Source organism: Cydia strobilella, chromosome 27 (genome assembly GCF_947568885.1).
Source record: "Cydia strobilella chromosome 27, ilCydStro3.1, whole genome shotgun sequence".
In the NCBI taxonomy this organism is placed as follows: Eukaryota; Metazoa; Arthropoda; class Insecta; order Lepidoptera; family Tortricidae; genus Cydia; species Cydia strobilella.
Window position 1 is genome coordinate 5,327,941 of NC_086067.1, and position 221,328 is coordinate 5,549,268.

At 37.3% G+C, this 221,328-nt stretch overlaps 2 protein-coding genes across 2 annotated transcripts; one reads left to right on the forward strand and one right to left on the reverse strand.

The window, feature by feature from the left end:
• Positions 1 to 453: 453 nt before the first annotated feature.
• Positions 454 to 62,512, reverse strand: LOC134753498 (uncharacterized). The gene is made up of 12 exons (XM_063689385.1): positions 60,748 to 62,512; positions 36,558 to 36,821; positions 14,830 to 14,935; positions 14,372 to 14,564; positions 13,404 to 13,587; positions 12,651 to 12,790; positions 11,322 to 11,418; positions 10,811 to 11,058; positions 10,226 to 10,375; positions 7,563 to 7,743; positions 6,112 to 6,384; positions 454 to 5,230 (listed from the first exon to the last, which is right to left on the reverse strand). Exons 1-12 carry the CDS (start codon positions 62,311 to 62,313, stop codon positions 4,934 to 4,936), a joined length of 3,699 nt encoding a protein of 1,232 aa, XP_063545455.1. The 5' UTR covers positions 62,314 to 62,512; the 3' UTR covers positions 454 to 4,933.
• An 8,568-nt stretch (positions 62,513 to 71,080) lies between these two features.
• Positions 71,081 to 220,906, forward strand: LOC134753546 (scavenger receptor class B member 1). The gene is made up of 13 exons (XM_063689457.1): positions 71,081 to 71,286; positions 125,169 to 125,341; positions 178,320 to 178,411; positions 180,347 to 180,507; positions 202,950 to 203,088; positions 204,585 to 204,712; positions 205,598 to 205,682; positions 207,460 to 207,593; positions 210,476 to 210,597; positions 211,900 to 212,034; positions 213,609 to 213,727; positions 214,697 to 214,828; positions 216,296 to 220,906. Exons 2-13 carry the CDS (start codon positions 125,221 to 125,223, stop codon positions 216,725 to 216,727), a joined length of 1,800 nt encoding a protein of 599 aa, XP_063545527.1. The 5' UTR covers positions 71,081 to 71,286; positions 125,169 to 125,220; the 3' UTR covers positions 216,728 to 220,906.
• The last annotated feature ends 422 nt before the right edge of the window (positions 220,907 to 221,328 follow it).

Sequence of the window (221,328 nt, forward strand, 5' to 3'; positions counted from 1 at the left end):
GGATGGTTTCCACGCCACGCTCCGCAAGCATGGATGGTTTCCATGCCACGCTCCGCAAGCATGGATGATTTCCACACCACGCTCCGCAAGCATGGATGGTTTCCACACCACGCTCCGCAAGCATGGATGGTTTCCACACCACGCTCCGCAAGCATGGATGGTTTCCACACCACGCTCCGCAAGCATGGATGGTTTCCACACCACGCTCCGCAAGCATGGATAGTTTCCACGCCACGCTCCGCAAGCGTTGCGCCGCGATGCTTAGCATCCGGGCTAGCACATGATTGGCGCGACAGTATCTCGCCGCGACATAGATTACCCGTCCCTCTTTAATTCATACAGTCAGTAAAAGACGGGTAGTCTATCTCGCGGCGAGATATTGTCGCGCCAATAAAGGTGCGATGAAACTAAAGTAACATAATGCTAAATCTAGGTTCAAAATGAAACAAAGAAATTACTTTACAATATTATTTTATTGCATTAAAACTAATAATTATCATACGTTTTACATAACTAAGATATAAAATAATATACAAAATCAGGCACATCTCTAAGGCTTGTATGATATGTGTATGTAAAACTATTGTATATATACGGTGGCTAAAAAATAAGTGCATTCCCGTTGCTAGGGAGGTTTTGGGATTTTACTGAGCATCTTTTACGTACTAACCACGAAATCGCGATAAAAAAATTTACCCTCCCATAGAAAATGGACCAGCCAAAATGTATAAAACAGCCAAATTTTTTTTCGCGATTTCGGGGTTGGTCCCATAGTAAAAGTTGTTCAGTATAATCCCAAAAACACCCTGGCAACGGTAATGCACTTATTTTTTAGCCACCCTGTATATACTCAATTAACGTGACAAAAATACGATTTATTTAAAAAAATGTCATGAAACTCATGAAAATACTAAGATCGAACACAAAAAGTGACCAATGTTTAAAATACATATTAACTAATTCTCAGGATAGGAAAATATCAGTTAAGAATTATTGGTTGTCACATCACTAAATTTAAAAAAAAAATAAACACATTGTATATAAATTTAATTTTGTTGTATTTATAAGGTAATTAAGGTATATAGATAAGGTATATCTAGGTCTGTAATTAGTTTATATAGCTCAAGTATATAAATAAAATGAAATAAAGCAAAAACAAGTTTTATATGAAAAACTTAAATTCGCTGTATTTTCTTAACTATGGTATCTGAAGCTACATAAACCAATTACAGACATAGATATACCTTATCCTATTGTAAGTACAAAGTTTCAGAGCAAACTAGCTAGTAGTTTTAAAATGAGAGCGTGACTACGTTTGTATGGAGAACCGAGCTTGCCGGGGACTCTTGATAAAGTTTCATATTTATTTTTTGTAATCGATCTTAGTAATACAATTTCCAATTAAATAACAATAACAATTCATTTCTGGTATTTTCTATAAAAAGGGACCTTATTGTCGATGGCGCTTACGCCATTATTAACGATGCCCCGATATAAATACAATGCCGCGCGACGCTGTGCGGCGCAAGCGCCATCGACAATAAGGTCCCTTTTCATAGAAAATACCCCATTTATACAACAATCACGCTTGTCGATATAACTTAATTTAACTGTAAAAAAAGCCTCAAACTTTTTATCAAGAACCAAATGCCATGTATTCTGCTTCTGTAATAGATAATGCGACAAACATCCATGTATTATCCGTCACTCTCTATTTAGTAAAGTGCGAAAGCGACAGGTGAAATATCACGTGGAAGGCGGTGTCAGATTTATCACGCGATAAAGACAATAGATAGAATGCTAGTAACGCCTGATAAAATGAGAATAGATAAAAAATTTGGATGGGAAGGCACATTCTTTATTTTTAGTACTTCGAAAATGTATTATTGGAATTGTATTATTCCGAGGTTGTGCAATGAAGAGGATTTGTATTGTACCCATTTTTATTTATTGACTTAATATTATTTGGTGTATTTCCATCTGTCCCCACCGTTCTACTGTCTTCATCACACAATCAACAACTTCTTATTAAAAGTGATATTCTTATTTAAACTGAGATTTCGTTGCGTACTTATGCTTAATATTGTCATAGACTAAACATACACGACCTATCCTCTTGACAGTCTTGACATACTTGTAACCAAAATACTGCTTATTTATAACCGGAACTCTATTTTCAACTCCTTTCGCTTGTAATATTAGTTGTGAATAGGGGATATTACTGCAATGTTCTGCCACCGGAGTGCAGCACTAGCCTTTTTGATAAACCATAGAGTAACTTATACATACTGTGCCTTTAACAGGATTTTGACAAGTTTTCAGAGATAATAAAATATGACACTGATGCATCAAGGCGGTTTGTTTACAGAGGATCTACCGGAAAACGCGAATCCGAAATTTCGCTATCTGCCTCTTTATCGCTCGAATATGCAAGAGTGACAGAGATGTTAGACAACTAAATTTTCCATTTTCTTGTTTCGCGATAGACCCTCAGTTTGTGGTAATGGCGCCCCCTACGCAGAGATTCGCGTAATATTCCCTATGGTCGAGCAATACACTTTTCGTTTGTCGCGACACTAGAGACATCTAGTGTCAAGTAGCGGTACTGATAAATCCGCTACTTGACGATATATGTGACGTTTTCAACCAAATGGTACCACATTGTCGCTTGTCGATAAGGTTGATTTCAAATTGAAGCTATATGGAAATAGCGCCTTATTAACAACCGAGAATAAGTACCCTTTTGGTTGAGAATGGCACATATGTCGACTACCATAAGCAGTATTTTGGTTACAAGCATGTCAAAGGGATTAGTCGTCATGTATTATTTAGTATATAATATTGTCAAAGAAATTCATTGTTAGAAATAATTGATTGTTTCGAGTTATATTCTATACATTTCAAGTTAAAATAGACAGAAGAGTTCAAGACATCAAAGATTTCTAAACATTTTGCAAAAAAATATTTTGCGTTACTATTATAATTTATAATAATTTAATGTCTTTTAATTGCATTTTGCATGCTGATGCAAAATAAGAGAAAACTTTGTGTGAAAAGTGCTACAAATACATTAAAACCTGCTATGAGACTAACATCATAGAGTAACTTATCCTAGAGTGGTACTGTCATAGTAAATTTTGTAACTCCAGTAAATTCACTGCCATCTGTCGACACACTTCTAAACTAAAAATGAAGTTTCATAAAAATACGGTAAAATGTATTTAAATATGGATAAATGATTTTTTTTATTTGCATTACTTAATTATTTTTATGATTTTGACCCGTTCTTTCACTGATATGCGTTAAAATTGTTAAATAACAAACGAAACCGCCAACGCCATCTATACGACAGTTGGCTAAAGCTAGTAGCGCCCTCTGAACGAGAATCAAATTTTCTTGATTTTCGAGGCACGTTTTTTCCTTAGACTGTATCCATCTATTACGGAGTTATATCTATCTTTGCTAACATCAAAATTGTATCAACCAATTATTCATGTACGGATGCTATTGCCCAATCACACATAACAGTATTTGTCGCTATACTTACTCAACCTCATATCTGCAACAATCATTTGATGGAAATGTCGCTTTTCTTTCATTCGGAATACGGGTGTTTTTGTCATCAAATGAGTGTTGCAGATACGAGGTTGAGTAAGTATAGCGGCGATTTGTTTGCCGTTTCTCTCGCGCAACTATGCTACTTTACAAGTTACTAATAGGGGATATTACTGCAATGTTCCGCCACCAGAGTGCAGGACAAGCTTTTTTAGTAAACCATAGAGTAACATACATACTGTACCTAGGTTTTTTACAAGTTTTCAGAGATAATAAAATATGACATTGATGCATCAAGGCGGTTTGTTTACAGAGGACCTACCGGGAAACGCGAATCCGAAAATTAGCTCCATGCATGAATTTATTTTTATTTTTGGATTCATAATTTATATAGTTGGAACACCGGAAATGATAAAAATACTTTTGTAAACCTTAACATTATTTTATTAAAAAATAATTAAAATGTTAAAAATTTTTGAGCGGTTGAAACGCTCATAATTTTTGGCGCGAATTCGACAGAGCGTGATGACGTCACACGTTGGGCGGCCCAACTGACGTTTGCTACTAATGACACTAATCTGTCGAACGCGTGACGTCACGTGGCGTTTCGAGCGTTTCGCTCACTAGCTTTTCGCGGGCAAATTTTTGTACTTTTTATTTATAATTTTAAGTAATTAAATGGTAATTTAAAAACGGAAATGCATTTGTAACATGATATAACGGTAACAAACATCCGAATAAAACATATTTCGTTCAAATATAAACTTCATGCATGAGGCTAATTCGCTATCTGCCTCTTTATCGCTCGAATATGCAAGTCTTGCAGAGTGCATCTCTGATGTTAGATAAAGAAATTTTCTTGTTCCACGATAGACACTCAGATTGTGGTGAGCCTGTGTCGTATATGTATAAATACTTTCTATTATAAATTTCTCAGTGTATTAGTTCGCTGTAATGCTGTGTAAATTTTTTGAATTAATAAAAAAAAAATGTTCCTAGTCCCCAGTAGTTGGTGTTGACATATTATTTTATTTATTTATTTTATTTATTTGGAGATCCAACAGCTGTGAAATGTGTGTGTGCTGTGTGTGTGTGATGATGTGTGTGAGCTGTGACATGTTGTGTATTATGACAACATGTTCTTAGGGTTCCGTACCCAAAGGGTAAAAACGGGACCCTATTACTAAGACTCCGCTGTCCGTCTGTCACCAGGCTGTGTCTCATGAACAGTGATAGCTTGACAGTTGAAATTTTCACAGATGATGTATTTCTGTTGCCGCTATAACAACAAATACTAAAAAGTACGGAAACCTCGGTGTACGAGTCCGACTCGCACTTGGCCGGTTTTTTTCCAATAACTTATCATAAAAACTAAAAACTAATTAACTAACTCCCTCAATTTTGTTTTCAATAACCTAACTTTTTTGTTCATAGCCGTTTTATAATATCCCTTACCGTCCATCTTTTCCATCCTTCCCCTACTGCGGACTCTTTCTTCGAATAACTCATAGAAATTAGGTAAAGGCGTGTCGACTAACGGTACGTTGTTGTTTTGTTTGTTTGTATGTATGGCCGCCATGTTTTGTATGAAGTGGTTGAACATGGCGGTTTCCGTGAACCATTCTAGGAAGTATTGGTTCTGTTTTGATGGCGCGTTTTTTATGAAGGACTCTTTCTGTAAAAGAAAAATGAAAACATTAAATATGATCACTAATATTCCATCATAGAGTAACTTATACTAGAGCGGTACTGTCATAGTAAATTTTGTAACCACAGTAAATTCACTGCCATCTGTCGACACACTTTAAAACTAAAAATGAAGATTTATAAAAATACGATAAAATGTATTTAAATATGGATAAACAATTGCATTAATTATTTTTATGATTTTGACCCATGTTCTTTCACTGATATGCGTTAAAATTGTTAAATAACAAACGAAACCTTCAACGCCATCTATACGACAGTAGGCCAAAGCTAGTAGCGCCCTCTGAACGAGAATCAAATTTTCTTGATTTTCGAGGCACGTTTTTTCCTTAGACTGTATCCATCTATTACGGAGTTATATCTATCTTTGATTCCATTATCTAATTTCCCGGATCTAATGTACTTCAGTTAGATCCGGGAAATTAGATTCGATTTTTTTTATAATTTAACAAGCTTTAACCTTTTCGACGCCGTGTCAAACACAAAAGCTATCACTCTGACGCCACGTCACCGAAATGTCAAATCTAAAATTGAACTTTATGCACATGCAATAACATGGGTCTATGTTGCTCTGTGGTCCTTGACCGATTAATCCGTCTTTGGCGTTGGACCTGCGGTGCCGATATATCCGTCATTGGCGTCCAAACGGTTCAAGGGGTGGATATAATATCAATTATGCAACTTATTATTAAACTATAATTCATTATTATGCCACGAGTCTCAGCACTTTGAAATGTCAAAAAACAAGACGTAAAAAATTTCAACTTCATACATTTTGTATGAAATCTCGTGCGTTTTCTCAGTTATCTTACTTAGGGGTTAATAATAATATTACAAAAAAAAACTCACATCAAAAATAACCCCACAGTTCCCCATCTCTCCATCCCCTTTCACCCCCTCCTTAAAGCACTTCTCGTACCCTCCCAAAACATCAACGAAAAATCTCAGGAAAGCCTCAGATATCATCACATTTCTGGTCTTAGTGTCCTGTTTGTCTTTTTGTCTGGTTTCCATTTGGATAGTAGTTTTTAGAGATTTGTAGCTGTATGTTGGTAAGATTGTGGACTCGTCGCCTTGGTAGAATATCACTTTGGATTGCTGGGTTAGGTCTATCAGCATGCCCTGTAAGAAAAAAAGGTGTTTATTTTGCTGATTTGTCAGTTCTTATTGAAATCATCATCATCTTCCTCGCGTTATCCCGGCATTTTGCCACGGCTCATGGGAGCCTGGGGTCCGCTTGAAAACTAATCCTAAGAATTGACGTAGGCACTAGTTTTTACGAAAGCGATTGCCATCTGACCTTCCAACCCAGAGGGGGAAACTAGGCCTTGTTAGGATTAGTCCGGTTTCCTCACGATGTTTTCCTTCACCGAAAAGCGACTGGTATAAATATCAAATGATATTTCGTACATAAGTTCCGAAAAACTCATTGGTACGAGCCGGGGGTTTGAACCCGCGACCTCCGGATTGAAAGTCGCAAGCTCTTACCGCTAGGCCACCAGCGCTTTCAGTTCTTATTGAAATCATTTATTTATTTAATCTTTATTGCACAAAAGAAGATATAAATGTACAAAAGGCGGACTTAATGCGACAAGGCATTCTCTACCAGTCAACCTTCGGGCAAAGTAGATAATTACAAAACAAAGTAGGTAGTTTTACACAACTCATACAACTAAACAAATACAAGTAATATAAATAATACATACATATATAAGTAAAAAAAAATACATATAAAGATACATATACATACATAAGAAATCAGATCCATTCGAGATTCGAGAGATCATTCCATTTGTTTATCAAAATAAATAAATATTATAGAATAGAATAGAATAGTGTTTATTCCGTAAACACACAGACAATAGACATACAATAAAAGAACATAGTGAAAATAAAGTGTCACGAAATGTAATCAAACATCACTCCGCGCACACATAAGCGCTGGTGGCCTAGCGGTAAGAGCGTGCGACTTTCAATCCGGAAGTCGCGGGTTCAAACCGCCCCCTCTGTATTTATTTTAATTCTATAATTATCTATTTACCTCTTCAAAAAGAACTACACTAGTATCCAAGTTTCCCGTCTAAACTGCCCCTCCGTATTTATTGTAATCCTATTATTATGTATTTACCTCTTCAAAAAGAACTCCCATAGTATCCAAGTTTCCCGTCTAAACCGCCCCTGTATTTATTGTAATCCTATTATTATGTATTTACCTCTTCAAAAAGAACTCCCATAGTATCCAAGTTTCCCGTCTAAACTGCCCCTCCGTATTTATTGTAATCCTATTATTATGTATTTACCTCTTCAAAAAGAACTCCGCTAGTATCCAAGTCTCCCGTCTTGAGTAGCCCCGCTAACATAGGCAGGGGTGCTTCTAAAACGTCCCTCTGTATTTCGGCCGGTATGGCCGAGATGAGGGGCTGCTGCCACACGAAGGGGTACAAGGAGGTTTGGAGGGCTTCGAGGCATGACGAGAGCAGACTGGAAGATACAATACATTACAAATCCTCTTTATTGCACAAACTCAAAATAAAACAAGGAAACAAACATAATAAAGCCTGACCAGGAATATATGATCACGCGCCATGTTGCGGAATTTCACTGGAACTTATCTTTTCATACTATACTGAACTGTCACCCTATACATGCACAACAACAGCGCCCTCTTGACAATGATCATATATTACTGGTCAGGCTTTACATAAAGACAGAGGAAAACAAAAGGCGGGCTTATCGCTAGAGAGCGACCTGAAAACCTTCAGGTAGTGGAGAATTGAAACTCTAGATTCAACCAATTAGGCGGTGCAAAAAAACTAAATTGGAAACTTTAATAGCAGTACCTAAAAAAAAAAGAAATTATTTTTAAAGAAATTAGTTTTGAAATAACAACTTTTAGTTGAAATCTATAATAATTAAGTAACATTAAAATTAAATTATTATTTATCATTTATTGCAGACAACATTGGTCCATATACATAATAAGCATAACACAATAAGATAACAGTTGCAATTATAATAAGAATTAAAATAAAATTATAAAATTAAAATTATTAAAATTAAAATTATGTTAAAATTAATAATAAATAAATCTTGACATTTAAATTTAATAGATTGATCATAATAATGGATACTGGTACTAATAATAATAGATTAATTAAATTCTGATTAAAAAATAATAATAATAATACTAAAATTAAGATTAAAAATTAATAGTAATTCATTATGCGCAGTCAAAAATAAATTTAAATGTCAACGCTAAAATTAAGTTTGAATATTAACATGCAGACTATGCCAGTGTCCAGCTATCGGACAATCTAGCCTGTCTGCCACCAGAGTCAGGATGCTGTTGGAGCTCCCACGCACTCGGCGCATAATGGAAGCTGTTCGTTTCCGGATTATGGCTTGGAAGCCATCTATTTGTGAAACCGCAAACATCCCAGAAGCGCTACAGTACCTGGGAAGACCCAACAGCATCCTCAGTATGTTATTATACAGAACGCGCAAGGCGCTGATTGCCTTCTGAGTATGGTTGACCCACAGGCTGCACGTGTACAAGGACTGGCAATATGCCTTAAATAGGGTTATCTTAACGTCCCTTGAACAACGTGCAAACCTGCGCGCCACCATGTTACCCCTGACAGCCAACGCCCTGCGCTCCCTCTCAATGTCTGGATCGTCCGAGAGGCACTCCGTGACCCAATGACCCAGGTACTTGAATTTCTTGGTTCTGTTTAGAGGTATACCATACAGCAAGATTTCCGGTACCCTATCCACCTTATGCTCGCGCGGCTGGAAAACTAGAATCTCACTCTTAGCCACATTGTACCTGAGTCCGTGAGCCACGGCATACTCCTCACACATGCTCAGAAGTTTTCTGACTGCACAAACAGAGGGCCCCAGCAGCACCATATCGTCCGCGTAACTAATATTGTTTACCATATCCCCGGCAATAGCGCAACCAACCCTGGTACTACTGAGACTCTCTATGAGCGCATTAATGTACAGGTTGAAGAGACGCGGAGAGGTTAACCCACCCTGTCTCACCCCGCACCTCAACCTGTACTCATCAGAAAAAACGTTGCCCCACTTGACAACATTCGTTTGGTTGTTGTACCAATAATCAAAAATACCTATTACCTCCTCCGGGACGTCTGTCTCTGTACGCAGCTTATGCCAAAGTAGGTCGTAAGACACCATATCAAAGGCTTTAGATAGGTCAAGAAAACACCCGTAAACCGGTGTTTTCCTATCGGTGTAATATCGGACAGTGTGCTTGAGACTAAGAATTGCTGTTTCAGTCGATAACCCAGCTCGGAAACCAAACTGGGCATCATGCAGCTTAAAAGTATAATATCCATTATATCATTTTTGTGATGACCTATACATGTTTTTTTTTTATATTTGGCGAAATCATTCATGTATCATAATATTATATTATATCAAAGATAGATATAACTCCTCATTGATTATATCAATGAGGATATGATAAGATAGAGAGGTACTGTCATAGTAAATTTTGTAACCACTGTAAATTCACTGCCATCTATCGACATACTTTGAAACTAAAAATGATGATTTACAAAAATACGTTTAAATGTATTTAAATATGGATAAATGTTTTTTTTATTTGCATTAATTATTTTTATATGATTCTGTCCCATGTTTTTTCACTGATATGATTTAAAATTATAAATAACAAACGAAACCGTCAACGCCCTCTATACGAGAGTAGGCCAAAACTAGTGGCGCCATCTGATCGAGAATCAAATTTTCGTGATTTTCGAGGCACGTTTTTTTCTTAGACTGTATCCATCTATTACGGAATTATATCTATCTTTGATAATATTAATAACAACATAATTAGAATTAATTCAAATCTCCATAAAGCCATTCATGTATTCAGTTTTAAGTTATGCTCGCGAGGTCTACAGGCTGCAGCTCACAGTCACTAGTCTTATCTTACCTTAAATGGTCACTGATGATGATAACTTTCCTTTCCAGCAGTAGAGAGCCAAAAACCTTGATCAGCAGACCGGCGCCCAGGGTGTCCAATAATATGGACACATTGTCTTCGTCCGCTCGAGGCTCTAGAGGCCGTTTTATTGTCCGCGTCCTAAAATCATAAATAAAGACTGTATATCACAGTAAATAAAAAAAAATTGTTTAAATAATTGCCTAAATTAGGCAGCCCATTTCGCTTATTCGCCCAGAAGACAGCTACTTTATGTTAGAATTTAAGGACGAAAGGAACAAATAGATTTTTCTAAGGCTTTTGACATTGTGTGACATATTCTTGACAAAATGCTTTTAAGGGATATTAAAGGATAAGTCTAATGTGTTCCTTTGAATGTAATATTACAAACCGTAATGTAATTAAAATATTTGCCATAAGCATATGTAAATAGTATGTTTTAAATACTTAGCACTGGAATCCCACAGGGTTCCGTTCTAGGGCCTATACTATTTGACTAGAAATAAAAATGGCAAACTATACAGAGAACAAGAATATAAAAGAAACTTTAAAAAAAAGACGGACACAAAGTCTTACCTCTGATTTTCTTTCATGCCCTCAAAATCATAAAACGCCGCCATATCCTTCTCAGTCACAGTGTGCCGGAAATCTGGCATTGTTTTTGCCTTTTCCGTCTCTATATGTAGACTGCTTCGCGTAGGACGAACGTGGTGGATGGTTAACTCTTCTCCTGGCGATGGGAAGTCGGTGTGGAACAGCTGTTGGAGTATGCTGTTTATTTCCACGTCTGAGCTGCCGTGGTGAGATTCTATTTCTTGGAGCACCTGAAATATGTGTATTGACGATTGTGAACATTATTATAACGAGATAAAAACTAACAATAATTAATTGTGTTGATGGTAGTGGCGTTCGAGATGAAAATAGACAAACGATATATTTATCCTTGTTAGGGTTGTTAATCCGGATCCAATAATATGGAATTATCTGAACTCCGATCCCACAAAAGATCAATTTCGATCCGGATCGAAAATCCAGTAACTTACTCAATTTTCTTTATCTTTGTAATGTATTTGTATATATTTAATACCTTATAATAAAATCCAGGTGCTCTGTATTTCCCTATAATACAGTAGCATAACGGTAGACAGACTGTGGCGCCCTCTGGTAGCACACGTCGGCAGTAACTGAAATTTAAAATACAATAATTATAACCAAGCATTCTGACATTCGTTATTGTGTCCTAAATTTTCGATTTAGACATCGAGATAGCATACACTCGAGCGAATGAGTACCTGCTTATTGGCAGGATGTGTTAATGTCAAGTTTAAATGTGGCTTTCCATCACAGAAGGGTCCTTATCCTTAAGATTCAAGTGCAATAAGGTCCTTTTTATCTGAAATTCCAACAGAAATTCTGATAGAAGGGTCCTTGTTACACATGAAGCATAAAGACCCTTCTTTGATGGAAAGCCACAAATCCTCGACTTAGATCACAATTTGGTAGATTTTACAACGTACAAGGGTCCCTATAGGTACGATAGTTTATAGAGACAAAAACACTCAGGAGAAATCTAGGTTTCGAGTTTCCATAATGAATAATGGCGTTATGTGGAGATGGAGACAATTCTGCGTCGAAACGTCGGAATGACAGGCAACTATTAAATTAAAATATTTAAAAACCCTAGACCTCTTTATGCAAAAAAAAATATGCAAAAAATGCCTTTCATGAGTTTGAAAAAGAGCTGATACCCTTCAATCAATCAATCAATAATTTATTGCAAGAACATAGTATTACATTAGTACTACAAACTGCTGGATCGATTTCTATTAAACATAGCTAAGAACCACCGCATCAAAATCGTTCCATCCATTTGAGAGCTACGATGCCACAGACAGGCAGACAGTCATCGGCGTCAAACATATAACACTCTTTACCCTCTTTTTGCGTCGGGGTTAAGGCCGTTCAATCGGTTTGCCGCTATCACTGTCACATTTCGCAAGAAAGAACGGGAAAGACCATGCGCGCCAAGTGTCAATTTTGATCCAATTTTGTCGATTTTTATTTATTTTAAAAACGTTGCTTTACAATATCGAATTTAGAAAACGGTAAAATTACTATTTAAGTTAAGATTATTTTTTCTTCTTTTTTTTGTTTATATTGTCACATTATAAATAACCGAGTAAAGTTGGATTAAAAGTTCTAGTTAGAGGTTACTTTGGGTATTAATTGTATCGAGCGAAGTGTCATAATTCGTGTATCGGAAGCTTATAAATTAAAGATAATATAATCAAGAACTACATATAGGTATTTTTTCCACGTCTACGAATATCAACGTCTCTTAGAAAAATACGAACCTATAAGGAGATTTTTCGCCTTCTGGCTCAGGGAACCGCCTTAAAAAGGATTATTTACTAACCCATAAGACCGTTCGCCTCTCTCGTCAGTTAGGACTAGGGAGTAGCACTGGGCACATTTCGCTTCAGGCGCCCATTCCTTGCAGGCTGAGCTAAGAGTTTCGGGAAACACTAGGTTTTCTATGTGTGGGGGCACCTGAACCTGGAATAACAGAAACATATCTTTAACCAAACGACTTTACATCGTACATCTCAACAAGATTAATACAATGAGTTAAACACGAATTTTATATTAAAGGAAAAAATTGAAAAAATATGCTCCCGGCAAAAAACGCACTTCCAACCCCTCTGGTGTTGCGGGTGTCCATGGGCGGCGGTAATCACTTACCATCAGGTGATCCGTTTACTCGTTTGCCCCCTGTATCATAAATAAAAACCGGCCAAGTGCGAGTAGGACTCGCGCACGAAGGGTTCCGTACCATTACGCAAGAAACGGCCGACTTAAATATTTAAATTATTATGTTTTTAGTATTTGTTGTTATAGCGGCAAATTTCAACTGTCTTGCTATCACGGTTCATGAGATACAGCCTGGTGATAGACAGACAGACAGACAGACGGACGGACAGCGGAGTCTTAGTAATAGGGTCCCGTTTTTACCCTTTACTGAAGTGGCGCTGTTTGTAGAAGGTTTTTACAATAAATGTCTTTTCTTTCTTTCTTTCTTTCTTTAGGTGCGGAACCCTAAAAACAATTAAATAAGTGGTGGTTTTTGGCTTATGCCCCCAATTGGGCTAACCCTATATCAAAAACTCACTTGTTTAGGGAACACGCTCTTGACATAGGCCTCTCCGGCCATGCAGTTGAGGCCGACGAGCAGACACGCGTCGAATAGGCCTCCGCTCTGCCCGACCCCGCCGCACCCCGTTTTGTCGTCCACCCCCCTCTCTGTAAGCTCTGGGGGTTCGCAGTCCATGTCGTTCACATTAACTTGTGATGTCCTAGAAGGAGATAGAGATTTCACTTTATTGTCATGCTAGAAATGATTATCCTATAAAAACCATTAGGAAAGTTTCAGATTTCAGGAATTTACAAAATACGCTTAGTCTTAAAAGAATAATCATATTGTTTTTTATTTACTTTGTTAAAAACCTGTGCAAAAACTAGCTAGGTATATTGTTTATAAATGTGATAGATTTGGTGAAAACAATATAAATTAAACAAAACATTTGCGGCGTTTGGGGTGGAAACCCTGGGGCCGTGGGGACCTACCGCGCGTCGCCTCTATGAGGAGCTGGGAAAGCGCCTCATAGAGGCTTCTGGTGACCAGAGGGCTGGCTAATATTTTGCCCGGCGGATCAGCATTGCCATCCAGCGGGGCAACGCGGCCAGCCTTCTGGGCACCCTACCAAGCAACTACGATTTAGGGCAATTTTTTTATTTACAAGTTTTTAAATTTAAAGTGTTAGGTATTTTAGCCTATAACAATAGATAATAAATTACATGGTACCAGAGTATAACTGAGTTGAATCTGCTGTTTTCCTGAATAATACTCATTTTAACAAAACTCTAAATTGATCATAAATGTCAGGAACGCTCATATATTTCAAAAATTTTATAAGTACTGTTTATTATTTTATTTTTAATTCTGCTTTTTACATTGTAATATAATTGTGTTGGACCTATGTTGTCTTGAATAAATAGATTTATTAATTTTTTAAAACAAATTTAGAAAAAATACTTTGTTTGGATTTTCTTATTCTTTTTTTATCGTTTTTGACTTACCTAAAACTTTTCCAAGACCGGAACGTAGAGTACCGCGGTGCCTCAGTGGTCGTATCAGATTTATAGGAACAATCTGAGGTCTGGTGTCTAAACCGGGTCCTGTTTTTAGGGTCTGTGTAGGCCACGCGCGAGGAAACCCGGCGAACGTAGTTTTTGCGTTTTTCAGTGAGGTTGCGGGTCAGTTTTACTGAATCTGGAATTTCAAAAAGAATATATTAAACTAAGGTTCATAATATTGATGATAGCATTAACAATAACGATGATCAAGAAGATTATTATGATGACATGGGGAAGATAAAGGGCAAAAAAGGTAGAGAAAAATACAGATCAAGTGAAAGCAAAAATTGAAGTCGTGTCAAAAATTACGCCAGTTCAAGAAAGATGGAAGATGATCCACTGATAGAGAAAAATTTGAAAGTTGTTGATGATGAAAATAAAGAAGTAGCAAAAGCAAATACCTTCGCTGGTGCTGTCAGATGATTCGGTCGGGAAGCTGCCTGGCTTGTTCTCATCCATGTTGCATGCGGAGACGGTTTCGTAGATCTCGTTCATTAGGCGATTCAACTGTAACAATTAGAAAATAGTTTTTAATCGCGTTTGAGGCTGTCGTCTTTTTTTTTATTATGGCAACAAACAGTCATTACATCGAAAGATACAATAGGAGGACTACTGCCATAGACATAGACTACCCGTCCCCCGTTAATTCATATAGTTAGTAAAAGACGGGTAGTCTATCTCGCGGCGAGATACTGTCGCTGCAATCATGTGCTCAGCCTTCATAGAAGAAGTGAAGACAAACATTAACCTTGCCGGGATTCGTACCCTATAGGCACAGAATAAGTAATAGTATTATCATACAGAACGGCCACGCACCGCTCCGCCCCGACTCGAATTACCTCGCCCCGCGACAGCAGATTGACGGCCGTTTGCCGACCGCTCAGTACTACTTTTAAGCAACTTACACTATGACGCGCGACGCGTGTACAGACGTGCCGTTCACACATAGAAACGCAAGTGATTTTTGATGTATAGCGTGTCCGCCCTATGCTATAGGCTAGGAGGCCGTTTATTTGCTAACTGTATCATCTAGGACAGTTTATTGCCCAAAACCAATGAACTGACAATTTACGAGTACCTACTGTTTAACAACGGTCCTATTTAACGGTTCTTTTAAACAATTAAAATGTATTGAACCTTGACGAACTTTAATCGTATTCGTAATCATGCAAAAACGTAATGAAGAAGATTTACCTGAGTAGACTTCAATTTTATGGTTTTCGTATCTAATCCGGATGCCAACGGGACTCTAGGCTTTAGCTGTCGCAAAACCCGCGCGATCGCGAAATCTTCCGTCGCATGTTTCGCGCGGCGCGCCTAATCTTATGTCGCTTTCTAATTTCCTGGCTTTAAGCCCCATATACGCCCCTTCTCGACGCCGTGTCAGCAAAAGCTATCACTCGGACGCCACGTCACAGATATGTTGCTCAGTGGTCAGTGACGGATTAATCCGTGTTTGGCGTTGGACCTACGGTGCGGATATATCCGTCATTGGCGTCCAAAAAGTTAAAAGCGTTCCGACGACGCAACGCAACAGTGGGGCTTTGCCCTTATCTACTAATCATCACGATTCTAAGCCACGAAGGAAAGACCAGAGAGAGAGTTGACATGTAAATAATGGGTAGGTATTTCTATTGCGGCAAGTACAAAAATAATAAAAATTTACTCAAAATATTCGGTGGACGTTTCGTCAAGTAAAAGTTTGTAGATACGAAATCCTCCATTGTGCGTGGTTCGATATGCACTTGGTCGGTTTTTTATTGCATTATGACCACTGTTTGGTTTAACACTACATGCAGCGCTACTGCGTGCATGCATGCACTGCTATGCAGTTTGGCAGATAAGTAACAACAAATAATGTACCTCTTTTTAATAATAAATAAAAAAAACAAAAACATTTGTCCATTCCTGAAGGAAGGATAATGTTTTTTACACAATTGCCTCGTTTGCTTGAAATGAAACTACTCAAGACTCACCTTGCGATTCCATTTTGAATGATGTCATGCAACACTGCACAATTTAATTAGAATTAATTAGGCTTTAACCAGCAGCGAAACAAGCACGCTTTATTACCTAATAACAGTAATCACAACTCACATTACTCACAATTTATAATATTCATAACAAAAAAAAGAGATAAGTAACTAAACAATTATTATTATCACATAAGCAAAGACGCATTTAATTTTTATAGCACAATTGAAATTGTTTTCCTTATATATTCCACAATAACTATTTTTATTTACACCTAAATTGTAAATAATCAAGACACTTTAGACAGTCAGAAAAAAGTCATTTGGTTATTTTTTTAAGTAAAACTTCTTTAGGCGCGACACACGTCAAAGTGCCAATATAGCGATAAACGTCATCGTCAAAGAAGTTTTACTTCAATCGCGCGTAATGACTACACACACACACTTTTTTATTCGTATTTCACTTTGTTTACTTTTTATTATTAACCATTATGAACCGTGTTTTCGGATGTCCGTGCGTATGGAATGGACTCTTCGTTCTAAATCAATGAGTGTATGTTACATTTCTTACCGATGATAACACGATCGTAAAACTGTGATGGTCAGAAACGGTGTTATGCCGTAAGGAAACAAAGAAGTCTATTATTAAATTATATGGTAATGATGATCATCATCATCATCATATCAGCCTTTTATAGGCCTCTCTTCGAGTACGCAACGTATCCCGGTCCTGAGCCAATCTCATCCAGAAGTGATCCGCAGTCTTCCGAATGTCGTCCACCCAACGGGCCAACGGACGCCAGTCACTCCTTTCGTCTGCAAGTGGCCACCATTCCGTTAACATTTTGGCCCACCTGCCATCACTCTGTCTGGCAACAGTGGCAACATGTCCCGCCCAGCTCCATTTATGTTTGGTAATGACGTATCCGACGTCTTGCACCTTGGTGCGGCGTCGGATCTCGACATTCCTCACTCGGTCTGAAGTTTAATGCCGAGCATGGCATAGGTTATGGTAATGATAATATATGTATAGGAGAATTTATGGATTAGGTAGCAACATTTATAATCGGGTATCTCAAGCGTTAAGATTATATAAAAAATAAACTTACAACACAAATCAATGAGTCAGGAACAAATATCACATAATGGTCTTCAGCGGTATTTGAACTAAGAATTACCTTTACAGGCAGGGTCACTTCTATTTATATATTAACTGGTTATTTCATTGTTTTATTTAAGCAAAATACAGCAAGGTACGCTGTGGCATAAGCATCTATGGCATAAGAAATGGCGGATGTCTGTGATAGAAATCTACACTAGGTCACTTTTTAGAGCTGCTGTGTTGTTGTTGCAGAGCTATGATGCTCCCAAAACTGCTATAACAGACGGCAAGAATACTATAATAATTCAGCTATTCTATAATATTTCGGCTGGGTCTTTGTGGCAATGATAAACAAAGCTCTTTGTTACGGAATGACTAATTAATTGCTTATCACTTACAGCATGCTGCCGTCCATCTCACATAAACAATCGCTAGGTCGCTATATTGCGATAATGACTTTTGTATACAAAAGATTTAGTGATGACCAATGCGTTTCAAGCGTCGAAGGGAAAAAGTCGATAGATGCCTATTATATATGATAATAATTACAGGTTTGTACAAAAATATATACATAGTTTCGCATTTACACCGTAATAACTAGTGAAGCGATTTATAGGCAGACACACAATTGTATGTTCTAAGCAACTATTTACTATGAAAAGACTGTTAATAAGTAAGCCATACTACTATTCAGAAACATGCAGTTTGTTTTGACAATTATATTTGACAGTCTTGTCAATATGGTGTCTGGTATGAAATATTTTAGTTCCACTTTATATTATAATATCTTTATTGTGTGCTATGGTGGTTACTATCAGGGCGTGCACTACACGCGGTAATAAGTTTTGGTTTTTTTTTATAATTTACATCTTATATAGTAGGTATCGAACATCATTTCCTCACTAACACTATGTCAAGGTTAATTTGTTTACTGCATGTGTTCTATTTATTTTATAGCGCAGGTCACGGTTAAAAGTTACATACAAAGTAAGTCCAACAATATAGAATGGTAAACCAAAAAGAAGACTGATCGAATAAAGATAAGTTATTTGTGAACTACTTGATAATTACAGTACTTAGATAATTATTATCGGTCTCTTAGTCTTAGTTTTGCTACATTTATACTAAGAAAAAGAACAGTGTTAATCTACACTGGAGATAGTCATACCTCTTCCTCCATCTTCTTATCTAAAAAAACAGACCTTAACTGGCTACATGCCCATCCTTCGCCTAATACTGGTACTTTCTTGGATCCGGCCTCCCTTAGACTGGCGACTGGTTTGCGACTCGGGGTTTCGGTGTGTACGCCACACATATGCTCTTGTGGCACGGACGTGGACCGACTGGGACACCATGGATTATCTTGTCAAAAAAGTGCCGGCCGTTTTTCAAGACATGCGTCGCTTAATGACATAATCCGTCGGTCTCTTGCCACCATCAATGTACCCGCTCTTCTTGAGCCGACTGGCATTATCAGAGATGATGGCAAGAGGCCCGATGGGATGTCCTTGGTTCCTTGGAGCTTGGGACGGATGTTGGTGTGGGATGCTACCTGCGTAGACACACTGGCACCGTCCCACCTCCAACGGACTAATGTAAAAGCGGGCGGAGCGGCGGAAAGCGCCGACATTTTAAAACGTAATAAATATAAGAGCCTCGGTAGAGAGTATCATTTCGTTCCATTTGGAGTTGAAACTCTAGGTCCATAGGGTCCCAGCGCGCATAAGTTGTTTGCAGAAATCGCGAAGCGTCTGGTTGACGTAACTGGTGACCGAAGAGCTGGCGGCTTTCTCGCACAACGTATCAGCATTGCGATACAGCGGGGAAATGCCGCCAGCATCCTTGGTACAATGCCTCAAGGGCCTATTTTAGATTTAAGCTAGTTATTAATTTCGTTTACGTAGTACCACTGTATATATCTTGTATGTAAATAAATGTGTTTCTTAGAAAAAACAGACCTATGTATGTTCAATTCACACCAATATTAGAATATTACAAAATATCTTATTAGTTATTGTATGATGCCGTATAAATAAATGCCTAGCATAAATAAATACCTATAAACTTTAGATTATGATTATTTTTACAATTGCTAAAATACATTCAACATAAATTGTGAACACGAAAATTTTTTAATTTTATTTTAATATGTTTATGTTTTTATCGATAAATAGACAAATAAAACCCGCGTCCCATCCCTATTATAATTGTAATATTAGTAACTATACGCCGGGATAAAAACGTGACCAAACACGTGTGCAGGTGACTGTTGCTACAGCGAATATCGGTTACTTAGTTATCGATATCGATTTACTTGTAGTAGGTATTGCTCTATGCTTGTGGTTAAAACATTTACGATATAGTATAACGGAAGCTAAAGTTAATGGATAATTACTAATGATTAATAGATTTATAGCGTCAAGGAGAAATGGAACTGTCTGTTAACGTAAGTTACGTATAAACATACCTATAAATAACACATATGGGGCATTTTCTATGAAAAGGAACCTTATTGTCGATGGCGCTTACGCCGCACAGCGTCGCGCGGCATTGTATTTATATCGGAGCATCGTTTATAATGGCGTAAGCGCCATCGACAATAAGGTCCCTTTTTATAGAAAATACCACTTATGTATATGTAAACGCAGACTGCTGATGGTTCAAATTTGACAAATATTATTCTGCAAATTTTGTAGAGCTCCATTACAAAAGGTGAGTGAAAATGTGGTTTATAGTTTTAAAAATAAACAACGAATTAGTTTATTTCTGTCTTACAAGGAAAGGTACCCAACTGTCCGACTAAGATTTGATTTATTTTGATATATGTTACAGAGTATCTAACATATTTAATTATACGAACGGGTCTACCGCGATTTAATTTCATTGTTTTTACCTTAAATTCCGACGTTTCAGCTGAGTTGCCCCAGCTGTGGTCACAGAAAGATCACACAACGACGTAACCACAGAATAAGTAATAATATTATCATACAGAACGGCCACGCACCGCCCCGCCCCGACTCGAATTACCTCGCCCCGCGACAGCAGATTGACGGCCGTTTGCCGGCCGCTGAGTACTATTTTTAAGCAACTTACGCACACTATGATACATGACGCGTGTACAGTCGTGCCGTTCACACATAGAAACGCAAGTGATTTTTGATGTATAGCGTGTCCGCCCTGTGACTTAACGTAACACACTTATATTTGGTTATATAGCTATAGCAGTCTATAGATATAATGTTTGGGTCATGTGTTACACCGTAGCATCTAAAACCTAGCCGATTTTCATGAATGATGTGTCAAATACACTACCGCTCAAAAGTATTTAGACACCCGCAATTTTCACCATACAATTGTATACAAAAATTATTTTCAAAATCATACTGTTCGATCGCAGGCAAATGACTCTCTTACATGTTGGATCGAATTTTTATTTTGGTAAATAATATTGAGCCTCAAATTGTTGCCAAAGACATCCTTTAAAATTTCGAGTTTACTTTATGCAACGATTTATAAAACCCTAGTTAATACAAAATAAAACGATTTTGTACTGAAAAACGATTTATGGTTACCATTTTATACGCTTGCCATTTTGTAAATAGGTAATGTACACGAATATTCTGCACATCACTTTGAAGCTCGATATGTCTGTTAAATTAAAAAAGTAAACTCCACAAAAAACTGTTACCAGACTGCGACTTAGCGGTATAATTCTGAAAGTCGATTTTGTATACAATTGTATGGAAAAAATTACGAGTGCCTAAATAGTTATGAGCGGTAGTGTATTTCGTTTTTGTGGCCGAGTTCGTTGTTGCGGCATATTTGTTAGTTTTTCAACTTTCTCCTTGACCTTTATCGATAATCGATATACTTGGTACATCCCTGATCGATCCGAGTTTGTTGTTGCGGCATATTCGTTAGATTTTTAACTTTCTCCTTGACCTTTATCGATAATCGATATACTTGGTCCATCCCTGATCGATATCTGAGCAGACAGTCGGTCGCCTGGAATTTGCCGTGCTCTCTATTCGTGACTGACACAGTCAGTTGGGTCACAGGTTCAATTCTGAACAAGCAATTTGTCAAGTCAGTCAGGTCAACCAATTAGCTTCTTTCACTACGTGTGGAGGGGTCATTATAACGTAATATATATAGAAATTAGACATTTATGATCACAATCTCACACTTTGCCATTGCAAATGATATGCAGAGTAAGCTTGATCCGACTATTCATTTCATTTGAAACCTTACACTGCTAACAGTCATCTTGTGATTGTGACATGTGTAAGCATTATAATAAATGCCGCACTGTATATTTATGTAAGCTTTTAAAAGCGCATTCGTATGATTAATTAAATGTGACAACCCACATCAAAAAGAACCATAGTGAGCTCCATCTTAGGCCCTGTCTTCACTTTCCATCAGGTGTGACTAGGGCCAATCGCCGATCAGATTAAAAAAAAAAAAAAAACCTTAAGGCGGTCGGCGCTTACGCCATTATTAACGGCGCCCCAATACTAATGCAGTAGGTAGTAGGTACTACGCGACGTAAGATAAGGTCCTCTTTCATATGTATAGTCACAAATTTAAATAGCTGAGCCGAGCGAGGCCGTCAAATAAGATGAAAACTCCGGATCATAAAATCCCCTTTTAAATGAGGTATAAGAATAGTATTTCAAATTTTTATATTAAAGGAAAAAATGGAAAAAGTTACACTTCCGGCAGGATTTGAACCCGCAACCTCCGCAATCCGTGCGTTGCTCTTAACCAATTGAGCTACGGAAGCCTACCAGAACCTTGCAAATCTTTCCATTCTTTCCCTTATGTATACACGCCTTTGGGGTGGAGATTTGCAAGGTTCTGGTAGGCTTCCGTAGCTCAATTGGTTAAGAGCAACGCACGGATTGCGGAGGTTGCGGGTTCAAATCCTGCCGGAAGTGTAACTTTTTCCATTTTTTCCTTTAATATAAAAATTTGGAATATCGCTCGCAGACGTATCTGCGTGTTAAAAAATTGAAGAATAGTATTATTCTGAAATAAATTGAAAATAATAATCTTAATATCAAAAATAGCATGATTTTTAAATCAATTTAAGGATTCTCATGAACATTAAGGTTAGCCTTTCCTTTAAGTAAAAATCTAACAGTAATATATAACAAGATAAATTGTTATAGGTAACATATGTATCAGTTCAAGTTATCATACAAAGGCATGCAAGATAACAGTGTCGAAACGTAAAAGATAAAGAGGTGACGTAATTTTAACAAAAGACCGTTTTAGTGATGTCACATCGTTATCTGGGGTATGTTAATTTGGTACATGGTATAGTACAATGTATTAAATTTTTCTAAGATTAGATTTTCATAGAGTAGGTAAAAATTATTTAGGTAGATATATATTTATTTACAAATATTTATCATTTACTCATTATTACTTCTGATTATTATCATAGAGTAACTTATACTAGAGCGGTACTGTCATAGTAAATTTTGTAACCCCAGTAAATTCACTGCCATCTGTCGACACACTTTAAAACTAAAAATGAAGATTTATAAAAATACGATAGAATGTATTTAAATATAGATAAATGATTTTTTTTATTTGCATTAATTATTTTTATGATTTTCACTCATGTTCTTTCACTGATATGCGTTAAAATTGTTTAATAACAAACGAAACCGTCAACGCCATCTATACGACTGTAGGCCAAAACTAGTAGCGCCCTCTGAACGAGAATCAAATTTTCTTGATTTTCGAGGCACGTTTTTTCCTTAGACTGTATCCATCTATTACGGAGTTATATCTATCTTTGTTATTATCTAACACAATTTTAACTACTATCTACAATATATATACACGGTGGCTAAAAAATAAGTGCATTCCCGTTGCCAGAGAGGTTTTGTGATTATACTGAGCAACTTTTACTATGGGACCAAACAAGAAATCGCGAAAAAAATTTGGCTGATATTTTGGCTGGACCATTTTATATGGAAGGTTAAAAAAAATATTTGCGATTTTGTGATTGGTCCCATAGTAAAAGTTGCTCAGTATAATCCCAAAACCTCCCTGGCAACGGGAGTGCACTTATTTTTTCATTCAAAATCATTAAGGATTACTAAAATTGACGTACCTACGTAATTATTTCATACGCAATAAAAAAATTAAGTACCTAAGGAAAATAATTTATTTGTATATAAATATCGTTAACGAAACTATCAAACTAGATCTAAATGATAATTTCTTATGATTGTTCATGCTGTCCGATAAAGAAAACTGAGATAATTTTAATAGAAACAGTTTTTTAAAAATTAAATGTATTTTGTTAACTAATCATTACTCACTACCGGAATAACGATAACGAGACAGCAATTTTGTTATCGTTTAATTTCCTCTAAATGTGCAACTGTGCATATACGATGGAAAAAACCGATGAAACGCCGGCGTTTCACATACTGAGAGCAGAGTGAACTGCCGCGGTGCGGGTATAGCTGTCAAGATGCATACTTTACGATTTTGAATAAAGAAAGTACCTACGCAAAGCTTAGTTAAATAGCTTTTTGTAAAAAAAAAATTGTTACAAGCGATGAATCGCTGACAGTAGGGTAGGGTAGGAAACAGTGGCTCAGCTCGAACAGTGGCTCAGTCGCCCCAATATCGCGTCTATCATGTTGAAATTAGGTTGAGTGAGCCACTGTACCCGGCTATTTTTTTCCGAGTCACTGTTTTGTACCCTACCCTACTTTTAACAGGCAATTACGAATAGGGTCAGGAAGGAAACAGTGGCTCGGTACTCAACCTCACTCAACCTTTCAACACGAGAGAAGAGATGCGATATTTGGGCGACTGAGTCACTGTTCGAGCTGAGCCACTGTTTCCGTCTTGACCCTAATAAATCATAGAAACAATTCTAACAAACCCAAGCACAAGCACAATTAGGTTGCGTTGTTTTATCACACAGTTCCTATGGCAACGACCTGTGCCCATCATCAGGTCTACTTACATACATATATATGTATGTGAAGTGATCAATCGAATAATGGGAAGCCGATCTAATTTAGCTTTGAACCAAACACCTGCGTTTTTTTAGGGTTCCGTACCCAAAGGGTAAAAACGGGACCGTATTACTAAGACTCCGCTGTCCGTCTGTCACCGGGCTGTATCTCATAAACCGTGAAAGCTAGACAGTTGTAATTTTCACAGATGATGTATATTTCTGTTGCCGCTATAACGACAAATAATAAAAAGTACGGAACCCTCGGAGCGCGAGTCCGACTCGCACTTGGCCGGTTTTTTTTAGCCACCGTGTATATTTAATTTCAACCGTCCAAAAAGCTTGCTTAATCATTCAAGCATACTACTAACGAAACTGAGTCACTTTGCTATGATTCGTGGCGCGTATTTTTAGCAAGCCCTAAAACTCCATAAAATGGAAATCTACTCGATGACGTCATTTGACGCCATAACAGGCAATCTAGGCTAAATGGGTGCTTCCCTTAACCCCATTTGGATGACTGGTAGAAAATGCTTTATGGCAATTAGTCCACCTTTTGTAGGATAAGATTTTCATTTTGTGCAGTGAAGTTTAAATAAATAAACCCCTCGAAAAAACGACCTTGATGCTTCCCTAAAAGCATTTACACGTCATTATGACGTCAGCGACGTCTTTATGACGCCACTATTACATCATTATGACGTCGCTGACGTCACTTTGCTACCTGGGTTTGACCTACTTAGAAGTACCTATACTGAACGTTCACATTTCTTTTCAGATTACTTCATACTGTATCCATAGACATATATATTACTTCGTAAAGACCGGCCTTACGAACACTACGAATCGGGCCAATACATTGGATTGAAAATCGCATTTAGTTACACCAGCGCGCTCAGTCGTGTGGCGAATTGCGCAGTGGAAAGGCGTCACCATTGTTGTAAACAAAGTATAAGCGTATGCATACAATTCCGACCGAACCACTCCACTCTCCGCCTTTCCACTGCACAATTCGCTACACGACTGAGCGCGCCGGTGTAACTAAATGCGATTTTGACTCCAATGTATCGGCCCCATTCGTAGTGCTCGTAAAGCCGGTCTTTACGAAGTAATATATATATATGTCTATGACTGTATGCATATTTATCTCCGGCATTTAAAACATTAAAAAATTACAGCCACATAAGGTTTTCCGAACATGTGGGTGTAAGGTCGTTAGATTATAATCTTCGAATAAATCAAATCCAATTGGTAGAAGCCTATACTCACTGTAATAATGGTAGGTAATCAATGATAATTGATGATTGTACATATAGTAACATCACTAACTTAATTGAGTCTACGGGTGTCCCCAACCTCTGTTCTTATACTCTCTATGTGTAGGTAACACATACAGATTTTTGATTAATGGGTAGTTTAGTTAGAAGTTTGGTTGCATGAGCCACACGTGAGCAAAGATTTTTGCACCTCATGCATCAAGAGTCCCTCGTGTCGCTCAGATTTCAAATTAGTAAAATTACAATCTTAAAGAGGCCCACTATCAGTCCGCCGGACGATATCGGCCTGTCAGTTAGAACAAAAATTTGACAGTTCCGAACAACTGACATGCCGATATGGTCCGGCGGACTGATAGTCAGTGGGCCCCTTAAGCTTGGTCGGGACTTGACTGAACTTGAGAGTTCTCAGAAAAAATACTTTGCTCTCTTGTTGCATAAATAAATATTTCTATTCCTCAAATCTTAAGACGAACCGATTTTTGTTTCTACGTTTGTATGTATAATGTGCATGTAACATTGTGCATTGTATATGTAGATGTAGTGCATAATTATTTACAGTACATATGGTGCTACTTTCTGGCACTAGTGCGTAAAAGAGCACTTTTCGTGCATATGTCGAAAGTTTAAACGGCCATATGTACTGTAAAACGTTGTACGATACACGTGCGAATAGGTAATTCGCAACTCGTGTCGATTTAAAACACTCCCTGCGGTCGTGTTTTAATTTATCGCCACTCGTTCCGAATTTCCTTTTTTCCGCACTTGTATCGTAAATAACTATTTCCATCGTATTTTCACGGAAACGTACGTGAACGTGTGTTGCTATTTCTGTCAGTCTCGGTACAAAAAGTACTGAGGTTGGCTGAAGTAGCATGACAAATACGAACGTTTCCGAGAAAATACGATGGAAAACAATTATGCACTACATATGTATATGTACATGCTGTTAACTGAAAAATTGTAAACCGTATTGTGAAGACTAGAGCTCGGAATTTTCGCGGCAAAATAAAAGACTGTCGCAATCTTGCAATAGAGTTAAACATTTTTTTATCGATATCGATAGTTGGGTAATGGGAGAAAATTAGGGTCCACCAATTAAAAAAATATTTAATAGCAAATTTAGGTGAGGTTTTTATAAAATTATATATGAATCTCTTCTTAGAAATCTACGTCAGTACACACAGCAGCACATGACATTATATTTGGTTTGTGACAGTGATAGGAGTAGATAATCATTATCATTAATTTCTCAAACTTCTCTGGGAGTAAACAGTTTCGTTTATCACTATAACATGTATGGACCATTATGAAGTCTGAATTAAACGAATTTTATTTTTATTTTTTATAAAGCCATTTTATGTATACTATTAAATTATGTATACTAACTGTATCTGTTTGTATATAATTTTATACAAACCTCACAATTTTTTTTAAATATTCGTTTTATTTGGTTTACCGCCGTCTTTTTCTTCTATTACACAACTATCGATATCGATAAAAGAATGTTTCTAACTCTAACAAGATTGCGACAGTCTTTTGTTTTGCCGTGAAAATTCCGGGCTCTAGTGAAGACCCATTGATGATCTATGAGGACCAATTTTTTTTATAAACACTGCCACGTCGCAAAATCAGCCATAGCAAACTGTCAAAACCATATTTATTTACTGGGATACCGCCGTTTAGCCAAAATATTTTTCGCCAAATTTCACTTCCCAACAAATTTATGGCATCAGTTTCATTTCCCAAATGAAATTTTAGCAAGTTTTTTACTTCGCGACCATTTCAATTCCCAACCCCATATTGCGAAATGAAAATGACGTACTAGGTTTGGTTCGAGGTTGCGGAAGAGTACTTCGGCGTTCCTGGGACCTCGCCGTATAGCAGTGAGGCGGCAACAGAGGGGGTTTAGTGGGTAAACCATGGGTCCCATTAGCCTGTATGGGAGTCCCACTTAACCATCCCAGGCCCGTCCCTGCGCCTGGGTGGTATGCGTAACGCATTCCCCCTCTATATATATAAAAAAAAGAGGTTGGATTATGAAAATTTGCGAAATGTAATTTTGCCAAATGATAATTTGCGTAAAATAGTTTGGGTAGTAATACTTTGGGAAACGATTTTTGGCAATACCTAAACCTACCTACCTACCTATTTAGTAAACCTTATTTACTAGACAATGGTAAACATATATATACCTGTTTCCGGTGTCCATTGTTGTACGTACGGCACAATAGTTTCACACTGCGTCACTCTAAATTACTCTACAATTACGTAGGACAAATAAAGCCACTGTTCAAGTCCATAAACCGCACTGGGAATGCGTGTATTTGTCACTGACACTTTCTATTCTATTTCATAGTACTACATACTGGGGCATTAGATAAAAAATTACTTTCATTTTCATGTTTTTTCTCTAAAAATGTTAAAAGTGGAGTTTTTTTTGTATGAGATTAATTCGTGTTTTTTTTTCGCACATGAGGAAGTCATAAGATAAAAACGGTTTTATTTGTCATACAAACGGAATTTCGTTCTCATTTTAAAACTACGTGTTGGATTGTAATCAAACTTTTCACATACAATCGCATGAGGTATATCTAGGTCTGTAATTAGTTTAAATAGCTCGAGTATATAAAATAAACGAAATAGAGCAAAAGCAAGTTTTGTATGAAAAATTTAAATTCGCTGTTTTTTTTTCCCTATGGTATCTGAAGCTACATAAACTAATTACAGACCCAGATATACCTTATCCCATTGTAAGTAAAAAGTTTCAGAGCAATCTAGTTAGTCGTTTTAAAATGAGAGCGTAACTACGTTTGCATGTAGAACCGAGCTTGCCGGGGACTCCATTTTCTCAAACTACAAATAAAATGTGTTCAATTATTAGTTAAATGAGAATGAAAAGTAGAGTGGGAAAACAGTGGGAATGTGTCAAAATATGTAAGTGTTGCACTCGTACACTTTGTCACGTCAAAATCAGTGCAGAGTTACACACTAAACACACTAAACTAAAAGAACACAAAAGATGTACAAAACTAAGATGTCTACAGAACCAAAACAAATATTGTATACCCAAATATAACAACATATATGGCACTAGGCTGTACACATATATATTACCTAAAATATTGAATGATCTGCCAGAAGTTGTTTGTGCTAAATATTTAAATGGTACACATATAAAAAATGTCGTTAAAATGCACTTATTAAAAACTAACGACACAAGCTATGTATACTAAGAATCATATTTATGATAAGATATAGGATATAATATTGTTTTTCTTTATGTTATTCTCGAACTCCCCATCGGCACACAAACCTCCATAAGGTTTTGCCTACGATGGGTCTTGTAATGATCTAAAAAACTGTAATTTGCTTCCTTATTCAATAAATTAAAAAAAAAAAAAAAAAAACACAGACCACATTCTCTAATCTAGTACACACACTTAAAATGCACAACACAACTGCAACGAACCGCGGACGCGCTTTCACTAAATATTATGAACAATTAACATTGTGTAATACGCTTTAGTTCTGAAAAGACTTTTTTTTATTTTTATTTATTGAATATAGAAGCAAATTACAGTTTTTTAGATCATTACAAGACCCATCGTAGGCAAAACCTTATGGAGGTTTGTGTGCCGATGGGGAGTTCGAGAATAACATAAAGAAAAACAATATTATATCCTATATCTTATCATATATCCTATATCATCATAAATATGATTCTTAGTATACATAGCTTGTGTCGTTAGTTTTTAATAAGTGCATTTTAACGACTTTTTTTATATGTTTACCATTTAAATATTTAGCACAAACAACTTCTGGCAGATCATTCAATATTTTAGGTAATATATATGTGTACTTAAAAGCCTTCAACATCATCGTCATCATCATGTCAGCCGATAGACGTCCACTGCTGGACATAGGCCTCCCCCAAGGCTCGCCACTCTGACCGCCTTACAAAGGTGAATTCCAGTCTTTTGATTATAGTTTTTTGCAAAAGCGACTGGTTTTAACGAAATAATGCTAATAATCGTAGTAAAACTTTAGTACATTTTGACACATCCATAAATTAATTTACTTGAAGAATATTCTTGCCCAATAAAAGGACCCGGGTATGTCCTTAAACTGCGTCCGGACCCGGATATGTCCTTAAAATACATCCAAAAGAGAGGTATGGGCACTGTGAATGACATCTCGCTTTGTGTGGTAGGGCACAGGACAGCGGATGTCATTCCAGATCTAGAGCAGAGCCCAACTGGGGAAGTACCTCCACCTTACAGAAAACCGCAGCCAAATAACACTAGACCCTACTCATAGTGTTGTGTTCCTGCCGGTAAGTTGCGGTAAGTAAGGTTGCCAGAGCTCAACGAGGGAGAGGAGTGTTAGGGTCGGCAACGCGCGTGTAATATCTCCGGTGTTGCAGGCGTCCATAGGCTACGGGAACTGCTTACCATCAGGCGAGACGTTGTTATCTTATCAAGCCATGGAGATTTTATATGTTATTATGTGAATATTTGTGTATGCCGACTTCTAGTTCCCATAGCATAACCCTAGGTTTATTCAGTCACGCATGTCACATGTTTTATCGTTGGAAAATATAAATAAACATTATAATTACATGACTTAAGTAGGTATTAGTGCTAAAACATAAACATTCAAAACATAATTAGCTAATCACTTACCTATTTAATTAATTTAATGGCACCCATTTCAACTGAAATAATTGTATTTACTCGTAAGTACAAAACACTTTATTGGTACCTAAATATAAAAAAAGTTCTTTTTTATTTGAACTAAATTTTTTGTAGTTTCGATATTTTATGTGTTTTATTGATGTGTTATTTAGTTATCACGTTTTGACATTAAATTCTTTACAAACAGGACGAAATTCTTTAGTTACACTTACACCATTAGACATAACATGTTTTTTTAAAGATTATTTTTAAATTATAAATAAATGTGACGTTTTCAATCAAAAGGTACCACATTGTCGCTTGTCGATAAGGCTGATTTCAAATTGAAGCTATATGGAAATAGCGCCTTATTGACGACCGACAATAAGTACCCTTTTGGTTGAGAATGGCACAAATATCCACTTAAAAGTGATCATGATCACACTATACATTAAAGCACTACTTGTCACGTCCATTGGGGTAATAACCACTTTTTTAACGGTAATTTTTCGCGGTAATATCCACTATAACGTTGAGTCATGTGGCTTCGACCGTTGCATTGTGAGAACTGAGCCGTTCCGCCCTTGCGCAGCAAAGGTTGGTTTACATGTCGACGCTGTAAGAGCATTAGAAAGATATAACAGAATAAAGAAAAAAACCGGACAAGTGCGAGTCGGACTCGCGCACCGAGGGTTCCGTACTTTTTAGTATTTGTTGTTATAGCGGCAGCAGAAATACATCATCTGTGATAATTTAACTGTCTAGCTATCACGGTTCATGAGATACAGCCTGGTGACAGACAGACGGACAGAGGAGTCTTAGTAATAGGGTCCCGTTTTTACCCTTTGAGTACGGAACCCTAAAAAGGATCGAAAGGGGTTTTCCTTGTAAAGACGATTAATCGTGTCTGAAAAAAAAAAATTTTACCTAGATACCTTTCCGTTCTAAAAATACCAACAGATGGTATTTGCTACACACAGTGAGTGTGCGTGTGTGTGGTAATAGGAGGAAAAGCGACTATCATGCTGGCTGTTGCCAAAATATTAACTTTTGCGGGCTTATATTACCATAGTGTTTAACATTTTTCAATGTCACATAAATAATATGCCTCATAGCCGCCAGGCGGGCGCCTCTAACGCGCACACAGTATACTTTTTACTGTGTTTTACTGGCACCACCACAAGCAAAAATTTCTTTTGACGGCTTCTAAGATTCGAAGCTGAAACAGTACATTTTCTAAGAGTTAAATGGACTATGAACAAAAATTATCAGATTTGTTTAAAACGGTTTTTAAACAAAATGCAAAGTTGTATTCTAAATTTGCCTCCTCATTAAACAATCGTGTAAAGTGCCATGCAAAATGAATATGTAGGATAGAAGGCTACTGTCATAGTAAATTTTGTAGTCAATGTAAATTTACTGCCATCTATCGACACACGATTGAAACTAAAAATATTAAAAAATTTACATATATGGATAAATGATTTTTTTATTTGTATTTCTTATTTTTATATGATTTTGACCCATGTCCTTTCACTAATATGTGTTAAAAATTGTTAAATAACAAACGAAACCGTCAACGTCATCTAGCCGAGAATAGGCCTAAGGTTGGTATTGGTGGTAGCGCCATCTGTGCGAGAATAAAATTTTCTTGATTTCCGAGGCACGTTTTTTCCTTACACTTTATTCATCTTATACGGAGTTGCATAGGTCTTTGGCGCCATGTAAGCCCGGTGCGCTCACGTTTCGTTCCGTTCGTGACTCACAGATAACCACTGTTCTCAATTATTGTACAGTCGGCACTAAAAGTACCTGTATTTAACACTTTTGCACGCGAGTAGCCTGGAAAAAGTATCAACGGACGACCAGTGGCCGAATATTTCGAAAAACGGTCAATGCGGCCAAATCCGTCATACGGTGAATTCCGTCAACATCCCTTTGCGTTCACGGCCACAGATAAGATGACTTGAATTTTGACAACCCTGAATAGCCGAAAGGGATATTGCCATATATTTATTTATTTAAGCTTTATTGCACAATATATGAAGGTACAAAGGCATTCTCTACCAGTCAACCAATGGGTTAAACCAGCAAGATTAAGTAGGTAGTGCATATATTAGAAAGAGATAGCATGATTCGAACCTGAACCGCTGTCAAACTTCGATTTTGTAAGTTTCCTTTCTGTACGGTAGTACTATTATTTGTTCTGTGCTGTAAGATGAGACTTGGTCAAAATCGTCACTATACTTACTCAACCTCATATCTGCAACAATCATTTGATGGAAATGTCGCTTTTCTTTTATTCGGAATACGGGTGTTTTTGTCATCAAATGAGTGTTGCAGATACGAGGTTGAGTAAGTATAGCGGCGATATGTGAAAATTGCCCTATAATATTTATTTATTACTTAAATGATTACATTTAACCTGTAGCATTTTATCAGTGACAAAAAAAAGGAAATTTTAGTAGACTTTTGCGGCTGATTGTACCATGAACACTAAACTTAACGGTGCCATTTTGAACCTTATTTTGAGTGTGTTTCAATGTTCGTGCGTGGAATATTTTAAATTTAATTGTATACTGATGTTCAGTAAGTTTTCTCATTGTTTTGGGATATAAAAAGATGTTTCAAATATATGGCACTATCCCTTTCGGCTATTTAGGGTTGTCAAAATTCAAATCATTATCTTATTTGAGGTCGTGCACGCAAAGGGACGTCAACTTGTGTCAACCTTAATAATTGCTCGGAGCAATGCTAAGCCGAACGGAGCCGAGAATACCCGAAAGGAGGAGTTTCGCACCCCTGGTACCGGCTAACCTCGGAGCCACAGAAGCCACACCCAAAACGCATTAGTGTATAAATATCGCTAGAAAGCACGCAGAGGTCGCGGAGGCCGCTCCCTTTTCTATCACATTAACGGTTTATTTTTATTTTTAACAGCCACTTAACCTAGTCAGTGGTTATTCTGCCTATGAAGGTCTTGGATTTAAATCAGAAGGGAACCTTTGTAGTAAATATTAATAACGGGTCACTCACGTATTTTAAGTCGAAAACCGCTATTAATCCATACTAATATTATAATTGCGAAAGTGTGTCTGTCTGTCCGTGACCTCTTCACGTTTAAACCGCTGAACAGATTTAGTTGAAATTTGGTATAGAGATATTTTGAGTCCCGGGGAAGGACATAGGGTAGCTTTTATCCCAGAAGGCATCCTTATAGGGGGTGAAAAGGGGGTGGAAGTTTGTATGGGGAATCGATAAAAAGCAGATGGGATAAAAAATAAGCTACCCAAATTACTAACACCACGCAGACGAAGTCGCGGGCAAAAGCTAGTATTTAATATGTCTGTGTCTCACGGAAGTTTTGTTATTAAAACCTTTGTAGTCTTACATAAGTTACATACAAAACTTCTATTCACTATTTTCTTTGTATTAAAAATTTTTAGCAACGTAAACTAGTACCAAACATTTTGTATGGGGAATCGATAAAAAGCAGATGGGATAAAAAATAAGCAACCCAAATTACTAACACCACGCAGACGAAGTCGCGGGCAAAAGCTAGTATTTAGTATGTCTGTGTCCCACGGAAGTTTTGTTATTAAAACCTTTGTAGTCTTACATAAGTTACATACAAAACTTCTATTCACTATTTTCTTTGTATTAATTTTTTTTAGCAAACATAGATATGTAAATGTTAATTCAGAGTTAATGCACCTTATTAAAGCAAAGTGAAGGAAGCGAAAGAGGTATGTCAGGATCGTAGCAAGTGGAAATCCGTGGTCTCTGCCTACCCCTCCGGGAAATAGGCGTGATTATATGTATGTATGTATGTATGTATGTATTAAAGCATGTCGTTTTAAAATGTTTGAATGATGTGAATGTGTGATGAACCCTAAAAACGGGACCCTATTACTAAGACTCCGCTGTCTGTCTGTCACCAGGCTGTATCTCATGAACTGTGATAGCTAGACAGTTTAAATTTTTCAGATGTAGTATTTCTGTTGCCGCTATAACAACAAATACTAAAAACAGAATAAAATAAATATTTAAGTGAGACTCACTCCCATACAACAAATGTGATTTATTGCCGTTTTTTGCGTAATGGTGGTTTTTTGTAGTAACTGTAATTTATTCGAGTTGGCTTATCTGTTGAGAAGTAATGATAAACACAAACAAACAATATTTGTCTAAATAAATTTTACCTATTTTATTTCATATCATAAAAAAGACAAAGATTGTTTATAAAATGTATAACAGTCATTTTATTTATTTCATTTCAGATATTGGGCCTTTATAAATCATAACAACCATTTAAAAACAGTACTACTAGCGCCATCTGTTAAACATCTTTAGATACAAAATAACAACTTAATCCATGACAGCGGCAAAATATGCAACTAAAATAACATCGTACTCACTCAAACGTTTGCGCATAGACAGTAGCGCCATCGGGATAAGTTTGTAACTTTATATTGGAATTTGTTTCGCTATCCGACGATAGATGTCGCTAGTAGGCATAATTATTTCATTACCGATATTTCGAATTTGATTTGGCGTAGTTAATGAGAATATTAAACAATAATATTTACTATGTTCGCTCGCGGTTCCGCCTGCGTGGGATTCGGTTTGTATCCTTTGGAGTAGATTTCTGGAAATATACTTGTTACGATTATGGGGCACTCGGTGTTAGGGTGGTATTCCACTCTGTCCAATGTGCATTGCGTCTCACTCTCTCGCTAAACAAAATGTGAGACGCAAATACACATTGGACCAATATATTTGATCGGACGGATGGAATACCATTCTTATGTGAAGAAGGTCTTCTCCATATGTTTACTAGACCTACGTTTATAGTACTTTTAAGTCACTTAGTTTCCTAATTGTTCAAGAGATGGCGCTGTGTGTAGATTAGATGCCGCTTACGTTTGTTTCCCGTAGATTGTACTAATGTTTTGCACAATGGAACACATATGAATCGATTTTGATGAAATTTACGAGTTTTTGGAACCGTTCGTCGCTATTATTTTAGTTACGATAACGGTAATATCAGATCGATATAACCAAAGATAGATATAACTCCGTTATAGATGGATACACATACAGTCTAAGGAAAAAGCGTGCCTCGAAAATAAAAATAAATTGTTTCTCGATCAGATGGCGCCACTACCTTTGGCCTACTCTCGGATAGATGGCGTTGACGGTTTCGTTAGTTATTTAACCATTTTAACGCATATCATTACTAGTAACTCAATTTAGTTATAATTATTACGAAGGCCGAAAAGAAGTGTAAGTATAGCTACATTGGTAAATGAAGATATGTAAGAGAAATCTTGATGTTTTTAACAATAAAACAAACATGAAACATAGAAAGAAATAATCGCCTCAGTCGGCGAAGAACGCATAGGCAGCTAAATATGGTTAAGTACTTGACTTGTAAGTACCTATTCTAATTGGAAAAGCAATCAAGTTCCACCGAGTCGATAATTACCTACACTGATTGTAATACTCACATTTTGTCTATCCAAGTCCAACTGAACGTTCTACTCTTTCCCAAATTTCACGTCACTACCATCCAACCTCCTACTTTTCCTCTCCGTGGCGTATTTCTTAAACCTCTTCTGCTGCCCCGATTCGCAGACGTTCTTACATTAATATACTTACATTTTGTCTATCGACGTCCAACTGAACGCTCGTCTCCTTCCCAAATCTCTCGTCACTCCCATCCAACCGCCTACTCTTCCTCTCCGTAACGTATTTCTTAAACCTCTTCTGCTGCCCCGACTCGCAGACGTTCTTACATTAATAGTAATACTTACATTTTGTATATCGACGTTCAACTGAACGCTCTTCTCCTTCCCAATTCTCATTTCAATCCCATCCAATCTCCTACTCATAAGACCTCTCTGTAGCGTAATTCTTTAACCTCTTATGTCTTATACTAATGCATAATACTCACATTTTGTCTATCGACGTCCAACTGAACGCTGTTCTCCTTCCCAAATCTCACTTCACTCCCATCCAACCGCCTACTCTTCCTCTCCGTAACGTATTTCTTAAACCTCTTCTGCTGCCCCGACTCGCAGACGTTCCTACATTAATATAGTAATACTCACATTTTGTCTATCGACGTCCAACTGAACGCTCTTCTCCTTCCCAAATCTCACTTCACTCCCATCCAACCTCCTACTTTTCCTCTCCGTAGCGTATTTCTTAAACCTCTTCTGCTGCCCCGACTCGCAGATGTTCTCGAAACTCTTCGGTTTCAGTATCGGTTTCGGTTTCAACGCTGGTTTCTCGAAGTTGTCGCGCAGTTTTTGGAAGTCGGTCGGCTCGGGGGTGGTGGGGCGAGAGTGGTGGGGGGTGTCGTAGATGATTTCCTGGAAATTAGAGAATTGGCTTTTTGAAAAACTAAGATAAAATAGTGCATAATGAACAGATAGATAAGAGTACATAGCATGCTGGCATAGACATAGGACCTAGCCAGATGGTATCACAAAAAAAGTTAATTAAAGAAAAATACTTATCTAGTAAGTAATAAAAAAAATCTGCCAGCTTATTTGATAGGCAAAACTCTTGACATAACATATGTTAGTAATAAAACTATGTTAGTAAAGAAACTCGAGCACGGCTAGTGTTTCAAGACCCATTTTTTCAGCAAATCTTAATGAGTATGAATTAACTTCAGATCATAATAGCATGTTGTAAGTATAGCGAAAGTGATCTATTGTGAAGCGTAAACATTGCGTGGGAGGGCGAAAGTGCAGTAGGCGGATATTACTGATCGAGCGTGCATGATGCTAATATATATTGATGACGATGTATGTTCGTATAATCTTTAGTATAAAAAAACCGGTCAAGTGCGAGTTCGTTTGACTCGCGCACCGAGGGTTTCGTACAAACTTTAAATTTTCTCATGTAACTATAATCACGAAATGACTTTTGACCAGAATCATAAGTAATAAGCGTAATTGTGTATAGCCCCATCTATCGGCAATTTGGCTAACTAAAGTGCGCGGCCTGTATGTATGTTGGTTTGTCTGGGATAATTCTTTATCGTGTGAACCGATGCGACAGACAGACGGACGGAGTCTGTATTTTTTTTTTTTTTTTTTTGTTCAAAAAAGGGACATTAAAACGAAATTATTAAGAAATATTTTATTATAAATCGATTCTCAAACATAAGACAAAAGTTTACAAACCTTAACATTTGTGGTCATCGAGAAAAATTCCTATAAAATCTGTCTCAAAGTTCAAAATTGTCCCTATTTACCCCATTTGACGGTATACCCACTTATAATAAATTTTGCTGTGTACCTTTGGTAAACACGCACCATTCGCTCGTTTTTCATCAATAGATTATAATACAAACAAAGTCCTCTGCCGCGTCTGTCTGTATGTATGTTCGCGATAAACTCAAAAACTTGAACGGACTTTCATGCGGTTTTCGCCTAACAAACTAACAATAGAGTGATTCTTGGGGAAGGTTTAGGTGTATAATTTGTAAAGGTTTTGTGTAAATTGGTTAAACTACCCATGCGAAGCCGGGGCGAGTCGCTAGTTAATAAAGAAGTTTAAGTTATCAATTTGCTTAACTGGATTCGATAGACTAAGTGCATAGCCAAGATCATTAAGATTATACTAATGACAGTCGTAGCCAAGTGTCACTGATAAGAAAACTGTCGGATAACGGAGGTTATCAGTTATCTATTTCCTTGTTTGCTGCAAATCTCGTCAAGTTTACTATGACCTGGCGGTCTAGCATAAGTTGCGTTCTCGCGCGCGACTCCATACATCTAGCGCGACTTCAAGTATGAACTCGCGCGCGAGAACGCAACTTATGCTAGACCGCCTGACGAGATTTGCAGCAAAGAAAGAAAGAAAGAAAATACATTTATTTACGTCAAACCAAACCAGTTAATTATAGGTACATAAAATACCTATATGTAATGGAATTTAAAACCAACAAGTGCGAGTCGGACTCGCCCACCGAGGGTTCCGTACGTTTTAGTATTTGTTGTTGTAGCGGCAACAGAAATACATCATCTGTAAAAATTTCAACTGTCTAGCTGTCACGGTTCATGAGATACAGCCTGGTGACAGACAGACAGACGGACAGACGGACGGACAGACGGACAGACGGACAGCGGAGTCTTAGTAATAGGGTCCCGTTTTTACCCTTTGGGTACGGAACCCTAAAAAGGACTCAGCGTAATACTATGGTAAAATTAAATTAAATTATCGTTTATTTCGAGCTCATGGCTCATAAAATGTTAGTACTTGCAATAAAACTTAAAAAACTATGTTAGTGGCAATAAATATCTTAACTAAATTTATAGTTACTATACAGATACACTGTTACTGGGCTTGTAAAGTCCACAACAGTGCCGCAGCGCTGATTTTCAGTTATAATTTATTAACTTATAATTAACTTAAAGCTAAGGAATACAGAATTTTTTTTAACAGACAACACAGAGGAAAAAATATAACAGTAATTAAAAGATGAGAATTATGAGCCTACCACTCTGTGATTTGATGAAACAATTGTCTAGTGAGCCGTGCCCTTGTTTGCAACGTGGCAGAGATAACAAGTTTATAAATAAACACGCCGTGATATGATACTTGATATGCTAATATAGTTAACTCGTATGTATTTACATTACATATACATCTGGGCCGAATCTCGGCACACATCTGATATTACATAACTTTTTGAGATGTAATATGAATATGAGGTTATGATGTGAATATTTTATGAGCAAACCCCGTTATCAATGTTGCAATACATTGAGAATAAGGGTTGGAAAAACTATCTACTAAAAAAACTTTTTTTTTGTTCACGGAGTGGGCGAATGCTTTTACGCACCGCGGGAAGGCCATTGATAGGGGGGTGTGTGGGACTCGCCGATCCTGTTCCCTCTCAGCTGGCGAGAGGGGAGGGAGAACCTGACCCTACCCACTAAACCCACTTCGGCGTTTCATCCTCTTTGCCGTTTGTGAGGGCGCCATGGGATCGAGTACACTCTACCATGGCGCAACCAAAGGAAACCCTAACATTGATAGCCAACTTCGCACAAGCAAAATATTAAGAAAACGGGACGACACGTTCTCCGTACAAACGTAGTACCCATTTTACTCTATGTGTATTTACATTACATGGTTTAAAACAAAGTTGCTTTCCGCTGTCTGTCTGTCCCTATGTATGCTTAGATCTTTAAAACTACGCAACGGGTTTTGATGCGGTTTTCACCTATTGAGGAAGGTTTTTAGCAAAGGGAATATAATAGGATGGGGCGGTACTGTCATAGTAAATTCTGTAACCACAGTAAATTCACTGCCATCTATCGACACACTTTAAAACTAAAAATGAAGATTTATAAAAATACGATAAAATGTATTTATTTTTTTATTTTTTATTTATTGGTTCACCAACAATTGTTTACACTTTGTTAAGTATAACTACAAACGTTTAAACTATTATCGCTTAGCGTAACAATTACTTAAAGGTAAACACAACATGCATTGAATGAAGTAAGAAGACTGCATCTACGTGACATATTTTACAATAATAATAATAATGCATTAATTATAACAGGAACTAATACTGTTTACAATCGAAATTAACTATCCTATCGTGAGACATATTTCAAGATGTTTAGATCAGTACGGCTTCACTCACTATTATTTTTAGTTGTTTTACAATAACAATAACAATGCAGAGATTACTAATAACTACCTTAAGTGGATATCATTAACTTATACTATGCTATTATATTTTGCTAAGCAGGAGCGAACAGATTTTTTAAAATGATGCGCAGAGTCAAAGTGTGCATCCATTACATGGCTACAACTATTCACTACTTTGCACAATCTAGGGACAGGTGAATTGCTGCCATGGACCGTCCGACGAAGCGGGGGGCACAGGGGAGTTATCGGTTTGCGGGGTATTCTCTTCGGAGCACATTTGTTAAGAGGCCGTAGTCGATTTTGGAGCAAACATTTTAAATTGATGGATTTAGTCGTTGAAATTATACACGTTTTGTTACGTAATATCTAAATAACAAGTATTGGTTTCTATTAGCACGTCTTCTCATCTTGCTTTTTAATAATGAGGTCTCAAGCGTGCGTCACCGGTAATATATGAAGAGAAGGGGCAGTTTTTAAAAATTCATCAAAAATTTATGGTGGTAAATTATACAAATTGATGTATAAGAATAGTTTCAACAAATGTTGTAGATTGTTTATGTATCAAAATTACGTTGAAATTAAGTCGATTTTCAGAGAAATTGTCACTTGTTTTGAAGTAATTTCTGGAGAAAATTGATTTCGTCTAACTTTCATTTACACTACTTCAAAGTCATAATAATAAAAATGTTAAGAAAAGATTCAAAGATTTATTTGTTCAACATAGGTAAGTTACAAGATGTTAAATACATATTTCAGTATCACTATGTCGTGCCTATTGGCATACAAATTCAATAAAAATACACACTAATCATAATATCACAGAAAATCAATAATAGTCAAAACAGGGTTATGTCATGCAGTAAATCTTAATTAGGTAATTCAGTCAAAAATTCTATAATAGAGTAATATGCTTTCTCGGTAAGAAAAGCTTTTAGGTTTTTTTTAAAAACATTATTGTTGTCTTTACATGCAATTATATTCGCCGGTAACTTGTTATATATTTTTTGAGCCATTCCAAGTATGCTTTTCTGTAAAAATGCCGTTTTATTTGATACTTTTTGCATAGACTTTAGTTTGTTTTGAAGGCGAACGCTTTTAAACTTACTAATAATGTAGTCTGATAAACATCAAGTACAGGATATGTGTAATACAAAATTACCATGTTTAGCCGTCCAAACGTTACGAAATTTACAAATAAGAGCGACAAAATCAGTGCTTTACGCGCGTTTACCTAAACGTCCATCAGAAAAGCAAACATAACTAATTTTGTGAGTCTGTTTTCAACAAATTGATCTGATAAAAGGTAAGATAAGAAGATGCGCTAATAGAAACCAGTACTTGTTATTTCAATTAGGTAACAAAAGGTGTACAATTTCACCGACTAAATCTATCAATTTTACATTTTTGCGACTAAAATCGACACCGGCCTCTTAAATAACAAACGAAACCGTCAACGCCCTCTATACGAGAATAAAAATACGATAAAATGTATTTAAATATGGATAAATGATTTTTTTTATTTGCATTAATTATTTTTATATGATTTACCCATGTTCTTTCACTGATATGCGTGAAAAATTTGTTAAATAACAAACGAAACCGTCAACGCCCTCTATACGAGAGTAGGCCAAAGGTAGTGGCGCCATCTGATCGAGAATCAAATTTTCGTGGATTTTCGAGGCACGTTTTTTCCTTAGACTGTATCCATCTATTACGGAGATATCTATCTTTGGTTTTAGTGTATAATTTGTGAAGGTTTTGTGTAACCCGTGCGAAGCCGGGGCGGGTAGCTAGTTTAGATTATAAAAAATATTTTTATATAATTAGATGTTTATTAACTATAGCTATGCCCCCATCGTTTGATTTTCTAGATTTTTGAGTAAGATGATTTTGGAAACAGAAGACTCAGAAGAGTCAGAAGAGACAGCCGCCCATATCATTCTCGAATACCCAGAGGTGGCATTAATACCGAGTACAACACCTCGGTTTACCGAGGTCTCTCCCAGAAGTCGTCGGCAACATCAAGGCAAGGGTCTGCTAGGCTTCTTGGAAAGAGTTGGGTTGGCAAGAGTAGTGCCGACAACCCACCACGCAAAATAGGCGTAATAATATGACGTCGACTTGCGGAAACCAAGCCCGCGGGTACCTATATCCTAAGTTGATTTATAAAAAATGTATGGAAATCGTTTTCGCTCCTAATTCTTTTATCTAAAAATCTACAAAAGCCAAACGAGGGTGTCATGATCTGACTTTATATTATGTAACACCTATTATGTACATGACAATACAATAAATAAATGATGATGATGATGAACGAAGGGGAATAGCTATGGTTAATTAATATACGTATTTACTTCGAATCGTGTCGAAATATTTTCCATAATGGCAATATCTAGGGAGGATAATGGCGACTACGTTTGTGTGGATTTTTTAGTAGTATATATTTAGTTAATATATTTGACAAATTTTCATTAAGGGGATCCCATGCCCCAATGACCTTCGATTTGAATCCCTTAGTTTTCTAATGTTTTTTGTAGCTTATCATATTAACAGCAACGGATTTTAGCAATATAGTATCCCATATTTACTTCAAAGTTCATTGTTTCCGAAATATTTGGCATCAAAGTTGAACAATTTTAGGCCAAAAAACTGGTTTTCTGGCCATAACTTTTGTGTTAATTAGTTTAAAATTAAAACCTTAGACAAATTTTTAGAGACGTCTAAGACGAACCTAAATATGTAGCTTTCGTATAAGTAAGATCTTTCACAGCAATCGAGATACGAAAAAAGTGTTTTTTAGACAATGTTTAAAACAATCATAAATAAATAAGTATTAATTTTTTTCACAATCCGGTAGACAAAAATGGAGATAAAAGATTGAAGAACCGATAGCCGCTTGTCTTATAATTCTATATGTAGTGCAAAAGTAGGAGATACGATTCAAAACTTGTCAAAAATCGATGAAAACCTCAGGTAGCCCCTTAATGGTCGGTCAGGTTTGTTTTGAGGATCAAATGTCTGTATGGAACTCATTGCTAACCTCCTGAGACCCAGAAGCATTTGTTTTGTTTTTGAATTTGGAACCCTTACTTACTCAACAAAAAAAAGGAAGCGCTGGTGGCCTAGCGGTAAGAGCGTGCGACTTGCAATCCGAAGGTTGCAGGTTCAAACCCTGGCTCGTACCAATGAGTTTTTCGGAACTTATGTACGAAATATCGTTCGATATTTACCGGTCGCTTTTCGGTGAAGGAAAACATCGTGAGGAAACCGGACTAATCCTAACAAGGCCTAGTTTTCCCTCTGGGTTGGAAGGTCAGATGGCAGTCGCTTTCGTAAAAACTAGTGCCTACGCCAAATCTTGGGATTAGTTGCCAAGCGGACCCCAGGCTCCCATGAGCCGTGGCAAAATGCCGGGACAACGCGAGGAAGAAGAAGACTTACTCAACAAAAGTTCGATAGTTATTTGTGCAACAAGAGAGGAAAGTTGGTTTTTCTTGCGAGTGTTTATTTTGAGTCCCGAGAAAGCGAAAGATTCTATAATTTAATCACGAGCGAAGCGAGTGATTCTAAGGTAGAATCTTGAGCGTAGCGAGGGACTCAAAAACACGAGATGTAAAATAACTTTGCTCTCGTGTTGCACACATAATTTTTCACCTCAGTAGTGAGAACATATTAAAGGTTAAAATGTATTTCGAATTACACAGAATAAACAGAAAAAAAAAGTATTATAATATGTACGATACGAAACGATACGATACGAGACGAGACCGGACCGGACCGGAACGGACCGGACCGGACCGTACCGTACCGTTTCCGTACTGTACCGTACCGTACCGTACCGTACCGTTCCGTACCGTACAGTAGTATGAAGTTCATGGCCTTCACTAAATTAAAAAGCTACATTGTTTCACTCCCTGGAGTGAGGAAAGTCGCACTTTCCTCACTCCAGGGAGTGACGAAAGTAGGCTTGTTCGAGCTGCTGAGGTGAAAAATAAATTGTGGAATATGTACAAAAATTTGTACGCGGGGTCTTAGGCGGTTAAAGCTTAAAGCAATACAAACGTCACAACTGATGGGCAAAGTCTGGCACCCGCGCTAATCGCGCTATACTGACGAAAAGCTCCTAACAAAATGACGTTACGAATTACGATGTAACGTCGTTAAAAAACGTCGTCGTCGTCGTGTCGTGTAAATTTATTTCGCATGTTAGTATGTAAGGAAATTATTCAAGTTTTTGTACGCCATCAGGCAGGGTATAGTGCTACAAATATTTATTTACCGCCACTGTAATCAGTTTGACATATACTCACAAATAAACACACTTTGAACTTTCAACTTTGTTATTGCTTAGAAGCAGTTTCGATGTATGGAAAACAAGGAAATTGCGATTTTGTCGATGAAATGTTTATGTATATTATTGCTATACAATATTATTTTTTATAAATCAGGAATCGAATTATACCATATTTTTTCCATTTTGGATGTTTAAAAAAAACTTATGGAAACTTTGAGGTCTTGTTTTTCTTTATTATTCCAATATTTTTTTAAAGTTTTCAATTTATTGTGATAAATTTTTCATCTATCTATTAGGGTTCTGTACCCAAAGGGTAAAAACGGAACCCTATTACTAAGCTCCGCTGTCCGTCTGTCCGTCCGTCTGTCTGTCTGTCACCAGGCTGTATCTCATGAACCGTGATAGCTTGAAATTTTGACAGATGATGTATTTCTGTTGCCGCTATAACAACAAATACTAAAAACAGAATAATATAAATATACAAATGGGGCTCCCATACAACAAACGTGATTTTTTTGCTGTTTTTTTCCGTAATGGTACGGAACCCTTCGTGCGCGAGTCCGACTCGCACTTGGCCGGTTTTTTAACTAGATTTAGTTACAAAATGCAACATGCGTCAACAAACCTATTACAAATCAATGGCTTGTTTTACTAGTTACAGATTGTGGCATTGCTCGAGAACGGGTCCCGGCCGGAAATCGAACCTGTTACTTCACTTTCTCCCGCCATTATGTTCCGGGAAGCTATAAACGGACATACAGACACACGTCTGTCTTCCTATAAAACCGGCCAAGTGCGAGTCGGACTCGCGCACCGAGGGTTCCGTACTTTTTAGTATTTGTTGTTATAGCGGCAACAGAAATACATCATCGGTGAAAATTTCAACTCTCTAGCTATCACGGTTAATGAGATACAGCCTGGTGACAGACAGACATACGGACGGACAGACGGACAGACGGACAGAGGAGTCTTAGTAATAGGGTCCCGTTTTTACCCTTTGGGTAAGGAACCCTAAAAAAGAAGATAGTGTTGTTTACATATTTTCGACACATCTTCCGCACGTATATTTCAGAAACACGTCCACAGTCCACACCACCGTTTAAGCCTATTTTTTAAATTCTGTAAGGCCGTCATTGTTTACTAACTGAACTAGCAAACTAACCTACTAAGATAGCATGCTAAGTAACAATGGCTCGGTCAGATGTATAGATATGATTGTTATATCTTACCAAAGAGGATATAATATTATAGAGCGGTACTGTCATAGTAAATTTTGTAACCACAGTAAATTCACTGCCATCTATTGACACACTTTAAAACTAAAAATGAAGATTTATAAAAATACGATAAAATGTATTAAAATTTTAATTGTTTTTTTTTTTATTTGCATTAATTATTTTTATGAATTTGACCCATGTTCTTTCACTGATATGCGTTAAAATTGTTAAATAACAAACGAAACTGCCAACGCCATCTATACGACAGTAGGGCAAAACTAGTAGCGCCCTCTAAACGAGAATCAAATTTTCTTGATTTTCGAGGCACGTTTTTTCCTTAGACTGTATCCATCTATTACGGAGTTATATCTATCTTTGGCATTAGAAAGAACTCCGCAGGAGCAAAGATAGATATAACTCCGTAATAGATGGATACAGTCTAAGGAAAAAACGTGCCTCGAAAATCAAGAAAATTTGATTCTCGTTCAAAGGGCGCTACTAGTTTTGGCCTTCTGTCGTATAGATGGCGTTGACGGTTTCGCTTGTTATTTAACAATTTTAACGCATATCAGTGAAAGAACATGGGTCAAAACCATAAAAATAATTAATGCAAATAAAAAAACATTTATCTATATTTAAATACATTTTATCGTATTTTTATAAATCTTCATTTTTAGTTTTAAAGTGTGTCGACAGATGGCAGTGAATTTACTGGGGTTACAAAATTTACTATGACAGTACCGCTCTAGTATAAGTTACTCTATGGAAGGAGTAAGCATGAGGATTTTTCTCGGGAACTTATGCGGTATAGTATTTTTAGACCGACAACTTTTGTGACGTTACCAAAAAGGTCTCTAGAGTTACCAAGAAATAACGCTTCCAATTAAATATTTGTAAAAATTTTAGGTCTATAAAAGAGGCTTGTTTCAACATATAACATCAACAAGAGGAAACAACGTATGGTTGATTCCTCTCATCTCTGCTCGTCTCCGTTGAATAGGCAGCCTTATCGGAAGGGCATTTAAACTGGTCGCTCAAACCAACTCAGCAAGCAAAGTAAGCGAACACAACAACACAGTATCGCTTCACTTTCATTACGAGTTGTATAATGCTGCATAATGCCTAAGATTATAACATCGAATAAAAACGAAGCTCACATAGTCACATCGTACCTATTGGAGAAAGAAATTGTTATTGCGCGGAAATCGTAATAAACTATTTTAAAACGTTCACGGAAGTTTTGCAATTCTAAGGAAGGTTTTTTTAAATAATAAATATGATTTTTAGGGTTCCGCACCCAAAGGGTAAAAACGGGACCTTATTACTAAGACTCCGCTGTCCGTCTGTCTGTCTGTCACCAGGCTGTATCTCATCAGCCGTGATAGCTAGACAGTTGAAATGTTCACAGATGATGTATTTCTGTTGCCGCTATAACAACAAATACAAAAAGTACGGAACCCTCGGTGCGCGAGTCCGACTCGCACTTGGTCGGTTTTTCCTAGCATGAGTTGCGTTCTCGCGGGCGAGTCAAGTCGCGCGAGATGTATAGAGTCGGGCGCGAGAACTCACGCTAGCAGCTAGCAGGTCTGGTGGTGATCATATGCATAGTACTAATAAAAATTAATACATACATACACATACATACATATAATCACGGCTATTTCCCGGAGGGGTAGGCAGAGACCAAGGATTTCCACTTGCTACGATCCTGACATACCTCTTTCGCTTCCTTTACTTTCATAACATTCCTCATACACGCTCCCCGGTTTAGGGTGCGGGTAGGGTAAAAATTAATAAACATTGATTTTGCCACTTTATAAAATAGAATGGTATAGGCTGGGTTTAAGTAACCTGGACTCTCTAGTGCCATTTTCAATCAAAAGGGTACTTATTGTCGGTGGCCAATGAGGCGCTATTTCCATACACTGACGCTTACAAACAATATCCTGACCAGCGACAGCTCCCTGGATGTTTTTTTTACCCCAGTATCAAAACTTTTGATAGCTTCAAGCCGGTACCTGGAGACACTAGTCACTAAAAGCTCTATTACCTTTTAATACAATTATACTGTTAACTACTAGTCTACCTACCAAACATATACACTAAACATATAAGTACAATAAACATAGTTATACCTTAAGTCTAATAAATTAAATAATAAATAAATTAACCTACCTAAATAAAATAAAATAATTATGAAATATAGTGTATAAGCTAAAGTGTAAATATAAATATAAATGTAATTTGAATGTTAGCATGTAAGGTTTATCTGTTAGTGCTAATATTATATATTAAATAAATATATTAAATACAGCTTAAATTTGAAATCAACCTTATTGACAAGCGACAATGTGGTACCTTTTGGTTGAAAATATCACCTATATCTATAAAACAAAGGCATAAGTATACATACATAGAGTATATTGTATCTAACTAAATAGTAAAGGCAATATCACGCGCAAAACAAGCGCAAAATTAACCGGAACCAATGAGAATTCACGGTATTTTCTGTTCCGTCACGTCATGGCCGACCGCTATCGCTACTAACAAAACCTATAATACAAACATCTTCGTTTGTCTATTCGTCCGTACATTCATATTCCTACGCAATACTCTGTACTTTCTAGTAATTACCATTTCAAACAAAATGTACAAATCATCAATATTAATTCTTCATACAAGTTACTTGACACTTTCGCGTCTATTCTTTCGTTCGGGAATATTACGCAAACTCTGCGCAGGGGACGCCACTACCGCAATTTGAGGGTCTATCGCAAAACAGGAAAATCGAAATTTCGTTATCTAACATCTCTGTCACTCTTGCATACCTATTCGAGCGATAGAGGCAGATAAAGAGACTTGATCAGATAAAAGTTAAATTTTGTACGGTAACGCAGCAGAAAAATACAAAAATGGCGTGTCCCTGGTTTTTGTATGCGTGAAAACTTTTTTCTGCTGCGTTTCCGTACAAAATGTAACTATCATCTGATTAACTTGTTAATTTTAATGTGTTAAATTCATACTTATAGATCTAATAATGCCCGTGTACACAAAAAAAAAAAACAACATGGCTTTTGATAAATCGATTTTTCTAAAAGTTTATTCACCCATAAAAAAAAAACTTCGATTTGAAATCCTCGTTTCGAAGTCGGTTAAAAACATGGATTGTATGAAACCGCAACACATGTTACCCTCCGTAACATGTGTAAGAGGCAACATCTTACAGCACAATGAAGGCCTAATAACGATCGAATTAGAAATCGCGTGCGCATGTCGGCGCAAGCGACGAGCGGTAGCGGGTATAACGTTTTCAGAATTGCATAAAGATAATTTGAACTAAATAAACCTTATTATTCTAATAAAGAATATTTAGTAAATGCTTTAAATTAAAATGTATGATTCGTAATAATACTTAGTTGACATCTCTGCTTTACCTACGTGTAATTCTGACTCTGGAGGCCGAGCACATGATTGGCGCGACAGTATCTCGCCGCGAGATAGACTGTTTTGGATGAATATTTTGGATCAGGAATGTTTTTATTCAATTGATGAATTTTTTGACTATTTTCATAGAGTAACTTATACTAGAGCGGTACTGTCATAGTAAATTTTGTAACCCCAGTAAATTCACTGCCATCTGTCGACACACTTTAAAACTAAAAATGAAGATTTATAAAAATACGATAGAATGTATTTAAATATAGATAAATGATTTTTTTTATTTGCATTAATTATTTTTATGATTTTGACCCATGTTCTTTCACTGATATGCGTTAAAATTGTTAAATAACAAACGAAACCGTCAACGCCATCTATACGACTGTAGGCCAAAACTAGTAGCGCCCTCTGAACGAGAATCAAATTTTCTTGATTTTCGAGTCACGTTTTTTCCTTAGACTGTATCCATCTATTACGGAGTTATATCTATCTTTGCTATTTTAAATATGGCTAGATTCTGACAATTGTAATTAGATTAAGTATGACATTTGTTTTTAACGTTGTAATTATAAGAAGTGACATGTATAGTATTTAGATTTATTAGCATTATTAATTATATGTAGGATAGCTCGCGTTTGTGTTTTTTGCATGCCAGTTGCTGGTCTCTCTGGTTAGTTGCTAAGTCCATCTTTTGTACCATATTTTATGCAAAATAAAGATATTTCATATTTGATATTTTTGATATTTTTGTTATGTCCAAGTCGGTGCAGAGTTAGCTTAGTCCAAATCTAAAGCCCTACCACCTAGCGGCACCTAGCGGGTGAAAGTGGCTTGAACGTTACTGCACTACACTAATGATTTTATAATGTCGACGCAGTGTCACTTGCGATTCCACAGGTCATCTTAGAATTCTTTAGAAAGATGAAGAGATAAGCAAAATCGTCAGATAACAACCAAAACTCAGTAAACACAGCCATATAAAGCATGAGAGTGAGCGAATCGATGAACAGCATTGTTAGCGTAGTGTACGCAACCTGCTACTGTATGAGCAAGGCCTCCGCTGCAAATATTTAATTAGTGTTAGATTAGGTAATAACGGAAAACCACGAGCAAGCTACACACAACAACTGAAAGCGAAAGCAAATGTCGTGTCTTACAGGGACCTAAAGAACCTGGCCGAGGACCGAGAAAACTGGCGCATACTCCACCGACAAGAGCCATGCTCTTAAATTATGAAAAAAAATAGGTAATAATTAGTTTAGTTTAGAATAGTAAAATTTAATATAGATTAGAATGTATAAATGTAATGGGTTGATACCTAAATAAATAACATTTTTTTTTTTATTTTTGTTTTTTTTTTATTTATAAGCCGCCTAAAGCTTGTGGCTTGCACCTAGCGGGTGAAAGTGGCTCGAACGTTACTTTACTGCACTCGACTAATGATTTTATAATGTCGGCGCAGTGTCACTTGCGATTCCACGGGTCAACTTGGAAATCTTTAGAAAGATCGAGAGATAAGCAAAATCGTCAGATAACAACCAAAAATGACCGGACTGGCCTAGTGGGTAGTGACCCTGCCTATAAAGCCGATGGTCCCGGGTTCGAATCCCGGTTAGGGTATTTATTTGTGTGATGACACAGATATTTGTTATTTGTTTGTTGTTGAGTCATGTTTTTTTTTAATGTATTTAAGTTTTTGTATATTATATATACCGTTGTTTGAGTACCCACAACACAAGCCTCCTTGAGCTTACCGTGGGGCTTAGTCAATTTTTGTAAAAATGTCCTATAATATTTATTTATTATTTATTTAATTAAAAAATCACTACACTCTTATACAGGAACAGAATAAGAAAGATCAGACTGTCACATGTATTTTGTACTTAGCATTTTTCATTTCATGTGAGACTATCGGCATTATTGGTTTTTTTTTTTATTATATTTTTTTTTATTATGGCAACAAACAGTAATTACATGGAAAGATATATCGGCATAAATGTTGAGGTCACGCACAGTACACAGCTCCATCCGTACATGTCCAGACATCGGATTTTAGGGGGCAAATTTAATGACTGGTAGCAAAGATAGATATAACTCCGTAATAGATGGATACAGTCTAAGGAAAAAACGTGCCTCGAAAATCACGAAAATTTGATTCTCGATCAGATGGCGCCACTAGTTTTGGCCTACACTCGTATAGAGGGCGTTGACTGTTTCGTTTGTTATTTATAATTTTAACGCATACCAGTGAAAGAACATGGGTCAAAATCATATAATAATAATTAATGCAAATAAAAAAATAATTTATCCATATTTAAATACATTTTATCGTATTTTTATAAATATTTATTTTTAGTTTAAAAGTGTGTCGACAGATGGCAGTGAATTTACTGGGGTTACAAAATTGACTATGACAGTACCGCTCTAGTATAAGTTACTCTATGCTGGTAGGGAGTTCCTACATCGATAATAAACTCAATTATCGATGCTTTTCCCAAGATTCCCATAGGTATAGAGGACCATACATATCTATATCATAGATGTTGACGGACTGACGGTGGAACAGCCGGCCTAGCCAAGGTGACAATCGCTATCGCTTCGACAACGAAACGCTTTGTGTCTCTCTATCACTCTTCCATATTAGTGCGACAGTGACAGTTGCGTTTCGATCGCTACGGAGTGTAAGCGATTGGCACGATGGCTACGCGGCCTGCCCGCGCAGCATGGTTCCCCTATCTACTAAGTCCGTCACTTTCGCACTCACATACTTGTTAGAACGTGACAGGCTGACAGGCATGGTGATAAGCGTACCGTGCTACGACCCCTGGTGACATTAATGAACGCATTGGCGATCGCGTATGTCATCTCCCGTCCACAATGAGTGTTGGTCTAACTGTACACAATCTGGAACGTCCGTGGGAAGTAAGCAAGTAACTACAAGCATAGTTAGAGACGAGTAAATAATAAGGACTGGCAACATCCGTCCAGAACTGGATAATGCATCGCTAGCGCGACATACGCGAGCGCACTGCACGTGTGATACATACGACCACGAAATGTTTTAGTTTATTTTCATTGGTAAGCATCGCCAACAGTGACAAGTTGAGTGGTTAACGAATATGCCTTCACAAACTTATTGTCAGTCTTTACTATTAACTAGTCTGTAACAAGTAAAATGGCCGATGGAAGTGAATCAGCCAGTGGTCAGAAATAACTGGCGATTGTTTAGTTTTGCACATAACGCATGTATGACGAATAGTGGCATTTACCTTATATTTGATTTATTGTAAGAAGTATAACGCCTTATACGGTGTGTGAGCTAATATGGAAGTAGTGAAATATAGTTTACGAGATCTTGGTATGACCGTAACGTATACCTAAACATACACACTTATCCAATTTCATCATAATAGATTATATGGGGCATTTTTTATGAAAAGGGACCTTAGTGTCGATGGCGCTTACGCCGCACAGCGTCGCGCGGCATTTTATTTATATGGGAGCATCGTTAATAATGGCGTAAGCGCCATCGACAATAAGGTCCCTTTATATAGAAAATACCACAAATAGATAGATATATCTCATAGCTCAGAAATAAATCCTATAATTCACGCTTTTACACATTTGAATATTGCAATACTCTTAGTTGTTTTTTTTTGACATAATTTTTTTTTAAATAAATGTGACATTTTCAACCAAAAGGTACCACATTGTCGCTTGTCGATAAGGTTGATTTCAAATTGAAGCTACATATATGGAACTAGCGCCTTATTGACAACCGACAATAAGTACCCTTTTGATGGAGAATGGCACAAATGTCTGTGATAAATACACAAATGAATGCCCTTACCAGGATTCGAACCCAGGACCTCCTGCTCCGTTGTGACGAACACAAAGAAATGATTGATATTATAATTGGATTTTCGGTGCTAAAGGTTCCCATGACCTCCGGTGTAGACAAAAAACGACCCCAATTCGTCTCTTTTTCTTAAGGATCCCACGCGTCCACGCGAGACAGTATAGAGCCAGACGGACAGCGGAGTCTTAGTAATAGGGTCCCGTTTTTACTCTTTGGGTACGGAACCCTAAAACCGGGCCAAATACTCAATAGAGTAAGACGGCCTACCGCCAACATCGAAAAATGGGAAAACGTTACTGCCTCTCCGCTCGAATATGCAAGAGCAACAGAGAGGCAGACAATGATTTTCGATTTTTCCATGGTATAATAATAACAAGGTTCTCTTCCGAGACTCGCGAACCATGTGACTGACACAAGCCTACGTCATCGTGAACCTGTGAACAGTCACGTGGTTCGCGAGTCTCGGAAGAGAGTACCAGGCGGAGTATATTATTATACCATGGATTTTTCGATGTCTGCCAAAGGTAAGCTCCCAGGCACCCGACCGAGACCGGCCTTCCTGTCCGTTCCGCTCGGACTAACAGTGTCGTCTTACTCACGAGTAGAATAATTGATCAAAAGTAGACTTTTCTCGGTCGTAAAAAGGTTCAAGAATGGTCTAATTGAGGATAGCATGATTGCTGTCTTGTTAAAGTGACAATGGAACACCTAAATCAGAACAGATCTATAATAGTACATTATTGTCGAGGCTCGGAAGTAGCTACTTGCTGGCTGAGGATTCGTTTTAAACGGACGACCTTGGGAGTCCGTTTAATTGAATCCGAAGCCAGCAAGTAGCCTTCCAGCCGAGTCATATATAGTGCTTTTCTCAAAAATGGCGCAATAAATACAAATATAATAGAAATATTTTACAGAAGCAACGTTCTTATGTATATATTTTCACAGAAAAAAGTGAAAAGATTTGCTTTGCCGCCTTTTTATTTTTTTAATTAAAAATAGAAGTGTATTTTTCTGCTGAAAATACGCCAACCTATTTGAGACACCTAAATAGTCGCGGTACCAACATTATAATAATAAGTACTGATCATCTGTTTGGCTGTTTCATGGACCTATGCCTTCATTTGATATGGCCACTTCAACTTTTAAAAAGTTTGGAACTCGACAAATAATGGATTTTGTATGCAACATTGCAGTCCCGAAATCGAGACTGCAATGTTTTTAACTTTTAAATTTTTTGACTGACCATAAACTACGCACTTCGCGACCTACTTTTTAACCGGCAACGTCGACTTTGCCGTCCATTTTTGAGAAAATTGTATATACAGATGTCTTATCACAATGAAAAAAATAACGTGATCAACTCCGGCCCATACGTGGGATTCGAACCCACATCTTGAATATATATTTAATGTATTGAAATAACATTAGATTCGGCTCACGGGCTCAGTAGCCTTACCAGTCTTACGACTGCCTTAGATTCAAAGATTTATTTGTTCAACATAGGCAAAGATAGATATAACTCCGTAATAGATGGATACAGTCTAAGGAAAAAACGTGCCTCGAAAATCAAGAAAATTTGATTCTCGTTCAGAGGGCGCTACTAGTTTTGGCCTACAGTCGTATAGATGGCGTTGACGGTTTCGTTTGTTATTTAACAATTATACCGCATATCAGTGAAAGATGGGTCAAAATCATAAAAATAATTAATGCAAATAAAAAAAATCATTTATCTATATTTAAATACATTCTATCGTATTTTTATAAATCTTCATTTTTAGTTTTAAAGTGTGTCGACAGATGGCAGTGAATTTACTGGGGTTACAAAATTTACTATGACAGTACCGCTCTAGTATAAGTTACTCTATGACATAGGTAAGTTACAAGATAATAGAGAGTTATAGATAGCAGTGTCAAACTCATAATATTCGCTAACGTCTGCGTAGAACGCAACGCGTCGTAACGTGTGGGTCGAGTGGAGAAAACGAGGGGAGGCCTTTGCCCAGCAGTGGGACACCAAAGTAGGCTAATACAAAATAAAAAAAACGTCTGCGTAACTATATATACATCTCGCTACCACTAAAATGCCAGTACGAGCCGAGGGGAGGCCTTTGCCCAGCAGTGGGACACCAAAGTAGGCTAATAAAAATAAAAAAAAATGCATAGAAAGTAAGTTACGCTTACGCTAGCGAATAATGTCAGTATTAAACTGGTGGTAGCCGCACTGTTATGGGAGTGACTGAGTGATTGGGGAAGCCCACAGAACACCTAATTTTCTGTTCATTAGGTGTACTGTGGGGAAGCCTAAACGCAATCGGTTTTTAGGGTTCCGTACCCAAAGGGTAAAAACGGGAACCTATTACTAAGACTCCGCTGTCCGTCTGCCCGTCTGTCTGTCACCAGGCTGAATCTCATGAACGGTGATAGCTAGACAGTTGAAGTTTTCACAGATGATGTATTTATGTTGCCGCTATAACAACAAACACTAAAAAGTACGGAACCCTCGGTGGGCGAGTCCGACTCGCACTTGGCCGGTTTTTTAATTTATTTCTTTCTTTCGGATGGTCTCATCGGAAGCTCAGCGCTGGAAGTCGCCAGCAACATGCTGAGGTAAGACCATTTCATGGCACATTCTCCTTTTATGTTTCTCTGTTTTGTATAATTTTCTATTTTGTGTTTGTGCTAACGAATAAATTATTTCTACTCTATTCGACTTCTTTATGCCATATTAAAACACTGAATTGTATTAATATTCGAACGCTCCTTGCCATACCAGTCCTGTTTTCATCGCCATTTTTTTTTCTACAAACCGGATACCAGCCATGGACAAGTCCAGAGCTAGACTAGTTTTTTCTAGATCATTAACTATAAACAATCAATAGGTATATATAATTATGGAACCTGTTTTCCTCGTGAACGGCCATCGATCGGCCTTGGTACAGTCGCCATCAGAATATATCGGAGCGGCCGAGGTGTTCACAATATCTGAACACGCGCTCTAACGCCTTGACAATAGAGGCGTGTTCAGATATTTGTGAGCGCCTTGCCCGCTTCGATATATCTGATGGCGATTGGCGACTGTACGATATTGTTGCAAAAACTGTAAATTTACGTGTTAAATGTTTAAATATTACTTCTTCGGCATTGAAATGTATGTCAGTGGCGGGGAATCCATGGAACTCGATTCCCATCGGCTTGCCAGTTTCTCAGTTACTATATATATATTTTCAATACCAAATCAGCCTGCTTTGAGGCAATTATCAAAAATATATTTTCTATAACCTATATTATCTTCATTACATTGAAAAAAAAAATATTTTAAAAAAGGTTCCGTTTATTAGAGATTTATAAATAAACTAAACTTAAACTTACATTACGAGTATTAACGAAGATTGTTAACTTCAGATTTTCAAAATTTCACTAACCTAAATGGTCGCATACTGTGCGGTTTAAGAGGAATTTCCTCCCGCGGACGCTTCGGCTGTGGAATGAGCTCCCTGCCGAGGTTTTCCCGAGGGGCTACAGTATGGGGTTCTTCAAAAAAGGAGTGTACAGATTTTAAAGGGTCGGCAACGCGCATGTAATATCTCTGGTGTTGCAGGCGTCCATAGGCTACGGTGACTGCTTACCACCAGGCGGGCCGTATGCTTGTTTTCCAGCGACGTGGTATAAAAAAAAACCGTCAAAAAAAGAAAGAAAGAAAGGGTGTCCGGTAAGCCAGCAAATAGTTAAATAATTAAATCTTAAGTTTGTTAATGCCACATTAAAATCGATTGATTACTTCACCCCGCAACGGCTGAACGGATTTTGATGCAATTCTGAACAATAGTAGAAAGCATCCTTGATTAAATACTTTGTCTACCAGTAGCTTATTTACGAAATGATTACGTCCGTAGTACAGTCAGCATCGAATAGATAGTGACGGCAAAAGTGATCAAATATAAATAAATAAATATTACAGGACATTCTTACACAGATTGACTAAGTCCCACGGTAAGCCCAAGGAGGCTTGTGTTATGGGTACTCAGACAGCGATAAATATAATATATAAATACTTAAATACATAGAAAACACCCATGACTCGGGAACAAATATCTATGCTCATCACACAAATAAATGCCCTTACCGGGATTCGAACCCAGGACCATCGGCTTCACAGGCAGGGTCACTACGCACTAGGCCAGACCGGTCGTCTAAATGTACGAATGTATGTATTTACATATAGGTAATCTTCCGATGTCACTCACACAGGGACCGGACAACCCTTTCCGCGATAAAACCCTTTCAATGGGCGACACTTAAACACGGCTAACACATTGAAAGACTTTCCCTATTGAACTGCAAGCCCATTCATACCCTTACCTTTGACTAACCCTTACCGAAGAGCTAACCAAAAATAAGGCTAGCTCTTAATAAGGGTTACCCTTATCTTTAAGCGCTTTTTATAAAGGTTTCCCTTTGCGTGAAAGAGACAGGATTAGTATATATCTACGGTAGTGTATGAAAAGGAAAGAAAATACGTGTCTAATCAAAGAACGCCGCCGTCGCCGCCGACGATCGCTCGGATTCAAAGTAATGTGTGCTTTATGAACAAGGTAGACGACTTAAATTAGCACGCTTATATGCTAAAAGGGAAGCCCTTTATAAGGCTAACCCTTATAAGCAATATGCAAGGTGTTGGTGAGCGGATGATAAGGGTTTTATAAGGGTATTTGGGCTACCGATTACTCAAATGTGGTAGCTTTATATAAGGGTTTTTAAAACCAAAACAAAGGGTTTCGTCTGGCAAAGGGTATGGTGAGTTAAGCCTTATGCAATACCCTTATAAAACCCCGATAAGGGATAGCGGACCGGTCCCTGCACTCACATGAAAGCTCATGGACATGTGCATACTCCCAGTTCTAACCTACGCACGGTGCACAGACTTGGTATTTGACTAAAGCTCAGAATTTTTAAACTTACACGGGACTTAATCGGGTACAAACTTACATACCATCGGATGTCGTGAGTGTTGTGTGTAGGCAAAGTGACAACCCTAGCGTACAAGGTGATAATCAAGATCAAGATCACCAAACAACAATACACATGAGACAGTGTTCTCTGTGCTCAACGATGTGCACTGAGGAAGATCTCCTGAGGGCCACACCCCGAGGGCTAGAAGTGGCAAAACATTGGCAGACAAAAATTTAGTTTAAGAAGTTTGATCCCTCTACACGAGCAAGAAGAAGAAGATCAAGTGCGGGTAGTTCGCAAAACCCGCGCGGCAAGAAGATGTTGATACAATTCCTCGCCAGTCTGCCTGTGACCACGAACGTAACGTCACGTTCGAAACGTCAGACCATAAATAAACGTAAGTAAGATTAAGTCTCGTGTTAGTTTTAAAATTATGAGTGTCCAAACACGGGGCTTGCCAACTAGCCATGGAGCGTAGCATAATATTAGGTGTCAAATTGGTGGATCAAGTCCGGAACCATCACGCTGCGCTCAAAGACCCAAATCGTAGAAGCTAAAATGGGACTGGGCTGGTCACGTAATAAAAAAGTTTAATTACTAATTTCAAAGCGGATATTAATAGGATAGAGCGGTACTGTCATAGTAAATTCTGTAACCACAGTAAATTCACTGCCATCTATCGACACACTTTAAAACTAAAAATGAAGAAATAAAACTATGAAAACGGATTATATCGCGTATATTGAATTTATAATACATCCCGACGTATGTACATGTACAACCAGCCTTAAAGTTTGTAGTCTATGATTGTTCATTATTTTAGTATGTGGGTATTTTTGCATTTTGTAATTTTTCCTCAGTCACCCGTTGACCACGAACGCTGTAAAGAGTTCGAAACGTCGGGATGTATTATAAATTCAATATACGCGATATAATCCGTTTTCATAGTTTTATTTCATGAGTAACTATCGCGGTAACCGAAGACAATATTAAAAATGAAGATTTATAAAAATACGATAAAATGTATTAAAAAGGGATAAATGTTTTTTTTTTAAATTGCATTAATTATTTTTATGACTTTGACCCATGTTCTTTCACTGATATGCGTTAAAATTGTTAAATAACAAACAAAGTAGGCTAAAGGTAGTGGCGCCATCTGATCTAGAATTAAATTTTCGGGATTTTCGAGGCACGTTTTTTCCTTAGACTGTATCCATCTATTACGGAGTACTACTTACTTTATGAGTAGGTATATTTGGCCATTTTCAATCAATCAATCAATATTTTTATTTCAGGCAAAAAACCCATAGATAAAAATTACAAATTAAACTTAATAATACATAAATAAATTGTCATTACATTAGAAATCAAATTGAAATTACAAATAAAATTAAAGTTAGAGTTACAATTACAATTAAATTTTAAATTACAATTAAAATTAAAATTACAATTACCTATTTACATCAAGTTATATACTGTGCCTCTAGAACCCATATGTAGGTCATTCCAATGCCCCCAAAGTGTACCAGCTGGATTTTGGTTGTAATTTATACCGTATATTGGATGCTGACTATACCAACAAATATTTAATCTAACTTTAATTTATTTAGATCGTATAACAGCTTTTTACTTACGTGTAAATAATAGCTATCCTCAATTGGTACAAAAGCACCTAATTGTGCCAAATTTTCGTACAAAGACCTCATCTCAAGACACGCAATGTTAATACCATTACCAATAATTCGCCTCTGTACGGTTAAATGTGTGTCAATGACCTTTAAGTAGGTGTGTAGATAATGATACTTGTATAGGCAAGATGATTAATACTTACAGATAAAAAATGTAAACAATGTTTTTATATAAAAAGATATTGAAACGACAATTTGATTGCCCAATCTTTTATCTAATTGATTGCCTTATATGTCTGGTTTTATACTAAAATAAAGAGTTGGATTCGGCACTTTGGCAGATTGAGTTGCAGATTGGCCAATTGGATCGTGATACTTGGTTTTTGTAGCATAAGATAAAGGGTAAAGCTGGCAAAAGAAGAGCGGGAAGGCAAAGAAAAAGATGGGCAGATGACATCGTATAGGCTGCGGGAAAAAATTGATGGAGGAGGCTTATACCCTTGGGGACCACTAATGTGGGATAAAGCTAAATAATAATAATAAAAAAAGGGTAAACAGTCTTGACATGTATGTATAGCATCTTAATTAGATATTCTGTTTTAACTATAAAGGGGCCCACTGACCATCAGTCCGCCGGATATCAAAAATTTTACAGATCCGAACAACTGACAGGATGATATCGTCCGGCGGACTGATAGTCAGTGGGCCCCTTAAAACTCCCCTGAAACTCACTTACCTACCAATTTAAAATTATTTAAAACGGGAAACTATTATTAAGTCGAAATAAACACTTCAACTTGTTTCAATCCAATTAAAAACAATTTTAAGTAGATTCTCTTTTACTTTTAAATTGAAATAATAGGTACCTATAGGTTTTTCAATGAAATGGAACCATAGAATAAAACAGCAAACTTTAAATCGTATAATTAGGGCGGTGCAGACTCTGTATGGAGGCAGAGGAGACGCCCCTACACATCCTCACAGAGTGCCCCTGCCTAATGCGTACTCGTGACTTACTCCTGGGCGGACATATATTGCGCCCGGAGGAGTTAGTCTCTCGAAATCAAAAAGATCCTGCAGCTGTTTGAAGTTGCAGGTTTGGATCGAGAGTTGTAGTAGGTGGCGATCACAATAGATCAGGGATGGTCGTAGTGATACATAGGCTTTGGAGCCTTATATAGCCCTAACACAAGAAGAAGAACGGTTAATTAGTTAAAAAAAATTAATGCTCACCTCATCCATCTTAATATTCTCCAAACTCCTGTGCTTCATCTTCGAGCTGTTTATAGTACCATATTTCTTCTCAACAATCGGCACATCATACACATGCTCCTTTTCTACAAAGAACTCCGACTCCTTACATTTACATTTTAAATGGCATTTAAAGTTCTTCCCGTCATTACCGACACATTTTGCACACTTTTTCTCCTTCAGAAAGGAGTCTATGTGTAAACTTTCATCGCTACATGAACAAAATCTAGAGTTACGGTTCGAGAATGCTCCGCTCAATCTTGTGTACGGTAGACTTGTTGTCGAGTTACCAATAGCACAGTTTAAAGCGTTAAAGCAATTGGCAAGTGAATCGTTTTGTGTCTGAATCGGTACTAGAGGTCTATTTGTTATATCTAAAATTTCAGTACACAAATAGTGCATTTCCTTCGGCCTTTGTACACTTAAGTTAGTCTCAGCGATATCATAGATATTTTTAACTTTCTGTGCTGCCCTCTGTTCTAAGACTTGTTCTAACTTTTGCAACATTTGTTTAGTGTCTTTTTTCTTTTCCGGTGTCACTAAAATTCTAGGTGGTTTCTTTGGAGGCGGACCAGACGGTAACGGCTGTTTAAGAGCCTTCTTTAAAGTATCAGTTAGGATTAGATGTGGATTTTTGCGTTCTAAACGCATTGTTTCACTGGAGGCGCATAAGTCATTCATGGAAGATAAGTTTGGTTTAAATTCTAAGCCTGGTTTCGAGTCGAAATCTGTTTCAATGACAGAGTCTTTTAATTCAGTCATAGAATCTTTAGATTCTTCGGAATCTTTGTCGGGCTCCGTCTCAGCCTCAAAATGAGATTTTAACTTCTTTACTCTATTAGATTTGTCATCATCTAAATTTTCAGTCTCTGAACTAACTCCGCTGTCCGTCATCGCCTCTTGTTTCGCCTCTTCTTTTTTCCTAGTTTTAATAATCATTGCATACTGATCTAGAATATGTTTTGGCACCTCGGAATTCGGTATAGAGTCATGTAAGACAGAGCTATTTTTAGGCACTACAAAGTTTTCTTTCTTCATCTGATCTTCTAACAAGTTTCCAAGCTTTTTTAACCGTTCATTGCTTAGCTTTTTATCCATTTTTAGAGTAAAATCACTGGTTTCGCTTCTGCCGTTGCAACTGCCGTGTCTTTGAGGCTGGATCTTGCTCCTGTCACAGCGAAATGCGTGACTTCTATGGAGTTTTTTACCGGGGTCACTGGATTGCCGGCTTAGGGCTGTTTTTATATCACTTACACTGCGTTTAACGTCACTTTTATTATATAAATAACTTAGGTTAGGTGCAGCCGGCCAGTCTTCGGCGGATGAGTCAGATTCTTGCCGCATTTTGTCGTTAAACGACGATTTGTCGTAACTATCCTTATGGAAGTGTTCTTCAAAACTGCCACCATTTTGAGTGGGGTATGACTTTTGTTTACCCAGCTGTTCTCGTTGAACAGTCTTCTTGACAATTAGTGGTTCACTCGCGTGATTCAGGCTCTCAAATTTACTTTTAATAGCTTGCACTCTGTTAGTTTTATTCGTAATCATGTCGAGAAACAAGACATTTTTGATTAGTCAAACACACTAAAAAACTTTTAATAATGACATGCACATAAACAGTATCTTTAATCACAGAACACTTAAAGCTTTCTCGTTAATATGAAAGAGAGTTTTAAAATTGTTATTTACACTGATAAACAACAACAAAACTAAAGAAAAAATCAACTGACTAATTTAAAACATGTTTTTCAACCTTTTTTTCACAGGATGTAAGGCACTAGAATCGTCATAATTGTGCTTTACACGGAAGACGCACGAATAATTTCATGAAAACTAGCGTAGCAACAACGCGATTGAAATGCGAGATCAAGATGTTATTTTACGCGAAGTTACACTATTTTGAAACAGTTATTCACTTGACAGAAAGTTTACATAAACACAGTGTTCGTTGCCTCCGTCCGTTCGCTAGGGCATGGCACAATACTGGTGTTGCCAGACGCAATGTTACGTTTACCCCATCCAACTGACTAGACAAAATATAGTTGGTCAAATTGTCAGTAAATAAGAACAAAAAAAACTATACTCATCTTTTGTTTTTGGGTGCTTGTACTAGTGTAAGACAAAGATAGTATGATTCTCTCTGTCTATGTCTGAAATGAGACAGTCCTTTGACAAACTATAATACAGCAGCTTTTTTCTAATATCGTTAAATTATGTAGTTGAAAGGGGTATGGATGTGGGTCATGTGAATATGAATATTTAGGTAGTAGTTTTGATGTTACTGCCACAATATGCATTTGATCAACTTGAATCGTGGTAATATATATAATGTTTTTGATTTTCGTGTTTATTTTTCAGGTTTCTTACATTATAATATTTTACATACCTGTAATAAACATATAAATACACAATTTTATTTATATGTATGAAAGCAAGGTATAGGTATTGCTGTACTGTAATATTTAAATATTATTGAGGCAAAATAGGGTGAATCTGACGTTGTGTATTGTGAAACAGAGTAACAGAGCTACAATCTGGCAAAAAAGAGTAAAAATTAAAAAGTGACAACACTGTAGTGTCGTCCCGTTTTTCTTAGATTGATTTGAAAGGGATCAGTCGTCTGAAGGATCTTTTGACTAAGGCGCATGGCACACTGCATCCGATTCACACGTCGCTCCGATGTTTAGCGAGACAACGCTGTGCGCTGTGCGCGTATTAGCGACATCCCGCTCACATGTCGGAGAAACGTGCGAATCGGATCCAGTGTGCCATGCGCCTATAGCGTGATGTCCACGAGTAAGTATACTACTATAGTTGGTCAAACCAAATTGGCAGTAAATAAGAACAAAAAACAATACTCATCCTTTTCTCTTGGGTGCTAGTACTAGTGTAAGACAAAGATAGTACGATTATCTCTGCCTGTTTGAAATGAGACAGTCCTTTGACAAACTATACTTCTGGGAATGTTTAAGAACATTACAATAAACGAGATCAAGTGTTTGTTATTGTTTTATTTCTTGTTATATATTAAATCTCATCATGTGGGTATGAAACTTATAATAACATGTAATATTCAAAATAAATTTAAATTCGTTAGCGCTTTCTTCTCTTGATCTGACCGGAAGATCAACGCTGACTTACGGGTCAGTATTATGCTGAGGCCAGACCATTTCGTGGTAAACCTACCTATTTTATGAATTCTTGTAGTTTTAGTTATAATTTTGTATGAAATTTTAGTTTTAAGTTTATCCCGAATAAAACATTTTGATTCTGATCTACCTATTTTGCAAGCAAAAAGTGATAAAATATTTTTCAGTCTGTATTTATTGTATTTGAAAACTTTGACAGCCAGCTGCCATTACCGCCTGAGGGGTTAAAAGCCCTTTCAATAATGGATCATAAACTTAGCATATTAGTAGAACGTAGTATTTCATTTCTTCTAATTCTAACAAACTAGAACTTGTCGCCGTTGTAAATCCTAATAAAAAAAATTAGGGATAATTTACCCTGATTATCAGGTAATCTTTTTAAGCTGGTATATAAAACAGCTGGCATTCATCCGGTGAGTGGGAAAAGTACAAAACATAGCTCAAGCGACACCTGTTACATCCTATTAAATTCAAAATACAAACGTAGTTACTTTCCTATACAAGTAACAGTGCACTTTTTAATTTGTACGGTTTACTTTATTTGATTCTAACGCCATCTATCCCGAGTTTCTGTAACGATCAATAATATCAATTGGCTGTTGATGCTGAAAATATACCTATCAAAAAAATTGAGATAAAACGCGGAAATTATTAAAATTAAATCTTTTAAATGTACATTGAACTATGTAGTCAATAGGTGTCAAAATTTACAAAGGGCCGTTTACGTGTTTTTACTTAGAGCTTGACTCGCTTGACAAGGAGGTCCTTGGAATTTACTTTAAATTTGCCATTGTGTTTTAATTGTATCCTATTGCTTTGTATCATTAATATGATTATCTTGCAGGATTTACTAGAAGCAACTAGAAGCGATGAACGTGTAACATAAAATAAAATATGTACATTTTACCATTTTTACATTACATCAAATTACATGGTTTTTAAGGACTGCTAGCGCCATCTAGCAGTGAGTAGTTAAACCTTAATCATCAAAAGAAGATCAGAATATTTTACTGGATTTACAGTTTACTTTGATTGGTTGATATTTTGATTGATGCAGAAAACTTTACTTTATTCATTACTAACTCGAAACATATATTATTTGTTATTGACAAAATTTAAATAGTTAAATAAAGCGGGCAGTAGCGACATCTAGTGTTGAACACTTGCTTGCCGTGTAGTTCATCCATTCCCTGGCAGATGGCAGTAGTAGTCCTCTAATTTAATACCTTTTTTGCAACATTGCAAAAAATGGTCTTCAATGTTAATTAAAAGATTGTCGATTGAGTGTAATTTTACAAGATTGATAGTTAACGAGCTAATTATTCCTATGACCCGGTTAATTTTTTTCTTTTTTCCTCATTGATTTGACCTGGTTTTCAAATAAAAAATATCACAAATACTTCTTAGGTATTTCAAACAATACGAGTAAAAAAAATACAAAAAGAAAACAGCAACACAAGAAGAGGTAAACAACAGGCAGTCTTATCGCTAAAAAGCAATCTCTTCCGGAGCAACCTTTGGGTAGTAGTTGTGTAGTTAAAATTGTTCTTTAGCCCTCCGGCCGGAAAGCGTCAACTTTCGGTCCGCTGTGCCTTGGCGACTCCGTCGAACTGAAAAAAGTATAAAAGTACTTACACAGCTCGGCCGTAAATGAGAAAGCCTCAGATCACAGTCATCAATTGTCGGCCGCGGCCTCCCGAAAGACATTTCTTGCTTTATTGCCCTATGCATGTAATTATTTAGTAGATTGTGTCACAAGGGAGCAAAATTATATATTTACGGCGAGGGCGTACATTGAATCATGTACGAAGCGAAGGGTTCTATAATAGAATCCTGAGAGTAACGAGGGTAACGCCCGCGGTGGAAATAATTTTGCTACCATGTGACACATACTGCTTTTCATCACCTATGAGGAAATTATTACGTTCCAAAATGTTATTTAAGCTTAAAAAGTTGTAAACAATTTTTTCACATTTTTTTCTAGCTTAAATAATATTTTTAAACATCATAATTACCTCATAGGTGATGTGAAAAGTAGTATGTGTCACATGGTAGCAAAATTATTTCCATCTTGGGCGTAACACACTTGAATCCCTCACTACGCTCAGGATTCTACTTTAGAATCCCTCGTTACTCTCGGGATTCTATTATAGAATCCTTTCGCTTCGTTTAGGATTCAATGTACGCCTTCGCCGTAAATACGTAATTTTGCTCCCTTGTAACACAATCTACTAACTGATCCCTCCTAGCAGGGAAGAAAAGTGCCACTGATCCCTCCTAGCAGGAAAGAAAAGGCCTTTTTTCGAATGGGTGATATGAAAACCCTCCTCCTTGCGTCGTATTCCTTAATATTGAGGGTAGTGACCTCCCTTTTGTATCACCTCTCTTACGATCTCTCTTCATCTATTTCTGTCTTTGGCAGTGGCGGTGAAAACACTATTTATTTACTTACAATTAGAGAAGCTCGGATATTCCTTGTTCAAGCTGGATAAAGGATGACTCACGTTAGACCGGGCCGTGACCGGGCCGGAGCTTCCGTCGCTTCGTTTTCTATGGAAAGCATCACGTGATCACCTGTAATGTCATAGAAAAGTAAGCGCCGGAAGCTCCGGCCCGGTCACGGCCCGGTCTAACGTGAGTCATCCTTTATCCATAATTCCATAATTTTACCTGTCATTAGCCATTTGTTTACAAAAGCCATTGTGATGATTAATGTGCAATAGTGAAGTTCCATCCAACTGACGTCTATTGTCATAATAAATAAGACGATTTACGTAAAACGGATATAACCTATTACCTACTTCAATTATGTGTATCTACGGGTACTTTATATTATTATTAGGACTATTAGGAGTCTGTAATATCTCACGTTGTCCTCCAGATCCATAGACATATATATCATTTCGTAAAGACCGGCCTTACGAGCATTACGAATGGGGCCGATACATTGGAGTCAAAATCGCATTTAGTTACAGCAGCGCACTCAGTCGTGTGGCGATTTGCGCAGTGGAAAGGCGTCACCATTGTTGTAAACAAAGTATAAGCGTATGCATACAATTCCGACCGAACACCGACGCCTTTCCACTACGCAATTCGCCACACGACTGTGTGTAACTAAATGCGATTTTGACTCCAAAATATCGGCCCCATTCGTAGTGCTCGTAACTCTTAAGTAAGTAAATATTCTTTATTGCACCAAAAATTATACATTTTACATACATGTAAAATTACAAAGACATTTTTAAAGAAAAATAGAACCAGGTAACAACAGGCGGTCCTATCGCTAAAAAGCGATCTCTTCCAGACAACCTTTGGGCCGGTAAGGCCGGTCTTTACGAAGTAATATGTATATGTCTATGTCCAGAAGTCCAGATACTGTTCAATCTCTGGTCATTATTTAAATAGTAGTAATTAAATTTAAAAAAAAACCCTAATAAAATTTTAGCGTGCCTGTCTGTAGTCAGCTAACTAAACGCCATCGCTAGTGACTCTACAGACACCGCCACAGATGTAGTGCGTTTTCCATCGTATTTTCTCGGAAACGTTGCCTATTGCTATTTAATAAAATTCCTTTATCATTTGCTTAAAAAACTTGTTTTTTTTTTTGCAACAAAAACCTTTAATTTAGCAGTGGCAGTGTATGTTGTGACATTCATGGCATTCTTTTCAGAATAAGGCAAATATCTTTTTAAATATCTTTTCATGATTTATTAGACCCGTCTAACTTCATTAAAGCAAAAAAAATATATTTTTTGAATAATTTTTCTCCTGTCAAATTAAGGGTTACGGCAAAGCAGAGAGATAATAATATGATGTGTGTTTATTACGTATTTAGTTCCTAAATTATGAATCTATGTATATATGTACTTATTTATCTAATAGATATTAATATGTATATCGTAATAAGCTTTGCTTAGTTTGGCGCTAATTCGATCTGTGTAGTATAGTTTTTTTTTTGAAGTATAGTATATAGTATAGTATATATAACTATAGTTATTTGTGCAACAAGAGAGGAAAGTTGGTTTTTCTTGCGAGTGTTTATTTTGAGTCCCGAGAAAGCGAAAGATTTTATAATTGAATCACTCGCTTCGCTCGTAATTCTAAGGTAGAATCTTGGGCGTAGCGAGGGACTCAAAAACACGAGATGTAAAATAACTTTGCTCTCGTGTTGCACACATAATTTTTCACCTCAGTAGTGAGAACATATTAAAGGTTAAAATGTATTTCGAATTACACAGAATAAACAGAAAAAAAAGTATTATAATATGTACGATACGATACTATACGAGACGAGGCCCCGGTCCGGTCCGGTCCGGTCCGATCCGTACCGTACCGTACCGTACCATAAAAAAAATGTAATAAAAGTATGAAGTTCTTGGCCTTCACTAAATTTAAAAGCTACATTGTTTCACTCCCTGGAGTGAGGAAAGTTGCACTTGACGCTTGCGCGTGACGAAAGTAGGCTTGTTCGAGCTGCTGAGGTGAAAAATAAATTTGTCGCCAAATATAGACTATTTATTTATTTAGTAAGTATGTGCCCAAAGTAGCTCGATACGTATTGGATATTATAGACACACCTTTGAAGTTCTTTCAGTTTTCCTCATCTTACTTTCCTTCACCGAAAAGCTACTGGGAAATACCAAATGAGATTTGCCAAACATTCCAACAAACTCGATCGTACGACCTACCAGCCAGGCTTCAAACCAATAGATAATTAATTATTTATTATTATGTTAATAATGAAATTGATAATTCAATGAATACCTATATTAACTTGAGCAGACTGGCATTATCAGGGATGATGGCAAGAGGCCCGATGGGGTGTCCTTGGTTGCTTGGGACGGATGTTGGTGTGGGATGCTACCTGCGTAGACACACTGGCACCGTCCCACCTCCAACGGACTAATGGAAAAGCGGGCGGAGCGGCGGAAAGCGCCGAAATTTTAAAACGTAATAAATATAAAAACTTCGGTAGAGAGTATCATTTCGTTCCATTTGGAGTTGAAACTCCATGGGGTCCCAGCGCGCACAAGTTGTTTGCAGAAATCGCGAAGCGTCTGACGTAACTGGTGACCGAAGAGCTGGCGGCTTCCTCGCACAACGTATCAGCGTTGCGATACAGCGAGAAAATGCCGCCAGCATCCTTGGTACAATGCCTCAAGGGCCTATTTTAGATTTAAGCTAGTTATTAATTTCGTTTACGTAGTACCACTGTTATGTATATATCTTGTATATACCTATATTTATTCTAGAAAGTTTCAAGACTAGTATTTTTTATACAATTTTGGTGTTTGACGATCCTTTTGTGAAATTTTTATTGTTAAGTTTAGTATTATTGTCCTCGTCCAAAAGATATCCCTGGCCATTCAGCGAGGTAATGCCGCCAGTATTTTTGGCACATTTGGTCCGGGGGATAATCAGAGTGTAATATTGTATTTGTTGTCATTTAGTTTTACTTTTTCGTAGGTTTATTTTAAGACACTTTTAAGACACTTATTGTACCCAGTTTGACATATCTATAATAATTCAATGTTTTTAACAACAATAATAACTGCAAATTTTATATTAAAGGAAAAAATGGAAAAGTTACACTTCCGGCAGGGTTCCAATCCTGCCGGAAGTGTAACTTTTTCCATTTTTTCCTTTAATATAAAATTTGGAGTATCGCTCGCAGACGTATCTGCATGTTAAAAAATTAATAATAACTGCATCAATAAATTGCTCTGATATTTAGATTAAGGTAATATTTGTAAAGCTTGACAATTTAAAAGTGCTTGTTGCTAGGCCTCTTAGAATAAAGTAGATTGTTAACCAAGGGATGAAATGATGCCTTTCACCCGAGTTAAACACTCTACTTTTCATTACGAATACGATGAAAGTAAAATGCATGATGTTTTTTAAAAACATGACTACGAGTCAAATATCAGAATGGAAATAGTATAACAAATCCATTTAAAATAAAAATTCAATTGCTTATAGTAAAAAAAAAATCGTACTTCGAACGTAAAATGCTCTAGAGACACGTATCATTTTCTGCACACCTTTTTGAACAACAATGACCCTTTCAGAGCATGAGAAATGAAATAGTAGATTGTTAACCGAGGGATGAAAGGCACTCATTTCTGCCGAGGTATTTTGGCGCTCGAACGCAGTGAGCATGCATCAAAAACAAAATTTAAAAATTACTTTTTTTTACTTTTCTTCACGCAACACTAAACCGATTTCGTTGAAATTTTGTATAGAGATAGTTTAACTCCCGGGACAGGAGATAGGATAGTTTTTATAATCAAAATTATCTTTTGAGGGTGTGAAAAGTGGGGTGGAAGTTTGTATGGGGATAACAGCTCGATAACAGCTAAACCGATTTAGATGAAATGTGGGGAACCTTTGATTTAGTTGAAAATAATACCAAACATGCCTTGAAACCTAAACTCAAAGATAGATATAACTCCGTAATAGATGGATACAGTCTAAGGAAAAAACATGCCTCGAAAATCAAGAAAATTTTACTCTCGATCAGAGGGCGCTACTAGCTTTGGCCTACAGTCGTATAGATGGCGTTGACGGTTTCGTTTGTTATTTAATAATTTTTACGCATATCAGTGAAAGAACATGGGTCAAAATCATAAAAATAATTAATGCAAATAAAAAAAATCATTTATCCATGTTTAAATACATTTTATCGTATTTTTATAAATCTTCATTTTTAGTTTTAAAGTGTGTCGATAGATGGCAGTGAATTTACTGTGGTTACAAAATTTACTATGACAGTACCGCTCTAGTATAAGTTACTCTATGCTAAACTTAAACATTATCAAACATTATTAACCTCAGTAATTTCGCCGAACCTGAATTCCCCCCACACCCCATTTCACACATTTAAAGGATAATTTTTGAAATACAAACTATCTTATGTCCTGTATCGGGACTCAAAATATCTCTATACCAAATTTCAACTAAATCGGTTCTGCGGTTCAAAAATGGGACTGCTCCCCCCTGAAAAGGGCTTGTTCACCTAACTAGTCCAAACAAAGTTACGGAGTGAAAAATTGTGTTCCAAGCATTCCCTCTATAACTTTTTTCAAGCATTCATTGCCTGGTTTAATGACAATGCCTCATTGAAGCAAATGATTGTTCGTCTCAAGTCAGCAGTGAGTGGTGTTTTGGTTGCAGTCGGGCGTTCGAGCCCGCATAGACTGAACGCACTTCGCTGCTGCATCCGCGATAAATTAAAAAAAACAAGCCCTCGCTTCCCGGCATTTTTGACAAGTGACAGCGCGCAATTTAAAAAAAGTGTTTTTTTTTCTAAAAGTGTGTTTTTCTTGTGATAAGTGGTTGTGAATGGTGCAATCAAAATCGGAATTTTGCTAAGGTAATTTTATTGCAATAATCTTATGTAATTATTGGTTTTAGCTAATTTTGCTTTCACTGAGAGCGGGGGTAAATGTGTCAGTGGGTCGCTTGAGTGAAATGTGAGCCGAGAGGCTGTAGTGTAGATGCAGACGATGTCATTAAACCATTGCCTTATACCTTATGAATAGTTTTAATAAAAGAAAGTAGAAAATATTAATAATTTTGAGGTTTAATGTTTAAGTTAAATGCAAAGTACTTACGTTGTAATTCTTTGGGATTTAAAAAAGTAAAATGACACTTAAGTTTTTAAATATAGTTTTATTACGCGTTTTTAATAGTTCCACAAAAATTGTAATGTAGTCTTAGAAATTCAAAATAAATTCAAATATTAATTATTTATTGTTAATATTTAAAACTAACGACTTAAAAATTCATAATTACGTTATTTAACTCATTCCAATCTGGATTCCGCCCCGGGCACAGCACAGTCACCCCTTTAGTTAAAGTCACCGACGACATCCGGTTTAATATAGAGTGCAAAATGCTAACTGTCCTTGTTCTTCTCGACTTCAGTAGTGCCTTTAACACAGTGGACTTTGACATCCTTCTGGGCACACTCAGCAGTCTTAACATATCCCAAACCACTTTATCCTGGTTTCGTAGCTACCTTACTGGCAGACGCCAGCGTGTCAGAGTCGACGACAAGCTGTCCGACTGGTGTGAGCTTTCCGCTGGCGTCCCGCAAGGAGGAGTACTTTCGCCACTTCTTTTTTCTATTTTCATTAATGGTATCACGAAAGCACTTACGTCATCATACCATCTTTACGCGGACGACCTACAGATTTATGCAGCGGCTAATATAGATGATCTTGCTTCAATGATTACTCAAATCAATTCTGATTTAGAGTCCATACGGGATTGGGCGTGCAAATTCGGTTTGAAGATTAATGCCCAGAAGTCGCAGGCAATTGTCATTGGTGGCCCTTACTATGTAGCTAAGCTCTCAGACATGGTGATACCTGACATTTTTTTTGATGGGACTAAAATCCCCTTTTCCTCTACTGTCCGAAATTTGGGTGTCATCATGGACCAGACGCTTTCCTGGGAACCCCACGTGGCTGAGGTGAGTAAAAAAATTTTTGGTTCCCTACACTCTCTTCGACGACTTCAGAATTTCCTCCCTCTTCGTACCAAATTGACTCTTGCCCGCTCTCTCTTGCTCCCTCTACTAGACTATGGTGACATTGCGTTCTTGGATCTTAATGAGGAATTGCTGAATAAACTTGAGCGCTTACAAAATGTCTGTATCAGGTATGTGTATGGCCTCCGTAAATACGACCACATTTCTAATTTTCGTAAGCAGCTCGGGTGGTTACCGATCCGCCAGCGCAGGGATGTGCATGTTCTGTCGTTGCTTTTCAACATACTCTTCAACCCCTGTTCCCCATCTTACCTAACCGAGAGATTTAACTATCTGGCTGAAGGAAGTGATCACCGCTTACGTTCTAGTGCTAATCTTACGCTTGCTATCCCTTCGAATAAGTCTCGAACGTACGCAAATTCATTCACAGTGCGCGCGGTGAAGTTGTGGAACGAGTTGCCCCTGTCGCTCAAACGGTCCCGGTCTGTAGCATCACTCAAAGTTAATCTGAAAAAGCTTTGGCTTTCCCACGAACTGTGATTTGGTTGAGTGCTAATATATATATATATTATTTATATATTATATATATATATATATTTATTTAATATTTATTTAGTACTATATATTTATGTATGCTAGTACATATTTATTTTATTGCATAATGCAATTGATGTATTTTAGTTATTCGTAGACGTTAATATTGTAGTTTTCCTTCTTAAATATTATTGTACGTTCTGTAAGTTTGTCTATCTATCTAATTCGAATTTTCCACTCATTTACTCTAAGGTTAGCTGGAAGAAATCCCTTATAGGGATAAGCTCGCCTTTGTACCTAAATTTATATGAATTTCATGTTATCAATTTTTGTTTTGTACAATAAAGTGATTTACTACTACTACTACTACTAATTACAATTATTTTAAATAGGTAACATAACTCAGATTGAATAAGTAGGTACATTGATTTAACAATATTTTTACATTTTAGATAAAAAAAAATCATTCAATAAAAAAAAAGCTAATCAATTTAAAGTAAACAATAAAATACCTAGGAAATTATTTTAATTAAATTTATGGTTTGAATACTTTAAAAATAAATTAATTTTGATATTATACATGAATGAATGACAAAATATTTGCATATAATTTTAATAAATTAGTTTACGAAACTGTGGCTTTACTACTTTAGATGTCATTTAATTTACCTACGAGCTTGACGGTAGCACCAAGCTAGTGGCTTTGCCACACATTCGTTTTTAACGAGTGACAGATGACACACACACACATTATAATTATACTTTTTTTCGGAAACTTTCTATTTTTTTTCATATCGAATGCGATTATAGTTTTCAATTATTTCCTTATCATGTACTTATAGTTTGTCAATGGACTGTCTCATTTCAAACATAGACAGAGATAATCATACTATCTTTGTCTTACACTAGTACGAGCATCCAAAAGAAAGGAATGAGTATAATTTTCCCGGTTGTTACTGACTGACAAATTGGTTGACCAACTATAGCTACATTGGGCTATTTTACATTATTCAAACTTCCTGTCTCGCACAGCTAAACTGTGGAATGAACTGTCGCCTGCGGTATTTCCGGACCGATACGACCTTCAAACCATCAAGAAAAGAGCGTACTCCCATCTTAAATACCGGCAACGCACTTGCAACCCCTATGGTGTTGCGGGTGTCCATGGGCGGCGGTGATAGCTTACCATCAGGTGATCCGTCTGCTCGTTTGCCTCCTATATCATAAAAAAAAGACGGACATACAGATACAGACGGACAGCAGAGCCTAGTCTAAAAACGGAAATATGGGGCATTTTCCATAAAAAGGGACCTTATTGTCGATGGCGCATACGCCGCACAGCGTCGCGCGGCATTGTATTTATATCGGAGCATCGTTTATAATGGCGTAAGCGCCATCGACAATAAGGTCCCTTTTTATAGAGAATACCACATATAATCTACTGTAACTGGAACCTCGAAAACAATTAACTTTTTAAATTACGCGATCGTTGGTTACGAAATAATGTCGGTCACAGTTTTAGTACAAACTTTAGTCAGATTTTGCTTATTTCTATTTAAGTATTTTTAGAGTTCCGTACTGAAAGGGTAAAAACGGAACCATATTACTAAGACTCCGCTGTCCGTATGTCCGTCCGTCTGTCTGTCTGTCACCAGGCTGTATCTCATGAAACGTGATAGCTAGACAGTTGAAATTTTCACAGATGATGTATTTCTGTTGCCGCTATAACAACAAATACTAAAAAGTACGGAACCCTCGGTGGGCGAGTCCGACTCGCACTTGGCCGGCTTTTATTTATGGCGCTATTCATAAACGCGTTACTGGCCTGAAAAGGGAATATTACGCGAAACTCTGCGTAGAGTGCGCCACAATCTGAGGGTCTATCGCGAAACAAGAAAATCGAAATTTCGTTATCTAACATCTTTGTCACTCTTGCATATCCGAGATAATAAAATATGACATTGATGCATCAAGGCGGTTTGTTTACACAGGACCTACCGGGAAACGCGAATCCGAAAATTCGCTATCTGCCTCTTTATCGCTCGAATATGCAAGTGACAGAGATGTTAGATAAAGGAATTTTCTTGTTTCACGAACACGATGGACACTCAGATTGTGGTAGTGGCGCCCTAGCGGCCTACGCAGAGTGTCGCGTAATATTCCCTATTTACAGAAAACCTTAACAAATTATACACCTAAACCTTCCTCAAGGATTAGGAGGAGGCTACAGGCCGTTACATTAAAAGGTTTATAAAAACAATAACTGACATAATACTTCAGTGTCATTGAAATTGAAATAAATCGGATAATAGCATAGACATAGTATATACAAGTAGTTATAGACGCGCCACCGAGCGACCGGGGGTAAGAGAAAGAATATTCATATAAAATTTGGGCAGCATAGGATTTTATCTCTTTCACTTATAAATTTTGGTATTTTGCCATCGCCTCCTGCCTATGATGCCACTCGGTCGGTGATAAGGACAAAGCATGGCACTATATTCTCTTTCCTCTTATAGGAATCGCAATAAGACTATCTTTATCTATCAAAGAGTGTCAGGCCCTTGAAATGAAATGAAATGAAATATTTATTTGCTTAAACATGGTAATTACATACAGATGTTATAATAGAAATATAAAAAGTGGGTGAACTGACCGTGACGTCATTGTGTAATCACCATCATCATTATCATCATCATCATCATCATAATCCTACTCTCGTCAACTGCTGGACATAGGCCTTAGGCCTCTCCTATTGCACACCATTGAGCACGATTTGCGGCAACTCTGATCCAGCTCTTGCCAGCCACCTTGCGTCAGTCTGAGGGAGTCATCAGCTAAAAAGAGAAACATTGTGTAATGTTTCATAAAAATTCCGTAATAGCCAAGGGCCTGACACTCTTTGATAGAGAAAGATAGTCTTATTGCGATTCCTATAAGAGAAAAGAAAATAGTGCCATGCTTTGTCCTTATCACCGACCGGGTGGCATCATAGGTAGGAGGCGATGGCGAAATACCGAAATGTATAAGAGTGAAAGAGAAAAAGGATTATGCTGCCATACATTAACCTGTCAATACATGAATATGTCTTTCTCTTACCCCTGGTCGCTCGTTTTCATGTCTATAACTACTTTACTATGTCAATTGTTTCTGTAAGCTGTATCTTTTACTGAGGTGTGCCAATAAAGAGTATTCTATCTATCTATGTCTATGATAATAGCAAATTGTTTTGACAGATCTAAAAAAGAATCTGATTCTACTTGAGAATATCCTAGTGTTGGTAGTATAAGAGCTTGAAAAATGGGCGCTTACTCCCGCTTAGTAAATGACTTTGGCCAAATGTGATGAGAAAACACAAACTTATGCCTATTTGTTTATGTTATGGCGATTTCAACTTGACCTGAATTCTTGTTCTTAGGAAATTTTGCACTGACCTGACCTTAAGGTAAGCTTCTAAGTGCCGCTTAGTGTATCATGAGACAATTGGAACAAACATATAACTGTCATTATTATGGCCTTTGGGTCCATTACAGACTATGGTTACATATTAGAATACCGAAAATTTTATGCCGAATCACCTATGCTAGATTCACCTATTTTTAAATTACCTAACGATCATGTATGTATGTATAAACTCTTTATTGTACAAAGACATAGAACACAAATATGGCACAGAAATAGGCAGTACAAAGGCGAACATCATCACACCATTTTACCTAAACATTGAATGACCTAAGTTTATAATACCTAATCTCAATTAACCGAATGGACGAAACACCTAATGCATGTTTTATCTAACGCACGTTTGACCTAAAGCTATTATACCTAATGCACGAGGCACCTAAAGCTGATATACCTTATGCACGAGGCACCTAAAGCTGATATACCTAATGCACGAGGCACCTAAAGCTGATATACCTAATGCACGAGGCACCTAAAGCTGATATACCTTATGCACGAGGCACCTAAAGCTGATATACCTAATGCACGAGGCACCTAAAGCTGATATACCTAATGCACGAGGCACCTAAAGCTGATATACCTAATGCACGAGGCACCTAAAGCTGATATACCTAATGCACGAGGCACCTAAAGCTGATATACCTAATGCACGAGGCACCTAAAGCTGATATACCTAATGCACGAGGCACCTAAAGCTGATATACCTAATGCACGAGGCACCTAAAGCTGATATACCTAATGCACGAGGCACCTAAAGCTGATATACCTAATGCACGAGGCACCTAAAGCTGATATACCTAATGAACGATATACCTAAAGTTGATTTACCTAATGGATAAATTACCTAAAGCTGTTATACCTAACGAACGAAATACCTAAAGTCGATATACCTAACGGACGGACAAATAATCGTAAAAGGGAGGGATAATAGTACTGAAAAGATTCCAAGGATCCTTACTAAATTACATAATTTTTGTTAGGATACTAAAAACGTATTCACCACAAGTATGGCTAGACTTATATTGACCGGGATATAGACCGTGATTACCTTTTGAATTGTTTGTTTGTTTTTTGTTATTGTTGTTGTTTCATCATCATCAATCATCATTCTAGCCTTCAATCGCCCAGCTGAGCATAGGCCTCTCTTCGTGTACGCCACTTATCCCGGTCCTGGGCTAGTCTCATCCAAAAGTGCCCAGCGATTTTTCCAACGTCGTCCACCCAACGAGCCAACGGACGCCAGGCGCTTCTTTCATCCGAAAGCGGCCACCAATCCGTCAACATGTTGTTTATTTTTTGTTATATCACGGTCTATATCCCGGTCAATATAAGTCTAGTGAAACTAACCGTGAATCATTCAAAACTCACAAGTACGACGTCGTTCCACAGTGTCCGCGGGAAAGACAGGTCAATACGCGCGGAGTCGCGGATCGGCTGGAGGCTGCAGGTGTACGGCTGGCGCCGAACCGGGTTTGTTTCATGTTTTCCTTCTCAAATAAAACGAAATAAGAACTAGGGGAGACCTAGGAGAGTTGAAAGAAATTTTTCTTTTTCGGTCATAACTCTTTTGTATTAGAAGCCAGATTTGCGAAATTAGTGTCATCTGATCTGACAGCAAATTTAATAACCATTTACCACCCAGAACAGAAACACACACAAGGAGGATATAATAGGATTGAGCGGTACTGTCATAGTAAATTTTGTAACCACAGTAAATTCACTGCCATCTATCGACACACTTTAAAACTAAAAATGAAGATTTATAAAAATACGATAAAATGTATTTAAATATGGATAAATGATTTTTTTTATTTGCATTAATTATTTTTATGATTTTGACCCATGTTCTTTCACTGATATGCGTTAAAATTGTTAAATAACAAACGAAACCGTCAACGCCTTCTATACGAGAGTAGGCCAAAGGTAGTGGCGTCATCTGATCGAGAATCAATCTTTCGTGATTTGCGAGGCACGTTTTTTCCTTAGACTGTATCCATCTATTACGGAGTTATATCTATGTTTGAAGCTAGATTTGCGAAATTTGTGTCATCTGATCTGACAGCAAATTTAATAACCATTTACCACCCAGGACAGAAACACCATATGTACTTGGACTTGGAACAATTTAAAAACATTTTTTTGTGTGAATGTGTTCCGTAGGGTCAAAACGCGACCCTATTACCACCTATTACTAATGCTCTTCTGTCCGTCTGTCTATCACCAGGCTGTATCTCATGAACCGTGATAGCTAGACAGTTGAAATTTTCACAGATGATGTATTTCTGTTGCCGCTATAACAACAAATACTAAAAACAAAAAAAAAAACAAAAAACCGTGATTTTTTTGCAGTTTTTTTTTGGGTAATGGTACCTTTCGGAAACGTCCGTTTTTTCTTGATGGTCATACTTCTAACGTCTATAGTTGGCGAGATAAGGACATTGTTTCAACTCACCTTTGTGTTAACTCACCTCGGTCTCCCCTACGGTAGTAATTACCTAGCTTCAGACTGGGTAGGATTCTACCTAGTACTAGCAAGTCATTATGTTTTATTATAGTGGTATTCAGAATTAGATATTTTTTTTTCTTTATTATAAACTGATCGGCGATTGGCCCTAGTCACACCTGATGGAAAGTGAAGACAGGGCCTAAGATGGAGTTCACCGGTTAATAGTTATAGGTACATAATAGTAAACACTTGTGTCATTTTCAAACAAAAGGCTCTGACAGGTTTTTCGTATAAATATAAGCAATTTTCGTCCTTATGTTAAGCGACAATGTGGTACCTTTTGCTTGAAAACGTCACACTTTATTGTACATAAAAAAGTTACGATTACAATAATAACAAAAGAAAAAACATATTAAGGCGAACTTATGACTACCCTTTCCAGTTAACCTTTATTATTTTTCATTAATGTGTTTTTTTTTAAATAATGACAAGGAGTAGATTCTAGAAAAAATAATATGACTAATTCATAAAAGTTGTAATTTACGCAATAATTTAATGAAGTAACTATAGGGGTTATGCGCGTTGGAGGGTCTGCCATCTTGCGGCCTGAATCGTTAACATAAACTATACATTGACACTTCACTCCAATACAAGGATAGACTCTGTCAACAATTTTGTAGCTTTAATCTAAATACTAGTAGTAGTGAAGAAAATAAGCCCTACGGTATGGTGTAGGGTGTGGGTACCTGGAAGGAGTAGGTTCCCGTGAATTTTACACGAAGACTGCATTTACCTAATAAAAAAAACCGGTCAAGTGCGAGTCGGACTCGCGCACGAAGGTTTCCGTACCATTACGCTCAAAAACTGCAAAAAAAAAACACGTTTGTTGTATGGGAGCCCCACTTAAATATTTATTTTATTCTGTTTTTAGTATTTGTTGTTATAGCGGCAACAGAAATACATAATCTGTGAAAATTTCAACTGTCTAGCTATCACGGTTTATGAGATACAGCCTGGTGACAGACGGACAGACAGACAGACAGACAGCGGAGCCTTAGTAATAGGGTCCCGTTTTCACCCTTTGGGTACTAAACCCTAAAAAAGAGAGCTCTGAAAAGGACTGGAGTCTCTACAAAAGACTTGGTTCTCTCAATGAGGATATAATAAGATAGAGCGGTACTGTCATAGTAAATTTTGTAACCCCAGTAAATTCACTGCCATCTATCGACACACCTTAAAACTAAAAATGAAGATTTATAAAAATACGTTAAAATGTATTTAAATATGGATAAATGATTTTTTTTATTTGCATTAATTATTTTTATGATTTTGACCCATGTTCTTTCACTGATATGCGTTAAAATTGTTAAATACCAAACGAAACCGTCAACGCCATCTATACGACAGTAGGCCAAAGCTAGTAGCGCCCTCTGATCGAGAATCAAATTTTCTTGATTTTCGAGGCACGTTTTTTCCTTAGACTGTGTCCATCTATTACGGAGTTATCTTTGGTTCTCTATAGCAATTTTTAGAGAACTCGTTTTGATTTAATTATAATATGAGTCTGAAAAACACAGTCGAGTCTTAAAGCAGAGGACTCAAAAGACACGGAGTCTTAAGAGGATAGGGGACGATCGATTCCCCATACAAACGTAGTCCTTATTGGAAAATAAGGACTACGGACCCTGGATATTGACATTATGGAAAATATTTTTACACAATTTGATGTATTTTAATTATAGCTATGCCCGACCGTTTGTTTTTTATTTCGATTTTTACTTTGTTACAAGTTAGGATCTTTTAAAAATTTGTATTAAACCTGTTTTTCGAACCTAACTCTAATAATAATTAAAAAATCGAAATCGAAAATTATACGATTAGAATACATCAAATTGTGTAAAAATATTTTCAATTATTTTAACATCCAGAGAGGAAAATGGGGAATACGTTTGTATGGAAAACCGGTTTTGATTTGAGGCAGTCGTCCCCTTTCGTCTTAACCAGCAATAATTGCAGGGGTGTTACATGCGCGTTGCTGAACCAAAGGGGAGTACTAGATATAAGTCCTTGAGTTCTCTTTAAAGAAGTTCACTATTTACTGAAGAGATTGGCTAAAGTAAGTTATGGCAGTAGGCGCGCCGACCGTTGGCCAATGATTTGCGTAATGATAGGCAAACCGACGAAAATAAATATTTTCTAATAGTTTGACTTGAATATTTATCGTTTTTTTAAGTTTATTTATGGCCTGCTAGTTGAAGCGTCTAATAGACCGCGGGCAATTAATTAATTGGCGGGGAAATACTTGTTTTTATGTATATGATTTTGACCCATATTCTTTCACTGATATGCGTTAAAATTGTTAAATAAATAATATTAATATACACCCAAGGTTGCCCAAGGTAATTTATTTGGTCGTCTGTCAATCTATGGTAATCAAACATCAAATATCAAACATTTATTCAGCAAATAGGCCACAGGGGCACTTTTACATGTCAATTTTTACAAACAATAAAATTAACCCAAAATTACAAAAAACAATTACATAAATATCAATGTCAAATTACACAAAAAAAAAACTAATAAAAAAATATACAAACAACAGAAGTACTAAAATTGTTTAGAGATGTAAAAGTCTCTAGGTGTCAGATAAAATCATCAAATTATCCAGATGTAAAGGGTCTCCAAGACTTGAATGAAGTACCTAATTGGAAAATTAAGATAAATGGGGCATTTTCTATGAAAAGGGACCTTATTGTCGATGGCGCTTACGCCCCACAGCGTCGCGCGGCCTTGTATTTACATCGGAGCATCGTTAATAATGGCGTAAGCGCCATCGACAATAAGGTCCCTTTTTACAGAAAATACCACAAATATCACTAAACTTGATTTTAGTTATTTTAAACAAAAGCGCATCCTAAATAACGTAATAATAATAAGGTATGATATAATTGTCCCGATAGTCGTTTCAGCGAACTGTCTCACAGCGAAGAGTCTCGACCAACACGTTGAGAGACTCTCGCTAGGTGGTTGGATCAAGGGTCAGATGCAGAAGGCGGTGATCTTGGACACGGCGCGGATAGTCCGCCGGTTCCTCTCTCTGCGGCCCTGACCACCGGCAGCTTGGGCCCTGCCCCGCTGCTGGCGGCACACTAGGTTAGGTTTTTTATAATACGTTTATAAGTATTTTGTACTGTTTTTGTATGTGTTTTTGTATTTTACTTTTTGAAAGATAAATAAAGAAAATAAGGTATCCTAATAGAGTTTTCGGTATTGTATTGTCCTAGTCCTAGCTCTAAGTATATTGATTTGCATGGTAGGTTTTAATTAATTGTACTTTTCATTAGTATTTAAGTTTTTTGTTACTAACACCTCTATGGGCCACGCCTGAAAATAAATGATTATTTAATTTATTTAATTTAATTTAATATATTGTTCCAAAGAGGATATAATAAGATAGAGCGGTACTGTCATAGTAAATTTTGTAACCACCGTAAATTCACTGCCATCTATCGACATACCTTGAAACTAAAAATGAAGATTTATAAAAATACGTTAAAATGTATTTAAATATGGATAAATTTTCTTTTTATTTGCATCAATTATTTTTATATGATTTTGACCCATGTTTTTTAACGGATATGCGTTAAAATTATAAATAACAAACGAAACAGTCAACGCCCTCTATACGAGAGTAGGCCAAAACTAGTGGCGCCCTCTGATCGAGAATCAAATTTTCGTGATTTTCGAGGCACGTTTTTTCCTTAGACTGTATCTATCTATTACGGATCTATCTTTGATTGTTCGAATAACACTTTCAAGGACACAGTTAAAGATTTATTCGAATATTTAAAATATATTAGCATACCCTATTAGTTTATGTGTTTACCGATATCGTCGTTTCAAGAATTGGAATATGCATTAATTACGCAATTAAAAAAATATGTAAAAAATACGTATTTAGCTATTTTTTTTCAATTCACCCAAGTCAGTTTCAAGCTTTATAACCGGTATCTAAAAAAAATTTCGTGATTTAATTTTTTTAGATACCGGTTATAAAGCTTGAAACTGACTTGGGTGAATTGAAAAAAAAAAAATGTAGTTAAGGGTTCCCTATAACATCTCTTTATATTTCGAAAAAAATCAATACATTGATATGATATGATTTATTTATCTCACAATATACAATTTCACTTAAAATTACACGTGGTAAATTCCTAAGAATTCTTAGGAATTTATATTGTGATTATCAGTTTTTTTACATTATGAATAATTGAATTGAATAAGTGACAATCAAAATTATTAAATTACAATCGTATGTTAGCAGTTTCATAATAATTTAAACCCCAGTGTAAATCTCATTAGATAGTGTGACGTGACGCGCGTTTACGTTAAGTGTCATGTATGGGATTTTGAGTTTCCAAAACGTCCCGCTTGGCGCGCTGTTCAAAATCCCATACAAACAACGCAAACGCGAACGCTCGTCACGCTATCGAATGATTACACTGGGGGTTTTGAGGTAAGTAGTGCTGCTTATGCGGATTCTATCTGATTTTGCCTATACTATACCAAAGAGTATATAATAGGATAGAGCGGTACTGTCATAGTAAATTTTGTAACCACAGTAAATTCACTGCCATCTATCGACACACTTTAAAACTAAAAATGAAGATTTTAAAATACGATAAAATGTATTTAAATATGGATAAATGATTTTTTTAAATCGCATTAATAATTTTTATATGATTTTGACCCATGTTCTTTTACTGATATGCGTTAAAATTGTTAAATAACAAACGAAACCGTCAACGGCCTCTATACGAGAGTAGGCCAAAGGTAGTGGCGCCATCTGATCGAGAATCAAATTTTCGTGATTTTCGAGGCACGTTTTTTCCTTAGACTGTATCCATCTATTACGGATTTATATCTATCTTTGCCTATACTATACTTAGTTATTTTCTATCTTACAATCTACCTACTTTCCACATACTCTGTAAACTATCTGTGTTTTCCCTCGTTCGTAATTACCTTATAAATCTCATTAGACTGAAAGTACAGTAACAGAGTTGCTAGAAGCCTCATAAAACGATCAAGTTTAATACTATTTGTGGCATTTTCAACCAAAAGGGTACTTATTGTCGGTTGTCAATAAGGCATTATTTCCATATAGCTTCAAGTCGAAATCAACCTTATCGACAAGCGAAAATGTGGTACCTTTTGGTTGAAAACGTCACATTTCCCGCGTAGTACGCAATTTTACACTGGGTCAAACACATTTTGGAACTAGGTCTTCTGCGGACAAAACAATAAAAGTCAACGACCCAGGTACATACACAGTATTAATATTGTAGAATCGCGAATAGGAAGAAACAAGATTGTGAAGAAATAATGACTGTGAAGAATAACGCATGTGATAAAATTCAGCTGTGTGGAATCCATATTGTGCAGAATTTTGAATAGGAAAAAACAAGATTGTGAAGAAATAATGATTGTGAAGATATAATGACTGTGAAGAATGCCTGTGATTAAATTCGGCTTCGTGGAATTCATATTGTGTAGAATCGCAAATAGGAAGAAACAAGACTGTGAAGTATTAATGACTGTAAAAAATAACGCATGTGATAAAATTCACAGCTGTGTGGAATTAGCAATGTATAAATTGCAGAACATTCCCAAAAAGTGGAAACGTTCTCGAGAATGTTCTCAGAACTCAGAACATTCCTGCAACATGGAAATTATTGTTTAAACAAGAGAATATACTTGAAATAAAGTTTAAATAGGCATAACCTAAAACTAACTGTTATTATGCATATATTATTGTCTATTAAATTGTAATTTTAAATATATAATTATTGATTTTGATTTTTAACTGTTATTTTTACTTTTAACTTTTTACACTTGTCTCATCTTATAGGTAATTCTGTGTTTTATATGGGTGCTTGCCTGAAATAAAATCAATTTTTTTTTTATTACAGTTAGCTATTTTGTTGATGTGATAAGTTGCTTAAATTCTCACTGTATTTCAGAGAACATTTCGACTTTCGAACTTTATACTAGCCCTGACTTTTTAAACTAAGTTACCGAACTATTTCTTGATGCGTGTCTTTGGACTCTTTGATCGTGTCGTGTCAGTCGTGTCACTCGTGTCAAATTGACGCGTTGACTTGTTTCAACGAGTGGGTGTTCATGATTAGGTTCTCGTTCTCGAGAACATTCTCAGAAGTTACCGAGAAATTCTCATGTGGAAAGTTTCGCAACTTTGGAAAGTTCTCGTGAGTGCATTGCTATGTGGAATTCATATTGTGCAGAATCGCGAATGGGAAGAAACAATAATGGCATAAACATTGAACAATCCCACGTTTTTCGTGTTTTTGTGTCTTAAATACTGGAAAAATATATCCCAACTGTAAGCAGGCGTAAAAATTAGCTTTTAATTCTTCGAATTAGCTTTTCGATTGAAAGTATTTTTACATGAATAGAACCCGTATACATTTAGTGTATTTTAGTGTAGCGTGAGTCGTACGCGTTTGCGTTAAGTCTCATATTGTATGGGATTTTGAACAGCGCGCCAAGCGGGACGTTTTGGAAACTCAAAATTCCATACATAATGACACTAACGTCACGTCATACTATCGAATGACATTTACACACTTTATTCAAAACAGTGATGCATACTGGAAATTCCGCTGACTTTAAATACCTATTACCTATTGCACCAATTTAATGTCTGACTCCTCGGAAACATAATACGAGTATTTACATAATAAATAATAACCATGTAAGTAATATGTAAAATAAGCATATTATACTTTTATGGCTCTACAGGGAATAGGGTAGTTGACACATGTTGAATTTTATAATAGATAGAGCAAGACTGCACAACCTTTTTATACAAATTTACCTTTTTTTATATACTCATTTTATGTTTATGGTTTTGTCTATTTTTTACTATTTGACATTACATTTTGTTTTCTCCTAAAAACCAGTGCCTATTATTCAGTTGTCTATAAAATAGATAGAAAATGAGCAATTTATTACAATAAATTGGAAACGTAAAATATATATGGGAATAATAAATAAAAAATACAAGTCTGCAGTTTAAACAAAAAAATTAACTTTGAAATAGGAATAAAATAATGGTACCATTCGATTCGTTACATTTTATTTAAAAAAATATTGTACAACAACAATATACATAAACGCAACATTTCACGGACAAAATCGCATTATCCTTGTTTTCCATACATCGAAACGGCTTTTAAGCAAAGCGGCTTTTAAGCAAAGCGGCTTCTAAGCAAAGTGACACAGTGATGTCACGATGTGTTGCCATTTTGTTAGTTCGTTTCGTCAGTAAAGTGCGGGTGCCAGACTAGCCCAACCAAAAGAGGTGAATGAACTTGTCATAGGGACCATTGACGACCGGTCTGGCCTAGTGGGTAGTGACCCTGCCTGTGAAGCCGATGGTCCTGGGTTCGAATCCCGGTAAGGGCATTTATTTGTGTGATGAGCACCACATGAGCACAGATATTTGTTCCTGAGTCATGGGTGTTTTCTATGTATTTAAGTATTTATATATTATGTATATCGTTGTCTGAGTACCCATAACACAAGCCTCCTTGGGCTTACCGTGGGACTTAGTCAATCTGTGTAAGAATGTCCTATAATATTTATTTATTTATTTATTCGACGCGAGAAGTATGTAAAAATGTCTTAACCGCCGTGTCTTCTGTCATTTTTAGGGTTCCGTACCCAAACGGTAAAAATGGGATCCTATTACTAAGACTCCGCTGTCTGTCTGTATGTCCGTCTGTCACCAGGCAGTATCTCATAAACCGTGATAGCTACAGTTGAAATTAACACAGATGATGTATTTCTGTTGCCGCTATAACAACAAATACTAAAAACAGAATAAAATAAATATTTAATTGGGGCTCCCATACAACAACCGTGATTTTTTTGCCGTTTTTTGCGTAACGGTACGGAACCCTTCGTGTGCGAGTCCGACTCGCACTTGGCCGGTTTTTATCTCATTTAGGGTTGAACCTTCGATCTCTTGTGTAAACATTTTGTTTACATGCTTTTTATCGATTCGGGAACTAATAAATATAATTAGATCAGTTTTGTAACGGTATCGAACTCATTATAGGTCAAATGTTACTGAAATGTAGGAGACTGCTTAGCGATTAAAAAATAACCGGCCAAGTGCGAGTCGGACTCGCCCACCGAGGGTTCCGTACTTTTTTATTATTTGTTGTTATAGCGGCAACAGAAATACATCATCTGTGAAAATTTCAACTGTCTAGCTATCACGGTTCATGAGATACATCAGCCTGGTGACAGACAGACAGACGGACAGACGGACAGACGGACAGCGGAGACTTTCCCGTGTCCCGTTTTTACCCTTTGGGTACGGAACTCTAAAAACGTTACGAGTAAGGTCAAGGAGGGAACAGTGGCTCGGTAGAAAAAAGCCGGTTACAGTGGCTCATCATCATCATCATTAACTTAAGAGTTATTCTCTTGTCGGTGGAGTATCTTCCAGCTTTCCCTATCCCGCGCCAGCTCTTTGACTTTTTGATACGACACGACCCCTACTTTTTCTTTCACTTGATCTATAAAGCTCCGTCTGGGTTTTCCTCTACCCCGCATCCTTCCTATCCGCCCCTCCAGGATAGGATAGTTTTAAAGAAGTAGTCGTATGGTATTAAGTGTCCAATCATTTTCCCGCGTCTATTTGCAATAGTGTTCAGAATAGCTCTTCTTTCACTCTCTTCTTAGCACCTCCTCATTCGTTATCCTGTCTCTCCAACTAATGCCTTCCATTCGCCGCCAGCACCACATTTCAAATGCTTCCATTGTCTTTCTATCTCAGATTGTCCACGTTTCACTTCCATAAAGGGCTATACTCCAGATGTACACCTTAATCAGTAGCTTCTTGCTTCTGCATGATAAACGGGATTTCAATAATTGTTTCTTGTGGTTGAAAGCTTTTTTTGCCATAGCAATCCTTTCAACGATGTCTGGTGTGCACCTGGAGTCCCTGGTAATTAAGCTACCTAAATATTTGAAACTTTCAACCTGCTGAATTGGGATGTTGTTGAGAACTATTGGAGGATGATTAGTTTTGCGTTTTGAAGTTGTAAGGGTCTTAGTTTTCTTTATGTTTATCTTTAAGCCTAATTCGTTAAATACTGTGTCCATTGTTAACATTAGATGTTCTACAGTGGCTCACTCTACCTAATTTCGCCACGAGAGAGCCGATATTTGGGCGACTGAGCCACTGTTCAAGCTGAGCCACTGTTTCCGCCTTGTTCCTAAGATTGCGACTTGCGACAGTGACAGTTCCGTTTAATTCGCTTAAATTGAACGAAACAAAGCAAAAGCGACTATGTTCCAATTGAATGGGGTTTAAATTTCATCTAGCTGAAGAGGTACTATAGGTAGGACGTTGGGCCTTAGGAGGTTATAAACAAACTCCCTATTCACTAAGCGCGATGTATGTTACTGTGTGATGATGTGTAATGTATGATGTATGTGTGTGAAAAAGGACTTAATCGCCATTTGCGATAAGGCAAGCGATTAAATTTCCTCATTCTATAGATTCATTAAATTTACAGTTAAGGAACAATGGTATTTTTAAATTAATTATTGGTATTATTAAATTATAGCATAGTTTATTTATTTATGAGTATTGAAATGTCTAATTTAGTAACGATAATCCTTTCACAATACGATCTCATAATTAGTTTATTTTTTTACTAAAACTATTTGTTATTATTGGTTTACTAATGTATTGCCAAAAATCGTTTCCCAAAGTATTACTTCCCAAACTATTTTACACAAATTATCATTTGGCAAAATTTCATTTCGCAAATTTTCATAATCCAACGTAACCTTTTTTTTTTTTTTTAAACCCAGGGGAAATCCGTTAGGGATCCCACCCGGCCCGGGAGAGGCCGAGTGGGTATGTCCGACTCGCACGGACTAAAACCCCTGGGGTGTTCCGACGCTCGCTTTTGGGCGGAGTTACGGGAACAACTTTGCAGACCTCCGAGACCCCGCCGGCAATCCAACCTAACCTAACCCAACCTAGTACGTCATTTTCATTTCGCAAGTATGGGATTGGGAAATGAAATGGTTGCGAAGTAAAACAACTTGCTAAAATTTCATTTGGGAAATGAAACTGATGCCATAAGTTTGTTGGGAAGTGAAATTTGGCGAAAAATATTTTGGCTAAACGGCGGTATCCCGTTATTATTCCTTACTAATCCGTCCCGGCTTCCACAGAACCTTAACAAATTATACACCTAAACCTTCCTCAAGAATCACTCTATTCATAGGTGAATCCCTATGAACACTAATTTTGTAGTTTTTGAGTTTATTGAATAGAATAGAATAAAGAATAGAATAAAATTTTATTCGTAAGCACAACCAAACATTCGCCGCTAGGGGCGCTAGTGTAGATGGTGGTCTTTTCCATAGTTCGAAATGTCAAATGTCACTTGTCACTTCAATGACTGACAGCTGTTCTTTAGTCTTTTGGACCACCATCAACAGAGGCGCCAACTGGTGAGCAAAAAAACGATAGCCCTCATTGAATGATGACGCTGTTTAACATTCAGATATGTCGGAGCGCCCGAGGTGTTCACAATATCTAAACATGCACTCTAACGCCTTGACAATAGAGGCGTGTTCAGATATTTGTGAGCGCCTTGACCGCTCAGATATATCTGATGGCGACTCTCCCTCATTTGCTCAAAGGTTAACTGGAAGAGATCCCTGAAAAATTTTTTCTTGTTTTATGTTTATTTTTGTACAATAAAGAGATTTACTACTAATACTACTACTCCAAATTTTTATAGTAAAGAAAAAAATGGAAAAAGTTACACTTCCGGCACGATATGAACCCGCAACCTCCGCAATCCGTGCGTTGCTCTTAACCAATTGAGCTACGGAAGCCTACCAGAACCTTGCAAATCTTTCCATTCCTTCCCTTATGCAAAGATAGATATAACTCCGTAATAGATGGATACAGTCTAAGGAAAAAACGTGCCTCGAAAATTAAGAAAATTTGATTCTCGTTCAGAGGGCGCTACTAGTTTTGGCCTACAGTCGTATAGATGGCGTTGACGGTTTCGTTTGTTATTTAACAATTTTAACGCATATCAGTGAAAGAACATGGGTCAAAATCATAAAAATAATTAATGCAAATAAAAAAAAAACATTTATCTATATTTAAATACATTCTATCGTATTTTTATAAATCTTCATTTTTAGTTTTAAAGTGTGTCGACAGATGGCAGTGAATTTACTGGGGTTACAAAATTTACTATGACAGTACCGCTCTAGTATAAGTTACTCTATGCCTTATGTATACACGCCTTTGGGGTGGCGTAAAGCGACATCTACCGTAAGACGATTACATCTTTTCCATTTTTTCCTTTAATATAAAAATTTGGAGTATCGCTCGCAGACGTATCTGCATGTTAAAAAATTTACTACTACTACTACTGTACTAGATTTTGACGAATTACCAGTAACTATTACATTTATCGTAGTATTCGTTACAACTTACGAGTTCGCTTTCGACGCCGACCGGTTTCTTACAACACCACTAACCCACTAACCGTAGAATTAAACCGGCGGTAAACAGTTTCAAAACGCGCATAGCACTTTTACTTGCAATAAACACTTAATACATCATAATCTGATAATATTTACTTTATAGTCTTAACTTGACAACGTACAAAATGCTGGACATAACCTTTGACCATAGAGTAACTTATACTAGAGCGGTACTGGCATAGTACATTTTGTAACCCCAGTAAATTCACTGCCATCTGTCGACACACTTGAAAATACGATAGAATGTATTTAAATATAGATAAATGATTTTTTTTATTTGCATTAATTATTTTTATGATTTAAACCCATGTTCTTTCACTGATATGCGTTAAAATTGTTAAATAACAAACGAAACCGTCAACGCCATCTATACGACTGTAGGCCAAAACTAGTAGCGCCCTCTGAACGAGAATCAAATTTTCTTGATTTTCGAGGCACGTTTTTTCCTTAGACTGTATCCATCTATTACGGTGTTATATCTATCTTTGCTTTGACGTTATAGACATGAAACCGAGCGACCAGGGGTAAGAGAAAGACATATTCATGTATTGACAGGTTAATGTATGGCAGCATAATCCTTCTCTTTCACTCTTATAAATTTCGGTATTTCGCCATCGCCTCCTACCTATGCTGCCATAACCCGACCATGAAAAAAAACCCGGTCGGTGATAAGGACAAAGCATGGCACTATCCTCTCTTTCCTCTTATAGGAACCGCAATAAGACAATCTTTCTCTATCAAAGAGTGTCAGGCCCTTGTCGTAAGTAGAATCATGACATTTCGTGTTTTGTGTGCGTTTTTCGTGTTTATGATATAGAAGGCAATCGTGGTATTTAAAAAAAACCGGCCAAGTGCGAGTCGGACTCGCGCACCGAGGGTTCCGTACTTTTTAGAATTTGTTGTTATAGCGGCAACAGAAATACATCATCTGTGAAAATTTCAACTGTCTAGCTGTCACGGTTCATGAGATACAGCCTGGTGACAGACAGAGAGACGGACAGACGGACAGCGGAGTCTTAGTAATAGGGTCCCGTTTTTACCCTTTGGGTACGGAACCCTAAAAATATGACAGGCATCGCAGGGTAAGAGAAGAGACGTACGGTTTTTTAATGTGCTCATATCAAGGCATTTGGAATATTATCGGATTTCTCGTGTTGATCCGATTCGCCCTGTGATCCGATTCGCCTCGGTCTACCCTATCTGAGATAAATCGAAGACTTATTTTATTTACATACGAACCATGGAGACTGTATAAAGGAGCCAAATCTCTAAGTATGAAAAGTGTCTATCAAAAAACAGTAATTAGGCGGCGCCACCATACACCGAAATACTACCAAAAACAACCTACGTAATTTGGTCGGGTTATTTGTTGCCTTATATGGTTCATGTTATACTCATGTCCCATAGCCTAACTAGCGCCACCGGAGAGATTAGGAACTATTATTTAAAGCTTAACGCGGTCACTTTTACAACAATTCTGCCATAAGAGATTGCGATCCTTTCTATACCATCCATAATACGAACACTGATGCAACCTAACATAACAACAGGACATAATTATGTCACAAAGACACTTATTATAAAACCTGTTAACAAAATCCTGACCTATATTTCATTCAAATTCACGAGTAAAAGAACACAATGTCATTGAACTAACAGTTTAGCAATGAGAAAAAATACAACATTACATTTACAGTTAAAATGGCCGGCGCGATTAGCATTGTTACGAATTGAGTACGAGCTGTCATTTGTTTTTATTTTATCGCACGCAATAATAAATTGGTGCGTTGTTGAATCGATTTGTTATACATTTGATGGCAAATTAATGAATATAGTATGTTATTAGTTTTATTTTTCTTTTATAACTAAAAAAGTTATGTGATAAAACATGACTTAGATGTCTACAGAAGGGATCGAGATGAATCATTGAGGTTGGGTAAGACTATCACTTGTATGGAACTGTCATTCATTATACTGTAAGTAAGTAAGTAAGTAAATATTCTTTATTGTGCACCATAAAGTTGTTCTGCCCCGACTGTTTGTCTTGCCCCGAGCAAAATAAACTAAGTTAGTCTTACTTACTCCAACTTACCTTACATACGCATGTATATAAAGTTCTATAGCAAAAAATATAATGAATGACTATTCCCGGTTCTTGCCGGTACAAAAAACCGGCCAAGTGCGAGTCGGCCTCGCGCACGAAGGGTTCCGCAAATTCAAAAAATCCTGTTTATTGTATGAAAGCCCCACTTAAATATTTATTTTATTCTGTTTTTAGTATTTGTTGTTATAGCGGCAACAGAAATACATCGTCTGTGATAATTTCAACTGTCTAGCTATCACGGTTCATGAGATAAAGCCTGGTGACAGACGGACAGACAGCGTAGTCTTAGTAATAGGGTCCCGTTTTACCCTTTGGGTACGGAACCTTAAAAAAGAACAGTGTCTCGTAGTCTCGAAAAAAACCGGCCAAGTGCGAGTCGGACTCGCGCACCGAGGCCGTACTTTTTAGTATTTGTTGTTATAGCGGCAACAGAAATACATCATCTGTGAAAATTTTAACTGTCTAGCTATCACGGTTCTTGAGATACAGCCTGGTGACAGACAGACAGACGGACAGACGGACAGACGGACGGACAGACGGACAGACGGACAGCGGAGTCTTAGTAATAGGGTTCCGTTTTTACCCTTTGGGGACGGAACCCTAAAAATACTTTGTCTTCTTCAAGGTCACAAAGACAATGTCCGAAGGTAATTTTAAAGCTTATTTGTACGTCTTATTTAAGTAAATGAATGTGCAAACATCGTAAAAGCTTAAATCAGTACTAATAAATAATATATATCCATTGCGTCTTTATTTTGCACTGACGTTGGCGAAGTGACGAATGGATATCTTATTCACTGTTTTTATGTTTACTAATAATGTTATTTAGTATTGATCACACCCAGTGTTGCTTAATAATATATCGGCATAATACTTACATTATTCTTTGATAGCTATATTTTAACATTACAACATTGGTAGGTAATCTTTGCTAAAAAAAAGAACTAAGAAGAAGCTAAGACTAATACTAATACCATAATATTACATATACCTTAAAGCCCATATTAAATATACCTTATAGACTAACATATACAGGGTGGAAATAGATTTTGGGTCAGTGAGGGCAGGTACATAGTGGTTGCGAGCGGCACAGGATCGGTCGGAGTGGCGAGCCTTGGGGGAGGCCTTTGTCCAGCAGTGGACGTCTATCGGCTGACATGATGATGGTGCTGATGATGATGAGGGCAGGTACCAGATCCCGTGTTGCTAGGCGAAAATGGTCTTAGAAGACCTTCCTTCGATTTCAAATTAATGAAGATTGGCGTTTACAGATTTTGGAAAAAACATACAGGGTGCGAGAAAATGGTCATTTTTGACAAACTTTTTTTTTATGCTAATCGATCCCATTTCTGTCCAGGATAAAAAGCTTGTATGGGACCAAAAAGAAATTTCCGGCTAGAAAAGCCATAAATCGAGAAAAACTTTCCCCATACAATTTGTATGAAAATGAAAAAAGTTTTTTTACATGTATTATTTTATGTCAATCGATTTCATTTCTATCCAGTATCAATAGTTTGTATATGTATAAATTTCATAAATTTAAAAACTAAACACTATGGCAGAGAATGGCGTGGTTCCGTTGAATAGTCTGGTCTTGTGTCGTATTCGGCAGTTGGTCCCGGAACCTCCGAATCACGACACCCTTTGGCCAGTCGGCGCACCCGATGGTCCCCTGCAGCGGTCGCGGTCCGGCACGCGCACCACAAAACAGTTGAAGTGCACTGGCGCGATCGAAGCTGCGGTGTCAGCATGGTTGCATTTTTATCACCTGTCACCAGGGCCGAATTTAGGGTTGAGCGAGTGGAGCGGCCGCTCTAGCGCCGGATGGCAAGGGGGGCGCCAAAATGGCAAATGAGAAAAAAAGGGTAAAAAGCTTTAACGAAGGGCGCCAAAACCCCATTTCGCTCTACCCTGATCAAGGACTCGGGCCGGCACTGCCTGTCACTATGCCTGTCACTTTCGCACTTACTTACTTGTTAGAACGTGACAGGTCATGGTGACAGGCGATAAAAATGCTACCGTGCTCGGCCCGCTGGAACACCCTCAGCGTGTAACCGGCGGCGGGATATACATAAAGCTAGCCAAATTACTAATTCCACGCAGACCAAGTCGCGGGCAAAAGCTATTAGGCACAGTGTCGTAATTAGGGGGGGGGGGGGGGGGGGGGCAGAGGGGGCAAGTGCCCCGGGCGCCATCTAAGATGGGGCGCCAAAATTGGCAAAAGGCAGCAGGAGGGGAACTTTTGTCAGTCGTCAGGGGGCGCTAATTTGGTTACTGCCCCGGGCGCCATATCCTCTAGCTACGCCCCTGATTAGACATAAAATAAAAACAAATTGTAATGAATTAAATGCCGATACAAATGTATTTAGCACTTTATAAAGTATTCTACCAATGCTGAGGAGTGAATTTCTGAAGACATCTTCATGGTTGTCCTAATTTAAGCTTATTGATTGAAAGAATGACAAATTGATGATTGATTTGATTGATTTTTGATTGATTGATTGATGAAATCATTCAGGTCGAAATTGGGAGTAAGTTATTTTTAACCTACTTAAAAAAGGAAGAGGTTCTCAATTCGTCATTTTTTAGGGTTCCGTACCCAAAGGGTAAAAACGGGACCCTATTACTAAGACTCCGCTGTCCGTCTGTCTGTCTGTCCGTCCATCTGTCCGTCTGTCAGCAGGGTGTATCTCATGAACCGTGATAGCTAGACAGTTGAATTTTTCACTGTTCTGTTGCCGCTATAACAACAAATACTAAAAACAAAATTAAAAAAAAATTAAGTGGGGCTCCTGTACAACAAACGTGTTTTTTTTTACCGTTTTTTGCGTAATGGTACGGAACGCTTAGTGAGCGAGTCCGACTGGCACTTGGCCGGTTTTTTTAATTACTTACGATGCTTTTCTCATAAAGGAAAAAACACAGGAATAGGTATTGTAATAATAATGTTTTACAAAATACGTAATAATGCTCGAGCATTATTAGTTCATTGGTACTTACTTATTTTGCGTGCCATATACTATAAGGCCAGGATTACACTTGTAAGTTTAACTTACGTAAGTAGGGACAAAGCTATTTGCTAGAATGAGATAACGATATTCATATCTCATTCTGTAGTATAGCTGTGTCCCTACTTACGTAAGTAACACTTACAAGTGTAATCCTGGCCTTAGACTCAGTTAATTCACATATTTTTCAAATAATCTTTTAATTGTGAGTTTAATTACATTTGTTACAATTGCCTTTAACTTTCCTTATTTATTTATTTATTTAATTACAATTATAAGCTTACAGTAATACAAAAGAGGGATATAATAAGATAGAGCGGTACTGTCATAGTAAATTTTGTAACCACAGAAAATTCACTGCCATCTATCGATACACTTTAAAACTAAAAATGAGGATTTATAAAAATACGTTAAAATATATTTAAATATTGATAAATGATTTTTTTATTTGCATTTTTTTTAAATATGATTTTGACCCATGTTATTTCACTGATATGCGTTAAAATTATAAATAACAAACGAAACCGTCAACACCCTCTATACGAGAGTAAGCCAAAACTAGTGGAGCCATCTGATCGAGATTCAAATTTTCGTGATTTTTCGAGGCACGTTTCTTCTTTAGACTATATCGTATAGAGTTATATCTATCTTTGGTAATACCAAAGCGCCTATAATGCTAACAGTTAGATTTGTTCTCTTGTTCTCTGAACGAATTCACAAGGCCTACGCTTTACGTATTGTGCTACTGTAATCTGTAAGTTAATGTATTTGTACCTATTTTTGTGTCAATTTCCTGCCGAATTAGGATTTCCTGTAATTGATGGTTGTGTATGTAAAAAAAATATATTTAACAATACATAATGAAACAGTAGATTACGGGGCTTATAACGGGGTTTTTAGAAAAAATGGTACCATTTACTTTTTTTCGAAAAACCATCAACTTTTGGGTTATTTAGACTCAGAATCACTAGTACTATTGAGTGACACAAAGAAAAAAAGTGTCCCAAGTTTTTCATACAAATTTTGGATGTCAGTTTTGTAACGGTCCATACAGAATGTATGTGAAAATGCGTTACAAAACTGACATTTCTTTGGGGACACTTCTTTTTCTTTTTAAATCGATATTCTACGAGTAAAAATAACACAAAAGTTGATGGATTTTCGAAATAAAAGTAAATGGTACACTTTTAAGTGAAATGCCCATAAACGCTGACAGAATTGTGAAGAAAACTAATAAATATATCTTTTTTTCAGGTACGCAAATGACGCGTGTTACAACCGTAAGTTAAAGATCTTAAAGGTATTTTAAATATAACTTAGAAACCGATAAAATTCAATTATCCTCTGGCAAGCCAAATTCGTCAGTAGAAAAAGGCTCGAAATTCTAAACTTGCTTGGGAGAGTGCATCGGGTCTACATTTTTCAAATTTGCCGCCTTTCTACTCAAAATCCCAAAAAACTAAACGACAGAGATCGAAGTCTTTGGATCCCAATACGAGAAATCGAGTGTTCCATTTTACATTTTTTCATTCTTCCATTCCGTGAAAGTTTCATAGACTGTATGATTTGTATGTCTTTAAAAATTGTATGATTTGTATGTCTATAAAAATTGTATGATTTGTATGTCTATAAAAATTGTATGATTTGTATGTCTATAAAAATTGTATGATTTGTATGTCTATAAAAATTGTATGATTTGTATGTCTATAAAAATTGTATGATTTGTATGTCTATACAAATTGGTAACGGATTGGAAATCACAATTTAGGATTATTTTTCTTCTATTAGTATCGAAAGAGCTAATTTTGCTGATTAGAAAAACATATGTACACTACACTTTTTAATTTGGACATTTTTATATTTTTTCTACTCATAATACCCCCCTCGGTCGTGTTCTAATTTATCGCCACTCATTACGAATTACTCATACAGACATGTATCGTACAACGTTTTACAGTCCTTGCCCTTTTGCCGTTAGAGTGCCCTTTAAATTTTCGACATAGTCACGTAATGTGCTAATCGCACTAGTGAGGTAAAGTAGCACCATAATATGTACTGTAAAATTAAAAAATTAAAAAGTGTGTGCGTGTAATTTTTACGCGCGATTGAAGTAAAACTTCTTTGAAGATGACGTTTATCGCTATGTTGGCACTTTGACGTGTGTCCAATTGTACGTGTGTCACTACTAAGCTACTAAGCGTTACTTGCGTCAGAAAAAATCTGAGTTACCCTCTAGTCGCGCCTAAAGAAGTTTTATAAACAAATTAGCATCAATTTTATTTCAACAAAAAATATTTTAGCGCTTGCAGAACTTTACGTAGGCTTTAAAAATCAGTAAAATGATTTCAATTTTAATTTTGTTGATCCTTTGTTGGTCTTAAATTAATTTAATTTAATTTAAATGTTAAAATTATTCACAACCGTCAAATGTACTCAAGTAAGTATTTTAAAATCAAGGGCCGCCGATATAACTAGCTCACTTGCGTCGAACGGGGTCAAAGCCGACAACTTGAACTTGCTAAGGCAAGTTATGTTAAATTATATCAAGTTTTGATAAAAACTAACTTACTTGACTTGCCGTTTTTGTGAATACGCTAGATGACAAATTTTCATTAATGATATCAATCGATCAGATTTGTTTTTAGTTCTATATGGGATCCATTGCATTAAAGCAATACAAAAGTCAGAACTGATAGACAAAGACAGACGTACCTCACTCGCGAAACGCTCCTAACAAAACGATAAGTGAACGTGACTCACTGGTCACTGACTGAGAGCCCATCTTGAAGTATGGACAAAACAAGACATTTTGCCTTCGACTGTAACTACAAGTAGGTATTAATCGATCGCATTCATCTTTCTCCTAATATCACCCGGTTCAGGGCTAAATAATGGAATTATCAATCAATAAATTAACTCGATTTTAGTTTTATCATTAACATTTACATTCTGTGACATTTCTTTGTGTCTCGTCAATAAACCTTGATCCGGAGATGGCAACGACTCGGTGACGACACGGTGGCGACACGATATAAAAATTTGTGAATTATTTACGATATTGATATAATGAGACTTGATTTATTTACTAAAAACATGATAAGTAATAGCTTTTGACCTGAACACGAATGAAAATAATTTGCCTTTAATCAATTAGGTACTTGAAAGAGATATATAAGATATATTTTATTGTGGAGACCGGTCTGTTTAAGTTTACACGGGCTTCATTTTACCTATGTAACTTTACTTTTGAGTGGCATTAACGTGAGGCACTTCATTCGGTTCTTGTCTGTTTGTCGGATTTAATATCTTGTCTTTTTATTAATTATATAACAATTCAAGTCTTGGAGACCCTTTACATCTCTGGATAATTTGATGATCTTTTTTATTATTATATACATTTTATCTCTGACACCTAGAGACTTTTACATCTCTAAACAATATTAGTACTTCTGTTGTTTGTATATTTTTTTATTAGCTTTTTTTGTGTAATTTGACATTTTATATTTATGTAATTGTTTTTTTTTGTAATATTGGGTTAATTTTATTGTTTGTAAAAATTGACATGTAAAAGTGCCCCTGTGGCCTATTTGCTGAATAAATGTTTGATGTTTGATGTTTGTTTGATGTTTACTTATTTAGTATGGATAGTGTCAGGTCAGAAATAAAGTATTTTTTTTGTAAGTGCTGTTACTTACCTATATCCCGACGCAAAAAGAGGTTTTTTTTATATTAATTCCTAAAACTTTCCTAAGGGGGAGCAAAAATTTGATTATTTTTGCGCTACGACGCGACGCACGGTTTTTAGCAGCATACAGCCCTATATTGTATTTTTTTGTTGTTTTTTTTATCTTCTTTTTTTTCATTGTGTTTTTTATATATCTCTTATGGGTTTCTTAAAGGGGAACGAAAATTTGATTATTTTTGCGGTGTTATAAGACTTATAAAATATAAGTTCAACGCCAATGTCTGTCGGGCCAATTCGAACAATAATCTAGATATCAACTAGATATCCACTATGAAACAGAAACGATAACGAGATATTTAAGAAAGTCATGTCAAATTTGACATTTCCGTGATTCTGAATCTCTTTAAGATTTGCTTAAGATATTACTTAGACATCCAATACATATCTGGGGGCACGGCCGTGCCCCCGCCAAGACGAGACAAAGGGCAAAAGGCAGTGCATATCTTTTCTCGGCACGTTTCGCCGTATTTTCGAACCCTCGTAGCTTCGTCTTGGACATCTAATAGATATCCCAAAACGTCACAATAATTGTAGCGTGAAATGACAATTGGTTTCTCCAATTTAACTGTAAAAGATAACTATTTAAGAACTAAACTATAACGTATCTAAATATTAGATCTCGTTGATCGAATTGACCGGTGAGCCTACAACTACATTGAAACTTAAACGCTAACCTCCACAATGGGCACGCGGCACGCAACACTCAGCCTTGTCGTGAGCGATGAACGTTTACCCGCACGGCATACCTTGTTGTTGCAACAAGATCTTTTACAATAACATTGATAACAGTTTTTAATGATTCACGATTAATTTCACTAGACTTATTTGCTTATATTGACCGGGATATAGACGGGAACGCAGCCGACGCGCAAGAATGTGGGTAGACCGAGCGCGGTCAACACAACTTTGACACACACCCGCTATCTTCAGTTTACCCGTGAACAAGATGCATGTAACTGCGTCGAAAAATCGCTGGTAATAATACGAAGTCGTTACTTAAAAACACAACTCAGTCCTACGTTTGGAGTATAAAATAATTCGAAATATATGGTTATTTGGAAGTTTTTGCAAAAAACCGGTATTTGCTCCATACAAAAATACCGGTATTATTACGTTCCTTTTCGTTCTTTTGTTTATAATTTCATTTTTAATGGGACGTTTTAATAATGCAAAATTGTTTCCTAAATACATGATTCAGTCCTACGTAATGAGCATAAAAAAATTCAAAATATTGGGCTATTTCGGGGTTTTAAAAAAATACCGGTTCCGAGCCCTGGCCTGGGGCGTCCGACAGGACGTCTTCCTACTAGGCCACCCTGGCCCCGAGACAACATGCCAATCGCTAACGCTCCGTAGCGAACGAAACGCAACTGTCATTATCACACTTATATGGAGTGATAGACACAAAGCGATTCGATGGCGAAGCGATAGCGATTGTCACCTTGGCTAGGCCCCCAGGTACACGCAATGTGCCAGAGAATTTAAAAAAAACAGCCAAGTACGAGTCGGACTCGCGCACCGAGGGTTCCCTAATTTTTAGTGTTTGTTTTTATAGCGGCAACAGAAATACATCATCTGTGAAAATTTCAACTGTCTAGCTATCACGGTTCATGAGATACAGCCTGGTGACAGACAGACATATAGACGGACAGACAGACGTACAGCGGAGTCTTAGTAATAGGGTCCCGTTACCCTTTGGGTACGAAACCCTAAAAAACCCTATTCAACTATAGTAAACACACTTATCTTGTAGTATGACTCAAATGCCGGTAATAGGGAAAAACCTTGTCACATAATATAACCTAATGGTCTTCAGCCATGCCATCTTTAGGGCATAATGGAAATGTGCCTACAGCCATAATAATAATAACCGACTAATACCAAAGATAGATATAACTCCGTAATAGATGGATACAGTCTAAGGAAAAAACGTGCCTCGAAAATCACGAAAATTTGATTCTCGATCAGATGGCGCCACTAGATTTGGCCTACTCTCGTATAGAGGGCGTTGACTGTTTCGTTTGTTATTTATAATTTTAACGCATACCAGTGAAAGAACATGGGTCAAAATCATATAAAAATAAAAGTGGTATTTTTTTTGGCTATTTTATTAAATAACTTCTCAACTATTTATTTTAAAATTACATAAAAATATTTTTGTAATTCTCATAACGAGCTCTTTCATTTGATATGTAACACGATATAGTTTTAAAAACTTTAATTTTCTTATTTTCTCAAAAGTGTCCGGATGTTTAAAATTCATTTGTTTACGTTACATGTCCGTCTTTGGGTCACAAACTTACGTACTGTGTACCACATTTCAACTTACATGGTCCAGTAGTTTCGGAGAAAATAGGCTGTGACAGACGGACAGTTACACAGACAGACAGACGCACGAGTGATCCTATAAGGGTTCCGATTCTTCCTTTCGAGGTACGTAACCCTAAAAAACTACTGGGTTCGAATTCAGGTAAGAGCATTTGTATGTGTGTTTATCACAAATATTTGTTACTGAGTTATGGGTGTATTATATGTTTTATAAGTGGATCTCTATTGTTTCCCATAAAGTTTTAAGTCGTAATGTATTGTTTGTCCGCATTTTCGTTAGTCATAATTTGGGTTTTCTCAGAAACGCGCGCGTTTTCAGGATTGCCATAAAACAAACCTAACGTAATTTTAATAACAAAACTTCCGTGAGACAGTCTGCGCCGGTCCGCCAACGTTAACGCAAGCTCCTGATGACTGACGGTACGGAGTGAAAGTGAAACATGTCGAGCGTTTTTCGACTTAAAATACGTGAGTGACCCGTTATTAATATATTTAACAAACCTAACGTAACCTATAACCTTATATATACCCCTATAGGGGGCTAGATAGATCTGTGTAAGATTGTCCCCTAATTTTATGATATAATTAGTTATTGAATCTGTATTGTAGTTATGACATATTGGTAATATAATTGTAATTTTGACATTTTAGTAATACGCTAGATTTAAGAGCACTAGAATATTAGTTGTAAGTACTCTAAATGCGTACCGTTGCATGCTTTCTTTTAATATTTAGGTACTTTAAATTTTGCATTCCTGTTTCTGGTGGAATGTGTGTGACCACGATATATTTTTTATAACATCTCTTCTTCTTCTTCCTCGCGTTATCCTGGCATTTTACCACGGCTCCTGGGAGCCTGGGGTCCGCTTGACAACTAATCCTAAGAATCGACGTAGGCACTAGTTTTTACGAAAGCGACTGCCATCTGACCTTTCAACCCAGAGGGGGAAACTAGGTCTTGTTAGGATCAGTCCGGTTTCCTCACGATGTTTTCCTTCACCGAAAAGCGACTGGTAAATATCAAATGATATTTCGTACATAAGTTCCGAAAAACTCATTGGTACGAGCCGGGGTTTGAACCCGCGACCTCCGGATTGAAAGTCGCACGCTCTTACCGCTAGGCCACCAGCGCTGCGCTAGGCCACCAGCGCTGCGCTAGGCCACCAGCGCTGCGCTAGGCCACCAGCGCTGCGCTAGGCCACCAGCGCTTTTTATATATTTTATCTTTTTATATTTTATAACATCTCTTGTACCACATTTTTAAGCAAAATAAAAAATATTCTAAATATTCTATTCTATTCTTATTTATTTAACATATCACCAAATGATCCTTACGCTTCTTTGCCACCGTGATACAAAAACCAACAAAACTAATTATATACATACATGTTTATTTTGCTCGTATGATATTACCCTTGACACACATAAGCCCATGTATATGTAAAACTTTAGTTTTTTATTTAGCTTGGTCATTTAGAAGCCTTTCACATCTTACTAAGTGTGAAACGCGTCACAGATTATCTCACACTAGAAGGAGCAAAGTCGTCTCGAGGTCATTATATGCAAATATTCACTGACTATATAGCTGTTGCCCGCAACTTCGTTTGCTTCGAATGATGATACAAATTCTCTCTAGGGCCTTAAACTAGCTCTCCACCAAATTTCTTCTAAATCGGTTCAGCGGTTTAAGAGTGAAAAGGTTACAGACGTATATATATACGTAGATGTATGTATATTGTTATATATTTATCTGTGCTGATTTTATTTAGAAAAAATTCTCCTACTCTTGTTATCCGTTTATTTTTCTACCCATTTATTTCTTCCATACGGTAAATTCTACTACCTGAAGGTTGTCTGTAAGAGATCGCTTTTTAGCGATAAGACCGCCTGTTGTTGCTTAGTTCGCTATGTTAATTATAATGTATCTAAATTTGTTTTAATTATGCACAATAAAGAATATATTATTATTATTATATAGAGATACACATACAGATACACATACGTATATATATAGATTACTAACTTTTGCCCTCGACTTCGTCTGCATGGGATGATGATGATGATTGCTAAAAATTATCCTATGTCCTTCCTTGGGCATCAAACTATCTCTATAGGTATCATAGTGCCTTAACATTAAATTAAAAATAATCCTTATTACTACTTAACTGAATAATTTCAATTTCAATATACAGGGTGACTGAAATCAGGAATGATCTAACGTTTGTCATGATTTATTTATGTTTACATGACAGATCTTATCTTATCTTATAGTTTTGGGGGGCCCTTACGGATACACTTCGACCCATAGGGATCTTTTGTGCAGTTACCCCCTAGGAAAGATCCGTCCGCTACTCAAGAGCTTTCCCCACCATCTCCATATGCCGGATGATGGACCTTATGGGTAGCTTTTTGAATTCCTTTGGTACCAGGTAGCCTGTTCCAAAGTCCTTCATTCTTTGGCGAGGGCGTGACAAGTACATGACAGATAGCAGTTGAATAATAATTATAATGTGGCAACATTATTGCGTTACCCCGATTAGTACGGGGTAGTTGGGAAAATACCTGGCAACACGGTAGGTAGCTAGGTAGTGGGGCACGAAAGCCAGTTTGACTGGCTCGTGAGACTCGTTCACTTAGATCGGGACAGTCAAAGAGGACACATCGTGAAGGATCAGTCAAGTCAGAGCACCTGCAAGTACCTCCATTGGTGTATAAGTAATAATTAGAGTAACCCTTAGAAGCTGAATCTTCACACGTTAGTATTTTTTTAATTAGAACAAAAGATTAAAAAAAAATCAAACAAAAATTAATTCCAATGATTATAATAATCATAATATATTTATTGTGACTATAGGTCAAAAAAAAGGTGTTACATTTCATGGTTACTAAAGCCATAGCCTACCATCTTAATGGCGTACAATAATTGTTACAATAACAACAACAAAAACAAACAAAAAGAAACATACTGTATTAATTATTGGCAGTGTTTTAGAAAACTTGTTCGAAAATGTGCGGCAATGATGACATTTGTCAAAAGTCAGAATCTTATTAATGTCATAAATAAAAAAGAGAATCAATACGGTCGAAGAAGGTTTCATACTATTTATTACCTCAGGAGCTAATAGTTAATAGCTACACATACAGGCTGCTCCAAAGTAAAAAATCGTAATTTGTTAAATTTCTTCGTAACCGCTACACCGTTTGTTATGATACTTGGTATACTTACAGATTCTAAATAAATACCCTAATACCCTAATGCATATGCAGGTACTGTAGCGCTTCTGGGATGTTTGCGGTTTCACAAATAGATGGCTTCCAAGCCATAATCCGGAAACGAACAGCATCCATTATGCGCCGTTATATTATATTATATATACATCTGGAGCATCGCTTTGTATGGGTGTGAGACGTGGACAATGCGGCAGAAAGACAGGAAGCGATTAGAGGCTTTTGAGATGTGGTTGTGGAGAAGAATGGAGAGAATAAGTTGGACGGAGAAAAAAACGAACGAGGAAGTGCTGCGAATTGTGGGAGAGAAGAGAAACCTGCTGAGAACCATAGAAAATAGACGAGGCAGAATGATAGGTCACTTGATAAGACACGACACTTTCTTTAACACTATATTAGAAGGCAAGATAGAAGCGAGAAGAGGCCGCGGAAAACCACGAGCAAGCTACACACAACAACTGAAAGCGAAAGCAAATGTCGTGTCTTACAGGGACCTAAAGAACCTGGCCGAGGACCGAGAAAACTGGCGCATACTCCACCGACAAGAGCCATGCTCTTAAATTATGATGATGCGTGGGAGCTCCAACAGCATCCTGAGTCTGGTGGCAGACAGGCTAGATTGTCCGATAGCTGGACACTGGCATAGTCTATATGTTAATAATTAAAATTAATTTTAGGGTTGACATTTAAATTTATTTTTGACTGCGCATAATGAAACCATATAACTACTATTAACTTTTAATTTTAATTTTAGTATTATTTTTAATCAGAATTTAATCAATATATTATTATAATCAATCAATTAAATTTTAATGTCAAGATTTATTAATTATTAATTTTAACATAATTTTATTTTAATTCTTATTATAATTGTAACTGTTGTTTTGTTTTGTTATGCTTATTATGTATATGGACCAACGGTGTCTTCAATAAATGATAAATAATAATAATATGTACATTTCGGCTTTGTTCAATGGCTAAGGAAAAAAAAATTAAGGACACCCTGTATTACAATCCCTTACCTATTTCCTATATCCTATGTATATATAAAACACCCACGACTCAGGAACATGTATCCATGCTCATCGCACGAAAAATTTTCCCTTAGGATTTGAACCCGGGACCATCGGCTACAAAAGCAGGGTCACTGCCAACTAGGCCAGACGGGTCGTCAAAATGGACGCTCAGAGATGAATAAAATTAGACAAAAACTTTCACATTTAGTTGAGTATCGTCATTATTCACACCTTTCTTTATGTTGGCACACAAACGACTGAAGAAAACTAACGACACAAGCTATGTATAATAATATAAGGTATAGGATATAATATTGTTTTTCCCCTCACTAGCTCGAAAAGCAGTCTTTTATCCTTTAAAACAAGCGGGGAAAAACGCATTTTATCCACTAGTGGGGAAAGTAATTTGACCTTGAATGGAGCATGTTTTAGTAGCTTGACAGATAACAAAACGTAAAACGCTCATAATAATGGTTCGTTCGATATTAATTATCATTAAATCAATGGTTTGAGAATCTAATAAAAAATATCAAATTTAGCTTTATTTAATAATTTTAAGTCATAAACCTTAAGATTCCATAAGAAACGTTAGATTTTTTATAATGATGTTAAATATAATTCTGAACGCACAAGTTGAGTCGATGCAATTTCAAAACGCATCGTTGACATTTCATACTTCAGAACAGAAATGTCAACATTGTCAACAAAATTTTTACTTAAAAACTTCTCACGTAAAAATACAGAATTTCCAGAGTTTTTGTTACCTATAATATCGTAAAAAAATTTGTGATTTCAGTGATGAAGATGATCTAACGCCTGTGGATGTTGCACTTTCCTCGCTATAGTGAGGTGAAAAGTTTTGTGTTACACACGGGTGCAAATGTATTTTACTTCTCGTGTGTTGAAACACTTGCTGCGCTCAGGATTCTATTTTAGAACCACTCGCTTCGCTCGTGTTTCAACTATAGAATCCTTTCGCTTGCTCGTGTTTCAATTCCACACCCGCGGGTAAAATACAACTTTGCGTTCTTGTATAACAAATAACTATACTTCTTGTGTGTTGAAACACTCGCGGGTAAAATACAACTTTGCACCCTTGTATAACAAATAACTATTTTCTTTATATTATTCTCGAGCTCCCCATCGGCACACTGACCTCCATAAGGTTTTGCCTACGATGGGTCTTGTAATAGTCTAATACACTGTAATTTGTTTCCTTATTCAAAAAATTTAAAAAAAAGAGACCAAGGGCCTTTCTTTCTCTTTGATAGAGAAAGATAGTCTTAATGCGATTCCTATAAGAGGAAAGAGAAAAATAGTGTCATGCTTTGTCCTTATCACCGGCCGGGTGGCATCATAGGTAGGAGGCGATGGCGAAATATCGAAATTTATAAGAGCGAAAGAGAAAAAATCCTATGCTGCCGCAATTTTATATGAATATTCTTTCTCTTACCCCCGGTCGCTCGGTGGCGCGTCTATAACTACTTGTACATACTATGTCTATGGAAGAGACAAAGTTTTTATACACGGTGGCTAAAAAATAAGTGCATTCCCGTTGCCAGAGGTTTTGGGATTATACTGAGCAACTTTTACTATGGGACCAACTCTGAAATCGCGAAAACAAATTTGGCCGTTTCATAAATTTTGGCTGGTCCATTTTCTACGGAAGGTAAAGGTCGGCAACGCGCATGTTACACCTCTGGTGTTGCAGGCGTCCATAGGCTACGGTGACTGCTTATCATCAGGCGGGCCGTATGCTTGTTTGCCACCGATGTGGTATAAAAAAAAACTGGTAAATAAATTTATTTTATAGCAATGATAAAAGTATCGGCCAAGTGCGAGTCGGACTCGCGCACGAAGGATTCCGTGCCATTACGCAAAAAACGGCAAAAAAAATCATGTTTGTTGTATGGGAGCCCCACTTAAATATTTACATTATTCTGTTTTTAATATTTTGTTGTTATGCCAACAGAAATATATTATCTGTGAAAATTTCAACTGTTTCATCGCGGTTCATGAGATACTGCCTGGTTACAGATGGACAGATGGACAGACGGACAGACGGACAGACAGACAGACAGACAGATAGCGGATCGAGTCTTAGTAATAGGGTCCCGTTTTTACCCTTTGTACGCAACCCTAATAAAAGTATGCATTTATATGTTACCTATGTTAATTATACCTACGAATAAAAAGCGCATTTCATATCACCTTGTTACATACTTTAATTGATTATAATTATAATTTGTGACGTTTTCAACCAAAAGGTACCACTTTGTCGGTTGTCGATAAGCTTGATTTCTAATTGAATCTATATGGAAATAGCGCCTTACTGACAAGCGACAATAAGTACCCTTTTGGTTGAAAATGGCACATTTTATTTCGAAATGCAAGCTAACCTCTGTCTCTGTCGTATGTGCTTATTTAATTTACATGTGCATTTAAATAACAGTGTAAAATAAAATTATAATTAAAAATTATAAGCATGTCAATTTAACGTACTGGTTATCCTTGTATTTAAGACGAAAGGAGACCGCCCCGAAACCGCATTACCATAGTTTCCATACAAACGTAGTAACATTGAATATAATTAAGGCGGTTCCCTGAGCCAGAAGGCGAAAAATGTCCTTATATGATCATGTTTTTCTAAGAGCCGTTGATATTTGTAGATGTGGAAAAAATATATGTAGTTCTTGACTATATTATCTTTAACAACATAGCTTCCGATACACGAATTATGACACTTCCCTCGATACAATTAATTCCCAAAGTAACCTCTAACTCGGACTTTTAATCCTACTTTACTCGGTTATTTATTATGTGAACAAAAAAAGAAGAAAAAAGAATCTTAACTTAAATAGTAATTTCATAGCTTTCAAATTTCGATATTGTAAGGTAACGTTTTTAAAATAAATAAAAATCGACAAAATTCAAAATTAACACTTGGCGCGTATGTTCTTTCCCGTTCTTTCTTGCGAAATGTGACAGTGACAGCGGCAAACCGATGGAACGGCCTTAATTAGTGCATGTATCTCATTAAGTGAAATGTAAATTTCTTATGAGATCAATAAAAAATCGATAACCACACGCAGTCCCCATTTTCCTCTCTGGATAAACATTATTGAAAATATTTTCAGACATTTTGATGTATTTTAATCAAAGCTATGCATATATTAGTATATGTTATTACTTATTACCATAGAGTAACTTATACTAGAGCGGTACTGTCATAGTAAATTTTGTAACCCCAGTAAATTCATTGCCATCTGTCGACACACTTTAAAACTAAAAATAAATATTTATAAAAATACGATAAAATGTATTTAAATATGGATAAATGATTTTTTTTATTTGCATTAATTATTTTTATGATTTTGACCCATGTTCTTTCACTGATATGCGTTAAAATTGTTAAATAACAAACGAAACCGTCAACGCCATCTATACGACAGTAAGCCAAAGCTAGTAGCGCCCTCTGAACGAGAATCAAATTTTCTTGATTTTCGAGGCACGTTTTTTCCTTAGACTGTATACATCTATTACGGAGTTATATCTATCTTTGTTATTACTGAAGTTATGTCCGACCGCTTGATTTTATTTTATTTTTTCGTTATTATAAGAGTAAGGAGCATTTAATAGTTATTTACGATACAAGTACGTAAAATAGGAAATTCGCAACGAGTGGTGAATTTTAAAACACAACCGAAGGGAGTGTTTTAAATCGACAGTCGACACGAGTTGCGAATTACCTATTCGCACGTGTATCGTACAACGTTTTACAGTAGGTACATATATGGCCCTTTAAATTTTTGACTTAGTTACAGCACAGGGTGTCGTAATGGAGCACCAGATGTACTGTAAAAATTGTATGAAACCTGTTTTTCGCTCCTAACTTTTATAATAATAAATAAAAACGAAAAAATCTAACGGCTCGTCCGTTTGATTTTTTTCGTTTTTATTTATGATGAATCTTCTCAAATGATTTTACGTCTAAGACCCTAATCTGTTAAACAAAAGCCATTGTTTCTTTTATGTGAGCGGTCGGCCATTATTTGTGCCATTGTGTCTGAGCGCGTGCCACGATTTTTAACAGACGACAGTACGACGTTTAACAGATTAGCTACGTAAAAATCATTTGAGAAAATTCTTACCCTGACATCTAACGCATCGTACTACGTAGGCGAACAACACGCGAATGCGATGCGGCGCGTGGTGAATCAATCCTTTGATACCTATAGAAGTGTCCTACGTGGGCGATCTCGTTGCGAACGCGAACGCCGTGGACCCGCCGCGCCGCGCCGCGCCTTCGCGAGTGTTCGCCTTTTTTTTTACGCATGCCACCTGGTCCGGGGGAACCAGGAGGGATGACGGACTAACCAGAGGACTACCGTCTAAAACCACCAACGAGTGCCGAATCCGCCTTAGATGGGGTGCCGCAGGGTCGCTATTATCAGCATTCGCGAGTGTTCGCCTACGTAAGACGCAGCGTAACCGATATTATATTCCAATATCATTCTAATATCGGTTTGATATCACGCGCACGTTCGAATCGGACTGTGTATCTAATGTATCTAGTTATCTACAACGTCCTACATCTCAGCTCACACTCGGTGTATTCAGGAAATCGGTTTGTATGTCTCTGTGTCAGCGTCTCGTTATATAACAGCAGGGCTAGTTTTTGCGGCAACAGTTGTGACATTTCCAATGCCAGATGTTTACACTTTCACTTTAATATTGTGTATGGAAATGTAAGTTACAGGAAAAACTTACGCGATTATGACATTGGTTCATGTCCGCGCGCCGAAAAAGCCGAAATGTTTCAATTGGTTTCAAAGATTCAAGATTCAAAGATTTATTTGTTCAACATAGGTATGTTACAAGATGTTAAATACATATTTCAGTATCACTATGTCGTGCCTATTGGCATACAAATTCAATAAAAATACACACTAATCATAATATCACAGAAAAACAATAATAGTCAAAACAGGGTGTCATGCAGTAAATCTTAATTAGGTAAAAAATTCTATAATAGAGTAATATGCTTTCTCGGTTACCTGGTGCATGGTTAAAAAAAACAGGTTACCCCTTTCAACCCCCTAAATTATCCCCTGAAATAAGAAATAAGCGGTTTTGACTTATTTACAATATTAGTAGTAGTAATAGTAATCACTTTATTGTACACAACACAGGTTTACAAAAACAAATTACAGTAATGGAAATACAAAGGCGATGAGTGGAAAACTATAGCCAGGTCAGATAGACAAACTTAGTACATATTAGTGGTGGTAATGAGGGCTAACGAGTATGACTTCGCCGCTAGGGGCGCTAGTGTAGATGGTGGTCTTTTCCATAGTTTGAAATGTCAAATGTCACTTGTCACTTCAATGACTGACAGCTGTTCTTTAGTCTTTTGGACCACCATCAACAGAGGCGCCAACTGGTGAGCAAAAAAACAATAGCCCTCATTGCTGTTTTTAGCCATAACTGTTTCATGTGTCAAACGGTCTCTGAGAAAAACGCATTTAACTGATTTGCAAGACCGAAGTGATCCCATAAGTGTTCCGTTTGTCAAAACAAAGTTTTGCACGGAACACAAAAAATACAGCGAATTTAAGTTTTCATATAAAACTTGTTTTTGCTCTATTTTGTTTGTTTTATAAATTAGAGCTATATAAACTAATTTCAGACTAAGATATACCTCATGTCATTGTATGTGGAAAGTTTCATTACAATCCAACACGTAGTTTTAAAATGAGAGCGAAACTACGTTTGTATGGGTAGGTGCAATTCGGCCGAGCTTGCCGGGGACTTAAAACATAAATCTCTGACTAATGCATTGTGTCAATGTCAAAGCTATTTCTGGTTACACTTTCTTTCTTGAGATGGACCGTTAGAATGACCTTAATAGATGAGCCGAGAGTATTTAGTTAATGAGATAAGCTCATAAGGTTATAAACAATCCCACCAAAAACCTTTCATGTAAAGTGTTGCCAAGACTAGACGCATAAAGCTTTTACACTAAAAAGCTATCAGATCCCGTGGCTTTATGAATAAATAATTCAATAAAATAAAAATCATTAATTTCAAGCTGCAAGGCTAGTTAGAGCTTATAAAGTTGGGACTTAGAGCTCTTGCCCACTGACGTCCAGTTTTTTACGGGATACGGTTTTCTGCAGGATTCCGTTTTAGTAGGAACCAGTTTTCTATAGTATGCGTGCAGTATCCCGCAAACAGAATGCTCGTGTGAACGTTACTATATTATTAGCATGTATACTACTAAAACGGAATCCTGCAGAAAACCGTATCCCGTAAAAAACTGGACGTCAGTGGGCAAGAGCTCTAAGTCCTAACTTTATAAGCTCTAACTATAAAGCCTTGCAGCTTGAAATAAATGAATTTTATTTTTATTTGATTTTATTATTTATTTATAAAGCCAACATCTTGGTCCTTGGTCAAACAGTAACGGCTTGGGCTTCGCACGCTCTTACCGCTAGGCCACCAGCGCTTGTGTTTGAAGTTGTAAGGTTTTGAAAAGTTTACGACAAGAAACAGTGCCAATATAGAGGGCGCTACTTGGCTGGTTTACTTGAACCTGGTTCAAACCCGTACTTCGATGACTTTTTTTATTGTCGTTTTTTTATTAGCATTCCAATCACTGCTACCACACAAAATCTCACGATTCTAGGACTTCAGGAAGCAATGTTTTCAGATTTATAGGTATTAGGTACCCCCATTTTAAGGGGTTGCAGGGCGAAAGTGACAGATTTCTGATCACCAGATGTGTTTGCATATAGACCCATCCCTACATGCCAAATTTCAGCCTTCTAAGACTACAGGAATTAGTCTGTATTTTCTGACACAAATTTCATATGGGTCGGACAGTGAAATTTAATATATCTATAAAATTTAAAGTATAATCGGTAGCCTAATAAAACTTGGTGTTTTTGATAAGTCTACTGAGTACATGGTATACTAAAAATTTCAGCTCTCTAGCATTATCCAAGCCGAAACTACAAGGGTTCGAAAATACGACGAAACGTGCCGTGAAAAGATAGGCACTGCCTTTTGCCCTTTGTCTCGTCTTCTTGGGGGCACGGTCGTGCCCCCAGATGTTGTTGATTAATTCCCACGTGCTCGTTGCTAACCCATGTAAGAGCTGGTTACACATGTCATGTAAAATAAGGTCATAAAGTTAGTTAATAACTACTTTTTACATTGTATCAAACACTGTACAATGTATATAACTCCGTAATAGATGGATACAGTCTAAGGAAAAAACGTGCCTCGAAAATCACGAAAATTTGATTCTCGATCAGATGGCGCCACTACCTTTGGCCTACTCTCGTATAGAGGGCCTTGACGGTTTGGTTTGTTATTTAACAATTTTAACGCATATCAGTGTAAGGACATGGGTCAAAATCATAAAAATAATTAATGCTAATAAAAAAACTCATTTATCCATATTTAAATACATTTTATCGTATTTTTATAAACCTTCATTTTTAGTTTTAAAGTGTGTCGATAGATGGCAGTGAATTTGATCGTATGGTACTGCCACGATAACTATCACGGTTCATGAGATACAGCCTGGTGAAAGACAGACAGACGGACAGGCGGACAGACGGACAGCGAAGTCTTAGTAATAGGGTCCCGTTTTTACCCTTTGGGTACGGAACCCTAAAAAACTTCGAATTGAGAATTTTGATATACTGAAGTGGGTTAAAATAAAACCCATCACTCTGTCTGTGCATCTAATTGGTCACGTTAACTGTCAAGCGAAATCGGCCAAACACGTATTAAGTTAACGGCACTTCTGTCCACTTCTAAAGGGCAATAAGCCATAGACAATTGTGTATTGCTGAATAAAAAGGGACCTTAAGAGTCCCCAGCAAGCTCGGTTCTCCATATAAACGTAGTTACGCTCTCATTTTATATATAAATGTTAATTCTAAAATGTTAGATTAATCTATATGTTTGTTTAGTTTAGGTTACTTTATTTACATAGTTATAGTTTATAGTTAGCATGTTAAATTTAGAATTGATTGTATTAGACGTGTTATTGTTTCTATGTAAAAACATAGTTAGGGAAGAGCGGTGTCTCCCGACACAGGCATTCTTATGCTTACTGGGCGGCTCCATCCCTTTAAATCATTATATATTGCTAATTTATTAAATAAAGAATTTTTGTATTTTTTTTGTATTTTAAAACGACTAGCTAAGTAGATTGCTCTGATACTTTGTATGTACTTACAATAGGTTAAGTTATATGTGACGTTTTCAAGCAAAAGGTACAACATTGTCGCTTGTCGATAAGGTAGATTTCTAATTGAATCTATATGGAAATAGCGCCTTACTGACAAGCGACAATAAGTACCCTTTTGATTGAGAATGGCACATATCTAGGTCTGTAATTAGCAAAGATAGATATAACTCCGTAATATATGTTTACAGTCTAAGGAAAAAACGTGCCTCGAAAATCAAGAAAATTTGATTCTCGTTCAGAGGGCGCCACTAGTTTTGGCCCACTGTCGTATAGATGGCGTTGACTGTTTCGTTTGTTATTTAACAATTTTAACGCATATCAGTGAAAGAACATGGGACAAAATCATAAAAATAATTAATGCATTTAAAAAAAATCATTTATCTATATTTAAATACATTTTATCGTATTTTTATAAATCTTAATTTTTAGTTTTAAAGTGTGTCGACAGATGGCAGTGAATTTACTGGTGTTACAAAATTTACTATGACAGTACCGCTCTAGTATAGGTTACTCTATGGTAATTAGTTTATGTAGCTTCAGATACCATAGTAAAGAAAATACAGCGAATTTAAGTTTTTCATACAAATCAACTAGGGAACAAATCAAACTATTTTATGAAAGGGTAAAAACGGGACCCTATTACTAAGACTCCGCTGTCCGTCTGTCCGTCCGTCTGTCTGTCACCAGGCTGTATCTCATGAACCATGGTAGCTAGACAGTTGAAATTTTCACAGATGATGTATTTCTGTTGCCGCTATAACAACAAATTCTAAAAACACAATAATATAAATATTTAAATGGGGCTCCCATACAACAACCGTGATTTTTTTTCTGTTTTTTTTTCCGCAATGTTACGGAACCCTTCGTGCGCGAGTCCGACTTGCACTTGGCCGGTTTTTTTTCCGTAATGGTACGGAACTCTTCGTGCGCGAGTCCGACTCGCACTTGGCCGGTTTTTTTTAAAGTAGTCGCATTACTATAATTATTAACTGAAATATATATCATACTCTAAAGAAAATGTGACCAAGTCCAGCGGTGGCCGAGGCGGGAATTGAACCCGCGTCTTCAGCTTACGCGGCTAACGTGCTGACCACTAGACCACCCGGCCACGGCGGTATCCGTCCCAAATTCCCTGGTGTATGCTTTTTTTGAAAGACTAGGCGCATTTGACCAACTCTGAGGGCGAGCAATGTGTGCTTGCACCTCCTATACAAATCCTTTACTGGATTACGGTATAGTACCTACAGGTATATGCATCCAAAGAGGATATAATAGGATAGAGCGGTGCTGTCATAGTAAATTTTGTAACCACAGTATATTCTCTGCCATCTATCGACACACTTTAAAACTAAAAATGAAAATTTTAAAAATACGATAAATTTTATTTAACCCTTAAATGCATGATTAAATTAATTAATGTAATATAATTAATGAATTAAATTGCTTTGTATACATTTGGCAACAATATGCATTTAAGGGTTAAATATGGATAAATGATTGTTTTTGCATTAATTATTTTTATATGATTTTGAACCATGTTCTTTTACTGATATGCGTTAAAATTGTTAAATAACAAACGAAACCGTCAACGCCCTCTATACGAGAGTAGGCCAAAGGTAGTGGCGCCATCTGATCGCAAATCAAATTTTCGTGATTTTCGAGGCACGTTTTTTTCTTAGACTGTATCCATCTATTACGGAGAATCTAAAGCTCAATTATATTGGATCTTTTTTTAAATTCTTCTTTGTTTCAAAATTAACCTTTACTTAAATAATATTGCAAGTAAAAAAAATACATAATATTGTCTTCGGTTACCGCGATAGTTACTCATGAAATAAAACTATGAAAACGGATTATATCGCGTATATTGAATTTATAATACATCCCGACGTTTCGAACTCTTTACAGCGTTCGTGGTCACCCGTTGACCACGAACGCTGTAAAGAGTTCGAAACGTCGGGATGTATTATAAATTCAATATACGCGATATAATCCGTTTTCATAGTTTTATTTCATAAAAAAAATACATTAAAATCGGCTTTTTTACTTCCTTGCGGAAATTCTTATAAAAACGTAACTTCCTACGAAAAAAATACAATTGTGTACTATAATTGTTATTTAGTATTTTGCCAAATAAAATGCGACGCTAGCGACTGCGTGTACTCGATCGCATTCCCTCTATCACACCAATATATAAGTGCGAGCGAGACGGACTGGGATCGAGTATACGCAGTCGCTAACGTAAACGTCAAGTGTCAACTTGTGGTACATCTACTGTAGATTTTAGCAATTACATACACACAGAGGCCACTAGGGTTATTAGCGTTAAAAAGAAAGATTAGACGTAATTAATTACGCTTTACTTAACTTTTCCTGCATAACGCAATCCAAAAGCGATTATAACGGCATTGTGCAACAAGTAACCAAGGGCTGTGTCGAAATATCCACTCTGCATAAATTCCTTGGTCTATTTTGATAATTTATTCGTAATATATGTAATTATGAATATTATGATATTACGTATGGTTTTCGATGGACTTCCTAGTAAGGCTAAGGTTAGGTGGGACATAGAGAAATAGTAAGCATAGAGTGCTCACTCCATACATCAGTTTAAAAATTAAAAATTGTTGTATTAGGTGCGTTGGGATAAGATGGAAAGGGTTTTTCATGCGGGGTAAGGTGAAAAGCCGAATGCCGAAGCATTACGGATGATTTTTTGTCTTACCCCTCATGAAAAACCCGTTCAATCTTACCCCAATGCACGTTACTTAAGAAAAAACGAGCTGGCAAAAATTTTGTACAGTCACGTCGAAAAATATCGATGCGTACAGTGCCAAAAATACCTATACACTGTGTTAATATAAGGGCACAATAAGGTAGTGTATACATAATTTTAGCACTTTGTCCGTATCGATATTTTTAGACATGACTGTACGTGTAATTTCTAATGTCTCGAAACTTGAACTATAAACTGCGTTCAACTTTAATTTCAACAAACACTAGAAATTCCAACAATATTATCATTAAAATCAACACCCAATATTCATATGCAAATAAACCATTCATTCATTCATTCATCCATTCATTCATTCAACACTACAAAAGATGAATCAATTTGTCTAATGGTGAACAAAAAGCTACCGATAAAAACGTGTTAAAATGATTGATAAGTTTATGAATCAGAATGAGGCGTAACGTTGAGTGTCAGATCGAATTGAGATATCAATAAACAACCTACTTTGGCGCAGGCACCTTACTTAAGTACCTACTTGCTATTATTGTGTGTGAAGATCAATTGCTTTGTGCCAGACACAAGCGCAATCTTGTTTTTAAGGTCAAAATCTGATATGCGCGATCCCGGGACACACTTACGCTCAGTGAGATTCAGAGAACATGAACCCACGGGACTTTAAGATGTTTACGGGAAACATGACCTATGGAATATTGTGTGTGGATTTATTACATTATTGTATAGTTAAGAATGCATACAACAACTATTTGTGCTGTTTTAGAACGTAACATCAAGTCGGTCAAGGCAATATGGCCGTTGAGGAGGAACGTTTGCGTGAAAGCCGGCGTTGACTAATATTTTACACATTATAAGTGTCAATGATGTATGACAGTCATATGTTGATGGACCTTAAGGGGCCCACTGACTATCAGTCCGCCGGACAATATCGGCCTGTCAGTTAGAACAAAAATTTGACAGTTAGTCAGTGGGCCCCTTAAAGTCATAACAGGGCGGATAGTCTAGACTAGTCGGCAACGCGCGTGTAATATCTCCGGTGTTGCAGGCGTCCATAGGCTACGGTAACTGCTTACTATCAGGCGGGCCGTATGCTTGATTGCCACCGACGTGGTATTAAAAAAAAGAAAGAAAAAAAACTAGTAAAGGTGAAGAGGTCCACCAATCATAGTGTTAATAATTAAGTTATTTTATAAAATTAATAATTAAATATGTTAGCTATAGCTATAGCTATAGTTTATGTAGCTTCAGATACCATTGTTAAAAAAATAGAGCGAATTTAAGTTTTTCATACAAATCTTATATTTGCTCTATTTCATTTGTTTTGTACAGTAGCAAGAGCTATTTAAACTAATTACAGACCTAGATATACCTCATGTGACCTCATATCATTGTATGTGTAAGTTTTATTACAACACTTGATTATGATGAGACTGAGACATTACTTTTGAAAATTGTTTAACACAAAACTGTAATAAATACAAAACTAACTAAATTAGACTAAAATATTGTAACTTTATAAAATTGTTTAATACAAAGCTGTAATAGATATAAAACTAACTAAATTAGACTAAAATATTGTAACTTTATAAAATTGTTTAACACAAAACTGCAATAGATATAAAACTAACTAAATTAGACTAAAATATTGTAACTTTATAAAATTGTTTAACACAAAACTGCAATAGATATAAAACTAACTAAATTAGACTAAAATACCGTAACTTTATAAAACTGTGTAACACATAACTGTAATAGATATAAAACTAGCTAGACTAGACTAAATATCATTCGAATATAATTGAACTAAACTAAAGTTGTACCTAGAAACAAATTTAATAGCAATAATGTAATAACTAATAACAGAAATTGTATTTATCTTATTCCAGGTATATAAACCTGAATCTCATTTTTGTCCTCAATTGTAAAAATTCTTAATCCAGGTATATAAACCTGAATCTAATTTTTGTCCTCAATTGTAAAAAAATAATTTAAGTAACTCGCATGACATAAAAATGTACATCTGGTCTCCCGCGATACAGGCCTAGCCTAGTGCGGGGACTCCTGGAACCTCCGAATGTCAATTCAGTTATGCACCAACTCTTTTCTGTAATTTGTGATATGTACCTACTATGTACTACAATTGTATTCGTTCTGTGCAATAAAAACATTTTTTATCTTTATCTTTATCTTTAATCCAACACGTAGTTTTAAAATGAGAACGTAACTCTGTTTGTACGGGAAGGTGAACTTCGGCCGAACTTGCTGGGGTCTCTTAAGGCCCCTGAAGTCCGGGTACTTCTCTCACTCTCACTGAGCGTAAGCTTGATCTAGATGGATATGCGTGTGTGTGTTTGGGACCGCAAATATCATGTTTTTGTATTTTAATTTGTTGTTTTAATAAAAAAAGTTATCGATGAGTTCCTTCAAAATTATTTTTTATTTATAATTGCGCATAGAAGCAATTTTCATATATTTTTAGCTTTTGTCCGTAACTTGTCACAAATTTTTAAATTGCATTTTACACCTATGTTCGTGATTTTTCCCTGTCAAGCGAAAGTCAAAAAATCTGGATTAAAATTGATGAAGTTACTAGAGAAAATCCTCTAGAATGCTAATTAAATATTTGGCAACCGTATTGTGATCTAAAAAAGCGCTACAATTTTTCAAAAACCTACTCTAAACCCACGGCACCTTAACAGCTCTTTAGATACTATAATGACATGTGGACAACGCCATCTAGTTCCAAACAAAGAATCCCTTGTTCCCAACGACCGTCACCAACTGCAAACATCTCAGGGTGCCTAGCCAAGGTGACAACCGCTTGCGCTACGATAACGAAACGCTTTGTGTATCTCTATCACTGCCATACTTATTAGTGCGACAGTGGCATTTGCGTTTCGTTCGCTACGGAGCGTACACGATTGGCACGTTGGCTACGCACTCAGATCACATAAAAAAGTGTACACAATACACAACGAACAAGCTCTTAGAATGTTTGTCTGTCAATTGTGTGTGTTTGCGTAACGTTATGTAATCGATCTGTGCCAGTGCCCGTGACTTTACCTATCGCAACTTCCATTTTTCACCACACCAGCACTTGAAGGCTTTTTTTGTTCTTTAAAAACTGATGAGAAAGTTGCATTTTATCCAAAAGAGTGGCAATATTCAAGGGGTGAAAGGCACTAATAGGCAGGCAGGTCGAGGTAGTTTGGCGCTCGAACGCAGTGAGAGCGCCAATAGTCCCGAGGCTCTCATTGGTCGAGACGCTTACTTTCATGACCGTGTTTTTTAAACATGACTAAGTATAAAATTTTATAGTATTTCTTGTGGGTACTTTCAAATAACAATTTAGACAAAAGTGTCGTTATTTATGGAATGGGGAGTTAAATATCAGAATGTAAATTTTATAACAAAAATTATTAAACTCAAATTTCAATTACTTATCGTAAAAATTAAAAAAAAATCTTACTTGGAACGTAAAATGCTCTAGTGCAGTTTACCATTTTCTGCACACCTTTTAGAACAACAATAACCCTCTTTCAGAGCATGAGAAATGAAAAGTAATTTGATGAAAATTTTGAGCTGTTTCCTCTTGTTGGCTGATGATTTTGATTAATAAATAATTAATTGCGTTAATTTGGTTTTGATTTATATAATGATTTACAGTTAGGATTTTCCTCGCTTGGTGTGATATTTTTTTTTTCATTCGGTAGCAGAGTTTATTTAACCCTTGTGTCTTGAAACCTTTGCAACGCTCAAGATGTCACTTTTCGAACCACTTGCTACGTTCGTGATTCAAATGCTTCGGTATCAAATTATCAAGATTAGCACCAGTACCCCTAGTGTAAATTTCATTCGATAGCGAGACGTGACGTACGGGATTTTGAGTTTCCAAAACGTCCCGCTTGGCGCGCTGTTCAAAATCCCATACAAAAATAGACAAAACGCAAACGCGAACGCTCGTCACGCTATCGAATAAAAACACTAGTCACAGGGCGGACACGCTATATATCAAAAATTACTTGCGTTTCTATGTGTGAACGGCACGTCTGTACACGCGGCATTCGTCATAGTGTGAGTAAGTTGCTGCTTAAAAATAGTACTGAGCGGCCGGCAAACGGCCGTCAATCTGGTGTCGCGGGGCGAGGTAATTCGAGTCGGGGCGGGGCGGTGCGTGGCCGTTCTGAATGATAATACTATTACTTATTCTGTGACTAGGGGTTCAGGAATCTTTGTTTCAATACAAGTAGCCATATTTTTATATGACCCAATGATGCTTTTTTTCAAAAACCCGCTGGATTCTCAAGGTCAGAAATTAAACTGAAAACCAAATGGTGTCTAGGATACTATTCATAAAATTTATAGTTTTAGTTTATCTGTTTTAGTTTTTATATAATCAAATTTTGAAATCGAAAATCTGCCGTTGGACATCCTTGTATAGTTTATAAATTTTATAATATTTTGCTAATGAAATAAAAAAGTGCAGACAGTGATAATAATTTGTTATCATTCTCACAAATTCCATTACTCAATTGGCGATAAGTACCTAATGTACTTATCTAAGTAATAGAAGTGATCTAATATGAAAAACGTGATTTTAGATGACTATGACTAATATATCGTGATAATACTAATATGTGTTAACCGTGATGTTCATCTATTTATCTCTTACACACTATCTATAATTGGGATGATTATATATCCTAAATTTTATAACAAATAGTTAAATAGTTAGAAAATGAGACTCTAAATGAGACACTAAAAAATATATTGAAATATAAAAAAATACAAGTCCTCAAAGTTTTTTTTTTTGTATTTTTTAACTACAAACAAAAAAACAACAAAAAAAAGCTTTCGTTTTCGGAATAAAAAAATTTCTTACATAATCCTTAAAAATTGAAAAATTAATTGTCGTATCAATTATACAATACTACATAAACGCAATACTTTACCGGCTAAATTATTATAAAACAAAGTGCCCCGCCGCATCTGTTTGTATGTTGTATGTTCGCGATAAACTCAACAAACGGATTTACATGCGGTTTTTACCCATTAATAGTGATTCTTGTGTTAAGATTTACTCGTGCGGAGATGGGCCGGGTCGCTAGTATTACCTAAAACCACAGGGCGGACACGCTACACATCATAAATCACTTGCGTTTCTATGTGTGAACGGCACGTCTGTACACGCGGCATGCGTCTTAGTGTGAGTAAGTTGCTTAAAAATAGTACTGAGCGGCCGGCAAACGGCCGTCAATCTGGTGTCGCGGGGCGAGGTAATTCGAGTCGGGGCGCCGGTGCGTGGCCGTTCTGTATGATAATACTATTACTTATTCTCTGCTAAAACATAAGGACAAACATTAGGACATGCAGTTTTATCGCAAAATGTAATCTCGTAAACAATCATCATATCAAGCAGAGGACGTCCACTGCTGGACATAGGCCTCCCCCAAAAAGTGCCACAATGACCGGTCTTGCGCCACTTGTAAACAAAATATTAAAGATTATTATATTTTGGTCTCTAAGGTAAGTCCTCCAATGAAGGAACACTTAAAAACAGTACCCGGCAAGCTCGGCCGAATTTCACCTTCCCATACAAATGGAATTTCGTTCTCATTTTAAAACTAGGTGTTGAATTGTAATGAGACTGCACATACAATGACATGAGGTACATCTAGGTCTGTAATTAGTTTATATAGCTCTAATATGTAAAACAAGCGAAATAGAGCAAAAACTAATTTTGTATGAAAAACTTATATTCGCTGTATTTTTTCTTACTATTATAATAGAATAGAATAGTTTTTATTCATAAACACACAGACAATAGATTAAAACATCATAGACAACGTCAACGTCAAATGTCAAACGTCATAGACATATATTATTGCTCCATTATTGTATCTGAAGCTACATAAACTAATTATAGACCTAGATATACCTTATCCTATTGTAAGTACAAAGTTTCAGAGCAATCTAGCTAGTCGTTTTTAAATGAGAGCGCAACTACGTTTGTATGGAGAACCGAGCTTGCCCACTCTTAACTAAAGCAATTTTTCAATTTAAAAAAAACATTTTCAGCATTCATTCATAATTAGAATAATAAATCGTAATTTAATCAATCCTCATTTAATAAACAAGAATGTAATTTCTGCGGTTTTTTATTACTTTCATAGTTTTTAAGTTATGGAACAATTTATCAAATAATACCCAAAAAAACTAGTAAATGAACATAAAACTCAGTGAATGAACATTATTTAGATCTTTTTAATCAGCAAAAAAAATTTTGCAAAAAAAGGTTTCCAGCTCTATTTTAGTATAGATATAACGAAAGCGTTCATATCTTTTTCCCATATTGATTTAAAATACTTAGATTAGAATGTAATAAAATGAGTTTTATTCACCAATAACACAGAGATAATAATAAAAACAAGAAATCAATCTTTAAATAAAACAAGAAACAACGTGCAAATTTTGATGCTAAGGGGTCAGCAAATAACTAAGTATAACTATGTATAACGATTAAATAACTTAATTTACAGTGGTGAAGGGTAGACTAAGTTTTCTGCCATCAAACTGCTATGCAGTTTGGCAGATAAGTAGCAACAATTACTGTACCTCTTTTTTGAATAATAAATAAATTGAAAAAAAAATGAATAAAATAATAATCATTGCATTGTTCGTCGTTACATTGTTCATACATAGGATTAGTAGAAATCTTATAAATGAACAAGCCAAAATTTTAGACTACTGTACTTGTTCGTACTGATACATTGACCTACAAAAATTGCATACCTAAGATATAAGTAAATGTTTACTTAGGTATTGTTATCAGATTTCCATGAACGACAGAAAATACAAATTCGTTCGGTATTAAAGTTTTTAACTTGACCTGTACCTATTTTGAGTTGAATCTATGAATGTACTAGCAAATAGCAATGATAGATATAACTCCGTAATAGATGGATACAGTCTAAGGATAAAACGTGCCTCGAAAATCAAGAAAATTTGACTCTCGATCTGAGGGCGCTACTAGCTTTGGCCTACTGTCGTATAGATGGCGTTGACGGTTTCGTTTGTTATTTAACAATTTTAACGCATATCAGTGAAAGAACATGGGTCAAAATCATAAAAATAATTAATGCAAATAAAAAAAATCATTTATCCATATTGAAATACATTTTATCGTATTTTTATAAATCTTCATTTTTAGTTTTAAAGTGTGTCGATAGATGGCAGTGAATTTACTGTGGTTACAAAATTTACTATGACAGTACCGCTCTAGTATAAGTTACTCTATGGTACTAGTATTTAAGTATAAATTGTATATTTACCATTGTATAAAACCAAGTAGCATAAGTTTTAAATGTATAAATATTATCTTATCTTATCTTATACATAATAGGCATGAATAATCTGGAGGGTTTACCCTACCAAACAACATGCGGTCTTATCGCTAAAGCTCTTGTCCTCATAACTATCAATTACACCGTCTCGTATGCGTAAAATTGTAGTCCAGACAACAGACGGTCTTATCGCTAAAGAGCAATCTCTAAAAACAACCTTAATGTTAAAACAACATCTAAGTAGGTAAACTCATTATCTATTAAGCAGAAACTCCTGCAAACAGTCTAAACGATACCTACCACAATGCTTAGAAATAAAGGGAAATTGGAAAAACACACTCTCTCGAGCGAGCGTTTACTCGTGTCGGAGGCCAAGACTCATTTTGGGTCGCTGCGCCATTAAGTAACTAGTATGAGGTAACTTAATAACTCGATTAAAAACCTCGATTAGGGCAAGAGGTTCCGGTCCCTGCTCTGGGATACCAGCCCGTCGCTCTGCCAACTGAGCTACTGAGACTAACCCGGTGACAGCGAATATTTGTGGGCTGGACCCAGAGTCGCGACTTTGAGTCACACCCGAGACAGTAAGTTTTCCACTTTCCTTTTATTTCTACAACATCTAAGTACTTTTGAAGGTATAAAATATTTATTTATCAACCTTTACAATAGTATTTTTAAAGATAATAAAACTATAATTAAATAAGACTAAATAAATCTAAAATAAAGACTATATTAAATCTAAAAAAGGCCCCTGCGGCATTGTACCGAAGACGCTGGCAGCATTTCCTCGCTGGATTGTTAAACTAATCCTGTGGCGTCTCTGAGTCTCTTCGACAGGTCTTTGAAAAGACTCAGAGCGCCAGAGTACGTGTAATATACAACTTTTGAACATATTTTCTTTTGTTCCAGTTTGCCCGGATGTAGACAATACGGTCCACAGTGACGTACTTCGGAACCCAAAATGGGGCACAAACAGTTTCTGGCGTTGGGGCAGACGGCGCGGCGGCTGCTCGGCTTGCCCCCGGGGAAAGGGGACGTGCCCCTGAACATGCTTATATCGCAGCAGGGCAAACTCAATCATGGTGAGTTGACTTTATTTTTCATATACCTACATGTTGTTGTCCTAAGGCACCCTAGAGGTGTAGAGAACCTTAGCAAGCTCGCACAACGCCTACCTAAATGCTACCTACATGGGTGCGAATAATCCCATTTTGTTACTCCAAGTAGTTTGCGAAGACTTCATAGTTCGCTGGCAAACCTTCAGATTACCTGAAAGTTACCATGTTTCGGCACCGTAGGTTAGGACACACAGAATTTCAACTACCCAATCCTCAAAATCCTATCCAAAATCCTAGCAAATACACCAATGTGCTTCAAATCTTGTCAATAAAATTTGAACTTATCAACACAAAGACATAGAGTTTAGGCTCATTAGAATAGTATCGAGAAGTACTTGATAGACATGCAAATTGGAAGTAGTCAGCAATGAAAGTGTGTCACAATTTTTTTTGACAGAAACTTGTTTTTCCTTCAAACTATCTGGGTTACCATGTTTCGGCACTGTAGGTTAGGACAGACAGTTGTCCCCGTTACGAGTTACAGGGTACGATATATTTTCTTTTTTATTGCAAGATAGCAGAAAATGAGCGGCAAAAAAATAACTAGTAAGTAAAAACTGATATAAGATAAAAATGGCATATATCCCAAACTTTCATACAATATTCATCATCATCATCATCATGTCAGCCGATAGACGTCCACTGCTGGACATAGGCCTCCCCCAAGGCTCGCCACTCCGACCGATCCTGTGCCGCTCGCAACCACCGAATTCCCGCGACCTTCACCAGGTCGTCGCTCCATCTCGTTGGAGGCCTACCGGCAGTTCGTCTTCCGGTACGCGGACGCCACTCCAGAACCTTCCGGCCCCACCGGCCATCAGTTCCGCGAGCAATGTGCCCCGCCCACTGCCACTTAAGGTTTGCAATTCTGCGAGTTATGTCGGTGACCCTAGTTCTACTGCGTATATCATCATTTCTGACTCTATCACGCAGAGAAACCCCGAGCATAGCTCTCTCCATTGCCCTTTGCGTGACCTTGAGCCTTCTTATGAGGCCCATCGTTAGCGCCCACGTCTCAGATCCGTATGTCATCACTGGCAACACACACTGGTCAAAAACTTTTGACTTAATACAATAAAAAAAAAAAATTATAATATATTAAATAATGTAACTCATATCCGTTTAGGTGGCGCTAGTCATGAACATAATCAATGTCTTATTTAAAGCGAGTTACTGACTCATCACGCCCTTAATTATACTACTTTGTTGAGTAATCTGTAGAAACCCTAGCCACAGCTCAGTATTCCATATCTGAAGTATCTGGGAATCAGTTTTTCCACTATTGTTATTACGGAACTTTTGCAATATGACGTATGCTGCAATCTTGCGGTTCTCTGTATCATCGTTACTGTTAACTGACATTAGTAAGAATTATTGAAATGACAAATGAGGGTCAAACTGGAAGTTTCTAGAATAGAGAAAACTGGAGTAATTAGGTCGTCACTCTTAATTTTAATGGGTGCTTTATTTCTTTTTTTTATATACTACGTCGGTGGCAAACAAGCATACGGCCCGCCTGATGGTAAGCACCCTAAAAATTAAACTTTTTGGGTACAAATTAAATCATTTTTTCAAATACTAGCGATCCGCCCCTCTTCGCACGGGTAGTAAAAGACCTTATCAAAGTATACACCTAACCTTCCTCAAGAATTACTCTATTGATAGGCGAAAACCGTATGAAAATACTTTCCGTAGTTTTTGAGTTTATCGCGTACAGATCGACAGACAGACACGCGGTAGCGGGGGACTTTGTGTTATCTAATTGGTTACAAAATAAGCTTCCCAAATTACTAATTCCACGCAGAGGAAGTCAAGCATACGGCCCGCCTGATGGTAAGCAGTTACCGTAGCGTATGGACGCCTGCAACACCGGAGATATTACACGCGCGTTGCCGACCCTAACACTCCTCTCCCTCGTTGAGCTCTGGCAACCTTACTCACCGGCAGGAACACAACACTATGAGTAGGGTCTAATGTTATTTGGCTGCGGTTTTCTGTAAGGTGGAGGTACCTCCCCAGTTGGGCTCTGCTCTAGATCTGGAATGACATCCGCTGTCCTGTGCCCTACCACACAAAGCGAGATGTCATTCACAGTGCCCCTACCTCTCTTTTGGACGTAGTTTAAGGACATATCCGGGTCCGGACGCAGTTTAAGGACATACCCGGGTCCAACCGGGTCTTTTTGACCACGGTAACAAATTTTTTATTAAAATAGGATCACTTAGCCGCACACGGCTTATTTTCTCGAAGCTTTTTTTGTATGCCGATTTTGGGCCCCCGAGGTTTTTTATGAAATTAATTTAAAAACATGCGAACAACCCATCGATATTTACGTTTTTATTAAAGCCAAATACACCTTTCTACTGAAAAACCTGCAAAATGCATGAATCAAGCGCAGATTGGATGTATATAAAGATTATAAAGCCTTTTTAATACAGTTGCTCAAAAAGTGCTACTTTTCGTGGCTGTTTAGCGTGCGGAAAGTTGGTTTTCGCGAACTAGTGCTTTTTACTTTTCCAATTTTTTTAAATTTATACTTGTTCCAATTCATGACTACTTATTGATGAGTGTTAATATTAGTTTCCTTTAAACGTCGTAATCAACATAAAAACCTACTGTTAATGTAAGAATACGAAAAATATGCATATTTCATATTTTGTTACTTACCTTTTCATCATTATAAGTATTATAACACGTTTATTTTTTAATGTTGAAAAACCGTTCTTAATAAGTTGTCTGAATGGAACGGAACACCTGTCAAAGAAGAGGCGTTTTTTCTTACTGCAAGAATGTTTTAAGTTTCCAAAGGCAACATTCGATATTGTTTTTATAAATATAAGATACACAAATAATCGTAAATAACGATATTTAGGTAATAATAGTACAATGTTTTATATTTACAATTGTTTCTGTCTTATAGAACATGCATTTGAAAAAAAAAAACTTTCATTGAAGTGGGTTCAATACTAATAACAGAATCCATTCTAGTCGAATAAAAGCAAAAAAACACCTCTTCATAATGTCACAGAATTAATAATATAAAAGTTTCGAATTCCTTGCTTGTTGTTTTTCTTATTTTTTCGCAACTGTATTAAAAAACGTCGTTCGATACACGTGCGGAAATGTCATTCTTCACTTGTCCCGAGTCTTGCCACTCGCCTACGGCTCGTGCCAAGGTACCTCGGTACTCGTGTAATAACGACATACTTTCCGCACTAGTATCAAAATGTACTATTTTACCTGTTTCGCCGGCCTATTTCCCAATGCATTGAAATAGTACATTGTGCAACATGGGGCGTAAGTCAACTCGCCTGCGAGCTCCGGCAAGCCGTCGCGATTTAACTATACTCTCGTTTGCAATATTATTACGCCCCGATTTACACACAATGTTTTTCATCACACATGCGATACAAAAATTAAGTATAAAGACAAAAAACTCTTAATTATATTACTAGAAACTTCATAACTCCCTAGCGAAAACGCTCTTTCTATAGTTCCACATTTACTGAGCGAGTGTGCCGAGTGTGATGAAAAATGCTAATAAGAACAAGAATCAAGGGAATCCCGCGGCACATTCAACGTATCTAGATTACATAGGAAGCTTATTTTTCCACAATTCTTGTAAAGTAACCTTTGCAGCATGACGCATTTTGCAACCTTGCAGCTTCTCACTAACTGGGTTTGTCCCTTAAGTGGTTGAATAAATATTGACATTGGACGAGAAACGAAAGTTGGTCTGGTTGTCGCGACACAAGGTCGTATCTTCCTGTTTTTGCAATTCAGACATTAACAGTACGATGACATTATAAAAAAAACCGGACAAGTGCGAGTCGGACTCGCGCACCGAGGGTTCCGTACTTTTTAGTATTTGTTGTTATAGCGGCAACCATCTGTGAAGATTTCAACTGTCTAGCTATCATGGTTCATGAGATACAGCCTGGTGACAGATAGACGGACAGACGGACAACGGAGTCTTGGTAATAGGGTCCCGTTTTTACCCTTTGGGTACGGAACCCTAAAAATTAAACTTTTTGGGTACAAATTAAATCATTTTTTCAAATACTAGCGATCCGCCCCTCTTCGCACGGGTAGTAAAAGACCTTATCAAATTATACACATAAACCTTCCTCAAGAATTACTCTATTGATAGGCGAAAACCGTATGAAAACCGTTCCGTAGTTTTTGAGTTTATCGCGTACAGATACAGACAGACACGCGGTGGCGGGGGGCTTTGTGTTATCCAATTGGTTACAAAATAAGCTACCCAAATTACTAATTCCACGCAGACGAAGTCGCGGGCAAAAGCTAGTCAATTATTTGACAATTTGTTCGAAATTGTGCGGCAATGATGACAATGTCAAAAGTCAGAATCTTATTAATGTCATAAATAAAAAAGATAATTAATAAGGTCGAAGAAGGTTTCATATATTTTATTACCTCAGGAGCTATTAACACATACAGGCTGCTCCAAAGTAAAAAATCGTAATTTGTTAATTTCTTCGTAACCGCTACACCGGTTGTTATGATACTTGGTATACTGATTCTAAATACCCTAATGAATATGTACATCTCGGCTTTGTCCAATGGCTAAGGACACTGTATATTTTAAAATTTTTATTTGTTTATTGTATATGTAGTTTATTATGTTTTTCAGTTGTTTGCAATTTTTCCAAATTAAATTCTCTTAATTTACTTCTTGCACCATTTTTATTACATCTCTGTTTAGCCCTATGGTCGACTGGTAGAGAATGCCTTTAGGCATTAAGTCCGCCATTTGTAATATTTATTTTTTGCAATAAATAAATAAATAGAGTCGGACCTGTACCCCTAGTGTCAATTTCAGTAGATATCATGACGTGACGTACGCATTTGCGTTAAGTGTCATTTTCTATGGGATTTTGAGTTTCAAACGTCCCGCTTGGCGCGCTGTTCAAAATACCATACAATAATAGACATAACGCAAACGCGAACGCTCGTCACGCTATCGAACGAAATTTACACTAGGGGTACAGTTTAAAATGTACCATACTTTAAAATAACATACTTTAAACTTTCAAGAAAAGAGCGTACTCCCATCTTAAAGGCCGGCAACGCACTTACAACCCCTCTGGTGTTGTGGGTGTCCATGGGCGGCGGTAATCGCTTACCATCAGTTGATCCGTCTGCTCGTTTGCCTCCTATTTCATAAAAAAAAAATTGTCATGGCAGAATGTTTGCGATCCCATGACGTCTCCCAGACGGCAATGCGGGTAAAGCCGATGTGGGTTTAGTGGCTAGAAATTCTCCCCCTTGTCTCGCTTAGAGAAAGGAATGGGAGATGGGAGTCCCACATAACCCCCGACGCCTCTCTAGGTCACAGGGGTATGCGTAATAGCATTTTACCACATCGTTAAAAAAAGGGGTACAGAATTTGCAGAATGTGGAAATTGTGTAACTAAGTTGATAATGTTAACAAATGTTTGCGTTTGTGTATCAGTTAAAGAATTTTTTTTGAAGATACATAATATGCCTTGTTTTAAATAAATTGTAGTTTTAATTTTAATGACATTTTAGAAAAGACTCGTAGAAAAAAAAGAATCACTCTGTATAAAAGAAGTATCTATTATATAATTAATACAAATGGCCAACTTAAGGCGGTTCCCTGAGCCAGAGGGCGAAAAATCTACTATATGATCATATTTTTCTAAGAGACGTTGACATTCGTAGACGTGGAAAAAATATATGTAGTTCTTGATTATATTATATTTAATTTATAAGCTTCCGATACACGAATTATGACATAATTAATACCCAAAGTAACCTCTAACTAGAACTTTTAATCCTACTTTACTCAGTTATTTTTTTTTTTTTTTTTTTAATCAACATATTTAAAAGGAGCCTTTATCAGTGAGACATGTCGGCTCCGTTGGGCCTCTACATTACAGTTTCAATAAGTGTTAGTATACATCAAAAAAACTTTACACGAATTTCGCAGTTTTAGACAGGGGTTCCGCCAATATCGTGTGAAAAACCCCAATGTCAGTTACTGCATAACCCCTAGCTTCAAATAGTTGCGCCCTCTTGTCTCGAGTCCGAACACATTCCATTAGGAAGTGCTGTACATCCTCGACAGAGTCGCAAATATCGCAGTTGGGCGACTCTGCTTTCCTCATCAGATGAGCAAACATTTATTAGTTATTTATTATGTGACACTATAAACAAAAAAAAGAAGAAAAAACAATCAACTTAAATAGTAATATTACCGCTTTCGAATTTCGATATTGTAAGGCAACGTTTTTAAAATAAATAAAAATCGACAAAATTCGATCAAAATTGACACTCGGCGCGCATGGTCTATCCCGTTCTTTCTTGCGAAATGTGACAGTGATAGCGGCAATGGAACGACCTTAAATATCTTATATAACTTAAATATATGTCTAGACTGATATTCAGATAAATACTGGTTTCTCAATCGATAAAAATTCACGGTCGAAAAACTTGCAAAACTTGATATAGGGGAATGTTTTAACATATGTAAAATAAAAAAAATGTTTGTGTAATTTTTTATAGATAGCAACAAAATCAAGGTAAGGATAAATCACAGATCACTTACATTAGATGGAGCATTTAATCAACACGATACCTACAGTATACGAATTAATATAACCGCTTAGTGTTTCACAACCAGCTTGGACACGTTTTAAAACTTTTTCTAGCACAACCGAGAGATTGACAAAATATTTAGATCAGTACGGTTTTTACTCACTATTATTTTTAGTCGCTTTTGGCGACATGTTTCGGATTCTTTGGGAATCTTTCCTCAGATTGACAAAATGAAATAATGACCTAACTGTTATTGATACGTAGGTAAATAGGTACATTATATTAGATAAAGTGTTATTTATCTTCTATTTAGTAAAATAGCTAAAAGTTTTCAGTCGAGTTACAATTATAAGTGTACCTATTTACAGGTCACTTGTAACAGTTGTAACACGACGTATTATGGATTGAAATAATTTAACAATAACATATTTTAGCCAATCAAGCAGAAGCTTAAATTGAGTAGTTTATCATAAATATTTCTTTTTTAGCCCTTCTTTTGAACTTTCGACCAGTTTAGACTAAAATCGGTACCTAATAGTGAATCGTGATGCTCGACTCCAAAGTCTGGAGCATCGTCGCAAGGTTGCCAGCCTGTCGATCTTTTATAGGATACATTTCGGAGAGTGTGCCGAGGAACTGCACAACCTTATTCCTCCGTCCCATTTTTACCATCGGACCACACGACAAACGGCACTCCGGCATCGCTTCATGGTAGGAACTCCAAAAATACGCACGAAGCGTTTTGCTTCCACATTTCTTATGCGAACTGCCAAGGAGTGGAACGCCCGAGTCTTTGTTTCCGCATGAGTACAATCTGGGGCTCTTCAAGGCAAGAGTTAATAGGTATCTCATAGGTAAGCGTGCTCCACCGTAGACCACATCATCACTTACCATCAGGTGGGATCGTGGTCAAACCCCTGCCTATTCATCATAAAAAAAAAAAAAAACGTGATATTTTGTTTAATGTAGGCCTGCTTACCTTATTCAATCAACTATCGCATAAATTTTTTTTATGTCCACTTAAAAGTAATTTATTGAAATGTGTATTTTAATTTATGATAATTTTGTAATTCATTGTTAATGTAACCTAATGTAACGGACAGTGTATGATTCGTGAGACATACTAACATTAAATCATTTTACGGTTTAGACTCACATAGATTAGCGCGAGTGACTAAAACAAGTGAGTCTAAACCGTAAAATGATTTAATGTTAGTGTATGATTAATATCAAGTAAAAATCTATCTCTTTTTTGTCGATTTTCATATCGAAACAACTACATAGGCCCACCCGTACTTGACCGTTTTTTAGGGTTCCGTACCCAGAGGGTTAAAACGGGACCCTATTACTAAGACTCCGCTGTCCGTCTGTCCGGCTGTCCGTCTGTCCGTCTGTCTGTCACCAGGCTGTATCTCATGAACCGTGATAGGTAGACAGTTGAAATTTTCACAGATGATGTATTTCTGTTGCCGCTATAACAACAAATACTAAAAAGTACGGAACCCTCGGTGGGTGAGTCCGACTCGCACTTGGCCGGTTTTTTATTATAAGCTACATATATTTTAACCATGCCTGGATTTGGTTTCCGAAATGTTCTACACTAACCAAAAACTTTGGTAAAAACTGTAAAAAAATAAACTACCTATTTTATAATTTCTAATCACATTTTGGAGCTAACCTACCCGTATACCTATTTTTAATTCATAGTTTGGTAACTATTATACAATAAACAAAGTTATAAATACACGAAATTATTCCCGCACCGAAAACCCTGGGTATAATAACCCCTAAAACTAAAACATACCCAATTTCAAATCACTCTGTATATGCGCATATATCAAAGTGCATGCGTGTCTTTGGCATTGCATCTTGCGTCAACGTCCTACTAGCCCAGTATGCATTTGTGCATTACTGCATTCTGGGTCCTTTCGTCATATTTCCGTTTGGCTATAATGCACTTTTATATTTTGCAATTGCAATTGTAGGTTGCATACGTAGCACACATGTGTATGTTTTAGTTCAATAGTTATAGGAAAAACAATAAAAATATGAGTTTTTTTTATTACTATTACATCATCTCACACTTTATCATCAATTTATAGGTACACTTAGAAAAATAAATAAATAAAATAAGTATTTGGGGAAAACTAAGCAAAGCTTGTACAGTCGCCATCAGATATATCGGAGCGGCCGAGGTGCTCAAAAATATCTGAACACGCGCTCTAACGCCTTGACAATAGAGGCGTGTTCAGATATTTGTGAGCACCATGGCCGCTCCGATATATCTGATGGTGACTGTACCAAAGTGAATATTTTGTATATTAGGATAGAGGGGTACTGTCATAGTAAAATTTGTAGTCACAGTAAATTTACTGCCATCTATCGACACACGATTAAAACTAAAAATAAAAATATAAAAAAATGTATAGTATATGTATGGATGAATGATTTTTTTATTTGTTTTTTTTTATGATTATGATCCATGATCTTTCACTGATATGTGTTAAAATTGTTAAATAACAAACGAAACCGTCAACGCCATCTAAACGAGAATAGGCCAAAGGTTAGTTGTGGTGGCACCGCCATCTCTGCGAGAATCAAATTTTCTTGATTTCCGAGGCACGTTTTTTCCTTAGACTTTATTCATCTTATACGGAGTTCTATTGTCTAGGTCTTTACTTGTACTATACTTACAAATATAAATACGTGTAACATGTATTACAAGCTTTTATTTAGATTTACCTGTCCCGCTGTCTGTAATCAAATCTTGCGAGTTATATTTGACCCACTTAGGTTTCCGTTTGAGCTGAAAATTTGCATACATATGTAAGTCGGGGTGACAATTTAATTCATTTCATTTAATTCATTTATTGCATTTATAATCATGTGTTTACAGAAGGTCTTACAAAGAGCATTTTACAGCTAAAGTGTTCACATGAACCCTGTTAGGGTATATAGCAATGTACTTATTAACTAAAACTTAATACTAAATACTAAAGCAATAATATTTCAACATTTATTTTTATATATATATTGCATGCAACATGACACGTCAAAAATACATATTTTTCATTTTAACTATATTAGGAACCATTAAATTTAACGTCGACAATAAAATGATTAAATTCATATATAATAATAAAATGCAATATTATGGTACCATCGAGCTGATCTGATGATGGACACAGGAGGTGGCCATAGGAACTCTGTGATAAATGTGTTTAAGGTTTATAGAATTGTCTCGATGAGTATTGGTTGCCTGTGGAAAAAAGTACAGTTAGCGATAAAAGCTTTTTTTGCCAAAAACTTTTTTTGTATGTTGTTGTTTTTTGTTGTTGTTGTATTTACATGTAAATTTAGTTAACTCCATATTTTTCTAAAATTATAATAAAGTATTGATATAAATAAAACTAGATTTTCCTTATAGCTAAAATGTGTAATTTGCAGAATGGACGTGAATTACCATAATCCAGGTTAATACGTGACTACGTTACGAATAAATGATGTTATTTCGACATAAATCCTACCACATGGTTATAAAAACTAGGTATATAATTTAATTTCACATTGTGTTATATAAAAATAGTATGATTAAGCCCCCTCCACACTTAGCGCGCGCGTTACACTTGGCAAGAGTAGTATGGTGGGATTTCGTTACGCGGTATTGCTCTAGTTACTATAATTTAGAAAAGATCAATGGCTTATCCGTTGTGGTTATTGAAATAATCGAGGTATTATTTTATTATTTATTATTTTATTTATTTACAAGAACGGTTTACACTTACACCAATTACACTTGCAATTTACGTAATATTAACACACTTATACAAAAGTAACAGTGCAGAAATTATTCATCAGCTCTTTCACTCGTTCATATTCTCACAGGTATAGGTAAATACTGTTTTCTAAACACAGTATTAAGAGTCCGCAGCAAGCTCGGACTTTTTAAAAGCTCAACAAGTTTAATTGCGCTTCTAGACGCATGCGTGAAAATGTGCAAGTCATCACGAGTTTCGGTATCGTAATACCAAAGATAGATATAACTCCGTAATAGATGGATACAGTCTAAGGAAAAAACGTGCCTCGAAAATCAAGAAAATTTGATTCTAGTTCAGAGGGCGCTACTAGTTTTGGCCTACAGTCGAATAGATGGCGTTGACGGTTTCGTTTGTTATTTAACAATTTTAACGCATATCAGTGAAAGAACATGGGTCAAAATCATAAAAATAATTAATGCAAATAAAAAAAATCATTTATCTATATTTAAATGCATTCTATCGTATTTTTATAAATCTTCATTTTTAGTTTTAAAGTGTGTCGACAGATGGCAGTGAATTTACTGGGGTTACAAAATTTACTATGACAGTACCGCTCTAGTATAAGTTACTCTATGGTAATACGTATCGCACTAACATGTGGCGCCGCTCTAACACCCAAGAATGACAATTGCATCTAACAACTATAAACTATAAACTTGACATTTATGACATAATTATGATCGATCACGTGCGATTCCACGTGTAACTAATATGTATAATAATCGATAATATCGATTAATTGGTTTCTTTTAAACCGATTAATTTTAATTGCATGACCTGACCTCAGCCTGGCCTTAGCCTGGTTATATTTTGACGAGTTGTCAAGAAGTACCGGTATGCGAGGAAATGACCTTTTTGGTGTGATTGACGTTTTTTATATAAAATTGGCAGTTAAGTAACCAACAAGCACTTTTTTGACATTGAACAATTTGTAATCGAAAGCTTTTTAGGGTTCCGTACCCAAAGGGTAAAAACGGGACCCTATTACTAAGACTCCGCTGTCCGTCTGTCCGTCTGTCACCAGGCTGTATCTCATGAACCGTGATAGCTACACAGTTGGATTTTTCACAGATGATGTATTTCTGTTGCCGCTATAACAACAAATACTAAAAACAGAATAATATAAATATTTAAATGGGGTTCCCATACAACAAACGTGATTTTTTTGCTGTTTTTTCCGTAATGGTACGGAACCCTTCGTGCGCGAGTCCGACTCGCACATGGCCGGTTTTTTAATAATGATCCTTGAACCTAACCAGTCAGAATTTAAAGAATTATGTTTTTTATCCGCTTTTGCCTGCAACTTCGTCGCCCTGTCTGTAATTTTCTGTACAAAAAAATCTGCCGATTTTTGCGGGGGAGGGGAACGTCAAATGTATACGTAACATAAAAATTGCCATGTCAGATAAACGTCAGTCCATACATTGTGTATGACCATTGGCCGACTATTTTTGACAGAGGGGAACGACTGTTAATGGCTACTCCGTTTGGTTATATCCTCTAAGGCGTAAGGACTGGACAGGCAGTCTGATCACAGGGCGGACTCGCTATACATCAAAAATCACTTGCGTTCTATGTGTGAACGGCACGTCTGTACACGCATCATGTGTCATAGTATGAGTGAGTTGCTTAAAAATAGCACTGAGCGGCCGGCAAACGGCCGTCAATCTGCTGTCGCGGGGCGTGGTAATTCGAGTCGGGGCGGGGCGGTGCGTGGCCGTTCTGTATGATAATACAGATGATGTAATGATTACTTATTCGCTTATTCTGTGGCCTGATACCGTCCGGCGAACTGTTAATTTATAGGGCCCTTCACATACGAGTATTTGTGCGTGTTAATTTGTATACATATGTTTGATATGTTATGTTTGACTACATACTTACATAATTATAATGCAATTTAGGCCAAGGGCTGGGCTCTAGCATGGGCATAATATGTTTCCGCATTTGTTAACTCAGACCTGTTCAATAAAAAGACTGCCAATCTTTGAACAAATCGTTGGCTATGAGTGTAAAACTGCTAAGTCAATTTTTAGGGTTCCGTACCTAAAGGGTAAAAACGGGACCCTATTACTAAGACTCCGCTGTTCGTCTGTGCGTCCGTCTGTCCGTCTGTCTGTATGTCTGTCACCAGGCTGTATCTCATGAACCGTGATAGCTAGACAGTTGAAATTTTCAGATGATGTATTTCTGTTGCCACCATAACAAATACTAAAAACAGATAAATATTTAAATGGGGCTCCCATACAACGAACGTGATTTTTTTGCTGTTTTTTTCCGTAATTGTACGGAACCCTTCGTGCGCGAGTCCGTGCAACTGCGCCAGCTAGCGGACGCTCTCAAACTTACGTTTTTTTTTTCCTAATAATGTTAATTGGGTAAAATGAGGCTGCGTTAGTAAACTCCACATAGACCAAGTCGCGGGCTGACGCCAGTCTCAACTAAGAGCGTTTTCAGATGGCCGGTTTTTTGAATTTATTTTGTATCTATTTTTAGACATTAAAAAGTTAAAAATAAATACATTTTAGATCAATTTAGGAGACTTTGACGTTATTCATAAACACGTTGCTAGCCTGAATTACTTATCTATGAATCGTTTGTCATTCTGTCTGTCATCTGTCATTTTGACTAATGTATTTGTAAGAGAGGAATAACAAAATTTAACTAAATCAGGCCCGAAAAGTTTTATGAAAAAAAACCGGCCAAGTGCGAGTCGGACTCGCGCACCGAGGGTTCCTTACTTTTTAGTATTTGTTGTTATAGCGGCAACAGAAATATATCATCTGTGAAAATTTCAACTGTCTAGCTATCACGGTTCATGAGATACAGCCTGGTGACAGACAGACAGACGGACAGACGGACAGACGTACAGCGGAGTCTTAGTAATAGGGTCCCGTTTTTATCCTTTGGGTACGGAACCCTAATAAGGAAGTTAGCCGATATGCGATAATCGCCGCTGGTTAAATACAGAGTGAGGTATCAGTCCTATATATATATTTTTTTTTTTTTTTATTTAAACTTTATTGCACAAGCAAAGAAAAATGTACAAATGGCGGACTTAATGCGAAAAGGTATTCTCTACCAGTCAACCATTAGGTCAAACAGAGACATAAATGTTGGTGATGGATAGATTCATAAATTATAACGAGAAATAGAACCAAAAAAAAGCAAAAGCTGTATATTTTGTATATACAGTAGAACCCGCTTATTACGATTACGTTTAATACGATTTCCCGCGTAAATCGTACTCTCCTCATAAATAAAAATAAAAAAATAAAATTCATTTATTTCGGACAATTCGGAATCCATATATCACAATTTACATATCAATTTTTTTTTTTTTTTAATAACCTGTAGTATCCCACTGCTGGGCAAAGGCCTCTCCCTTAGATTTCCATGACTCCCGTTGTTGAGCTGTTTCCGGCCAGTTATTAGTGAAGGTGTCTAAGTCGTCCCGCCATCTCCGCCTGGGCCTGCCACGTCCGCGCTTCTTTTGCGGCATCCACTTGGTGGCTATACTAGCCCACCTATCCGGATGCATGCGGCAGACGTGACCTGCCCAGTCCCACTTCAGCCTAGCGGTCTTCTCCCCTACGTCAGCTATGCCTGTTCTGGAGCGCAGTGTAGTGTTTCGGATGCGATCCATCCTTGTGACACCTAGAATGCTGCGCTCCATTAAAAATGCGCTCCTTAAAATTAAAATTCAATCAACTTTAAAAAATTCAAATTTAAATTACAGCATTGTTTAAATTATAAAATTACAATTAAAATAGAATTAAAATAAATGATTAAATTAAAATTTTAAAAATTGATTGAATAAAATGAACCAATTAAATTAAATTACACATCTTAAATTAAATTAAATTTATTAATAAGGCTAACGTGCATGGCGGACCAGTGCTTCAGAAGGCCACTGTCCTACCTGCTAGCCACGACGGCCAGGAGGCTGTGGCGGCATAGCTTTTTTTTCACGGTTAATACTGTTTTCCTGGCTTTCCTGTTTAGTATGCATTTTTGACATGGTTCATTCAAAATTATCTTAAGCAGTGTGGCTACCACCAGTTTGGCACTGATGTAAACGCTATTCGAGAACGTAACTTACTTTCTATGCATCTCGCTCGTACTCGCATATTAGTGCGAGCGAGATGTATAGAAAGTAAATTACGTAGACGTTAGCGTATATGTCAGTTTTGACACTTACGAGAACAAGTTACAAGTTTTACAGTATTTTGTAATTATATATATACGGAACCCTAGGTGGGCCAGTCCGACTCTCACTTGTCCGGTTTTAGGGTTCCGTATCCAAAGGGTAAAAACGGGACCCTATTACTAAGACTCCGCTGTCCGTCTGTCTGTCTGTCACCAGGCTGTATCTCATGAACCGTGATAGCTAGTCAGTTGAAATTTTCACAGATGATATATTTCTGTTGCCGCTATAACATCAAGTACTAAAAAGTACGGAACTCTCGGTGCGCGAGTCCGACTCGCACTTGGCTGGGTTTTTTTTAACTACCGATTTTTTTTTATCGAGTCGAAAATTGCTTTTTTTTATTTATTTCTCTCTCCGTCTCAAAGAGGAAAAGGGTAAAATAATGAGATTTAATCGCTTAAGACCCGGTAATGACATTAATTATGTGTACAAAACGGGAGTTTAAAGTGTTATATATATTAACTTGTCTTTGGTGCAATCAAGGAGACATGCCTACATATAATATCTTTAGTTTATTAGTTATTTAGCCTTAACGTTATACAGGATGATATTTAACTGGTTACATGAGGAAATCCAAATATTATGACACCTATATTTGTATGTCCCTTCCATTAAACGCATGGTCCGTCGTCCTCTCAAAGGTCGATGTGACAGCGACTTTCGTTTCCCAATACCAATATCATATTTACCATCGATTCTGTACGAGGTCAATACGTGTGTTTATCGTCTTATTACCAACGCATTGAGGTTCTAAATTGTGTATTATTTTGGTATTTTACGAGTCAATATTAGTGGAAGTGTGCAAGGTTGTGTGCGTCAGGTTAGCTGTAAAAATACGGGGAAAACTGTAAATTGACAGTTACCACCTATTTCTAAGAAATACATTTAAAAGTTCACGTATCACACAAAAACACAAAAATAAGTTAGACTCGACTCGACATGTTGTCGACTTTCGAAATCCAACAAAACGATATCTAATGCAGGGCCGGGTATCTATAATAAACTACCTGACGGCATGCTGCGCCCGCTGCGGCTGTTTTTGTCATAGGCGCCTTCCGATATTCGATATCGGAAAGGCCCTTCCGATAAATTCAGCCATGTCGAAGCCCCCCGTCAGCTGTCGGACCGATAATATTTGTTTGTGTGCGTATGTGTAGGCGTAATGTTTGTTGTAGTGTGCTAGACGGCGCCCGGGCGCGCCCCCGCGGCCTGACTACGCGGATGTCGGATCCTACATCCGATATTGGATCGGACAATGTGAAAACGCTCTAACGATCCACTAACCTCAGTAGCCACAAACTAGAAAATGTATTCCCAAATTATGGCTTAATAACATCATGTAACTGTTCATTATACAGCTAGTTTATGTGCAGCCGAGCGAAGTAAGGACAACTGCGGAGGTCCGAATTGCATGATATAGAAGTGAAAAAAAACCGGCCAAGTGCAAGTTGGACTCGCCCACCGAGGTTTCCGTACTTTTTAGTATTTGTTGTTATAGCGGAAGCAGAAATACATCATCTGTGAAAATTTCAACTGTCTAGCTGTCACGGTTCATGAGATACAGCCTGGTGACAGACAGACGGACATACGGACAGATGGACAGACGGCCAGACGAACAGACGGACAGCGGAGTCTTAGTAATAGGGTCCCGTTTTTACCCTTTGGGTACGGAACCCTAAAAACTGGTCAAGTGCGAGTTGGAATCAAAGGGTTCCGCACCACTACGCAAAAAACGGCAAAAAAATCACGTTTGTTGTATGGGACCACTTAAATATTTATTTTATTCTGTTTTTAGTATTTGTCGTTAAAGCCGCGGCAACAGAAAAACATCATTTGTGAAAATTTCAACTGTCTAGCTAGGTAACACGGTTTATGAGATACAGCCTGGTGACAGACAGACAGACAGGCAGACAGACAGCGGAGTCTCAGTAATAGGGTCCCGTTTTTACCCTTTGGATACGGAATCGTAACAACTCAAAATTTGCATCTGATTACTTTGCCCCACATGTGGATAAAACGCAACATTATCATTAGGTAGTTTTTTAACAATCAAGACAGCCTTTACCAGCTGGTGTGGTAAAAATAAGACATTAAATCAATTACATATAATAAAAGTTGAAATTAACGATGTGAACGATATTATTTACTCTAGAACAAATACATAGAAAACACATAAATATAGCTTTCTGAGTTATTAAGTGGTTGCTAATTAATTCTAATAGCATTACCGACATACTAATGACAATTTACGTTTGTTTTACATTATTTGCATTTCATTTAAGGTTAAATTACGATTCCCGTTAACCTAGAATTATAAAATTGGCAAGTAATATATAGGGAAATGTCTGAAAACTACCTATAAATTAAAAAAAATATGTTCAATTTGTACGGAACCCTCGGTGGGCGTCAGACTTGTCCGGTTTTTCCTATTTTTAATCAATTACGATTTATCTACTTCAGCTTATGAATTTAATCCATACTATCCATATCCATACTATCCATACTAATATTATAAATGCGAAAGTGTGTCTGTCTGTCTGTTACCTCTTCACGCTTAAACCGCTGAACCGATTTAATTTAGATTTGGTATAGAGATAGTTTGAGTCCCGGGCGTAGGACATGGGGTAGTTTTTATCCCAGAAATCATCCTGAGGGGGTGAAAAGGGTGGTATTTACTAACTCCACGCAGACGAAGTTGCGGGCAAAAGCTATAATTTGTAATGTTACTTTTTTATTCTTAAAGAATATTTTAATTAGCAATATTTCCGGCATCATTTGAAATTACAATGTTTTTTTTCTGGGCCTGTAAATAATAAGTTTTTTTGGTATGTCGCCTATTTTTCAAGATATTTTTTTTTCATATAAAAATTAACTACAGTAAAGTTGTACACTAAACTTTTTTCAGTTGAGAATTTTTATGTTTTTAGGGTTCCGTACCCAAAGGGTAAAAACGGGACACTATTACTCAGACTCCAGTGACTCCACTGTCCGTCTGTCTGTCACCAGGTTGTACATATCTCATGAACCGTGATAGCTAGAAAGCTGAAACTTTCACAGATTTATTTCTGTTGCCGCTATAACAACAAATACTAAAAATTAAATTTGTACGGAACCCTCGGTGGGCGAGTCCGACTCGCACTTGTCCCGTTTTTTCTACTTAAAATCACGAGCTCTTTTGAACCTAACTAGGTTACATTTTTCGTTTCTGCCATTCCGTTACCGCCATACAAATCCTACGAAAAATGGTCACGGAATATTAGAAGTAAAAATCTCTCGCACCTCGCACCGGAGCAACGTTCAGTGTGAATGAAGATTACGATGATAAAATAAGTGTGTTAGAGGTGTGTTAAAAATAGGGTTGCCACCCATACTATAATATATAGTATCGTACTATATTTTAGTCACTTGTACTATATATTATACAAAAACAATATAGTACGAAAAATACTATATTTTCATCACTCAAAAATGGGGTGTACAAATGTCACCGATATCGCATCGTATGCGACTTGGATTTTTAATTCGCCTCAAATCTGCGTTATATATATTTTTTAAAATTCCCAGCAATTACTATATTTTATCAATATTTTGACAAAAATTCTATATGTGTATAGAAAAAAGGTGGCAACCCTAGTTAAAAACTGTTTACTTTACTTATTAAAAGGATACCTAGTCATAGTCATAGTTTATTCATAAACAATTTTCACTGATTTTAAATTTATTCTAAGCTTAATAGCATCGCTCGCAGACGTTTCTTCTTGTTAAAAATTAATTTAGAATGGGTAGCACATCGTAACTGGTGAATTTCCAATATGACTTGGAACTCCGGTGGCCGTTTAAGAAGTGTAACACTCTTACGGTAGATGTCGCTAGGGTCCCCTAGACCCATATAGTGGGAAGATTTGCTGACTATGGATGAGGTCTTGGTGGCTCAGTTGGCAGAGCGCTGGAGTATCGAACCAGAGGCCGTGAGTTCAAGTCTCACCCAAGGCAGTAATTTTTCCACTTTTAAATTTATTCTAAGCTTAATAGCATCGATCGCAGACGTTTCTGCTTGTTAAAAATTAATTTTCACTGTGTTTGAAATTAATTTACATGTCAATCATATTATATACAAAAAAATCTATATCGTAATGTAGAACAGTTAATCGTTTTCTGACCACAAAACAACCTTTGCCGAGTTTGATCATGCTCTTGCAACAGTCTGCATTAATGTGTGATTAAAACGAGTAAATACCGCCATTATTGAGATACAAGGACGACGAATGCTTCGCTGTAGTTTCTATTTAAACGTAGTTTCGTCTTAGCGTTTTCCTACTCGTCGACTTTAATGGTTGAATTAAGATTTCGTAAACCAAACTAAAATTGCATATTTTTCACTATTACAAAACACTAGTAAACTATTAAAAAAATTACTCATCACGTCTCGCCGCGGTCAAGAGGATAAAACTAAAGGATAGAACAAAAGATATATTAAATAAATAAATATTAAATATTAGGTAGGTATAGGACATTCTTACACAAATTAACTAAGTCCCACGGTAAGCCCAAGGAGGCTTGTGTTATGGGTACTCAGACAACGATATATTTAATATATAAATACTTAAATACATAGAAAACACCCATGACTCAGGAACAAATATCTGTGCTCATCACACAAATGCCCTTACCGGGATTCGAACCCAGGACCATCGGCTTCACAGGCAGGGCACTACCCACTAGGCCAGAACGGTCGTCAAAAACGACAACACGACGACGAAAACGTCGATATAAACGAGCTTTTTAGGGTTCCGTACCGAAAAGGTACAAAAGGAACCCTTATTATCATTGACAAAGAAGTTCGTTGATGTCTTTTGTTCTATCCTTATTTAATACTTACCTTAATGTAAAAATATTGTAGAGAGGGTGACCTTAGCCATTGGACAAACCCTGTAATCCCACGTAGGGTTACTTCTCAGGAATGATCTAACGTTAATATTTTTTTAATAAGAACAAAAGATAAAAAAATATATTTTGTCAAACAAGTTATTTCTAATAAAAGTTATTTTCAAAGACGCCTAGTCTTACTAAGATGGCATATAGTCGAGAAATTCGGACGGGCACCGCCGTGGCGGGGTGGCCTAGGGGTTCATGGCGTTAGCCGCGATAGCTAAAGACGCCGGTTCGAATCCGGCCTTCACCACTGGAGGGCTTCGTCACTTTTTCTTTAATATATGACATCTATTACAGTTTTATTTCCAATAATCGACAATATAAAAAAAACATACGGTATTAATCATTGGCAGTGCTTTTGACAATTAATTCGAAAATATGCGGCAATGATGACATTCGCATTCGTCAAAAGCAAAAAGGTCGAAGAAGGTTTCATACTATTTTATGACCTTAGGAGCTACTAGCTCCCTTTTTGATTTTCTTTTTTATTTATGACACTAATAAGATTCTGACTTTTGGCACGTGTCATCATTGCAGGCTGCTCCAAAGTAAAAAATCGTAATTTGTTAATTTCTTCGTAACCGCTACACCGGTTGTTATGATTCTTTGTATACTGGTTCTAAATACCCTAATGCATATGTACATTTCGGCTTTGTCCAATGGCTAGGGACACCCTGTATAAAAGGGTAGTTGACTAGTCAAATCAGTTTCCTTTTTCGAACTGTCAAAACGATTAGCCACTATGGAATCTATATGAAAAACAGAACAATGACGTCACGGTCAACTTACCTACACTTTATAGTTTTTTCAGACGTAGTAAATAGAAATCGTGTCTGACAATAACTGTGGCCTAGGTTTTTGTAATATTTTTCGAATGCTTTATTTCGTGCATGACTATTACTAAGACTCCTATTATGTCCATCTGTCCGTCTATCTGTCACCAGGCTGTATCTCATGAACCGTGATAGCTAGACAGTTGAATTTCACACATGATGTATTTCTGTTGCCGCTATAACAACAAATACTAAAAAGTACGGAACCCTCGGTGGGCGAGTCCGACTCGCACTTGTCCGGTTTTTTTTATATACTTGTTTTATATACTTGGGCGTGTTACTAAATTGGTATAAGCTGCTGCCTGGTAAAGGTCGCGGGAATTCGGTGGATGCGAGCGGCACAGGATCGGTCGGAGTGGCGAGCCTTGGGGGAGGCCTATGTCCAGCAATGGACGTCTATCGGCTGACATGGTGATGATGATGATGATGACAAGCCGCTAATAAACATTGGACTTGGGCAATGCAATTATATCATATCGAATGCTTCGAGCGAGACGAGCGCGTTTCCATTTACTTACGTTTATAAATATACTGGTTTTCCGTCATTTCTATTACTCCAAACAAAAATCATAATCATGATTCTTTGATTTGATTGATTTTTTAATTAATAAGATGTATATATGTAATATGTAATGTATGTATATATGTAAGCTAGATCGATTTTTAGTCCCCGAAAACCCCCATATAGCAAATTTCTTCTTATTTTAATTGCCCAATTTAATTAATCTATTACTAATATATATTATTTTATTGATCGATGACTTAATAAATAAGACGCTCCGGAGCAAATACCATGTACAAGGACGTGACAACAAGAGTACGTTGCCCGGCCGGTGTAAGTGATGAATTCGAAGTTAAGGTTGGTGTTCACCAAGGCTCAGCGCTAAGTCCCCTGCTCTTTAATCTAGTAATGAACCATCTGACCGCTAAGCTGCAACGGCCGCCCCCCTGGGACCTGCTATACGCCGACGATATAGCACTCATCAGCGAAAATGCAGAAGACCTACAGCAAACACTGGAGCAATGGAGGGTCGCGCTAGAGGAAGCCGGACTGCGAATCAGCAAACAAAAGACCGAATACGTACACTGTAATTTCAGCGGCGAAAACAACAGTAACACCATCAGTCTTGAAGGCACACCCCTGAATAGGGTCGCCAGTTTCAAATATCTAGGCTCAGTCATTTCCACCGAAACAACTGTCGACACAGACATAACCCAACGTATTAACACGGGATGGGTGAAATGGAAAGAGCTAACAGGAGTACTGTGCGACAAGAGAATGCCTGTACACATTAAAGGCAAAGTCTATAAAACCGCCGTACGAACAGCTCTAACGTATGGCGCCGAGTGCTGGCCTCTCAAAAAACAACAAGAGGATAGACTACATGCCGCATGCTAGATGAGGATGTTGCGCTGGGCTGGAGGTGTAACGCTGCTAGATCGCATCCGAAATACCCTCATCCGTAGTAGCTTCAGGGTAAAACCAATCCAAGAGAAGCTAGTGGAAGGTCGACTTAGATGGTATGGGCATGTAATGCGTAGCCCACCCGAACACATGACCCGACAAGTGCTCGAAATGTTTCCGGCGCCAAAAAGAGGAAGACCCCTCCAAACATGGATAGCTACCATAAACAAGGACATGAAAGATGCAAATGTCACATCTGAGACAACCCGGGACAGAGCGTCCTGGCGAAGAAGGACTAGGAGAGCCGACCCCAAATAATGGGATAAGGCTAGGCAGAGAGAGAGAGAGGAGCAAATACCTAGGGAATCCATGCACACTAAAGGAGGCAACTAGCAACCTGAAGACTTTGCTAGGCTTCGTGGAGGAGCTGGGGTGGTTGGAGTAAGCGCTACCTCGTTTCACGCAAAATAGGCACATTGGATGTCGATTTGCGGAAAATGCCCAGCAAACTAACTAACTAACTAAGACGCTCCGGCTGTGGAATAAGCTCTATAACTGCAACACAAACAAATAACTGTGACGAACATACAAATAAATGCCCTTACCAAGATTTAAACCCAAGACCTCTGGAAGGATCACCGCAGGAGGCAGTTAAAAAGAGAAAAAATGATTATTATCCCAAAGACACGAGTAAGATTATATTTATACTACGTCGATGGCAAACAAGCATACTGCAACTCCAGAGGTGTTACATGCGCGTTGCCGCCCGCACCCGCACTTTCGTTGAGCATTGGCAACCTTACTCTACTCACCGACAGGAACACAGTAGTAATGTCTAGTGTTATTTGGCTGCAGTTTTCTGTAAGGACGTACTTCCCCAGTTGGGCTCTGCTCTAGATCTGGTATGACATCCGCTGTGTTGTGCCCTACCACACTAAGTGTAAGGCCTGAGTGGACACTCGAGTTGGGCGTGCAGCGGAGCGGGGCGTGCGGAGTGCATGTTAAACAAATGCAAACGTATAGGAGCGGCCTTAGTGCACGCTGCTCACATCACTTGTTAGCCCGACGCCACGCTGCACGCTCTGCCGAACGCTCCGCTTCGAGCGTCCACTCAGGCCTTACACTAAGTGGGATGAGATTCACAGTGCCCTAACCTCTCTTTTGGACGTAGTTTAAGGACGCGGGTCCAAAATGACTGTGGAGATAGACAGCTACGCTCGGGTGAGCATCGGGTGCGATTATGTGAGTTTTAACGCTTGCATCAATGAATTGGAGTATACTGAGATTTGCCGAAAATTAACCAGAATTATTGCTGTAATAACCCTTTATGTTTAGCTAAACTAGCTCATTTAGTTTGAGATAGTAAACATATATATATACACACACCGCCAAAACGGTGGATAAACTCGTGTCTAGATTAATTCTTCATTATCCGCACACGTGTTCATTAGTTTACTGCATATTAAGCTATCAGTATTACACTTCAAACAACGTTAATGAGCAAAAACAAAAAATTAATCCCGACTCGATGTCGCCAAGATGGCGGTCGTCAAGCAACTCGGCGCCTCTGTTAATGGTGGTCCAAAAGACTATGGGTGGTATAGAAAGGATGCACATCTCTTATGGCAGAATTGTTGCAAAAGTGACCGCTTTCAGCTTTAAATAATAGTTTCTAATCTCTCCGGTGGCGCTAGTTAGGCTCTGGGACATAAGCCATATAAGGCAACAAATAACCCGACCAAATTACGTAGGTTGTATTTGGTAGTATTTCGGTGTATGGTGGCGCCGCCTAATTACTGTTTTTTGATGGTCACTTTTCATACATAGAGATCTGGCTCCTTTATATAGTCTCCATGCAAAAGACTAAAGAACAGCTGTCAGTCATTGAAGTGACAAGTGACATTTGTGATTTCGAACTTTGCGAAGATCACCATCCACACTAGCGCCCCTAGCAGCGAATTCATACGCGTTAGCCCTCATTGAGTGAGGAAAATAGTTTATGGAGACGACAGCAACTGACAGTGTCAATATCATATTTTCAAAAGATTAAAAAAATATTCAAAGAATTGATTTGTATAGAACACAGTTATGAGGTGTTACAAGATAAAAGAAGTCTGTGCCTTCAGTCTGCATGCATTGCAGGCGTCATAATTCATATTCCCTATTTGTGACCAACCAAAAGGTACCATATTGTCGGTTGTCGATAAGGTTGTAAAATCAACAACAATTGAAGCTATATGGAAATAGCGCTTTATTGACAACCGACAATAAGTACCCTTTTGGTTGATAATGGCACATTTTATCGTCGTCGTCGTTAAAAAGAACCATCTTCGACACCGCCACCGCATTATGTCGGTTTGCACTGATTTGAATAGAACAAATTGAGTGTCATTGTAAACGACATATTTTCATAGAAATTTAACATCAATAATGATATCGCCACATTTTGGCGAATGGCATGGAGAGTTATCTTGGTCCCACTCTAACGGCCGTACCACGCCGTACGAAAACCACGAGACGAAAGTGCGACGTGCGTTAGTTTTTTTTTATTGAAATGAAATTACATGACCATTACCACAGAATAAGTAATAGTATTATCATACAGAACGGCCACGCACCGCCCCGCCCCGACTCGAATTACCTCGCCCCGCGACAGCAGATTGACGGCCGTTTGCCGGCCGCTCAGTACTATTTTTAAGCGATTTACTCACGCTATGACGCATGACTCGTGTACAGACGTGCCGTTCACACATGTATAGTGATTTTTGATGTATGGCGTGTCCGCCCTGTGCCATTCATTACATTACTTTAAGTGACGCAAACATTTTCCGTCTTTTCATTACGGTCAAAAAAAGAACATTCGCGGTCAATGTTTTTCTAAACAGGCGTGATTGGCAGAAAACTGTAATAATTATGCTCTCGACTTTTTTAAATCAGTTAAATTTAGCCTAGTTACCGCAGCGCATCGACACGGTTCGCGGGTGAACCGTTAAGGATGCAATGCAAGATGTGGATCTTAGAGCTAATTGCTGTGTCTACGAGTAATTATGCTTAATTACTACGTTGCATCCTACGTCAATATAGACGTAATCGTGTAAGTCTTGGGTAATTGTGAGTTGGCAATATTTTTCAGTTTTTTGCGGAAGGGAAATATTGCCAGTCTCGGATATAGTCAGGAATATTGTGAAGAATGCTTTTTGAGGAGAATTTGTGAAAATTGGAGATAAATTAATAAAGGGGAAATAAAAATAAAAATGAAATAAAGGGGAAATGCATCTAGCATATACTATAAAAACTATAATAATTAATTAATCAATTTATTTAGTTATTTTACTTTGGTTAGTGTTACGCATTTGCGTATATTATAAGAATAATTTCAAGAATAATTTCATTTATTCATGGCAAACTACATTTCATACAAACGAATTACAAAAAAACGCCGCCGTATTTAGCGATCAGGTACACTACAACAAGCATTATGCCTACGAGTACACATACGCACACAAACAAATCTTATCGGTCCGACAGCTGACGGGGGGCTCCGACATGTCTGAATTTATCGGAAGCGCCTTTCCGATATCGGATGTCGGAAGGCGCCTATGACAAAAATAGCTGCAGGAGAGTGCCATTGGCATTTAGTCCTCCTTTTTTGCGTTAATTATCGTTTTTTAGTAATAATTATTTATTAAATGCATAAATAAATACAGAGAAACACAATACGTTTGGTGAACACAATACGGTATTCCAAGCTGAATGTTTAGGAATAATAGAAGCTTGCAATGCTATTACAAGACGACAAGTGAAACACGAAACCATACTAATACTGTCAGACAGTAAATCGGTACTACAAGCGCTATGCAGCGACAAACTTACTTCAGAGCTTATACTTGAATGTCATCGAAGCCTCACTGAAGTGAGCAAAGAAGGCAACAAAGTAACAGTACAATGGATAAAGGGGCATAGTGGATCAAGAGGAAACGATGCAGCGGATGAACTGGCCAGGAAAGGTTCAGAAACACCGGCATATGGACCCGAGCCAATCATGCCCCTACCAATATCCTACATACACAACCAGCTAGAACAACATCACAGACAACTGCACAACAAGTACTGGAATGAAATGAAGACATGCAGGCAAACCAAAGAAATTCTACCGGAACTGAACCACAAACTTACCAAAATATTACTGAAAACACCAAGAAGCCAACTACGTAAAATAGTAGGATTAATAACAGGACATAACACACTAAACAAACACCTACATATTATGGGTAAAACGGACAGCCCCATGTGCAGAGCGTGCATGGCAGAAGAAGAAACAACAAAACATATTCTCCTAGACTGTAAACAGGTAGAAGTATATAGGAGCAAATACCTAGGGAATCCATGCACACTAAAGGAAGCAACTAGCAACCTGAAGACCTTGCTAGGCTTCGTGGAGGAGCTGGGGTGGTTAGAGTAGCGCTACCTCGTTTCACGCAAAATTGGATGTCGAGTTGCGGAAAATGCCCAGCAAAACTAACTAACTAACTAAATACAGAGAAACACATAAATCTTACATTTTACTTCCTTCTGACATCGGATCTTTGGATCGGACAATGTGAAAACGCTCTACGCTCGGTGGACTAACATGAAACACCTACTTTTTAGAATCACTGCTTGCATAGAGTAACTTACTAGAGCGGTACTGTCATAGTAAATTTTGTAACCCCCAGTAAATTCACTGCATCTGTCGACACACTTTAAAACCAAAAATAAATATTCATAAAAATACGATAAAATGTATTTAAATATGGATAAATGATTTTTTTTATTTGCATTAATTATTTTTATGATTTTGACCCATGTTCTTTCACTGATATGCGTTAAAATTGTTAAATAACAAACGAAACCGTCAACGCAATCTATACGACAGTAGGCCAAAGCTAGTAGCGCCCTCTGAACGAGAATCAAATTTTCTTGATTTTCGAGGCACGTTTTTTCCTTAGACTGTATCCATCTATTATGGAGTTATATCTATCTTTGCTGCTTGTAATACTTTTACATAAACGTTTCCATCATACACGTACGACCATAATCGTGATGTCCTAATGCCCGTGGTAAACCACAACCAGTTATCTTACTGCACTTAGTTCTAGAATGAGTGTCTTTCTCAAGGAGGGATCTTGGAAAGATTATTATCTTATGTCGTATTAGCTGATGAATATGGTCAGGTTTTACAATATTTCGTATACCTAAAATTCTAAAGTACTTACCTATTAATCTTTGCACTGCTTAAGAAGGAAATGAATAAGGTACATTTATATAACGCCGCGGCTTATAAGTAGTAGCTAGAGCTACCTTCTCGTACTTAAATAAAAAGAAAATACATAATAAGAAAAGACTTACCGCCTCATTCATAAAACTTTTCGGCCTTAAATTAGTTAAATTATGTTTTACCCCTTTCTTACAAATACATAAGTCAACATGACAGATAAAGACAAACGATTCATAGCTAATTCAGGCCAGTAACGCGTTTATGAATAACGCAGTGGCGTAGCGTGAACCTAATCTAACCGTCGGCGAAATTGCATCTGCGAGGCCCTTTTTTTTCACTGTGTCTGAAGGGGCCTCGCGCGAGGCCCCCCTTGGGGCGCGAGGCCGTGGGCAACGGCCCATTTCGCCCACGCCTAACTACGCCACTGCCATAAGGCTCTGTTTAACTATCACCTGATTCTGTCAAGCAGAAACTACTATCCTCATTGAATGTGGTATTTATACAAGAAGATTAAATTTTCTAAGAACAAATTAAATTACTTTCTTATGAAAATATCTATATGTCTTTCTTATGAGGCATCTGCCGCGTAAACGGAGGACGCTGGTTCGATTCCAGCCCCGGGCACTGGAGGCCTTGGTCATTTTTAGGGTTCCGTATCTCAAGAGGAAAAAAAGGAACCCTTATAGGATCACTCGTGCGTTTGTCTGTCTGTCCGTCTGTCATTTCGCATAAAAAATACATTGTTTAAATTGTGTAATGTACGGAACCTTTGGAACGCGAGTCCGACTCGCACTTGGCCGGTTTTTTCCTTTGTAATTTGACATCTATTTCGTTTAAGATTAAATATATATAAAAAAACTTACAATAAAGAACAAGATTTACTACATCTAATTTATAATGAATGCGAATATTCTAATATACTCATGTTCGCATGCTTCGGTCGTCATGCAATTAAATACTTTCATTCTATCAACGAACATGGCTTTTACAGTGAAATTATGTTGTAAGAAGTATTACGTGTCAAAAACCACGTGACCACTGGGTCAAGGCTAAATTATTTAAGATTATATAAGCGGAAACATACAGGTATAATTGCTATCGGATAGCTGTGCGGGGGCGGAAACCAAAATGACAAATTCGTTATCGATAGAAAACATCGAAAATTAAAAATGTATAAAGAAAATGAATGAAATGAAATGTATGCGAATGAAGTCTCGTGGTCATTTCCGTACATTGATTAAATTTCGATGAACGTGACAGGCATGGAAAATAAATTAAAGATGTAATTTTGTGTGTCTATACTAATGACATTTGTTATGTATTGGATATAAAAAGCGGGTAGTGTCGGAGAATACGACCATAATTTATTAGTGTATTATATATTTCCGGATTTTATTATTAATTAATATAATTAAAACATCAACAATTCTTAAATGGGATGCGATATAATGGCATTTTAGGTTCGCTTATGAAATTACGATTTCCAATACATAAATAAATGTAGGTGTGGTGTTTAGATTTACATCCGTTAATCTAACCACTCTTGGATTAATTATATTATAAATAAAACAATTTATTATTGTTCCACACAGTGCGCTCGAAACACCGCTCCGCCATGACAGTCTGGCTAGTGTTGCCAACGCATCTGATTGATTTATTTATTTATGAACACTACAGTAGGTATCAATAAATATCTTGTAGTTTTTATTAAAAAAATAAGGCAAGAAGTTCTGTCTAAGAAAACAATAAAATTAACAATCGTGCTTCTTAATCTTCATACCTACCAAATCATGTTTTTCGTTTCTCCTCACGAGATAACAAAAGACAATAAATTAATGAATAGCAACCAAAACTCACAAAAAAATCTGTCATTATTCTAAAAAAAATATGCGAAGACTTTTAAGTAGGCATTTGTTACTTGTTTGACATAAAAACATAACTATATTTAATTATTTGTCCTCACATTTTAAACATGTAATTACTTTTTTGTTCGCAGAGACACTAGGTTAATAGGTTTTTGTTGCTATTCGAAGATTTTGTTTACTATTTTTGCAATTTTCCATACTGCAAGCCATAGACATAGTATATACAAGTAGTTATAGACGCGCCACCGAGCGACCGGGGGTAAGAGAAATAATATTCATATAAAATTTGGGCGGCATAGAATTTTTTCTCGTTCACTTATAAATTTCGGTATTTCGCCATCATCGCCTCCTTGCTATGATGCCATAACCCGACAATGAAAAAATGCCCGGTCGGTGATAAAGACAAAACATGGCACTATTTTCTCTTTCCTCTTATAGGAATCGCAATAAGACTATATTTCTCTATCAAAGACTTCAAAGAGTGTCAGGCCCTTGAATACAGCAGACTTGTGGCGTGTCAAAGAAATGTGGCACATTGATTTTTCCAATTTCCATGCACCTTATGTAATTGTAATAAGGTGTAAAATGTATTTATATTTACTGTAGATATTGCGTCAAAGCGTTGAGATAAACCGGTCGGTTCAAGGAGTTTATACACTCGGTAAAGTCGGTGAGACGGTAAATAATGCGCCGTTGACAAATTAGGGGGAAATATTGCCACTATCCCGAAAATTACGGCAGTATTTTGTATTTCTTTGATTTTATTTTAAAATATTGCCAAGTCATGTAAACATATTAATTTCTGATCTTTTGGTACTCACTTAAATATTCTATATATGTATATTATGTATCTTTAAATCATATTTTCACTGACGATCAGATCAAGTTCAATCTACAAGTACATAAATGAAATGAAATGAAAAAAAATATTTATTTCGAACTTTATGCCCATAAGGTAAGGTAATACAATAACTTATACATCTAATGTCAGTATTATTGTGACTGCATAGTAAAGGTAAAATATTTTTTGGCACATACAAAGACTGGAATCTGTCGCCATGCGGAGTTTAAACAATCAGTAAGTTGAGTCGGGTGACTGACCCGAGTCACCCGTTGACCACGAACGCTGTAAAGGGTTCGAAACGTCGGGATGTATTATAAATTCAATATACGCGATATAATCCGTTTTCATAGTTTTATTTCATGAGTAACTATCGCGGTAACCGGAGACAATATTATAATCAGTAAGTTGGTAAATATTGTAAACAATTAGGGAAATATTGCTAAAAATCCCTAGAGTATCTCGACATTTTCAAATCTCCTTTATCTAAAAGTTCTAGCAATTTTAATACAGTGAAATCTGGATAAGTGGGACATCAAGGGATGAATTTGTCTCACTTAAAGAGGTATGCCACTTACCCGGGTCTCAGTTAGCCAGGTATAAACAAATTGCTGTCTCATTTACAGAGAATTCCATTAAAAGAGGTAAGAATAGAATCCCCTTCATCTAAAACCCTAGCAGTATTATTTTGTAAAACTTGTATAATGACAAAGGTATGTCATGTTCATATTTCGCTGGTTTTCTCAAAAGATGAAAGCTTTTGTACCGTGTCGCTTTCAATCACTCATGCAAACCGGCCGGCGCGGTGAATACTCTCCGTAAACGACGAAGTGTGTCACTGGACCACTTTCGTTGGTCAACTGGTTTGAGGCACTTGTTTCATTGAGTGCATCGCCAAGTCAGTGGATGCTGTATTATGTCACTAAAGCGGAAATATTGCCAAATCTGATAGATGTGTCGGACAAAACTGACAATTTATTAAGAATTGGATCGGACGGACACCGTAACCTTTGATACGTCGTTTTTTTTACCAAGTTGGCGGCAATCGAGTTTTCGGCCGGCAAGCGGTTACGGACAAATATGGACGACTGCAACATGCTCGTTCCTGCCTCTTTAGAATCCTATACACTCATTTGAGGATAGATAGAATGGACTGAAATAAACTTCATTTCACAGCATTTTATAAGTAGTTAAGTTCAGGAAGGTATGGTACGTATATACCCGTAGTGTAAATTTCGTTCGATAGCGTGACGCGACGTACATTTTTTTTTGAACCTGACTTGGGCTCTTGCACTAGGGCAATTACAGCGCTACAGGGCTGTGTGGGGGGATGGTAGCCTGGGGAAAATCCAGGACCCTTCCGCATCACACGAGACGGTTTGACGTGACGTGCGCATTAAGTCACAGAATAAATAATACACTACATAGGTACAGAAGATTCACTCTCTAACAAAACGCGTCTATTACGACAGATATGACCGCTAGGTGGCGCATGCGCGAACAGGGGCGTCCGTTCCGTGCGCGGCAATTACTATGGCTAGACCTCAGAACTGGGGGCGGCCGCATGTACTTGTAGCGGCGCGACGAAATCGCGGAGCGAGTCATGCTTGGTTAAGTGTCATTTTGTATGGGATTTTGAGTTTCCAAAACGTCCCGCTTGGCGCGCTGGTCAAAATCCATCAAATAAATATTATTATTTTATTTGGATTTTAAAATAAATGCCTTAATAAATTAAAACGTGTATTATTATTTTTATGAATGAGGTCATAGTCAAGGCTCGGAACCGGTTTTTTCTCCATAGAAAAATACCGGTATTATTACGTTTTTTTTTATGAAATAGGAGGAAAACGAGCAGACGGATCACCTGATGGTAAGCGATTACCGCCGCCCATGGACACCCGCACCGCAACACCAGAGGGGTTGTAAGTGCGTTGCCGGCCTTTAAGATGGGAGTACGCTCTTTTCTTGAAGGTTTGAAGGTCATATCGGGTCATATTTTTCGTTCTTTGGTTTATTATTTCATTTTTATTGGGACAATCTAATAATACGAAGTTGTTACCTAAATACATGATTCAGGTATACGTGAGTGTAAAATAATTACAATTATTGGGCTATTTCGGGTTTTTCAAAAAAACCGGTCCGAGCCCTGGACTCATAGTGTGATTATTTTGATTGAAATTACATCGGTATACTTTTATTAATTTTATTATCTTAAGAGGTTCTATATCCTACATGATATCGAACCTCTTTACGCATAGTAATCGAGGATTCAGTGAGCACATGTATAAATATATATCGACAATTCGACATCTTATTTATCGACATCAAATCCCTAGATCGTGCCCCGAGTTAGCACAGGTATGTTAATATAGAAGAGTGATAGAGACAAAGCGATTCGATGGCGAAGCGTAAGCGTTCGTCGCCTTGGCTAGGCCGCCTGGTCCATTCAACCCCGTTCTTTAACTAAGTAGGTATTAAATATGGGGCATTTTCTATGAAAAGGGACCTTATTGTCGATGGCGCTTACGCCGCACAGCGTCGCACGGCATTGTATTTATATCGGAGCATCGTTAATAATGGCGTAAGCGCCATCAACAATAAGGTCCTTTTTTAGGGAAAATACCACATATTTCTAAGAAGCTGGAAGTCCCGGGTTCGGAACCCGGAAAAGGCATATATGAACCATGATGACAAGTGTCTATTAGTCGTACAGCCTTGGATAATCTCTTATGTATAAAAGTATTTATTTAATATTAATAAGTACGTGTTTGAGTATCGGTGCCAATGTACATAGGAGGAATGCTCCTACTAGTCTCACTTCGTTTTTTCGTTCACTTGTCAAACTTTTTTTTAATAAGTCAAGTCCGTATTCCAGCCTGTTCTGACACGATAAAATCACAAATATTAATAAAGTAATATGATTTGTTTCCAAGGTTGTACTGTCACGGACTTTAATTGTTAAGGGTTCACTTTACATTGGACATTTCATACTGTTAGTATTGACAACCAAATTAGCTTGAACCCTAAATGGATCAACAATTAAAGTCTGTAACCGTAAAGGACCGTTCAACTATCATAACTGGTCGGTACCTACTATAAGGAATCAGGTATTTAATTAAATAATTATTTATTTAACGCATATGAGGTATTGAGGATGTTTGAAAAGTATGTTAGTTCATCGATTTGTATGTCTACGTATCTCCTAAACAAATATTCTCCTTTCAATGAACACAGATGTGTGTGTGTGTTTGTTCATTCGTTTGAAAACTGAGGTATTTGATAACGGTCTCCCTAGAACAGTGAAAATTCTGGGTTTTGACAAACAAAATAAATATAGGCTAACTCAAAGGTTAAATAAAATCCATACTAATATTATAAATGCGAAAGTCTGTCTGTCTGTCTTTTTGTCTGTTCCCTCTTCACGCTTAAACCGCTGAATCGATTTAGATTAAATTTGGCATAGAGATAGGTTGAGTCCCTGAGAAATACATAGGATAGTTTTTATCCCGAAAATCATCCCTTAAGAAAGTAAAAAGCGGGGAGGAATTGAGATAATTAATGAAGTGCCTGCTAATATTAGTGTGCATAATATGCTCAAATTGAATAATTGCTATGAGATTTTTTTAAGGCGCTATACTTTCTTTAGCTGCTGTTACTAAGTCCACGCAGACGAAGTCGCGGGCAAAAGCTATTAATAAATAAATAAAATAATTTAAACCCTGATAAACGGGAAGAGCCTTCTTAACAGTTTATAGATTACTTAGATATTACATATATGGCAAAAATGGCCAGCCTATAACAAAGTTAAAGTCAAGTAGGTAACATCATATTTTTGTATTTTTTTCTTATGCACAATTTTTAGGACGTTAAAGAGGCAACGAGGCTTATTGAATCGTGTTTTTTTTATCTGGACCGTTAAAGAGATATGTATTATGTATATAATAGGACTGGGAATTGAGATAATTCTTTAGCATAATATTAAATTGTAAAACGGGACTTAAATACACGATTTAAGTTTTAAGATTTTACCTCCGACGTAATAAATAATGTGTAGAAATCGTGAAAGTTTAAATCAGAATTCTTTAATTTTTTTTGTCATTCTCGGAAATATTGCCTAAATCGAAAGATATTTTAGCAATATTTCCCATAAAACGCATGTGACGTACTAAAATGCAATGGCTGTAGTCTGGCTAATATTTATTATAATTTTTATAATTAATATTTTTTTTTATATAATTTTTATTATCTAGATATCGTAAAAATTATTCAATCCTTGTAATCAAAGAGCCGCCAACTGCAGTATTTTTTTAATGGCCGCGTTTTTTCTGGTTTAACTTTCATTAGCCAGACAATATACGAAAAGCCGGTTAAAAGTAAAGTTGGACCAAGCTAAGTCGGCAGCAATTTTAATAGCCCAGACTGTGCAAGTGTTATTTTAAACGTCAAACTCCTATGAAATTATGACGTTTAAATAACACTTCCGCAGTATATCCTATTAACATAGCTGCCAACTTAGCTTGGTCTAACTCTAACCACATTCGGAGTAAGGTTCGCTCAATAGATTTAATTTAAACAATGTTGTAATTTTAATTTGAATTTCTAAAGTTTTTTGAATTTTAATTTTAATTTTAATATTTTATATTTGATATGTGAATTGTGATATATGGATTCCTAATTGTCCGAAATAAATGAATTTTATTGTTTTATTTTATTTGTATCTCATATAAACTCACGGGTATATACATCCCGGTCATTTGATAGGCGTGCGTGGGGATACAGATCCAACACGTAGAGGCCCTTTGGAGAAGTTTGCTGTTATGTAATACACCTGCTAGAACCCATTCACGGGTACAAATAGATACCCGTAAATCGGTTCCAACAGGCGTAGGGGCTATTATAAACACAGTGGAAAAGAGTGCCGGTTATGGTGTTGAAGTTTGGCTGGTCAAAAGATTGGGCTATTGCTGAGAGGTCCGGACACCTGCCATAACAATGATGTACAAGTTATCGAGGCAGGCGGTGACTCGCCGCTGACTAGATGGGCCCCTGAAACTGCCGTCGTGAAGACGACCAGGAGCAACACCGGTGTGAGCGGCTCAGGGGTGTCGAGAGGTGTGCGCCGCTTTCTACCCAGTGGCTGTTACCAGCCACTGTGCCAACTCGCGTCTTATGCATCTTTCACTTCCACCCCTGGAGCATATAACTCTAGCGACTCCTCTCTGGACAGCCAATGAAGGCAAGCCAGAGCTGAGAGTCCTGCGGGTCCCCTTGGGGTCCACTCCGTCCGACGAAGACACGCCGGAGACGAAGACCCTGACCGACTCTCGGGAGCACTCGGGTCCGTGGGGTCGTTACTCCCCAACAGCTCGCCACAAGCTGCCCTTATTTTATTTATTTTTATTTACCGGGTAGTAAATTATACTTACAAATTGGCCTAGGTCTACATTTCTTAAGTCAAGGTGAATTATAGTACATACTTGCCTGTAAATAACTATTTAACCCCTAGTTCATCTATGACGTACATAACCACAATATTATTTATTTTCATATGCGTAGTTGTCATGAAAAAAATTGTATTTTTATTTTTCATTGGCAGAAATGAGGAAAAATGTGTAAAAATATGTCATTTACTGATTTGAATATATTATATTGTTCCGTACAGAGACTAGTTACTGGTAAAGACTGATCATCATGCAAAGTGGTGTGCCTCATGATAGTGCAAGCCGTAATAATATTAGGAATGACTAAACACTGAATAAAAGAAAACAAATAGTATTTATACCTTTACAAATGTATAAAACCATACGCTACCTTAAATTCATTTACTTTAAAGGCATGTCATATTAAATTGTTAATATTCCTTAATTCAGCTATAATGAATACTTAAAATTAGGATATTGTAATGTCACTCTAACCTTTTACCACTAACACTTAGTTTTTAATCTTAATTGTTACTAACCATTATGGGCCAGTGTTGTCTTGAATAAATAAATTAAAATTGAAATTTAAATTTAAGTTATAATAATAATAGTTCAGCATTTACAAGTAGGTACTCAAGGGTCGGCAACGCTTAAGTGGCTCCTGTGATGTTGGTTTTGTCTTTGTCCATGGGCGACGATGACCTCTTCCCATCAGGCGGCTCGTCTGCTCGTTTGTTCGTTTGGTTTTGCGTATCCCACGAATATTTTCAAAGTTTCCGTATATTTCTAGAAACATTCATGAGAAAACTCTCATGCAAGTTTTAACTTAGAAAATTCCCGTTCAGATGAGGGATTATTACACAATGTACTTAACTGTTGACGACTAGTTGTTACATTTAACTTTTACGACACTCATTGGCGTGTATTTCAAGTGTCATGGGAATCTAAACTAAGTGTAAGAGGGATTGACAATAAAAGAAAAAATAACGAGATTTCATGGGACCTTTGCAATTTTTTGAAATTCTCCGGCACACTGCTAGTTTTGTGTCGATTTAAGGGTTAAAATTACTCAGAATGCGCTAAGATACAAAATATATTACAATATAAAAAATATAGCAGAGTTTGCAAGAAAAGTTTGCAGAGATTTTGACAGCACACACAGTGCAGGTGTTATTTTAAACGTCAAACTTCTATGAAATGATGACGTATAAATAACACCAACTAGCACCATCTACAACAATAGCAATTAATACGACTTTATATGGAAGTAACAGTCTTTATTGTTCACTGATCTCTACTTCTGATCATCATTAGTCAAGTATTTGTTGATATTTGAAAGAAATTCAAACATTCATCAACCGTTAAGTGAAGATGTTTTTAATACCCGTCAACTGTTGTTTAATGAAATTACAGTTTGTATCGCGCTCGTGTAAGCATCGGTAGCTTAGTTGGGAATTCACTGGGCCTATATTAAAGCAGTTATTTTGAATATTAGAGCAGTTATTTTTTTACATTATATAAATAAATGGTGTTTGTAGTTTTTGTGCATATTTGAGTTATCGTTACTCCTAAACAGATAGTGATATTAAATCAACATTTTATTAGAAAAGTGATTAGTGCACTAAAAGTGTTTGATGGCTTTATTAGCATACCTATGCTAACTCGGGGCACGTTCTAGGGATTTGATGTCGATAAATAAGATGTCGAATTGTCGATATATATTTATACATATGTGCTTACTGAAAAAATCCTTGATCCTTGTCGGATTTGTCGGATATCGAGCCTCAAGATAATAAAAATATACCGATGTAATTTCAATCAAAATAATCACACTATGACATCATTTTTAAAATAAAATAACCGACATATACGTTTTAATGTATTGTATTTTTTAAATCCATTTATTTACATACAAGATATATACAGTGGTACTACGTAAACGAAATTAATAACTAGCTTAAATCTAAAGTAGGCCCTTGAGGCATTGTACCAAGAATACTGGCGGCATTTCCTCGCTGTATCGCAATGCTAAATTATCAAAATCCAGATTAAATAATAATATTTATTTATGTTGAATAACATTTAGATGTTCACTAGACTTATATTGACCGGGATATTGACCGTGATTACCTTTTGTATTGTTTATGAGCTCCCGATATTTCGACGCAGTTACATGCATCTTGTTCACGGGTGACTGAAGATAGCGGGTGGGTACAAAAGGTAATCATGCACGGTCTATATCCCGGTCAATATAAGTCTAGTGAAACTAACCGTGAATCATTCAAAACTGAACATTTAGATTCGATATAATTTTTTGTCGATAAAATATTTTGCTACATCACTTTAGTATTCGTGCCCCGAGTTAGCATAGGTATGTTTATTACTGTGCCCCGAGTTAGCATAGGTATGTTTATTACTGACCTTAAGGCCACTTGCACCTTTTCACTAACGTTAGTGAAATGGTGCTAGTGGGCCTTAGTGTTTTATACTTAGTGCTTTAATTGCAAGTGTAGTGAGTGACCGTTGTGAGTGACCAATATAGTTTTGTACCTAAAACATGTCTAAGTTACATGCCTATGGTCGTAAAGTTAAAGAAGTCTGGAGAATTGATGAAATTCTTCAGACCGTGAGCGTTACCAGGCGTCCGAAACATAGAGGTAATTTTTTTTCGTACTAAGCACAGCAGACATATATGTGCTATTTTCAACACAAAGGGTACTTATTGTCGTTTGCGCTCGTTCATCAATAAGGCGCTATTTCCATAAAGCTTAAATTCCAATTCAACCTTATCGACAACCGACAATGTGGTACCTTTTAGTTGAAAACGTCACATATGGTAACAAACGCGACTCGCATAGGAGAATATCCGGATAAACGACAGCATTTTTGCCTAAGCTGAAACGGAGACCTTCGCTAACGCTCGGTCAATAACCATACAAATTTGGTTAGCGGTTTAACCGGTTAACCCCGGGTTAGTGGTATGGTGCAAGTGGCGCTAAGTGTAGTTCATATGTCACGCAAGTTTTCTACAATCAGTAGGCATAAGTGGAATTAAAATTATTTATTTACATACAAGATATAGACAGTGGTACTACGTAAACGAAATTAATAACTAACTTAAATCTAAAATAGGCCCTTGAGGTATTGTACCAAGGATGCTGGCGGCATTTCCTCGCTGTATCGCAATGCTGATACCTTGTGCGAGGAAGCCGCCAGCTCTTCGGTGACCAGTTACGTCAACCAGACGCTTCGCGATTTCTGCAAACAACTTATGTGCGCTGGGACCCCATGGACCTAGAGTTTCAACTCCAAATGGAACGAAATGATACTCTCTACCGAGGCTCTTATATTTAAATATTACGTTTTAAGCATAAGTTAATTTATTACCTTCCTAACTTCCCATCCATTGTTCTAATGATTCATAATACCTAATCTTTGTCTACCAAATCATCATAGGAAGGCATGCCTGGCCTATCGCCAGACTTTATAATGAGTGTAGGTTTTTAATGTCTTTGTATGTTTAGATTATCGTCACTAATATGTCTGCTGTTTTTATATCAATTTAATTGATAACCGTACATGGCGGTGAGAATTTGATGGGTCAAACTCAAAACCATGTTCAGGTCTTTCCTGTGGACATACCCAAATTTAAGGGCTATACAGGTTATTTTTCTTATTTAACCCTTATATATTATTATTAGGAGCCTATGTCTCACTGCTGGGCAAAGGCCTCCCCCCACTTTTTCGCTGTCCCCCCACTGTGCAGTCTGGCCATTCCTTTTAAAAGGAGTAACTAGTCTCGCCGTCGCGGACGTGGTCTGCCAAATCCCCTTATATTTAACCCTTAATATCCACATGAAAATGTACTCCTTTTATTTGGATAAGTATGATTGATAAAATCATTACCTAAATACATGACTACAAGCTGTTAATTGGGCACAGGCGAGAAAACTTGTAACTGTAATGTTTTCTCACCTTTGTAGCCCTTAACTTTTTGGGTTTGTCCACAGGAAAGACCTGAACATGGTTATGAGTTTGACCCTGATAACACGAGATATAAAATTGAAGAAATTTGAACTTAAAATAACATCATTTCTTCAATTTTATATCTCAAGTTATCAACTTCTTCCCGCCGTGTACGGAACTAAGGTATAAAGGCGGGATTAATCCAGTGTGCGGCACAAGCATTTTTGTACTGAATATGCCTGTGCCGCACAGTTCCGCACATTGGTGGAATCCCGCCTTAAGGTACCTAATTCAGCATTCAAAATAGCGGATGTGACTAGCCTCGCCCAATGTGATTCCTAAAGGACATATTCCATTTTTAAAACCCATTTATTGAATTAATAAATTCATAAAAACGACACTCAACGCTTATTCAAAAACAAATTAATCACATAATGTCGTTTTTAAGAATGTATCAATTAAATAAAATAGGTTTTCATGGGCGTACAAAGTAACCTTGGAGGGCTAAAGTACCCCGACCTTACGGTACGTCACTCAAAGTAGTTAATCTGTCATTTAATTGACAGATTAAAATGCTGGAGTATGAAAATAATTACAATTAAAAAATAATAACACAAAAGTGTTATCTCAGCTATGATAAAAGAAAAAAACACAACATTACTGAGATTGTATGACCAGCCACAATCCATGTTAGGATTATTATATTGTGGTAATGAGTCTAATTTACAATGATGGCTAATGACTTTTAGTTTTTTCTGTCCATTGTTAACATGCATTTCCGCATCCTTTGTGTATTCCATGAATGTTAAGTCTATTTCTTCCTCATCATCATCATCATTCTAGCCGTCAGTCGCCCACTGCTGAGCATAGGCCTCGTGTACGCCACTTATCCCGGTCCTGGGCTAGTCTCATCCAAAAGTGCCCCGCGATTTTTCCAACGTCGTCCACCCAACGAGCCAACGGACGCCAGGCGCTTCTTTCATCCGAAAGCGGCCACCAATCTGACAACATTTTGGTCCACCTGCCATCACTGCCTGGCAACATGTCCCGCCCAACTCCATTTAAGCTTGGTAATGACGTCAGCTACATCTCGCACTCTATTTTTTACATACCTAATATCATCAGTATTTATATCAATCTATTGTTCGGACACGCTCACGACTGCTCCAACTCCAATTATGATGAATATGATGTATAGAAAAGTAAGGCCGCGGACTGGATGCACGATTGCACGCTGACCCGAAACGACAAAGTTTTCCTAAATGCAGCTTTTCGTATTTTCCATGCTTACCTTAACCTCGTCTTGCCCAATGTGCTTAATTAAGAACATTTACTATTTTTCGATTCCTGCCCAGGAATTGCAACAACGGAACAATAGTGTCCTTTATTAAGAACATTGGGTAGAAACCGGAAGATCTTTAAAAACGCTTGGGCAGGACAAGGAGTTGGTACATTCAAACCGGGCGCTAGAATGCAGTCATGAAATGCTGATGAAAATGTGATGGTCACTCTTTTACATGTATCAACTTATCTTGATATTAGATCTGTGACTATACTTCAAACCTCTGCCCAAGGGCCTATAAAAAGGCCTCCAATTCCATTTTATTTTGACAAATGAAAATCGCTTTTATGCGTATTCTATTTTTAATTATTGGATAATAAATTCGATCTGGATTAGATATGTCAGTGTCTAAAGCGAAATTTCTTTAACCAAAAACGTCACTTATGACAGTGACAAATCTGATCCATATCTAATCCAGATGGAATTTATATCCTATAATTAAATGTAGAATACGCCTGTTAGTCTTGGCAAGTTTTGTGAGGGCGGCGCTAGAGTATAAAGTCAATATAATTATGTCGTCCACATTTTATAATTACCTGCCTTTAGAAAGGACCCTACAGACAGTTTCGATCACGAAAACAGTCCAATTAAGGACAAAATGTTAAGGGAAACATGTTTTGACCTTTTTATAGGCATTCGCTTTAAAATGGCTTAAAACTGCGTGTTAAAAACCGATTTAAGACCTTTTTCTATTACTGTTAACATATGATAAATTAAAACTTGATCATGCTAGGTTTCAAAAAAGGACAAATATTACCTGATTTACATTCCTTAAGACTGGTGGTGGTGGAAGCGTTGGTTGCCTACCGGTGAGGGCGGTGAGAGCGTGCGACTTGCAATCCGAAGGTCGCAGGTTCAAACCCCGGCTCGTACCAATGAGTTTTTCGGAATTTATGTACGAAATATCATTTGATATTTACCAGTCGCTTTTCGGTGAAGGAAAACATCGTGAGGAAACCGGACTAATGCCAACAAGGCCTAGTTTCGCCTCTGGGTTGGAAGGTCAGATGGCAGTCGCTTTCGTCAAAACTAGTGCCTACGCCAATTCTTGGGATTAGTTACCAAGCGGACCCCAGGCTCCCATGAGCCGTGGCCGAAAAAATGCCGGGACAACGCGAGGAAGACGATGATGGTATAAATTTTTTTGACAACAGATGTCGCTATCTCTCATAGTTTCTGACTTCTCCCTACTGACCCATTTGGAATTTGGGTTGATCAGCCTGTATAGTTTGGTATACGAAATCTTAATTCAACCATTACAGTCGGCGAGTAGAAAAAAAGGTAAAAACTAACAGTAGGTTGACATATCAAATGAATTAAAACTTCGTAAAAAAATGTGCGGAACCTCTGGGGAGCGGCTCCGACTCGCGTACTTGATCGGTTTATTTTATTTTATGTATACCTTTAATATTAAAAATATCACAAGTGCATTTGCCATGTCCACGCTAACTGCAAGTGTCAACCGTACAAACTAATTTTATCATAAAATTAACTTTAATAACTTCACAACTACTTGACAATGATTTTGATTACTTGTACGTGATGCGTCTCTCAGTAGTCATAACCAGGGATGACTTACCTATTAGACGCAGCATGTAACGATTCACGGTGTCAACACATAGGCGCCCCCATCTTGTGGACTGAATCGGAAACATAAACTACATTGACACTTCACGCCAATGCAAGTGATGGACTCTTCAGTTCACGTACGTTTTCTTGTGCATTGTAGGTTTTGCCATCTTGTGGGCTACATTGGAGGCTTAAGGCACTTTGCGTCAATAGACAGGGGGCTCCTGTGCTGCCCCCTACAGTTCATGCACGTTCCTTATTACTATCCTCCAGGCTCCGGTCCTACATAACATATATAAGGCGTATTTTAATACTTGGCGCCCCGGGCCATTGGGCCTCTGCCGCTCCCCATGACCCATGAAGTAAACACAAAAGCATAATTTATTTTCAGTGCCTTTCTGCAGAGCTTGGAATAGAACCTATAGCCAATTGTGCATCTTCATAAGGCCGGAGGCCCGGAGCGTCCGATTGCGGTGTTCTGCCCTGTGAGGCTGAAGGCCGAACTGCAGAAGAACAGAGCTTAAAGCACTGGTCATGTCTAAGGGAGGCTGAAGGCTACAAATATGATTAAAGTTTTCTGCGGGCGTAAGAGACTTAGGGTCGGTTGCACCAAACCGTCCGTCACCGTTAAAGCGTTCGCTAAATTTTATTGTATGGGAAGTTTCATAGTTCACAGTTGATCAGTCTGTCAAATGTGGATGGTGCAACTGGCCCTTAAAGTGGTGATTTTTACGGTCATTTTAAACGCTATGTTTAGGTGTCTGTGTATGGTGATCCATGAAGTTCCATACTCATTGACACAGAGCTAAAATATAAACAGAGAAAAGGTCGCTGAAACAAATCTGTGATTTATTCACAACCGAGCGCTGAGCGGTGAATAGCTCAAAATTTTATTATTAACGTAATTTTTTGTTGCTTAATGCTATCTTTAAGTACGTGTATGGACCATTATGATGTCTGAAATAAATGTTTTTATATTAAGTTTTTATAAACCGTTAACCCAGTGTCAAATTGTACTGGTAACCATGGTAACTCCAGGTTTAACCGGTTGACCCCGGGATAGTGTAATGTACATTAAACTGTAGAGATAACTTATAAGCCTCAGCATAGAAACTTGTTTGCAGAAAGGTCAGTTATCTCTGCAGCTCACTGTACCTCTGTATATGTTTCAAGTATGTGGTTTCTCTGAACATAGTATAGCATAAAATAACAGTAGGTCAATAGTTCAAAGCCGGTATCATTATCTAATGCTTATATTTATAAGGGCTTAAGTGTAATAATAGACTAGTAGTTATAAGTCATTATGAAATGGTAACATAATGATGGATAATGAAATGATGATACCGGGGCTTACCCTAGACTCTGTGATGATGGTAAACAAAAACAACTTAGTTTTATTACGTACTAGCTTTTGCCCGCGACTTCGTCTGCGTGGAATTAGTTCTAGCAGTTAGAGCGCAGAATAAGTAATAGTAGTATCATATCATACAGAACGGCCAAGCACCGCCCCGCCCCGACTCGCATTACCTCGCCCCGCGACAGCAGATTGACGGCCGTTTGCCGTCCACTCCGTACTGTTTTTTAAGCAACTTACACAATGACGCATGACTCGTGTACAGACGTGCCGTTCACACATAGAAACGCAAGTGATTTTTGATCATAGACATAGTATATATTATATTATGCATGTAGAAGTTTTACTTCGCTCAAAAGTTACGTTTCTTTATTGGTTTTTTTCTCTCAGTGCACCCACCTTGACGCTTTTCTGTTTAGCCCTATGGTTGACTGGTAGAGAATGCCTATAATGGCATTAAGTCCGCCTGTTGTGCACTTTTTATGTGCAATAAAGTTTAAAATAAAATAATAATATACAAGTAGTTATCCGTCCGTAGTGTCCGCCCTGTGGTTAGAGTAAGTATAGCGCCTGGATAAAATCTAATGGCAATAATTTTGAGCATAATATACTTAGTTGTTTACACCAATTAACTGGCAATTAATTTGTTTTATTTCCACCCCCCTTTTCACCCTCTTTAGAGATAACTTCCGACGTAAAAACTATCCTGTCCTTCTCCGAGACTAAAACTATCTCTATGCCAAATTTAAACTAAATCCAACACCCAGACAGACACACTTTCACATTTATAATATTAGTAATATTAGTATGAATGGAAAATTTGCGACGTCTTGTAAGGAAAGACTGCGCGCACCAAAGAAACTGTAAAATAACATTGTGCTGTGCAAATCATAATTTTGAAATAACATGAAATTTGACATGAACATTCAAGACACTTATATTTAGAGAACCGGCACAGAGAAACAGTACTTTGCGCTATAAGTTGATGTTGTTTTGACGACAAACCATAGAAGCGGAGCGTGAATCTCGCGACCTAAACGCGTAAGCGCCATGAATTTTCACGGCACTTACGACGTTTTGGTCGCGTCGTACAGGTTGCGATTGCGACAATCAGGGACCGGCCCGCTATCCCTTATCGGGGTTTTATAAGGGTATTGCATAAGGCTTAACTCACCATACCCTTTGCCAGACGAAACCCTTTGTTTTGCTTTTAAAAACCCTTATATAAAGCTACCACATTTGAGTAATCGGTAGCCCAAATACCCTTACAAAATCCTTATCATCCGCTCACCAACACCTTGCATATTGCTTATAAGGGTTAGCCTTATAAAGGGCTTCACTTTTAGCATATAAGCGTGCTAATTTAAGTCGTCTACCTTGTTCATAAAGCACACATTACTTCGAATCCGAGCGATCGTCGGCGGCGACGGCGGCGTTCTTTGACTAGGCACGTATTTTCTTTCCTTTTCATACACTACCGTAGATATATACTAATCCTGTCTCTTTCACGCAAAGGGAAACCTTTATAAAAAGCGCTTAAAGATAAGGGTAACCCTTATTAAGGGCTAGCCTTATTTTTGGTTAGCTTTTCGGTAAGGGTTAGTCAAAGGTAGGGGTATGAATGGGCTTGCAGTTCAAAAGGGAAAGTCGTTCAATGTGTTAGCCGTGTTTAAGTGTCGCCCATTGAAAGGGTTTTATCGCGGAAAGGGTTGTCCGGTCCCTGGCGACAATTCCACTGTTTGGTATGGCTTTTCTATAGTAATAATCACTCAATGAGTATAGTTGATTAAATGTGGTATTTTCTATAAAAAGGGACCTTATTGTTGATGGCGCTTACGCCATTATAAACGATGCTCCGATATACATACAATGCCGCGCGACGCCTGTGCGGCGTAAGCGTCATCGACAATAAGGTCCCTTTTCATAGAAAATGCCCCAAATGTTATTGTAATTTTAACATTGAATTTAAAATGAGAGCGTAATATCGATTATATTAGGGGATAGGTTGTCTGGAAGAGATCGCTTTTTAGCGATAAGACCGCCTGTTGTTACCTAGTCTTAAGCTTGTATTTCGCTTTCTGTGTATTTTTTTAACTTTATGGTGCACAATATCGAACGAACCATTATTATGAGCGTTTTACGTTTTGTTATCTGTCAAGCTACTTAAACACGCTCCATCCCAAGGTCAAATTACTTTCCCCACTAGTGGATAAAATGCGTTTTCCCCGCTAGTTTTAAAGGATAAAATATGGCTTTCCGAGCTAGTGAGGGGAAAAGAATATTGACTTACTTACTTACTATATTGGATTTGTTTTTTGGTGGGCTATACGTACATAGTACATACCTACATATTTCATTAGACTTTAGAAGATCACTTATATCAAGTGTCCCTAAGTCAAGACTTAAAGGGGTAATAGAAGAGCTGATGGGCTACAAGATCAAGCAAATTTACCCTTAATGAAAATCCCATTTTTCCTGAATCCTAAGTGCCTATATATCAAAAACTATGAGATTTTCATTAAGGGTAAATTTGCTTAATCTTGTAGCCCATCAGCTCTTCTATAAGCCCTTTAAGTCTTGGCGTTGGTTTTAGGGACACGCTATATATGATACAATAAATATCAAACTGCCTTATCTGAGATTTTTTATCATGCCGTAAGGGGCCCACTGACTATCAGTCCGCCGGACGATTTTTTTTTAAAACTGTATTTCTATAAAAAAGCACATAATATTAAACTTAACTTTTAATCTTAAATTCAAAAGAATATCGGCCTGTCAGTTGTACGGAACTGTCAAATTTTTGTTCTAACTGACAGGCCGATATCGTCCGGCTGGGCCCCTTTAGAGCGTTTTCACACTGTCCGATCAGATATCGGATGTAGGATCCGACATCCGCGTAGTCAGGCCGCGGGGGCGCGCCCGGACGCCGTCTTTAACGGTCAAGCACACTAGAACAAGCATTTTATGCCTACACATACGCATACAAACAAATATTATCGGTCCGACAGCTGACGGGGGGCTCCGACATGGCTGAATCTATCGGATTTCGGAACGCGCCTATGACAAAAACAGCTGCAGGAGCATGCCATTGGCATTAAGTCCCCCTTTTTTGCGTTATTTATCGGTTTTTAGTAATAATGATTTATTGAATGCATAAATAAATACAGGGAAACACATATCCATACTTAATATTATAAATGCGAAAGTCTGTCTGTCTGTCTTTCTGTCTGTGTGTTCCCTCTTCACGCTTAAACCGCTGAACCTATTTAGATGAAATTTGGCATAGAGATAGGTTGAGTCCCTGAGAAGGACATAGGATAGTTTTTATCCCGAAAATCATCCCTTAAGAAAGTAAAAAGCGGGTGGAATTGAGATAATTAACGAAGTGCCTGCTAATTTGTGTGCATAATATGCTCAAATTTAGATTGCTATGACAATTTTTCCAGGCGCTATTCTTACTCTAGCATCGGTTACTAAGTCCACGCAGACGAAGTCGCGGGCAAAAGCTAATATCTTATATTTTGCTTCCTTCCGACATCCGATATCCGATTGGACAATGTGAAAACGCTCTCACAGTAAGATTGTCCCCAAAAGTTAAAATAGGTATATAATATGGGTCTCTATTGTTTCCCATAATAAAACTCTATGGGAAACAATGTATTGTTTGTTCGAATTTTCGTTAGTCATAATGTGGTTTTTCTCAGAAATCCGTTAGTTTTCAGGATTGCCATAAAACAAATCTAACCTAACCTATATATAGGATAACCTAACGAAAATCCTGAAAAGTTAACGGTTTCAGAATTATGACTAATGATAATCTGAAAATCATTACATTATGACTTTCTATTCAATAAATATGTCAAACAAAGTTACCCCATATAATTTAGTCGTGGACGTCGTGGTTGGAATATTGAATGAATGAATGAAAATCTTTATTTCAGGCAACTAGACAACTAGTGGTCCATAAATAAACAGATACCTTAAAACTAGTATACATAAAAAATATTGCTCACGTGTGTTTGTCTGTTAGTGTGTCGGAAACGGAACGCTCATGAGGCGGAGGAAATGACTGATTAGTGATTACTGAGGCTAGCTCGGCGGCGGTCCGAGGTTCGAACTCGAGCGGTAATCAATACAACCATCTAAGTAATCAGGTCAACTACTCATGGCCAGTCGGAAAATTTCCATTTGCAACAATTTCAGAAAATTCTCATAATTTAGGAAAACTTGTCAAAGTCAAAATTTTATCCGAAAATTTAAAGAGATAATGGACAGACATACAGACATACTTTCGCTGTTATATCTTGCCAAACTAAACTTTGGCAAGCCAGCTTTTTCAGTTGAAAAAGGCGGCAAATTAAAAAAATGTAGGCATGAAGTATCTGTCTCCAATACAAATGTTATATATCGAACCATTTTCTGATAACAAAATTAGCTTGTCAGAATAAATATAAATTATTAGCGCCACTTGCAACATCCCACTAACCCGCGGGGTTAACCGGTTAAACCGTTAACCCAGTATCAGATTCTTCTTCTTACTCGTGTAGAGGGATCAAACTTCTTAAACTAAATTTTTGTCTGCCAATGTTTTGCCACTTCTAGCCCTCGGGGTGTGGCCCTCAGGAGATCTTCCTCAGTGCACATCGTTGAGCACAGAGAACACTGTCTCATGTGTATTGTTGTTTGGGTTACTCCACACTCGCAGAATGTATCACCTTGTCGCCCAATTCCCCATCTCAGAAGATTATCTTTTGACCGACCAACTCCCGTTCTAAGTCTGTTAGTATCAGATTGTACTGGTAACTATGGTAACTCCATGTTTAACCGGTTAACCCCGGGTTAGTGAATGGTGCAAGTGGCCCTTAGCAAGAAAAAACTATGGCGGATGAAGAAGACACGTTTTAATGGTAAGGTTCTTCTTATGGAGTGTAGAAGTAAAAGGAGGAAAATCTTTATATACGAAAAGTGTCCATCAAAAAACAATAAATAGGCGGCGCCACCATACACCTAGTATTTTATATAGATGTGCACCCGTACGACCGTGAGGGACAGAACATACGCAATGCGACAAAATTAAAAACACGTTTTAACACCGCAAAGACGCCGGTTCGAATCCGGCCTTCACCACTGGAGGGCTTCGTCACTTTTTCTTTAATATATGACATTTATTACAGTTTTTAATTTATATATAGTAGTGTGACTACTTAAAAAAAAACACAAATCAAAATATTTAATAAAATAATTTGATTTGTTCCCAAACTCGTACACGTTTTAACACGTTTAACAACAAAAACGTAATTTGGTCGGGTTATTTGTTGCCCCTCCCGCATTCAATCTCTACATTATTATACCTCTATGGTTCATGTCATAGAGTCTCCTATATATTACAATACTCTTTGGTCCCAGAGCCTACCTAGCGCCACCGGAGAGATTAGGAACTATTATTTACAGCTGAAAGCTGGTCACTTTTGCAACAGTTCTCCCATAAGAGATTGTCGTCCTTTCTATACCGTCCATAGTTCTTCTGATCGTGTCTTCATACTGGTAACGGTAAAAAAATGTTAATCGTGGTAATGGTAAAGGTTCTGTTCGTGTTATGATGCTTCATCAAAACCGGTGGCGTAATGACGCTTCCCAATCATCATGACTACTAATCATGATACGACAAGGTCAGAAATTATTGTTTTATTAATCCACTATCACTCAAGATCACAGTATGGATTATATTTTTTTTGATTTCTTTTTACTTTTCACTCATATTTTCTGTGATTCGTACATGGGCCCACTGATTATCAGTCCGCCGGACGATATCCGCCTGTCAGTCAGAACAAAAGTTTGACAGTTCCGAACAACTGACAGGCCGATATCGTCCAGTGGACTGATAATCAGTGGGCCCCTTAACTGTAAGAAGGTTTGGCAATAAACGTGCAGAATTTTTTTTAATTTTCTCTAGCACATTTCATTGCATTACAACCAACATCATAATTTAACGCAGGAATATAAACAGTTGTATGAGTTTTCCAATATAAATGCAGAATATAAATGCGGACGCGATTCATATTAAATATCAAATAACATAGGTACTTTTATAAATAGGTTTTATAAATAGGACAGATTGAAATAAGAATTTACAGTTAGAAATACATAGATTAATCGCAAGAAAACGCAAACCTCTTTTGAACTAATTTAATAAAAACAGAATCCAATTGCGTTTACCGCAATTGGATTTCCCTGATTGCTGAAGGTTACAAGAAAAGGCATCCGTTTAAGTATTTTTATGACTATTATAAAGTCGCGGAAAACCCTATTATAGTTCTGTAGTATAATAAACAATACCAAAACCACAGATAATGACAGCTATTGATAATTTCTTTGAACACGCAAGCTTCGATACTTAGCAAAGTAATAAAATACTAACGGAATTAACTAAGTAAATAATTGGATATTATTTACATGATAATAAAATTATATCGAGTAAACTATCCCTTTAAGTCGGTCATAAAGAGTGATAATAAAACCTTTAAATTGCATACAAGTACATAATAACACCATAAACATATTAAATTAGTTCAAAGGTAAAACTTTTATAGGTAGCATATTATCTTATTTATCTTATAAATACTCTTTATTTACATACAAGATATATACAGTGGTACTAAGTAAACGAAATTAATAACTAGCTTAAATCTAAAATAGGCCCTTGAGGCATTGTACCAAGGATGCTGGCGACATTTCCCCGCTGTATCGCAATGCTGATACGTTGTGCGAGGAAGCCGCCAGCTCTTCGGTCACCAGTTACGTCAACCAGACGCTTCGCGATTTCTGCAAACAACTTATGCGCGCTGGGACCCCATGGACCTAGAGTTTCAACTCCAAATGGAACGAAATGGTACTCTCTACCGAGGCTCTTATATTTATTATTTATCTTATTAGTTCAAAGTTAAACTTATACTTTTGAAGCATGGACTCTCAATCCTCCTTCAGTAGGGAGAGATAGGCACCATTCGGACGCTTTTCGATTTAGATTTTTCAAAAATTAGTCTTTAAAGATAGATAGCTCAATCAGTTATAACATTCTGCGTACATTCCTCTCCCTACTCAAAACGTTAAAAGATAACTTTTAAAATAAATGAAGAATTGAATTTTAGTAGAAGCTGTCAAAATATAAATCTATCCCACTAATGGGGTACATAGTTATTAGAGATTTAGTAGTGATTACAAACCACTTTAGCCTAGTTGAAAGTGATTTTATGTTACTTTTGCCTATTAAACATATTTATAACGGGTCACTCACGTATTTTAAGTCGAAAACGCTCGACATGTTTCACTCCGTACCGAGGAGCGTCATCAGGACCTTGCGTCGACGGTGACAGACCGGCGCGGGCGCCGGTGGCGGCAAGGGGGACGCGAAACTACCCTTGTCTACCCTTGTTTAATATGTCTGTGTCTCACGGAAGTTTTATTATTAAAATTACTTTTGCCTAGTTGGTGACTTTAACCTAATTTCTAGTGAATTATGCCACTTTAGCCAAGTTGGTAGTGACCCTAAGAAGCTGGCGGTGATCCTGTGTTTAGCTGGCTACTGACTAGACCTTGACACGACCTGCAATGTGTTTCGCGCACACCAATCAACATGTGCCATCGTATCGTATCACATCAATATCAAAACCATATCAAATTGTAAAATCCCAATACCGATCCAGAAATACAAGGGGGTCTTCACATTGGATGCTATGTGCGAGCGGACATCGGCACGTGCATAGCGTTGAAACACCGGAGCAACGTTGGGAGCCGCTAACTCTTTACAATTGGACCAGCGCCGATGGCAAGGTCTTTAAAATCTTAATAACTAAGTGAGAAGGCAAAACTGTTGTTTCCGACGAATCATTGCCCTTCGGCGAATTCATCTCTAATGTCTGTCTAGGAATGTTGTTGTTGTTGTTCTAAGAGTGCCTCTCTGGGGTCAGAGGTGCAGAGATCCTTCACAAGTCAGCGCCACACCTTCCAATCTTCAGCGACCCTTCTAGCCTCGCCTATATAAAATAATAGTCGTTTTGGTAACAAAACTGATGTATGGAGTGAGCACTCTATGTCTACTTAATTCTCTTTGCTGCAACACAAATTGAGTTTATTTTGGGATTAGTAGATTCCTGTAAGATTGTCAGATAATATTTATTAAATATATTTATTTGAAATTACATTGTCAAACTGTGGTCAAACTTCATTTGATTTAAAACAGCTTTGATTCCTAGGCCACTATAAAACCATAAAACCATCACTATAAAAATCAATGTCACCGATCTGCCAGTGTCAAAAGTGACTTTTTGGTAGAAGAAACATCACTTTTGACACGGACAGCTCGGGATCGTACCGCAGTGATATCGCAATTATCTCTTAGAAGCATTGTTCGAATACGGCCTATGTCATAATAAATCAATTTGTTTATCTTCTACGATAGTGGTTATTGAGTGATCTTATAGCGACAACGTTCTATAGTGGCCTAGGAATCAAATTGGTTGACTGTGCGTATCCGTACAGCGACGTCTACTTTAACTGTTTCAAAGTAACTTGACTTTAAACCTCTTCTACAATAAATCACTCCTAGATGTCAACTAGGTAATGGGACTTTTATTACATAGTTAACTATGGCTGGTTTTCCCTCTAAGGTTAACTTGGCTAGCTTTTAAAAATCATAACATACGGGAAAACGTGACTCGTTGAAATAATCTTTAAAATAATAAATTGTTTAATCGTGACGAGATTGTTCATTTGTTATCATTAAAAATCACTTTTGCGCTAATTTTGAATGATTAATCTTAAATATTCATTTAGGATAGGGTTTAATTTTAAAAAAGTCAGGCCTAGTAGATAGCGTGAGTTACGAGTTTGCGTTAAGTGTCATTTTGTATGGGATTTTAAGTTTCCAAAACGCCCCGCTTGGCGCGCTGTTCAAAATCCCATACGAAAATAGACATAACGCAAACGCGAACGCACGTCACGCTATCGAATGATATTTACACTAGGGGTTCCTGGCTATGAAACAGATGGTTCTGGGTTCGAATCCCGGTAAAGGTGTTTATTTGTGTGATGAGCACAGTTATTTGTTCCTGGGTCATAGGTGTTTTCTTTGTAAAAATCGGCCCTTCTAGTAGTACCGTAAAATGGGGTGAGTAGAGTTCGCGGGGAAAGTTGGGTTATGAATAGGGAGAGAAGGGATGAATGGGGGGTGACATGGGATTTTAAGAATACTCATAATAAAAAAAAACAATCCAACAATCTTCAAAAATCACCTTTGTATGAAATTCTATCTCACCCCAATTATGAGGAACTACGGGGTGAGGTGGGATTTCCTGTTTATCGTCAGTTATGAAATGGAACTACCCAAAATAAAATAAAAACTAAAATACAAACACTTATTATATACACCATTCAGTTTGCATATGTAAAAATAAAATGTTATCGAGGTTTGAATGTCAGTTTTGTCCCTACTCACCCCATTTTACGGTACTTATTTTCGTGGTTATTAATAAAAATCTGTTTTGTTACAGGACGCCTGGCTGTGATTTTGTTCAGCATATGTACAGTCGTGCTCGGAATCATCCTATCCTTCGTGCCGTGGTTAGACTACATTATATTTAGGGTGAGTGTACCAGCGCTTTATGTAGTATGTACATATATGTACCTATGTAGATCTCGAGTCAGCTGTCGGACCGATAATATTTGTTTGTGTGCGTATGTGTAGGCATAATAGTACATTATTGTCGAGGCTCGGAAGCCAGCAAGTAGCCTTCCAGCCGAGTCATATATAGTTACTCAAAAATGGCGCAAAAAATACAAATATAATAGAAATATTTTTACAGAAGCAACGTTCTTATGTATATATTTTCACAGACAAAAGTAAAAAGATTTGCTTTGCCGCTGTTTTTTTTTTTTTATTAAAAATAGAAGTGTATTTTTCTGCTGAAAGTACGCCAACCTATTTGAGACACCTAAATAATCGCGGTACCAACATTATAAAAAATAAGTACTGATCATCTGTTTGGCTGTTTAATGGACCTATGCCTTCATTTGATATGGCCACTTCAACTTTTAAAAAGTTTGGAACTCGACAAATAATGGAATTTGTATGCAACATTGCAGTCCTGAAATCGAGACTGCAATGTTTTTAACTTTTTAATTTTTTGACTGACCATAAACTACGCACTTCGCGACCTACTTTTTAACCGGCAACGTCGAGTTTGCCGTCCATTTTTGAGAAATGTTTATTGTAGGCGTGATAGCCAAAGACGGCGCCCGCGCCCGGCCGCCGCGGCCTGACTACGCGGATGTAGGATTTTACATCCGATATCGAATCAGACAATGTGAAAACGCTAAAAAGGTCACATTTTCGTCGAAATTTGACATTCCCACACTTTGTCATTGCAAATGCCATGAAAAGTAAACGATTCGACTCAAGGTACCTTTTATTGACATCGTCACAGGTCACAGTCATGTCATGTCATGATATACATTCGAGGACATTCCCGGTGAACCACTTCAGATTTTTTTTACCTCGATCCTTACGAGCGAGTTAAACTCCGCCTCCCATAGATACATAATATAACCAATTACGATGCATTTAGGATTCTTTAACTTAAGGCCGTTCCATCGGTTTGCCGCTGTCTTTGTCACATTTCGGAAGAAAGAACGGGAAAGAACATACGCGCCTAGTGTCAATTTTGATCGAATTTTGTCGGTTTTTATTTATTTAAATAACGTTATCTTACAATATCGAAATTCTAAAGCTATGAAATTATTATTTATGGTAAGATTGTTTTTTCTTCTTTTTTGTTTATAGTATCACATAATAAATAACCGAGTAAAGTAGGATTAAAAGTCCGAGTTAGAGGTTACTTTGGGAATTAATTGTATCGAGCGAAGTGTCATAATTCGTGTATCGGAAGCTATGTTGTTAAAGATAATATAGTCAAGAACTACAATTATTTTTCCACGTCTACGAATATCAACGCCTCTTAGAAAAACATGATCATATAAGGAGATTTTTCGCCTTCTGGCTCAGGGAACGGTAATGAGACAAACAATAGGGTAGTAAGGACAGTTTATTAGTTGTTGTTTAGGCTAAGCTTCGCCTCCCAATAAAGATAACCAATTAGGATGCATTCCTTATATTAGTTTGCAAATGCCGGCCGTCACAGAAACAATGGACGGCAATAAACTTTACCTGAGCTAACCTTTTTTTTTGAAACCCTTACATTTATAAGTGCCATGCCTGAGGTATTTCCTTTGTGCTACGACATGGGATTCTTCAAGAAGCGGGTATTTAGGGTTCTCAAGGGTCGGCAATGCTTAAGTGGCTCCTGTGATGTTGCTTACGCCCATGGGCGACGATGACTGCTTCCCATCAGGCGGCTCGTCTGCTCGTTTGCTGAACATCACATAAAAAAAAAAAAAAAAAATGCTATTGGTCGTCATCACTTTTATGATATCGCCTGACCGTCTGCAAGACGTTTAAACGATTTTTGCCCTTAAGGTGGTTCAGCAGGAATGTCCTCGATTGTATGTATGTCTGCAACAGGAGCTGAAGCTATGGAACGGTTCACTGAGCTACTCCTACTGGCAGAAGCCTGGTGTGGTCCGGCTGACGAAGGTCTACATCTTCAATGTCACCAACCCGAGTGGCTTCCTCGAGCACGGGGAGAAACCGAAGTTGGTGGAGGTCGGGCCGTTTGTGTATAGGTAAGTCTTTTACAAATTGTAAGACACACTGCTTTATATATAATACCTACATTCTTATTTTTAGATCTGTCGTCAAGTTGTCCTGACTCGCTCGCTTCGCTCTCCTAAACCTTACAGACTCACACACACACTCACATACACACCCTCACAAGCACAACTTCATCACCTTGTTACCCATTCTCACACATAATTTTTAAGTTATCTAGATTTAATTAAGCGTGCTATCGTCATGCTATTGCAAAACTGCGGCTTTGTAGTGCGACGTTTTGAGTTCGATTCCCAGACATGTGTTTTATTAAATTAAAATTTGTATTTTAATCCAATTTCCCAACTGTTTCATACTCTTTTTTTATTATTCGTATTTTTGATTATTCTCAATATATTCTTATTCTTATTTTTTCGTTGTACCCCATATTGTAGTCCTGATAGAAGTTGGGTGAATTTTTTTTGTCCCCAAAAATGTGACGGAGTGTAGCTTTTTGTATTGAGCATTTTTTTTTCTTATGTAAATTATAATCTACAGTTAGTAGTGTTTTAAAAATAACACATGTTCCTTGTATTCCAAATGAAAAGTAGATTGTTTAACTTGGGTGAAAGGCATCATTTCAGCTTCAAACTATTGGCGCTCTCACTGCGTTTGAGCGCCAAACTGCCTCGGCAGAAATGAGTGCCTTTCATCCCTTGGTTAACCATCTACTATTACAACTAAAGATGCAACGGATAGTTTTTTGGCCGGATACGGGATATTCGGCCTACCGTCGACCGATTATGCGGTATCCGGCCGCCGAATATTCGGCCAGCAGAACGTTTTGAGTATTGCAGGTGCGCGTCGTGCAAGTTTTGACACTTTTGACCTGTTTCGTAGTGAACGTTCTCGAGGACTCATTTCTAGGTTCGAAACGAGTTCTATCGTGTATTTTGCTATTAACAAATAAAACGTTGGATGTGTTACGCAAATGTTACGTGTGAATTTTTAAATTATACTCAACGACTTCGATTACAACGATTCGATTATGACCGTGACTCTTTTCTAGATTCAATTTGTTTACCCCAAAATCAAGCAGTTACTAACCGGTATCCGGCCGGATTTTAAAATAAAGGCCGGATAGGCCGGATACCGGATAGTAACCGAATATCCGGTACATCTCTAATTACAACTTTCATCATCAAATCGCGTGTTGGCAGCTAGTCTAATTCCCGCCCAGTGTCGGACGTCGGTCATTTTGTGAATCAAGAACACTGACCGTCGGGCTTTTTGTGTTTCGCGCGGCTTGGCCTTAATCACTACGGGGACACCGGGGTGAATTGCTACTGCTACCGTCAACTTCCTAAACACACACTGTTCTGTTGCACACAGAATATTTCATCTCAGTAGTGAGAACATATGTGACATTTTCAACCAAATGGTACCACATTGTCGCTTGTCGATAAGGTTGATTTCAAATTGAAGCTATATGGAAATAGCGCCTTATTGACAACCGACAATAAGCACCCTTTTGATTGAAAATGGCACAAATATCAATCTTAGATAACTTAGCGGTTTTACTCACGTATTTTTAGTCACTCGCGCGACACGTTTCGGAGAACCTAGGTCTCCATTTTTGAAGATGGAGCAACTGGAGACCTTGGCTCTTAGAAACACGCGCGAGTGACTAAAAATACTTGAGTGAAACCGCTAAGTGATCTAAGTTAGTATGTCTCACGATAGTTAAAATTCGAAGAATATATATCAATCTAGTGTGTCAAAAATCGTGGTTTCAAACCGCGGTTGTACTGCATAGAGTAGAAAAAAACTTAAAAGATGACTACATAATTAGTTCGTTCAGTAAGGAGTACACGCCGCGCCCTCGACCAGTGAAGACGTGTCGTGTCTCCGTGAAGACGGTCCTCGTAAATTAGACCGAAACATGTCGAGCTATTCGACTTAATAATACGTGAGTGACCCGGTTTAAAATAATCTAATATGTCCGAGTCTCACGGGAGTTTTATAGTTAAGACTACATAATTGTTCAGGATCCTTGTCATTCACAGTTTTAGCGGGTTTATCGCGAATTTATTTTGATTCCCTTTATTTCCGACGTTTCGACTCAGGCTACACTGGTTTTGCTAGCGGATAATCGCGTGTTTTGCGATAGACCCACTAAAATTATGATTTAATATGTGTTCAAAACGCGAAAGTTTTAGACGTTATATTTTAGACGTTATATATTCTTAATAATAGTAGCTAGGCGTACAGATGTCTGGCAGACAAATCTATCAGTTTTTTTTTTTACTACGTCGGTGGCAAACAAGCATACGGCCCGCCTGATGTTAAGCAGTCTCCGTAGCCTATGTACGACTGCAACTCCAGAGGAGTTACATGCGCGTTGCCGACCCTAACACTCCTCTCCCTCGTTGAGCTCTAGTAACCTTACTCACCGGCAGGAACACAACACTATGAGTAGGGTTTAGTGTTATTTGGCTGCGGTTTTCTGTAAGGTGGAGGTACTTCCCCAGTTGGGCTCTGCTCTAGATCTGGAATGACATCCGCTGTCCTGTGCCCTACCACACAAAGCGAGATGTCATTCACAGTGCCCATACCTCTCTTTTAGACGTAGTTTAAGGACATACCCGGGTCCGTATGGCATAAAGTATGGCAAATTTGTTAAGCCGTCAATATTAGGTCCGAATATGTTTGCCGGAGATCATTCCACCAGACAACAAGGAAATACTAAATGGCAGGCATTAAATGTGTGACTTTACCAGTAATACAAAGAGTGATATTACCTGGCGCTTAAATTATATTATATCAGATATTTTACATATAACAGGTTTTTGCAGTATTTATATTTTTACGATGTAAAATGTACATATATTTGTCGTTGACCATACACGTTTAGGTACCAGCTAAAATCCATACAAGTTGATTCCTTAATCTTTGTAGGTCATTCAGTAGGTAATTAAAAATTAAACATGAGTTATTAACATTAGTACATTCTCACATTTCTTACAAAAACTATTATTTTCCTCATAATAATCTTCTTCTTCCTGCCCTTATCCCACGTTATGTGGGGTCGGCACAACATGTTTTTCTCTTCCATTCTCCTCTATCTTTCGTCACCTCAGCACTCACTCCTTTCTTTCTCATATCCTCTTTCACACAATCCATCCATCGCTTTTTGGGTCTACCATACGCTCTCCGTCCATCAACATTCATCCCTAACATTATTTTGCCTATATGGCATTCATCCCTCCTCATCACATGCCCATACCACGCTAACCTACTACTTCTTATCTTCTCCGTTACTGGTGGTATTTTCCTCATCATAATATCACTCTAAAATTATGATGCGGTCCATCCGGCCCCAGTTTACTCCCATTTCCCCAAATTAACTGCATATTTCTAGCGCATTAAACTACAGTTTAAAACCACAGCTTAGAACAGCTTTGGCAATTTGACTAAACCTGACAATACAATATTTTGTGCAGATGCAGGATTGAGAAGTAAATTAGCCAATTGAACGGTCAAATTAGTATGTCCAGGTACTTACTAAAATATCTCAATATAAAGGCATAGCTTAGCAAGGGAACTAAAGTTAGTGTATTTTCAACCCTTAGCCGTATTTTGCGTTTTATACATATTTTCTGTTTTCAATGGGATTTCCAATTTTGTTTTGTGATAACGGGGTTGGTCCTATGGTAAATAATGTTAGTCAGTATAACGTAAATTTTTACTTCACCAATTTTGGCTAAGAGTAAAACGTCCCATTTAGTTTCAGGACCCAAAAATTAAGTGAAAACTGTGATTTTATAGGTAGTATTCACGATTTTCATGCTTTAAGTGAATAAAATATCGAATAAAAGTGAGATAAGTATACCAGAAACAGTTTAATAAAGGTCGCTTGGAAGAGATCGATTTAAGAGATAAGGTAAAATGTCCTTTGCCATTACTGCAGCCGTTTAAGAGAGTAATTTTATATTTAATATGTTTGCTAGAACTCGACGTCATAAAGATTTATTACTATTTCAACTTTATTGCCAACTGCAATTAACCTTTAAACATCCTGTACAAGTCAACCATTGAAATAAAATAATTATTACATGTAAAAAGAAAAATGAATAAGGCGCGGCAAGCTAACTTAGTATGTATTATTTACTCTGTCAAACAACTTTGTATCTCACTTTGTGTCTCAGTATTATAGAAAAAGGCGCGAATTCAAATTTTCTATAGGACGATAACCCTTTGCGCCTCAATTCATTAAGTTTTGCGCTTTTTTCTACCGACGGAAATGGCTTGACAGACTATAATTAATCAATCGTGGTTAATAATCCCGTACAATGTTTGTAGGTATATGTATAATTTTAATTTAAGGTCAATAAATAACTTGGATCTTTTTAAATCGAGAGTGCATAGACATCTTTTAGGTAAGCATGATCCACCCTAGACTACATCGGCACTTACCATCAGGTGAGATTGCGGTCAAATGCTTGCCTTTTTGTAATAAAAAAATTAATAAAAATAAAGGATGCATACATGGAGACTGTATAAAGGAGCCAAATCTCTATGTATGAAAAGTGTCCATCAAAAAACAGTAATTAGGCGGCGCCACCATACACCGAAATACTACCAAAAACAAACTACGTAATTTGATCGGGTTATTTGTTTCTTTATATGGTTCATGTTATACTCATGTCCAAGAGCCTAACTAGCGCCACCGGAGAGATTAGGAACTATTATTTAAAGCTGAAAGCGGTCACTATTGCAACAATTCTGCCATAAGAGATTGGCATCCTTTCTATACCATCCATAGATGCATAGAAAAGTAATGTCACTGCTGTCACTGACGGTCAAGTCAGCGTTTAAATACAAATACACCTTCTGACATAATCTATGGCAACGATCACTTAAAACGGTGAACGCCGCAACTATAAACAAAAAAAAAACTAATTTGTGACTCTTTCACAAATCGCATGTATGTAATATACATGTACAGTGTATACCTACATTTAAAAATGTATTTTATCTCTATTTTATGAGGCATAGAGTCGATTTTAGAATATATCTGTGTGTAATAATTATTTTACATTAATCTTGATGCAATACTTCTCAAAGTATTACGAAACTAATGACTATGAAAACTATTACCTATCTAGTATTTAGACATCAAGGGCGCCTACAATCTAGATTTTTTCAAGGTGCTTATGCATAAACGATCAGATCTCTTTCTATTATGCAATGCAAATTAACCATATAAATAATTAATTTAAATAAATATTCTATAATAAATAAGTCTTTCACAACACTAAAATAACATCTTTGAGGTATCATAGAATACGATTACGAGATCAATAAAATGTGTCATTTTCAACCAAAAGGGTACTTATTGTCGCTTGTCAGTAAGGCGCTATTTCCATATAGCTTCAATTAGAAATCAACCCTATCGACAACCGACAATGTGGTACCTTTTGGTTGAAAACGTCACAAATATATTATGTTATTTATAGAATCGTCATCTTCCTCGCGTCCCGGCTTTGTTATATTATTTATAGGATAAATATGAAGATGCGCATATAATTTATTTTGTTGGGAAGACTGTCATAGGGATAAAACTCGTATTTGTAGGCGTACTTCGCTCAGATGCAGTCAGAATGGAGGAACTTCGCTCCTTCTGTTCTACCGATCTTCTGTAACGGAGTCGTGTACAAACGGAAGAGTTAGAAGCGACAAAAGAGCTTGTAGACGGTCTTATCTGATAGGCGGTTTTTCCCACATTCACCTTAAATGCAGTTTTGTTGCGTTCAAGAGACTATTGGTAAGAATTAAAGATAATATTTGTACCATTCTCAATCAAAAGGGTACTTATTGACGGTTGTGAATGAGGTGCTATTTCAATTTGAAATCAACCTTATCGACAACCGACAATGTGGTACCTTTCGGTTAAAAAAGTCACATTTATTCATTTAAAACTTATGCTAATTGGCTTTATACAATGGTAATTATACAATTTATACTTAATTACTAGCACATTCATAAATTCAACTCAAAATAAGTACAGGTCAAGTAAAAAACTTTAATACCGAACGAATTTGTATTTTCTGTCGCTAATGGAAATTTGATAACAATACCTAAGTAAACATTTACTTGTATCTTAGGCAAAGATAGATATAACTCCGTAATAGATGGATACAGTCTAAGGAAAAAACGTGCCTCGAAAATCACGAAAATTTGATTCTCGATCAGATGGCGCCACTAGCTTTGGCCTACTCTCGTATAGAGGGCGTTGACAGTTTCGTTTGTTATTTATAATTTTAACGCATTTCAGTTAAAGAACATGGGTCAAAATCATATAAAAATAATTAATGCAAATAAAAAAACATTTATCCATATTTAAATACATTTTAACGTATTTTTATACATCTTCATTTTTAGTTTTAAAGTATTTCGATAGATGGCAGTGAATTTACAGTGGTTACAAAATTTACTATTACAGTACCGCTCTATCTTATTATATCCTCATTGCAATAAACTAAATGACTATGACTATCTTCTACTATCTAGAACGTTAATTAGTGACATAACTATAGTTATTTGTGCAACAAGAGAGGAAAGTTGGTTTTTCTTGCGAGTGTTTATATTGAGTCTCGAGAAAGCGAAATACTCTATAATTGAATCACGAGCGTAGCGAGGGATTTCAAAAACACGAGATGTAAAACAACTTTGCTCTCGTGTTGCACACATAATTTTTCACCTCAGTAGTAGTTGTTTTGTATGTTGTGTATGTATTTTATTAATTACATTTTAACCTTTAATATGTTCTCACTACTGAGGTGAAATACAGAAATACAGAAATGAAATACAGAAAAAAAAATGTATGAAGTGGCAGTTCATGGCCTTCACTAAATTAAAAAGCTACTTTGTTTCACTCCCTGGAGTGAGGAAAGTCGCACAAAGAAGGCTTGTTCGAGCTGCTGAGGTGAAAAATAATTTATTTGTAATTTTGTACCATAGACATAGTACATACAAGTAGTTAATAGACGCGCCACCGAGCGACCGGGGGTAAGAGAAAGAATATTCATGTAACATTTGGGCAGCATAGGATTTTTTCTTTTTCACTCTTTATAAATTTCGGTATTTTGCCATCGCCTCCTACCTATGATACCACCCGGTCGGTGATAAGGACAAAGCATGGCACTATTTTCTCTTTCCTCTTATAGGAATCGCAATAAGACTATCTTTCTCTATCAAAGAGTGTCAGACCCTTGATTTGTACAGTATATAAATCTCTCCTACTTTTCTTAACATGAAATTAATGACTTGAATGAATGAATGACATTAATAATTCATTCAGTTTGGTTTCTTTGTTTATACTACCTATACAATGATAATGTCTTTACCCAAAAGGAAAGTCATTATCACTGATAGTGCTTTTAAAATATAATTCAAGGTAATTTTAGTTTTTAAGTGCGTGTAAATTAGTGATATTTATTTATCAACGTATACAGTATAGTCGCCATCAGATATATCGGAGCGGCCGACATGCTCACAAATATCTGAGCACTCCTTTATTGTCAAAGCGTTAGAGTGCGTGTTCAGATATTTATGAGCACATTGGCCGCTCCAATATATCTGATGGAGGATTAATAACAGGACATAACACACTAAACAAACACCTACATATCATGGGTAAAACGGACAGCCCCATGTGCAGAGCGTGCATGGCAGAAGAAGAAACAACAAAACATATTCTCCTAGACTGTAAACAGGTAGAAGTATATAGGAGCAAATACCTAGGAAATCCATGCACACTAAAGGAAGCAACTAGCAACCTGAAGACCTTGCTAGGCTTCGTGGAGGAGCTGGGGTGGTTAGAGTAGCGCTACCTCGTTTCACGCAAAATAGGCACATTGGATGTCGAGTTGCGGAAAATGCCCAGCAAAACTAACTAACTAACTAACTATATCTGATGGATCAACAAAAGCAAAGTCAGAACCGCTGCCTCTACATATAATACGGTTGTCAAAGAACATAAGCGGCTAAGGAATGCAAAGATTATAGCCTCTTTTTAAGCAGGATATTTGGCAATTCACGGCTATTATAAAAATTTGTTCGACCGATATATGTGCGACTGGTAATTAATATAGCAAAAATACATACTCTAGCCACTCAGAGGCCTAAAAAAGGTCTCTCCTATTCCGTTATTACATTTATTACTTTGAATCTTGACAAATCTAAACTGCATATTTGTCTTGAAATAACCGAAAACGGGACCCTATTACTAAGACTCCGTTGTCTGTCTGTCTGTCTCTGTCTGTCTGTCTGTTTGTATGTCCGTCTGTCACCAGGCTGTATCTCACGAACCGTGATAGCTAGACAGTTGAAATTTTCAAAGATGTATTTCTGCTGCCGCTATAACAACAAATACTAAAAACAGAATAAAATAAATATTGAAGTGGGGCTCCCATACAACAAGCGTGATTTTTTTGCCGTTTTTTGCCTAATGGTACGGAACCCTTCGTGCGCGAGCCCGACTTGCACTTGGCCGGTTTTTATAGGTACTTACTTTTGAGATGCATTTTCACATACATTTTGTATGGATCGTCATAAAACTGATACCAAAATTTGTATGAAAAACTGGAGACATTTATTTCTTCATTTAAATCAATAGTTCTCGTGATTCTGAATCGACATAACACAAGAGATGTTAGTTTTTCAAATAAAACGTAAATACACTCATTAACAAATTTAGACGAACGCAAAAAAAACGTTTCATTACTAATTTTCAAATAACTTTAGGTGCTGTAGTCCAGTAATTAAACCTTTTTTGCATTCCTCTAAATTTGTCCACGAGTATAGTTCACATTTTTCTGAAAATTCTCTATACTCATACTCATTTATTAATAATATTATTACATATCACACGTCAAAAATTTAATTACATGAGACAGATTACATTATTTAACAGTTTTGGGTAGTGTAGGTATAAAATAAATATGTCAATTCATTTTACAATTCTGAGCCTTATAATATTAATTTATTATTTTATTTTTTGGATGTCAATTAAATTATATATTTTAGAAGTCGTTCAGGCTGTAAAAGGCATGGGAGAGGAGCCATTTCTTTAATTCACGCATAAATGAGTTGGACGATTCTATCGTGGTGATGACTTTTGGCATTTTGTTAAAAACTTTGGGGCCCAGAACCTGCATGGTCTTGGAGGACTTAGTCCAATTAGTCAGTCGGTAACTTGCGGGAAGCAGGAGTTATTTGCTTCCTAACCGGGTACGGGTGAGCTTGCTTGTATCATAGAGTAACTTATACTAGAGCGGTACCGTCATAGTAAATTTTGTAACCCCAGTAAATTCACTACCATCTGTCGACACACTTTAAAACTAAAAATGAAGATTTATAAAAATACGATAGAATGTATTTAAATATAGATACATGATTTTTTTTTATTTGCATTAATTATTTTTATGATTTTGACCAATGTTCTTTCACTGATATGCGTTAAAATTTTTAAATACCAAACGAAACCGTCAACGCCATCTATACGACTGTAGGCCAAAACTAGTAGCGCCCTCTGAACGAGAATCAAATTTTCTTGATTTTCGAGGCACGTTTTTTCCTTAGACTGTATCCATCTATTACGGAGTTATATCTATCTTTGCTTGTATTAAATGTGTGTCTGTGTATGTACGTGTTTGGCGATGTTAAATATGTATTGTGATGTAGCGATAATAGCCATAACAACCAAATGGCCATACAGCGAGGCAACCAGCAGCGTGTTTGGCACATTTATGCCTAGCACCTCTCGGTAGAGCAGAGAGCACTCAGGTTAGAACGTGCACTATAGTTTAGCGCATGCGTTGTACGGGTCGCCGCTGGCGACTGATTTCTTCACACGAAAACCCCACTCTCGCGCACACAAGTGCTTAGTGTATTTGAAATAGGGGAAATTATTCATATTATAATAGCAAAAAACCGTCCAGTGTCAAATGTATATTATAGACTTAAGTGTTAGAAAACTACACCCGCCTACGGGTATGGTTACGATTTTAGCAGTTTATGTATACAGTTACGTACGGTTAAAGAATTTAACCCTTAAATGCATAGTGATGGATGCAGCCTACACAACAAAAACATCTATATTAATACATGATTAGTTTTTTTTTTTATTCAAATTAGTTACACAGCATTACAGTATTACTACCAAGGCACTGCGAACTACAAAACAAATTAAAATACAATGATACAATACCCTACGAGAAAACACAAAAATTTAAGTATTTAATTTGGGCGACGACAACAGCGTGGCTCCGTTGCGTCTGGCTTGGTGTAGAATTCTATTAAGATAAATCTATTTGTTCCTATATATTATTTCAATAGTAAAACTAATCCGTATTCCGATTTTTAATTTAAATTTACGCAATATTTTTATTTATAATTACATTCGTTTTAAGACAAAATGTCGGAAAATTAGAAAAATCCATAATTTGGTGATTTTTGATATGTGATTTTGGACTTTTTTTTTGGGGTTTGTAATTATTTTATATTTAAAAACTTTATTATAGGTGTATCACAAATAGTGTACCTTTCTGATGGCAGTAAGATTTTTCATATATCTCTTACTAAAATTTAAATATTTACATAAATATGATTTATATAAATATGCAACTCCTAACACTGATTTTTCAGTGAAAATCGATGTTATATTTTTTTAACTATTTATCCAATAATCAGCAAATAATTATGTAGCACATATATTAATTTTGAGCAAATAGAAAAAATCATGCATTTAAAGGTTAATTTCCGTTCCACTTTTTAACTTGTCACAGTATTCTTGCCACATCTTATATCTATTCTTTATTTATTTATTCTTAACAATAATTATATTGTGTCGAACATAGTTTCTTAATAATTAAAATGATGTACATTGTACCTATTAAAAATTAAAAATTCAAATAAATATTGAAATTAAATATAGTACAGAATTACAAATTACAATTACAAATGTCAACATATTTACAAAATTATTAGAATAAAAATTCACATGTACACATCCAATTTAACAAACATCTAATATGAAATCCCTAGAGCTTTCTTATTGATTTTCACTTTGACAAGGTGATAAAGAAATCATATTCCATGACATACCTAACATAATTATGGGCTTTGATTTTCGCACTTAGCTTTTATGTAGGTATCTATGTACCCGTATGTACCTAGGTGTATGTTAGTATATTTTTGCCGTGTATTCAAATGTAGCGTGAAAAGTACTCAATCGATTTTGGTAAGGTGTTCATCTATTATTTTTTATGGCGCGGGTTATTTTCTAAATACCGTAGTCAGCGGCCGTAGCACGGCCGCATTTTTATCACCTGTCACCATGCCTGTCACGTTCTAACAAGTATGTAAGTGTAAAAGTGACAGGCATAGTGACAGGCGATAAAAACCGGCCAAGTGCGAGACGGGCTTACGCAAAAAAACGGCAAAAAAATCACTTTTGTTGTATGGGAGCCCCATTTAAATATTTATTTTATTCCGTTTTTAATATTTATTGTTATAGCGGCAACAGAAATACATCATCTGTGAAATTTTCAACTGTCTAGCTATCACGGTTTGCGAGATACAGCCTGGTGACAGACGGACAGACAGAAAGACAGAATAGAATAGAATAGAATTTCTTTATTTGCCAGAATACGTGTATAAGATGACAACAGAAAAGGTTTACATGTATCAGCGGAGTCTTAGTAATAGGGTCCCGTTTTTACCCTTTGGGTACGGAAACCTAAAAAGGGAACCATGCTGCCACCGCTGGTTAACATTTTGTTTAGAAGCTAACACGCTGAGCGCGATTGTACACAAACACATATTGGCATTTTTCGTAATGTTAGAAACTCGCCAAACTTGCCTTAGCATCAACTAAAAGCACCTTGTTCTAGAAAACAAACTTAATATCAACTTTATCTCCCTACTAATACTACTCAAATTCCAATAAAGAGTTTGTATTTTTAGGTTATTTTGACACTTATATAGATTACGACATTGTCAATAAAACATAATCTGTGTGAGCAGTTTTTGACAGGCCCGGGCAAACGGAAAATGTCAATACTGCTAAGTCAATAACTCTCACTAGCGATATTAAATGCTTAGCAACAGCACGGCTACCACGAATGGGGTTGGCAACTGTCAAAGGTTTGCAGAGATGGCGCCATCATAGCTTGCCCCTTTTTCTATGAGATTTGGCTTAAAGGGCTGGAATCCAAAGTGTTTATAGTCTGACAAAAAAGAGTAGAAATTAAAAAGTGGCAATACTCTGTAGTGTCGTCTCGTTTTCTTACATTGATTTGAAAGGGACGACACTACATTGCCACTTTTTAATATCTACTCCTTTTTGTCAGACATTACATACAATCAATTTGAAATTACTTTACTCTAATCCAGTAATTATAACTTTTTTTGCGTGTTCCTAAATTTGTCCATCATGAGTATAGTTCGTTTTTGCTCTGATTACATACCAAATTTCCGGGTCTAGCTCTCCGTCTACAACAAGGAAACGCTGTAAAAGGGTGATCTTGCAGGTTAAAGTAATATAATGGCTCTATTACTATTTTATTACTTTAAAAGTAGACATGTATTGAGGAATGTGTCATTCTTAGGAAAAACGTGTTGGTGACACGTGTCATGTCGATATCAAACAAGTGTGGTAGCCATAATGAACGTCATATTTGCATAAGTTTTTGCTGATATTTGCACATTTCATCATTGCAAAGGAGGCACCTGTGTAGAACTTGGTTAATATATGTATATATACATATAAATATATATATATAATAATAATAATAATAATAATAATAATAATATTGTTTATTTCAAGTTTTAAACTCATACAGTAAAATAAAATAAGGTAACATAAAACTTAAAAATACAATACAATACAATGATGCGGAAGCTATAAATAGATCCTTTGTTAAATTATACCTTAAATAAGTACATAATTATTATTTACCATTTTGGTTCAGGTGCACGGCCGTCCAGTGTTTTAGGATGTTATTGCTCGGGTTTACAGTAAACAGCGCCAGAATATCATTTTGCTGCGAGTTTTGCCATACGTTTGCCCAGACCGAAGCTATGCGGGACCTCATGATTGCATAAAAATCAGGTACTCCCGCATTAGCAAACATGGTCTTAGCACTGCAGTAACGAGGTTGTTTCATGAGTATTCTGAACGCATCGTTATACTGAACCCGAAGCGCGTTATATGAGCGTTTGGTGTAGTTACACCAAAGTGAGCATGTATAAAAGCACTGACAGAATGCCCTAAACAAAGTAATTTTTACGTCAGTGGTGCACTTGGAGAATCTTCGCGACAGCATGTTACAGCGGACCGCGAGCGCGCGGCGCTCTCGCTCCATGTCCATGTCGTCGCGAAGGTTCTCCGTTAGAAAATGGCCTAAGTACTTGAAAGATGCTACGACCCGAACCGGTGAACCATTCAAATAAACTGGCGGAACTACCTCCGGACCCTTGCCGTATCTGAAAACGAGCAGTTCTGTTTTTAAAATATTATATTTTAGATAATGCTGTTTTGAGAATGTTTCGCAGATAGTAAGCAATTTTTGGATACCCTGGCTTGAGGGGCTGAGAAGCACCATATCATCGGCATAGCTCAGGTTGTTAACGCATATGTTAGCAACATGGCAACCCGTCCTGGTACCTCTCAGCTCCTCAATCAGACCATTAACGTAGAGGCAAAATAGGTCCGGAGAAGTTATGCCCCCTTGACGTACACCACACTCTAGCCTATAATCGTTAGAGAGGGTATCGCCCCATTTCACATTTTATATATATATATCACACATCAACCAAGTTCTACATATATATATATACGCGAACCTTGAACAGGTGTACGATTTTGTCCCGGTTGCCGTTGAGACGGCGGGGTGCTTGGTGTGCTGAGGCCAGTCTTTATTAAGGAGGATATAGGGCGACGCTTAAGGGAAAAGGGAGGGCGACCCTCGCTCTGGTTCTTTCCTCGTCCAAAAGATATCCCTGGCCATTTAGCGAGGTAATGCCGCCAGTATTTTTGGCACATTTGGTCCGGGGGATAATCAGAGTGGGGGGTAATATTGTATTTATTGTTATTTAGTTTTACTTTTTCGTAGGTTTATTATAATATATACTCTTATCTTATGTATGTATATAATACTATATCTATATACTATTATATATATAGTAGTCTAGTATAGTAGTAGTATATATATATAGTATATACTATTATATCTGAAGCTACATAAACTAATTACAGATCCAGATATACCTTATCCTATTGTAAGTACAAAGTTTCAGAGCAATCTAGCTAGTCGTTTTAAAATGAGAGCGTAACTACGTTTGTATGGAGAACCGAGCTTGCCGGGGACTCTCAAGGGACCCACTGATTTGATTACCAGACGACGGACGATATCGTCCTGTCAGTTTTTCGGAACTATCAAATTTTTGTTCCAACTAACAGGCTGACATCGTCCGGCGGACTGATAATACGTGGGCCGCTTTAAAAACGACACATTTCCGCCTAGCTTTATAGGATACGTTAGGTTCAAGTCGATTTAGCTCTTACAATGACGCCTACGATAAAATACGATGTAAAATGAGATGGTACATAAAGATGGTATTTTATTGGTAGTGTTTAACATATTGTGTTGAATCGTAAATGGTATGAGCTCTTAAGCGTCGTAAATGGCACTTAGGTCTCGATATAAAACATTAAAGACTATATAAAGTGTAATCATTATTAAAGAACAGTCGCCGTCAGATATATTAGAGCGGCCAATATACTCAAAAATATCTAAACATGCGCTTTAACGATTTATGATATATTCATATATATTCATATAATATATAATATATCCATACTAATATTATAAATGCGAAAGTCTGTCTGTCTTTCTGTCTGTGTGTTCCCTCTTCACGCTTAAACCGCTGAATCGATTTAGATGAAATTTGGCATAGAGATAGGTTGAGTCCCTGAGAAGGATATAGGATAGTTTTTATCCCAAAAATCATCTTAAGAAAGTAAAAAGCGGGGTGGAATTGGGATAATTAATGAAGTGCCTGCTAATTTGTGTGCATAATTTGCTCAAATTGAATGATTGCTATGAGAATTTTTCCAGGCGCTATACTTACTTTAGCTGCTGTTACTAAGTCCACGCAGACGAAGTCGCGGGCAAAAGCTATGATAAAATCCGTTTTCATATAGTTTTATTTCATGAGTAACTATCGCGGTAACCGAAGAAGACAATATTGAGGCTTTCTTCAGATATTTGTGAACAGCTTGACCGCTCCGATATATCTGATAGCGACTGTACAATAAACTTTGTCGTCTTAAACGTGTCTATTATGTAAGTATGAAGGAAATAAGTCATCATAATCGTTCTGTAATTTCTGTATACGTGCGACTGCGCTAAACTATTTTTATATGGGGCATTTTCTATAAAAAGGGACCTTATTGTCGATGGCGCTTACGCCGCACAGCGTCGCGCGGCACTGTATTTATATCGGAGCATCGTTTATAATGGCCTAAGCACCATCGACAATAAGGTCCCATTTTATAGAAAATACCACATATGCTTGATACCTAAAATGACAGATTAATTGGTCAATTTACTACTAAAAAGGGCATTGAGATATTATTACTAGGTAGGTATAGATAAGCCATACCAAAGGATGAAATTGTCACAATCGCAACCTGTACCACGCGACGAAAGCGTCGTAAGCGCCGTAAAATTCATGGCACTTACGCGTTTATACTCTGATTTGTAATTAAATTACAAATAAAAACCGGCCAAGTGCGAGTCGGACTCACACACGAAGGGTTCCGTACCATTAACTATAAAAACGGTCACCCATCCAAGTACTGACCCCGCCCGACGTTGCTTAACTTCGGTCAAAAATCACGTTTGTTGTATGGGAGCCCCACTTAAATCTTTATTTTATTCTGTTTTTAGTATTTGTTGTTATAGCGGCAACAGAAATACATCATCTGTGAAAATTTCAACTGTCTAGCTATCACGGTTCATGAGATACAGCCTGGTGACAGACAGACAGACAGACAGACAGACTGACAGACGGACAGCGGAGTCTTAGTAATAGGGTCCCGTTTTTACCCTTTGGGCACGGAACCCTAAAAACTAACCTCACTCAGATCCTTTTTCTTTCGTAATAATGGAAAATATGTAAAGAAGTAAACTCAAATTTCCCTTTTGCATACTCTAGCATTTAAAATAAATATAGATGTATCCTTTTTAGCTTTGTTTAGTTTCTTAGAACATACGGAAAAAAGAAAAAGTGAGGTTAGATTATTGGAATTTAATTATAAATCAGTTTAGGTCGCGAGATTCACGCTCCGCTTCTATTATGTCAAAACATTATCAACTCACGGCACAAAATACTGGTCCTCTGTGCCGGTTCTATACGTTAGCAATAATAGTTCAATGTATCGTAACGCAAGCGATTATCACCTTGGCTACCCTGAACCTTCGACACAGCAGCTCTGAGAACTAACCGTGTGCTTTTTTTGGAACCAATGGCGCAGATTTCTAAGTTATATTCTTTATCCTTCGACAATTATTTTACCGTGAATCTTCCCTTGTATTATTCATTGTAAATATTGTAATAACTCGTACTTTTGACTTCTCATTATGTGGCCTAGAGCCTAGACATTGTATTTAATAGTTTTGTTTATACACGGTGTTTCATGACCCACTGAAAACCTAAAAACAGTTTGTTTAGAATCGATAGGAGAATCGATTGCGCTATATTTTAATGGGGTTTTTTTTTACATGCTCAGTTTACAAGTTTGTAATGCAACAATATCAATAACTAGCATTTGACACGTTATTTGTCAATGAGCAACACACACACACACATGATTCCATCATTCGCTTGCCCTTGTCCCATTCACTTGGGGTCGGCGCAGCATGTCTTTTTCTTCCATACATCTCTGTCACCCGTCATCTCATCATTCACTTGCGTTAGTTTCATATCATCTTTCACACAGTCCATCCACCTTTTCCTCGGTTTTCCTCTCCTCGTACTTCCCTCCACATTCATTCTTAATACCTTTGATTATAGCGAGTTATTCCCACTATGTAAAATTTTACCCGTACAAAAGAAAATTAAATACCTGATGGCTTTAGAAAACTATTATTTAGATGAGCATAAAAGGCCAGCATTTAATAAATACAACACAAGACGGGTACGAGAGGGGAAGTTAATACAGCCCCCGGCGGTCAACTATTATGGAAGGAGGTTAAATAAATATTTTTCCCCTCACTAGCTCGGAAAGCCGTCTTTTATCCTTTAAAACAAGCGGGGAAAAACGCATTTTATCCACTAGTGGGGAAAGTAATTTGACCTTGGATGGAGCGTGTTTAAGTAGCTTGACAGATAACAAAACGTAAGACGCTCATAATAATGGTTCGTTCGATATTAATTATCATTAAATAAATGGTTTGAGAATCTAATAAAAAAGACCAAATTTAGCTTTATTTAATAATTTTAAGTCATAAACCTTAAATTTCCATAGGAAACGTTAGATTTTTTATTTATATAAATATAATTCTGAACGCACAAGTTGAGTCGATGCAATTTCAAAACGCATCGTTGACATTTCATACGTCAGAACAGAAATGTCAACATTGTCAACAATTTTTTTACTTAAAAACACTTCTCACCGATCACCGACTCACGTAAAAATCAGAATTTCCAGTGTTTTCTGTTATAATATCGTAAAAAAATAAGTGATTCCAGTGATGAAGATGATTTAACGCCTGTGGATGTTGCACTTTCCTCGCTATAGTGAGGGGAAAAGTTTTGTGTTACACACGGGTGCAAATGTATTTTACTTCTCGTGTTTTGAAAGACTCGCTACGCTCAGGATTCTATTTTAGAACCACTCGCTTCGCTCGTGGTTCAACTATAGAATCCTTTCGCTAGCTCGTGTTTCAATTCCACACTCGCGGGTAAAATACAACTTTGCACCCTTGTATAACAAATAACTATTGTGCCTAGGCTGTTTAACGAAATAGGGTGGTTGAGAGATAAATCTAGGTTTAGTAAGCCGGTCCTTAAAAAGAGACTAAAAACATACCTTTTAGAAAATTGAACATTGGGAAAATTTATTTACTTATTAGGTATTTGTGCATGTTAGTTTTTATGTTATATATATATAAGGATTACTGTTTCAGCTGTTAATTATTTTGTTCAGGTGCATGATTCCATTTTGTTATTGAGCGCTTCAATCGCCAACAAACTGGTTACAGTTTGGCGATGCATAAATTTTGTTTGTAAGCATGTACCCTTTGTGTAAATAAATTAAAATTTAAAAAAAAAACACATTGGCCATTGGTAATAAACCTTATCTCGTTGCAGTAAGGCATGCAAATGGTCAGTTAACAGTGTTTACGATGGTAACTAGCAATTGTTTGATGTGACTAAAACGACGAAGTATCTTGTGTAGTACAGTCGAATAGAATTGTTAAGAAAACTAAACAACATATATTTTTTTAATATTTATCGGATTAAAGAATAAATACTCAAGTTGAGTTTAAAATAATAAAAAAACTGTTGGGGTGTCTCAGGTTTTCAGTGGCTCAAGTAACACCGTGTAGAGACATATAGTAACGGCGGTCAGGCTTTAAGTTTAGATGTGGATTAGATGGACTGATGGACTAATAAATTACCTATTCTGAAAGTGCGTCTACTAGAGAACTGCTCGTGTGTATTCGAAGTACGATTTGCAGCACGCGCAGCACGCGCAGCAGCAATTTGGACGCCTCATAAGTTGCATGATACTTACCGCTAACAACAGTCCCATCTGACTGTTCGGCCTCTTCCCTTTGGTGAGAAGTAATGCGCCAAAGTCACTAGGGGGTCGTCGTATCTGTAAAACAAAACATTTACATAAACAGGATTCAAGATTCAAAATATTATTTATTCATGTATATATCCCTTTTTAAAAGTGTTGATTTAACTTGCAAAATTTGTAGTATGTTTGTTCGGGTCAAACCTGGCGAGCTAAATTAGACGTGGTTTGGGTTAAAGTTCCTTTGTCGTCGCACAGCTAGGTGGGCTAAACTAGCCGTGACCATAGAGTAACTTATACTAGAGCGGTACTGTCATAGTAAATTTTGTAACCCCTATAAATTCACTGCCATCTGTCGACACACTTTAAAACTATAAATAAATATTTATAAAAATACGATAAAATGTATTTAAATATGGATAAATGATTTTTTTATTTGCATTAATTATTTTTATATGGTTTTGACCCATGTTCTTTCACTGGTATGCGTTAAAATTATAAATAACAAACGAAACCGTCAACGCCCTCTATACGAGAGTAGGCCAAAACTAGTGGCGCCCTCTGATCGACAATCAAATTTTCGTGATTTTCGAGGCACATTTTTTCCTTAGACTGTATCCATCTATTACGGATCTATCTTTGCCGTGACCAATATTAAGTATCTATTCACAACTCAAAGGCTGGAACATTGAACGCGACAACCGTGAAATTTGACTACAATGAGACAAAGCTTGTTAAATTTGAAGTTAACACTGTGAAGTCATTTGTTTATTACTTAATTTACACTTATGTGTTTTGTTTAATGCTCTCACAAGTTTACAAATGGTTTTAAAATTAAGTAATAAACGTTTTGTAACTTGACCAGTTTAGCTAACAATTGAAAGATACCTATTTATCAATCAATCGGAGACCAAACACAAATATTGATAGTATATAGTTCTTCTTCTTTTCGTGTCGTGGCTCCACCCCCACTTCTATACGATACGATGGATGCCCAGTAGGCAGCGGTGTTGACAGCCCTGGCTGTCGCGTCCCTCAGATCCAGTTCCGAGCAGTGATGTGGGCATGCGGGGCACGCCAGTAGATGTGCCATGGTTTGCGTTGCTGTGTCGCAGGTACACTGAGTCGAGGGGCTACGGAGCAGTCCCCATCTGGCCATGTTATGCTTACATCGACCAACTTGGGACCTGAGCCTGTTTAAGGACTTCCAAATTGGCCAAGGTTCTTTATGGCCAGGCGGCAGCTGCTCCAAAGCCTGCACGTACCCGTCCGGTGGGGGGCACCGGGTCTGCCACAGCAAGCGGCGCACATCGGGCGGCTCACCCTGCAGGGGGCTGGTGCTCCGCATGAAACTCCTGCGGCTTTTAAGACGGGCAGGTGGCGGGATATGTCCATGCAAGGGGTGTCGCTGGTCGTTCTCCTGCTTGTGCTTTTCGATAGCGCAGGCCACCTCCCGGCGGATGTTAGGGGGAGCCACTCCAGCTAAAGGGTAAAGCTTGTTTAGCGGGGTCGGCTTGAGGCAGCCTGAGATGGTGCGGCAGGTGTCGTTAAGCGCGGCGGTTACGAGGCTGGCGTGTGGGGACCGGTGCCAGACTGAACAGGCAAACTCTCCAGCAGAAAAGCACAGAGCTAGTCCGGTGGTACGCAAGGTGTGCGCGGTAGCGCCCCAGCTTGTTGAAGTTAGCCTGCGCAGCAGGTTGTTCCGCGCACTGACTTTCAGGCGTGTGTTGGAGCAGTGCGCCCTGTAGGTTAGCGCTCTATCCAGCGTTATTCCCAGATATCGCGGGTGGGGGCAATGTTCAAGTGTCGCTCCATCCCACTCTACGCGAAGGGGTCTGTTTGCGTGGTGGTTGCGCAAGTGGAACGCACATGTTTGGGTTTTGCTTGGGTTTGGTCGGAGGCAGTTAGCCCTATAGTAACTACCGAGTTGCTCCAATGCCTCAGATAGGGTCCCTTCCGCATCCTCGAATGAGCGACATTGAGCTGCAAGGGCTAGATCATCTGCGTAGAGGAAACGTTGAGTCTTCGGTGGGCTTGGCTGATCGTTCGTGTATAGGTTAAAAAGGGTAGGCGCCAACACGCTGCCTTGGGGGAGACCATTCTTTTGGCGTCGCCATCGGCTTTTTCCCGTGTTGAGGTGAACTTGAAAACAGCGGTTCCGTAGCAGCTCTCCAAGTACACGAACGAAGCCTCCATCTCGAGTGACGTTGGCAACCTTTGACAGCAAGATCCTGATGTTCACAGTGTCGTAGGCTGCAGATAGATCAACGAAAGCCACACCAGTGACCATGCCAAGCTCAAAGCCGTCCTCAATGTGCTGCGTCAGCTTTAGTGTCTGGCTCGTACACGACTTCCCGGGGCGAAATCCTGCTTGTTCGTTGATAAGTAGAGGATCCACTGCTTGTGTCAGCCGGTTGAGAAGAAGACGCTCAAACAGCTTGTAGGTGTGGCACAGTAAGGAGATAGGGCGGTAACTTTTAGCGTCATCGGGAGGCTTCCCAGGTTTTAGCAGCGCTACTATTTTTGATTTGCGCCACACTTTAGGTATGCTGAGCGACACCAGACAATCGTTGAAGAGAGCCAGAAGCCAAGAAGTTGCCACAGGTCCGAAGTGCTTAATTTGTTCCACTGTGAGGTCGTCCATGCCAGACGCCTTCCCGCTTTTCAGGTTTTTAATGGCAGTTTGGAGTTCACATGCAGTAAATGGCCTGCTCAGGCTGCGGTTGGTGTCATCCTGAAGAGCCGGGTTGGATGGGGGTCTTGGTATGCGGTGAGGTGGCTTGCCGTTCAACAGAAGCTGGCTTGCAATCTGGTTGGCTGTGATCAAACCCGGGCGCGTGCCCGCGGGTGCTTCGCCAGTAAGCTTGTGGAGAGTGGACCAGGCTTTTTTGCTATTGTGCGTCAGGTTGATATTGGAAACGGTTTCTGCCCACTTTTCTCTGCGAGACTTAGCCAGTATATAGTAACTGGAATTAATTTAAAAAAGTATCTAGATCGTAACCACAGAGTACAAAGATATTATCAAACTAGCTTCTGCGTGGGAAGATAATGATGATATAGTTGGTCAAGCAAATCTTGTCAGTAAATAGGAACAAAGAAAACTATACTCATCCTGTTCTTTTGGGTGCTAGTACTAGTGTAAGACAAAGATAGTATGATTATCTCTGTCTATGTTGGTAATGAGACAGTCCCTTGACAAACTATATGCTTTATTGAGTGACGTTTTTAAGTGGTCATTTGAATTTGATATGTAATGTATAAAACAGTTAATATTTTCCTTGCGTTGATATAGTATAAAAAATGTATTTCACTTCACTCAGTACTCTCAGTAGCAAAGTTTGTTTAACCCTCGTAACGTAAAGCCCTTGCAACGCTCTTGATCCCACTTTAAGAACGTAGCGCTCGTTCGATTTTGGAAAATTTCGCTCGCTCTGATGGCCTACCGCGAACCACGTTGGACGTGTTACCTTTTTGTCGCACTTGAAAATTCGTACGTAAGTGTGACAGGGAGGCAACACATCGCGGTTGGCCCTCTGGTATTAATGTTAGAACGAGGAGTCAAGAAGCAACTAACTTTATATCTCTTAATATCTTTTCCAGAGAAGACATGGAGAAGGTGAACATAAAGTTTCATGACAACGACACCATCACGTACCAACACAACAAGATTCTTCGATTCGTTCCCGAACTGTCCGTCAATAAGAACCAGAAGTTGACAGTGCCGAACATTCCTCTACTGGTGAGTCTAACAATAAGTGAACAGTTGGGTGACATATTCGTTTACTCGAAAAAGCCCTTTTATTAAGACATAAAAAAAAGTGAACAGTGACGACACCATCACGTACCAACACAATTGTGCGATAAGTTCCTCAACTGTCCGTCAATAAGAACCAGAAGTTGACAGTGCCGAACATTCCTCTACTTGTGAGTCTAATAATAGGTGAACAAAGTGACGACACTATCACGTACCAACACAACAAGATTCTGCGATTCGTTCCCGAACTGTCCGTCAATAAGAACCAGAAGTTGACAGTGCCGAACATTCCTCTACTGGTGAGTCTTTTGAAGAAGAAGTAGCAAGTCGTTAAGCTGCTCTTCTACTTAACGGTTTTCAGGACAAAAAATAAGCCAAAATCTATTCAAATCAGTTATGACATAAAATTTTTGACAAGAAATTGAAGAAAATTTTTGAGGGCGCCACTTCCTACGTAACTGTCACATTTTTGACGTAAAATGTCACATTTTTGACATGGCAACAATTTAATGAGGATTTTTTTTAGTTCCATTTTATTTAATTTCTACTATTTTATGTAGCACTATACATGTCATGTAAGTACCTACTCGCCCTACATTTTAAAAAAGGCCATGATGATCTTGATGTTACACTACACTTTTATTTTATGGAAAATTTATTTAAAACTTGGGACAATTTTTTTCGCCTATTAGAATCGAAGGAGCTAGCGATTCCGATTCGTGATTGTGAGTAGAAATAACATACAATTTCTCAAATAAAAAAGTGTTTTGGCCCAGAAATGTAATTGAAAAAATGTAATTTTCACTTCTCATGCTCTAAAAGTGCTTCATATTAGACCTGCAAATCGGGGTAAAAATCGTATTTTAGTCCCTAGGGAAAATGTGTATACATATTTTTGATTTCGCCTACATTTACTCCCGAATCGAATCAGAATTCGATAAATCTGCCCGTAACACCTCTTTCGCCTCCCCAATTGACTCAAAATACAATTAATTTACCCGGGAAAAACATAGCTCTACATATTAAAAATTGTACCAATTGTACTTTTAATATTTCATAAAATATAAAATAAGTACCTACCTAATATTGTCTTCGGTTACCGCGATAGTTACTCATGAAATAAAACTATGAAAACGGATTATATCGCGTATATATTGTCACCCGTTGACCACGAACGCTGTAAAGAGTTCGAAACGTCGGGATGAATTATAAATTCAATATACGCGATATAATCCGTTTTCATAGTTTTATTTCATAAGTACCTACCTGTTGTTTTTTTTGTAAAAAGTAGAGTATAACTCGGTAATGAAACCCATTTTAACCTCGCTGTGCCTATCGACCCTCGCCGTTCCGGCTCAGGTAGCTATATGCACACCTCGCCTAAAATGGATCGTTTTATTCCCTAGTCATATAATCTACTATTATGTTATTGAAAAATGGAGCATACAACACCGTGCCTTAATACCATTATTTTGTTTCAGACAGTGACTTCTTTCTCTCCCAACCTTGCCGGACTCGTGGTGAGCGGTCTGGCGTCAGTGCTGTCGGTGGCGTACAAGAAGACGGCTGAGCCTTTCGTCAAGGTCACCGCGGAACAGCTGGTTTTTGGGTACGTTTCTCCACTTACTGTGTCATCAAAGAGGATTAAGTAAACAGAGTGCTCACTCCATTTTGTTACCAAAACATTATTTTCGTAGTCGACAATTCACCTGTGAGTTCATGTCAATTTTTTTTGTTTCCTATATTTAAACACTTATTACGCGCTCACTATGACATTGAGCATTTTATTTTTATCAATTTCGTAACTGAATCATGTCCATGCCCTTTCCACAAGCTCAGAAAAATCCAACATCATCTCAACCCACCTAAAATCGTCCGAAATTTTGCCGAACTCACCTTATTTGACGCGATATTACCCTGGATAAATAATGGCAAGTACCTAAGGGGACTAGACTTCTACGCTAAGACTAAAAATAAATATTGCGATATGTGACACAATCCTCTTGTGATCACAGATGTGTAATTATTTGTATCGATCACGAAAGTGTGGTCCCCTTTCCCATATTTCTTAAAAACTTAAGGCTCGCAGTTTAAATTTCTAGTAATATTTATTGTGGTTATTGGAACGCCGCAAACATCCTGTAAATGTTGGAGGATGGAGAGACTTGGAACAGATGAGATAAAAACTTTAACTTCACTTTTTACTCCATTTATTATTTATATTGAAAATTCTTACATTTTTGATGTGAACGCTAAGCATGGCGGCTAGGAAGAGAGAGAACAGTGTTGCCACACGCAGGAGGCGATTCAAGCTATAAAGTAGGTTCTACACCACTGGACACTTACTTAGGTGTGTTTCACAAACATCCTCAAAAACGCCTCACGCATTTAATGAACGCCCCCTAAAAACACCTGTTGCTAGAAAACCTACATGAGTAAAGAATATTTTGAATCTTGAATCCTGTTTATTGTAAATGTGAATTATGTTTTACAGATACGACGACCCCCTAGTGACTTTGGCGCATTACTTCTACCCCAAAGGGAAGAGGCCGAACAGTCAGATGGGACTGTTGTTAGCGGTAAGTATCATGCAACTTATGAGGCGTCCAAATTGCGCGCGTGCTGCAAATCGTACTTCGAATGCACACGACACGAGCAGTTTGCTTGTAGACGCACTTTCAGAATATTTGCATCCATCTAATCCACATCTAAACTTGATGCTTGCAAAGTCAGCTTGGTCTTGAGCAGCAGGTAGTCCCAAATCTTTGTCAGAAAAATGTTATCGCCGCAAAAAGTTGTGTGAGTTGAAACCTATAGTTTTTTTTCGGTACTAAGTTCCTGTGTCGCAGATCATGAGGGTTTTTTTATTGTCGATGATTTAGTGTCATGATATTTTAGTTTTTGATTCTTTTACTTATGTTTTTTTTTGTGTCGTAATAAATTTTTTAAACAGAGATTTGACAAGTCTCGCCGTACAAAAAAAAACGGCCAAGTGCGAGTCGGACTCGCGCACCGAGGGTTCCGTACGTTTTAGTATTTGTTGTTATAGCGGCAACAGAAATATATACATCATCTGTGAAAATTTCAACTGTCTAGCTATCACGGTTCATGAGATACAGCCTGGTGACAGACAGACGGACAGCGGAGTCTTAGTAATAGGGTCCCGTTTTTACCTTTTGGGTACGGCACCCTAAAAATGAAGTATATGAAATACCTTTCCGATGGTATGTCGCTTATTCTTATCGGTTCATGGGCTAGTGTCCATACAAATCTGCCTATCCTCCTTTGACAAGAACGACGTCTCTTGCAAAACACGTAAGTGATTTACAGTTATGGGCCATTTGTAACTTTTCTGAACACATATTACCTATTGTAAAAGTGGCAGTAGATTTTGATGGCCTTTCGGAGTAACGGGAAATGCAGTTAGTTACATGATTACATGCAGGTACAGCCATTTCACCCAAAATATGACCAGAAAAGTAATACGGTTGAAATACTCAAATAATGAACTTTGTCAAAGTGAAATAAAATTCTCCGAAATTACGCATAGCTCTGAACTCAATACTCATTACTCAATCATGTATAAACTATTGCTACCAGCCTCACGACTTAAGATGCTCTCAATCGGGACTTTTGTAATGTCGATAAAAATATACAATAAATTGCCGGAAGAATTAAAAGAAGAACCAAGTGAAACAGCATTTATCCGCAAGCTAAAACAATTTCTATTGTCCAAATGTTATTATTCTCTAAATGAATACTTAGAAGAAATTGTAAGTAATACCATAGAGTAACTTATACTAGAGCGGTACTGTCATAGTAAATTTTGTAACCCCAGTAAATTCACTGCCATCTGTCGACACACTTTAAAACTAAAATTGAAGATTTGTAAAAATACGATAAAATGTATTTAAATATAGATAAATGATTTATTTTATTTGCATTAATTATTTTGATGATTTTGACCCATGTTCTTTCACTGATATGCGTAAAAATTGTTAAATAACAAACGAAACCGTCAACGCCATCTATACGACTGTAGTCCAAAACTAGTAGCGCCCTCTGAACGAGAATCAAATTTTCTTGATTTTCGAGGCACGTTTTTTCCTTAGAAGAGTTATATCTATCTTTGGTAATACCTAGAATTAAGTGAAAACCTAGATTTATTTTATTATTATGGAAGTGCTTTTCTCCTTATTTGCTGCGCCCAACAGGGTACATAATGTGATCAATAATTATATTTATATTCCATCTGTGTAACCATTATGTGCAATAAATGATTGAGTATTGAGCATAGCTGAACTATACTTTACTTGCTCAAAAACAATACAAATGCTAATTGCCTGACTTTTCCAGCGAAACGGGACCCTAGACGAAGTATCAACGATCTACGCGGGCCAGAAATCCATGTCACGATTTGGATATCTGGACAAGATCAACGGCTTGGATCATCTGCCTCACTGGAAGGACAGTCCCTGCAACGATATCAGGTATTTCATCAATATTTCATAGACCCTAGACTACGTGTCAAAGATCTACACAGATACACGTTCCTTGGTGCCATCATCTCGTTTTTGGATCAAACTCAAAACCACAGAAATAACCATAGAAGACGCAAATGCATCTACTTCGCGTGTCCTAACCCCGACCAAGCGTCGAGGTTGACCATCGCTCTTTACAGTCCACGCGCGTCAGTTGTTGCAGCCGGACGTCCGTGAAAACTTAAAAAATGCTTCGTTGCATGATAATTAACTGCAACAGCCCAAAAATTGCGAGCACCCAAAGGCAAGAACATATTTCCTCACAGATAAGTAATTTTAAAATTATATTATGCGTAAATTTTGTATGAAAAAGTCGGCACGATTGGTTTCAATACAAATCGTGGTATTTGCGTCATCTAGCGTATATAATAGGTATTAAATCTGTGCTCAAAACCATGTTCAGGTTTTTCCTGTGGACATACCAAACTGTAATGTTTTCTCACCTGTGTCCAATAGTTAACAGCTTGTGGGCATGTAGGTAATGATTCTATTATACTTATCCAAATAAAAGGGTTACCCTTTCATGTGGATAAGGGTTAAATAAGAAAAACCTTTATAACTCTTAACTTTTGGGTATGTCCAAAGGAAAGACCTGAACATGGTTTTGAGTTTGACCTTTTTACCACTGCACCTATCAAACAAAGCTCATCCCCGCTTTTTAGATAGGCATGTACCACACCAAGAATAAAAGTTGACTCACGTTAGACCGGGCCGTGTCCGGGCCGGAGCTTCCGGCGCTTACTTTTCTATGACATGACAGGTGATCACGTGATGCTTTCCATCGAAAACGAAGCGCCGGCCCGGATACGGCCCGGTCTAACGTGAGTCATCCTTAAGCGGGGTTTTTTCCTACAATGTACATAATGTGGAATAAGCTACTTCCTGAAATATTTCCTTTCCGTAATGACAAGGGGTTCTCCATAGCGAGTAGGTATCTGAGTGGCATTTTTGATGTTTTTTTGATTGACGACGATGACCGCTTCCCATTAGGCGGCTTGTCTGCTCGTTAGCTATTATTTGTGGCATTTTCTAAAAGGGACCTTATTGTCGATGGAGCTTACGCCATTATAAACGATGCTCCGATATAAATACAATGCCGCGCCACGCTGTGCGGCGTAAGCGCCATCGACAATAAGGTGTACAACGCACATGGTCGGCAACGCGCATGTAACTCCTCTGGAGTTGCAGGCGTATATAGGCTACGGAGACTGCTTAACATCAGGCGGGCCGTATACTTGTTTGCCACCGACGTAGTATAAAAAAAAGGTCTCTTTTCATAGAAAATGTCCCATTTAATAAAATAAATGTCACGTTTTGAATATCTGGACAAGGCCAATGGATGGATCATCTGCCTCTATGGAAGGACAGTCCCTGCAACGATATCAGGTATTTTATAGACCCTAAACTAGTTGCCTTAGTGCCATCGTAAGTTGCGTACAAATCCATACTAATCCATACTAATATTATAAATGCGAAAGTCTGTCTATTTGTCTGTCTGTCTGTGTGTTACCTCTTCACGCTTAAACCGCTGAACCGATTTAGTTGAAATTTGGTATACAGATAGTTTGAGTCCCGGGGAAGGACAGGATACTTTTTATCCCAGAACTCACCCCTCAAGGGGGTGAAAAGGGGGGTGGAAATTTGTATGGGGAGTCAATAACCGCTGAACCGATTTAGATGAAACTTGGTATGGGGATAGTTTGAGCTGTGGGAAATGATATAGAATAACTTTTATCCCCGAAATCATCCCTTAAGGGTGTAAAAAATGGGGTGGAAATGTATAGTGTGGACCAATTTGGGGGTGAAAAAGGATGGATTAAAAAGCAGATTTGTTTAAGAATTAAGGTACCCAAATTACTAATTCCACGCAGACGAAGTCGCGGGCAAAAGCTAGTATACTATAATGTCAATACCCAGGGAGCAATATGGGGACTACTTTTGGAGACTCGGTCGTCCCCTTGCCTCGTGCGCTTACGTTATATGTTACGGAGTTCATTCCGATTTGATTTGTAATATTTTTAGAGTCAGTGTTTTGGCTCGCCATGGTGTGGTGAAATTTTTTGTGTTTCACTTTCATCCTATAGTCTGGCAAACACTTGTCAATCAGTCAGGAAAACTACTCATCTCGTCCTTTGAGTTTTCTTTTGGGTTTCTTTCTCTAGCGTAAGACAAAGACAGTATGATTCTCTCCGTCTATGTTTGAAATTAGACAGTCCTGAGCCAAACTATATACAGGGTGGGCCAGTGATAAATGCATTAAAAAAAATCGATTCGTGAAGTTTCGGAGCCAGGAAATCTCTTAACACGAAAGTCTTGTTAAGTCTTTCAAAATTTACAAGCAAGACTGGAAGAGTGCCGCAACCGCTACGGACGACATCTTGATGATTTAATTTTTTAAACGTAAAATTTATTTCTTTATCCCAAATTATAATTATAATTTTTATTTAAAAACATAAAAATTGTTTTTTTTAATGCATTTATCACTGGCCCACCCTGTATTTTATTTTATTTTATTCGGGATGCTTACTGCCTAATATACATATAATAGGTTAACAGACTTATCTACTAAATGCAAATTACAAGCTTCCACATATCACAGAATAACTAATAGTACTACCGTACACATATGTGCCATTCTCAACCAAAAGGGTACTTATTGTCGGTTGTCAATAAGGCGCTATTTCCATATAGTTTCAATTTGAAATCAACCTTATCGACAAGCGACAATGTGGTACCTTTTGGTTGAAAACGTCACATATGTACTGCTAAACGTAAATATGCAAGTCTCGAAATAGCAAAATATATACCTACACACAAACTTCTTATTTCAGGGCCTCAGAAGGATCGTTTTTCCCCCCTCGGGCGGTGACCAAGTCGGACCTGGTCCATGTGTACGACAAGGACATCTGCCGTATACTTCCCCTACAGTACAGGCGAGATGTCTACAAGGATGGTGGGTTATACGAATCATTTTCGGCAATTTTATGATCAAGTTGGACTTAGGGCTAACACATACTAGTATCTTAAGAGCGTTGGCGTCTAGTAAGGCCTATGGAATTAGTTATTTGTGCAACAAGAGAGGAAAGTTAGTTTTTCTTGCGAGTGTTGATTTTGAGTCCCGAGAAAGCGAAAGATTCTATAATTGTAATTCTAAATTAGAATCTTGAGCGTAGCGAGGGACTCAAAAACACGAGATGTAAAATAACTTTGCTCTCGTGTGACACATATAATTTTTCACCTAGAACATATTAAAGGTTGAAATGTATTTCGAATTTGTAATAGACCCCGAAGTATGAAGTGGCAGTTCATGCCCTTCACTAAATTAAAAAGCATCTTTGTTTCACTCCCTGGAGTGAGGAAAGTTGCGCTTTCGTCACTCCTTGGAGTGAGAAAAGTAGGCTTGTTCGAGCTGCTGAGGTGAAAATAATGTCGTTGCGCAGTCCAACGTTGCGTCAAGCAGCAGCCATAGGGTTGACTAGACGCCGACCGGGAGACGCTAATGTGGGGTGGACCTTAATGACTAAGGACTTAGTAACAAGCACATAGTTATGCCCTTTAAAAATATGTAATATCGACCGGGATAACCGTCCGGGGCGCGTCGAAATATCGGGAGCTCGAAAACAATATAAAAGGTAATATAACCTGACTGTAAATAATATCATCATCATCATCAGCCTACTCTCGTCCACTGCTGGACATAGGCCTCTCCTATTGCACGCCATTGAGCACGATTTGCGGCAACTCTGATCCAGCTCTTGCCAGGCCGCCTTGCAAAGGTCATCGCTCCATCTAGTTTGAGGGCATCCTACGCTTTGCTGATACGCGGTCTCCACTCGAGAACTCGTCTACCCCAACAGTTATCGGTTCTACGGCTAATATGACCGGCCCACTGCCACTGCAGCTTGCTAATCCGGTGGGCTATGTCGACGACTTTAGTTCTCTGACTGATGACTTCATTACGAATACGATCCCTCAGAGAGACTCCGAGCATAGCCCTTTCCATAGCTCGCTGAGCGACTTTAAATTTATGGACCAGTGAGTTTGAGTTATGGAAATCTGGATATGTAAATAATTTCTACGGTCAAAATTATGTATATATACGTTTAAATATCTTTTAGAAAGCTTGTATTTGAAGGTGAAAATGTATAATTTACAAAAAGTTGATTTTCTCTAAACTTATATACTCTGATTGAGATAGCACCTTTCGGCTTAGCTGGGCAGTACTTGTCCTTTTATTTATTTCCCACTCTTCCAGGCATCCAAACGGGTCTATACACACCGCCCGCCTCCACATTCGAGTCGGCCGACGTCAACCCGGACAACAAGTGCTACTGTCAGGGGGAGAAGTGTCCCCCACGGGGCTTGCAGAACATCAGTCCATGCCAATACAGTGAGTTACGTATAGGTTTAATTAGTACTAGCTGATATCGAAAACAAGTGCTACTGTCAAGGGGAGACGTGTCCACGGGGCTTGCAGAACATCAGCCCTTGCCAATGCAGTGAGTTACGTATAGGTTTAATTAGTACTAGCTGATATCAAAAACAAGTGCTACTGTCAAGGGGAGAAGTGTCCCCCACGGGGCTTGCAGAACATCAGCCCTTGCCAATACAGTGAGTTACGTATAAGTTTTATGTACTTGATAGTACTTCGTGACAGTGGCGTAGCCATTCCTCGCATTTAAGGAAACCACGTGGAAGCGTTGAAGCCCCTCTCTTTATAACCTTGGGAATACACATCGAAAGAAAAGGGCCTCGCGGGTGTGACTTTGCTCACGGCTAGATTAGTTCACGCTAAGCAACTGCTGCGAGCAATAGGTACATGTTAGAAAACAATTGAAATTTATTCTTTTTAGGGCTCCGTACCCAAAGGGTAAAAACGGGACCCTATTACTAAGACTCCTCTGTCCGTCTGTCTGTCCGTCTGTATGTCACCAGGCTGTATCTCATCAACCGTGATAGCTAGACAGTTGAAATTTCACAGATATTTCTGTTGCCGCTATACCGGAACCCTCGGTGGGCAGTACATTTTACCAGTAAATTTTCGGTGAACATCCTGAGGAAAACGGACTTATCCCAATAAGGCCTAGTTTCCCCTCTAGGTTTGAAGGTCAGAGATGGCAGTCTCTTTCGCACAAACTAGCGCTACCTAGACCCCAGGCTCCCATGAGCCATGGCAAAAAGCCGAGACAACGCAGAGAAGATGATGCCACACACAACAGTGCCAAGAGTACTAAAAATTTTAGGAATCACCGTTCCGTTCCGTTCCGTTCAGTGACTACACCAGCCAGCAGTTACTGCTGCAAGGACGCAGAGGCGTTGGTCACAAAAGAGAGGGAGGGATGGACAGGCTCATCAAGCTTGCTCAAATGCACATGCTGGTGCGATCCAAGCCGTCGGTCAGAGGCGTATGCTACGGGACGCTAACAACCTCCGTCCAGACAAACCTGTCGTATTAAAAATTTTAGTAATCAAGTTAATTTTCGAGTAAATTTTCGGTGAACATCGTGAGGAAAACGGACTTATCCCAATAAGGCCTAGTTTCCCCTCTAGGTCTGAAGTTCAGATGGCAGTCGCTTTCGCACAAACTAGCGCTACCTAGACCCCAGGCTCCCATGAGCCATGGCAAAAAGCCGAGACAACGCAGGGAAGATGATGCCACACACAACAGTGCCAAGAGTACTAAAAATGTTAGGAATCACCGTTCCGTTCAGTGACTACACCAGCAGCAGTTACTGCTGCAAGGACACAGAGGCGTTGGTCACAAAAGAGAGGGAGGGACGGACAGGCTCATTAAGCTTGCTCAAATGCACGTGCTGGTGCGATCCAAGCCGTCGGTCAGAGGCGTATGCTACGGGACGCTAACAACCTCCGTCCAGACAAACCTGTCGTACTAAAAATTTTAGGAATCACCAAGTAATTTAACAAGTTACCTAGATAACTCAAGTATTTATTGTTTACTTCCAGGCGCTCCTGTTTACCTCTCATACCCACACTTCTACGACGCTGAGCCATCTCTCCTCGACAAATTCGAGGGTCTCAAGCCAGTTCAGAAGACCCATGAAACCTACTTTATGATACAACCGGTAACTATAAATTGCTACCTATGTTGTCGATAAAGCTTATTATGATTATGTATATTTTAGTCATCAATATGGCATAATTTACTGCGGAAATTTAACCAGATTTATAGCTCAGCTAAACTAGGTAATGCCTTAGGGTATTTAGTCATATATATCTCTCGTGTTCACACTTCAAAATAGATAATTACCTTGCATACCTCGCACTGTTTTTCGGTGCAAGCTATAATCTAACCACCATGGGGCCGATTTTTTAATTTCGACTGCTCGACTTCGTGTATTTCGTTCAATAATATCTCCCCTACTAGGTATTTAAATTCTACTAATATAATTGAAAACGAGTGGTCACTAGATTCCCAATTTCTATCGCATATTTCAAAAATTTGCATTTCGCCGTTTTCCACCGATTTTCAAGTGACGAAATCGAGCGATCGTAATTCAAAAATCGTCCCCCATATCCCATATTTATCAATGATTATGACTACATTACAGTTTAGAACAGGGGGGCGATTTTTGAATTTCGATCGCTCGATTTCGTGTGACGAGTGTCATTGTGAATTTTACCAATTTGTTAAAATGGCGACTTCCGGTTCGAGCGCCATCTTGATAGTTAGCATCGTGATTAATTACTTTGTTTTTTGCTCATTAATATTGTTTAAAGTGTAATATCGATAGCTTATTATACATTAAACTAATGCAGTAAATGGAGAATTAATTTTGAAGCGCGTTTAACCATCATCTTGGAGTCAACGGCCGGTAGTCCACGTGCTTCTTGTAAAGTCTAGCTATCGATTTACAAGAGCTAACAAATCACCGTACACTGTCTTGTACAACCGTACAATTTTTGTCGTTTTTAAACCTCTTAATACCTTGATACTGGCGAAATAGTCCCACTGGGCTGAAGCCATAATTTTAAAAGAAGAAGAAGAGAGAAGAAGTTAAAATGGCGCCAATATCTTTATAATAATTTTCCAGAAACTCGGCGTGCCATTAGAAGGCTTCGTACGCGTACAATTGAACATTAAAGTGAGCCGCGCGCCGAATATCTACGTGAACAGCATCAACAAGTTCCCCGACATCATCTTCCCTGTCATGTGGATAGAAGAGGTTAGTAACCCACAACATTTAGTGCCAGTTGCACCATCCGCACTTGAAAGACTGATCAACGTCATCCGGCGCGCCGCGGCGGTTTACTATGAAACTTTCCATACAATACAATTTAGCGAACTCTTTAACGATGACAAACAGTTGGGACAACCGACCCTTAGGCTGATTTGGCAGGCAGTGAATACGGGCTCATTCTAAATTGTTGCTAAGGACACCCCTGATATCTTGTATTTCAAATCTACCCGTTTTTTGAAAAAAAAAATGAAAAATATTTATTGGTTCTCTACAAGTAATATCACATGGAGATGGTGGGAAAGCTCTTGAGTAGTGGACGGATCTTTCCTAGGGGGTAACTGCACAAAAGATCCCTATGTGAATCCGCAAGGGCCCCCGAAAACCATAAGATAAGATAACAGGCCCCAATGCGAAGGCCATGCAGTCACACTTATCCCACAGCCACAATTAATACCTTGGTTATAAAACCTAGGTACTGTTTTATGGGTTTAATGAAAACCAAAACAGCTGGGGGCCTAGCCAAGATGACAATCGTTGATATGAAACGCCACTCGAAACTTAACTAATGTATGGAAATAGTCACGTGATTTTTCGTAGTATCTGCAAAGAGAATTAAGAGGACAGAGTGCACACTCCATACATCAGTTTTGTTACCAAAACGACTATTATTTTCGTAGTCGACATCTAACGTCAAGTAGCGGAATTAGCTCCATGCATGAATTTATTTTTATTTTTGGATTCATAATATATATCGTTGAAACACCGGAAATGATAAAAATACTTTTGTAAACCTTAACATTATTTTATTAAAAAATATTTAAAATGTTGAAAATTTTTGAGCGGTTGAAACGCTCATAATTTTTGGCGCGAATTCGACAGAGCGTGATGACGTCACACGTTGGGCGGCCCAACTGACGTTTGCTACTAATGACACTAATCTGTCGAACGCGTGACGTCACGTGGCGTTTCGAGCGTTTCGCTCACTAGCTTTTCGCGGGCAAATTTTTGTACTTTTTATTTATAATTTTAAGTGAATAAATGGTAATTTAAAAACGGAAATGCATTTGTAACATGATATAACGGTAACAAAGATCCGAATAAAACATATTTCGTTCAAATATAAACTTCATGCATGAGGCTAATTATCAGTACTGCTAATTGACAATAGATGTCGCGGTGAACGGAAAGTCTAATGCTCAACGATTTTCAGCTAATATTATAACATAACCGGATTAACCGGAAATCTATTTTTTCAACTCCTTCTGCTTATAATATTAGTTATAAATTGTTGAGCAATACACTTTTTGTCAGTCGCGACACAAGTGACATCTAGTGTCGAGTAGCAGTACTGAGACTTGACGTAGACTACGAAAATAATAGTCCTTTTGGTAACAAAACCGATGTATGGAGAGCACTCTTTGATTTGGCTAACAACCATCTCTCCCTTTCCAGGGTATCCACGAAGTAACAACCCCCATATGGCGATGGATCTACCTAGCTACCACCGTCGGCCCAATCGCAGCCCCCCTCCTCACCTACTCAATGATCGTCTTCGGGATCTTAACCATCATAGCGGTCTTCGTCAAAGCGTACAAAAGTTTCGTCATCGGACAAAATTCTATAGAAATTGTTGAGATAGGACGCGAAACTTTAAGACGGGGATCCATGATTCTACATAGCACGCAGAAGATATGTTTAAGAGAACCGCCTTATATTTTGCTGCCACAAACAAGTATAGATGGAGTTAGGGAGTTTAGTCAAAGTCTAGGTGACGTAGGGAAGTCTGATTTAGGTTTAGAATGTGAGACTTTAATTAGTTCCGACAATAGTTTTATAATATCTGAGAGAAGGTGTAGTTTAGGGTTTAGGTTACCACACTTTTAGATTAAGTGTGAATGTGTAATGTGTATGTATAACATTAACATATACTAGGCGATTGTTAAATATATTTTATACGAATGAAAACAAGTTGAATTTTTTTTGGTAGTTTTTCTAAGTTTAATTGCCAATTATTTTGATGTGTTAATGCAGTTAATATGTGTCGTTTTCAAGGAAAAGGTACCACATTGTCGCTTGCCATAAGGACGTTTTAAAGGTTATTTGTATAAGGATACAAGCAAATTTCTCCTTATAGTAAGGCGAGGTACCTTTTGCTTAAAAACGTCACATATTAACAATATACTTGTGAATCAAGGAAATGCTAAAATTGCGTAACATTTACGTCTAATTAGCGTGTCAAAGTGCATTTGTCTCTTTCAGACTAAACTTGTTAGAAAGTGATAAAAGCTTTACGCTATTCTCAGATATGTATATGTTAGTGTTATACGTTAAAATATTTTATGCTTGTAAGTGCCAGTGAGTAACGTTTTAACAAAATTGTTTTTAGGAATGTAAACCTACATTTTTATAAGGCAAAAATTATTTGTTTATTTTTAAGTCAAAACGTGATGTGTTTCTAAATACATGATAAAGATGTACTTATCATTGTATTTTTACATTATTACGTTTTACATCACGTTTTGTCGTAAGTGCTATTAGTTCAAAGGTTGAGTCGTCATTTGTTATTAGTATTTGTTATTGACAGGTTGACGATGATGTTATTCTAGTTAGTGTATTAAATTGTCTTTATGCGATTAACGAGCTAACTTTGTATCGATTGCAGAACAGTGATCATTGTAAACGACATATTATTAAATGATATTGCCACACTATGCAAATGTCATGCAGAGTTAGCGTGGTCCTAAATTAAAGGGACTTGGGACCCACTTTCCGATATTTCACTGGAACATTTTTTTTTTTATGATATTAGTCAGCTTATAATACCATAGTTGCAGTGAACTGGTCTTGGTACAAGAAAGACCTCCCTATTGTGTTGCAAAAAGTTTTTTGACATATTTTTGTATTGCATAATGTTACTTGGTAGAAATATCGTTTGGCAGAAACACTTTTGGCATACTGCTTTTCGCATAATATTACTTTACAGAATTTCTTTTCGCATAATATTTGTTATTTGGCAGAAAACCCTAACCTGGGTTAGGTTAGGGTTAGGGTTTTTCTGCCAAGAAAATAGCTTAGAAAATTCTGCCAAATTAATATTATGCGAAATGACTATTATGGCAAGTATATATTTATGCGAAAGTATCATTCGACTAAAAGTTTTCTGCGATACGTGTTATGCGAAGTGTATTTCTGATAAACAATATTATGCCAGATGAGGGGAACCCGAAAGACCGATATAGGAACTTAAAAAACATAAGATCATCCGATTTAGGCTCATTGGAAACGTCTCTAAATTTTGACAACTGCACGGAAAAGTAGAAATTGTAATAATAGGTTGTATCAAATCAACACTAACATTTTTTTTTTACTTTTTATCAATTGTTTTTACAAATCGCATAATTTATGCGGAAATCTATTGTTTCGCGAGTTTTGACATTTGACACGAACGATCTGTGAAGGCCTTGACTAAAAATACCACAAAACTTTTTGTTTTGTAACGCTACAAATAAAAACAATAAAATAAATAAATAAAAAGTTGTTTGTAAATAAAAACAAATTTTTATTCATTTATTTATTCGGAAATCTATTGTTTCGCGAGTTTTGACATTTGACACGAACGATCTGTGAAGTCCTTGGCTAAAAATACCCACGGATGTAGGGTATAACTTCATGAAAATACCACAAAACTTTTTTTTTGTAACGCTACAGATAAAAACAATACATACAAACATTACAAACCTATTCATAATTTTGTTAAAAACGTTTTTATTGTATGTATGTGGTTCGAATTTTTTACTTTTAAGAATATTTGCTCATTACCTATACGAGTTCCCAAATAAGTGAAATATGTAGTATAAAATATTATAAAAAAGTCCCTTACGACATTGACGCTTAACCATAATTGTTGTAAATTGTATATTAAGGGAGTTTAGGACAAATGAAGTAAAATAAGTTTCGAGATTTATTTTTTCGGGAAATGTTATATATTTTAAATGCGATGAATAATTATTGAAATTTTTGATTATGTGGCATTATTGCTCAGAATTTAAATGTTATTTTATTAAATGTTCATTACTTAACTAAACAAAACTAAATGCTCAATACTTTACTAAACATGGGTGAAAAAGCTTAACTATAGCCAGTCAAACAAGTTTGTCAGTAGAAAAAGGCGCGAAATTCAATGTTTCTATAGGACCATAACCCTTCGCGCCTAAATTTTTTAAATTTGCCGCTCTTTTCTACTGACAAATTGCTTGACAGAGTACATATGACAACAAAGAGAATTAAGAAGACGTCGCGACACATGTGACATCTAGTGTCGAGTAGCAGTACTGAGACTTGACGCTAGCGCTAGATGTAGACTACGAAAATAAAAGTCTTTTTGGTAACAAAACCGATGTATGGAGTGAGCTCGTCTTCTTAAGTCTCTTTGATGACAACTAACTTTACTAAAACAGTTCATGGGTTGGTAAATTTAGTTCGGATTGTGACATATAGGCGTATATTATACAATTAATGCTATAATCTTGAATATAAATAATAAATACCTAAGTTCGATTATTGGTGGTAATTGTTAACTTGGTTGTTCCAAATATTTACCAATTGAATTTAATCCAAATACGAAATACAAACCTGGTAAAGCGTATTGATATGTTTTTTATAAAAAAATGTTATTTGTCGTAATATGTAAGGAATATATTTTCTCTAGTTTTATGGTAAAACAATATTTATTGAATAGTTACCAGTTGAGAACAAATACAATTTATATTCATATAATGTGCATGTGATATAAGTATTTATACGACCTGTTATGTAAAAAATATATATTTGACAAGCTATTTGACAAGTCTGTAACATGCAAAAAAATATTTTACGTAATTTTTTAAAATTTATAGACCATAAATATATACAAGTAAAGGACATTAAATATATACAAGTCCAAGTTTCAAAAGGACATTTACACAAGTTACTTATATTTATTATAAATGGATTTTGCTCAATTTTTGTGGAATTGTATAATTTAAGTCTAAAATCAAGTAGGTATATATTTTAAAGCTATTGAACTAAATAAAAAAAATGTCTTTTTAACGACAAAAGTTCATGTTAAAATATGACTATTTAAATAAAATAAGTCATTTTAAGATTATGATGCTACATCCGTATTATTCGTAAGTTGGTCTATACGTTATTTTAATTAACAATAATGGACAATATAATTAAACATAAACTTAGAATTTATTTTTGTTAACCGACTTTTGAGGAACTAAAATTGGTTGATAATTAATAGAAGAACAAATAATGAAAGATGAATAAATATTTAAAACTAGATCTTGTTAACCTACTTTTTTGGAATTTTAACTACGTATTCATATATGTAATACAATCTAACTTTTTCCCGAGTTTTTCTCTCGATCAACTTAGTTTTTAATAAAATAAAATAGGTATTATTCTGGCAGTTATTTTGAAAGGTTCCAAAGGAGGCGAAAGCCGCGGGCAACAGCTAGCTAAGTTTATGAAAAGCTTTAAATCATCAAGACTTCTGTTTTTGTTCTATTTTTAGAAGTTTTTTTATCATTTCATAGGTGGCGTTTTCATTTCAAAAAGTTATATGATACCCTGTGTGTTATTACCTACATATTCAGTTTATTTTATATTTGTATTTTTTATTTGTAAATTTAATTGTCGATTTTATGATTAAATAGGTACGTATCAAGTGAAATTAAATTTGATGAATGTTAAATCTTTAATCAAATGGAATTAAAGCAACTTTAATAGTATGATGATAGTAGATAGGTAACTTTTATTTTCATAACAACATATTTCGAACAATTGACTTAAAAGTAAAAAAAAATAAAGGAATGTAACGCCATCTGTCGAAATGTTCATGTATGTAAGTTTAAAAACCTCATTTAAAATAGTAAATAGGGTGCCTACATTCCATGTGAATTATAGAATTGGGTAAATATGGATTTTGTACAATCGTACTAAGAATTGTAAATAATATTTTATAAGAATGTACTTTTGTATCCAATTTTTGTTTATAATAAAAGTTATGGTAAACTTGATTAATATTTCATTATTTTTAACCCCCCGCTAAGAGCGTTTTCACATTGTCCGATGCGATATCGGATGTAGGATCCGACATCCGCGTAGTCAAGCCGCGGGGGCGCGCCCGGGCGCCGTATTTAGCGGCCACGCACGCTACAACAAGCATTATGCCTACACATACGCACACAAACAAATATTATCGGTCCGACAGCTGACGAGGGGCTCCGACATGGCTGAATTTATCGGAAGCGCCTTTCCGATATCGAATGTCGGTAGGCGCCTATATGACAAAAACAGCTGCAGGAGAGTGCCATTGGCATTAAGCCCGCCTTTTTGCGTTATTTATCGTTTTTTACTAATAATGATTTATTAAATCACTACATAGTATAAAACTAAGTCGCTTCCTGCTGTCTGTCTGTCCCTATGTATGCATCTTT

Excerpts from the sequence above, each read along its gene's own strand:
- LOC134753498 (XM_063689385.1), bottom strand. The coding sequence starts at position 62,313 with ATGATTACGAATAAAACTAACAGAGTGCAAGCTATTAAAAGTAAATTT. Across the intron at positions 36,822-60,747 it reads AGAATATTAAGATGGATGAG|GAAATCATCTACGACACCCC; the intron begins GTGAGCATTAAT and ends TCTAATTTCCAG. Across the intron at positions 5,231-6,111 it reads ACTGTGGGGTTATTTTTGAT|AAAGAGTCCTTCATAAAAAA; the intron begins GTGAGTTTTTTT and ends TTTCTTTTACAG.
- LOC134753546 (XM_063689457.1), top strand. The coding sequence starts at position 125,221 with ATGGGGCACAAACAGTTTCTGGCGTTGGGGCAGACGGCGCGGCGGCTG. Across the intron at positions 204,713-205,597 it reads GCGGAACAGCTGGTTTTTGG|ATACGACGACCCCCTAGTGA; the intron begins GTACGTTTCTCC and ends TATGTTTTACAG. Across the intron at positions 212,035-213,608 it reads CATCAGTCCATGCCAATACA|GCGCTCCTGTTTACCTCTCA; the intron begins GTGAGTTACGTA and ends GTTTACTTCCAG.